General features: G+C 37.6%; 1 protein-coding gene, 1 non-coding gene and 1 pseudogene across 2 annotated transcripts; 1 reads left to right on the top strand and 2 right to left on the bottom strand.

The window, feature by feature from the left end:
- Nucleotides 1-45,694: 45,694 nt before the first annotated feature.
- LOC136875912 (uncharacterized) lies at nt 45,695-205,140 on the bottom strand. Its single transcript, XM_068228251.1, has 8 exons — nt 204,998-205,140; nt 197,038-197,060; nt 188,548-188,587; nt 173,402-173,424; nt 165,727-165,766; nt 133,632-133,654; nt 59,250-59,286; nt 45,695-45,833 (listed from the first exon to the last, which is right to left on the bottom strand). Exons 1-8 carry the CDS (start codon nt 205,138-205,140, stop codon nt 45,695-45,697), a joined length of 468 nt encoding a protein of 155 aa, XP_068084352.1.
- TRNAL-CAA (transfer RNA leucine (anticodon CAA)) lies at nt 74,043-74,119 on the top strand. The gene has a single exon. It is a non-coding gene; the product is annotated as a tRNA-Leu (tRNA).
- Nucleotides 205,141-249,987: 44,847 nt separating the features above from the next.
- On the bottom strand, nt 249,988-250,106 carry LOC136876569 (5S ribosomal RNA; annotated as a pseudogene).
- Between the last annotated feature and the right edge of the window lie 38,252 nt (nt 250,107-288,358).

The raw sequence follows: 288,358 nt of genomic DNA on the forward strand, positions 1-288,358 counted from the left end.
TATGGGAATCAACATCTTTACCATCATAGCAGAATTTTCCACTGGGATATCTTGAGATGACTGAAGAGACGTTGCCCGCTGAGTATCTTCACTGGAGATAAATTTTGTAAGACAACTTGCCATAACTTAGCACTCGAAGAGACTGCGCTGCAGGCAAAGATTGTAGTGGAGGCCAGTGCATAGGCTATTTGGAGCCATAGGCAGTGCCAACGAACTATGAGAGACTTGGTCTCTTTTACAAAAATTGAAACCTGCTAGGTCATCAGATGAATAAATTCATAATTCCAATATAAATGGTCCATTATTGGAAATTATATATTTTCCAGCTAACTCATTATTGTTTGCCAGGATTTTCACCCCAGTGTGACAATTTGGGCTCATCAGTTGGTTACTAGCACACCTACCAAGACACATGGCTAGTGCATATAATGGAGGCCACTGCATAGGCTACCTGGAGCTATAGGCAGTGCCAATGCACTATGAGAGACTTGGTAATGTATCAATAATAATAGAAGGCATTTTGAACATTTCATGTGGCATACTTGTACTTTCTGTTCCTGTGTGTATCCCATCATTAATGTACCATGTAGGGTTATAACAACAACAACAACAACAACAAAGAATTCTAACAAAGAAATACATTTTTTCTGGACCCATGTCTATATTACATATTTTCTTCTTTTATATGTGAGGAATGTGTAGTGAAAGATGGGTTATACCCCATTGTTACACTGTGTGTATTGCCAGTTGCTAAACTTCTAGATAAGGTCACACTTGTCTGATGCTACCAAGGAATGTGTCTTCTCTGGGTCTTCTCTGGGTACTCTGCCTTCAACATATTGTTCCAGTAGTAGCGTGGTGCACCAACTGGGGTGCCTTATCAAGTTAGGTACATAGGAAGGAATTCTGGGAAATGGGGTGGTCTAGGGAGTGGTGATAAGGGTACAGGGACCTGGAAATGAAGTAGGGATGACATAAAAAGGTTAGTGCTGATCTGTAGAGTATTGTGAAGAAAGGAATAGAATTAAGTAATTTAATAGATATATATACTTACCAGATATTGTAATAGGAGTTGTGTCATGGCTGAGAAACGATATAATAGATGCAGAAATTTTCTCACCGAACTGGAGTACTTATTGTAGAGCTAAGATAGGAATGGTAAGAGGGGGAGTATTCATTCTGGTGAAAGAAGAATTTATAAGCTATAAAAACCGTTAAAGATGACAAACATGAAATTCTAGGTGTAAGGCTCATTTCTAAAAATAATATGCATCTTTATGTCTTTGGAGTGTACAGACTGGGAAAGGGTAGTGCTGAAGCTGATTCAGAATTATTTGATAAGATAATCTGCTATGTGGGAAACGATATGGAAAGGAACGTGGTTGTAGCGAGTGATCTCAATTTACCAAATGTTAATTGGGAAGGTAATGCAAATGACAGGAAGCATGACTAACAAATGGAAAATAAGTTAATACGAAAAGGACAGCTGATTCAGAAAGTGATGGAATCAACTAGAGGGAAGAATATTCTGAACGCAGTGCTGGTAAAACCAGATGAGCTCTTTAGAGAAACCAAAGTAATATATGGTATTAGTGATCACAAAGCTTTGTCATAGTTAAAAATAAATGTGATAGAAAGGAACGTCTCAAAAGTAGGACTATTAGGCAGTACCATATGGCTGATAAAACAGGCATGAGGGAGTTTAATAAAAAGTAACTATGATCGGTGGAAAACAGTAAAAAAAAAATGTAAACAGACTCTGGGATGGGTTCAAAGCAATTGTTGACAAATGTGAAAACAGACATGTACCTTTAAAGGTGGTAAGGAATGGTAAAGACCCAATATATTATAACAGAGAAGGAAAGAGACTCAGAAGGAGGTACAGGTTGGAAAGAAATAGAGTCCAAAATGGCTGTGGAAGTAAGGAGAAACTGAAGGAACTTAATTGGAAATCAAATCTAGCAAAGAGGTCAGCTAAGGATAACATGAGGGCAAGCATAATTGGCAGTCATACAAATTTTAGTGAAAAATGGAAGGATAATGATATGTACTTTAAGGCAAGAACAGGTTCCAAGGACAATACAGGAATCATTGAGGAATAAGATAAGGGGAGGGTGTATGTGAAGATCTTCAAAAGGCAGAAGTATTCAGTCAGCTTTCTGTAAAGATTGTTGGTTACAAGGATAATATCCAGATAGAAGAGGTGACTAATGCTAAAGAAGTATTAAAATTTACCTATGATAACAAAGACATTTACAATAAGATATAAATTTGAAAACTAGAAAAGCATCCAGAATTGATAAGATTTCAGCAGGACATAGTACCATATATGGAGTACTTACTTGATTATTGTTTGCATGAAGGAGCTGTACCAAATAAAAGGAGATTTGCTATAGTAGCTCCTGTGTATAAAGGAAAGGGTGATAGACATAAAGCTGAAAATTACAGGCCAGTCAGTTTGACATGTGTTGCATGTAAGCTTTGGGAAAGCATTCTTTCCATTTATATTAGACATATTTGTGAAATTAATAACTGGTTCTATAGAAGACAGTTCGGGTTTAAGAAAGTTTATTCCACTGAAGATCAACTTGTAGGATTCCAGCAAGAATTGGCATATATCTTGGATTCAGGAGGTCGAATTGTCTATATCACAATTGACCTATCTAAGCTATTTGATAGCGTAGACCAAGGGAGACTACTGGCAAAATTTAGTACAATTGGACTAGAAAGAATAGTGACTGAATGGGCAGCTATATTTCTGGAAAATAGATCTCAGAGAATTAGAGCAGACAAAGCTTTATCTGACCCTGTAATAATCAAGAGGGCAACTCCTCAAGGCATTATTATTGGACCATTATGTTTTCTTATATATATTAATGATATGAGTAAAGAAGTTGAATCAGTGATATGGTAAGGCATTTTGCAGATGATAATATTCTGTATAGAGTAATAAATGTTACAAGATTGTGAGAAACTACAAAATGACCTTGATAATGTTGTGAGATGGGCAGTAGGCCATGGTATGATGATAAATGGGGTTAAAAGGCAGGTTGTGAGTTTCACGAATAAGAAAAGTCTTCTCACTTTTAATTACTGCGCTTCCTTTTGGGGATCATTGTCAGTACCTAGGTGTTAATATACGGAAAGATATTCACTGGGGTAATCAAATAAATATGATTGTAAATAAAGGGTACAAATCTCTGCTCATGGTTATGAGGGTATTTAGGGGTTGTAGTAAGGATGTAAAGGAGAGGACGCATAAGTCTCTGGTACAACCCCAGATCCAGTGTATGGGACTCTCAGCAGGATTACTTGTTTCAAGAACTGGAAAAAATTCAAAGAAAAGCAACTCGATTCGTTCTGGGTGATTTCCGACAAAAGAGTAGCGTTATAAAAATGTTGCAAAATTCTGGGCTGGGAAGAATTGAGAGAAAGGAGACGAGCTGCTTGACTAAGTGATATGTTCCGAGCTTTCAGTGGAGAGATGGCGTGGAATGACATTAGCAGACAAATAAGATTGAGTGGTATCTTTAAAAGTAGAAAAGATCACAATCTGAAGATAAAGTTGGAATTCAAGTGGACAAATTGGGGCAAATATTTGTTTATAGGAAGTGAAGTTAGGGATTGAAATAACTTACCAAGGGAGATGTTCAATAATTTTCCAATTTTTTTTGCAACCATTTAAGAAAAGGCTAGGAAAACAGCAAATAGGGAACCTGCCACCTGAGCGACTGCCCTGAATGGAGATCAGTAGTGACTGATTGAGAGTACTTCTACATTACTTTTCCTTCATATCCATCATATTCAAAACATACATTGGCAATGTTATGTCTCAAATACACTCAGTCTATCCTTCTCAGTCTTTCTTTTCTTTCTTTTTTTTTTGCTAGTTGCTTTACGTCCCACCGACACAGATAGGTCTTATGGCGACGATAGGACAGGAAAGGGCTAGGAGTGGGAAGGAAGCGGCCGTGGCCTTAATTAAGGTACAGCTCCAGCATTTGCCTGGTGTGAAAATGGGAAACCACGGAAAACCATTTTCAGTGCTGCCGACAGTGGGGCTCGAACCTACTATCTCCCGAATGCTGGATACTGGCCACATTCAAGCGACTGCAGCTATCGAGCTCGGTCTCAGTCTTTCTGAGTGTCCATGTTTCTCAGTGATGAGTCCCTGCGATGGTGGCTTGACGCATGTATCAATGCTAACGGAGGGCATTTTGAACGCTTCATGTAAGAAATAGTTTCATATGTAGTGATGCAGTTTTAATAAATCTCTTCTGTGTTGTTAGCAACATGGCTTTAGATGTTAGCAGACTTTCTGTTTACCTAAATGCTTGTTTTGCTTGTGCTGCTTTGGTTGCAGTTTCCTTTGACATCTTCCATCTGATGTTATGAGGCTGCCTAGATAAGCAAATGATTTTACTTGTTGCAGCTAGTCACTTTGTAAACAAATGTAAGCCTTCTGATTATCATCATGTGTACATTTCATAACTTGGGATTTTTTCTAATTAATTTTCATACTACAGGTTTTTCTTCTTCTCCTTCACTAGGCCTCTTCTAGGCCATGTACCTCTCCTGCTAGAAGAGCTAGGTCATCAGCCAATCATAATGTAGTAAAGTGCCTTGCATTTACCTTGACACCAAATCCATCACTCATATGATATATAATCTCCTATGCCATTTCAATAAGCCAATAAAGGTAGAGTGTTCTAAATGATACTTGCTGTGATTTAACAAAGGAGCAAAGATATTTAAAATTAGTAGATTTTAGACATACATCTAAGGAAAAATAAACACAGTTTAACACATATGCTGCTGATATTTTAAACCCTTGCACAATCATGGAATAAAATTTATAATTATGTAAAATCTTGAAGATGAATATTGACTACTAAGATTATTTCTTAACACTAGAAGGTTCTAAATGCAAGGACTGTGATATGCTTCAGCAGCATGGGTTTGCATCATGTTCTACCACTATCAGCATCATCAGCAGTGAATATGTGCAGTGGCACTAAAAGAGGAAAAAGTGCAGTTTTATACTCTAAAATGATTCTTACACTGAAACATGTTTACTGAATGATCATTCAGTCTGGAAATTTGTAGCTAAAATTTGTAACTTCATGGTTAGATCTGGGTTGTCCTTAAGTGTACTTCATTTTATTCAATTAGAAAAGTGGTGAATAATACTGTAATGTGGCGATAAATATGCACTTACTTTTCCTGTGATCCTGGAGGGATTCCGCTGTTTACTCTATTGTGATAGTCTTCTAAAACTTAATTTTCGGAATTATCTCCTTTGACCTGGAGTTCTAGCCAATCCTGGCGTACCTCTACCTCTTCCAGCTCCACCTCTTCCAGCACCACCTCTTCCAGCGCCACCTCTTCCAGCGCCACCTCTTGCAGCTGGGGTAGAAGTAACCCTTACGCCTGGCATAGCTGGTGCATTGCGCCTTGCAGCTGTTGTAGCTCTCGGAGGGACACCACCTACTAAAAATAGTAATACAATTAAAATGATAATATTAGTTAATTAACGTAGTGATGTCCTTCAATGTCAGTTGGAGAAAGCATTATATCCGAAGAATCAATAATATATGCAGATCACAATTTAGTTAACAGAATAAAATAGAACTTATCATATAGAAAGAGATAGCAACATGGAAAGGAACACATACTAGGATGAATAAAAGTCAGATTGGGAAGAGGAAGCAATAGAGAGAAGAGGCAAAGACAAACATGAAAACACCAAAGTAAAAGGATCATCTTCACATCTTCAAGAAGATAGGCTCTCTTCTCATCAATTCCATCTCTTCTCAGCCTCTTATAAGCTTGTTTCTCTTTCCCAGCTTAAACAGGAGGGCAGGCATCAACACTCTTGGAGAGGCCATCTTGATAGATCTTAACATGTTCACTCCCATATCTGACTCAAGGTGAATAACAATTCGTCAGTGCCTTAAAGCATTTGGTGAGAAAAATATCCAGTTTCAAATTTCAGTATGTGTTTAACATCTTAATAATTAATTCATGTTATTGGCTTTACGTCTCACTAACTACTTTAATGGATTTCGGAGGTGTTGAGGTGCTGGAATTTAGTCCCACAGGAGTTGTTTTACGTGCCAGTAAATCCACTGACACGAGGCTGATGTGTTTGAGCACCTTCAAATACCACTGGACTAAGCCAGAATTGAAACTCTCAAGTTGGGGTCAGAAGGCCAGCACCTCAACCGTCTGAGCCACTCAGCCCGGCCGTTTAACATCTTAGGTTTACCAGTAATTCCTATTTGGATCTAATACCTGTGATTTAGTTTGCCATAGTGCAATATACTGTATGTACAAATTTTTGTGAATACTATGCTAAGCTTTTAACTTTCAAAGACCGATCATTACCACCTACTGACCATGGGTACGTATTGCAAGGTGCAAGCATACTTGCATGACGATAAGTCGGGTAATTTCTTTGAGGTTGAGGCAGAGGTACTACTGAAGCCTGTGGGAATGTGATGGGGTGCACCCACAGAAAATAAACGGTGGTTGGTACGCATGGATGTTGACAGGGTGGAAGGAGTACTTTGGTTGTAGGGCTGTTTTACCTTCCGTAAAAAAAAAAAAAAATTTTTTAAATGCATCTCTGGTATACCTGTCTGGTTGTTGTAACTGTACAAGAGTATGATCCCCAATTTTATGTAAGAAACATTTATATACAACTGACTCCCAATTTTAGGTTAGGAAATTTTGTAAAATAATTTTTAATATAAAGTAGTAAATACCTTTTGAGTTTTTAAATTAAGATGTAAGAATATTATATTGTAATAAGAATGTGTAGTTAAGGAATATTGCTTATTTGAAACATTATATTTTGTATAAATTTCTGTTAGGGTAAGAGTCTGTAAACATGGCATAGCAGTAAAGATTGTGCAACCAGGAAAATAGCGACTACATCGGGAAAGACGGTTGAAGTCTGTTAAAAGTGTTGCAACGTGTGATTTAAAAACCCGTGCTAAGGCCAGGAAGTGTGTGCTGAAGATGGTATTTCATCTATGTGGATAAACGTGCAAGATCACTATTGGTGGATTGGCAACCTGATAACCAATCTGAAAGCTCTGATTTCGAACGAGGTTTCATTGATGAGACTCTTGAAGACACGTCAGTGGTAGCATTTTGTCCGTGGATTTTAGCAGACGCTACGGTACATTGAGCGAGCCTATATATGTGTGTGCGTGCAACGAGTGTCTTAGTTAACTTGTTATGGAGTGATAGACGAAGCATATTGTGCGTGATTACTGTACATGACTATCGGTTGCTGATCATTGACATTGAGGTTGCCGTTGAAGACAATTGCCGCTGTGAAGTCTGTGCTGTACGGATTCTTCATGGGTGTATTACTGCACAATTACAGAGTCATGAGGAGTGCATTACTCATTTATTCACATTCCCGGTGAGCGGTTGGTGGAAGATGCTACATGGTGTTGTATTGTAAAAGTATTTCCTCGCCGAGAAAGTGTACATTGTGGGCGGCCTTTTATATGTGTAATTTGGGGGTGGTGCACAGAACTAATTACGACTTGATGAAATGTAGCCCAAGTGTTTCTTACTTGCTTATTCTTAGAATAATACAACATGCTTGTTGTTACTTATTAATCCCATAGCAGACATTTAACATTGTGGATGTGTATGGCTTAGTAGCAGAGTGTAGTGAGGTGATTGGGTTTAATTGTGTAATTTATGTTCACCACTGGTAAAAATTAGTCGTAATGGTAAACTTAAAAGCAAGAAGTTGAACTAGTATACTGATGAATTGACTCAGTATAGAGAAAGAATGCTTTTGCTGTATAGAATTTATAAAAACTCTTGTCAACAAGGAATCGAGCAGAATGGCATGTATAAAGCTTATCTTAATTGTAAAAAGTTATATAAAAGAAAACTTATCCATGCCAAAACTTTAGCTTGTGAAAAATATACTGAGAATGCACCCAACAAATGCAAGGCGGCATGGGATGTTATAGTACAAGAAAACATCCCTACTCGAACTCAAGACACATTTCTCGATCCGGAAGAACTGAATAATTATTTCTTAAACTCTGCAAAAGAAATCAGAGATCAAATTAAGGCAACGGTTACAGCTGCGAGTGACTTTCTTCACAATCAACCCCCCTGCTGAAACACTTTTCATTGGGTTGAAATCACATCTGATTAATTAAAGTTAGCTTAAAATTACCAAAGCCTAAGAGTATGGATTGTTTTTGGTTACCTAATTACATCATCAAAAGAATATTACATTTTATTTCTGAACCTCTAGCTTTTATTTTTAATAAGTGTTTTGAGTTTGGAATTTCTAAAGTTATTCCAGTATTTAAAAGTGGGGACAAAGAATTTCTTCAGAACTATCGTGCAGTCTCAGTTGTTCCAATAATTTCTAAAATATTTGAATCACTTTTGTACAATCAACTTAACAACTATTTTGAAACTTACAATCTCCTATCTGACTGTCAGTTTGGGTTTCGACAAGGTAAATGTACTACTACAGCTGTTCTTGAAATTGTTAATCAGATATTAACAGCTTTTGAAAACAAGCAGGCGTTGGCATTACGTGATTTAAGTAAAGCTTTTTTATTGTATTAATCATGAAATTTTACTTGCAAAGCTTGAGATGTATGGTGTCTAGTATCCCTCACTGAACATTACTTAAATAACAGATATTAGTTTGTCTCTTTTAAAAATAGGTATTCCACTTTGAAGAAAGATACAACTGGTATGCCACAGGGCTCTGTCCTCGGTCCATTTTTATTAATTCCTGCAGTCAATGATTTAGGCATAGAATCTCAAGGATAATATAATAAAATCACCTATTCAATACGAAAAAATAATGAGAGTTGTTACTTGTAATAAGTCAATGATTTACTGCAAAATGGCAAATGTCATGCTCTTATATCTTAAGCGGACGATTCAACGTTAATTACAAAACACCAGAGCATCTCAGGTTTGCATCAGATGTCACATGAAGTTCTTGCAACTGCAATGCATTGGTTTTCATCCAATAGGCTGTTGTGAAATCAGGACAAAACTCAATTTCGCACACTAGGATTATCCGAAGGAAGGAAGGAAGGAAGGAAGGAAGGAAGGAAGGAAGGAAGGAAGGAAGAAAGGAAGGAAGGAAGGAAGGAAGGAAGGTCGGTCGGTCAAACTTTTGAGTTTTCGTATTGATGCCAAATTGAACTGGGAAACACACACTGATCATGTTTGTAAAAAAATTTCATGAGTGGCCTATTTGATATGGAAATTGAGGGATTTAGTTAGCAGTGACTACCTAAGGATGGCATATTTTGGTCTCTTCCAGTCACACATTACTTATGGACTGTTATTATGGGGGCATTCTTCTTATATATATAATATCCTTCTAATACAGAAAAAGGTTGTCTGAACAATTTGTAGGGCTGGTGCAACTGACCATTATTGAACTCTCTTCATAAAGCTTAAAATACTGACATTATACATTTGTATATTTATATATCTTTGACATAAGTTAAAAACAACATAAATGAATTCAGTACCAGGGAAAACATTCACCTTCATGATACTCAGGGCAAAGCAGACATTGACATCCCTCACAGGCTGTCAAAAATGGCTCACTCACATAAAATCAGTTGTTTAAGATTATTTAATAAATTACCACATTCTGCACAGTCCACTCCTTTTAAGTAAATGTAAAAGAAAATGTATGATTAACAGAAAGTCCATTTTATAATAACTCTGAATTCTTAGAAATGCATAATGTTAGTTAATATTAAGTACTAAATTATTATCAGTTGACAAAGCCTATTTCATTGTATATGGTCAATGGCAAATAAAGATTCTTGGTTCTTGATTCTTAATTCTTTTGTGTACAGTTATGATACGTGGTAAATAGATTCCACTGTGATAATGCCATTGTGGTAAGGTATTGAGGGTTAAGAAGGGACAGTCTTCTTATCCATAGGATATAACCAATTTGAATCTTGGCCATCAGAACTATGTGCTGTTGTGGTATATAATTTGTAGATGTGGTTTATGTATGTTTATATTAGTCTCATGCAAATGCAAACTCGTGTCCTCATCCCGAGGTGGTGCAGCTCTTTTCAGGCACACCCCCATTGGAGGTGAGCTTATTAGTCTCATCACGTGATGATAATTGTTGGTTTCGGTTTTGTTTTGTTTTCGGAGGAAACTGATGTAGTGAAACTTGTGCCAAATCTTTTACAAGTGGAGTGAGGAAAAACCTGGCATTCTACCTAAATTTAATTTCAGGTGTAAACAGTAACAGGTAAGGTTATAAAGCAAGTTTGGAGCCTCGTCAGCCTCATGACCATCACCTTGAGTGAGGGAGTTCTGTCATGCTCTCGGAGTCAATTATTCCTGTAAATTTTGCAAGTGGCGCCCATTGTAATTATTTATATTTTATTCTAGTTACAGTTTTTTCATTTTGTTTTTTCAATATCCCCAAAAATTGGGTTACATTGTGTGCAGAATATTTGCAGGAAACATTCCACATAGAAGTGGAATGAACATGAATGATGCCTGATAAGGGGGAAACCGGGTAAAGACAGGAAAAATGAAGATACAGAAAGGTACAGGTAAATACAAGTGGTAAAAGACTAGGGACATAGGACAAACACAAAAGGAGGAAAGGAACCCAATGGATCAATATAAGTAACAAAAAGGATAAAAACAGGTGACAAATAAAATCATATATAGAAAGGAACTTGATCAGGTAAACACAATAGGATGAACACCATGACAGATTGTTCTTGTCCTTCTGTGTCTGCACATTTGTGCATTTTGTGCATGTCTCCTTTTATGTGTTCTAGAATCATAACTTGTTTGGATTCTCACCAGAATGCATGAGGTTTGAATTCTGGAAATGTACATGGACTTTTTGAAATGAAAAGTCATTCACTTGTGGTTTGGATTCCATGTAAAACGGGAAGGCATGTGTCTATGGTCACAAAATCAACAGTTGTTATTTAAAACTACAAGCTTGCTTTTTTCTGAACTTGTTATACCTTCTGAATTGTGCATTGGACTGATACTGGATAGAAATGATTTAAAAGCATAATACATCCAGCTTCACAAAATACTGTCTTTTTTTATCATAAAACTCCACAGAATGATCATTCTATTTCATAAATAATGGAATAAGAAGTCCATTGCATCTACAGATGGTATCTCTTGCAAAGCACAGAAATGTGTGATAATACTAAAAGTGATAATAGAGTATTCTCATGGATAGTAGCCAAATGCTTGCTCCAAAGAATTCTTCAAGATACTCAACATTTCAAATGATGTTTATTGAACTTCTCCCAAGAAATAATCTTAGAGATAGGATCTTCCAATATTATGTTTATCATATAGAAGGTCATAGACAAAGACAAGATTATGCTATGTTACTCTGCTATGATAATAAACCCCATAAAAGAAATGAAAATCTTCAGGTGACGTAAGGTCACTAGTAAATATGAACAGCAACAATTTCTTATTTAGTGAACATACCCCAGGAAAACTTGAAAAGTACAGTGACTGAGCTATAGTATCACTGACCAAAAATTCCACTATCTTCTTGAGGTTATACAGTCTAATCACTACTGTCTGAAGCCTCAAGTCACATGCAAACCTCAAATTTAAAAACCTTTCCCAATGATATTAATGCCACATTTTCCATTCCACATCAGTCCAACAAAACTATCTTCAATGTGACAGGCTAGTAATTTAGGTACTATTGGATCTATTTTAGAGCATCTTTCTTAATTTAAAAAGCCTTACATTTCACTCAAAATTGATTCTTGCTTTCATTTGAACACAGCTGTTGTAGGATCTTCATATGGTATGTGTTTTGAACTCCCTACTTGCCTAAAGCATTCAAGGGACATAGCTGCTCAATGTAATTTCAAGTTGATGACCATTATGCAGTGATGATAGAAACATAGCATTAATTACATAGACTTAATTAGGGTAACAAGTTACTTTGGATCGCTTCCTCCCTCGAATATAGGCATCAGCATCTGTTGGCCATCCTGAGAGGGACAGATACTGGATCAGATCGTTACTTGATAAAAATAAAAATTAAATTCACCCCACTGACAAAGAAAAAATCCCACTCCAAAAAGAAGAGAACCTAGAACCGTCATAAACTGATAAATAACAAGGAATACAAAGAACAAACTAGGAATTTAAAAATAACAGATTATCTAAAGAAAATAATGCTTGAATTGGAAAAAAGAGCTGAACAAGTAGCTTCAATAAATCCAAGAAAGAACACCAGTGGTGAAACGATGAATGTGGTAAAACAGTGGAAGACAGACACCAAGTCTGGTTAAGGTCTAAGAGTCAAAAATCGGAACAATCATACTTGGAACTCACGAAACAAAGAAAGATAACCCAAAAAATAATAAAGATATACTTCTAATGATAGAAACAAATAACGAGAAAACAAACTCAAGAGTTTACTACAAAATATTTAGCAGACAAGAAAGGGAAGTTAAGGGAAAGAGACAAGACTGAGAAGAAGGTGAATGAATCAGATTTGGAAGGACATTAGAGAAATGACATTTTTAAGAGGACAAGAAGAGATAAATTCAAAATATTAAAATCAGAAAAGAGCTAAATATAGAATGACAAAGATATGATTAATGCTGCCTCATAGTAATAGAAAACAATACAGAAATTTTAGCAGAAACATTTAACAAATTACTAAATAATAAGATAGCCCATAGCAATAGAAAAAGAACTGACATTTGAGCAGAAAAGTTTAACAAATTACTAAATTGCAAAGATCCTCTGGGATTTCTTCAAATAAACACAGAAACTCCAATTAAAACACCAGCAGAAAATATAAACTCACCCACAATCCATAAAGTCTACAAAGCCTTGAAAGAACTCAAAAACTATAAAGCAAGTGGAGAAGATCAAACATTTGCAGACCAAGCTCGATAGCTGCAGTCGCTTAAATGCGGCCAGTATCCAGTAATCGGGAGATTGTGGGTTCGAGCCCCACTGTCGGCAGCCCTGAAGATGGTTTTCCGTGGTTTCCCATTTTCACACCAGGCAAATGCCGGGGCTGTACCTTAATTAAGGCCACGGCCGCTTCCTTCCACTTCCTAGGCCTTTCCTCTCCCATCGTCGCCATAAGACATATCTGTGTCGGTGCGACGTAAAACAAAATTGAAAAAAAAAAAAAAAAACATTTGCAGAACTTTGGAAATATGCAGCAGAACCAGTGAAAATATCTTTGCACCAATGCATAGTAAAAATCTGGAACAAAGAAGAACTACCAGAACATAGGACAATGGCTATAATATATCCATTTCACAAAAAGAGGAGACAAATCAAATCCAGACAACTATAGAGGAATTTCCATTTTGGTTGGCACATATAAAGTCATGTCAATAATTCTATGTCCGACTCATTGGCTGAATGGTCAGCGTCCTGGCCTTCGGTTCAGAGGGTCCCGGGTTCGATTCCCGGCCGGGTCAGGGATTTTAACCTTCATTGGTTAATTCCAATGGCCCGGGTGCTGGGTGTTTGTTCTGTCCCCAACATCCCTGAAACTCACACACCACACATAACACTATCCTCCACTACAATAACACGCAGTTACCTACACATGGCAGGGTCTGCCTTACAAGGGCTGCACTCGGCTAGAAATAACCACACGAAATTATTATTATAATAATTCTATACAATCAACTTGAACCAATTGTAACATACGGACTAGAAACGCTGGTAACTAATAAGAGACAAGATATATCCCAGCAGCTGAAATGAAATTTTTAAGAACATCAGTTAAAAAGACAAGAAGAGATAAAATTCAAAATATTAAAATCAGAGAAGAGCTAAATATAGAACCATTAGTGCAGAACATACAAAAAGCCAGACTGAGATGGTTCGGACCTGTAAAAAGAATGGAAAGGAATGGTTAGCAAGAAGGGAATTGGAAAGAGAAGTTAAGGGAAAGAGACCAGTTGGAAGACCGAGAAGAAAGTGGATGGATCAGATTTGGGAAGGACATTAGAGAAGCTGGATTGGATGTGGCGGAAGTAATGGAGCAGGAAAAGTGGAAGGACGGAAAGGCGTGGAGGAGGCTTGTTAACCACACCCGGGCGACTGGAGTGGGACATTGATGATGATGATGATGATGATGATGATGATGATGATGATGAACTTGAACTGAAACTAGGAGGATACCAAGGAGGATACCCTGGAGAAGCTGCCCGGAACAGAGAATCACTTTAAAATTAGTTTATTTATTTCATATGGCAAGAGGATACACTGTTACAATTGTACAAATATGTACAAATTAGTAGTAGGTTTAACCATTTACTGCACGAATGACTTTTTACTTCCATTTGGTGATGAAAATTTCAAGCTTTAAGTTTTAAATTGCGTTCAATGTCCTAGACTTATCAGTAATTCTTAAGTGGGGCTAAATATGTGATGTGGTTTGCCACAATTGAATATATACAGGTCCGCCAGAAAAATGTATACACTCTTTACGGAACAAAAACTATTCATTGTGTCTTTCTTTACACTTAAATTTTTATTACAAATGTTGTGCTGTCTTCAGTTAAACATATGGTTACATGAGATGTTCAAAATGTTCACCGTTGGCTGCCAGACACATAGCAGAACGACGAGCGGTCACTGCAACTATGTCCGTCAATGTTTGAATGGGTTTCTCTGCACAAGCTGCTATAAATCCTGGCGAAGGGCCTTCAGTGTGCATGGCTTACGTCGACAGACTTGATTTTTCACAGTTCCCCACAAGTAAAAGTCCATAGGGGTAAGATCTGGCGACCGTGGAGGGAACTGAATGGGCCCTCGTCATCCAATCCACTGTCCCGGCAGATTGTCATCCAGGAAAGCTCGTACTGCTACATGGTAGTGTGGTGGCTGCCCGTCCTGTTGGTAGAAGACTTCATCATCGGCTCCATAAAGCGCACGTACAGCTGGTAAAATTCCAAGTACATTTCCAAGTACACTGCTCCAGTGATAGTACCATCAAAGAAAAAGGGTCCTAGTAAGCCCCTCGACGACAGTCCACACCAGACATTAACCCGTGATAGATTGACCGCCTTGTCCACATGAACAGTAGACACAGTTATGTGGATTCACTGTTCCATTAAGTTTAAAATGGGCTTCATCAGACCCCACTAACTTTGTCAAAAATTGTTCATGTTGGGTTACCATTTGCTGATACCATTCGCAAAATTGCATTTGACGATCGGGATCGTCCTCATTAAGCGCATGCAGTAATCGTGGGACGTAAACTTTCCACATAGCTGTTTTCAAAATTCGTCACACACTTGTACTGCTAATCCCCACTTCCTGTGCACAATGCGTAGCAGACTTCTGTGGAGAATTAGCAAAACTTTCAACATGTGAGCCGACGACGCAGGACTGGTAGCTGTGCGCGTTCTTCCCGATCTTCCTTTGTGAATATCACAAATTGTTCCATGCATCTCAAACTTCACAGTAATGCGTTTAATTGTTAGGCATGTTGGGGGTTCTGTTTCAATGTCCCTCCTCCACTGACGTTGCACTTCAACGGCATTATCAAACCTGATAAACCACTTCAGAATGTACTTTCGTTGCTCAAACGTCAAGCGTGCTACAGCCATTTTGTTTTCCCACTATCGTGAAGCAAGTACCGACATCTGTTGAGCGAGAAACCATACTACATTTAAAAACAATGGTAACAGTTGACAATGTCCATATCCTGCTATCGTCTAACAAAGAGTGTATACATTTTTCTGGCAGACTCTGTATGTGTGTATATATATATAAATGATATTTTGTAATTTTTCGCTAAGCTTTTAACATTAAAAAACCGATCATTACTGCCTTGGGTACGTACTGCAAGGCACAAATATACTTGCATGACCATAGGTCGGTAATGTCTTTGAGGTTGAGAGTGAGTCTGAGGTACTCCTGAAGCCTGTGGTAATGTGATGGGGAGGGCCAATATAAAATAAACAGTGGTTGGTATGCGTGGATGGGTCAGGTTGGAAGGTGTACCTTTGGTTGTAGGGCCGTTTTGCCATGTTATGTAAAAAAAAAGAAAAAAAAAAAAGGAAAAAAAAAAACCAAGGCATCACTGGTATATGTGCTGGGTTGGCTGTACAGTTGAAACTGTACCATGGGTACCATAAAATTAGAGTAACAGTTTAAAGCAGCAAGCTAGAAAATCATACAATGCATATATGAATCACTATGCATTGTAGGGTTCTTATATTGGAGTATCCTCTGATTGTTTGGATATCCATAAAGCAAAGCTTTAGCTCCAGCAGCCAATGTAGTCACTATCTTGGCACCACCCAGGGGTCATGTGTAGGGGAATTTTTTAAAATTTTCTTTTTGTTTTACGTCGCACCGATACAGTTAGGTCTTATGGCGACAATGGGATAGGAAAGGCCTAGGAGTTGGAAGGAAGTGGCCATAGGCTTAAATAAGGTACAACCCCAGCATTTGCCTGATGTGAAAATGGGTAATCACGAAAAACCATCTTCAGGGCTGCGACGGGAGATTCGAACCGACTATTTCCTGGAAGCAAGCTCACAGCCGCGTGCCCCTAATTGCACGGCCAACTTGCCCAGTAGGGCAATTTAAAGTTATACCTAGGGACGTGCAGCAACAGCAACCCCGATAGGGCAAGAGATATAGACTGCCCGTTCGACAATTGTTTCTGTATGTAGGGCACCACAAAGAACTAGTGGAGAGCATATCTACTTGTAGTAGTTTCCGTGGTATCAATCGAGAAAATTCAGTATGGGGTCAGTTAAGGCAAGCTTTCAAAAACAAGAAATAACACTCATAGCAGATTAATCTATGGACCCACTATATAGAATCCAATATGGAAAAACTTAGGGCAATAAAGTTAAGCCAATATACACCCTAGAAAACAACAGAAATATATTGCAAAATATGAAGATAACTCTTGAACACTATCACCATATAAAACATAAACTCAGATATTCCCTCGAAACCACAAACACAAATTATATCATGAATAAAGACATTAAAAAACATTCATTAGTAATGGGTGTCTACAAAAGAAGGCAAAAACAGCAAGTCGTAACCTCTGTAGTCTTCAAAAAAGAAGACCTTCAATGAAGAAGATACTAAGGAATTTTGAACTTCATCCCAAATTAACAAAAATGATAAAAATAACCCTGACAAACACCAAATCCAAACTAAAATTCAGAGGAGAATTACCTGAGCCATTCATGATTAAAACAGGGTTAAGACAGGGAGATGGTTTATCACCATTACTTTTCAGCTGTGCTCTAGAATACATGATGAGGGAATGGTACAAGGAAAATCCTAAGAACATAAAAACTGGAACCAAGAAACATCAAATAAACTTAAATTGCTTGCAATTTACAGACAACTTAGCATTACTAGCTAATAATATTCAAGAAGCCAGAAATCAAATAACAAGCCTACAAATTATAGCACAAAAAATAGGACTCCAGACATCGTTTAAAAGAATAAGGTAATGGCAGCAGGTCCCCTACTAATATGGCAACCACATACCAGTAAATAACAGGAAAGTAAAAACCATGAAACAATTTAAATACCTAGGAGAAATTATAACATACAACTTGGACAAGAAATCTGCATGGCAAGAAAGAACGAATAAATGATACAAGCTCAAAAATTAACATGATCTACATACAATAAAAAATTTCTATTGATCAAAACAAAATTAAAACATTACAAGACAGTGGTTCAGCCAGAGGCAACATACAGAACTGAAACGTTTTTAAAGTCACTCAGAGAAACAGAATCAACGAAATCCTAAAAGTACAGAGAATAGCTAGAACATGTATAAATAAAGAATATTAAAAAGACGGACAATGGTGGATAGTGCCAAATGAAGTGGTGTACTGAGAACTTTCCTTTTTTTACAATTGGCTTTACGTCACACTGACACAGATAGGTCTTATGGTGACACTGGGACAGGAAAGGGCTAGGAGTGGGAAGGAAGCGGCCATGGCCTTAATTAAGGTACAGCCCCGGCATTTGTCTGGTGTGATAATGGGAAACCACAGAAAACCATCTTCAGGGCCGCTGACGGCGGGACTCAAACCCACTATCTCCTGAATGCAAGTTCACAGCTGTGCGCCCATAACCCATGGCCAGCTCACTCAGTGTACAGCGAACAGGATCTCTTTTTTTGGTCACATTATGAGGACACGAGAAACCGATTACCCAGAAAAATTATAGAGAAACTCAGAAATCTGAAGCAACAAGTAGGATGGATTAAGAAAATTAGAAAGGGTATGGAAGAACTAGAAATAACTCAGGACAATTTGCTAAACAAAGCAGAAAATTTGAAAAACCTGAAAAACATAAAAGTAAGATTTAAACAAAAAATAGACAAAAAACACACTGTAGAGTCTCGCTCAACCAACCTTCGCTTATCTGGCATTCCATGTTATCTGACACTGGTAGAGTTAATTTGAACTTTTGGCAGAGACTAAATTCTGGAACATCCAGTGTGGAAGGTGCGACCGAGGGACAAGCGCTAGACTGACTGCTGATGAAAGGACCATTTTTTTTCTCAAGGACAGGTGCAGCGAGTCTTCAGTCATTGTTCAATGTAGTATTGGTTGGGTGCGGATGTTACAGTTTTCATATCCTCTGTGAGTATGGTGAGTAAACGGAAGAACATGATTATTTCTATGGAAGACAAGTTGAGTGCATTAAATAGACCGGACAAAGGGGAATCTTTTCAAAAATTGGCTTCAGATTATGGTGTTGGACCTGTTACAGTGGGAGACTGGAAAATAAAGAGGAAAGAAATTGCTCTACCAGAGCAACAAGTGATGCACTGAAAAGTAAAAAAAAAAAAAAAAAAATGTGAGTACGAAAAAGTAAGTGAATCACTATTTCTTTGGTTCACTCAAAACCGGGAAAAGGGACTGCCAATATCTAGCCCCATTCTGAAAGGAAAGGTGGTGTATTTCCAGAAGGAAAATAATGAAGGGGACCATAATTTTACTGCCAGTGCTGGGTGGCTTGATCAATGGAAAAAAATGGTATGACATTAGGCAGCTTAATATCTGTGGAGAAAAACTGTTAGCTAAATCCAATGAGGTTGTGAAATTTAAAAAGGAATTTCAAGAAATAATTCTTGCTGAAGGTTTAACCGGTGATCAGATTTTTAATTGTGATGCGACTGGGCTAAATTTCAAGATGCTGGCATCAAAAACTCTTGCAGCCCAAGCCAACACGTCTGCACCTGGCTACAAGTGTAGTAAGGAAAGAGTTACTTTTCTTGCCTGTAATAATGTTTCTGGGAACTTAAAAGCAAACTTGTTTATGATCGGTATTGCAAAGAAGCCTAGGGCATTTAAAAACATTTCTGCTAATGATCTTCCAGTCCATTACATGAATCGGAAGGCTACCTGGATGTTTGCTGACATCTTTAAAGACTGGTTTTTTACACAGATTGTTCCAGATGTAGAAAAATTTCTAGCTTTGAACAATATCCCTAGAAAAGTGCTTCTTCTACTAGACAATGCTCCAACACACCCAAATGATGAGCAACTTAGAAGTGGTGACATCAAAGTCATGTTCCTCCCTCCTAATGTGACGTCATGCCAGCCAATGGACCAAGGTGTGCTGGAAACATTGAAGAGGAAATATCGGCAGAAACTTCTTTCATCCCTGATACAGGAAATGGACAATGGCAACGACATGATAAAAAAGTTAAAACGAATCAATATGAAAGACGTGGCATACTGGATAGCCCAGTCTTGGGAAGAAGTTGAAACAACGACATTTGCAAAGTCTTGGAACATATTGTTGAGTGAGGTTGAATATCGAGAGGAGGTGGTAAAAGAAGATATGGAAAATATTGTGCCCCTACTGAATTGCATTCCTGGCTGTGAGGATGGTACGACTGCAGATGTGAGTAAGTGGTGTGCACAAGATCAGCTTTTTGAACTAACTGACCCTGATATTATTGATTTTGTGAATGCTGATGGAAATGAGAATGATGATGAAGAAGAATGAGGCATTGCAAAACAAGAGGAGAAAACAATGACTCACAGTGAAGAATTAAGTGCATTGGAAATGGTATTAACCTATGTTGAGCAACAGCTGGAAGCAAGCGCAACGGAGGTACTGATTTTTCGTCGATGGTGGGATCTCACAGCAAGAAAACGTGGAGCAGCAGGCAAGCAGACATTGTTGGCAAGTTTCTTTTCGTAAGAGATTTGGAATGTTTTTATTCAATATTGCATGTACTGTACAATTGAATTTATTATTCAATAAATAGAGTACCGTAAGACATGTCATTGTTTTAATAACACAGTATAGTCTTCCTGTTTGTTTTAGTTCATTTTCAAAGTTATTCTGTATTATCCAACATTTTCAGTGATCTGACGTACTCCAGGTCGCATTTAGGTCGGATAATTGGACTGTACTGTACAATGAAAAGGGTATTTACAGATGAGGAATGACATCTACAGTATATATATAAAATAAGAGTTTTGTCTGTACATTGATCAGAATTTGAAAATAATGGTATTACTGTATCGGTCATGTCCACAGTAACAAGAAAATACACTTTTTACTTTTCCGTAATTTCTGTCCGTCTGTCTGTATGTATGTATGTACACGTATCACGAGAAAACGACTGAAGGGAATTTAATGAAAATCGGTATGTAAAATCGGGGGATGAACCACTACAATCTAGGCTATAAATTATTTTGTTCACGCTGAGTGAAATGGTAGTTTAGGGGAAAGCCTGAAATTTAAATCTCAAATATTTATAGTATTAGTGGTCCTATCGATAAATATTGCTTAATTAAAGTTATATAAAATTCAATTTCCGATCATTTATGTCATATACATTTTTACTCTACCGGCTATGATAACAGAGATATTCGTGAATTTGTATTTTTGTTGCTAAGTCCATATCAACGCCGAGTCACGAGAAAATAGGTGAACAGAATTTAATGAAAATCAGTATAATAGAGTCGGGGAATAAGAAACTACAGTACAGTCTAAGTTATATACAATTTTATTCACCCTGGTTGAAATTGTAGTTTAGGGGAAGGTATCAAATATTTAATTTTTAAGTACCTATATTATTGGTCCTATCGAAAAGTACTACATAACAAAGGTTAGAGAGAATACAATTTCTGATCGTTTTGTTTTATTCAGTTTTACTGTACCGACTATGATAAGAGTGGTATTTCAGAGTCAGAAGAAAACTGAATGTGAAGGCCTACAATATCGAAAGCTCTTAAAATGGATCAACAATAACATTATATTGACCCTTGTTTGTTGTGATGTTCTTTATCTCTTATGCTGCCACTGAACTCCGATAGATGGGATTACTGCTGTATACCAAGTATAACAGCCTGACTGAATATTGGCAGGAAAACTTTCTTCTTTAGCATGCCATTCTTCTGTTTCATACATTTGCTCATACTGCTGATACGTAACACACTGGTTCATCATTGTATTCCAGCTATTCAATCCCTACTCTGGCGCGCTGTTCTTGATTGAGCAGTGTGCACATTTAAGTTAAAAGCTCACTTAGTAGTAGTAGTAGCAGTAGTAGTAGTAGTAGTAGTAGTAGTAGTAGTAGTAGTAGTAGTAGCAGTACGACCTGGTCTAAAATTACAATTTAGGCCTATTCCAAATTATTACACAACAATTTACTAAATAACTTAAAATTCAATTCTGAAAAGAGGTGTTTCTTAAGAAAAGCTTCTTCCTCTTCACTTTTATTAAATTCTATGTTCATTTAATTTCAAATTAGTAGTGAAGAGGGTGTTTCTCCTCTGGCTTGGAGGAAGAATTTGCCTCCAATTCAGACAGTTCTTTACGCCGCCAGTGTAGTGAATTGTGATTTTCCGATTCATCGGGTACTCCTAGGAAACATTAGCAAAAGAGCATAGTTTTTGGCCTGGGACTCTCCACTATTCGACCCCACCGCTGCCAAAAAGAGACGAAGAGATCTCGACGTGCAACGCACATATACACCCAACAATACGGCCTACAACATAAAAGAAGCTATCACCCAAGACATCAAAATGTATATTGTTTGACACTTAACATAGTATAATGCCATACTAAGATGCACGCTGTAACTAAATAAACTTCAGCTCATTATACGCAATTTTAACTCAGTTTTTAGCACATACTGAGAATATAGTACACAGATAATGCATCCGACCGATTATAAATTAAGACATAATTCTTCATAACAACGTCTAGAACCTTCAAGATATTTATATCACCTGAAATATTATACAATCATCTGAAGAAGAAAACACTGAAATGAACTAAAAACAGTTATAAGTTTCAACATTAAACTGTAGCACTCCATAATACCTGTGTACTTACCATACCAACAGGAATGTTGCAGTAACAACAAACATGTATGTAACAAGTTAGAGTAGAAAGAGGACCCATTTTATTTTGTTTTTACTACTCCATTCATTCTTTAAACGGCCTGTTATATCGGGTCAACTTTTTATGAACATATAATTTTTAAAATATTGTAATATCTCAATATCACAAATCACAAATGTAAATAATAATAACTTCACAAATATCAGTGTACATAAGTAATGTAAAAATTTTAATTTATGTTCATTAGATCAACGAAATAATGAGGTGACATGCCTCTCACAACATGTAACTTTTAAGTTAAAGAGGAAAGGACCCATTTTTTATTATTCTTACTATTTGAACATTTAACTTGTTTTTAATCATTTGTCAAATTGCGTCAGTTTTCATGCATATGCAACGCTTTGTAATGTGATGTTTTTGAAACTAGTTTGATATATGACAGCTGAGGATGACCCCATAGGGGTCGAAACCAGTACTGGATTTACTGTAATTAATAGTAAATAAACACTGTAATGATAAGGTGGAGGCTTCCATATCATTTTTATGTTGTTGTAGCAATCAATACGGAAATGAAGCTCATAGATTATGATAGAGACAAAGAGTTTTCACGGATCAGAGTTGTCTGCGGCTTGGTCATTCCAGCTCTGGAACTTTGGACTGTTAGATCAGCAGCGAATGAGAAATTGTGTGGTTTTTCATTTGATCGAGTATTTCATATGATAGTATTGTTTTTAATCGTGCCATTCCTGCTGACATCATTGTAATGACCTATGTCCATTTCAGTTGGGAAAACTACTAAGAAAGTCTTTTTGAGGATGTAAAAAGGCAGGTGGAGACTGAGTGCCTACAAATTATAATGAAAACTCCCCAGCTTGATTGTGATTGATAGTAGGCAAGCGGGCCTATCGTTGCAATGAAAATTTCCTAACCCAGTCTTCATATGAGTAGAGACGTTTGGTGACTTCCCTGTCGTATTTCTAGGGTAACGTTAAGAGCTGTGCAATTTAATTCAATCTTGCTCACAACATGTACACTATCTACACTAGAATTCTGTACACAATGTAGAATTCCGTAGCGAAGCACGGGTACATCAGCTAGTAAAAGATAAAAAAGAATGAAAAGCTGCTGGTCAATTCGGAAAGAAAACTTATAATAAACTTTTCAAAGAAAATGATCAGAAAATGACTGACTGAAGTGATCGAATGAGACCATAAAAGCAGCAGCAGCAGCAGCAGAAGAAGAAGAAGAAGACTTGGTGAATATCTCAGAGAGAAAACTGCAAATATAACAGGGATCCTAGATGTACCCATTTCAGTAGGAAAGTACTAATTTTAAGACTTTTGTTCTGTGTTCTGCCTTTATATTTTATGGAACATATTTTTAACAATGGGCAATGTCGTTCTACCCTTGTTTTACATCTGGAGCTGGACTGTTCGGATGTCAGTGTTCTGGGAAGCAAATCAATTATCTCTTAATTGAATGCTGGGGTCCACACCATCTTCATACTAATGTTAATACCATGTTAATACTTGAGGAGTAAGGGATTGGACTAAATTATCAAGGGAAATGTTTGATAAATCCCAAGTTCATTAAAAATATTTAAGAGAAAGCTAGGTAAACAATTATAAATAAATGTAAATATGAAGTAGACAATTGCCAGGCAATCTGCAACCTGGACGACCATCCTAAATACAGATGATTGATTGATTGATTGATTGATTGATTGATTGATTGATTGATTGATTGACTGACTGACTGACTGACTGACTGGCTGACTGATTGATTGATTGATTGAGTGATTGATTTATTGATTGATTGATTGATTGATTGATTGATTGATTGATTGAACGGTTGGAATTATAATTTTCTAAAATTTCTGGAATGAATGCTGCTGTGAAATGCTTATTTTTCCTTCTGAGTAGAGTATGAACAAAGGACTGAAATCTTGTTGACACCTGCACATTGAAAGTTCAGTGACTATTAAGTATGTAGATAATTTTTTGGACTACCAATATCCTGAAAAATGAATTGTGAAATTTAATCACACATTCATGAGTCCAAAAGATGCAATTTGAATCTTTCAGTAAGGAGAGGAAACACCTTTGTATTCAATGGTAACAGAATTGAAAAGGCAGCTGCAAGAGTAAATTGGTCTAACAATTCTGAAGTGTTCCACTTTTGGTTTGTTAAGTCTGGGACCACCAATTGTGGGTACCTAATTCCAGTTTCATTGAAATTCTCTTCTATCTTCAGGTAATACACATTCATGAAACTTTTCTGACCATTACCATTATTCTTTAATAGAAGGTACTAAACAATTACAAGGAAACTTTTACACCTGATCTGAATAAGATTTGGTATGCCGACTTCAGTAGTAACGTTTTATTCAGCCATATGAAAATTAGATGCCTAATCATAAGGTAGCACCTGCTTTGGGTTGTCAAGGTCTGCTCTTTCGAATAGCACATAGACAGGAGTGAGTGGCGGGAAGCAAGTAGAAGTGGTGCAGCCAGCCAGTACATCTGCCATGCTCTCTCTCTCTCTCTCTCTCTCTCTCTCTCTCTCTCTCTCTCTCACACTTGTTGCAGATATTCTATTCACTCATCAGTGCACAATAACAATAAAATTGATTTCACATAAGCAGAGTTAATTTACAAAATTCTAGGCAATGTTAAATAAAACATTAAATTGCATCTTGTTAACTCTTCTGATACGGTTGATGTCAGGATGGGCACCTGGTTGTAAAACCTTGCTACAGAGATTCATCCCACTTCATATCTGACACTGTAGGGAAAGAGGATAATGGCTGGACATACAGTTTTATATATTATATTATGCAATATTAATACAAAAGAACAAAGTTCAGAACAACCCTGATAATTTAATCAACTTCACTTTACTTTGTAAAACTTCTACACCATGTAACCAACTCACTTGTATACTCATTGTAGTCTTCTATTCACTGCGAAGTAAATCACAACCATTCAGAATCAACACTTCTATTTTACTATGGCTTTGCCTTAAACCGTAAGCTCAAACTAAAATGATCTTGAGCTGAATAAAATTTCAGTTTTCTCAAAATTAATTTTCTTCTTAAAACATAATTTCTTTTGCCTTTATTATGTACCCTCTGCAAATAACCTCAACCATTGTGACTGGGGTTAACTCCCAATGAGTAATCGGGGGAACCTGTCCCCTTCAAAACGCGTCCCAATGAGGCGGATAGGGGATTCCCATAGTGATGATCTTTGGATCCGTGGACCAACAGGTAGCCCAATTCCTGGGGGCTTTAAAATACTGGGACACTCTCTCTCGAGGGGACATGAATTTGGAGGACCCTAACACAGGGTAATGTGCCCAATGGCAAAACAGGCAGAAGAGGATCCGTTTCCAATGTTATGGTTTTCCAACGGCTATGGGGGCGGAAAAGGATAAAGCCAGACGGACTGGCTATAAAGGCACTACTCAACAAATTTGGAGTCTGTGGTAGTCCACTGCAGCTTGCTACTGCCTGTTTCATACTACATTTGCTGTGGTGAAAGGCTCTGAAATCATAGTGTGTCGGCCTCCTCCCTGCAAGTTGAGGTCCACCTTAAACCAAGTCACGCTTATGGCATTTTCTCCTGCCACTCCTACAAAGTCCAACGGTGATGGGATAAGGATGGTGGAAGCAGATTTAGGGTAAAATCGGAAGCTTCCAGTCTGGACCTGAACTTTGGCGGGAGATGTGTGATGGTTGCCTTTCCTGAGACTTAGTGGCTACTCAGGGATCTGGTCCTGCATCTGTGTCTGGGCAGGCCTATTTAGGATCACCGCTGCCTACCCCAAATGGGGAAGGCCATAGAAAATGTGGATTAAACATTGGTATCCACACTCAGATCTCAGCTGGGAAACCGCACCAAGAGGGACACCCCAATTTTGCAGTTGTAAACATGAGAGAACTTTGATTATAGGATCATGGAATATCAGAACTTCACTAGACATTAATACCAGACCTGAAAGATGAATGGCTCTTGGCACTCATGAGCTAGGAAGATTTAACATCAGCGTTGCTGCATTAAGTGAAACTAGATTACTGAATGAGGGAAAACTTACTGAATCTAGTTCAGGAAAGGGAAAAATGAAGGTGTACATCAAATTCATGGTGTTGGATTTGCAGTGAAAACTAAACTGGTAAACATGCTTAGGTTAAGACCTACTGCAGTTAATGAAAGACTCATGACCCTCTGCATACCACTCTCTGGAGATAAATTCATCACTCTCATCACTGCTTACACCCCTACTTTGGACAGCTCTAAAAATTCTAAGAATCAATTCTACCATCAACTAAATGCAACCATTTTCAAAGTGCCCACCATGGATAAATTATTATTACTTGGTGACTACAGTGATGGGGGCTGCCTGGCCGAGGCGGTAAAGGCGTGCTCGGTTCACCCGGAAGGACGTGGGTTTGAATCCCCGCCAGGAAGTCGTACAATTTAAGAAACAAGATTTCTACTTCCGGAGGTGCATATGGCCCTGAGGTTCACTCAGCCTACACCAAAAATGAGTACCAGGTTAATTCCTGGGGGCAAAGGCGGCCGGGCATAGAGCTAACCACTCTACCCCATCACATGCCGCGGTTCACAATGGTGGAAGCCTTTACCTTCCACTCGTCTAAGGGCCTTCAAGGCCTGTACGGAGGTGTCTTTGTCTTTGTTGACTACAGTGATGGAGTGGGTAGAGATAATCGGCTATGGGGTAATGTCAAGGGCAATCAAGGCATAGGAAACTGCAATGCAAATGGATTACTTCTTCTTGGCTTGTGTGCTGAGTATGAACTCTTCATCACCAACCCACAATTCCATTTGCCAATCAGATACAAGACTACAGGAATGCATCCACGTTCAAAACACTGGCACCTCATTGATTACGTCATAACCTGACAACGCGACAAGAAAAGCGTCCTCATCACACAGACAGTTAGGCACATCGACGACTGTTGGATGGATCATAGACTTATTATCAGCCGACTCAAAATTTTGGTACACCAGAAACCGCATACCCGTTTCACAAAACATTTAAGGAAGAAATTTAATACCTCCAAATTTCAAAATGAAACTGTTGCTAAAGAATTCCAAAATGCCATAACAGAGCAACTGACTTCCAATCCAATCAATACCAAGGATGTGGAGCTGGAATGGGCCACAGTTCAAACTATCATCAAAGATTCGGCAGGAAAAACAAGTGGCTATGAGAAAAGGAAGAGAAATGACTGGTTTGATGATAATAATGAAAACATTCTGAAACTAATTAGTAAAAAATGGGAAGCCTACCTATCTCTTACACAAGACCCTTCCTCTGTAGTGAAGAAAGCACATTTCCAAGAGCTTAAGATGAAATGTCAGGCTGATATAAGACAGATGAAAATTGAATGGTGGCAGCAGAAAGCCAAGGAACTCCAGACTTTGTCCAATACTGGAGACCTTCGAAATTTCTATGGAAAACTAAAATAAATTTTTGGGCCCTCTCGTTCTTCATCAGGTGCGTTGAAAGCCATGGACAATATTATTTAGCATATGGCTCATACAGACAATATCAGTAATATACAAACTGGCAAGCTGAAAACCCTCACCAAAGCTCTTCATGAAAATTAGATATCCATAATGGCCTTACAGGAAACAAGGTACCCAGATGAAGAGATTTTTGAATCCGAAGGCTACCGATTTTTCAAGACCAAAGCGCAAAGAGGAATCCTCAATGGAGCTATGATGCTTGGAACCACGTTTGCTGTTAGAACCAAGATCCTTAAATCGGTTGCAAATTTTGAACCTGTGAATGACAGGTTGTCTATACTCACAATTAAATGTGCGAACAAAACCTACGCCCTAGTTAATGCACATGCTCCTACAAACGATAAGAACAAGTCTGATCCAGACGAAGTTGATAATTTCTGGGACCTACTGGATGAAAAATTATACAAAATCCCCAAACCATGTCAAGCTTCTTTTGGGTGACTTCAATGCCCAACTAGGTCGTGAACAGAAGTACAAGAAAGTTATAGGAAATTACCCTGCTCACAAAATAACCAATCCCAACGGCAAAAGACTGGTGTCCATTTGCGAAAATCACAACCTGCAGGTCATGTCAACCCACTTTCGCCATCTACCCAGAAAGCAAATGACTTGGCGTTCTCCCGTCCAAACTCTCGGAGAGTTCCAAATAGATCATGTTGCAATCTCCAGGAGAAATAGCCCTGAGATTATGAATGTCAAGGTAAAGAAAGGCATCAGTGTGGCCTCAGATCACTATATGTCTCTTATCAAATTCAAACCAATTCCCGTAAACACAAGGAAGACAACCAAACAGATCTCATGCTTCGACAATGATAAACTTTGGCAAAGGGTCGAGGAGTTCCAGGAGAAGGCTAGGCCAAATGACTGTGACTTTAACAACACCAAAAGTCTCCTTGTTCAGGCCGCCAAAGACGTTGCAGAAATCAAGAGAAGCAAAAAGCATGCCTGGTGGAATGATACCTGCGAATCAGTCCTCAAAGAAAGACTCAATGCGTGGAAACAGTACTACTCTACGAAATCAGAAAATGATTGGGAAACCTACAAAACCCAACATGCCCAAGCAGGTAAGGTGTTCAGAACTGAGAAACGTAAATACGAAAAATCTCTCGTTGAAAATATAGAACAAAACTTTAGGAAGAATGAAAGCAGAGAGTACTACAGAGCCTTCAAATGCAAACTCACTGGCTATAAACCACCATCTCTATGCTTTGAGCGAAAGGACGGTACACTGGCGATGTCAAATGAAGAAAATTGCAGCATTCTGGCAGACTACTTCAAGAATTTACTTAATTGCTCTAAACTGCAAAGCTCCACTGAGACCAAGGAACCCTTACTCAGGTATCCAGATTCCAGCCCACCCGACAGAGATGAAATGAAGCGCCACATTGCCCGTCTCAAAAATAACAAAGTGCTGGGGAAAGACTCAGTGGTAGCAGAACTATGGAAATATGCCCCAAAGGAATCACTTGATATCTTGCAAAAGCAAATAGAAGAAATTTGGAAGAAGGAGACCCTACCCGAAGATTGGAAAATAGCTTTGATTCATCCATTACACAAAAGGCAGCATGAAGAACATCAACAACTACAGAGAAATATCTTTGCTACCCGTGACTTACAAAATTCTATCACTTGCCATCTTGGAGCATTTGGAAGCACAAGTCGAACATCAAATAGGTTAATACCAAGGAGGGTTCAGGAAAGGTCGCTCAACAGCCGAACAGATCCAAAATCTCAAAACGATCATCAGATATTGTACACTAAGGTCCAAGCAGTATGTGTCTGTCTCTGTGGACTTCCAGAAAGCGTACGACTCCATTGACCGGGAAGTCCTGCTAAACATCTTAAATTAATTTGGAGTTGATTTGAAACTGCTGACATTAATTAGAGCCACCCTAATCAATACAAAATCCAAGGTGAAGTTCCATGGATGTCTCTCGCATTCTTTTGACATCAAAACAGGAGTCCGACAAGGTGATGGGCTATCCCTGATACTCTTCAACTGTGTTCTTGAAAAGATCATGACAACCTGGCAGGTGAGATTACAGGAAACCAACTACAGTCCATTAAGAATAGGAACCAAATCCAAGGGGATCGCAACAGATCGCTTGGCATTTGCCGATGATATTGCTGTTCTCTCAAATGACATAGAAACCGCTAGAGCTCAAGTTGAAATTTTAAAGGAAATTGCCGAACAAACTGGTCTGCAGATATCGTTTGAGAAAACAGAAGTAATGACTAACATCAAAGAGGCTCCACCAAAACTCCATACAAAATACGGGGACATCACCCGAGTAGACAAATTCAAATACCTGGGTGAAATAATAATGAAAAATGGACTGGACAAAGAAGCACTTCAGGAGCGAGTACGCAAGCTGGAAATAGCCTACCAAACATCCCGCACAATCTACAACAAAAAATGCCTTTCCCAAAACACCAAGATACATCACTATGAAACATTTCTGAAGCCAGTAGTTCTATATGCAGCCGAAACCGTCTCTAAATGCCAACAAAGGACTCCTTGAAGAACTGGAGAAAAAAGAACGCAAAATTGTGAGAGGAATCTTGGGATCGACGTACAGAAATGGAATCCATCAAAAGAGATCCAACTAGGAAGTCTATAGCAAAATAGAGAAAATTACCGACACAATCAGAAAAAGACGGGCACGATTTTACGGTTATCTGAAAAGAATGGACGGAAGAAAGTTAACTAAAGAAATCTTTCACTTTTTTGATTCAAACCCTAAAACCATAATTCCCTGGTTTAGAAATACCAAAGAAGACCTGCATCTCAGCAGAAGACCCCCTTAACAGAGATCTCTTCCACAAGAAAATATTGACGAACGGGCTAAACCGAGACGAGCAACCGAAGAGAAGACACGGTGCCCCTTGGATAGAGGAGCGTAAGCAGGCCCACTCACAAAGAATGAGGGAAATTTGGGCTCTAAAGAAGGCCAAGTTCAGTGTCAAATGCAACAAGACTTAAGGTGGTCCTTGATGGCCCCAGCAAATTGTGTGTGTGTGTGTGTGTGTGTGTGTGTGTGTGTGTGTGTGTGTGTGTGTGTGTGTGTGTGTGTGTGTGTGTGTGTGTGTGTGTGTGTGTGTGTGTGTGTGTGTGTGTGTGTGTGTGTGTGTGTGTGTGTGTGTGTGTGTGTGTGTGTGTGTGTGTGTGTGTGTGTGTGTGTGTGTGTGTGTGTGTGTGTGTGTGTGTGTGTGTGTGTGTGTGTGTGTGTGTGTGTGTGTGTGTGTGTGTGTGTGTGTGTGTGTGTGTGTGTGTGTGTGTGTGTGTGTGTGTGTGTGTGTGTGTGTGTGTGTGTGTGTGTGTGTGTGTGTGTGTGTGTGTGTGTGTGTGTGTGTGTGTGTGTGTGTGTGTGTGTGTGTGTGTGTGTGTGTGTGTGTGTGTGTGTGTGTGTGTGTGTGTGTGTGTGTGTGTGTGTGTGTGTGTGTGTGTGTGTGTGTGTGTGTGTGTGTGTGTGTGTGTGTGTGTGTGTGTGTGTGTGTGTGTGTGTGTGTGTGTACATATTTACAGCTGAGAAGCAAAGTACTGTACCATACCCAGAGGTAAATACCCTCTAGGGCGATGCCTCCATTCCTGTATGAACATCCGACTAACTCAGGGTTGGGCAGAGAGTGGGTTGGTCGTCATTGGGTCACGCTAAAAGTCGAAGTTCTACACTTAAATATAAGTAAATGACAGGAAAATGGAGGTATAACTCGGATGAGAAACAAATAATATGGGGTAGGATGAATTTATTCATAAATATCCCCGAATCATACTACTTGAAAATCAATAAATCAAACAATAAAATGTTATTACAAAATCTCAAAATAAGAGAAATAAGTGGACATTAACAACATTAATTGTTTAAAGAAACAAAGTGAAATAAAGTATCAAGCACAACAGTGAATACTTGCATACTTTAAGAAATGATCTTCTTCTTATTGTCCATAGTTCATGTCATATGGTAACAAGTGTACGCATACACTGATATGTAGTTATTTCGCAGGGAGTCACACTCAAAATCATCACAACGATACGGGTTACGAATTTAATTTAGATTGAGAGTCGCCAAAAATTTACCGTTAAAGAAAATTACAATATAAGGAAAAGTTACGATGAAAAGAGAAACTAAGACGCAATGGGACATGATATGAATTATGTAAAACACTAGTGGCATTTCCCTATGCTATATTTGCAACAAATCAACAATAAGCAAAACTATCACATCTATTTACATCGGATAAAGAGAAAAGGTCTTACATACTACGGATTCTACGTGAATCGTGGTTCACCACAAAGGATCTAGTGAGAACTAGATTGACCATCAATATAACTCAGCACTCGGGCTGTTCCCCATTAACAACGAGACAAGATATTCAAACAACATGAAACATCATAAAACATCATCCTATAAGGGAAAAACATATAATTATCCATCAATATCATGTAGGAAACAATGGGCAACATTGCCTCCTTCTGCTAGATTTGCGCACTCAACAGCGCGATCATCCGTCATGTATTTCCTGGTGGGCTGTGAGCTGAAAGGAAATGTTCAACTCAACACTGTACTAAGGTTTTGATTCTGTCTCCCAAGATTGTAACACGGAAATACCATCTCATTCACGCTATCTAAGAAACTCGGCCAATATATCAGCTTGCAATGACATATCCTCTTTTGTCGGCTATAAGGAAACTCACGTATAATCATTCCTTCCTAGCATGCTTTTACAAATTAACACACATCAGGCTCATTGGTCTGGAATCAATTCCATCAATTCTGATAATAATATTCTCTCAGAAGACAATTGGCAGGTACGTATCCACTGCACATTATTCTTTCACATATCAGGCATGCAATCCGGCCTGCATAATCACTTTATAATTCTGCATGCAATCTTACTTCTCATATCTCTTACGAATCACATCAGCCTTCTACATTATGAGACCTGGTTCGTTTCCTGTGCAAATCATTGGGCAAAAACAGATTCCAACCTAAGTTTGAAGATCCTATTCTTTCAACGTCGTTATCCAGCTCCTTACGTACACCTTCTGACATACCATGCGTCATGCAATTAGCTATAACTGTCTCTCTAAATGACCAAAATAAAATGATGTAGAAAGTATTTAACTTTGAACTTGGATGAACTTATCAATCTAATCCTCCTAGCACTAATATACAAGGAAAAATCGGAATAATCTACACTAAGGAATCATGCATAAATGAACAACAAACTAATCCTAACAAATCCCTCATTATCCCAATTATCTAGTCATAAATCAAAATAAAAATAAAAAGAAGATGCATTACTCTCTTATCCGTATATACAACAATATCAAGGTGAAATAAACACATGCCGTCAGGCTTACTTTACGTTAAATAAAATCCCTATTCTAAACTGCACTAGTATTTTAACATAACCCATATAACATTCCATAATTAACACATGTGTCTTATCTTAATTTTGTGACGACTCTCTGGATACATGGAAGCAGCTCACATCTCTGACATATTAGGGTATTAGTCCATGTTGATCACTGCTTCAACACATAGAAATACACTTCCTTCTTCCATAGGCGAACCCATCCTCTTGTTGAAAAGTTATTTAACACTGGAACACAGAAGGCTTTGGATGAATATCTCTTCACCGCTCAATTCTGCACTTGCCGAACAACCCTTGGTTACAAACTCAGCCACACACACTGACACATTAATACTGCAAACTTTATATTTAAGGGTATATATATATATAGAGTTATTGAGAGCGGCACGGGGTACGGATCGAGAGTTCCTCACGAACGTGACCGACACGAAAATCTGAGACAATGGCACGTCTCTCCTGCACCTTCTACACTGCGGCTAATTATCACTGTCTATATGTTGGTAATGAATTTTGCAATAATATAATCTGCAATTAATTCTGCATCAGTTATTTCATCCAGCTGTACAACTGAAACACTTGTTTAAAACCATATACTGTTACTGATATAACACGTCAGTACTTGAGATCAGATTTACACTTCTGCACTATCCAAGCGGCCCGATCAGAATGACGCTCTCCAGAGCTTGGGGTGCTAAAGAAGCTTCGGTAATGCCGTTTCAACTATGGGGTTCCCGCTTGTCTAGACAAACCACCAATCAGAATGCTTGCCATATGTATTGACACAGTATTAATTATAGTACATTAATAAAACACAGTTCAAATAATAGCAAATCTCTTCCTATAATTTTTTTGTCATATTTCTGATTATGTTTCACTTATAGACCTGTGGACATCCGACAAATGACAGAATTTAACTCAAGCAACTATACACGTTGGTCAACCTGGGATAATGACTTGGCGCGATGTAGACTCTATGTTTGCCATATCCTCACGTTCTCATTGGCTGAATATTTAGCTTGGTCAGCACTATGTACACGTGCCGATCTGTGCCAACGCTTGGTGACGCTAAGCTATTCTCACGGTCCCGAGGAAGTGTTGGGCAATATCCAGCGACTTGATGTCTCCATCGACTTCCTGTCTCAGCTATCTTGGGATTCATTACTTTTCCATATATGACTGATATTTATAGGAATAAAATTTATATATTGTGTCACATAATAATCCAAATATCTCTTATGGGCAGGCAGGATACGGCTCAGTACAGCATCTGGAGATACCAGCAGGAAGTCATCTTCATCACCGCAATAGGCTCGAATCTTACATTTTATTTATTGGTGATAAAAGGTCCCATGAGCCTCTGGCTCGTGATAGGGACAATACAGTACATACTTTTTTAAGGCAACACAATAATTACATTTCATATACAATGGCTTTTCTGTAAAGTGACAAGTACTTTTTTTTTTCTTTCTTTTTACATGTTAGGATCATAATTTTTCAGAAGTATATTCAGATATTGCATGGCTGTAATATACTAAATATGGACAATATATATATTATTGTACTAATTAAAGCAAGTTATATAGAGATTATATTAAGATATCTGTAAAAGAGTAATATTCCTTCAGTTTTTTCTTAAAACATATAATCGATTTAGAGTTCTTTATAACAGGAGGCAACACATTATATTCCCTAAACATTGATGATTCTATGCCTTTCACTCCGTACTTTACTGAATTAGAATGAGAGGGATATATCCTTAATGATCCTCTAGTTTCATATCCATGAATTTCACTAAAGTGGGAGTTAACAGTAGAATGGGTTAATTTCCTGTCTAGCTTATACATAAAGACTGCTGATGAAAATGCAATTTGTTTATGGAAAGGCAGAATATTTGACTCTGAAAAAACTTCATGTGATGGTTTGAGGAAGGGGAATCCATACATGATTTTAATGGCTCTTTTTTGTAGGATTTCCAAATTATTAATGTAATCTTTCCTACATCTTCCCCAAATAAAGCTTGCGTATGTTAGATGTGGATGGATTATTGCATAATATATACACTTCAATTGTTGATGAGAAAAATTACTGTATCTTAATCTGTGCATTATTCCTATCGAAGGGGTAATTTTGCTGATTACATAATCAATATGGCTTTTCCAGGAAAGTGTTGAGTCTAATATTATACCAAGATACTTAGCTGAGTTGACTCGCTCTATTACTTGGTCCTTTAGGATAACAGTGTTAGCCGCTGTTATCTTATGGGCTGTTTTATGAAAGATTAGGTATTTTGTTTTAGTCACATTTATGATCATTTTTTTAGATAAAGCCCATTCCAATAACTTGTCCAAGTCACAATTTATGTCTTCCATAATTCGTGTTTCACATAGTCCTTTGTAAGTTATTAAGATATCATCAGCAAATACTTTACATTTCCCCTTTAGTGTTAGAGATTGTATGTCATTAATATAAATCAGAAATAGAATTGGACCTAGTACTGAGCCCTGCGGTATTCCCGTTTTGTCTGCTGCTTAAAACTTTTAGTATCGTTAATCATCACATATTGTGTTCGATTTGATAAATAATTTTGGAACCATTTGTGTGCTAAACCTCTAATTCCTGCTAATTTTAACTTGTTCAGAAGTATTTTGTGGTCAACCAGGTCAAATGCTTTTTTAAGATCTATGAGTAGCCCTGCTGCTAATTTATTTTCATCTAAGGTCTTTTGAACATCTATTACTGTATCAAATACAGCATTATCAGTTCCTCTATTTTCCAATTGCAGATAATATACTAATTGGTCTGTAATTGGATGGATCTGTGTTATCTCCTGATTTAAAGATAGGTACAATTCTGGCACATTTGAGTAATTGGGGTATTTCTCCAATAATTTCCACAATATATGGTACTAAACTTTCAACACAGGTTTTTAATATGACATTGGTTATTTTATCTTCAGTTAAATTATTTTTATTTTTTAGAGAAGTGATAATTTTGAGCACTTCACATTCATCAGTAGGAGACATGAAAATACTATTAGTTTGACTTTCAGCTGTTGTGCTGCCATGAACTTGCTCGTCTTCAGGAAGACCTTTTCTTATATTTTCAGCTACATTAACGTATAGTTCATTTAGGTTATTGCATATGTCCTCTGTGTTTGTAATGCTGACATCATTTACCACCAGATGGCTGATTTCATGTTTATGTCCAAGCTTCCTATTTAACACTTCATTGACTACATACCATGTTTCTTTTTGGTTTTTGCAATTCTGTAATCTGTGTTCATAATACCTTTTTTGTAACTCTCTCTTCAATTTGGTTATTTTATTACTGATTCTTTTGTATTCTTCAATTACTTCTGCAGAGGGGTTTTTTACTTTAGTTTTTGAAAACAGTGAGTCTTTGATGTGAATCAGTGTTAGTAATTCTTGGGTAACCCAAGGTTTTAGGGGAATGTCTTTGGGGTTCTTTCTTTTTATTGAAATTGAGCAGGTTTCAATTCCTGTGCTGATATACTCAATAAATTTATTATAATAAGTGTTTATGTCCATTTCCTCACATTTAAATTTATTTTGTAGGATATACTGATTTAATTTGTTGTAATTTACAAATTGCTTGAATAGTCTGGTGTAATCTACATTACATGACAATAACACCATCCTTACAGATAGTCAAGCCATATCAAGGCACTGGAAGGAACACTTCAGCCTACTTTGGAATCGAAGCTCAACTGCTGCTGAAGATTTCTTCCAACATGTGCCATAACATCCTCTGCAACTGTGGATGGCAGTCTAACCAACCTTCCATGAATTCACCAAAGCTCTCAAAGGTATGAAACCAAGAAACTCTCCTGGACCAGATAACATCCCTCTGGAACTTATTCAAAGTGGAGGACTATATTTGTAGATCAGGAATTTCTCCCTAATTCTAGTAATTTGGGAAACACAGAAGGTGCCTGCTGACATGAAAAATGCCACCATAGTAACCATTTTCAAGAAAGGTGATTGAAGTATCTGTGGCAACTGACATAGCATTTCCTTACTATCCATAGCAGGAAAAGTTCTGGCAAGGATTTTGTTGAACCGTCTTCAGACTGTCCCTGAAATGGTACTCCCTGAGTCTTAATCTGGGTTTTGGGCCTCAAGAGGTGTCACTGACATGAACTTTTGTATAAGAAATTATTATATTAATAAAAACCACCTTTCCAGTACTCAATGTCCTTTATATATAGGATAAAACCATTAAATTACAAATAGTACATGTTTCACTCAATCTTAGTGAGCATCATCAGCTATAGATAACATAAACCTTGGTGGGTCAGGGCCCTGATCCTGGTATATATAACGAAAGAATGTCTAAGATACATTAATAAAATGTGAATTTTAACAATTTAAAAATAATCAATAAGATTATATTATGTCTATTAAAACAAATTGATCATTAAAATTGCTTAAAATGTAAACTGGAATGAATGACTTAAAATGTTACTATAGTATGTAGTGATTAGATGTTCGTATAATCGTTGACCATTATATCTTCGCTCAATTGCTTTAGACTGTTTATGGTAAAAACAGTTATTCACATAAAGGTGAGCTCTTGTAATAAACTATGATGTTGTTTTTAAAAAATAAACATGATGAGGAATATTAAAATCGCATATAATGGTTGAAAAACGAATTTCTCTGATGATAAAACGTCGTCTGGATCGGCGTAAATTAACCTTTATGGGACTTCCTCGCGTTGTGTTTCAAACATTATTTTGTGTAGTAATGTGTTAATATTGGGTTCCTAATGGAGAAATGCTGATCTCGTAGGCGAAATTTAGATCGGGTGTATCCTGTAAAAGAAGAAAAAGGGAAAATAGTATGTGTGTCAGCTGTTGGAATTTAAAGGCTGTACTACCATAAGGGAATAATAACAGAAAGCGCTTACCCGTGTGTGATTGAGGGGAGATTAATCCCTTGGTTGTTTACTGAGGTTTGATGGTCACTGACTTGCTGCTCCGTGTGTTGTACGAATGCAGTCGTAGAGACGGGGAAGGTAGTGGGAAGGGGAAGGGAGGCGGGGCATTATGCGTGTTGTTGGCCAATGGAGGGGATGCAGTGCTAGGAGGTGGTGTAGGTGTGGCTACTGTTGCTGTTGTTACTACAAGAGGATTGAAAGCATTTTTACTTTCACCAACCCAGCTATTCACAATGTCACTAAACCACTAAAAAAGCACAATATTAACATTGCATACCGAACCCGTAACACCAACCGCAATATTATTTCAATTCCAACTCCATCAATACAATTTACGACAGATTCTCAAACTCGGGAATATATAGACTCAGATGCACACACTGCAATTTTTCTTATATAGGGTAAACTGGCCGCAGCTTTAGAATAAGGTACTTAGAACATTATAATGCCTTGAAGCACGAAAAGCATTCCGCTATGAGTATTCATATGAAAAGCAGAAATTAATTAGCATGAACCCCGGCCTTCCTACCGCTAAAGCGATGCCAAAAATCCACAAGGCCGGTGTCCCCATTAGGCCAATTATTAATTATAGACCTGGCCCCCTTTACAAATTAGCGCAGTATATACAAAAATTCCTTAAACAACATTACAGATTCATGGCAAATAAATCCATAAAGAATTCCATAGATTTCACTAAAGAATTAATTAAATTCCGATTACAGGACTACCACACTATCCATTCTTTTGATATAGTAAATATGTTTCCTAACATCAAAACCAACAAATTGCTTCCCATCATTGCCAATAATCTGAAAAAATACAGTCGCTTAAGCAAGCTAGAAATCGATGAATTCATGGCCGTTTTAAAATTGCTGATCAATAACAACTATTTTATTTTCGACCAGGTTATATATAAACAGAATGGCCTTGCAATGGGGTCTCCAGCCTCAGGAATTTTGGCCAAAATTTATATAGATTATTTAGAGGACACACAAATAATTAATAATGAAAAATTTAAGAATGTTCTATTCTGGTCTCGGTTTGTAGATGATGTATTCGTTATCCTAGATGAACGCATAATCAACGCCTCTACAACTCTTAATAATCTTAACACTATAGATACAAATATAAAATTTACTTTAGAATCTGAAATAGAAAAATCTATTAATTATCTGGACCTAAAGGTTAATAGACCTACCTCTTCATTTTCTTTTAGTATTTACAGAAATCCCACACAAACTTCAGTTACAATAAGAAATGATTCAACCCACCCCTTAACTCACAAATCCGCAACCTATAACAGCTTAGTGAATCGCGCTTTTAGCATACCAATGTCCAAACGAAATTTGGACAAGGAATTGAACATCATTCGAGCTATGGCTAAAGCTAACGGTTTTAAAAGAAATTTTATAGAACTAATAATAAGCAAATTCAAATATCGCCCTCATACAAACCTGATGAAAGAGAGAACAGAAGCAAAGGAAATCGCTACTTTCACATATTATAAAGACGTGTATAGAATCACAAATATTTTCAAAAAACGTAACATTAGAATTGCATTTAAGACAGATAACAGAAGTGCAACAGTTCTACATAATACTTCAATTGTTAACAAAGTCAACCCCTATTCTAAATCAGGCATATATAGATTCGAATGTAGAGACTGTGGAAGCGGATACATAGGGCAAACTGGGCGTAGCTTTAATGTCAGATATCACGAACACCTCAACGCTGTAAAATATCGTAGATTCGCAGCGGTAGGCCAGCATATCCATGAGTATAAACATAAATTTACGGATATAAATGAAGACCTTGAGATCATGGAAACACTGGCTAAAGGACAGAGACTTGACATTACGGAAGCATGTTTAATACATCTAGATCAATATTATAACGCCAACCTTAATCTGAACGAAATTTCAGAAAAACCCAAGATATTATTTGATTGTCTGATTCTATTACTCAACAACTTAAAAATTCCAGAAAATTTGAACGTCTTCCGTACTCTACAATAACAACTTCGTGTATTACAGTCTACGTCCACAACGCCCCCCGGACCTCCTCCTAAACAGCCAATGTTCCGAAAACACCCCCTTTATCACCCCTACTTCTCCTTCCCTAATGCTTCATCACACAGTACAAGACACAAGCAGACACACTCGTTGTGCTGCAGTCGTCAAGCGAGGTACACAGCTTTAGAAGAGAGTCAGGCGTTTCAAAAATTCAATCAGTTTCTCTACCAATTTTCTCGCTTTTCTTTTAACATAGGGTTTCATCATTAAAGGTGCCTATTGAGCTGAGAATTGTAGCCCGCTTAACAACTACAGGGCAAATTAATATCACAGTGCAACCACTACATATACAGCAACAAAAATACTATGTTCTTACTCAACAAAAATAAGAAGACGGCTCAGCTTTAATAATTCTTTTATATACAACGAACTTTTAATTCAACATACCGGTATACAAAAAATGAATATCTTAATGTCAAACAGACTGCATTCAACTTCAAACCTCTAATTTAGGATCGCATGTGAAACCAATATTACGAGTGTATAATATTATAGACATTAAGGAACTGAAAACCATTCATATACCAAATTGAAGAATTTTATATTTTGACCTGCAAGAATCTCCTTGTCACGCAAATTTGTTTTAACCTAGTATAATAAGATTTTAAATTTAATTATAACAACATTCTATTGCTTGTATATAAGGAGTTAAGTATGATAATATGCTGTTCATTGTTTTGACCGCCAAGTTTCTATACACTTTTCAAAACAGCTGATGATGGTGTTAAAAACTGAACACCGAAACATGTCCTGTAATTTGTAATAAATAATGTTGTAAACATCAGATAACAACATTGTAAATGTATTTAAAAGGTGGAACCTACTATATGCTTATTTAATTGTTCTTTACGATGTCATAGATCAGTCTGTTATGGCTGCTTGGTGTTCTCTATGCCTAACTTGACATGTAGTTCATCCCAATTGGACGGATGGCACCTTACGTAACAGAGGATTACCAAAGCATTTATTTCTAGCTTATCTTTGATTCTTGTTATCTATGGCCGTCAGACAATAATGTCCTTTAAAGAAAAAATGGAGACGTTGGTTTACAAGATGGGTCTCATCTCGTATAAGTGGTTCTACAAAAAGATTTTAACTTTATCTGGTATGGCTCTCTATGCTTAGAGTCAATGAATATGGCTACTTAGCATCAATGAATATGACTTCTCCAATCTCAGGGTATTTATCCTACTAATCCTTTCTTGGCTTGCCATAGTTATGCTAGTTTGTTTTCTGAGAGATCCATGTTTTGTGTATTTTTTTTTTTTTTCATTTTGCTGCAGACTTATTTCACTGTCCTTCCTTTCTCTTCATGTCTGCTTGTTATGTAGTTGTTCCTACATAGAGCAAAAGAGCACTGATCCGATTATTCGCGTGTGTGATGTGTTTGTTTGTAGCTTCTGATTGGAGACCATTTATTTCTCTATGTCTTCAATGTTTGGCTTGAGTTTATGTTCTAAATTATGGTTTAATGCTGATACTGTACGATTCATGGACGCCTTGGTGTGCGATATAAATACGTGTCATGTGGCGTGTAAGTTATTTGTGTTTTGACTGGGTGAGCCAGGCCTCTTTGCAGTGACCTAGGTGTCTGATCTGTGTTCTCAGATCAAGCTCATGAGCCGTTGACTGATTCATGTCATGCTGTTACGATTCTTGTTGTAACGTGTCTTGATATAATATTTTTTATTCACTCTGCTTCGCATATTTGGTCTCTGTGTGAGTGTGGGTGTGGAATGATTATCAGACTTGTGTTACTTTTCAATATCTTATGGATTCCTGCTTTTGTCATTTTTCTTATTTTATCTCATTATTGTTTCCAGCTTCCTCAGCTGATTAATATGTTTATATTGGGATTTTGCACTCATTTTACTTGCTTTATGACTCATGTTTATTTGTTTCCATAACTATGTCAACTCCTTTTCTTACCTCCTTGTGTTTCATATTTGTTTACTTTTCTGCCAGCCTTGGTTCACTGGCATATTTGATTTCTGGGGATACAGGCTCTATGGAAGATTGTTGGGAGCCATGTTTCTATTTTACAAAAAGCCTCGACTTTGTCTGGAGTGCCGTGATAATTTTATTGTGTGAAAGTTGTTTCTTTCACCTCATGATTGCAAATGGTTCTTAAGAAAGAAATACTTTGGATCACATTTTAATTGCCACTGTCTGGTAACAAATAAAAATAATTGTATCACAGTTCACGATCCCTCTGTTGCGACGGTGTAAGATTCTATAAGATTCAGACTGATAAGTCAAGTGATCTGATTATAATTGGAGTATCTTTACAAGCCATGTGTGTGAGTATTTGACTCCCTGTATTCCCCATGTATTTTGTTTTATGCCTATATTCAAACCTTTTCTCTCCTAGTTTATGGTAATAAACCTAATTCATTTAAATTGACCTCTTCTCTATGTTATTGTCTCTCTACTTTGGGGACATGCCCTTTACACTTTGTTCTCTAGAGTAAGAGGCCTGTATTCAGCTCCTGGCAGTTTTTAGCCAGTTTCAACTGATCAAGAGTAGATAGGTAGGTGGTGTATTCACGAGACTTCTACTATTGACCATGTAGGTATGGAAATTAAGTTCCGGTATGATGGCGGACTGTTCAACCAAACCAGGCTCCGTTCTCAGAGACTGACTCATAATACTCGGGTAATGGAGCTTCAATATGCTGATGACAATGCAGCACCTGCCCATCCTTCAACTGTTTTAAGGAAGCTTATGAACAATTTGGTCTGACCATCAATACCCATAAGACTAGTACTTGTGCAACCGGGAGAGTTGGCCATGCAGTTAGGGGCGCGCAGCTGTGAGCTTACATCCAGAAGATAGTGGGTTTGAACCCTACTGCCGGCAGCCCTGAAGATGGTTTTCCATTTTCACACCAGGAAAATGCCACGGCCACTTCTTTCCCATTCCTAGACCTTTCCTATCCCATCGCCACCATAAGATGGCAACATAAAGCAAATACCAAAAAAAATACTTGTGCAGCCGGCACCAGGTGGTACTGTCCCTGAACTAAATGTCACCACAGCAGGAACACCTCTTGAACAAGTAGATCAATTCACCTACGTTGGTAGTATTCTAGCTACACACTGCAACTCAGAAAAGGATGTGGAAAATAGAATACACTCTGCCCATGGAGCTTATGGGCGACTCTCCCACCGAGTTTTCTTGAATAAGGATCTCAAATTAGATACTAAACTAATGGTGTACTAAGCTGTAGTCGTAACAATATTACTATATGGATGTGAAATCTGGACATTTTATCGTCGTGACATAAAGACACTGGAATGCTTCTATCAGTAGAAACTTCGATACATCATGAACATCAAATGGGATGACTACATAAGTAATGTGGCAGTTCTTGACAGGGGCGCATATAAACAGCATAGAAGCCTTTATCATCACTAATTGGCTTAGATTTGTTAGTCACATCCAGCGTATGTAAGATTGGTCATGGCAAAAGGCCTCAAGGTGCTCCTGTGAAACATTATAAAGACCAGCTTAAGAAGACTATGAATAGCACCAACATAAATGCTAACACTTGGGCAATGACTGTACAAAACGGTGTTCTCTGGTGCAAAGCTACTGCAGAAGGTGTCTCACTGTTTAAGCAGGCACGTCGCGGACAAGAATTTCAAACACATGAAGAGCGGAAACTACGTCAGATCCAACCACGTCCTCCATCAACCTTTAGATGTGACTTGTGTGGCCGCATGTTTCATGCACAGATTGGCTTGATCAGTCATCAGCGACATCTCCACAGAGCCAACAGACGTCAAGAGGAACTGCAGGAGAAAAATGTATTCTCAGAAATGAGTAGTGGCCAATGATTGTGTACCACCGGCACATGACTTCTCTGATACATCCTAGATGTGCTCCTGTCCAGTGTGGCTTCAAAGCATCTTGTATTTCATTGGCTAAGTCAATGAGCCAACCAAAGAACTGTAAATAGTTCCCATATTAAACCACAAACAAATCCATAGAAAAAGCTGACTTTCGTCAAATGGAAAGGTCCAGAAGGTCCAGAATACCAACACAGATCCTTCACTATGTACTATAGAGCAGAAGATCCATTGAGAGACCCCAGAAGAGACCATAACCGGCTACTGGAGCTGATAGTGGACATGATGATGATGATGATGATGATGATGATGATGATGATGATGATAAAGTAGTAAATTGGTTCAGTATCAAACAATATAACAATTACCTGTCAAAGAAAGCCAAAGCTTCACTAAAGAGGCATATTGGGACTAAGAGGAGCAAGGTAGTTCTCTGTTGCTTCTCTCACTGATGAAGACAGTATTGTTACACATCGTCCTGCCAAATCAATTAAAATAGCTACACACACACATTCCAACCAACCTTATAAGTGACTCTTTCCCTCTATTCATCATAGGGACTGGCTGCGAAGGGAACAGTATAACCAGCATTGCTCATGTCTCAGTCACTTTAATACTGTCCAAGCTGAAGATGAGACTGAGGTCGATCGGAGTGACAAACTTGTTCTAGCTGATATCTGATCACTGTAAACACTAGATCTAATTAAAAATGGATTTGGACTTATTTAATGTTTTAAGATTAATGTGAATTTTTCAAGTTCCGTTGTTACATTATCACAAGTAGCAATGTGATGAAATGGCGTATGGCTTTTAGTGCCGGGAGTGTCTGAGGACATGTTCAGCTCGCCAGGTGCAGGTCTTTCGATTTAACTCCTGTAGGCGACCTGCACATCATGTTAAGGATGAAATGATGATGAAGACGACACATACACCCAGCCCCTGTGCCAGAGAAATTAACCAATGATGGTTAAAGTTCCTGACCCTGCCGGGAATCAAACCTGGGACCTCTGTGACCAAAGGCCAGCACGCCGGATGCTATGTGATAATGAAGATGGATATGAATACATATACAAAGAATAACAAGAATGAGATGAGAGGCTAGAAATTGGAGAAGAAATAATACGGTATGTATAACATCCCTTCAATTACTTATTCTTTAAGAGATCTGGAAGTGCCAGAATTTTGCCCTGGAGTAAGGTTCTTAAATGTGCTAGTGAATATACTGACAGTGATCATTTATATTTCAAGGATGTTTAACCTTCCATCGGTCCCAATATATAAAGTTTCAAGAGAATTGTAGGTTTGCACATTGGAGTGGTAGCGACTGATGACTACAGCCTGTGCCTGTCAGGTCAGTTGCGACCAATGGAAGGTTAATGCAAATTAACTATATCAGAATTGAGTATACAATGCAAATGACCAGTTTTAAATACTGAGAAGTAACTGAATAGAAGTTAATTGTATAATTTTGATCTACTTCATACCTCTCCTTCCTCCTCCTGCTGCTGCTGCTGCTGCTGCTGCTCGTGGTCGTGGTGGTGCTGCTGCTCCTCCTGCTGCTGCTGCTGCTGCTGCTGCAGTAGTTGGAGTAGTGATTGTTACCTTCTTCTTACTGCAAAGGAGAATGCATAAAATTATATGTAAGTTATGAAAATAAAGTATAAATTGATATATATATATATACATATACACATATAAATAACATGTCCTGACTGTCTGACTGATTTATCATCGCCGAGCCAAAAGTAATGGACATAAAGATATGAAATTTTGAGGATACATTAATATTAGAGTTTAGGTGCTCACAAAGGGAGGATTTCAGGATATTTCATTGCTAAGGGGGTGAATTGTTTAAATGAGTATGTCTATGTCTCAAAAACTTAAAATTTTAAGGGCATAAAAATTGGCACTTGGAATCTCCTTTAAAAATAAAGAAACACTTTTTTTTCTCGGAAAATCCTATTAAAAGGGATGAAAAACAGTGAAAAGGTGGTTGAATAACTTTTATGAGGATCTGTATTTCTCAGAAACTGAAGATGTTACAGACATGAAAATTGGTATTTGGAATCTCCTTTAAAATTAAAGAAAAACATTTTTTTTTTTTTGGGAAATCCAATTAATGGGGGGTGAACAGGGGTGACTAAGGGGGTGAATTTCAAAATGAATATATCCACAATATATCTCAAAAAAGTAACATGTTTCAGGTGTGAAAATTGGTATTTGGTATCTCCTGTGAAAGTAAAGGAACACACAAAATCTGTTTTCTGAAAATCCACTTAAGGTGAAGTGTTAAAGGGGTGAATTTTTAAAATGAGCATATCTACAGTATATCTCAAAAAACCTAACATATTACAGATGTGAAAATTGGTATTATTAATCTCTTTTAAAAATAAAGTAACACATATTTCTTTGTTTTTGGAAAAACATTACGGGGGGGGGGGGGGGCAGGAGAGTAAAAAGTACTGAAAAGTGGGGTTGAACTATTTTTATTAGTATACTGGTATCTCCAAAACTGAAGATATACAGACGGAAAAATTGGTATTTGGAATCTTGTGTAAAAATAACGAAAGATGTATTTTTTTGTTTTTGGTAGCGTAAATCTATTTAAGAGGGGGTGAACAGGAGTGATGGGGGGGGGGGTGAATTTTAAAATGACTATAGGGACTATCTGCAATATATTTCATAAACATAACATGTTACAGATGTGAAAATTGGTATTTGGAAGCTCCTGTAAAAGTAACCATTCACCACAGTAACTCGTACAACAACTCATTCATACCTGCTACCATACGTTCCTGGAACTCAATCCCAGCTGAAATTAGAGGCATAGGCAATCCGAGGCTGTTTATAAGGAAATGTTTAATGTGGCACTCAAATACGTAAAAAGTAGATTTCACTAATGTAAAAATTTAATAATTAGCTCTTAATTATCAATGAGTATACAAAATTATAGAGGTTAAGTAAATTAATTTTAGTGATTTTTAGAAATATATGTAAAAAATGATTTTATGTACATTATTCTGTAAATTGTATAAAGGTGTTGTATAATATGGTTTGGCATAATAGCAGTCTTCATAGCCTGAGCCCCGCCGTATAAGAAAGGCAATAAACTAAACTAAACGCATAATTTGTTTTCTGAAAATCCACTTAACGGGAAGTGTTAAAGTGGGTGAATTTTTAAAATGAGCATATCTACAGTACATCTCAAAAACCTAACATATTATAGACATGAAAATTGGTATTTTTAATCTCTTTTACAAATAAAGTAACACATATTTTTTGTTTAAAAAAACACTAAAAATGACTGAAAAAGGGGGTTGAATTATTTTATTAGGATACTGATATCTCAAAAACTGAAGATATTACACACATGAAAATTGGCATTTGGAATCTCCTTTAAAAATAAAGAAACATTTTTTTTTTGAAAAATCTACTTAAAAGGGGGTAAACACGAGTGACAAAGGGGGTGAATTTTAAAATGGGTATATCTACAATATATCTCCAAAATGTAACATGGTATAGACGTCAAAACTGGTATTTGGAATCTCCTGTGGAAGTAAAGGAACATGCATAATTTATTTTCTGAAAATCCACTTACGGGGAAGTGTTAATGGGGTTAAATTTTTAAAATTAGCATATCTATAGTGTATCTCAAAATCTTAATATATTTGTGAAAATTGGTATTTTAAATATCTTTTTAAAAATAAATTAACACATATATTTGTTTTGGAAAAAACACTCAAGGGGGTGTGGGTTGTGAATAGTACTGAAAAAAGTGTTGAATTATTTTCGTGAGGAGACTTAGGCCTATATCTCAAAAACTTAAGATGTTACAGATGTGAAAATTTAAATTTGGTATCTTCTTTAAAAAGAAAGGAACATGTATTCTTTTGTTTTTGGAAAATCCAGTCAAATACAGTAGAGATAATACACGACACTTATGGATTTCGCCTTGCTAAAATGGGAGACAATTCGACGGTGGCGCTCCTAGTGACTTGACCTGAACAAATCACTCTAAATTCAAATATCAATGGAAATGTATATACGGAAATGGATAAATAAATTACGTCTAGAAAGGAAGTGTTATTGAGATATTAACTTCGAAGTTGCTAAAGCAATTCTGGATAAATGAATGAAGAATTATTTAAAAGGTTATTATTGAAAGACTGAAATTAGACATATAAACAAGAAGTGAAATGGACTGGTGTGAAATGGCTTGATCTTTCATTTATGCATTACTTTTTTAGCTTTAGCATTCCTGCCTGAACTCTTACGGTTGGATTTGTCTTTTTTCTCATTTAAAACATTGTATCATCACATTAAGACACTTGTCAATAAACATATCGGCACATTCCTTACACATATGATGCAATGAATTAACATTTAATAATAATAATAATAATAATAATAATAATAATAATAATGTTTTTTGTTTTACGTCCCACTAATTACTTTTACGGTTTTCGGAGACGCCGAGGTGCCGGAATTTAGTCCCAATAAATCTACCGACACGAGGCTGACGTATTTGAACACCTTCAAATACCACGGGACTGAGCCAGGATCGAACCTGCCAAGTTGGGGTCAGAAGGCCAGCGCCTTAACCGTCTGAGCCACTCAGCCCGGCGAATTAACATTTAATAGCTGGACAATTTTCCTCCTAACATGAAGCCTACTAACAGAAAGATAATCTATAAAATCCCGGCTTTAATCTGAGAAGAGGGATAAAGAAAATTATGAAAATGTTGTCGATAGTGATGCTTTAAGGAATATTTACGTGCAATTAAAGCAAAAATGTAACATACCCTTGGCTGTATTGTAGAGGATTTCTAAAGTCGCTGGCCTGGATATGATCTGAACAGATCTTATAATTCTTATATAAGCGTAACGTCCCTTCTTTCTTGTACACCTTATCGAAATCGCTTCTGTGACATTTCAAAACCCACAGATCACACCTACAACAACACATCGGCATTGAAGGTTAACTGCTGCACTATAGAATAAAATATGCGTATTACATTTTATGCCAGTTAAAATATGGGTCGAGCAGGTCAGAAGATTATGAAGTACTATAAAAATCTTTGTCACTGGAAGAATATATATGCAAACACAATATTACTTACATGTTCTTGTCACGAGGGAACCTGAAGAACGACCGCGCATTTTTCTCTACTTCATAATTACTGCAGCCAAACACAGCACATACCTTTCCCCTCATATTGAGAGGAGATATCAAGGAATGACACTACTATTTATTTATGTCAACTCACTGAAAATGCATAAATAACACCAAAAACTTCACACAAAAATACACATGCTCTTATGAGAGAATCAGTACTGTTCAGGTCTATCCACTAGAGTGAGCTCCAGTAGCTGTCCCCCGATAATCTTGCTCAGTGTCGCGTATTATCTCTACTGTATTTGATCCAGTTAAGTGGGGGGATAAATGGATTGAAAAATGAGTTGAATTCTTTGTTTTAGGATACTTATATCTCAAAAACAAAGGATGTTATGTATGAGAAAATTGGTATTTGGGATCTCATTTAAAAGTAAAGACACATATTGTTTTTGCAGGGAGGTGGCAGGGTTGGAATCAACTTAAGGGAGTTAAATTCTTTTGGCGAGGATAGAAATAAGAAGTGGACTTGAAAACAATACACCCCAACAGGTGTTTTGACTGAGGGGTGAGGAATGATGACAAAAATATGCATTTATATGAAACCGTCTGAGTTATGAAGTTAGAATTTCAAATGATATCCTAGGTGTTAAATGACAGAAGGTTTGAAACAAATTTAATCGCTCAGAGAATTAAATGGGCATTAAGATCCGAAAACAAATATATTAATTTCTTCCTCCAAAACAGTTTAACGTACGAAGACAAAATTCCAAATAGCAGTATACAGGGTGAAGCGTAATTCGCGCACTTGGGCGTCGCAGCGCGACTCCTCACATGCCAGCAATAAAAAAATGTCTCTTACAAAATTTCGTCTTGCGAGTATATCCGGCAGAAAAAACAATGTTGAAGAGTAGCAATCTGGCAACACTGTAACCACATGTAGGGTAACTATCTCTGTCAGCAGCAGACATTCGCACTGTACAGTTGGTGCAGTGGATAGAGTTTTGGGTTAGCATGCAGGAGGTCGAGTGGTCGATCCTGGGTTGAGGCGTATGTTTTTTATTTCGTAAATGTAGTCCAGGTGGTAAGGTATCTGGCATCTTAATCGTCAACAGCGATTGCAGTGGGTCTTCTAGAAAACATTTGCACTTACATACTACGATCCTAGAAATGGACGAACAATCGTTTTCATTGGTCAGCTTTGAAAGGCGCCCTTTCCACGTCGCGGGCGTGAATTTATTCACACCACTTCATCTACTAGATGTGAAACCTGTTTTCTTTGCACCCTTCTTTGTACTCTCCCCCAATGGTCCCATAGATTAGTCATCATCATCATCTGTTTACCCTCCAGGTTCGGCTTTTCCCTCGGACTCAGCGAGGGATCCCACCTCTACCGCCTCAAGGGCAGTGTCCTGGAGCTTCAGACTCTTGGTCGGGGGATACAACTGGGGAGTATGACCAGTACCTCGCCCAGGCGGCCTCACCTGCTATGGTGAACAGGGGCCTTGTAGGGGGATGGGAAGATTGGAACGGATAGGCAAGGATGAGGGAAGGAAGCGGCCGTGGCCTTAAGTTAGGTACCATCCCGGCATTCGCCTGGAGGTGAAGTGGGAAACCACGGAAAACCACTTCGAGGATGGCTGAGGTGGGAATCAAACCCACCTCTACTCAGTTGACCTCCCGAGGCTGAGTGGACCCCGTTCCAGCCCTCGTATCACTTTTCAAATTTCGTGGCAGAGCCGGGAATCGAACCCGGACCTCCGGGGGTGGCAGCTAATCACGCTAACCACTACACCACAGAGGCAGCACCCATAGATTAGTACCAACTATTATTCTTGCCTCGTTCAGGTCCATTACATTTCGTTAGGGCCTTACGTTACGTTACGTTGTTTCAGCGTTACAAAATGTTGTAAATGTAGGATACATGTGACCTCAGAAATGGTGTCTTACTGTATTACAGTAGGTAATGTCAGATGGAAATTAGCAAATAAAAAATGCGCCTCGACCCAGGATCGAACCATCGACCTCCTGCATGCCAACCAAAAACTCTACCCACTGCACCAACTGTACAGTACGACTAACGTCTGCTGACAGAGGTAGTACCCTACATGTGGTTACAATGTTGCCAGATTGCTACTCTTCAACGTCCGTTTTCTACCGGATATACTCGCAAGACGAAATTTTGTAAGAGACATTTTTTTATTGCTGGCATGTGAGGAGTCGCGCTGCGACCCCCGAGTGCACGAATTATGCTTCACCCTGTATATTTTAAATCCTAGGTGTGAAATAGGAAATAGTTTTTAACGTTCCACTCTTAAGGTGTTAAATGAGGTTAGCTCCGTAAACAAAATTATTCATCCCTCAAAACCGTTTGATGTACAAAGTTGTAATTTTATGAGAAGGGTATTCTTTTATGTCATAGGTGTAAAATCTCTTATACTTCAAAATATTTCTTCCCTAAGGGGTACAGATGGTGGTTGATTCTCAAAAATACAATATCCATTCTTCTGAAACCGCTTCAGGTACAAACTTAATTTATTTAATGAAGGATGGTCTTTAAAATCCTAGATGTTAATAAATATTTAAAACATTCACCCCTTAAAAGAAAATTATTCATTCCTCCATTCCTGTTTGACATACAATGAAATTTCGCAGGTTGGTTGCTTTTACTTCCTAGATGTTAAATCAGATAGGGTTTAAAACATTCAAATTCTTCTGTATGGGGTTCAACTGAGTGGTAGATCAGAAAATAAATAATCATTCCCCCAACTCTGTTTGATGTACGGACTGCGGGTGTATTTTACAGGCTCAGCTGACGGTGGACTCTCCAAAATGTAAAAGTTTGAATAATAACTTTCAGTTTAAAACAGTTGCAAAGCACGGATACCTTGCTAGTATGAAATAAAACAATACATTTCAATCTGAACAAGCAGCTGTAGGAATACTCTCTATAGCTGGGCCTCTCATGGTGCATGCATCAGTGCATTGCATGGTGCACGATGCAAAAGACGACTTCGCTTGGTTGACCAGAGTGCAGACTCCCACTTCCCGATTTGGAGCAATAGTGCTGTCACTCTCTTTTCCCACGCCTGTCTCGCTTGCTCCGCCTGTCTCCCTCTTCCTGACTTGTTCCGTAGCACTCCAAATCCATGCCGAGTTGAGTAAGCTTAGCCGAGTAGCCCAGAGACGAAGCGTTGGTCTGAGCCCTGAGCCCCGAGTGGGACTGATGCACTGTGCACAGGAACTCTGCACCTTAGTTTGCACGCATGAGATTTTGGGCGTTTGGGAGGCCCTGCTCTACAGTATTAAAGATCTTTATAATTTACAATGACAAACTGAAATGAACAGAAGTGGTATAGAAATAACATACGGTAATGGAAAAGGATCTCATGTCTGGTCAGACTATCCTACTACAGTAATGGAATAATTGTACAGCCAGTGACTTAATGTCAAGGGTTGGATGACAGTACATAACCTGAAGCACTAAGACTGCCAATAGTGTATCTTCAGGCAAATAAGCTCCTTTAGGTGGATGATGGTAACTTGGTGGTGGAAATGACACTGAAACACATCAGGTAATGTCTGTACTCCATGTTATGTATGGGCAGCAACCAAAATCCTCCTGGGAACAGAAGGAATATGCAGAACTCATTACCTGTAGTGAAAGCAGCCTATCTAGGGAACTTGGAGAAGAACTGTCAACCTAATCTAAACTAATACTGTGCCAAATTATTCTATGGATTAAGTTGAAATGTGTTTGATATGGTGCTGGAAAATAAGACTGCTGAGCTAGTGTGCATTGTACAAGCACTTTTCATTCGTACAACTAAGTAGTATTGTAGTGTACTAGTAGCCTATATTAATTACATTATTGTCGTGTGATCTTTGTAAACTACCTTAGACAATATTTCTTTCCTTTCATTTTTATTTTGCACAGAAGTTATCTTATTTTTCCATTTATTTTCATTATTCAGTAAAGAATGGCAAAGGAATGCAAGTGTAGGAACTGTGGGTGTGGCCAGGCATTAAGGAGTGTGGGGGAGGAGTTGGAGAGCTTGAGAGAGATAATTAGGATTCTCTCAGAGGACAGGAAGGGAAGTAGGCCTCCCTCAAACAATGTACAGGATACAGTGGGTGTAATAGAAGGATGGAAAGGAAAGGGGGAAATTGTAGAAGACAGGTGGTCTATTGTTTTAAGGGGAAGGAGAGTGCAGGCTAAGGGCTCCATTCAGGATCAGAATTCAGGACAGGTGTCAGTGAGAAATCGGTACAAGTCACTACAGGTAGAACAACCGAAGGAAGATGAGGATCAGGGAACTGTTGCCGAGAAGTTTGGAAGTAGGAGAAAGGGAAGAGGTAGGAAAGAGAAATGTGGAGTAGTGGATAGGAAAATACAGGTGGAACAGGGTCATGGGATGGAGAAAAGGGAGGAGGAAGTAGCTTCTGCAGCTGTCAGGAAAGATAGGACTGACCAGGAGGGGAAGGGATCAAATGAGGTGGGTAGGGTTGAGGCTCTGGTCATGAGGGGATTCTATCATTAGACATGTGGGGAAAGTGTGTGGAAGAAAGGGCACCAAGATAGAGTGTTATCCAGTCCAATTGACCTCTTGAATCCAGGATATCTGCTATATCTTGCTGGAATCCTACAAGTTGAGCTTCACTGGAATAACCTTTCCTAAACCCAAACTGCATTCTATCAAAACAGTTATTAATTTTGTAAACATGTCTTATATAATCAGAAAGAATGCTTTCCTAAAGTTTACATGCAATGCATGTCAAACTGACTGGCCTGTAATTTTCAGCTTAATGTCTATCACCCTTTTCTTTATAGACATGGGCTACTATAGCAACTCTCCATTCATTTGGCATAGCTCCTTCATGCAAACAATAATCATATAAGTACTTCAGATATGGTACTATATCCCAACCCATTGCCTTTAGTAAATCCCCCAAAACCTTACCAATTCCAGCCGCTCTTCTAGTTTTCAACTTTTGTATCTTACTAAAAATGTCATGGCTGTCAGTTTTAAGTTTTAATACTTCTTCAGTATTAGTCACCTCCTCTATCTGGACATTATCCTTGTAACCAATCATCTCTACATACTGCTGACTGAATACTTCTGCCTTTTGAAGATCCTCGCACACACTCTCCCCTTGTTCATTAAAGATTCCTGGAATATCCTTCTTGGAACCTGTTTCTGCCTTAAAGTATCTACACATACACTTCCATTTTTCCATTTTTCACTAAAATTTGTATGACCGCCAATTATACTTGCCATCATGTTATCCTTAACTGACTTCTTTGCTAGATTCAATTTCCTAGTAAGTTCCTCCACTTTCTCCTTACTTCCACAGCCATTTCTAACTCTATTTCTTTCCAATCTGCACCTCCTTCTTAGTCTCTTTATTTCTTTGTTATAATATAGTGGTTCTTTACTATTCCTTACCACCTTTAAAGGTACAAACCTATTTTCACATTCCTCAAAAATTGCTTTAAACCCATCCCATAATCTGTTTACTTTTTTATTTACCATTTTCCACCAATCATAGTTACTTTTTTTAAACTCCCTCATGCCTGTTTTGTCAGCCACATGGTACTGCCTAATAGTCCTAATTTTAATATCGTCCTTTCTTTCAAATTTATTTTTTACTACCACAAAAACAGCTTCGTGATCACTAATACCATCTAATACTTCGGTTTCTCTGTAGAGCTCATTTGGTTTTACCAGCACCACATCCAGAATATTCTTCCCTCTAGTTGGTTCCATCACTTTCTGAATCAGATGCCATTCCCATATTAACTTATTTGCCATTTGTTGGTCATGCTTCATGTCATTTGCATTACCTTCCCAGCTGACATTTGGTCATTTGAGATCACCCACTACAATCAAGTTCCGTTCCTTATAATTTCCCACATAGCTGATTATCTTATCAAATAATTCTGTGTCAGCACCTGCACTACCCTTTCCCAGTCTGTACACTCCAAAGACATCAATTTGCCTATTATCTTTAGAGATGAGCCTTACACCTAGAATTACATGTTTGTCACCTTTAACTTTTTCGTAGCTTATAAATTCTTCTTTCACCAGAATGAATACTCCCCCTCCTACCATTCCTATCCTATATACATCTATTAAATTACTTAATTCTATTCCTTTCTCTACAATACTTGAGCACTAACATTTTTATGTCATCCCTACTTGATTTCCTATTCCCTATTCCCTTATCACCACTCCCTAGGCCACCCTGTCTCCCCTAATGTACCTCCCTATAACCCTTCTAAACAAATTTCCTAACTTATATGTACCACTGCAGTTTAAGTGAAGGCCATCTGAGTGCAGATCTATATCTCCTACCCATCCATTAGGATCGAGAAATCTCACTCCCAGTTTCCCACATACCCACTCCATAGTCTCATTTAAATCCCCAATCACTTTCCAGTCAGTATCCCTCCTACACAGTATTCCACTGGTAATGATCTCTGCTTCCTTAAACTACACCTGTGCTGCATTTACCAGGTCCCACACATCCCCAACAATGTTGGTACTTATAACTGCTTGTCTTACGTTGTTAGTACAATGTGAAACTCTACCACATTCTCTTTTCCCTCTTCCTGTTCTTCTACTTCCCTCAACATCTTCCTTAACCTAATTGCTGGATAATACTCTACCCTGGTACTCTTTCCCCCAGACATTTTCCCAACATGTCTAACAATGGAATCTCCCATGACCAGAGCCTCAACCCTATCCACCTCATTTGATCCCCTCCCTTCCTGGTCAGTCCTATCTTTCCTGACAGCTGCAGAAGCTACTTCCTCCTCCCTTTTTCCCCTCCCATGACCCTGTTCCACCTGTCTTTTCCTATCCAATACTCCAGATTTCCCTTTCCTACCTTTTCCCTTTCTCCTACTTCCACATTTCTCACAAACAGCTCCCTGTTCTTCATCTTCCCTCAGTTGTTCTACCTGCAGTGATTGGCACCAATTTCTCACAGACACCCATCCTGAATTCTGATCCTGAATGGAGCCCTTAGCCTGCAATCTCCTTCCCCTTAAAACATAGTAAAAACTTGTAATGCACAAGAATTAAAATGAAAATCCACAGCCTGTTTCCAGTCATTTGACTGGGTCAGGAATTGAATGAAGCCTCCGTCTAGTGGCGAGGATAGGAATTGTGCCAGCTGCCAAATCATGTCGCACTCCTCTGGTGCAATGATTAATGAATGACAGATGAAATTAAATTATATTGGAGAGTGTTGCTGGAATGAAAGATGACAGGGAAAACCGGAGTACCCTGAGAAAAACCTGTCCCGCCTCCACTTTGTTCAGCACAAATCTGCCATGAAGTGACCGGGATTTGAGCACAGAACCCAGCGGTGGGGGGCCAGTGCGCTGCCGCCTGAGCCACGGAGGCACTCTCATGCACAAGAATAATCTTTATTAAACACCTTATCTTGCTGAATTCAGCTAACAGGCTTAGATTCTACTAACTATGTAATACTCAGTGTTCTCCCTAGGACCTTTCTAATGGGTGCACCGCCCAGCCGTTTTCACTGACCGCCCGGCTATCATAACTTAGATCACATGTGCTAGTTACATTATATTTCATGTTGCTTACGTCGCGCTGACACAGATAGGTCTTATGGTGACTATGGAATAGGAAAGTGGTAGGTCTGGGAAGGAAGTGGCCCTGGCCTTAATTCAGGTACAGCTCCAGCATTTGCCTGGTGTAAAAATGGGAAGCCATCTTCAGGGCTGCTGACAGTGGGGTTCAAACCCACTATCTCCCGAATACAAACTCACAGCTGGGTGCTCTTAACTGCATGGCCAATTTGCTCTGTTTATGTAATATTAATACATGTTTGAATCGTTGTGTGTTCCAAATTAAAATGTAAACACTCTAAAACTGTTTATTTAAATGAAAAATCTTCATTATTATCAGTATAATTGCGTGAGTTAAATTGGAGTTTAAATGTTCAGCTGCTCACATAGTGTCATGCGCAAGCGGTGTCTGGATTAGTGTGGATCACATGTGAGCACTCAATTTCACAGGACATATAACAAACCCGTCTGGCACCCCATAGCAACCTAGTAATTATGAACAAGCTGTAGAACACTTGAAGTTCAAAATACTCTGTTATGTCTTCTTCGTGATTACACTAAAATAGTTCAATTTTTCAGTTAATGTTTACCTGTCTAATATTATTGTCAATGGTGAATAAGTTGAAATTTTATCATACTTATTTTTTACATAGTATTCCCTGCCCAGCTATTCATTCCTGCCACCCAGCTGATGATAATTTCTGGGGAGAACACTGATGCTATTCCTGCATTATATCGCTGGGTGGTGGGGAGGGGTTCTTCCAATATAATTACACTACTGGAAATAATTATCCTCTTCATGACAAACCATATTGTGATAAATAATTCATTTGCAAGTATAACTTCCTCTGACTTTCATTTTTCAGTTTCTTACAGTTTACAATTAGTTGCAACATATTATTCACAAAAAAAAAAAAAAAAAGAAACAAGGCTCCAAGCTTCTTCAGGTGATGATGCAATTCTTGCTATGAGTTTCACTCCCAGTAAATGAGTAACAATGTTGTAGGTTTGAGTACGTGAGTATTTGGGAGGGGGAATTTTTGTCCATTTGGTAATATCACCTTTCCTGTTATGGTTCAAAACATTCAGAAAGAGAGAAATCATCACTACTATTTACAACTTCTTCATTGGCGCTCTGTCCCATATCACTGTTAGACTCTACTACTTCTAGTATTTATCCCCACTTTCACTAAAACTTCTTCCACAGACTGTAAAAGACATAACGCCCTCGCCTCTTACTCTTCATAGCTCATTTCAGCAAGAGGGATTGACTGAATGAATTCCTATCATGATTACAAAAGTAACTCACTGGGTGCACTCAACACTGCTGGTGTACCGTGGCTTGGGGTTCAACGAGACGCTTTATTGCACTGCTTGACAATAATCCCTCTTTCTAAGAATGAACACCCTTTACTACAATATTACTGACCTCAAACAAAAGGCAAGGAATGGGGAGGGGAGGTATGTGGCAGCCAAGGTCTCCTAGTTGAAAAATACGTGCAATCAAAATAAATTTGCGCCAGGTCACAAAAAGGCCCCGCGCCACCACTCCTGGTTAAAATTACTTTTTGAATATATCACTGCAGTTGCAACTTCAGTTTATTTTTTGTCAAGAAAAGGATATTCTATGAAATTTGAAGCCATCTTCTTTCAGTTTTGACTTGGGAAGGATGGAAGAGTTGTTGGTCAAGAAAGCAGAGGGCAGTAAATGGTTTGAAGAGTTGAATCTCTCTTTGCTGTGATTTATATTCTTGTTACATAACCCCTTTGCCACAATGTTCCTTGAGTAATGATTATTTTCACATGTTTTCCCTGTGGTATATTCTAGCACATTTTCCTCCACAATGATGCTGTTAGCATTGTCCCTTACTTTTGAAATTTCGGTTTCAGAGGAGCACACATCACATCACACTGATATAGGGTTAACAGAACTTTTGTCTTGACATATTTTCCTGTTTACTTTACATAAAACACTCATTACTATGAAGTTTACATTAATTATATTAATGCCATCTGAGTGGTTCAGATGGTTGAGGCAGCCTTCTAACCTCAACCTGGTAAGTTTTATACAAGTGCAGTCTAGTAGTATTTGAAGTTCCTAAAATACGTCAGCCTCGTGTTGGTAGATTTAATGGTATGTAAAAGAACTCCTACAGGACAATATTCTAGCACCTCAGCATCTCCAAAAAAAGTCGGAAGTAGTTAGTGGGACGTAAAAACAATAATATTATTATAAGAAATTAGATTAACTTGGGATTATGACGAATTTGGTATTAATACTGAGGATAATGAATGTATAATTATCTTGTTCATACCTCTCTGACTTCTTCACAACAGTCTTCTTTAGTACTCCTGGAAAGATATATTAGAAATATTAATCAAAATAATTATCATATTATTGAATTTTAAAAATCATAAATGTCTTGTCTATCTCATATGTCTCATAAAAATAATCTGCAAGATATTCGCAACTTTAATAAAGAAATTTTAATCAGTTCAGGGTATGGCACTGCTGTCCTTTAGATCAGGCAAAAAAAAGTTTACTTTTTATCTCAGTTCTCAGAAATGCATACAGTGTGGCTGTACATTTTGCTGAAAATTGTAAAAATTATCCTTTGTCTACAGATGATGATGTTAATGGCTGAATATGCTGTGCAGCATAGCCCAGAGATTTGAACCCTAAATTGGCTAGCATGTAGTCCTGATATAAACCCCAATATGCTTTGAAGGAATGTCAGACAATGTGACAATAACACATTGGTAAAATCTGAGAACATTGTTGCTGGAGGAGAGGGACCACATTCCAACAGAGGCCATCAAATAACTTGTGAACAATATGCCTGAGTGTTTATAGGACGTCATAGATGCTATAGGTGGAAAAAAACACACATTTTTAGTTACCAGAGTCCTCTTAAAGCGGAGTACAAACATTAACTTTGTTTTTCTTTGGGCATGAATTTAATACCAATTGACAAAAATCAACTGGAAAGAAAACTTTTTAAAACTTAAGAATTTCAAGAATTGCATAATGTAAAGAAAATTGTGAGTTAATGTATGTTGTGAAATATGTTTTGGTATTTTCTATAGCCAACATCTAGCTTTCATAAAATTGAAATGAACATTGGAAAAATGATACATTTCAATGGAATAAATTATGAAATTAAAGTGTTCCACCTTTTTTTTTTTTAGCCAATCTGTGTAGTAATATCCCATGATGAAATACCATATTCAGCCTTAAGACTATTGATAAAAGTCAAAGCTTTTAATTTTTTCCAGACCAACCAGTTTAGACACTCCTTGTGCCCACATTTGCAGATGCAAATGATGAACTGTAGATCCATAGGCCCTTGACCTATCAAATTGCAACATTATGTGCTCTTCTGAAGTTTGTAATTGAGACAGCCTGTACCGGTATCCTTTGAAGTGAGCTCCTTCTTGTCATTTTCTAGTCACAATGTAAAATTAACTGCAATTTGATTTACTTCTAATGCACTTACAATAACTCAGTTTGCTATAGGATTTGAAGCCAGGATTGTAATAGTATTCATAAATGTTCTCCAGTATGTTGCCATCGATATCATGTAACACACCGGGCCTCAACTTTTTGGGTGGAGATAGTTTGACCTCATGGTTCCAGTTGCTCTGGAGATGTAAATCTTGTACTGCTTGAACAGCAACCTTCAGTTTCAGCCTCTTAATCTCCTTCAGTATCAGTATATCTTTCCAGTGTAATGTCAAACACTGTGTCATTCCCATTATATTTCTGCATTATAAAACACATTCACATACTCCATATCCTTGACTCCAATTGAGTTTCTGTATTCAGCATATTGCAATTTTGTCTCTAATAACACTCTAACCCACAACTAAACTCTCTAAGAGATACACACGTACTGCAGCTATATGGTACTTGTCAGTGAAGATTCGTGACACTGTTTAATGGTGCAAGCAGGCAAATGCTGAGTTTTTGCTTGGAAAAATCACAGACCACTGTTTCTGTGATAAACAATCTATTCTCTAAGCAGGTTTTCGTGCAGATCAGAGCAATCAAAGGGTGTCCATTGCCAGCTTCATCGTAAAAAGTAATCAATTCTGGATGGGAATGAACAAGTCATTTTGGATGCAAGAAGCTAATCTGCTAATCACTTGCCCAAAATTACCAATGTTACATGTATGGAGATGGGGGGAAATGGGAGCACCAAGTTATAGATAAGGTAACCATCCTTTTTCTTTTACAAGTCTATTCCAAGTACTGTGCACAAGCTTCAAAACACCTTGATCCCACAGACTAGATACTGTTGGAGAACCTCATTCCAGCTCAAGCCGATGTATTCACAAAGACGCACACAAAATGCTGTCACCTGCATAGGCCTACACTAATTTATTTACAAACTGTTATACATTAGTCACACATCAATAAACTGCCATATTGAACAACTGCCTATCACAAAGAATAAGAAGAAGACTGCAAGAGAGGCATGTCAACTACCAACTCAACAAAACCAATTCACATACTTCAAACACTTACTAGCATGACTTCTACTCAAATGATAAAATAATTCCTGTCAAACAATAACTCAACTCCACCATCAAGACCGCTTTCTTATATATGTGTCTGGCCAAGCTTCTAGAAGGATATGTCACAACATATCTTCTCGTGAATTCTACAGTGTTCAATAGCATAGTTACAATGTAAGGAAGGTTCTACATAGTTCTCGACATACATTCTGGATATTATGGTGTGTTGCACAATATTGCAGTTTATTATACACCATATATACAGGTAATAATAAATTATATACTATTAATTACAGATTCTTACATTAACTAAACTCATATTAATATATATACAGCACATGTTTCATCACATAACCTCACAAATAATATGATTGTCTGTAGGCCTACCTAACAACATAAATAATCATAATACTAATAAATGGATGTAAACACATCATAGCAATGCCCCACAAGTAATAATAATAATAATAATAATAATAATAATAATAATAATAATAATAATAATAATAATAATAATAATAATAATAATAATAATAATAATAATATTAATAATAATAATAATAATAATAATAATAAAGATGATGATGATACAAGCTCGATATTTGCATTATTAACCCATGGGTGGCATCGACCCTACCATCACGGAACAGGACATATTGGGGAAACTCCACATGGAAGGCGTTCCGGCACTTCGAGTGTTCCGTATCTACAACAATGCTGGCCCAACGTTTATGGTACGCCTCCAACTCCCGTCCGATGAAGACGTCCACAAACTGATCACCTCTGGCGTCTGCATCCATCGTCGGCACTACAGCGTGGAACATTCTCGCTCCCCACCCCGAACTGTGTGCTCACCTCCCATCAATTCTCCTCGTCGTCCTCGACCGGACCAGCCACCCACCCCACCCCCGCAATCGGTTTACCTACCTGCTCCCCAACCCCCAACTTTCCTGTCACCCCTCCCGATCCTAGACCTTCTTCGTCTTCTCGCTACCTCCATTACTAACATCACAACCACCCTCTACTACCTCCTATTACAACATTACCCTCCTGCTCCTTACTAAACCTTTCAACCGAACCGCAAACTGTCCACTCATGTTTTGTTTTCCCGATGCTCCTGGGTGCGGTACTGCTCCTCTTGTCCACCCTCAACGATCCGGCGCCACAAGCGCCCTCAATGACTGTTTTTACCAAGTGCAATAAAGTGTCTTTCACGTGCATTACTATTTGCTACGTCTCTATGGTTTCTTTTGTGCGATTTTATCGCACTTGCTACCGACGTACTCTGAAGGACAACTGAACACTCTCTTCTAATTTCCTCCTTTTTCGTTATGTCTAGAGTTAACATTGCAGCGTAAGAAGAGCTGCATGCCAATTCTGTTTATTTTACGTTATAGTAGTGCAATGTAAGCAATGCTGCAGGACTTTCACAATTTTCTGTTTCAATTGTACTCTTCTGCGCTGGGACATTCTACATATTATTTTACGTACATGCATAACATACCTGCTAGATTTTGTTAATCTCACTCTCCCATTCTCATTCGCAAGGCCCAAGAGCCGCTAGTTCGGCTGATGGCCCGCCCGCCGCGCTCGCGGCGGGAATGAAATAACTTACGTTTCCTTTCCTTTCCTCCACAGTATGCACTAGCCTTGCGTCTTGGGTGGTGTGCTAGGTCCCAACTGATGAGCCTAACTTAGCACACGAGGGCGAAACGCAGGCAACCAAGAATGAGTTAGCTGGAAAATTTATAATGTCCAATAACAGACCATTATATTGGTATTATAAATTTACTCATTTGGGACAAATATTTTAAATTCCATATGGGAATCAACATCTGTATTATCTGATGGCCAGGCAGGCATCAATTTTTGGAAATGAGACATAGCTCTCATAGTGCAATGGCACTGCTGGTGGTTTCAAGTAGCCTATGCAGTGGCCTCCACAGTATGCACTAGCCTTGCGTCTTGGGTGGTGTGCTAGGTCCCATCTGATGAGCCTAACTTAGCACACGAGGGTGAAACGCAGGCAACCAAGAATGAGTTAGCTGGAAAATTTATAATGTCCAATAACAGACCATTATATTGGTATTAATGTACTAATTACCGTGGTATCACACTACTGTCTCATGTCCTGAAAATATTGGAAAAAATAATAGAGACCAGAATCAGAGATATTGTTGAACCAATTTTGGAAGAAGAGCAGTATGGTTTCAGACCAGGTAGGTCAACTACAGACCTTATATTTGCAATTAGGATGCTAATGAAAAAATACTGGGAGAAGAACAAGCCTTTATTTTTAATATTTTTGGACATTGAGAAAGCATACGATAGTGTACCAAGGGAAAGAATTTGGCAATGCATGAAAGAACTTCAAGTGCGAGACAGGCTCTTAGACAAAGTGAAAATGTTGTATAGTGGAAACAGAAGCTGTATTCAAGTAAGATGTGGTTTGTCCGACTGGTTTGAAACAAAGAGAGGAGTGCAGCAGGGCGGCTCATTGTCACCACTTTTATTTATTATTGTAATGGATGTAGTAATGAAATCTATTAAAAGGAAAAAACATGGAGATATCAAAGCCTTCACATTTGCAGATGATGTTGCAATCTGGAGTGACTCAGAAGAGGAATTGGGAGAGAGAATACAAAGCTGGAATGAGGAGTTTAAGAAATATGGTTTAAACATCAGCAAGACCAGGACGGTGGTGATGAAAGTGTATGGGGAAGGAGCAGAACCAATAGTCATGTTAAATGAAGCTCAACTGGACAGCGTTCCAGTTTTCAAATACTTGGGTAGCGTTATATCAAATGACAACCTAGCAAAACATGAGGTGAACAATTGAAACAATAAGGCAACACAATTTTACCACCAGGTAAGACACCTGCTGTGGGATGAGCAAATACCCATGAAAACATGAAAACAAAAATGACATTGTACAAGTCCTATTATACACCAATTCTTACATACAGTCTCAAAACCACAACACTGACCAATAGAGATAATTCCAAACTTCAGGCAGCTGAAATGAAATTCCTACGCACCAGGAAAGACAAGATTAGGAATGAGAAAATTAGAGAAGAAGTAGGAATAGATGATTCTCTCCTCAATAAGATTCAGATATCAAGACTGAAGTGGTTTGGTCACATGAAGAGGATGCCAGTAAACAGAACTGCAAGGAAGGAATTTGACAGAAAGGTAGAAGGAAGACGACCCGTGGGAAGGCCACGAAGGAAATGGATAGATTTAGTTAAGAGCGATGTACTGCTGAGAGGTGATGATTGGGACAAGTTGGTGGAGGAAGAATGGTACAAGGACAGGATAAGATGGAGGAGGCTCATATACCACACCCGGGAAACTGGGAGATGGTTTAGGATGATGATGATGATGATGAAGAAGAAGGCAAAAACCATCAGGCCAACGAACAAGTTCAAACATGCTCTTTGAATGGGCATAACAAAGAGAGAAGAATGATAATATTCAAAATCAATTAACTAAATGTAATTAATTTATATTAATTTAAATAACTCAATCAAATTGCAACCCCTATCGGTTGGTTACATCTGCAGCAAGCTACCATGCCTGACAGCTCAGTGACAGTTGCGTTGGTTGGCATTAGGAGACTACTGAACCAGTTGATGGGTTAAGACAATGTAGAACCAGTTATTGTTTACATTTTTCCTAGTCATATCAGATGATCTTATTGTCCTCAATAATTTTATCATTCCTTTCACATAGTGATAAAACTGTTGAAAAGATGCATGTTTAAAATTGTACTGAAGAATTGAAATATTCTTAGCAGAGCCATCTTATTTCTTTCTGTGGAACATTTGTGTGTACTACATTAAAGAAAATAACCTCTCAACATAGCCATCATAAGCTGGAATAGCAAAACAAAATTGGACTAGTTTCACTAATTCAATGTGACATGTAGCCTGTGCAACATCAAAAATTCATTTTGACTGTTTTATGCTACATCAATCACTATCAGTAGTTCATGAGTATTGATTTTATTGGTGAACATGATAGTATATCACAATTGTTCTATTCTGATGTTACTTTGGTTATTATTTTCTATTTTGAACATTTTAAATTTTTTAAGGGTTTGTAGGACTCTGAAACACACGACGCCTTCTTCTTCTTCTTCTTCTTCTTCTTCTTCTTCTTCTTCTTCTTCTTCTCCTCCTTCTTCTTCTTTTATGACCACATAGGATCACTTTAGTCAGTCCGTCGTTCGGGTCTCTTTGAAGGGATTGTTCGGGCTTTGCGGTCCTCCCAGTACTTCTTCAGACGCTCCGATCTTCGTGCCCTTTCCTCAGTTGAAAATGTGCGTGTTGTTGGTTTGTTTTGTGTAAGGGTAAAGCGGAGGTTTGTATTCTTGAGTTTTGTATTCAATTTTATCTTATTTGTGGTGTCTTCTGTTGTAAGGCCTATTTCCTTCAGATCCTCTCTTACTTCTCTGATCCATTTACATCCTGTTGTGGTATTTTTTGAGACGAGATTGTGTTGTACTAGTTGTTTCAGAAGTCTCGAGTCCTGCATCCTTATGATATGTCCAAAGAATCCCAGTCTCCTCTTACGCATAGTATCTGTAATGGGTTCTAGCTCTTTGTACACAACTTTGTTAGGTATTAACCACCACTGTCCATCTTTCTGGTATTTTTTGTTGATGCAGGTTCTTCCAATCCTCCTTTCAATTTTCTGAAGTCTGTCAGTCTTTGATCGTTTATTCAGGTAAAAGAGTGTTTCTGCTGCATATGTAGCTTCCGGTTTTATAACTGTGCTGTAGTGTTTTATTTTTGTATTTATTGAAAGACATTTCTTTTTGTAGATATCCCATGTTAATTTTTGTGCTTTAGCTAATCTATTTGTTCTTACTTGGATTGAGATTTTTTCATTTAAGTCATGTGTTATTACTTCTCCAAGATATTTAAACTGAGTTACTATTTTGATTTTATTACCATTTATGGTGACTTCTTTTAGCTGTGTTGGTTTTTGGGGTATAATTTCTGTTTTTTCAAATGATATTTTGAGGCCAATTTTATTTGCAATGTTTTGAAGTTCTGATATCTGGGGTTTTGCTTCTTTTATGTCCACTGCTAGTAATGCTAAATCGTCAGCAAAACCCAGGCAATTTGTTTTGATTTTTCGGCCAATCTTTATTTTGGGGGGACATTTTCTAAACCATTCCCTCATTACCATTTCTAGAGCACAGTTAAATAATAGTGGTAAGAGCCCATCTCCCTGCCGTAGTCCAGTTTTAATTTCCAATGTCTCTGATGTTTCACCCCTAAACTTCACTTTTGACTTGGTATTGGTGAGAGACGCTTTAATATGAAAAAAAAAAAAAAAAAAAAAATTCTGACTGGACACCCTTTTACTAAAAAGAAGAGGACATGTCAGGGCAAAGAAGGATGTGTAATAAACCTGCTTATACTATATTAAAATGGTTTCTAATTTTTTTTTTTTTTTAATGTTGCTCATTAATTTTAGTGGGAGCCTTGATTCGAGAGAAACACATTCTTGCACTCAGTGCAGACTTTTATACCTTCCTCGTGTTAAGAGAAATAAAATTTGAATAAATATTTTTGAAGTTTCATACATTAGTAATGTTATTGATACATAAAACAAAGATGACAAATAGAAATTATATTACATCAAAACAAGTATCTAATACATATGATAAAAGTTCTTGACATAAATACAGTGATTTTCAAGAAATGAAGGTCAGCAAAATTCCTTTTGAAGTAATGCAGTAATATTTCACAGTAGTAACAGTAATATTTCACTGCAGTAATGTCGTACATGGTATGGAGACAACTAAGGTTAAGTTATAAGGAGATTCCCACCTTCCAATATTTATGAAAAAACCTTAGTTGTGTTGAGCCAAAACGGGACAAAATATGAGATTTATAAGCTGGTATAGAGATAACATTACTGTAATTCTGGTACTTTACTGTAAAGTACAAAAGTAAAACAAATGTAATTACCCTGGAAAAAAACATGAAATCTGTGAAGTGGGAGGTCACATTTTTCACAGTGGTGCCTCAGAGATTGTACTCAAAGAGGTGACTTTTTGTAGTGCAGAGCTCCTATGCATGCTTCAGCACTTGTCAGCTCAATGGAGCTATTGAACATACGCAGTGGCAATATGATCTTTCTGATATATCTTGACGGAATCCTACAAGTTGAGCTTCACTGGAATAATGTTTCCTAAACCCGAATTGCCTTCTGTCAAACCAGTTAGTAATTTCACAAACGTATCTAATATAATCAGAAAGAATACTTTCCCAGAGCTTACATACTGCACATGTCAAGCTGACTGGCCTGTAATTTTCTGCTTTATGTTTGTAACCCTTTCCCTTGTACACTGGGGTTAACATTGCAACTCCCCATTCATTTGGTATAGCTCCTTCGTGCAAACAGTAATCAAATATTTCATATATGACACTACATCCCAACCCATAGCCTTTAATATATCCCCAGAAATCTTATCAACCCCAGCTGCCTTTCTAGCTTTCAACTTTTGTATCTTTTTATAAATGTCTTTATTATTATAAGTAAATTTCAGTACTTCACCATTATTAGTCACCTCCTTTATCAGGACATTATCTTTATATCCAACTACCTTTACATACTACTGACTGGATACTTCTGCCTACTTCTGCCTTCTGAAAGTCCACACATATACACTCCTCTTGTTATTAATGATCCCAGGAATGTCCTTCTGGGAACCTGTTTCTGCATTAAAGTATCTATACATGTCCTGCCAATGCTCCCTAAAATTCATGTGGCTCCCAATTATGTTTGCCGTCATGTTTTCCTTACCTGATTTTTTTCGCTGAGTTCAATTTCCTAGTGAGCTCCTTCAATCTCTCCTGTTTCTTTCTAATTTGCACTTCCTTCTTCATCATCATTTCCCAATTCCAGTTTCCCAGGTGTGGTCTAAAAGCGCTCGCCATCTCCTTCTGTCTTCATACATCTTCTGTTCCAGTACATCCTCCCATTTGTGTCCTCTCTCCTCCACATCTGATCTTACAGTCTCTATCCAACATTTTCTTGGTCTTCCCTGTGGTCTTCTTCCAATGAGATTAAGATCAACATATTTTCTGGCAGATCTTTCCCTGTTCATCATCATTATGTGCCCATACCACTGAAGTCTGCATTTCTTTTTTACACTGGTAATAGGAACCTTGATACCAGGTACTTTCCTATTCACTTCATTTCTGATTTTGTCCTTTCTGGTAGTTTGGTTCATGATTCTAATGAATCTCATTTTAGTTGCTTGGATTCTGCTGAAGTCTTTGTTTAGTAGAGTACATGTCTCTAAACCATACGTGAGGACTGGTATGAAGTAAGTGTGCTACATTACTGTTTTCACTTTTTGTGGTATTTTGCAGTACCAGAGAATATTTCTGACTTGACTGTAGAAGTTTGATCCTTTCTGTGTCCTGCTGAGTATTTCCTGCCTAACAGTGTTGTCTTTCAAGATTGTGCTTCCAAGGTACTTGAAGTGGGAAGCTGATTCGATTTTCACTCTTTCCAGAAATATGTTTGAGCTTGTTCCTTACCTGTTGATGGTCATTTCCACTGTCTTTGTTTTGCTCATTTTCAGTCCAACATTTTTGAATGTATTGTTCTATTTGTTAAGTTTCTTCCAAACTTCAGCTTCTGTCCCTCCCCATAACAGCACATCATCAGCAAATATCAGGGCATTTGGTTCACTGTCCATTTTCTTGATAGATTTTATGACCTTGTCCATTACTAATATGAACAAGAGTGGTGATAGGACACTTCCTTGTTGGATAACTCTCTTTGTTTCAAACCAGGTTTGATCGACCATTGCCTATCTGGACACAGCTGTAGCACTTATGGTATAGCATCTTGACTTTGTCAATTAAGTATAGGGTGATTAATTTGAAAGTTCAGAGCGGAGTGCCAAAGATTAGGTGCGCTGGGAAGCAGAGACAGCGAGCGTAGTGCCCACCATGACAAGCAGGCATAATCAGATCAAAAATTAGATGTATGGCTTTTCAGGCGTTTGCTCTATTAACCAGCATTTCGTCTTAGGTCTGATATTAGACTCTTCAGAGTGGGATGTGTCAGACCCTACCCACTGATGCTGGTGTGTATGCAGGTGAACTTATCAGAAGCCTTTTATGAGTCGGCTCAAAGAAGCGGCATGATTATGCTTATAGAAACTAAACGAAACTGAACTCACCGGCCACATAGATGCTCTGGACAAATAAGTAAATGAATAAACAAATAAATAAATCAACTAGGAAATTAAACTGAACTCGCCAGTAATAAATAAATAAATAAATAAATAAATAAATAAATAAATAAATAAATAAATAAATCAATCAATCAATCAATCAATCAATCAATCAATCAATCAATCAATCAATCAATCACTAGGAAATTAAACTGAACTCACCAGTATTTACAGACGATGCTGAAAGTGATCTCCTTCAGCTGCAATGCAAGCTTCACATCTTGTAATGAGATTTCGAAACACACTTTGTAGTTCATGGACACCGATAGAATGCACAATGTTCCTAATTTCAGTTTTTAATTCTTCTGCACTTCTAGGATTATTCCTCTAAACTTTGCCTGTAAGATTTCCCCATAGACAAAAATCACATGTGCTTACATCAGGCGAACGAGAGGGCCATAAGCCTATACTGATGATCTGATCATCATCGAACATTTCCCGTAACCGTTGCATAGAGCTACGTGCCGTATGGACCGTTGCACTATCCTGCTGGAAATAGACGTACCTTTTGTCTTCTTCAGTCAGTTCAGCAAAAGATGATTCCAGAATGTTGTGAATATAACGGTCAGGAGTAATCGTGTCCTGTAAAATATCGGACCGATAATTCATCGGTCACTGATAGCACACCACACTCCCACCTTCACATCGTGCAGAGGTCTCAACTGTAAAATGAGCGGGTTGTTTGTATCCCAGATTCTATTGTTCTGTGAATTGACATATCCACTCAAATGAAACCAGGCTCCGTCGCTCATAAAAAGAAAGTTTGGATCCACAATACCGTGGTGGACAATATTCATTAACCAATTGCAAAATCATATTCTTGCATTGAAATCTGTAGGCAGTATGTTATGGACTGTATGAGTCTGATAAGATCATAAATGTAACAATTTTGTTGCATTACATGCAGAAGGTGAAATACCACTTTCCTGAGCTACTCTCCGAAACGACTTATGTGGACTGACCTGGAGTCTTGCCTGTATAACTTCTAACCTCTCCCGTGTGAGAGCTGTTCTCCTTCGCTTCTTTTTCTTATTGCTACGGAACCAGTACTACGCCACTTGTAAACGAGCTGATGCACATAACGTTTTGATGGTACTGTCGCACCGGTAAATTGTCTATGGAATTTTTGAAGGCATCTTTTAACTGGTTTCTTCTTCTTGTGCAAATAACACTCGACCAAAAATACTCTTTGCTCTATAGTGTATTTAACCGTCGTGATAATAACCTCACAACACACCTTAAAAGTCCAATAGTTTCTGAGGGACAGTGGTAAACAGCTGCGCGCTGGCATTGAACACTTCTTATCTCACCAGTGCTGACAGAAGCCATATGCCGCTCGCTCGGGACTTCCCATGGCATGCGAGGAGAAGTCTGAACACTTAAATTATTCTCCCTGTACTTTGGCACTTTTAGGTCTTCCAGACATTCTCAAATCTTGTTTCGAGGAGCACTATCATATGTTCACAAATGCAATGACAAGATTTTTTCCATATTCCCAGTAATTTCTGTCAGCATTTTTACTGCAATGATAAGATCCACAGACTTCGACATTCCTGAACCCATGCTGTTCTTCCTCATGCAAAGGTTCCTTTATCTTCCTAAGTCTCATTTCTGTGATCTTTTCCAGCAGCTTCAGTGTGTGTGACAACAACGTGATGCCTTTGTAATTTCCACATTTTCATCAGTTGCCCAGTTTGAACAATGTAATGATGACTTCTTTACTCCAATTTTCTGGGATTTTGTTTCCTTTCCAAATCACTGATAACACTCTATATAGCCAATTTAAGCCTGGTATTCCGGTTGCCTATATCATGTCTGAGCTGAGATCATCAAACCCTGGGGATTTCCCATTCTGCATGCTCTTTAGTGCTGTTTCTACCTCAAGCCATGTTAATAGGTATTCATTGTTTTTGGCTTCAACTATATTACAGTCATTGGTGGTGGTGTTGCCACCATCTCTATTTAACAGCATGCTGAAGTACTTCTTCATTTCATTCCCGGTCCCTTCCCCTGTTCGTATTAAGCTACCATCATCCGTTTCCAGTGCAAGGATGTTTATATATTCACTTCTTTTACTGTTTACTACCTTGTTTAGTAGTTTCGTACTTCTTCGACATCTTCCTCTACCCTTGCAGTAAAGTCATCCCAACACTTTTCCTTTTCTTCCTGGATCAGTCTTTATACAGCTAGTTTCTTTTTCCTGTATTCCTGTGACTAGGTGCTCAATTTCTTTTTCATTTTGTCTATCATTTGTTTTCTGTTTTTCGTGGTCAGATTTTCTTTTCAGTATATTTCTATCTTTTACTGCTGTCTTCACTCGGTCATTCCACTAAGGTGTTTCCTTCTCTTTTGGTGTGACACTTGTTTTTTTCGCAGATTTCCATGGCTTCTTTTACAAGGGTTTCTTTGAATAAGGACCATTCTTCTTCTACTCCCCCTTTCTCAGTTTTGGGTAGTTTGGCTGTTATCCTCACTTCATAGTTTCCTTCCTTCTCCATATCCTTCAACAACCTTCAACAGCCATGTCTTAATCTTTGGCATTTTCTTTTGTTTAATTTTGGGCACATGAACATATTTTAGGTCAGCGATTAATAGCTGATGGTCGCTATCTGGGCACTCCCTGGGTATGACTTTAACATCTGTAATATACTGAACCGCTTTTCTATCGGTGATTATGAAGTCGATCATAGTCTTAAGCTTTCCTTCCCAGCTGAATCTCATTACTTTATGGCTCTTCCTCTTCTGATACCATGTGTTCTTTCTTAATCTCTTTATTTCCCTGTTATAATATGATGAGTCATTACTATTCCTTACCACTTTTAAAGGTACATATCTGTTTTTACACTCCTCAACAATTGCTTTAAACCCATCCTGCAGACTGTTTACATTTTTATTTACTATTTTCTATTGCTCATATTTGCTTTTTAAAAATTTCCCCATTCCTGTCTTATCAGCCATATGGTATTGCCTAGTAGTCCTACTTTTACAACATTCCTTTCTAACACACTTCTTTTTTAACTCTGACAAAGACAGCTTCATGATCACTTATACCATCTATATTTTCAGTTTTCCTATAGAGCACCACATCTAGAGTATTTTTCCCTCTAGTTGGTTCCTTGATTTTCTGATCAGTTGTCATTCCCATAATAACTTATTCACCATTTGTTGGTCATGCTTTCTGTCATTCGCATTTCCTTCCCAGTTATCACTTGGCAAGTTCAGATCACCCGCTACAATAATATTCTTCTCAGTATCGTTCACTACAATCACCCGCTACAATCACGTTCCTTTCCATACCTTTTCCCATGTAGCTGATTATCTTATCAAATAATTCTGCGTCAGCATCATGCCAGCCTTGCCAGGTCTGTACACCCCTAAAACATCAAGTTGTCTACTGTCTTTAAAGATGAGTCTTACAGCTAGAATTTCATGTTCCTCATCCTTAACTTTTTCGTAGCTTGCTAATTCTTCTTTCACCAGTATAAATACTCCCCCTTCGATTGTTCGTAACCTGTCTCTACGATAAACACTCTGGTTCCATAAAATCACTTCTCAGTCATGATTCAATTCCTATTAAAATATGTGGTAAATATCCATCTATCAGATTACTTATTATCATTATTTTTTTTTTTAATACTTCTAGAATTTTATACCACAATTTTATGTCATTGAATATTGAATTTTCACGACCAAATTGTAATCGAAACAGACTTTCAACATATTAGGTCGTGTTACGTACATGTAGTACGTGTTGAAGAGATGTTAAGTACAGAACAAAAATGGCCAGCCGGACACCAGTGGGATCCGAACCCACAACCTCCCAATTTTGCGTCGGTTGCTCTACCAATTGAGCTATGATGGCCTAGGCCATCTTTGTTCTGTTTGAAAGGATCTGAGGTACAGGTCTGGCACTGCTGCTAGCACACTGTAGAGTGCGTTTAAGTCACCCGTTGTGGGGCATGTCAATGAATATTGAATTTTCACGACCGCATTGTAATCGAAACAGACTTTCAACGTATTAGGTCATGTTACGTACATGTAGTACGTGTTGAAGAGATGTTAAGTACAGGTTGTGGGTTCGGATCCCACTGGTGTCCGGCTGGCCATTTTTGTTCTGTACTTAACATCTCTTCAACACGTACTACATGTACGTAACACGACCTAATACGTTGAAAGTCTGTTTCTATTACAATGCAGTCGTGAAAATTCAATATTCATTGACATGCCCCACAACAGGCGACTTAAACGCACTCTACAGTGTGCTAGCAGCAGTGCCAGACCTGTAGCTCAGATCCTTTCAAACAGAACAAAGATGGCCTAGGCCACCATAGCTCAATTGGTAGAGCAACTGACGCAAAATCGGGAGGTTGTGGGTTCGGATCCCACTGGTGTCCGGCTGGCCATTTTTGTTCTGTACTTAACATCTCTTCAACACGTACTACATGTACGTAACAGGACCTAATACGTTGAAAGTCTGTTTCAATTTTATGTCATCTTTACTCAACTTCATGATTCCTATACTGCCGTCACCGCTTCCTGGTCTACCCCGTTTCCCTGAATGTACCTCCCTATAATTCTTCCAAACAAACCTCTTAAGTACATGTACCATTGTTGTGTAAGTGAAGGCCATCTGCGTGTAGATCCTATCTCTAACCCACCCATTTGGATCTACAAATCACACTCCCAATTTCCCACATACCCATTCCATAGTCTCATTTATATTTCCAATTACACTCCATTTAGTATCCCTCCTACACAGTATCCCACTGATAACAATCTCTGCTTCCTTAAAATTCTTTCATGCTTCTGTAACCAGATCCCAAACATCTCCAACTATGTTAGTAATGTACCAATTCCTGCTTGCCTTGCATTGTTGGTACCAATATGAAAAATTACCACCTTTTCTTTCTCCTCCTCCATCATTTCTATTTTCCTCAAGATCTGCCTTAACCTGATTCCTGGATGAAACTCTACCCTGGTTCTCTTTTCTCCACATGCCTGACAATTGAGTCAGCCATGAGGAGAGCCTCAACCCTACCCTCATTAGAACCCCTCCACTCCTGATCTCCGTTTATTTCCCTGATGTCTGCAGAACTCAGTTCCTGGAGTTTTACAAATTCATCTTGGATTCTTACGTGACCAATAATAAACATTATTATGTAAATGTACATGACCATGCAAATGAAACCATGCCTCATCACAAAACAGCATTAATTCAGGATTGAATTGATCATTGCTGACAGACTGAAGAATGTTTTCTTACAGCTGATTCTCTTGGGCATAAAATTTGCACTTCTGCAACTTTGTAAGGCTTAAATTTCAGTTTTCTTGCTGCTTGCTGTGCAGAAGAATATGAAGCCTCAGTTTGCTGTGCCAATTTCATTAAAGATTATGAGGGTGATTGCTCAAGTGTTTCACAAATATCCTGAATTTTTTCATGAGTTAAGAAAGTGCTTTTCTTTCTGGCCACTGGTTTAAATTTGCACTAACACATCAAAGGTTTTCGGTGATTCATGGATGGGAAAGGGCTAGGATTTGGAAGCTAGTGGTTGTGGATTTAATTAAGATACAGCCCCAGCCTTTGCTTCGTATGTAAGTGGGAAATCATGGAAAACCATCTTCATGGATGCCAAAGGTGGGATTCGAATCCACCATATCTCGAATTCAAGCTCACAGCTACATGACCTTAACCACATGGCAACTCACTTGGTATTGGTTGTTTAACTCTTTTTGTTGTTGTTTAGCACTGAATCAACAGTTTTTAATTTATTCACAATGTTCATTAAAAATAATGCAATAGCACTAGTTCTCCAAGAAATTGTTTGGGGAATTCTCTTCACACTCTCCTAGCAGATTCGTGCTTAATTCTACAGCACATGAAAATACACTGTTCAATACCTAATTCAGAAACAATGAAATGCACTAAACCAATAAATTACTGCTGTATAAGAAGCAATTGTGCTGTACACTCTATGGAAGCTTATCGTAGACTAGCTGACACCATGACATAACTGAGTAGCTATAAGGGTTAGGTGGCTGTCGCATTATCCACTCGCCCAGACACAAGATAGGGAATAACTGGCAACTCAACACTGTACATCTAAAGAAATGCCTGTCTATTGGCCCATTCAGTATACAATGAATGAAATTATGGCCAATGATGTGCTGTCCAATAATACTAGAGCATGTATAGATGTTCCACTGACACTATTCAACCTGACAAAATCTAGTGTGGGTTTTGTATTGCTCAGGAATTCATATTATGCCAATTAACATTACAGTCCCATTATTTTTAAAAGTTGTATTATTGGTAAGCAGTACCTCCCCAAAAAAACCACAGCCTTGCTGAAAACACCAGAATGAATGAAAAGCTACAACCTGTTTTGATATAGATGTTGATTCCTATAGGCATCAATTTTTGGTAATGAGACAAAGTCTCTTAGTGCATTGGCACTGCCAGTGGCTCCAAGTAGCCTGTGCAGTGGCCTCCACGGTATGCACTAGCCAGCGTATTGGTAGGTGTGCTAGGTACCAACTGATGAGCCCACCCTAGCGCACGAGGGCGAAACGCTGGCAACCAATAATGAGTTAGCTGGAAAATTTATAATGTCCAATAACAGACCATTTATATTGGTATTACAACCTGTTTTCCAATCATTAACCGGGTCAGGGATAGAATGAATGAAGCACCCATCTTGCGGCGAGGATAGGAACTGTGTTGGCTGCCGAGGTCTGTTGCACTCATCTGGGACAATGATTAATGACTGACAGATGAAATGCAATGATATTGGAGAGTGTTGCTGGAATGAAAGATGACAGAGAAAACCGGAGTACCCAGAGAAAAACATGTCCCGCCTCCGCTTTGTCCAGCACAAATCTCACATGGAGTGACTGGGATTTGAACCACAGAACCCAGCAGTGAGAGGCCGATGCACTGTTGCCTGATCCACAATGGCTTCTTATATTCAGAATGATTGTGAAAAAATAATTGCTATGCATTTCTTAATATAATTTGATGTACAATGGATCGAATCTGTGACTGTGAAGAAAGGAGAGCATACTTGTTTGGCTGATTCTGATATATCATTCTATTTCATTAACCGCCATGAGGGATTACTGCAACAGTTATAAGAACTGTTACTTCTGCTGCTTTGTTTGTCATACTCTTACTTCGTTCTCATTTTACTGGGGACAAGAATGCTGTCAAAAATTGTCATATGTTGTAATGTTTTCAGACATTAGTGGAAGTGGGGTGATTTAGATTATATTGATTTAAAAAAAAAACAAATTCTCATGGTATTTTGACATCATCATCATCAATGTCCCACTCTAGTCGCCTGGGTGTGGTTGGCTTTTTTTCTTTACATCATTGCCTATAAATTAATATTATGCCAACTTTTATTTCCATTTGTGATATTAAGAAATGGTAGATTTGATAATTTTAAAACTAAGAATTTAGCTTTTAAAAAAATTACATTTAGCATTTTCTAGGATTATTAATTTAGTATTTTTTAGTGTTTTACAATAGAAGTAATATTTTTGAATGGATATTTAGATATTAAAATATCAACGTATGAACTGGTGGATTTTCAACAATTTTCAGTGTAAAATCAAGAAATATTTTTGTGGCTGAGTGTACATGCATTTAGAAATCAGTAATTTTACTTTGTCACTGGAGCATGTCCATTAAAACACAAATTATGTATATATATATATATATATATATACATATTTTTATTTAGTGGTTTAATGCCGCAGTAACACACTGAAAGTTTTTAGTGACGCAAGAATGGGAATGGGAAATCATGGACAACCATCACCATCAGTGAAAAAATATCACTATTCAAGATAATACAATAGCGCTCAAAATTATTTTCTAGCTACGTATTGTCATTTGCACAAATTATGTATATATATTTTTATTTAGTGGTTTAATGCAGCAGTAACACACTGAAAGTTTTTAGTGACGCAAGGATGGGAATGGGAAATCATGGACAACCATCACCATCAGTGAAAAAATATCACTATTCAAGATAATACAATAGCGCTCAAAATTATTTTCTAGCTACGTATTGTCATTTGTCAGCACTGTTCACGTGTACAGTAGACACAGCAATACAAAGCCCTCAGCTGAGTTATGCAGTGTCTAGTATCATGTTACTATTGTCACATGCCTAAGATGTAGGTATGTTTAACTAGTATCCATAGAAACACATTTTGTTCTGGTTCATGAGTATTTTATGAAATATCTAATAGTATATTATGATAAAATGGGAATCCATTATATTTATATAGCTTTTAAACTTTTAAAGGTTGTTATGAACATACCAAAACAGGAGGAAAATTCTGCAAATCTAAGACAGGTTGCCTTAAATGTATTAAAAGAAGGGCCCAATCTAATTTTGCTAGGGAGCTTGGGATATTCAACTGCTAATAAATGTATGGTATCAACGTCAACAGCAAGAAGTGTATACGATGAACCCAGGTTGGGTCGGCCCTTAAAACAGCCGTACCGAGGGATAGAATAATTTGGAAGCAATCAGTTACTGATGATAATGCTTGTTGTTTAAAACGACCTAAACTCTATTTCATCGGCCCCTATCAGTTACTGATTCCAACAAGTCTACAATGGAAATCAGGGATTGTTTACAAGAATACTATGGACTAGATTTTCATGTTTGAACAGTAAAACACTGTTTAGCAGTTGCTGATTTAGATAGTACATGAACTGCAAGAAAGCCACTGATAAGTACAAAGAATAGAAAGGCCACGTTAGAGATTACGAAGAAGTATGTCACATGGAAGAGTAAAGATTGGTCGAAGGTCTAAAGTGATGCAAGTAAGATCAAACTCATCTCGTCTGATGGTATCGGGTATATTCGTTGATCAACAATGGGCTTGGTTTTCTAGACATGGAGTTGGTACTCTCATGTGAATAGAAGGCGTAATGGACTGGTGTATATATCGTGATATTCTACATATAATACAATGTACATGGTCATCAAGGCTATTCTAGAATGTCACAATATTACACAGAAGAAGGAATTTACCTCAAAATTCGATATTTCAACAAGACAATGATCCAAAGAATTTCTCCAGCCATGTGAGGAAGTTTTTATTTCAGAGAAAAAAATCAAAGTTTTGGACTGGCCATGGCAAATCCCAGACCTGAACCTCACTGAACATATCTGGGAGAAACTGGACCGATGTGTACTGTACATTGCAGGCATTACTCAAATAGGGACCAGTTCTTTGCCACTTTAAAAGAGGAATGGACCATTTTTTGTTGTTGTAAAGCTTGCTTTACGTTGCACCAACACAGATAGGTCTTATGATGATGATGGAACAGGAAAGGGCTAGGAATGGGAAGGAAGAGGCCATGGCCTTCATAGAGGCACAGTCTCAGCATTTGCCTGGTATGAAAATGGGAAACCACGGAAAATCATCTTTAGGGCTACCTATAGTGGGGTTCGAACCCACCACTTTCCGGATGCAAGCTCAAAGCTGAACGCCCCTAACCGCACAGCCAACTCACCCATTGAGGAATGGACCAATCTTATACCATCTGTATATTTGCAAAAGCTTGTGGATTCTATGCCACAAAGATGTGCTGCTCTTATCATCTGATAATGTTTTTTTGTACTGATGTATTCTTCCATCTTCATCTTCATCAAGGCTATTCTAGAATGTCACGATACCACACAGAAGAAAGAATTTACCTCAAAATTGGATATTTCAACAAGAATTTCCAAAGAATTTCTCCAGCCATGTGAGGAAGTTTTTATTTCAGAGAAGAAAATCAAAGTTTTGAATCTTCCATCTTATTATTTTATTGAAGGTAGTTATGTTTAAATAAGAGTTGTGTTAATATTAAATCAATTACAAATATACGTGTGTTTATGTTGGTAATTGAGATTTTGAGATTCAAACTTTTCTTAAAAGAATTTCAAATAAATTCTACCCAAAAAATATTTTTGAGTGCTGGTGTATGCGAACTTATGTCATCAGAAGCTCTTGCTGGCATTTTAACAAACAACAAATTTCAACACTGCCAACCTTCTGATTTGAAGTCTACTGAAGGTATAACACAGGGATATATTCTTCTTGTACACAAGAAATTGCCATAAAGATTTATTTTTGCTTTTATTTTGCAGAAACACACATGTTTTGCATTTTGTACACAATTTTGCATTTTATCATACATTAGAAAAATACACTGATATATATTTGTCTTTTAAACATCAAATATACTTACTTTTACAGCATTTGGCCACATTCTGCATTTACCATAACTATTCTGACCTAGTTGAATGATTGGAAACAGGCTGTGGATTTTCATTCACCAAAACTATTTCACATATCTATGAATAATGGACAGTTAAATGATTTTGTGTTGCATACAATCATAACATATTTTATGTTTCACGTCAGTGAAATTTAGCTTAACATACCTCTTGACAACCTGGATTTTACAGTTTATGAATCTCATATTCTTATTATTTTGTATTATCTATATAACATATGGATTTTTTTTTTTTTGCATCAAGATGAACAATTCTTTCTGCATGACTACTTTTCTATGAAAGTTTTTTAAACAATTTTCTTTACATCATTTGCTTTTTTCTTCACCATTTTATCTGTCATTGTATTTTAATTTGTGGCCTAAGAAGGCTGAAACATATACCATGAATCCCCAGTATGGTACAAGTCAAGTCACGCCAGGAAGGTAGATGTTGCTCTAAACGATATCTGTCACATCATTACCGGCTGTCTAAAACCTACTCCGTTGAACAAATTGTATAGTCTTGTTGGTATTGCCCCTCCTGATATCCACTGAGAGGTTGCAGCAAAAAACGAGAGGAAGAAGGTGGAAACATCTGAAGCTCACCCTCTGTATGGATACAGGTCAGTTACTCCAAGACTCAAATCAAGGAAAAGTTTCCTCAGAACAACAGAGGCTCTTAATGGGACACCTCAGCAATTCCGAATCGATATGTGGCGCGCAAGCTGCACTTGCTCCGAAGAATGGTTGACACCAAGTGAAGAATTACCACCTGGTCACATGGATAAATGGAGTACTTGGAGATCACTGAAAAGATTACGGGCAGGCGTGACAAGATGTAAAAGCAACCTGCAGAAGTGGGGTTTCAACATCGAGTCATCATTGTGTGAGTGTGGTGCAATCCAGACGACGTCTCATTTGTTGCAATGTAGTAAGTGCCCTAAAACATGCACAGTACAAGATCTACTTCAGGCAACAGAAAATGCACTGGATGTCGCCAATTTCTGGGCAAAAGTAGTATAGACTTTTTCTTATAAGTGTGAATTTGTATATAATCTATATAATTCAGTAAGAGTATATATGTATTTATAGTATTAATGCTTCTGATATGAATAAATAAATAAATCATAATCCATTAAAGTTTAATAGATATGATATAGGTATATTGAATAAGGTGGATTTTTTTTTATTTCAAAAGAGGCACCTGAGCCAAGGCTCATAATGGTGCAGTACAAATAATTACATTTGGCAACAAAGATGAGATTTGAGAACATCAGCTTCTAGGACAAAAATATAACTTTATAAAATATAACTTTAACTCTTCCTTTTTCAAGGGAATTTGTATATGATATATATTCAGTATGTGTTTATGTTATAATGGTTATGGATGCAATTCTGAAGGAAACAAAGGCAAGGTATGGAGGGGATATAAAAATATTGTTTGCAGATGACATAGTGATGTGTGGAGTAAAAAATACAGAAGTGCTAATCCAACTAGAGGCTTTAAATGACAATATTGAGAAATATGGTATGAAAGTCAGTGTGAGGAAGAGCAAAACAGTGGTGATGACAAGAGGAGAAAGAGAAGGAATCATTAATATCAGGGGACAAAACCTTGAGGTTGTTGAATACTTCAAATATTTGGAAAGTGAAATAATGCAAGATGCAAGGTTGGATAAGGAGATCAGCAGAAGGGTACAAGTGGGACATACTTTCTACCGAACCTGGTGTAGAACAGATAAGTTTCTACGAAATGTAAATAGATAATGTACAAAATTTACAGCATTGTTGAGACTTGGACTTGACAGCAAGAAATGAGAGTAAAATTCAGGCCAATGAGATGAAGTATGGTAGGGAAGATATGGAGAGACAGTGTAAGAAATGTTAAGGTCAAAAAATAAATGGGGGTATAAAAACTGAGTGATAGCATGGAGAAGAAGAAATTGAGATGGTTTGGACATGTTGTGAGGATGGAGGAGGGAAGGATACCAAAACAAGTGTTGGAGGCTAAGACAGAAGGAAAGAGGGCAAGAGGGAGGTCCAAAGCAAGGTGGATGAACTCTGTCAAGAACAATATAAGAAAAAGAAGACTGGAATACAATTAGTGAAGAGGAGCGGTTGAAGGGGAGGAAATGGTGGAGAAGTGCCATCAACACCCCGACCTGGCAAGAGTTGGACAAGGGGAAATGAAATTTAATGACATTCAGTATGGAACAATAAGAATATTTCATAAACTGCAATGTAAATGCTCACCAAACACAAAAACTTGCCAATCATTATTTGTATCTCAAAATTAGAATAACAAAAATACCGTAGATAAAGACATATCTTTCCTAAAACACTCTCTAGTTAATAGTTTAGTACCCAGATACTTAGAATCAATTCAGAAGAGAAATATTGATACTCCAAGGGCCAAGAAAGTTTTGCAAACAATCAACACAATGTGAATTAAAAAATGATATCAAGTTTTTATAAAATATATTTCCTGAATATGAGTTTACACAACAAACAAAATAATTTTAACAAAATATTAGAAAAAGATTACTAAACATAACCTTGCTCAAAAAAAATGTCACCTAAACCAGGAGACAATGCTGTTATTTTTCATCCCTTCATAAAAGATATTTTCAATAGGTACCATTTTAATGGATGATGAAACCAACATCCTAAGCTAAGGGCCTAAACATAATTGGAATCTTTCCTCCAAAAAATGTGACATCATAACAACCACAGTAGAGACGGAATGTGCCATTATTCAGCTGCCATCAAACAAGCAGGATGCATTTAGACATACCATTAAAAACAAACTTCATAACATTTACAAACAACAGGACAATAGTAATAACTCAATAGCTATCAAGAAATTTAACACCTTATAGCAAAAAACAAGAACAATTTAATAATTACCAAGACAGAGAAATGCAAAATTACAGTAATCATGGATAAAATTGAATACATTAAGAAGACAAAGCATTTCTTCACAGATAATTTTTTCTTGTCAAGGAAGATCCCACTAACACCATCCAAAAGCAGCTCAAAAAAATACAAAAATTCTCACTTTTTGGTAAAAGAACAGGAAACTGGTACTACTAACTGCAAGAGCACTCCGTAAGATACATAAGACAGGCATACCCATCAGACTTATTACCAATTGTAGGAACAGCCTCACTTACAGAACTAATTTATTCAAAAATTTCTAAACAAACATTATCATTTTGCAGCTAAGACTTCAGTCAAGAACATCATAAAGTTTTGTAATAAAAAAAAAATATATATATATTAAATTACAACCTCATTTTTCCATTCATTCTTATGACATTACCAACATATATTGGAATATACTCGTAGGTGAAACTATTCAACTAATTGAAAAATTTCTCAACAATTTTAGTAAACTGAGTAAAATTGAAATAAACAGTTTTATGATTCTCCTTTATCCTTGACAGCAACTATTTTTCTTTTAATAATACTATTTACAAACATGACAGTCTCATGGGATCTTCTGCTTCTGGTAATCTAGCCGATATTTATCTTAATAATCAGGAGCATGCCAAGATCATAAATAAATTTCAAGGAATCATTTTCTGGACTAGACATGAGGATGAAATTTTAACTATAATTGACCATCATATCATCAAAGAAAAGACGTTGTTTTATCATTTAAACTCATTAGAACTACATATTGAAGTCAATAATTTGTTACATTTTTTCAAAGTTGCAACAAAATAAGACAGCATTTCTCAACATCCAGGCAACCAGAAAAAAAGATACATTTTATAGTTTAATTTACAGAGTCCTCAACATCCCTCTTTCGACTGCTAATTTCAAAACAGAAATTAACAACATTTATAATATCACCATCACTGGTTACAACAAGCAATTTGTCGAGATCACCAACTTATAAATAGCAAATTCTAACTTGCAAGTTTGAGAAGTTTTCCCTTTCCACCACTTTAATATCTTATGATTTTTCTTAGATTAAAATAATATTAATTTATTTCAAAATTAGTCGGTACATGATTCATTTTCATAGAAAACATCTTTAGCTGTGATCTTGATTTACAGTTCACATATGCACAAAAACACAGGTTACATAAGTAACTACAATTAACCACTCCTATTAAAAACAACTTACCCTTGACAAGATAAAAGGTCTAAAATCTAAAGAGGCTTTTTTTTTTCTTTATCATTATTTGACATCTCTTCATATGAAGGACATGTTATTCGTAAAATACCATTTGGAAAATTATCTCAAGACAAGTCCGGCCCCATGGTGTAGGGGGCAACGCGTCTGCCTGTCACCCAGTGGTCCCGGCGTTGTTTCCTGGCCCGTTCAGGGGTTTTTAATTGCAAATGATTAATATCCCTGGCCTGAGGACTGGGTGTTTGTGCCATCCTTAACATTCCTTTCCTCACATTTAACACTTTACACTTTCGCAATTACAAATACATGCAGGTTCATAACATAGCAAGCAGATCTCAAGACAAAAGGATCTTAAAGTTTCTTAATAAATAAATAAATAAATGAAACAGCAGTGTACAACTATGCAAATTTTAGTGACATTCAACACTTGATGTGAATGGTAAAGGGGAATTTTCTTGTCAGATGAAATGGACTGATTCTGTTCGAGATGGAAAGCAACTCCGTATGATGTTGTTTTGTCCAAATGTGGAAAGGAGAATGAAAGTTTAAAGCTTGATAATGAAAGTGATCTGGCTGTTGTGTTCAATAACACCTTAAGTTTACTCACCACTTGACACTCCTCCAGGATTTTAGCTGGTTGAAATTTATTGATAACAGGTTTATCGTCATTGACCAGAGGAAAAACAATAGCCATGATATTCTCCAATATCTTAATTCGTTACATAAAAACATCAAGTTCACTGTTAAAGATGAGGTAAAAAACTTTTTAGTTGTCACTCTTACGAGAGACCAAGAGAATTTTGTCTATGAAGTACACAGGAAATCGACACATTCACCCATCACAATTAAATGTAACTCTATGCATCCAGCTAGGAACAAGAAAGCAGCTTATTGTAGTACAGTATATCGAGCTTTTAAATTGCCCGTTTCTAAAGAAGAGCATTCCAAAGAGTTGAAATATTTATGTAATGTAGCCACACTCAATGGTTTTGATGTTAAGTTCATCAATAAAATCGTAAGTAAGGTAAAGAGCAAACTTTTTTTCAGAATTAACCCCGGACACAAGTAAAACATCTGGCTTTGCTGTTTTCTTATATAATAATCCCCGAATTTTACAAATAGCAAACGTGTTTAAAAAAGGGAAAGTCTAAATGGCGTACTCCATCCGTAATATGAATGCCATTTTTTAACCACAGCAGAGTTAACCCAAAAAACAGTAGTTATACAGATTCAGGTGTTTACAGACTTAATTGTGTTTGTTGTGGAGCTTCGTATGTTGAACAAACCAGATGAGACTTTGCAACTAGATGTATGGGAGCATGAATGCCAGTAAACACCGAAAATTCTCTACAATGAGTATCTACATGGAAGAGTCCGGACATACACATACCTCTATAGAACAAGATCTGGAGGTTATAAAAAGAGTGCAGAAAGGGTGCCTGATGAATACAATCCAGAACCTATTTATTTTCCTGGCCAAGTTCTGTAATAATAAACATAATCTGAATGACAACACAGAAAATAGGAATCCTTTATTTGATTCAGTACCTCCCTTATTAAACATACTTGGTCTCATTAATGAAATAGGTTACAGAAGGAAGAATTTCCCCCCCCACTTAGACAAAACATTTCCCCTCCACCTCCTTCTGCAGTTGTTGCTCCCCCTCCCTCCACCAAGCATTCAGACCTTGCCAGCACACACAAATACAACATTAGGAAGAAACCAGCTTTGAATGCAGTAGGAGGCCTAGTGTGAGACAGCTGTGGGGGGGTGTCAGATAGTGAGTAAATTTAAGGTCCTATTAAATATGACAGCCAGATCTCTTTCGTTACTGAACTTCAAAATTACATTCTCCATTCCAGATTTGGATACAAAAACATCATAGGGAGTTGCTTTCCATCTCGAACACAATCACTCCATTTCATATAACAAAAAAATTCCCCCGTTTCCATTAACGTCAAGTGTTGAATTAAGTAGATAAATTTCATAATTCGTCCATATTGAACCAAGATTACAATTTATTAAAATTCGTATCCACCTTATTCAATACATTAAAATGTTGTTAAGATGAAATTACAACATATATTTTATCAGAACTAGTTTCAACGCCTTATTTTGCGTCATCATCAGCTGAAATACATTCTAGGAAATATTTGGCAAACATATAAGTTTATCTACGTCACATAAAACAAATTTTAAAAACATATTGATGATTTAAAAACATGTTGTAATTAAACTATTTCCAAGTCCATATTATCTAAGACTTGCAAGTATTAAACTTTGAATTGATAAAATCCGATGTAAGACAGTTTATATTATCGTGGGTTTAACAAAAACAACCACTGAAAATACAATCTTCTTATCTTTGTATCTTGGTGGAGATTTATCCGGATTCATTGGAAACATACATGATGGAGAACGACAAAGTTTTTGATAATATTCTGTTTTGGGCTATATTTGTTGATGATACTTTAGTAATTTTGGACGAAAGGGTTGAAGATGCAAAGGCTGCTCTAGAGGTACTTAATAATATTGACCTGCAGATTAAGTTTACGTTGGAGTCAGAAAGTAATAAATCAATTAATTTCCTTGACCTAAAAATTAACAGATTGGGTTCTGCTTTTGAGTATAGCATTTTTAGAAAGCCTACACAAACAGCAGTCACTATTAGACAGGACTCAGAACACGCACAGGGTAAAAAAGATCGACATACAATAGTTTAGTAGAACGGGCTTTTAAGATTCCCATGACAAAAGCTAATTTGAAAAAAGTACTCAATATAATACGTTCAATAGCTAGGGCTAATGGTTTTAGTGAATGCTTTATTGAACATATTATTAACAAGTTTAGATTTCCCTTTCAAACCACTTTGGTCAAGGACAAACCCAATCATAAATCATTCACAACTTTTATTCATAACAAGGATATTTATAAGTTTATTAACATTTTCAAGAAACATAACATGAAGGTTTCATTTCGTACTCATAATAATACAATTGTATTGCACAATGCAACTTCAGTTAATAGATCGAACCCTTATACCAAATTGGGAGTATATAGATTTAAATGCAATGACTGTAGTTGTACATATCTTGGCCAAACAGGACGAAGTTTTAAAATTAGATACACTGAACATATTAATGCAATAAAATATAACAGATTTTCAGCAGTTGGCCAACATGTACATGATCTAAAACGTAAATTCACATCCACAGAACAGGACATTGATATTTTGGAGAGCTTAGGGAAAGGTAGTTTGCTGGATGTTACGGAGGGCTGTTATATACACTTGGATCAGTATTTTAATCCAAACTTTAATTTAAATGAAATTTCCAAAAAATCAAATATTCTTTTTGATTTTCTTGTTGAGTTTCTGTAAAATGTACATATACCAGACAATAGGACAGTATTTCATATTATGCACAATAGCTTTACGTGCTACCTTTCACGATCACGCCCTCCGGAGCTCCAACAGGTTGCCGCCCCTCTTTGACCCAAACTAACCTTGGACACTTGATTGCTAACACAACAAGGCTCGCTTAGCTATTCGGTGCTTCGCAAGGACAGCGATCATATGAGGTGAGCCACATAAATGTTTATGTTATAAGACGTAAATTTTACGTTTTCAGTTAAGCGATAGCTTACTAGTTTCCTATTATTTCAGGTCCGCATTGAACTGGGAATGAGATAATTGTTAACATCTTAAAGCACCGGCTTCTCATTTTCCACCTTACTACGATTGCTACAATATAACAGCTTGAAGACTTTATTGAATTAGTTTTAATACGGTTCTACATGAAAATTCTTTTATAAAGTGTCAAACAGAGCTAATGTTTTTTAAGATTGTGTTTTCAGTGGTTGTTTTTGTTAAACCCACGATAATGTAAACTGTCTTACATCGGATTTTATAAATTCAAAGTTTAATACTTGCAAGTCTTAGATAATATGGACTTGGAAAATAGTTTAATTACAACATGTTTTTAAATCATCAATATGTTTTTAAAATTTGTTTTATGTGACGTAGATAAACTTATATGTTTGCCAAATATTTCTTAGAATGTATTTCAGCTGATGATGACGCAAAATAAGGCGTTGAAACTAGTTCTGATAAAATATATGTTGTAATTTCATCTTAACAACATTTTAATGTATTGAATAAGGTGGATACGAATTTTAATAAATTGTAAGTGTTGAATGTCACTAAAATTTGCATAGTTGTACACTGCTGTTTCATTCACTTATCAAGGAACTTTAAGATCCCTTTGTCTTGGGATAATTTTTGAAGTGGTATTTAACAAATGACACATCTTTCACATCGACAGATGCCAAATAGTGACAATGAAGGAAGAAATGAAGACTCATTAGATATTTAGACCTTTTATCTTGTAAATGACAAACTGTTTTTAAGATGAGTAGTTAATTATAGTTACTTATGTAACCTGTGTTTTTGTGCATATTTTAACAGTAAATCAAGATCACAGCTGAAGATGTTTTCTATGAAAAACAAAACATGTACCAACTAATTAATTAATTGTAAGATTTTGAAATGGTGGAAAGGTGGAACTTCTCAAACTTACAAGCTGGAATTTGTTATATACTCGTATAATAATTCCACCACACACCAAAATGAAATTAATTACTTTTAATCACCAATTTATTAAAAAAAAAAAAATTTCAAGATATCCTTTAGAATTAATATCACTAATCCAAATATTTTCTATAATGTTCATACTGCGACATTAGTATTAAATAATTCAATTCCAGTATTTATAAGCTTAAATGCTATCAATGTAATTCCAGCTATATAGCCCAAACAAGCAGATGTTTCATAATCTATTATCAAGAGAACATTACTGATTTTCTTCTTCTTATATGTCAGAACCTCAGAAGAATCGATGACTTTTACGGATTCCTGAAGAAGACTTTAAAGATTAATGATTTGGGTGACATATTGTACAGTTTGGGAACTGAATTCTTCACTTGCACTGATTCAACAATCACCATGAGTCAATATGGATACATCTTGGACATACTTGATTGCTTTGGAATGTCATCATGCCGCCCAGTCTCCACTCCACTTGATCCAGGAATGAAGCCATCGAAGACAAACACTTGACCATCAAGGATGGTGAGAAACAGCCATATAGCAAGCTTATCGGTGGACTCATGTACCTGTTTGTTGGAATTCACCCCGACATATCACACGCAACCAGTGTTTTAAGTCAATTCAATGACTGTTTTGGTGCCAGTTATTGGCAGGCTGCGAAATGTGTACTATGTTACCTCAAGGGAACACTGGATGAGGCATCACATCCACAGTCTTATTAATAGTATTTATTGCCAGCACTCAAAGAGTTTACTAATGTGTAACCATAATAACAAACATTTTGGTTCTTCAGTGGATATTACATTGCTAATCTTGACATAACGTATAATACGAGGACTGTAAAGTAGTGGCAATGTAGTCCAGACACTCGCCGGGGATCGGGCATGCGCAAATAGAACATGGGAGTAGTCAGGTGGCGCTGTGTTCGATGTGTAGTGTGCATTTGATGGGCATCCAGCTGGGAGCGTTGTTGCTGCGTGACAATTTAGTGAAGAGTGTCAATTTCACTGCTCTAAAGCATATTTTAAATAGGTGATCAGTGTTCGTGGATTAAAATTGAGGTTGCCTGCGGCAAAAATACATCAGAATGTTACCAAAGATTATGTGAAGCCTGTGGCAAGAATGCATTATCATATAGGACAGTTACACAATGGTTCAAGGTGTTTTGTGCGGATCAGAATGAGACTGCAGATTTACACCGCCCAGGTTGGCCCTCCAGTTCTCAAGATTAGATTGATAGCGTGAGTTGTCTCATTTCCGTAGACCATCGAGGGACTGTCTGGGAATTATCTGTAGAGGTGTCCGGCTCCATGGCTAAATGGTTAGCGTGCTGACCTTTGGCCACAGGGGTCCTGGGTTTGATTCCCGGCAGGGTCAGGAATTTTAACCATAATTTGGTTAATTCTGCTGGCACTGGGGCTGGGTGTATATGTCGTCTTCATCATCATTTCATTATCATCATGATGCGTGGGTCGCCTGTGGGCGTCAAATCAAAAGACCTGCATCTGGCGAGCCGAACTTGTCCTTGGGCACTCCCGGCACTAAAAGCCATACACCATTTCATTTCATCCAAAGAGGTTGGGCTCAGTCATCAAATGGTGTAACACATACTGACAAAATGTCTTAATACACTAGAGTCCCGTTAATCCGAACTCCGTTAATCCGACAGTCCAATTAATCTGAACTGAAACATTCAATATTTTTAAAATCTCCTTAATGAAATGAAAGAACATATTATAGAATGAAGATTTACCTGCATTTGTTAGTCATTTTTTACTAGAATAACTTAATGTAGACATAATTACAGATCATAAACCATCAATCACTGGTCGTTTATCTTTAAAAATCCTGTTAATTTCTTTTGCCGCAGCGACTGGAACCTACTCGAAGATGCAGTGTTAAACCAGCGTCTCATAAACATCACATCAGTGGGCATAGCGGAGTGTTGCTCGACGTAGCGTACAGCAAGTTCTAAGGCAGCCGCGGCATCTGAATATGACACTAGTTGTTCATTGTGGTCTTCTTCGTCGTCACTCTGTTCCTCATCATAGCTACAATTTCTTGGTCTGTTTGTAATTGATGACAGTCAGCTTCCATCCACTCACTAATGTAATTTTCATTGTCGTTTTCTCCTCTAGGGGTTCTTAACTACCCGACTGTAATTTTATACAGTTTTTATTAATGTAATTGCTAAAGAATGGACATTTCAAATTACAGTATGTACTGTACTGTATTGTAGAAATTATTTTCTACTTGGCAGGTTTGTTACTGGCTCAGTCCGGTGGTATTTGAAGGTGCTCAAATACGTCAGGTTCGTGTAAGTAGATTTACTGGCACGTAAAAGAACTCCTTCGGGAGAAAATCCTGGCACCTAGGCGTCTCTGGAAACCGTAAAAGTAGTTAGGGGGACCTAAAACATTAACATTATTAATAGAAAATATTTTCCAGTTAATCCAAAAACTTTGTAATCCGAACAGACTTCGGTCCCAATTAGTTTGGATTAATGAGACTCTACTGTATAAGGAAAATTGCATCCTGCTGGGTTCCACATCAACTCCCCAATGTACAGAAATGGCACCGGTAAGCACTGGCTGGCATCCACCCTGACAGATACCGCAAGGAAGGAAACACATTTCTGTAGCGTATTGACACCATTGATGGGATGAGAGCACGAGCCTACGAGCCTGAATTAAAGTGTCAGTCGAATGAATGTTGTCATCCAGGTTTGCCACATCCCCAGAAATTTCAACAGCAACCCAGTCAGGTGCAGCTTATGCTGATTTTGGCATATGACTATGAGGGTATTATTTTTATGCATGCTATGTCTGGGGGACAAACCATCACCAATGACAACTGTTGTCCATTTCTGGAGCGACATGTGTGTTCAGCTATGTGGCGCAAACATCCACGTTCATTGTAAGATGATCGCCCTATCGTGTAGCACGACAATGCATGTTGTCATGTTGCAAGCAATGTCAAGCTCTTATTGTAATGGTGAAATGGGAGTTCTTGGAACACCCTCCGTGCCCACCAGATACGAGTCCTTGTAACTTCAACCTGTTTCCGCAGTTGGAGGTGTAACCATTACTTCAGCGGCTACAGTAAACAACACTACAGTGGTTACAATAAAAAACACTAAACACAGTAAAGGGAGGAAAGATAGTGTAATTGCACAGTACCAGAAACCACTACACACTTAGTGAAACATCGGCTGAAACTACGCAGAGCTCCGCCAATAACAACATTTGTAAATATCAGTAGGGCCAACTAGATGACAATAAACCAGGAAGGTGGGACAGAGCGGGAAACCAACCGAGGGCATGGATATGGCTTAGGTTGCAGTTTCAGAAATAATCAACCGTGGTCCTTAATTTTCAAAATATTATTTACAAATGGACTTTACAAATAAATTCCGAACAAATTCCGCCATGCGGAAGGTACCGACACATAACGATAGTAAAATACAACCTGCATGATCTGCTGAGACATACCAACTATTAATATACGTTTTTTGACAATAGCTTCCTATAAGTTCAAAGATTCAAACAAACTATACATCTAGTTACAAATCCAGTTGTACAATGCAATTTAGTAGGTAAGAAGAAACGTAATACACTATTACAATTTACAGTGAAGTTAAACATACTTTTCAAAAACTCTAGCGTACATCAAGTGACATGGAACTACCAGAGGCAAAACCCCAAGGTAAATATATTAAACTACAATTTACATATTTAGCACAAGAAGGAACAGGGAATGCCTCGAAAACAAACAGGCAAGCCCAGCTGAAAAGCTAAGGCATCCGACATAATTCAGTGGCGAATCTAGGTGAGGTTATGGCAGACTCTTATATGAAATAGCAAGCGAACATTACGGAAATTTGAAGGTGGAACAGAAATCGAGCGCTTACCCCAAAGTGGCCCATCCTGGTAACGAGACGTCAAAACTTCGGGCAACCAGACAGACTGATCACAGACCACAGACAGACCAAGTCAAACCACGAAATGCTGCCTCGCTCTCTTTATAAGGGAAACCCTGGCCTTGGAATAGCCAATCAGAATGCATGAGCCCACCTACTGTCGCCCAGATTCACCAATCACAACTCCTACTTCAGTTGCGAACTTCAACATACTTTCTCGAATACATACAATTGCGAATCTTCCATTTCCAGAATAGTCAGAAAATACTTTCTAGAATACATAACAAACAAAAGGCAAGGCATCCTGTTCAAAAATTCATGTGATAACTTTCTGGATACTTCCAGTACATACAGAACTGAAATCTACTATTTACAACCAACCTATGCACAACAATATTTCTTACACTGTACAGGTTAGGTACTTGAATGGAATACAAATAAAATATTCTATCATACAGTAAGTACTACGGAAGGTTTACAAATGAAGTCTTCAATAAACACACTCCACTTCCCATATATTCTACACCTGTGACAGGAGGAAACCCCCTGAGGCTGCCGATTTCCTGACGTGGCATCTGTACTCCGTGCAGTAGGGCGCTCTGTCGCTGTCATCAACAGAGAACATCTTATCAGTGGTCCCCAATGGCTTCTTGACATTTGGCAAAAGGTCACTTTGTGGGTGATTACATTAAACAAATGTAATGCAATTGTCCTTGTTAGTTCATTAAATATTGTGTTCTATGATTATGAATATTGCCACTAATTTATTTACAACTCTCGTATGTACAGTTTAGTAAAATAAAGCCAAATTCTGATTTATTACATATTCACATTAATTTTTACACAAATTCTTTTCTTTTGTTTCCTTTTGTAACTGTACAGGAGTACAAACCCTACATTTGTTTGGTTAGGAAAATTTCGTAAATTAATTTGTTATGTAAAGTAGTGAAAATCATTTGATTTTTATTACATTAATATATAAGAATATAGCATCATAAGAAGGATTTAGAGTTAGGAAGTATGCAAACATGTAGATTATTGTATTTTGTAAAACCTTTTAAGTTTGGGTGAAAATCTATATATAGGGTATAGAAGTGAAGGTTGCTCCAGATTGAGTCACATGGGAAACAGTGACTAAATCAAGACAGATGATTGAAGTCAGTTTAAAAGGTTGCAACAGGTAGCTTGAAAACCCAGGATGCAGTCGAGACATGCAAGCTAAAGATTGTTATGCATCAGTGTGGAAGACAGGTGAAAAGCTCTTATCTTTGTATTGGCTGCTCTATGGTCAATAAAAAGCATGGAAAAGGTTTGAATTTGGAAAGAGATTTCATTGACTGATAGATGCTAGCAGATAGGTTGGGGAGAGCGTAAATACCAGTCAACTTTTTGTGATGTTATCGTCACATGGAAAGAGCTTGTGTGAGCATGTATCAGTGTTCATTGGTTCTTTGTTCATTCTTCTTTCTCCATTGTGCATTCAGATTCAGTGATTAATGCATGGACTCAGAGTGTGAACAGTATTCATTTACACTTGTTTGGCTGCACTTCTCTTCGCTTCACTCGACTTGATTTTTTCATCGCAAATACTTGATTTGATATGATTACGTAGCAAAGATTTGATTCAATATTTTTCACCTAGCATGGTGATGTGAATATATTATTACCACGTACAGTGATGGTACCTGTTCTCATTTTATGGTGATGGTGCTTTTTATATTCTGGCCCCGTGGTGTAGGGGTAGCATACCTGCCTCTTACCCGGAGGCCCCGGGTTTGATTCCTGGCTAGGTCAGGGATTTTTACCTGGACCTGAGGGCTGGTTCGAGGTCCACTCCGCCTACGTGATTAGAATTGAGGAGCTGTCTGACGGTGAGATAGCGGCCCCGGTCTAGAAAGCCAAGGATAATGACCGAGAGGATTCGTCGTGCTGACCACACAAAACCTCGTACTCTGCAGGCCTTCGGGCTGAGCAGCGGTCGCTTGGTAGGCCAAGGCCCTTCAAGGGCTGTAGTGCCATGGGCTTTGTTTTGTTTGTTTGGTGCTTCTTATTCAATGTACATATGAGGTCAAAATGGGACAGAGATCTTGAACTGTCTAAACTGTCAATCAAAGGCTAGGTCATATGAAATCCATTCAAACCTCAGTGAAATTGGTGTGGTGTTTTCTGGCTGGTGATGTCTTGGAGCAACAAACCAACTTATAGATGGTTGTGGCAATAGGAGAGACCCAGAACTCAAGGTTGAAGAAGAGTGTGTTGTGAAGTTAGGCATGCTCTTAGCAAATAAGTGGCTTCCAATCAGAAGGCTGGTTGTGGCACTTTGTTCTTACTAGTTCGAATGTTGAGTGTAAAATAATATGTATTTGAATCTGTTATACGGGATATTACTACATGACATATGTACAATGTAAATTTTTAAAATGAAGTATACATTATTATATAGGTTGTGGTTGTTTGTGGAAATATTATTATATATTGTGACTGCTGTTAGAACATTTTGATAACCTTTAATTTTCAGTAAATTTAACAGTTAAAAATTTATGATAACTTTTATTGGCGAAGTGGAAACCCGTCATGTTACCCAGATTCATTTTCAAGATTTAAATAATGTCAGATAAGACAAGAAAGCAAAGATGGATTCTCATCAGCATATGACCATCGCCTTGAGAGAAAGGGTTCATTTGTGCTCTACCAATTTAATTATTCATTTCTGTAATAACATTACAGTGGCATCCAATCATAATGTCACGTTTTGTTCCAGTATATTTGTTACATAGTAGAGAGTAGAGGTGAGGTAGTAATTTCATGTGAGCCTTAGCAAATTATTTTTTCTAAACTTTTTGCCCCAAGTTACACTTTTTAATAGATTTTTAATTGGAGAGTCATACAAGTCTTTTCTATCACTGAACTACTCACTGTTCCATGCTAACTTCAAACTCAGTATTTTTACATATTGGTATTTTTCCACAAAGTGTGTTCATATACCTCATTACCAATGAACTATTCTCTGATCAGATGCAGAACCCATTAAACAAGACTGCATATTCTTTAGCATCAGGAAGACATACCATGTGATAATTTTTTGAAAATGAGTGCCTTCATACATTATTTTCGCGTGACTAATTTTACCTAGTCTTAATGGGTTTTTTTTTTTTTTTTGTTTTTTTTTTCTGGCATCAAGATGAACAATTCTTTCTACATGGTTACCTTTTACAGAAGTTTTTGAACAATTTTCTTTACATCATTTGTAATTTTTCACCACTTTATCTGTATATTGTATTTTAATTTGTGGCTGAAAGTGACCTAATGGTGCCCGATATATGTACAATTATTTTCACCATAATCTTTTAAAGTTTAATTGATATGATTTGTATAGAGTAAAGTGAATTTTTTAGTTTTCCTTTTTCCAAGGGCACTTTTATATTAAAATGAATATTCTCAAGATAAGATTTCCTTAATTGAGACCACTTTGTGGATAAACGAATCCTTAGACTTGCTACTGCCAAGTCTACCATGAAAAGAATATTTATTTACTCTCTTTACCAAGTGCAATGTTGCTATTTTATATGGATTTTTTACCAAGAAATATTATGAATTGACAGGTTTTGATTTTTAACATCTCTATGATCATGTCTGCATTATGAAACATACTGATTCAGGTAACCTAATTTAAACACCATCTTTGAATCCAGATATATATGGCATCTTTCTTCAGTAGAGCTACTGGGGTAAATCTAGAAAATGTACTAGACAGGAAAATATTAGGTTCAAGGAATTCTTAAGAAGTGAATAACATATCTACAGAATTAAGTTATTTGATATAGCTTTCATCGGTGCCATCACCATCCAAGTACAAGCCTGAACTGATGTGCTGCTCACCTACCCTTTGCCTAAGTTCATCATTACCATATATGATAGAAGGCTCTAGGACATACTTGCAATTGTTAAGCTTTGCGTTTACATTTCCCTTGCTTACACTCAACATAACTTAGTCAAGGTGATTGCTGACAAAGGGAGGAGGGCTCAAGTTGGAGGACCAATGGTAAGGTAGCTGTAAAGCTAGGTCTTTGTCTTACTTGCTTTGTGAACTACAGCAGAATCTTGTTGGAACATGTATAGTCCGCGCACCTTTTAGCGATATTTCTTTGAACGAGATGGTGGAGTAAGGAGGGAGCTCTCATGGTTCCGGTGATACTGCCAACTGAATGAAAATGAAATCTGAATTGAATCGATAATATGATCGATCGATATGAATTTTCTAAACCTTTATTATCTTAAGCCAACAACTGTGTCATACACACTTTATATAACATTATATAACATTTCTCGATGCGAATCTTGTTCCCAGCATGAATTTTATAGTTTGGCTTTGCTGTGTAAACAACAACAGTACTAGTACGTAAAGTGTACACCAGATGTCACACAGCGATGCATAAGCGATTCATAGTTTGTGTTTCAAAGGTTGCCAATATAAATCTCAAAGATACCCGAGGTCGACCTATTCAGCACTAGGATGTCCATGTATCGCTAAAAGGTGCGTATACGGTACTGCCTCCTGACAGCCACTTTCTTCAGCATGTTGATGTAGCTGTCAACATATTCACTTGAAGTTATTGAAGAAGTGGGTTGTTATGACATCACAGTCACAACTCAAAATCAATTCCACTATAACAGAGGCGTTCTGGCAAATCCTACACTAATTTTGGCATCCAGCCCTTTATGAAGTTCCTTTTATCTGGGAACTGGGATTTAACATTCTTGTCCAATTTTGATTTCCTCAGTCAAGAGTTGTAATGCAGATCCTTATGCACTGCCAACTGATCCCCAACCTCATGATGCCCATTTCTTTGGCCAGATCACTCATTCTGCCTGGCTGATTGACTCAAGATAGTGAGTTCATACCAGTTCAGTCTGGTGGTTTCTGAATGTACCATAATCAAATTCAACCTTGTGTCAATATTACCAGCACATAAAATAATGGAAGAAAATTTCTGTGGGACAAAATTCTGGAACCTAGACATCTCCAAAACTGTATAAGAAGTTAATGGGATGTAAAATCAATAACATTATTGTTACTCATTCTCTCCTCAATTTACCTTCTCCTTCAATTTAGCCACAAATTCTGCACTTCCGTTGCGATCAAAATGATAGCTGTGAATTTTTTTGTCAGCAGTGATCTGCTAATTGCCAGACTCCCTTCTTGTAATGGAACTATACAAGGAATTTCGAAGGTAATTTTCAGGCATGACTCAATTTGAATATTGCCGCCTTTCATTTGAATTTTTGCTTCAAGTCTAAGCAAATATGTGTAGTGAATTTTTGATCATTTGATGCATTTCATTATCACTGACATTATTATTACTTTTTTTGGTGGTATCTGAGGCTATTTCTTTTCAGTTTTGACTCAGTTAATTTATAACTGTTAGGTTCTTCAGTCTGCTGAAGTGCTGGTCTTTAAAGCCCAAGTTGGTGAATTCAATCCCAGATCAGTCTGGTGGTTTTTGAATGTGCTCAAATTAATCATCCTGTTGTTCCTATTACCAGCACATAAAAGAATTGATGTGGGACAAAATTCTGTTATCTAGACATCTCCTGTCCCATTTTGGTTTCCTCAGTCAAGAATTGTAATGCAGATCCTTATGCATTGCCAACTGATTCTCAACCTCCTCATGCCCATTTCTTTGTCCAGATCACTAATATATTTTGCCTGATTGATTGGCTGAGTTTCAGCAGACTGAAGAACCTAACAGTTTTAAATGATTATTACCGACATTATCATAAATTATACTAATGTGAAGGATTTGTCTGGCTGTCTTATTTGTAGGTTCTGCATTTATCTGAACAACACTGTCATACTTACATAAAGTAAGGGATTATTTTATATTTCTAAGATTCTTTAACAGCTACTCTCTGATTCTGTAGTGCCATTCACTATCATTCACTTCACCTTACCTTGTAGAGGACGCCGAGATGAACTGCAAAAAATAAGAAAGCAAACCTGAGTGATATGATATTAGAAGGTAGGTACATTAATTCTTTTTTGTAGTTAAGAGGTATGGTAACAATGGAACAAGTATTCTGTTAAATATTTCTGACTTCACAACTCTACAACGAAAACATAAAAGAAGCTAATGCAAAAAGTTCTAATTTTACTAATGGTAAGTGAAAGTAAAGTCAGAAATATTAATTATTAGATTATAACCATTCGATCTCAGAAATCCAATGATACAGTATTGTTGGACATAATATGACACCTTATAATGGAATATTCTCTCAACCAAAGAGAGAGAAATGAAATATTAAAAGGAGTAACTACAGTAGATTTTGATCAACATGACATGGTCAGTATTGTTTTTTTCTCGAAGTTGCTTTATGTCGCAGCGCTACTGATGGATCTTATGGCAATGATGGGATAGGAAAGGGCTAGGAGTGGGAAGGAAGTGGCCATGGCCTTAATTAAGGTGCATCCCCAGTATTTACCTGGTGTGAAAATGGGAAACCACAGAAAACCATCTTCAGGGCTGCCGACAGTGGGGTTTGGGTCGGCATTGAATAAAGTGAGAGTTTGAATGTGAATGAAATAATATATTCCAAAAAACAGCTTGGTTGACATTTGGAAACATAAAATTTGGCAACATGGAAGGATGTTTTCCCTGCCAACAGAATGACTGATGCCACAAGCTTAAACTGTACAATGATTTTGGCGGTACTTGACGTGAAGGTGAACAAAATGATGTTGGTGAATTGTATTTTGAGAGGTTAAAGTTATCTATCTCATCAAGAATACAATAATTAAGCAGGCTTACGGACTATATGCAAATTAACTAAACATTAGCTATGTTTGGGAAATTATCAGAACATCATACTAATGTGGATAGAACTTGTTAGTGAGGCAATATCACAAGAGGATACATTTGCAAATAACGTGTATTTGGACACCACCGTCTGTTGTCTCTTTGTCTCTGTCTTCAATCAGAAGGAGGTTTGATCAATCACAGCTCGCTTACTCAATGTTTACCACCATGGCAGATTTGTAATTGTTGGAGCAACGGACGTATGTATGTTGGGTATTCAGCCCGAAGGCTGGTTTCATCCTCTACAGCTCCACCAACAGCTGTCATAGATAGCCTAGGTGTCACTGAAGAGGCATACTAGGGAAGTGAGGAGTGAGGTAGTTTCCCGTTGCTTTCCTCACTGAGCCAGAAGCTGCTATTGCATATCAGTCTGCCAAGCCCACTGAAATGCATGCACCAACCGACCCTATGAGCGATATTTTCACACCATTCAGAACAGGGACTGGCTGCATAAGGAATGGCATTACTGGCATCGCTCATACCTCGGTCACTTTCATATTGCCAAAGCCAAGGATGAGACTGAGACAGGTCAATGAAAGTAACAAATTTATTCTAGCCCATACCAGAAGACATAGTGCACTGTAAACACTACATCCAGGCAGCAAATGAACGTAGTGTGAGAACATAACTGTGTGCTGGATTGTTGAGAAGAATAAAAAAACATTAGTCAACGATATGTGAATTGTGCAGTGTGACAGTTCATTATTGTCCGGCTCCATGGCTAAATGGTTAGCGTGCTGGCCTTTGGCCACAGGGGTCCCGGGTTCGATTCCCGGCAGGGTCGGGAATTTTAACCTTAATTGGTTAATTTCCTTGGCACGGGGGCTGGGTGTATGTGTCGTCTTCATCATCATTTCATCCTCATCACGACGCGCAGGTCACCTACGGGTGTCAAATCAAAAGACCTGCATCTGGCGAGCCGAACTTGTCCTCGGACACTCCCGGCACTAAAAGCCATACGCCATTTCATTACAGTTCATTATTTACACAAATCAAAGTTTTATCTGTCATCAATGGTGTGCATTTAGGGCTGCCGTCCAGGTGACCGATTCCCTATTCATTTTTACTTAGGCTTTTTCTAAATGTTTTCAAAGAACTTGGAAATTTATCACATTACCCTCACTTCTCATCCTATAAATTAATATTTGCTTCAATCCACCCTCTTGAATTCCAAATTTATCTTCATATTATGATCTTTCCTACTTTTAAGCAGTGGCGGTCGGTCAATACGTGCTACCGGGCTCCAGCACGTTGCTTGGAACTGTAAGGAATTATTATCAGTACAATTATCCTGGTGCCTTTCCTTTGTTTTGAGTACGGTATGAATTTGTGTTTTGTGAAAATCAGGACGAGATCTGTCGAACACCTAGCTCTGTTCTCCCGAGGAACTCTTCTCGTGCTCATGTGAAATGAGCTCTGGCCTGTAGCCTGGAGGAAGCAATACGCAGGCGCAGCCAAGCTTGCAACATTCCCTGTAGCCGGTAGAGTATACCATCAACCGGGATCAACTTTCACTGATCCCGTCTATAGTTAGTTGTCCCCCCACAAGGGGGTAGAAGTGCTCGGTGCTTCCTGCTACCCACAGAACACCCTGATGTTGGATGTGATTCTGCCACTAGAGAGCAGCATCGTCTGGGCTGAAATGTACAGCGTAAGTGGGGAAAATCTATCGCAAACATAACGTTGTTATTAAGGTAACCAACCAATATCCATCTTCCTTTTGTGTCAAAAATAAGGAATTCGTACGTGAGTCAAAGAATCTTGGACTGACCCTAAATGTTATCCCGCATTAGAATGTAAATTATAATAGAGGAGGTCTCAATGATTCAGTTGGCAGCACTTTCAGTTGCTTTGTGCGGTGTTTGATCTCGCGATTATATTGTTGGTGCGTGTTTTTCTATCACTGTGTTAGTGTTAAAGCTCATACGGAGATTTATCCAATTATTTATCCACTGCAGTATATATCAAGTGAAATTAAACTAGTGTTCTTAGTGAGGATCTATATTTCAAAGATCCTATTTGCACTGCAGATTGAAAACAGCGTATTTAGCGTTTTTTGTAGCACGTAGGACGATTTTTTCACGAGCCGCCGCTGCTTTTAAGTGCTTCGCTCAAGCTTATTTGTCTACTAATGTCATTCCACGCCATCTCTCCACTGAGAGCTCGGAACATACCACTTAGTTGAGCACCTTGTCTCCTTACTCCCAAGTCTTCGTAGCACGAAGTATGCAATATGCACTACTTCTTTGTCAGAAATCACCAAGAACAAATTGCACTGCTTTCCTCTAGATCTTTCCCAGTCCTGGTATCAAGTAATCCTGGTGAGGGTCCCATACTCTTATTGGGATATTACAAGAGACTTACACACCTTCTCATTTTCATCTTATTATAACCCTTATATAAGCTCACAACCATGTGAAGAGAAATGTAACCTTTCTTTACAACCTCATTAATGTAGACATGATAATAAGCTTTTGGGCTTTTGCTGTTCAAAAAACAAGGTGAAATTCTTTTCACAGAGAACTTTGCTCTGCATCTTCAGAAGAAAATCTTGTCTGTTCACAAGGGAGACTTCTTTAATAATCCTAGTGGCTTTTGAAGTTGATGAATTAGTTAACTCTGGCTGATGATCTCCTACAGTCAGACCTGAGTCTCCTACTGAAATTATCACTGTCACAATAACATTGTGTTGCATGCTAGATCCTTCTGTTTGAAGCTCTGATTACATTATCTACATAACAAAACCTGCACCTGTCATTATTATTCTTTCTTTTCGGTTTGGCCATCTGTGGTCCATACTTTACGGTCTTTATATTATTTTTCACCTTTTTTGCACTAACTTCCTGTCAGTATCTTTTCATCCTTTCTCCTGTTCTTCTGTAGAAGGATTTATTCCCCGACACCACCAGTCACTAGCTCTCTTCCCCTGTCTCCCGGAAGCCCCTGAATTACTTGACTAGTTACCTAAATCCATCCCTGTCTGCTATGTCTGCCTTAGCCAGATCTGTTCTCACTTCCTGAAATCATTTCAGTTCGGTCCTCCTCTTCCTGAAAAAAGTGAATACAGTATCAGTCTGTTTCTGCGTCCTTCATCGGCAGGTGTCCACAGAATTGTAGCCTTCTCTTCCTCCTCAGTACAACCATTCCTTCTGTGTTGTTATTAATGTCTGCCTCCATAGCATAATGGTTGGTGATATTACATGCCATCCTTGGTGGCCTGGGTTCGATTTCTGGTACTGCGAGAGATTTACGAATAGGCATAGATATCAAGGATAATTTAATAAAAAACCACCTATTCAATACTTTCCACGTTTAATGTGGTTATTATCTACATGATTTTATGTAGACTTATTTGGTCAGGTACATGTTTCACCCATTATTTTGAGCATCTTCAGCCTGTAAACAACCTTTAGGTCAAGGTTTGGGACCTTTTTAACCAATATAAACATACCAATATATACACTATATACAATATAATACATTATATACAATATATACAAACATAAGTTAATACAGTTAAGTTTTTTGGTCCTAATCTATCTAATATGAAAAATGTCCAAAACTAAAATGGATCTTCTTTTCGGTAAAGAGGATTGCATATCGGGGTTTATGTGACCCCTATATCACATTAAGTTCTTGACGTACCGTGTCTGGTGACAGGATGTGTCGTCAACAATAAGTGGAGGTTTGAACTGATTGTTGCTTGTAGGTTGGTCAAGATTGAAAATATAAATTTAAATTAAATGTGTTTTAACTTGGCAGTTCTATTCTGGTTAACTTAAAATGTTCAAAAATAAAAATAAAATGAAACGGATCTTCTGTATCAAGTGTTTCTTCTCAATTAAACAGCAGCCTAAAACTATGAAACAGCTTAATATTGTACTCTTGTCAATTCCTTGACGTTACATGAGACCCAAAGTCAAGACGCTAACAGTTTCATTCACAACGTTCTTGACCAGTCTACCTACAACAATCGGCTTATAAATCTCCACTTGTGCATGACAACACATTTAAATATTAGTTACGTCAAGAACATGAAAATGAAAATTGTGGGTCAAATAAGCCCCAGTTTTAATATCACCCTTTCTCAAGACTTATGATTTTTAAAAAAAGAAGATCCGTTTCATTTTATTTTTATTTTTGAACATTTTAAGTTAACCAGAATAGAACTGCCAAGTTAAAACACATTTAATTTAAATTTATATTTTCAATCTTGAAAGCAACAATCAGTTCAAATCTCCACTTATTGTTGACGACACATCCTGTCACCAGACACGGTACGTCAAGAACTTAATGTGATATAGGGGTCACATAAACCCCGATATGCAATCCTCTTTACCAAAAAGAAGATCCATTTTAGTTTTGGACATTTTTCATATTAGATAGATTAGGACCAAAAAACTTAACTGTATTAACTTATGTTTGTATATATTGTATATAATGTATTATATTGTATATAGTGTATATATTGGTATGTTTATATTGGTTAAAAAGGTCCCAAACCTTGACCTAAAAGTTGTTTACAGGCTGAAGATGCCCAAAATAATGGGTGAAACATGTACCTGACCAAATAAGTCTACAGAAAATCATGTAGATAATAACCACATTAAACGTGGAAAGTATTGAATAGGTGGTTTTTTATTAAATTATCCTTGATATCTATGCCTAACGTCATCTTCAATACGGAACAATAATGAGAGTTGTTACTTGTAGATTTACGAATGGCGGGAGGGCAGGTATGTGGTCAGAAAGGTGCATACAACTCACCTCACTTGGGGTGTGACTGAAAAGAGTAGCACAACATCAAGATGAGAACACAAGTTCACTTCATTTTCTTCTACTTCTGGCCATACTATCAAAATAATAGCTCTTTTCACTGTAGAATCAAGTATGCTGCCATAATGGTCATGTCTTATTGTCCCTTTAACCACGGACGTGCAGTCCGCGTGACCATAAAAGAAAAATAAGGAAGCGAGCATGGGTTAATTAAGGAACAGAGCTAGCATTTGAATGGTGTGAAAATGGGAAACAATGGTAAACCATCTTCAGGGCTGTCAACTGTGGAGTTCAAACCCACTATCTCCTGAATGTGAGCAGATAGCTACATGACCCAAACCATGCAGCTGCTCGGTGGAAAATGAACTACTTTCCTCACTTACCCTCACAGAGTTTGCTTGTTTATAACACAAGGTGATCATACATGCTTTACTCCGGTGATCAGAATTTTTACTCTGGGCGAGCACACGCTTACTTACCATGTGCGGGTTGAGGTCAGTCATCACCTGTAACTCGATCCGAGTATATATAACTTCTTCTTGTGTACATTAACCAGTTCAACTCAGTTTATGGATGGGTTTGCGATGACTAAACAGACCAATCCTGATATAAAACATACGCCCACAAAAATCACACTGAATGGATGGAGAAGGGTGGGTTGTAATTAACGGAGTTTTCTTGCTTGTCACTTGGCCCCTTGATGTCTGCAGCATTCTCTTTCAAACAAGTTGACAGCGGTGGATGTAGTGTTCCGCCACAGTGAACGGTCCACAGCAGATTCTTCCCATGTCTGTATATCTATACCAGTTGTCTTCATGATGTATTTCGGCTAGTCCTTAAAATGCTTAAGAGGGGCTCCATGAGGTCTACTGCTAGAGCAAAGTTCACCATAAAGAATTTGGCGGCGAAGCCTGGTATCACCCATGCGGTGAACATGGCCTAACCATCTCAGTTGATTAGCGATGATTGTTGCCTCAAGCTATTTATCTGCGATTTGTCGAGAAATGCCATGTTGGTGGAAGCGCTCAAGATTTTTGATATCACAGTGATAGAATTTCACAGCCATACACTAGCGTGGAAATGACAATAGCTTCACACACCATGAGTTTGGTATGCAGTTATAGGTCATTATTCATGAAGTCTTTGTGCATTAACTGTCCAAATGCTGCAAGAGCAGCCCCAATTCTTTTATCAACATCTTGTTCGCAGGTACGCCGTTTAGACACGATGCTTCCAAGATATGAAAAGTTATCAACCTGTTCCAGCGTTGTAACTAAGATAGAGATACTGAACTCAGGAAGTGTTAATCCTGGGGCTGGTTGTGCAATTACCTTCATTTACTTTTTGCATTAATGGCAAGACCAATGTGATTACATGCAGTTTTAAAGCAGTTGACTGACTGTTGTTCTGCAGGTGTTAGAGCAGGAGATGCGATGTCATCAGCATACTGCAGTTCAGTCACCCGGGTAGCCAGTGTACGTCTTTGTGAGCAAGGTCTTGCCAGACTGAAAAGGCCTCCATCAAAACAAAATTTAATTTCCATGCCTAAGTTGTTTGGAGATGATTCATGCAGCATGGCAGCCATGTTCAGAGCAAAGAGTGTAGGAGCAAGCAAACAGCCTTGTTTCAATCTTTGAATGATTGGGAACGAATCTGATACTGAGTTACCATGAAGAACCTATCCAGACATGCCATCATGAAGAGCTTGAACGAATTCCACATAATATTCAGGATATCCAAAATGTCTCAATACTTTCCACATAGCAGATCTTTGTAATGAATCAAAGGATTTTTCCAGATCATAGAAAACTAAATACAGAGGCTGCTGTTGCTCTCTGCATTTTTCCTGGAGTTTTCTAGCACAGAAGATCATATCTGCTGTGGCTCTGGAGGTTCGGAAACCACATTGGAACTCAGGCAAAATCTTCTCTGAGAAAACTCGGAGCCAGTTTTAATAGAATTCTTGCGAGAATTTTACCTGCAATTGACAAAAGCGATATACCACGGTAGTTCCCACATCCACTACGAAAACTTTTCTTGAAGATAGTGATGATAGTAGCATTCTTCAAGTCATCAGCTACTTCTCTCCCAATCAAGAGGATGAGTGTGAAAAGTCTAGTCTTCAAGGGTATACCTCCATTTTGTATCATTTCCAGAGGGATGTTATCAGGACCAGGAGTCTTTCTTGGTTTTAGTTGATTGAGTGCTTTGGTGAAGTCTCTGTATGTAGGTGGAACTGCCATCCATGGTTGTTGGGGCTGCTGAGGAACATTATGAAGAAGAAAGTCCTCAGCAACATTGGAGACACGATTTAGAAGTGCAGAGAAATGTTCCTACCAATGCTCTAAAATTTCTCTATTATCAGTTAAAATGATGGAGTTGTCAGCAGTCTTCAATGACCCTGGTGAAGATCAAATTCGACCATATATCTCCTTTTATGCCAGCATAGAAGTTTTGCAGGTCACGGACATCAGATAGTCTTTGCAGTTCTTTAGCTTTTTGTTGCCACCAGTTATTCTTGATTTCCCTAATTTGTGCCTGACATTTTCCTTTAAGTTCCAAGAAATGTGATTTCTTCACATTGGAAGATGCTTCTTGAAGGAAGGATAGATGGGCTTCCCATTTGGCATTGATCAGACATTTAATTACTTCATTATTTTCATCAAACCAGTCTTGTCTTTTTCTTTCCACACAAAACCAACTGTTTCCTCAGCTGACTAAGTGATGACCTGCTGAAGCGTGGCCCATTCCTGATTTGTACTATCACTGCTGACTGGATGACTAGCCAGTTTTTTTGAGATTGCATTTCTGTAATCTGTAGCAATGGATGCAATTTGAAGTTTAGAAGTATCAAATTTCTTTCTGAGCAGGTTGTGGATGGATCTTTTGGGTTTGCGACAGATTGAGGTTCTCAACCGCCAAATAGGAGCTTATGATCTGTCCAGCAGTCATCGACGTTTATTGCAGTCCTTGTAACAAGGACATCCTTTTTATCACATTGCCTGGTGATGATATAGTCAAGGATGTGCCAGTGCTTTGAGCGAGGATGCATCCAAGTTCAGCACATAAACCAAGGAGCAGTAGACCATTGGCATTACATTTGCCAAGTCCATGTTTTCCCATCACATTGCCCGATAATTGGTGATCTTTATCAACTCTGGCATTGAAATCGCCAAGTAGTAAGAGTTTGTCTCTTGGTGGTACTTTGGTAATGGTAGTGCTCAGCAGGTCGTAGAACTGGTCTTTAGCTTCTACATCAGCATCCAAGGTAAGAGCATACGCGGAGATGAGTGTCATAGATTTGGCTCCAGAGAGTGGGATTCAGAGTCATAATTCTTTTGCTGACAGTGGTTGAAGTTAGCTGATAATCCTTCACCAATGTGGTCTTCATAGCGAATCCAACACTATGAATGCTGTGTTCTCCCTCATCTTTTCCCTTCTAGAAGATTGTGTAATCTGAGCTGAACTCTGTAAGTTTATCTTCGCTGGACAGTCTGGTTTCACTTAAGGCAGCAATATTAATGTTCATTCGTCCAAGCTCATGGGTGACAAGCGCAGTTCTTTTCTCAGGTCTGTTATTGTCTTTCACATCAAGCAGGCTTCAAACATTCCAGGTTCCTACAATCAAAGTTTTGGTATCTTCGTTTTTCGACCGTATAAGTGGTGACCCGATGGGTGCAGCCTCCCAGCCAGCTGAGAGTGTGACTACCAGTGTTTAGCCCACATTTTCTAGGGCTTTCCCCTTTTCAGGGTGTGCAAAGGTGATCCTAAATAGGCCTGCCCAAACACAGATGCAAACCCGAATTCCTGAGTGGTCATGGGGTCTCAGGAAGATGACCATGACACATCTGCTGCCAACGTGCAGGTCCAAACTAGAGGCTTCCAGTTTCACTCCTAAACCTGGCTCCATCATCCTTATCCCATCACCGTTGGACTTGAGTCGAAAGGATTGACAGCAGGAAAAGGTGCCACAAGCGGGATTTTGTTTAAGGTGGATCACAGCTTGCAAGGAATTGAACCACACTCTATGATCTCAGAACTATACCCTGCGGCACAAATGAAATATGACATGCAGGTTCTAGTACCATGATTGCAATGGACTGCCACAGACTCAAAATACCATTGAGTTGCGCCTTCACAACCAGTCCATCTGGCATGACCTCATTTACCTCCACGACTGATAAGAACCACAAAATGCAGGTCCCTCCGTCCGTTTTGACGTTGGGCCAAAGACACAGATGATGGGTTCCAGTGTCATTTCCTACACTGACGGTACCGTCACCCCACCCAAAGGGGCTCATCTGCCCGAAACCGTCGGCCCCTATGGGGGGGTCGAGTTATTTACTGCCGCTCGACACTCGGCGTTAGCTTATTCCACAGCTAGTTGCCAAGCCAGCTAAACCTACTCCTTTCCCATTCTGGACTTGGGACCAGACAATGGTGGAGTTTGAGGTCAGTAGAAAGAAGGCAAACCATACAGCAATAACACAAACAATTTTAAGTTTAATCCTTACCAAATCATGAAAGGAGGTGTGTAACCACAAGCCTTAATTTTCCACTCATATTTGGCACCTTGTTAGAAAATTTTTCATCCCTTGCTGTAGTTCACATTAAGGAATCTTGTCAATTTCCTGAGAATATTATGTTTCAGACCTTGTATGGTGTACAGGTTTGTCTTGTAAAGATCATTTTTTAATTTACTCCGGAGATAAGAATTGCAGGTGGATAAATTGGGTGACTGAGCGGGCCACAAATCTCTACTAATAACTCTGCTCTTGGTCCAGACTGAACAGGATCAGAACAGGTCATGGAAGGTACAGGGATTCTCTCTACAAGTGGAACTTTGTACCATTTCCAGAATGAGATTGTGGAGCCCCTCGGCAGACTATTCCCCACATTGTAAGTGAGTGTCAACTATGGGCTTATCCAGGTAGATTGGAAGATTTCCTATCACCAACAGCGGAAGCACTACAGTGGATTCAAAAGTTGGACATTCAGATATAACACATAACACTAATGCCTGAAGTGAATCAATGTTTCTTGTTATTGTGTATGTATTGTATATTATGTATATAATTTCCTTGCCATATAATAATAATAATAATAATAATAATAATAATAATAATAATAATAATAATAATAATAATAATAATAATAATAATAATAATAATAATCTGTGGAGACATTTTGTAAATTTCTCTCATGGAACTATTTTTCACAATGTGAGCAATGCAAAAATGCAAAAATGCAAAATCATCTCCCTGTTGGTTAATTCTCTGAGAAAATAGGTTTATGATATTCACACAAGTAACAGAATCAACTGTATTGTAAAAAAAAAGTCCCATGATCCTTTCAGCACTGATGGCCACCATGCATTGACTTTTTGCATCATGGAGGGGCATTCCATGTACGAAGTCAGGTTTATCAACACTCTAGTATCGATTGTTTTGTGTACACATAACCATGGAAGTGAAAAACCAGGCCTTGTCCAAGAAGAATATTAAATGTAGGTTGATTTGTCCATTGTATACATTTTCTAGAGTCTACTCGCAAAATGTGCACCTATGTACAGAGTCACAGGGTTAGAGATCATGTGCCACAGTTATTTTTAATTATTTAAGTATAGAAATTTAGTAGCCTTTTGCACAGATGCACATGAAATTCACAGTTGTTGCACAAGATGATGAAATGCTTTTCGAAGAATTTCTACAATGATGACCAATTAATGTAATCTAATTTTTCTTTGGTGAGAACCGTACACTGATTTGTTGGTTTCTTTTGCTGGATACTTGCAGTTTCCTGAATTTATTACAGAGATTATGGAATGTTTTATGACTTGCAATGTCTACATCATGGAATCTTTCTTGAAACCGTCTCTGAATGTCATAAGGTGAGTTAACACATATGAATTTTATGTAAAGACGTGCTGTGCCATTGAAAATGCATGAGCTATAATACCCTTTATGACTAATTACAGAATTAAGGAAAGAAAAGAAGAAACGCGTACACACCTGGGAACAGTTGAAATATGAGTGCAACATTGGACATGTGGACAAGGCCATTTAGCACAGATGCACACAAAACAAAGACTGGGGTTAAGAAACAAAGCATGTGATGGCATACAGTGCCATCCCCTTCTCACATGGTGGCAAACAAGTGGGGAGCTCGCCCATAGGAGAAACACCATGAATACTCGAGTAAAGAATATCTGGTCACTCTGTACCTTCCTGGCTTAATTAGGTATATCACCCATATTCACCTTAGTGGTGTAAGTATTAATGTGGCCATGATCCAAGGCAGTGGCAATTTATAGTGGTCTGTGTTACCAGCAGTCAGCACTGCTGTGGAAAACATTTTATGGAGTGGTTTGTAGAAAATATAAATGATGTGGATAATGAAATAGAAAGTGACCATAGCACTAATATTGAGACAGGGGAACTAGAGTCCACCAGCAACAGAAAATATACATTCTGAGTATATTTATTCGAGGAGCAGACACAAGTGGTCAGTTTAAAGAGAGGTTTTTAAAATTAAAATTGGTTTTGACTCTTTTGCTGATGTTGTGGTCCAGGAGTGTTGAGCCTGCCTCTTATCCAGAGGCTCTGGGTATGATTACTGGTCAGGTCAGGAATTTTTACCTCAATTTGATGGCTGGTTTGAGATCCATTCAGTCTTTTGGGAGAAAAACTGAGAAGTAATCTGATGGTAAGACAGTGGCCCGGTGTAGCAAGCCAAGAATAATGGGTATGAAGATTTGTCAAGCCATGCATTGCCTCCTAATCTGCAGGCTTTTGGGATCAGTAGTCACTTGGTGCGTCAAGGTCCATCAAAGCTGTAGCACCACAGAGTTGGTTTTCTTTAGACACCTTTTGTTAATATCTTATCACACAGAAAAACATTATTGAAACCTCATGTCCATGTTAGTGTAAACTTCCATATGCTAAGCTCTCCCATATTACTCATTAATGGAAAACTTGTGCAATCAATCAATCAATCAATCAATCAATCAATCAATCAATCAATCAATCAATCAATCAATCAATCAATCAATCAATCAATCAATCAATAAATCAATCAATCAATCAATCAATCAATCCTGATTTGCATTTGGGGCCGTCACCCAGGTGGCAGATTCCCTATCTGTTGCTTTCCTAGCTTTTTCCTAAATGATTTCAAAGAAATTGGAAATTTATTTAACGTCTACCTTGGTAAGTTATTCCAATCCCTAACTCCCCTTCCTATAAAAAAATATTTGCCCTAGTTTTTCCTCTTGAATTCCAACTTTATCTTCATATTGTGATCTTTCCTACTTTTATAAACGCCATTCAAACTTATTCGTCTACTAATGTCATTCCACGCCATCTCTCCGCTGACAGCTCGGAACATACCACTTAGTCGAGCAGCTCTTCTTCTTTCTCTCAATTCTTCCCAACCCAAACATTGCCACATTTTTGTAACGCTACTCTTTTGTCGGAAATCACCCAGAACAAATCGAGCTGCTTTTCTTTGGATTTTTTTCCAGTTCTTGAATCAGGTAATCCTGGTGAGGGTCCCATACACTGGAACCATACTCTAGTTGGGGTCTTACCAGAGACTTATATGCCCTCTCCTTTACATCCTTACTACAACCCCTAAACACCCTCATAACCATGTGCAGAGATCTGTACCCTTTATTTACAATCCCATTTATGTGATTACCCCAATGAAGATCTTTCCTTATATTAACACCTAGATACTTACAATGATCCCCAAAAGGAACTTTCACCCCATCAATGCAGTAATTAAAACTGAGAGGACTTTTCCTATTTGTGAAACTCACAACCTGACTTTTAACCCCGTTTATCAACATACCATTGCCTGCTGTCCATCTCACAACATTTTCGAGGTCATGTTGCAGTTGCTCACAATCTTGTAACTTATTTATCACTCTATAGAGAATAACATCATCCGCAAAAAGCCTTATCTCTGATTCCACTCCTTTGTTTGAAGGAACTCCTTATTCATAAGCAAATTCTGATAAGTCTCAGACCAAAGAGATAAAATATTACATCAAAAACTAAAAAAACATGAAGGATGTTTTGAGGAATTAAAATATTAATATAAATCTAGTGGTAGGTGTTATTAACAATCTGATTTCAATTGTACCTCTGTTGTTGATGCATTGCCAGTAGATCATCGACTCCTGAAAATAAGAGATAAAAGCATTGTTAAAAAATAATTTATTTTAAAAGTATGGGCTGTTTTATTAAAGATTACCAAAGTATTCATTCGAACTATGTTTTCTTAAATTTATAATTTTGTTTCTGTGTAATCTGGGCAGGCAGAAGACTTAGTTTGATTTTTTCATTATGCATTTAAAAAAAACCATCTTCGGTAATATTCTGTAAAATCCAATAGACTGTTTTCCTTTTGTTTTTCCTTCCGTTATACATTTTTGATAGGCCTATTGTTTTTTTCTCTTCTGGTACAAAGTATACTTTGTCTTTTAGGTGGCCATGAAACTGAGGAAGCATTATTATGTAATAAATATAATTGAAGTCAGCCATTCTCTGTGATGTAATGGTTAGCACTATTAGTTGCCCTCTTTGGACCCAATGTTTATTAGTTTAGGTCTGTTTCATTTAATGTCTCTTCTGGGCATAGTTTGCCCTTTACTTTAAATTTGGATACACTTCTGTCACTTCTAACTCCAAATAATAATTTTATTGCATCCACAACGACAGTCATGCAGGATCCATTCTCTACACTATACTGGAGGTGGATTATTTCAGGCTAATCACTGTATGAAAACGGTATAAATTCTCCTTTTGTGGTGAGAGTGTACATAAGTTTCTTGTGCAATGTAGTGAGATATACACTGACTGACAGAGCAAATGCAACACCAAGGAGGAGTGGTTCAAAAGGGATGAAAGTTAGGGAAAAAACAGAGACGGCACGGACGAATAATTGATGTTTATTTCAAACCGATATGCAGGTTACACAATGCGCACGGCATCGACTCAGTAGGATGTGGGACCACCGCGAGCGGCGATGCACGCAGAAACACGTCGAGGTACAGAATCAATAAGAGTGCGGATGGTGTCCTGAGGGATGCTTCTCCATTCTCTGTCAACCATTTGCCACAGTTGGTCATCCGTACGAGGCTGGGGCAGAGTTTGCAAATGGCGTCCAATGAGATCCCACACGTGTTCGATTGGTGAGAGATCTGGAGAGTACGCTGGCCACGGAAGCATCTGTACACCTCGTAGAGCCTGTTGGGAGATGCGAGCAGTGTGTGGGCGGGCATTATCCTGCTGAAACAGAGCATTGGGCAGCCCCTGAAGGTACGGGAGTGCCACCGGCCGCAGCACATGCTGCACGTAGCGGTGGGCATTTAACGTGCCTTGAATACGCACTAGAGGTGACGTGGAATCATACGCAATAGCACCCCAAACCATGATGCCGCGTTGTCTAGCGGTAGGGCGCTCCACAGTTACTGCCGGATTTGACCTTTCTCCACGCCGACGCCACACTCGTCTGCGGTGACTATCACTGACAGAACAGAAGCGTGACTCATCGGAGAACACGACGTTCCGCCATTCCCTCATCCAAGTCGCTCTAGCCCGGCACCATGCCAGGCGTGCACGTCTATGCTGTGGAGTCAATGGTAGTCTTCTGAGCGGACGCCGGGAGTGCAGGCCTCCTTCAACCAATCGACGGGAAATTGTTCTGGTCGATATTGGAACAGCCAGGGTGTCTTGCAAATGCTGAAGAATGGCGGTTGACGTGGCGTGCGGGGCTGCCACCGCTTGGCGGCGGATGCGCCGATCCTCGCGTGCTGACGTCACTCGGGCTGCGCCTGGACCCCTCGCACGTGCCACATGTCCCTGCGCCAACCATCTTCGCCACAGGCGCTGCACCGTGGACACATCCCTATGGGTATCGGCTGCGATTTGACGAAGTGACCAACCTGCCCTTCTCAGCCCGATCACCATACCCCTCGTAAAGTCGTCTGTCTGCTGGAAATGCCTCTGTTGACGACGGCCTGGCATTCTTAGCTATACACGTGTCTTGTGGCACACGACAACACGTTCTACAATGACTGTCGGCTGAGAAATCACGGTACGAAGTGGGCCATTCGCCAATGCCGTGTACCATTTATCGTTCGCTACGTGCGCAGCACAGCGGCGCATTTCACATCATGAGCATACCTCAGTGACGTCAGTCTACCCTGCAATTGGCATAAAGTTCTGACCACTCCTTCTTGGTGTTGCATTTGCTCTGTCAGTCAGTGTATATAAATCAATATAGAGGCAGTAAAGAGGCGATTTGGCTATACTTCTTAAAATTCATGATTAGTTTCTGTGATGCCAAAATGAAAGAATGGCACTAATTACTTAGCTTTTATGACAGAAGCCAGCTTAAATCACTGAATTAGAAAGAATATTATTCTATAAATCATCATAAAACTGACCCATTAGTGGGGTACTATATTACAGTAGATGTCTTTAATTGCTGCTTCCAATTTTTAAAAGTTTGATATATGTATGTAACAGTTGGATAGTTAGATATCACTTTGATGTTAAATAATAAGGTAATAAATCTCTTCTTATATTTTGTTAGAAAAACCTGTTGACTTTGTGACATGTTAAACAAGAAATAAAACAGGCTTGATTAAATCATAGCAGCATTGTTTAATCAGATATATGGAAATACCATCAGACTTTAATGATTTGTTAACTGGAATAAAGTTTATTTTATGAAATATCTTATATTTACTGGTTGCAATGAATGACAGATCACATGAAAAGGGGTAGTTGAACAAAAATTATTATATTAATCACAAGAACAAATAGATGAAGAAATTTGGGGAAATAGTTTGACACTGTGTTTGCTTAATTCTGCACTTTCACTATTCAAGTGCTTTGAAGTTGGAATCCCACCATTAGAATGCAAACTGAACTTGCATCATTTGAGTAACAAAAATTACCATATTTTTCTGACCATAAGACACTGGCAGACCATAAGACGCACTCTGATATTGTGATGAAAATTTAAGGAAAATATCACTTCACTGTATTTTCATACAAAACTTTACAGAAATAATTAAATTGTATACAAACACAAATTACCAGTAAGTAGTACAATACTGTTACTGTTACAAATCACAAGTAGGTAGGTACTGACAATTCTCACTCTCATTCGTCACTCATACCACTGTTTTCTGAAATTTCACTTTTACTTTTATTTCCTAATTCTTTGAACAGTATATTATCTTCAGCACCATCAAGGGCATAACTTACACTGCATTTTGTAAATGACTTGACAATAGTTTCCTTTTTCTCTGACTCCCATGACTTCTTCACCCATTCACATTGGCCTCTTCATTCGTCCTGCTGTTGTTAGATCGTATGAGGTGCAGCCATCCATTTTGTTCACTCTTCATGCATAGAAACCTTGAATGGTTTGTTTATTGAGACATCCAGTGGTTGCAGTTGACTAGTGAGGTCACCTGGAATGACCGCAAATTGAGTGTCCAAGTCCTTCATTCTCTGGTTTGTTCTATCTGTTGTGTGGGATTTGAACTGGTCCAATAAAAGAAGGGATTTCTTTTTCAGGAGACCACTGGGATGTTTATCCCACACTTTCTCTAACCATACCTTCATTCCATTTTTGTCCACCCATTCCTTCTCCTAAACATGAAACCTTGTGGAATTTTATCTTTGGGTATTTTATCTTAAAAATTACCAGTGGAGCCAATATTGCACCATCTGCACAGCAAGACAACATGACAGTGCAATGTGACTTTTAATGGCTGAAATTTTTTTTTTTAAATAGTCTTAGCTCCTTTACTGTCAATAGTTCTGTTTGATGGAACATCAAAGGTTAGAGATACTTTGTCCTTATTACCAACATGACCGAGTTCGAACCAAGTTTGTTTTTGTGCATCTATCACAATTTTGTGAAATTCCACAATTTTGGATTCATATTCTGCTGGCATCTTTTGTGAAATCCTAGTGTAAGTGCACATCAATTCTCAATGTCTCTTCAAAAACTGGTAACACCAAGCAGGTGTTTCCGCAAAGTCCACAATATTGTGTGCGACCGCCCACCTCCTCACTTCACATGTGATCATTTTGGTGGGGTTAGAAGTGCCATTATTTCTGTGATTTGTCACCTTTTCCTTCATTTCTGACTCTAGATGAAGTCATTTTTCTGCACGCATCCCAAAGGAGAATTTATTTTTTCCCAGCTTCAGTAAGTGATTTTCTCTTTTTTGCCATTCATATACCATTTGCTCAGTTGGTGAAAGCTCCATGGCTAAATGGTTAGCATACTGGCCTTCGGTCCAGAGAGTCCTGGGTTCGATTCTCGGCCGGGTCGGAGATTTTAACCTGAAAAGGTTAATTCCCTTGGCTCGGGGACTGGTTGTTTGTGCTGTCTCCAACCTCCCTGCAATTCACACACCACTTATAACACTATCCTCCACCACAATAACATGCAGTTACCTACACATGGAAGATGCTGCCCACCCCCCATCGGAGGGTCTGCCTTACAAGGGCTGCACCCGGCTAGAAATAGCCACACAAAATTATTATTAGTTGGTGAAAATACAAACTGTCTTTCTGCTGCCCTATTATCATGTAATTTTGCATATTCCACACGTTTAATTAAAATGCTATGTTTTAAGAAAACCTTTTCTGTACAACTGACATTGTGAATGGTAAATTGCCACTACCTGAATTTGTCACTACCGTACTGAAACTTGCTACTGATTACAAAGTGAGAGATTTTCTTTGTACCCTCCCTTAAAGGTTACCTATAATTATAGTCAAGGTTGCAGCTCTTTCCATTTGTCTGGTATGATAAGGAGGAAGCGGGGAAGGAGTTGGGAAGAATTCTCTGGCAACTCACATTCCTGTCAGACAAATCCAGGTATACCACTGCCACTGTTTCTTAACTGCAGTAATGAAAGGGGTGAACTACTGAGAGTATTGTAAGGCATGTTTTGAGCATTAGTGTGGAAAATCATGTATACTCAGTGTCTAAATATGACAGACCTTCAGACCATAAGATACAGCCATTTTAGGCAGTATTTTTTGTAACAAAAATTAAACATCGCATGGTCCGAAAAATAGAATAGATTTAGGGAGATGAATAGGAAATAATGCAATAAACACATTGACTGGTCAGTGTGGAAAGAGGGAGTAACAGAAAGAAGAGATGAGGGGAAACATGAAAACACAAAAGGACAAGGTCAGTGGTCTTCTCCTCATCTTTGTATGTATATACTGCATCTTCTCCCCACATTGACCTGTCATAGTACTTATCCTATTAATATTCCTATCTTTATGTAAATAGTTTGATTTATCATTTACTTGTTCATTTCATTATTTATAATTTTGATTTACCTTCATATTTATGTCTTGGATTAGAAAATACCTGATTATCACTTACGTCATTAATGGCATACGATGCAGAAGGCAAGAGAAAACCACTGCATTTAAGTTCCACTAGAGTATCCCTAGTATCAGTAGCTCTATGATGGAGGCTTCACTAGTAAAATACTCCAGAGGTAAAACAGTCCCCTGTTCGGATCTCTGGGTTGGCATTACTCGAGAAGTTGAATTAAGAATTTGCAGTGAAAGGACGAATATAACATGGAACATTTAGACCTTATTACACACTGGAAAACTGGAAAACCTAAAAGTTGAGATCAGGTGACTTGGAACTGATGTCTTAGGTATATCAGAAATGAGATGGCCCAAAGCAGGAGACTTTTGGAAGAACAGTTATGAAGTAATACACTCTGAAACAGCTGAAGGAAAAGCAGGAAGTGGAGGAGTTGGTATAATCATTACAAAGCTGTAGGAAATATTGTGAAAGGGTATGTCCAACATAGTGATAGAAAATAGTAAAGATTAATATTAGACCAAAATATGCAGTAATTTTACAAGTATATATGCGTACAAAGAAAGGAAGATAATGATGAAACAGAAAAGATCTATGAAGAAATCAAATTTGTTAAATCAGTGAAGGGTGAAGAAAAATCTAATCATTGTATGAGACAGGAATGCAACTGTTGGTGAGAGAAGATACAGCAGATCTGTTGGAAGATATGTTCTTGGGAAAAAGAATGAAAGAGAAGCAAGGCTAGTTGAACTGAAAGAGGAGCAAGGTTAGTTGAATTTTACGGAACAATCTTTTTAAACACAATGTCAAAAACTTGGTGATATATGCAGAGCACAAATAAAAGACAGATTCAGGAATGATGTATTTGATGGTGCAAGCCATCCTGGAGCAGATATACAGCAATCATAATCTAGTAATTATCCATTTTGAATTAAAGTTTAAGAATCAACAGAAAAAGAAGAGGATACACTGGCAGCTGAAAAAAACTGAAGGATGAACTAACAAGACCTGTATGCAGAAAGAACAAACAAGAACATACAGAAAGTTGAAAATGAAGGAAATGAAATTGTTGAAGATAGATAGAACTATATAAAAGGAAGTATCCTGCCCACTGCAGAATAGGTTCTAATAAAAAACAAAACCTGAAAAAAAAAAAAAGGATTGATAAGCAGGAGAGTAGTTTATATAATGAATGAAAGGAGTAAGTACAAGAATTAAACATATCAAGAAGTAATACAAAAATACACAAGCTTAAGGAATGCAATAAACAAAGAAGCTGGGAAAAAGAAAGATAAGTTTTTGTAAGAATGATTTTAGGACATTATCAGCGAGATAAAATACTGGACAAATATACAAAGTGGATGGAACTATTGAAAGATAAATTACTGCAAACAAAGATGGAGATATTTTGTATGATCATTAAATTGTAGCTAAATGATGGAAAGAATATATAGAATACCTGTATGCAGGTGAGAACTTACAAGAAAGTTCGATAGAAAATGAGAAGGAAATAGAAAAAGTTGACAGAGAAGAATTCATAATGGTGGGCAAGTTCATGATAGCTGTAAAAGGTCTTAAAGATTTTAAAAAAAGCCCCTGAAATTTATGACATACCAGTTGAACTCTAAATTACTGAAGAGAAAGACTGAAGGCGGAACATTTAAATTTCATGAATGAAATCTATGAAACAGGAGAATTGCCAAACGATTTTATAAAAAGTATAATGCTTGTTTTTAGTGAACACTACCAAACATTGAGTCTAGTATCATATGCATCAAAAGTTGTCACTCGAATTATCTTAGTTCAGTTAGAAGGGAAAAATGGAAGGACTTCTGACCGAAGATCATTTTGGATTTAGAAAATAAGTGGGTACCAGAGAAACTATATTAGTTTTGATAAGAAGAGATAAAGCAAATACCAACAAGCAGGCATGCATGTTTATTCTGTGTTGCCCGATTCCAGATGTGACCATGTTTACACTGTCAGTCCACCTAACGCAGCTTGTAATGTCACTAGTCTCTGCACCATTACGAGAGAGCTGTTGCTGCTGAATAGTATCATCACAGATTGTCTATGTCTATGTATCCCCTTACTCTCTGACAATGACTCCTATACATATAGCATAGACTTTTAACACTGTAAATAAATAGATTACAGTTTAATCAACTTAAATACAGTAGTTTTTTTAAAAGGTTAATTCACTAAAGTAGAATGATACAAATGAAGACTACAAACATGCTTCTGTAGAAAAGAATAACTCACTGATGTAGTCTATAGCATGTACATAAACTCCTGGCATAGTATATGAAAACTGTATCATTTTAGGTTTAATTAACTTAAGTAGATATGTACATAAATCCTTCCATAGAGTATAATAACACTGGAGGAGAAGGAGTGGATACATATGTCAGCAAAACATGCAGGGAGAGAATACAATGTTTAACTTGTCCTTGATGGCAGTAGAGAAAAATCTTCTTCAGAATATGAAGAAAAGACTGAGCTTCTATGATTCCAATCGCAGATGTGCTTGCAGAAAAAAATGCCAAATGTAACTTACATCCAAATGAGCAGAAACGCTGTAAATGACATTTTCTTTCTGTAAACATTTTAGCTTAACAAATCATTTTATAAATGGCTCAACCGGCTACAACTCTCAAAACTTTATGCCATGCCACTGTCTATTATAAAATCAACTGCCAAATGTAACTTACATCCAAATGAGCAGAAACGCTGTAAATGACATTTTGTTTCTGTAAACATTTTAGCTTAACAAATCATTTTATAAATGGCTCAACCGGCTACAACTCTCAAAACTTTATACCATGCCGCTGACTATTATAAAATCAACTTCCACAGAATCTAAAACTCGGTCATGGGTGTTGGTGAGATTTGCTGGAATAATACTGTCACAACATTTCTAATAACAGTTATTACAAACAAAACATATATATTGTAACAGTAAATGTGGTACTTTGGCGAGCATGAGAAATGCAGGGCGTGTACCAATTTGTTGAAGTGCATAGAGAGGGAGAGGGTGTGTTTAGAAGAAAATCTTTCAAATTTTTTTCTGAATTTATTAAGTTCAAAAACATGTCACCTCTGTACAGCAGATATAGTAGAAGTATTCCCCGTCCTAGGGCTGGCGACGTCCTTGGATTCCGGCAGCTCCTCTCCCTTCCATACCAGTGGACCACCACTTGTCCCTCGATGGAAGTTCTAGAAGATCCATTCGACGACTAGAAGATCCATACGGTGCTGATGAAGGGCGTTGAGACAGACCACGTAAATGATGGACGTGAATGAACACCGTTAAGCCTTGGGGCGAGTTAATGCAAAAAATTGCTTCTGCACAGATGAGAGAAAGGTTTATCACTGGTTTTAACAAGGTTCATGACCCGTGAGAATGTATGTTTGAAGGTCTATCACATGGTAGAAATCTATCCCATGTTAAATCCTCAATCATTTGAAATGAAAAAGAAGGTCATTAAACTTGAATGAGTATATAAGTTTAACATTCATAAAATGAAAGTCCACTTGAAACTTATCGAATTTCAAAATAGTCGCTTAAAGTTTGTAGCACTTGGCATAATGTGAAGTTACGCCACACGACTTAGTTCTTAGTTTGAAGCATTGTTCAATGTAATCACTTGGATTGGGAAAAATAAGGGTGTTTCACTCGTGAATTCAGACTTGTTCACGCATTGGTAATGACACAAAAAAAAAAAAAAAAAAAAAAAACGAAATTAATCATGCATCAATAGTCCTCGGTTCGACTGTTCATAGAATCGAAACGCACAGCTGAATGTTTGTAGAATTGAAATGCACAGTTCACACACACAGTCTACAGTTCATTACCTACAAATATTTACACAGTTCATGAAATGGTAAATTAGTGACGTAGTCATGCTTGCAATTCGAGTAATTCTGAATTAAAGCACAGTCTCGTTAACTTGAAGTATTCAGTACTTTGTAAGGAGCAAACTGTTCCAAATCCTGTCCACAACATTAAACTTTAAATTACGAGTATTTGAAAAATATTCACAAGTCTTAGACACTCATGTAGAATAAACAGTCACTTGCTGATGTTCAGATGAAGCACAATTTATATCATGCCCCGTTGGAGCAGAAGTTTATCACTCACAGTTGAAAGAAACTCGTACAGTTCATACTCGTCGCGATTGAGTTAAAGTCCACGGACTCGAAGTATGACGGTCGCTTCACGCTATATCGCGGTCCTCGCGAACCAACTGCATGAATTCCACTGCCATGTGTGCACATACACACGCTGGTCACACACTGCTCTGCTAAGCGAAACAGTACTGTATTTATATCCGATCCGTGCCTTCACATCTTGTTCCATAACTTCGTTGTCTCATGTCGGATTTATGTCAAACTTTGCAAGAACGTAGATAAAAGATCTGGCTGCACGATGATATGGTTAAATTTGTCTGCTCATTATTATGGGGAAAGTTATTATCCATAGAAGCTCGAGGAACATTTCACACAAGTCTAGGATCTGTGTTGTGGTGAGGCATGCTGTGACGTCACCCGCTCTACGTCACACGCACACAGCTGATGCTCGCTGTTCAGTCAGTCTTTCGCTGCCGGGCTGGAGCGTAACGCGTAAGTTTTAAATTTTCATTACGGGGACTTAGTTTTGTACCGCCGTTACCGGTACATCTCCCCCTCCTCCTGGGGAAAAGAAAATTCGATAGGATTTTCTTTTAATGGTGTTCTTTCCTGAAATATTTCTTTAGGTTGGCAGCATTGTAAATGCCCTCGTTGTTTCCATCCAGTTTATTGATTTTGTATGCCCCATTTTTGAGAACCTCTGCAATTCTATATGGTCCTACATAAAGTGGGCAGAACTTCACATAAATGCGGAGTTCGGGGTGCGAAACAGCTGGTTTTCTTATCAAAACATAACCGTTGACCCTAAGTGGTTGTCGAAACGCTCGGTTTAGGTATCGGTTGTCCCTAATCCTAGCAGAATGTCTGAGTTTCTCCCTTGTCGCGTCCACGCGAGTCTGATGAGTGATTGCTGGATCTTGAGGTGATGGTAGTACTTGGTCCCATGGCCTGTCAGGCATGACATCCCTATGTACTGTCATGGGGATGTCCTGAATAGACTCATGAATGGTTGAATTAACACATTGCTGCATCATGGGGAAGACTTCGATCCATTTCCAGTGTTGAGTTCTGCAATACAAACAGCAAAACCTTGCAATCTCGTGCATAATCCTCTCAGCGGGATTAGCCCCTGGGTATTGAATAGAATTCATAATGTGCCTTATACTGAGTTCTTCAAGTGCCGTTTTTTGTAAGGAGAAGTGTCCTTGACATTCAACTGGTATTCAAAATCTCTAATAACGCCGGGTTTGTCATCAAAAACCTCAGGAAATTTCTCGAATATTTGTCGAGTTGCCTCTGCCACGCGGGAACCGAACTCTGGGCTTTCAGCCGTACTGGTGAGAAACATGAAGTGATCACGACCTTCGTCGAACACATCTTCAATAATGGGCACTTCCTGGCCCTCGACGGGTCCCTCTTGACCGGGTCTACCCTCTTCGTAATCTATTTCATCGACAGGCAGAGCATCGCTCATCTTGCCTTTGGCTTCTATGAATGGGGTACCCAGACCTTGGCACTTCAAACTATTACAGTCTACCAGCTGCAACTCTACAGAGGCGATGTTAAAAAATCGTATGACATTGACAGCATAATCAATGATTCCCCCATACTTGGCTAGGAAATCTGACCCTAGGATGACGTTGAATTTCATCGGCGAAATGACTAGGAATATATGCTCGAACTGGACACCTTCAATGTCAAATGTAACGAAAGCTTGAAATTTACATTTGATATGCCTGTCCGGTACTATCCCTTTAATTCTGATCTGTGCGACTGGTATCAATAACATGTCTTCTCCCCCCTTCAACATTTCAATTAACCTCTCACAAATTAATGAGGCCTGAGCTCCAGAAACGATTAAGGCAGTTGCGTAAAGGGTATCCATAGTAATATTAATAACTGGAAGACTTCGTTGGACCTTTGGTGTTGTAGGAGTGGGATCTTCATACAAGAGATCTGAGTCATCCAAGTACCAGTAATTAATGTTAGTGACACAAATTATTTCCCCTCTACTCCGGTTTTCAGGCAATCTTATTGTGGTGTTGTCAAAGTTTCTTTTTTTTTTTTGCACCTGTCGATTCAGTGTTTATTGCAGGCGTCGTATTCTGTCTTCTGGCGTGCTCTTGATATTCTAAAGAGGTAGCGCCAGGTAATCCTCCATCTCGCTTTCGGTTCTGGATATATTCACGAGTTTCTCTCCATCTTCTTTCGATCTCGGCTCTCGGCGAATCTCCATCTTGAGCAGGCGATTCGACAGGTTTCTTCCTCGTTTGATTATGTCTGTAAGGTGTACTAGCCCATATGGACGTCTTCTAAATCGCCGGAAATGAGATAACGAATCTCTCTGTGGTTCTACTTCCTCACGGGGTTCGGGATTCGATCTCGGCGGGTTGTTAACTTCGACATGGTTGGCTGTGACCTCTTTCATCTTAGTAACCCTGGGCGGATTTTGTGTATGGGCAGTGTCAAGTTTCCTTAATAAATCATCAAGTTGTTCTAGATTTTGAACATTGGCTGCCACAAGAATTTCTTGTACATGTGCCGGAAATTGTAAAGTTACTACCTGTATTAACTCCTGTTCTGGCAAAGGAGGATCAAAGAATTGCATCTTCTTTAATTAAGAAATGAGAAAGTCAGAATATCGTGAAGAATTAATCGCTGTGTTGTATCTCCTGGAGTACAAGTGTAGCTTAATCAAATGTTGAATTTCTGAATTCCAAAACCTCTTCAACAAGGCTTCCTTAAACTCATCATAGGTTTTAATGTTAAATGTAAATGCTGTATACCAATTTAATGCTTTCCCTTCCAATAATCTAGAAGCTATCTTCAATTGATGATCGGATCGCACTTTATTCTCTTGAAAGTATTCAATGTTGAGAAGGAATTCTTTCGCTGTGTACTCTTCCTTTCCGGAAAATTTTGCAGGTTTATCATCTGATAATTTTAAAACTGTGGAAATGCTAGAAGTATCTCCGCTAGACCCTTGACATTGGTGTGTAGACACCTCCTTCTCCACCTGAGATATCCTATTATCAATGGTCTCTATTTTTCCTTGCAATTCGACCTTGATAGTCTTAACTTGTCCACGGATGGAGTTTTCCACGCTCTGGACTTCCTTTTCGAGGTCCTGCTTCACTTCATTTACGTCGCGGCCTATGCGAATGATTTGAGTATGTGCGCTATCTAATTGGATTTTTACATGCTTATCTGTTTCCTCCTGCTTTGTTTTAAGTAAATTAACCTCATTACTTATTTTCTGGAAGTTAGCCTTAAAAGATTCATGGATGTTATCCCGAATAGAGGCTATTTTTGCTTGTGCCTGTGATAACTGACCATGAGATTCTTTAAATTCTGCCTTTAAGCTTTCAACTTCCTTAATCAACTGATGTGAGCTAGGAAACGAAGCTTTTAAGTCTTCAACTATTTTAGTTTAAAGTCCTGCTTTACTGTTTCTAAGTCACGGGTGAGGCGTTCGTTTATTTCCGTAAACTTAGAATTAATCTTCGCATTAGTTTCTGAGAATCGTTTTTCAATCTCAGAACCAGCTTTAGCAAGCCTATTTTCCAAATTAGCATTAACTTCGGTAAACTTGGTATTAATTATTTTAGTTACTTGTGTGATACGACTTTCTAAGTTGGCTGTAGTTGCAGCATTAGATTTGTTAATGCGAGCTTCTAAAGTAGTACCTAATTGAGCAGTTACGGCATTGGCCTCATTAATACGAGTGTTAATCTCATTAATACGAGATTCTAAAGTAGTACCTAATTGAGCAGTTAAAGCATTGGCCTCATTAATACGAGCTTGTAAATCAGCACCTACTTGATCATGCGATTCGGCAATACGTTCATTTAAGCTAATCTTAAGAGCTTCAATAGCAGCTAAAATATTTTCCATTTTGATGGTAATGTATTTAAACCAAGCAACAAGAAAATCATAAATCACTTGAAAAGAATTCAGATATCACCATTATTGTCCAATGGTTAAAAGTTCATGTTCAAAGTCATTCAAACATTCTCAAAAAGAAAAATATCCAAGACATTTAACACACAAAAAAAAATTATCCCACATCATTGATAGCACTTCTTATAACAGAAAAGTTAAATCTTGTTAGAAAGTTCACTGGAATGTTAATAGCTATTCCACAAAAAGCACTGTAAATGTATCTGGATTAAGTTGCTAAGTCACACGATTTGAGTGCTACTTTGTCTATCACTGCACTTCTAAATTTGTTACTTGTACTTCAAAATTGAGCCTAGAATGGCCAAGTGTCAATTTCATTTTTACTGCACTCATAATTAAGTTCTAATATGGCTGGGGCGCTAATTTCTAGTTCTACTGCACTCCAAATCGGGCCCCACGTTGGGCGCCAATTTCTCCACCCCCTCTTCTGTAACAGTAAATGTGGTACTTTGGTGAGCACGAGAAACGCAGGGCGTGTACCAATTTGTTGAAGTGCATAGAGAGGGAGAGGGTGTGTTTAGAAGAAAATCTTTCAAAAATTTTTCTGAATTTATTAATAAGTTCAAAAACATGTCACCTCTGTACAGCAGATATAGTAAAAGTATTCCCCGTCCTAGGGCTGGCGATGTCCTTGGATTCCGGCAGCTCCTCTCCCTTCCATACCAGTGGACCACCACTTGTCCCTCGATGGAAGTTCTAGAAGATCCATTCGACGACTAGAAGATCCATACGGTGCTGATGAAGGGCGTTGAGACAGACCACGTAAATGACGGACGTGAATGAACACCGTTAAGCCTTGGGGCGAGTTAATGCAAAAAAACTGCTTCTGCACAGATGAGAGAAAGGTTTATCACTGGTTTTAACAAGGTTCATGACCCGTGAGAATGTATGTTTGAAGGTCTATCACATGGTAGAAATCTATCCCGTGTTAAATCCTCAATCATTTGAAATGAAAAAGAAGGTCATTAAACTTGAATGAGTATATAAGTTTAACATTCATAAAATGAAAGTCCACTTGAAACTTATCGAATTTCAAAATAGTCGCTTAAAGTTTGTAGCACTTGGCATAATGTGAAGTTACGCCACACGACTTAGTTCTTAGTTTGAAGCATTGTTCAATGTAATCACTTGGATTGGGAAAAATAAGGGTGTTTCACTCATGAATTCAGACTTGTTCACGCATTGGTAATGACACACACACACAAAAAAAAAAAAACGAAATTAATCATGCATCAATAGTCCTCGGTTCGACTGTTCATAGAATCGAAACGCACAGCTGAATGTTTGTAGAATTGAAATGCACAGTTCACACACGCAGTCTACAGTTCATTACCTACAAATATTTACACAGTTCATGAAATGGTAAATTAGTGACGTAGTCATGCTTGCAATTCGAGTAATTCTGAATTAAAGCACAGTCTCGTTAACTTGAAGTATTCAGTACTTTGTAAGGAGCAAACTGTTCCAAATCCTGTCCACAACATTAAACTTTAAATTACGAGTATTTGAAAAATATTCACAAGTCTTAGACACTCATGTAGAATAAACAGTCACTTGCTGATGTTCAGATGAAGCACAATTTATATCACGCCCCGTTGGAGCAGAAGTTTATCACTCACAGTTGAAAGAAACTCGTACAGTTCATACTCGTCGCGATTGAGTTAAAGTCCACGGACTCGAAGTATGACGGCCGCTTCACGCTATATCGCGGTCTTCGCGAACCAACTGCATGAATTCCACTGCCATGTGTGCACATACACACGCTGGTCACACACTGCTCTGCTAAGCGAAACAGTACTGTATTTATATCCAATCCGTGCCTTCACATCTCGTTCCATAACTTCGTTGTCTCATGTCGGATTTACGTCAAACTTTGCAAGAACGTAGATAAAAGATCTGGCTGCACGATGATATGGTTAAATTTGTCTGCTTATTATTATGGGGAAAGTTATTATCCATAGAAGCTCGAGGAACATTCCACACCAGTCTAGGCTCTGTGTTGTGGTGAGGCATGCTGGGACGTCACCCGCTCTACGTCACACGCACACAGCTGTTGCTCGCTGTTCAGTCAGTCTTTCGCTGCCGGGCCGGAGCGTAACACGTAAGTTTTAAATTTTCATTACGGGGACTTAGTTTCGTACCGCCGTTACCGGTACACTATGTTCCTAAGAAACTTAAAGGACATTGGTTTTGTCTTTTTTTTAAAATCTGAAGCCATCTCCTTTCAGTTAATTTGTAACTGTTAGGTTCTTCAGTCTGCCGAAACTAATTTTGAGTAAAATTTATAAATTAACTGAAAAAGAAAACCGATGGTAACAGATATATACATGCAAATGTTGTTTCTTCTTTTCTTCTTTTCCAAGTATAATTCTTTTACCATATGTTTTCGTTTTCAGATAATTTACAAATTTATTCAAAAATTAGTTCTGGCGGACTTATGAACCTAACAGTTATTTTAAAAAACGACATTGTTTTCCTCAATCGGTCATCACTGATCTGCATTTAGGGCTGTCACCCAGGAGGCAGATTCCCTATCAATTGTTTAATTAGTCTTTTATTAAATGATTTCAAAGATTTTGGAAATGTATTGAACATTTCCTCGATAAATTATTCCAATTCTTAATTCCCCTTCTCATAAATTAATATTTTCCCCAATTTATTCTCTTGAATTCCAATTTTACCTTCTTATTATGGTATTTCCTGCCTTTTAAAGCTCCCCTCAATCTTATTTGTCAACTAATGTCATTCCTAGCCATCTCGCCATTGACAGTTTAGAACATACCATTTAGTCGAGCAGCCCATCTCCTTGCTTGCAAGTCCTTCCAGCCTAAAGTTTGCAACATTTTTATAACACTACTATTTTGTCCATTGGCCCAGAACAAATTGTGCTGCTTTCCTTTGGATATTTTCTACTTCATGTGTCAAGTAATTTTGGTTTGGGTTCCATAATCAAATTGGGGTCTTAACACAGATTTACATGCTCTCTCCTTTACATCCTCACTATAACTCCTAAATACCAACATTACATTTAATTTCATTTCATTGATCCCCTGTTTATCCCTCAGCAAGCTGGACTTTGTCCTGCTAAAAGCTGTAGTGGACAACTGCTTAATCTTATGCAGTTTATAGAATATGGTTTTGAAGCTCGTAAGATGAAAGGAATGATATTTGTTGATTTAACAGCAGCGTATGACACCCTCAACCATCAGCTTCTACTAGTTAGGATCTACAACCTGACCAAGGATTTTAACTTTACCAGATTCATTGCCAGTCTTTTGCTGAACCACAGGTTCTACGCTGACTTCCAAGGTTGCAATGATCTACCTACTGCCCCCAACAGCAGGAGATTTTTTTATGCTGATGATCTCGGTCTGGCCACTCAAAGCACAGACTTTAAATCAGTGGAGAACATCCTAATGAATGCACTTGGAGGACTGTCAAGATACTACCCTAGAAACCAAATCCATCAAAGACACAAGTGTGTGCTTCTCTTTTGAGAAACAGGGAAGTCACTTGTAACAGGGGTCAAACTGTCCCAGTGACAATCCAAAATACCTAGAAATGATGCTTGATAGATTTCTTACTTCCAGAAAGCACTGTCTGAACTGCAAAGTGAAAGACTCTACCAAGAATAATCTCCTGAGAAAACTGGTTAGATCACAGTGAGGCAGTCAACCTGACACCATCCAAACTTTTGCAATGTTAATCTGTGGCAGAGTACACCTCTCCTATCTGGTATAATTCGACACATGCCAATGTGGTGGATGTAGCTCTAAATTATACATACAGAATTATTACAGATTGCTTGAAATCCACTCCAGTTGAATGGATTTATCACCTTGCAGCAATAACATCACCCCCTGTTTGTAGAGAATTAACTGCAAATGAGGAAAGACAGAAAGTGGAGCAGTAAAGAACCCACCAACTACATGGGAAAGAACCATACCCATAATGACTGAATTCAAAGAAGAGTTTCCTTTCATAAGTACTTAGATCCACTGCTTAAAAAGCCAGGTTGCAAATATGGAGGGCTAAGACCTCGCTCTTCCTGGTGTAAACGCATTTCTGAATCTTTACCCCATTGTCATGACGATGATTGGCTATCATGGAAGTCTCTGAATAGGATGAGAACAGGTATGGGCAGATTGAGGATTATCAGGCCACAGAAAATGTATTGGAAGTGACCAAGTTCTGGTAAAAATTATATAAACCATGTTAAATGTATGTTTCTCTTATGAGAATGTATATACTTCATTTCAAGGCTTGAATATTAGAACTTTGGTGAACTGATGTAAAATATGACATATACCTGATTCGGTATTAAATTCTAGAAGAAAAATATCTTAAAACTATGTATGCTGTTTTATTAGATGACTAGTGACATATCCCAGCTTCACATGAAAGCAAATGAGATTTTATGGTTATAGGCCTGTAAGATTCCCTTGCAGAACACATTAGTTACTTTCCTCCTGATATATGTACATAGCTCAGAGCAATATTTTCCTAAGACCCTTCTGGCCATTCACCTGTTAACTTGCTCCTTCCACTGCGATTTTTAAACTATTTGTGCACATTCACCGAAATAATAATTCTTAAACCATTCATACAAACTGTATACTAAGCTCACCAGACACAAAATTAGTCATCTCTGGAGAAATCAATACAAGCATCCTTTAAAATTGCGTAACTCCATCTCTGGACCACCTGGATTCCGTTAGGAAGTGAGTCCACAATGTTGTGCAGGTATGTTGCATCCAGGTTAAGCCACTTGCTGAGGACTTGATTGCACAATTCCACCAAATTGCACGGATGTTGATGTCAGCGTTTTACCCACTGTTCCAATATGTCCCACAGATTTTCAATAGGCTTCAAGTCAGGTGATTTTGCAGGCCAATCAAGATGTAATAGGGTGGGGGAGTATTCATAAAATAAGTCACATATGCGTCCAGCCCGATGAACTTTGCTGTTGTCATTTTTAAAAATCGGGGTATCAATAGCATATTCATCATGCAGATGTTGACTAAGGCAACAGATGATCAACCAGAATGTTTAAATAAACATGCTGGTTAATGTTAGTGGTCACCTCAGTGAGTGGGCACAATCCATGGTACAATAAACACCTACAAAAATATCACAGACCCACCTCCAGCTTGAACCTGACCTTACACACATCTACAATGAAATGCTTCATTTGGCTTTTGCTGCACACGACGACGTGCATCATTGGAATACAGGCAAAAATGTGATTCGTTAGACCACATTACGTTCCACCAGTCAGCTACTGTTCATGTTCTTCGATTGAAGACAAGCACCTTTATGTGTCTGTGTGAGCAATGGCCTCTTACGAGGTGACCGACTCCAAATGTTCATTGCATGCAGTTCCCGTCACAATGTACTCTCACTGACAGGTCCGGATGGACCTTCATTCACAGTTTGCAGCAATTCCTGTCGGGTTTGAAAGGGATTTTGATTCACAAGCTGTGAAAAGCATCTCTGGTCCCTCTCAGTCAGGATCTTTTCTTCTGACCACAATTCTGACATTGTGTTTCTTGGCCATGTGTTGTACACCACTGCTTGTAGACAAGTTGGACAATCCACTGGAAAACACCAACAAATCCAGCAACTTCACGCACCGTATTACCATGGGCACGGCCAAACACGATTGCCCCTTTCTGCCACTCAGTCACATCCTTACATCTACCCATGTTGACGTACACTGTCCGCTTGAAACCTCAATGTCTCACTGCTCGCTACTGCCTTATGCTCACACAGAGGCAGTGTGCATGCGGCTGAGCATGGGGCCCATTCGCTGCGCCATCTGTGCGTGCGCACTAGGGTGACTAACTTTTCTTCTGGTGAGCTTATAAAGGGTATTTTTATCTTAAGATTATTGAATTGAATGACCAACTTATTTCAATAAAGATTACAAGATCAATCTCAAAATATGATTTCTAATTTTAAAGCTGATTGTTTGCTGCAAACTCTTAACAGAAAAAGACTCATTGGGGGATACATTTTATAGATAAGTATATAGCCTACCATTGCAGAACTTTCATACAGCTTTTTATGCTCAACACATACTTGAGGTTTGTTGTTGACAGTTTTGGCAGAGTAAACCAAAAATTCACTGGGGTGGCTGTTTTGTTTTACTTCTCCAAAATGACTGCTGTTCGACTCCCTTCTCTTGTAGATTACTGTTTAATACTCTTAAACCTTCCTTCATAAATGCTCTATTCAATGGAAAAAACTGCACTGAAATATGTTACATGATTCCCAAGACTTCCCGCAAAAACAAAGCCACCTACTGGGGGTTTTCACTTTAAAATATATGTAGGTATTAGAGTTCCCACTTCCATTATAATTATTAGAGGTGTTACATTGTTAAATGATGAGTTATATTCTTTCTTGGTTGTCTCTTATGTAACAAAGTTTACCTTCCCATAGAATAATTTACCAGGATGGCTTTAAACAAATGAGATCCACCATAAGAAGTCAAAAACCTTTGGAATATCAAAGTATCTTATATATGTATGTTAACCTATTTTCCTATCATGTCCATTCTGGTGCATGTGTTCATAATTGGATTGGTAAGGAAACTGGTCAGAACCTGGAGAAATTTAGGCCTTACCATCTCAGCATTTTCCAGTAAGTTTAAATTAGTATTCACTGGAAGTATAGCCTAATGTGGTGTTGTACTTCCCAGTCTCTCAATGTCTTGAATACTTGCCACACTTACAAGCACTTCAGTGCACAGAGCTGCCATTATTGGCAAACTGATGGAAAATATGAGGCATACCCAAATGCTTCAGTCAATAAATTTTGTAATTAAAAAAATATACGTAAAACTGTGAATTCTGTTCTGTTTAGTTAATATTATAATTCTGCTCCCTGTTGTCCACACAGTTATAGATGAGGGAAAAATTCAACCAAAACTGAAAAGAAGAAAAATCACCACAGTATTAATAGGGATTATCTTCTTCTTCTTCATGTGCCATGTCCTCACAGAACGTTGGTGATCAGTAGGATGATCTGTTGTTTGTTCATAGCTGTTCTGAACAGAGTAAGCTTTGTCACCCCAAACCACTGGCTCAAGTTGCCGAGCCATGATGTCCTACTTCTCCCCGGACCACGTTTTCCATTAAAACAGAGATTATGGTAATAACTTAATCAGATTAAGTGATTAGGCCTCTTATAAATAGCAATGATGTATGGCCTTCAGCTGGATCCGGTGCAGGTCTTTTGAGTTGACACCCTATAGACGATCTGTGAGGATAGTGTCCAACCCAAGATGAATTCTAAATTTGAAGATGACTCAATCACCCAGCCCTCGAACCAGAGGAATCGTCCAGAGAAGGTTAAAATCCCCAAACCAGCCAGGAATCAAACCCTGCACCTCTTAGACCCCATTAATTAAGCACACCTGAACTAATAAACATTGGTTTACGAGGTCTTTCATGCTCTCTGGCTACTAAATCACCACTTAGGAGGGTGATGGGACCCTTAAAACTTTCTGCAGTAGATTAAATGATTATAAGAAAACTGTTAAAATCTCTGGCAGTTATATAAGGGGATGAGAAGTCTGAAGACAACCACAGAAAAATGGCTAGTTCTATTCCACAACTGCTTAGTTGAGTTGATTATGATGAAATAATTTGAAATAAACTAAGGTACAACTAATCTGTTCTTAAACTGTAATGTTTTCTATAAATATTGGTGTGTTCCCTTCTTGTCTCTTCCTCTTGAAGGCTATGACAAGCCATCTGACATACTGTTGATATATTATCGCTCTTCAATCATTTGTATAAATATGTCCTATTATATTATGTCCCTTTGTAAGCAACTTACCTGCTTGACCTCCCTGCTGCACGCTGTGAAAAGAAGAAGAAACAACTGAGTGATATAACATTATAAATGAAAATATAATTCTGAAAATTAATAATAATAATAATAATAATAATAATAATAATAATAATAATAATAATAATAATAATAATAATAATAATAATAATAATAATAATAATAATAATAATCATGTTATTTGCTATATGCCCCACTAAGTATTTTAATGGTTTTTGAAGATGCTGAGGTGCCAGAATTTAGTCCCGCAGGAATTCTTTTACACAAGGCTGGCATATTTCAGCACCTTCAAATACCATCAGACTGAGCCAGGATTGAATCTGCTAAATTGGGGTCAGGAGGCCAACACCTCAACCATCTGACCTACTCAGCCCTGCATTCAGAAAATTAAACAACCCGCATGAAATATAAAAGTATTTTTTTGTGGCTTAATAAGAATGTTTTTTTAATACTTTACACATATGATTAGCTTCTTAAAATCTATATGAATATGATATAAAAATACCAACCGACCTATCTATCTATCTATCTATCTATCTCTGATCTGCATTTAGGGCTGTTGCCCAGGTGCAACATTCAGTATCAGTTGTTTATTTAGTCTTTTCTTGACTGATTTCAAAGAAGTAGAAAGTAGTAGAAGTCAGAGGCAGATCCAGGATTCACTGAAAGGGGGTTGGGGACGGGCTAATTAAAAAAATTACCATACCACAAAGCAAATGCAAGTTTATATTTTGGAGTAAAGCAAGAAGAGTGATCCCTACTAAGAGGCTATATATTCCCCATCAACAAATCAAACTTTCAGAGTTCCACACACTTTAATTAAATAGTGTTGTTGGTTTTTACATCCCTCTGACTACTTTTTTATGGTTTTTGAGATGCTGAGTTGCTGAAATTTTGTCCTGCAGGAGTTCTTTTATGTGCCAATAAATCTACGACATGAGGCTGACCTCCAAAATACCACCAGACTGAGCCAGGATCGAACCTGCCAAGTTGGGGTCAGAAGGGCAGCGCCTAACTGTCTGAGCCACTCCGCCCAGACCCATATATTTTTATGAATATTAAAGCATTTAGAGTTCTCATTGTTATATGATTATCAAAATTACACTAAGCATTCAATATTAAACATTTTCATACATAAATATTGTGAAAGAAAATTCTCAAAGAATTTAATGAGTTCCTATCATGTATATATTAGATTACTATAGACATAGAAGATGTACTAAGCATGCAAAGTCATGCAAGCCACCACTAGTAACCACATTATGTGTGCAGTTTGTTTTGAATTAATAATAATTTAATACACGACTCTCTCAAAAATTACACTTCAGTAACTTTATTAACCTTATAGCAAGTTTCTTCTCATCACCAACTGCTTAGTGCTAACTGAAAAGTTATTTACTAGTAAACATAGCCCCTGATAAATTTTGCCTATCTGTTATCATGCAACTATTTCAGTATCATTTGTGATGGAGGAAATATTAGCTATTTCCACTGAAGTACAAGGAGGATTTATCCTAATTTCATCATCTGCAGATCCTTTCTCTTTTTTTTAAAAGTAGTAATCATGTCAACACCACTAGAATAACACTCAACTGCAGAATTTTTGTTTTATCTTCTGCTTCATTTTTTGGCTTTTTAAAAATGATAAAATTGAAAGAATAGACAATTTATCTATGTCATAAATATTTAAAAACATTCACCCCTTAAAAAGCACTCATTCCTCCATTACTCTTCGACGTAAAAATAAAAATTTCACAGGTGGGTCGCTTTTACATCCTAGATGTTACATAAGAGGGTTTAAAACATTAAAATTCTTTCATGTAGGGGATCAAATGAGTGTTAGATCAGAAAATAAATAATCATTCCCCAAAAACCATTTGACGTACGAACTGGGGACATATTTTTCAGGCTCAACTGACAGTGGACTCTCCAAAATGTAAAACTTTGGGTAATAACATTCAGTTTAAAACTGTAGCGAAGCACTGTTATCTTGTTAGTACCCTATATATCTGCTAATCAAGCTGAAAACCCTGCTTATTGGGAATTTTGGAACCAAAGCTGTCTCTTATCAGTTCGTGCTGGTTCCCAGTGGTGAGCGGACATAGTGTACTGAGGTGCTAGCGGTTTTCTGTGTGTGTTGTGCAATTCGTGTTTGGATTGGTGTTGTGTTTTATTTTTTCTGTCTGTTCATTGGGAGTTGTGAGAGAGATTCATAGCTGGTCTATGTGTTGATTTTCTCCCACACTTCTGGCCTCATGGCGGAGTTGACTGGGGCTAATAATATGGAGGAGGAGACAGTTGTAGTTGACAGGGTAATACCCATGGAGGAGACTCTCGTGCTTCCTGATCCCTTACTACCTGACTGTAATTCTGTCCCAACTAACAATAACAGTCCTTCCGCTATTGGACAAGATGCCAAGTTATACGATGCACACCATACCGGCCCATATATCATCTTTGTGGAATCCTTTGACAAGAGTAAAAAATTGGGTAGTGTGCATCCAATAACCCTCGGCAAACTTTTCTATGAAAGGAAACTTGTTGGTGTTACCCAAATCTCTCGTAGAGGTAAACATAGGTTCCAAATTGAATTTCACTTGCGTACCAAGGCCAATCTTTTCCTGTCAAATCCCATTTTACAGGAAAAACATCTTAAAGCTTTTATTCCTTCTGCTTCTATCTATAAGGTTGGAGTGATCAGAGGGGTGGATAGGGACTTGACAGAGGAGGAAATTTGCAAATACACAGAATCATCCATACGTATAGTTGGAGCTCAGTGTATGAACAGGCGTTCCATGCAGGATGGCAAGGACTCCTATGTTCCCACAGGAACAATAAAGATAACTTTCTGCAGCCAGACGCTACCTCCATATGTTTCTATTTATAGGGTTCGATTCCCAGTTGAACCCTTTGTTTTCCAACTCACAATATACAAATTATGTTACAAGTGTTATTTTTAATATCCACCTATTCAATACCAAGAGATCTAGTAAATTAAGAATGAAATCTTATCATAAAAAGTTATAAGGGACATGTTTTGCCCATTTTAAGGGCATCATCAGCCTCAAACTCAAACCTGAAAGGTGAATAATCAGCATCCTGATTGTTCTTACAAATCGTAAAAAGAGGATATCTTTTTTGCTAGCGGCTGTATGTCGCCCAGACATAGATAGGTCTTATGGCGACGATGGGATGGGAAAGGCCTAGGAGTTGGAAGGAAGCAGCCGTGGCCTTAATTAGGTACAGCCCCAGCATTTGCCTGGTGTAAAAATGGGAAACCACGGAAAGCCATCTTCAGGGCTGCCGACAGTGGGATTCAAACCCACTATCTCCCAAATGCAAGCTCACAGCCGAGTGCCTCTAACCGCACGGCCAAATCGCCCGGTAAAAAGAGGATATCAATGTAGGTGTTTGTCTAACATAAAATTATTAGAATGTCCTTGGTTAAAATCATAGTATCAAGCTGCATGTCACAAGTTCACAAGATTACACTCTCTGGAGCACTGAGTCAATGCACCCAAAACCTGTCGAGGGTAGAGTAACCCACAATATGCTGTAAATGTCAATGTTATGGACATACTTGGAAGGATTGTCGAGTTCAAAGCCCTAGATGTGCAAATTGCGCACAAAATCACTGATTCTGATGACAATGTTTCAACTGCTCTGGGGAACATCAAGTAGGATCCATTCACTGCTCCGAGCATAAACAACAGGAATTGAAGAAAAAGCTTGCTATGGAATTTATAACTTCAACTTCAGAGTCTTTTTTTTTGCCCCAGTCGAAAATCGATTTGGCCCCTTCATGTCCCCACAACAATTCCACCCCTCTACCATGAACTACTGCTCAAGTTGCACAATCTCCTCCATCAAAGAAAAGAAAATTCACGGTAGTTGTCCAATCGTCACTGCCTAAACATGATCCTTCAGGATTCGATGTATGGCGATTCTCCTCATGCCTTCCTACTCCCAGAGCGAATTTATTCCCATGTCTTCCGTATCTAGGAATTGCACACTATTTCTTCCTAGGACAGTTGATACTGATAACACATTAAGAGAACGCTTTCTGGAATATTCCCCTTTCACTGCCAGAGTTACCGCTATTTCCGATAAACTATCTGCATATACTCGAGCAGCAGAACATGATTCTAAATGGTCTAAGATGCTTCTAACCATGCAGGAGGAAGTCATGTCACTTCTCCATTTTTTAGCACTGTCTGTTCTAAAATCATTATTATTCTACAGTGGAATGTACATAGTGTTTTAAGTAAGAGACACAAACTTTTTTTTTTACTTATTGATTCCTATAAACCATACATAATTTTGCTCAGCAAAACTTGGCTGGCTCCAGCCAAATGATTTCATATTCCAAACTGTATTTGTATTCAACATGATGGGGCCTGTATTTTGGTATCCAACCAACTACAGTTCCATTTTACACCTTTGCCATACAGAATTCCTGGTACACAAGTGGTTGCAATTTATGTTTCAAACATTCTTGTTATTTCTCTCTACTATCCACAGAAAATTCAAGGCTCATATTGTAATTGGACACATATTTTATCGCAACTTCCGCACCCTTTTATCCTCGGGGAGATTTTAATTGTCACTATCATAGCTGGGGATGTGAGGTCTCTTGTCCTAAAGGGAATAAGATAGCCAAATTAGTAGCACTATATAATTTATGCTTCTTAAATGACGCTTCGCCCACTCGGGTGACGTGACCTTTAAAAGTGCTGTTGATTTAACAATATGTACTAGTAAACTGGCACACAGAGTTGAATGGGAGGAAATAAAGGACACTCACTCGAATGATCATTTCCCCATCCTTATTGTCTTTGCTGACAGTCATCCAGCCGAAATGCTTCCAGTCAAAGTGTGTAGGAGAATGCTGCACTTTAATACAACCTAGTTTAAACAGTTTTTGGTGAACAAGTTATCTGGTATTGATGGTCAACAGATGTTCTATAATACCTTTACTTCCATAATCACACACCAAAGCAACAATATTACACATTTATTACAATTAAAAAGAAATACAGCATCATTGTACAATTAAAATCATTTAGTATTTGACTACACACTAAAAATCTGGCACTAAAGAAACTGTCAGACTGACGAATGCATGCAGCTAGGTGTTGAAACATACACCAGTGTCTATGACCTCAGCAAAAAAAATATAGCCCTGGTACCCTTCCTCATAGCACAGGCAAAGTCTCCACTATTTGCTGTGGCACTATACATATCGGTTAGCCGGGATGAAGGATATTTTGTGAGTATTTCCGCAAATAAATGAAGACCACAAATTGCCTGTCATTACGGCTTATGACTCACGTGAAAGGGTGAGGGCATTAGAACGCACACTTTACACTGGAGATATTGTTACTCTTCTTCTTCTGCTCACAAAAGGTTGGTGGCCGTCATGGAATAGCAACCTTTTTTGAGGTTCCTATGTCAGGGTTGCCATATAGGAGGTACAGAACCATTGTCAAAGTTCCAAGCCGAGGATTACCCTAACCTACTTACACACAGTCCAAGTGTGTATCTCTCCTCTAACAGATTAGGAACCACGATGGATTGTATAGTCCTAGCTGCATGAGGACAAGGAGTGCTATGTGTCAGAATATGTCTGAGATGCCCACTCCCATTCCGTAGCAACTGGTATCCCAACTTTAGGACCACTTACTAGGCCCCTCAGCCATTGCCCATGGTTCACAAACTAGGACAAGACTACAATAACCCACACCATGAACCACATAAATATAATATGAATTTTGAGGTTTAAATTTTCGATGCACACATTGTTTTTAGAGACGTTATCAGAATATTTTAAGATGTTTTTATATGTAAATTTTAAAGATTTTATTTTTGCATCCGGGAGATAGTGGGTACAAATCCCACTGTCAGCAGCTCTGAAGATGATTTTCTGTGGTTTCCCATTTTCACACCAGGCAAATGCAGGGGCTGTACCTTAATTAAGGCCATGGCTGCTTCCTTTCAACTCCTAGGCCTTTCCTACCCCATCATCGTCATAAGATCTATATGTGTCGGCATGACGTAAAGTCACCAGCAAAAAAAAAAAAAAAAAGACAACAATCCTTTTATTGTAATTTATACCTTACTTGATAGTATATTGTTAATATGTTTTTGTATCAAGTCGACAGAACATTTGGTGGATTTCTTGGTCACTGCTGAAGAGGATGAATGTGGTTCTCGAAACATGTACGACATGGTCTAATAAGTGACCGCTTCTCAACCTGAAGGCCTGCAGATTACAAGGTGTTATGTGGCCAGCACAACTAATCCTCTCAGCTGTTATTCTTGGCTTTCTAGACTGGGGTCATCATCTCACTGTCAGATAACTCCTCAATTGTAATCACATAGAATGAGTGAATCTCGAACCAGGCCTCAGTCCCAGGTAAAAATACCTGACCTCGCCGGAAACTGAACTGGGGAGCTTTAGGTAAGAGGCAGGCATGCTCCCATACACACAAGGCTGGCCCAAAAATAAACTATAATGGTTAAAATAATCATTATTGTAACATCGTGATCATTGATGCTAGTGGTAGCGGACCATAACTCTGCAGATACTGGATTCGTGACCAATGTTTAAAGGACCTTCTTTCCTTTGTTTGTTGCTTGCTGTCTCCTCAGTAAATATTGGAAGCTCTTTCAAGGGCACCCTGCATAAGAAATTATAAAGGTCAAATTATACTGTTTTGTGGAAACCCATCTTAATTCTCTCAGTTCTGTTTTCTAGAAATTTAGTCACCCTTTCAGTCACTCTTTTATCTAGTCCTATCGCCCTCACTTTCATATGTGATCTCCCATGATCTAATGCTTTAAATGTCTTGGATAGGTCACCAGAGATGAATGATGAAATAATGGTAATGATTTATGATTATAAGTTGATGCATACTTAAATTTATTTATTTATTTTTTTTAGTAGAGGAGTAGAAAGTGTCAGTTAAGGTTTACTTGCATAATTTACAAATAGAGGGAGGGGTTTAGTTTTGATTTATTGGTTTAATTAATACAGATTAAATAACTTTTGATTAGTACTGACAAGGTGGACATACAACACATTATTTATTTTTTAGTCCATATTAACTTATATTGATTAACAGCACTGAAAAATCACTGGTAATGTTGAACACTGAAAGGCATAATGGTCTATAGTGATGATGTATGCATGTATGTATTTATATTGCAGCTCCTTCTGTACTCTTTGTCTGTTGAAAATACCTCCAAAATGGTTAACAACATTCTGGTTGGGTTGTGATTAAGCTTTCCATTACACTATAAAGAGAAAAGAAATTCCAAGTCTTATTTGCCTGATACACAAAAAGAAGACCTTTGAATTGAAGATAAAAGTTAAATTAATAAGCAGACTTACTGTTGTGGGTGTTTGTTTACATATCAAAACTTAAATACATGCAGCCGACATTTACTGCTCTTGCCTTTCTTTAGTTTTACAAAGTAATGTTTTTTGAGTCATCAGTCCATAGACTGGCTTGATGCAGCTCTCCATGCTCCCTATCCTGTGCTAACCTTTTCATTTCTACATAACTGCTGCATCCTACATCTGCTCTAATCAGCTAGTCATATTCATATCTTGGTCTACCCCTACCATTCTTAACACCCACACTTCCTTCAATAACTAACTGCACAAGTCCTGGGTGTCTTAAGAGGTGTCCTATCATTCTATCTCTTCTTCCCATCAAATTTAACCAAATCAATCTCCTCTCACCAATTTGATTCAGCATTTCTTTAATTTTATTTGATCTATCCATCTCACATTCAGCATTCTTCTGTAACACCACATTTTGAAAGCTTCTATTCTCTTTCTTTCTGAGCTAGTTATCATCCATGTTTCACTTCCATACAATGCCATGCTCCAGATAAAAGTCTTCAGAAACATCTTTCTTATTCTTCTTCTTCTTTTCATGCCACTTTTTCCCACACCTGTGGGGTAGCGGGTGCGAACTGTGTCGCACATGTGGATTTGGCCCTGTTTTACGGCCGGATGCCCTTCCTGACGCCAACCCTATATGGAGGGATGTAAGCACTATTGCGTGTTCCTGTGGTGGTTGGTAGTGTGGTATGTTGTCTGAATATGATGAGGAGAGTGTTGGGATGGACATATACACCCAGTCCCCAAGCCAGAAGAATTAATCAGAAGCGATTAAAATCCCTGACCCAGTCGGGAATCGAACCCGGGACCCTTTGAACCGAAGGCTGGTATGCTGACCATTCAGCCAACAAGTAGGACCAGAAACATCTTTTTAATTCTTATATCAATGTTTGAAGTGAGCAAATTTCTTTTATTAAGAAAACTCTTCCTTGCTTGTGCTAGTCTACATTTTATGTCCTCCTTACTTCTGCTATCGTTAGTTATTTTACTACCCAAGTAACAATATTCGACTACTTCCTTTGAAGTTAAAAATTTCATTGTTCTGTATTGAAGAATATCACAATTAAAATTGAAATAATTGATAAGGAGATTCCACCTATTCAATACCAAAGAATACCAGGTCATCATCAGCCGATTAAGAAATGGAAAACAATGCATAGGATCAGTAGAAGAGGCAATATGAAAAGGAAATGAACGGGGGTAGACACTGTAAAACTTAGAAGAAGTAAAATATAAGTCATTCAAAAGAAAAACAGTACGCAATTCTCTTAGCGGCAGCAAGGCACATGCAGCGCTAGGCATAGTCCCACAATGATTATGAATAGCGGAGAACTGTTCAAAGCCAGTTATTTAAACACTGTCAGGCATAAAGTCACATCACAATCGAACATATACGAAGTTCCATATTCGTGTAGGAGTTGAAGACGAGCAGATTCACTGAAGCAACTTGCCAGCTCCCGGTGATCAGCGCGACACATTCAATATCAGGCACTGTGGTTTCAAACGCCAAAGTAAAATGGAGAATAGCTTGACGATCCAGACATTTTCCCTAATTTAATATTTCCTGCATCACCTAACTTCGTTCAACTGCACTCCATTACTTTGGTTTTGGACTTATTTATTTTCATCTTGTACTCCTTACCCAAGACTCCTAAAAAAATTATACAAAATAACATTCTTATAAATAAAATTCTAGTATACTCAGCTAAAAAAATCAAAGCAAATCCTCCTCTTCTATATTCATACCATTCAGCAGTTTCTCCAGATCTTCTGCGGTCTCAGATAAAGTAATGATATCATCAGCAAATCTCAGGGTTTTAATTTCCTATCCTTGGATTTAGATTACCTTCCCAAATTCCTGTTTGATTTCCTTTACTGCTTGTTCTAAATAAACATTGAAATGTAGGGTGGGACACACTGCAATGTGCCTTACTCCTTTCTGGACTGCTGCTTATTTTTCAAAGCCCTCGATTCTTATTACTGCAGACTAATTTTTTATACAGATTGTAGATAATTCTTCGTTCTCGGTATTTGATCTTGATCATCTTCAGAATCTCAAATAGCTTGGTCCAATCAACATTATCGAATGCCTTTTCAGGATCTATGAATGCCATCTATGTGGGCTTGTCCTTCTTAATTCGATCCTCTAAGATCAGACGTAAAGTCAGAATTGCTTCACATGTTCCAGCATTTCTTCTGAAGCCAAACTGATCTCCCAATTCAGTTTCTACTTCTCTTTCTATTCTTCTGTAAATAATACATGTTAAGATTTTGCAGGCATGAGATACTAAACTAATGGTGCAGTAGTTTTCACACTTGTCAATACCGGCTTGCTTGGGAATAGGTAAAATAACATTCTGCTGAAAATCAGATAGCATTTCTCCTGTCTCATACATCTTACACACTAAATGGAATATCCTGCCCATGCTGGTTTCTCCTAAGGCAGTCAGTAATTCAGAGGGAATGTTATCAATTCCAGGTGCCTTGTTCCTATTTAGGTCTCTCAACGCTCTGTCAAATTCTGACCTCAAAATTGTGGTCCCCCATTTCATCAGCATCAACAGCCTCTTCTTGTTCCAGAACAATATCGTCTACATCTTTACCTTGATTCAGCTATTGGATATGCTTCTGCCATTGTCTTCTTTTTTTTTTTTTTTTGCTAGTTGCTTTATGTCGCACCGACACATATAAGTCTTATGGCGACGATTGTACAGGAAAGGGCTAGGAGTGGGAAGGAAGCGGCCGTGGCCTTAATTAAGGTACAGCCCCAGAATTTGCCTGGTGTGAAAATAGGAAACCACAGAAAACCATTTTCAGGGCTGCCAACAGTGGGGTTCGAACCTACTATCTCCCGAATACTGGATACTGGCCGCACTTAAGCAACTGCAGCTATCGAGCTCGGTCCTTGTCTTCTGTCCCTACAAGTGGTTTTCCATCAGAGCTCTTACAAAGAAAATTTTACTAAATCCTCTTGTTCAGTACAATATATTTCATTATTAAGATGAAGCTCCTAAATTATCCATAGATGTTTCGACTTATGTTTCAGTCATCTTCAGTGGATAATTAAATTAAAATATATGTTACATTTAAAAACAGAGTGTGATAAAATAATATACAAATTTCCTAATATTACTCTTATTGTAAGCTCCTTGTGACATATTGGTGTTTACTGAGCTAGATAGCTGCAGTCGCTTAAGTGTGGCTGATATCCAGTAATCGGGAAATAGTGGGTTCGAATCCCACCGTCGGCAGTCCTGAAGATGGTTTTCCATGGTTTCCCATTTTTACACCAGGCAAATGCTGGGGATGTACCTTAATTAAGGCCATGGCTGCTTCCTTCCTATTTCTAGGCCTTTCCTATCCCATCGTCACTATAAGACCTATCTGGGTCGGTGTGACGTAAAGCAAATAGCATGTCCATGACATATTGGTGTTACTAAAAAACACTCTGCCCAAATAAGATATTTTAAGAGACATTTATAAGAGTATTTTTGGCATCACCAATATGTCACAAGGAGCTTACAATACGAGTAACTTTAGGTAATTTGTACTGAACCATTCTGTTCATGGGGAAAGAATATTGATTTAATAATAAATTATAGGAATTGTATGAGACCACCAAGAAAGCGCTTTGTATAGCTGTTTATTGGGTAATAGTATCGGAGATTGCGTGCTTTTCGTGGGAACGCAGCATCAGAAGCGAGCAGAAGCTTCTAGATATTCATAAAAAAATTGATTACCCCAGTGAACCTCTTCACTGAAGCCTGGGAAGCATGCGGCTCCGAGAGATATTGTGGGAATTTTTACCTTGGAGGGAAAAGGAATTTATTAATATTTCGGATGCGAGAAGAATACAGAAGGTTGGATACCAGAACCAAAATCAGGGTCATTTTCTGAAAATTTTGATATGCAGCGCAGCCATAGTTGTAATCACAATGACAGTAGAGGTACTTGACATGCACATCGCGGGAAGAATTTTCCACACACGGGCACGCGAATGAGGCCCACCCACAGAGAGCTTGGTAGCAAGGACGCGAGCCTGATAATAGATACGGCTGCCGAGCGCGCCACTTTCATTCACCGGATGCATCGCTGATACGTATGGGTCTGTCACGTAAGGGTCTGTCACTCTGCTGCTCAGCGAAGAGAAGACCGCCTTTATCTACAAGCAACGCACTCACAGTTCACCTTATTCTTGGAAAGAGTAAGTAACAACCACATATAATTGAGATTAGAATTATATACAACAAGTGTTGACCTGTTTCCATGTCAGAATATTCTGCGGCTAGTAATGCTGTTCGTGCATAGTCACATCGCATAATCTGAGATTCACATTGTCCTAAATGAACGACATACTAGTGTAGGCTCTGAAGATTGTTTAATGTAATTCGGTCAGTCAAAATTGCAGTCAAAAATATAGCGCAGTGAAGTTGAGAAGTGAGTAACTGTACTATCAAGACTACGCTCAGAATGTGATCTGATATTACAAGATCAAAATAATGGTTAGAGGGGAGATATAGGCATCGAACGGAGGACACATTGTAATGTGCTTTTCCTTGCAGTTTCTCCTACATCACAAGTGGACTGGACACTGCTCATCTGGTATGGTGTAGCAGTAACAGGGACTGAAGCTGTCGACCAGTCTTCACGGCACCGAGAATCGACCCAGGACCATCGGCGACATCCCATCACCGCGACATCGAAGTGGCGACCCTCCAGCCACTTGAACAAGCTGCGGAGAATATCACGTCACAGTCGGCCAGGATGTCACCCGCCTTCGAACCAAGTATTTGGTCACTAGATTCTAATGTCATCATGATGCTGTAAATCCAGGATGCCCAAAGGAGGACTGTTCAGTTGTATCTACAGACGCAGGTCAGAAATTCCCATTATATAAGCATGCAAGACTACGACGTGGGATAGGAAAGTGTAGATAGATCTGGCCTTTAGCCAACATGTAAATAAATTAAGGTATTAGTGTTCATGTAATTAGAATCTATGCCCCAGGACTTGAACTCAGATTATTTGTAGTGCATGTTGTTAGTTTTTCTTTGTTTATTGGTGTCATTATTGCCGATATTAGATTCATGGTAAGAATTTGAGCTCGTGTATTTCATTTATCGGACCAATACGATCTCATGACAGTAAAACTAAGACAGGTGGTTTAGGTAGTAACCGGGTCTGTATAGTGGCGACCATAACATTAGTTGTCAAATGCAGAAAGCCTAAGGTCCTCTATATTGCTTAAACATACTCTGGTTGGCGTATCGAGCAGAGCAAGTCATACCATAAGAAGCCAGAAGATTTGAGTAATGATGTTATTATGCACAGAAGACTGAGATGATGCCCATAGAGAATACGAAATAATAGTGAAGCTGTAGCTCCTGTATGTGAGCGCCAGTAAGACGGCCAGGCTAGGAATGTGCTGCTGATAGCACCCATGCTAAGTGATATATGAGCCTGTTGCACTTATATTATCTGCGAGAGAGTATTGAATTTGCAATGTAAAGAATAAAATGGCCTATAGTAATTATATTTTAATGAGGGTAATAGGTATGTCAGATTTAAGGGCCGAGGAACAGAGAGAATTACCCCTCCACGTTACTTTGTTTATACGCTGATAGCTGAGGGATATTTATAGCCAAAGGGAAATGGCTGCGCGCTTGGTACAAAAACCCGAGGTTTAAGAGGCTAATGTATGTGATTTCTGACGTCAGGACATGGATGTCTGAAAGTTGAAACTGTGTGTTGTCTGTCAAGAATACTGTAGTGCAGTGATTTTTTAAATATATAATGCGGTCTTAGAATTAGTCGAGGTCATTCATAGAGGCTTGCAACTAGGTAGATGTATTGGCATAACGTAAACATATGTTCCTTTTATTTATCTGTTGATCTATGGTTATTGTACTTGGGAAGGTCTCGGGATCGATTCCCAGACAATGAGTGTATACAAGATGTTTGTTTGGAATTTATAGGATAATTAGGAGCACTGAGGCATAGATTCACATAGAAAAGAAGTAGGTTATTGGTAGACATGACTTGCATTTGAGCAGATTTATGTTAAATTTCATTTAATTAACGCAATTGTTGTAGTGGTCGTTGCAGTGCTTGTCGTTAAGTGACAAAGATATCTCCTCCAAACCATATACACATCATAAGGAACCCGAGCTTGACAAGAAACCTAACAAATAAATTTGTCTATGACTATAATGTCAATTATAAATGTCTTTGATATTTGTTAATTATCAAATTATATAGACTATTGTAATAAACCTGTTTGTTAAATCGAATAGCAGCTCATTTTTAGTTATTGTGGTTAGTGGTAGTTTACACCTTGCACTTTCTAATTATTATTATTATTATTTTTTTTTACTTTATATGATTATGGTAACCCTTTTTTCTTACCCGTTACCCCTGAAGAATTCTCATATGCTGGAGCTGATGGAGAGGATACTTATGCAAGGTAAGCTATGTGCCATTATGATTCACTTGTTGTGGATGTATTGTTCACTATGATGCACTTAGTTCAATCTCGGCATTGGCCTGACGGGAACTAAGTCACTATGGGGCACAGTATATTATGTTATCAGACTTTGTTTTTAAATGTAACATATGTTTTAATTTAATTATCCACTGATGATGACTCACACATGAGTCAAAACTTGTATGAATAATTTAGAAACATCATATTAATAGATGAAAGGTATTGTATTGAAAAGGAGGATTTAGTAGACATTTACTTTGTGAAAATGAGAATATCAATATGGAACGAAGATTTTATCATAATTTTCTTTGGTTCTCAAAACATGTACAACATTTTAATTAATATGGATTAAATAGTTTTTGATTAGTATGGAGAAGGCAGACATAAAATATTACCAGTGGTTTTTTAGTGTTGTTACTGGTACCAATAATTTACGGAGGGTTGTATGCAACAAAAGCTGGAAATACATCCCTACCTTAACATTGGTTGTAAATCTACAAGTGTGTTGTGTTGTGGTCTTATTATGTAGGAAGGACATATCTTGTATACCAAGCACATTGTCATGAAACAAATCTGAAGCCATTGTATATAGACAATTGATACAGATAATCATGTTGTTGTGTGCATTTGTACTCTATCAAGCAAGAACATACAGTATTCCACTGTGTATTACAGAGCGTATTGCTCTTGCAGTCAGGAAGGTTTTTCAGCAGTTAGCGCTCAAATGGTGCATATTTTGTTGGGACACTGTAGTACTGAAATTTGTTTACTAGTCTTTCTTCTCTGGCCTTACAGCATGTAATGGAAGCCTTCTTCTTCTTGTTTCCAAATTTGGCCGCCTACGGACCGCATTGAACTTAAGCTTTCTCTTGTTCTTCTTCTTCTCCTCCTCCTCCCAGAACCTCTTCATACTTTCACTTCTGATCTTCCTTTCTTTCCCAGATATGACCAGTTTGGGTCTACATTTTGGTGGTTTTTCCTGGAATGTTTCGAGGCTGTCCACTCAGCTTCTAAATTCTTTTCTATGAAATTACTAGACATTCTCTATCGCTTCACAGAAATTTCTGACTCCATTGCTCTTCGTTACTTCTTCCTCACGATCATTCAACCTCTCTTAAACTACTGCTCTCCTATTTGGACAACAGCCTCCCCCTCCAATACTACACAGTTAGACAGAGCAGTGTCCTTCTTTGCTGCAATTGTAAGGAACAGAAACCCCAAGCTCAGATTTCTGTCTATGCAGCAGGTATTAATGGCAATTAATATGTCACCGCTGCACATCAGGTGACAGGTAGGTGACCTGAGTTTCCTCTATGGGATCTTAAATGGGCATTACCGCTCGGAACATCTTGTCTCACTCTTCTCTCTCCGCGTTCCTTCCCGCTCCACCAGAAACAAAGACCTTCTCCACATTCCCCACACTCAGCACTCAATACTTCAACGATCTTTCCTAATCTGCCTCCTAACACTCTTTAACAATATTAATAGGAGACAAGAGCTTGATATAGCATCAAATAAAAGTGTATTCGAGAGGTGTGTAAATAGTCTCTTAAAGATAAGTTGATGTGAAGCGATTATACCGCCATCTTGACCCACGACGACTTGGCTATGAACATGGACATTCTCATGGTTTTTGATTTGGACAGTTGTTATTAGTAGGCTGTGTACCTGATCTTGTTATATTTTGTTATGTTTGTTATATTTTATTATGAAAGTTTACGCTTGTTAAATAGTCTGTTCACAGTGCAAGTGAAATTTGCTCAGTGTAGCTGTATCTTGTGCTTCGTGAATAAATAAATAACCATATCCACTGTAAGTCCACTTTCTATTGCATCTCTTTTTACCTCTTCCACCCACTTCGTCGAAGCTTTCAGTCCAGTGATGTACTTGAATATTTTCTTAGCCGTTTCTCATCCATTCTTTCTAGATGACTATAGAATTTTAGCCTTCGATTTCGCATGGTGACAGTGATTTTTTCGGTGTATTTGTAGAGGTCATCATTTTTTCCATTCCTCCACCCCCCATCAGCATTTTTCTGTGGTCCTACAATTTTCCTTAAGATTCTCCTCTCCTTTTTTTGAGATCTTGAAGCTCACCCTTTTTAATCATTGTCATGCTCTCTGAAGCGTAGAGACCATGCTCTCTGAAGCGTAGAGACTCTCTGGCTTTACCGCTGTGCTGTAGTGTCAAAGTTTCGTCTTGTAAGATATTGCTCTTTTGTTGTATCTGTTTTGGGTTAACCTGTAAGCCAATTCTAGTTTTCTAATTCTTGCCCTATTCGCCTCTTTATCCAATCTGTTAGGTTCTATCCATTCCCCTAGATATTTAAATTTCTCAGTTCGTTTTACTGTCCCATGGTTCACTTCTAAGTGTCTCTCCCCTGGATGTCCATATTCCATGTAATCCGTCTTCTCATATGGTACTTTGAGACCCGTTTTCTCAGCGATCTCATGTAGAGTATTCAGCATAATTTGGGCATTTTCTCAGCTATGACCCAAGAGTGCAAGATCATCCACAAAAGCCAAGCACTTAATTTCTAAGTTCTGTCCTTTCCTCCCTAAATGTATTCCCTTTATTCCTTTCACTTCCAAGGCTATTCCCAGGTTCTAATGATTTTTTCTAGAACACTGTTAAAGAGAATTGGTGATAGGCAGTCCCCTTGTCTGACTCCCGTTTTTATTTCAAATGGTTCAGAAATTTCACCGAAGAATTTGACTTTTGAGAAAGTTTCTGTCAGGGTTTGTTCTCCTGTCAATTCCGAATTCCTCTAGGATGTTAAATAGAGTCTGCCTGTCAACTGAATCATACGCTTTCTTAAAATCAACAAATATTACCATGGTGTTCTGGCTTTTCAAAGCTTTTATTCCGAGAATGCTCTTCAGGTTAAATATTTGTTCTGCGCATGATCTTCCTTTTTGAAAAACAGTTTGGTACTCACCAATGAGATGGTCTGCTTGTTCTTCAACTTTTCTCAATAGTACTTTAGAGAGTATCTTATATGTTATTGGGAGTAAAGAGATGCCTCTATAGTTATTGATGTTCGTCCGGAGACCTTTGTGGTGAAGTGGGTGTATAAGAGCACACTTCCAAACACTAGGGATCTTTTCATCTCTCCAGATTTCTCTTACGACGGCGTGGATTGCTTTTGATGCAGTTTCTCCTCCAAACTTCCACATTTCTGCAATAACTCCAATCTTCACCTGGTGCATTGTTGTTTTTAAGCTCATTTATTATTTCTTTGATCTCTTCTAAACTCAGTGGCTTGGAATCTTGGTTATCCTGAGATAGATTTTTCATATCCAATCTTTCCACAGGTTCTACACAATTCAGCAACATTTTGAAGTAATCTGCAAGAAATTGACAATTTTCTTTGTTGTTTGTTACTACACTACCATCCTCCCGCTTGAAACACAAACTTGATGGCTGGTATCCCTTTAGTTCCTCTCTGAAGGTTTTGTAAAATGCTTGAGTGTTGTTCTTTTGAAAATCATCTTCTATCTCATCCATCTTACTTCTGTCATAATTTCTTTTCTCTGATTGTATGATCTTAGCTATTTTCTTCCTCTCTTCCCTGAAAGTTTCCCATCTCTTCTCGGTTTTGTTTGAATGCCACCTCTTCCATGCTTGTAGTCTTCTGTCCAAAGCTTCATCACACTTTTCATTACACCACCTGCGTTTTCGTTTCCTCGCTGGATTTCCGAAACCTTCAGCTGCTTTAAACATTGAGTTTTGATCTCTTCCCAGCTGTTCATATTCAGCTTCGATAATTTTTCACAATATGTCTCTTTGTTTTGTTTCAGAGTATCTGCATAAATTCTAAGCTTTCTCGTGATTCTTTGTTTGGGTTTGTTTGGTTGGAATCTTACTTTAATCTCCGAGAGGTAGTGGTCCGAATCTATGTTTAACACAATATTTAAAAATTAAAAGGGTTCCTCCTATTCAATACAAAGATGTTTATTAATATGAAAGAATCACATACCGTTCAAATGAGGTACTAGTTTTGGCACCAGATATGTGCCATCATCAGCCACAAAGTCAAATCGGGCAAACACAATAAAACCTTAAAACAACTTTAAACACACTATAACATCTGCATGGATGAATATGAAATATGACTTTAAAACAACTTTAAAAACACACTATAACATTTGCACAGATGAATATATGGTAGATGATGAAGTTGCATTCCATTTTAAAATCCGTTAACCCTAGAACTGCCAAACGTCGCGCTTGCGACTCAATAGAGTGTCACTAGATTGCCAACGTCGCACGCGCGACGCATAGTACATGCATTCGCTTAATCACTTATAACATCATTTATCGTTCACTTACGCTATTTTAACATGTAAGACATTAAAGAGGAAGCTTCAGGTCTTTCATCACACATTCCTCACTAGCCGGAAATTACTCAGTCAAGGTCAGGGTAGGTATAAAATCAGCTACTCTTGCCTCATCCCCCTGTCGTCTCATTTGCTATGTAACTTCGCGCTCGCTCGCTGTTCTTGTTAGTTTCTGTGAATATCTTTCGTTGTCTTTCAACACATTATTTAGTTTATTTTTAAACTCTTTCTTTTGAAGTGTAAGCTGTCATCATGGCAGATGAGCTACATGATTAAAATGATATTCGCGAATTTCTTTGAGATGACTGGGATGATTCCTCTTCCAGTGATATATTTTCTTTAGCTGACGATTCTTCTGACAGCGGAGAAGATTATATTCCATAATCTAAAGTTGAAAGTGATTCCGATGAAGAGAGCAGGCCTGCCGACGTTTAATTAGATAATACTGTTTCTGTAACACGAAAGTGGCGCAGGTTTTATCCACAGGAGTTCGATATTTCCGAGAAGTTCCGCGTAAGGAATCCTGGCATTAGGAACGGTACGCCCCGAAACAGTACACCCATTATGTACTTCTACTTGTTCTTTACGGATTTTATTTGGAAGTTCTTGGTGAAATAGTGGCGAAAGAAATTAAAACTAAAAGAGATTCTGAAGAAATGAAGGCCTTTTCTCGTATGCGATCCTGTTTTCAATTAATCAATCAATCTGGGTTTGGTTTAACTATCTCCGAAATGAAAAATTACATTTCCATTCTAATAAATATGGGAAGCACCGTGAATGTTTTAATAAATTGCAGCATTTCTGGACGCCTATGAAGCCTGACAGGAAAAGAAAACTCTCCGAGAATGACTCCCAGGAGTGCTCCGCGGCTGACGGAACTGTATGCAGCTCGGAACTTCTTAATTCCTTTGTGATTTTATTTCTGTGTTTACTTTTGAGAACGAAATATTTGTAAAAACTAGAATAAATTCCGCGTGTTTTGTATATAGTGATTTTTAAAATGAGTGCTTTTTTATTTCTAACGGTGAACTTGAATGTATGAAAAGAAAAAATTTTTAGTTTTCCAAAATTTTGATCGCCTGATACGCACCAGATAAGGAAGTAAATTATCTATTACTTATATAAGCACGTTAAATGAAGCTTTCTGAGTAATATGGTATGCTACATGTCTATTTTTCTCTATCTAAGCGTGCTTAAATTAGTTAAAAACATAAATGTGTAATCCATGCGAAAATGGCCTGGCATTTAGGGAAAAACACTCGGCACTTCTAGGGTTAAAATGATGACTCCGTTGTTGTATACCCATGGCGGTTTGTCCAGCTTATATATGACTTTAGTTTTCTAAAACTGTTAAATTATGCTGTGAGGTTTATTGTCATATGAAGTTGACACTATGTGTGTTCTGTAGTTTGGTCCCGGAAAATAAACATAAACATGAACTTGGTAAGATCCAAAGAATTATTTCCCACTTCAATATGGGTTGAGGAACATGGGCAGAAATTAGAAGTCGAATTAGGCAAAAGATCGGAAGGAAAGATCGGAAAGAAAAGTCTAGAAAAACCCAGAGAATACTGGAAACGAACTCACCTTGAGCGGCCTGAGTGATCGGCGGACAGAGCTGGACTGATGGATGCAATTGAGGAGCTAGATGCAGTAACAGCGTAAGTAGACTTACGCTGTTATTGCATGAATACCGTTTTCGAATTTCCCGGTCCTTTCACTACAACCCTATCCAGGTCTTAGTTCGCTAGGGTGTCGCTAGAGGTCAGGAGCTCACTAAAACTGGTACCATGCGCTACGCTGTTACTGCATGATGAGGCGTGCTTCACGAGCAGCATGATCTGTTGCCGCCAGTTCTTTGGCTGGAGAAGATGTCAGCGAGTGGAAGAGAAGGTTTTGTGGCTGGTGCCGATATTTCTATTGACGTCACTTCTGATACATCAGTAGGCAGTGATTCAGAAGTATTTGATGATACTGCCTGTTTAGACGACAGTTTTAAGCCCAGGTGCAGAGGAAGAAAAAGGATGAAAGATCCTGATACTTGGAAAAGAAATATTGTAAAGCGTGCAAGAAACAGTGGCAGAAATTACATTTCTCTCACAAGTGGAAAGGAAATCGGAAAGAAGAAATTTAGGAAAGTGGATAAATGTTGCAGGAAAAAGTAGGTTCTTCTTTACAAGTTCGGTTGGCTTTAGTCTACCTAGCGTTAATAAATGTAATGAATCAGAACGTTGTTTCATTTTATTAATGTAGTGGTGTTGTGAAGGAGGGCTGTTCTTACATTTTACATCTTTTTCAGGTGTTTTGAAACTGTAACGTATGAAGATCAGAAGAATAGCTTTAGATCATTTTGGGAGGCTGGTGACAAGTTACTTCAGGATGCAGTTTTGCTGGGTTATATGAAAAAAAAGGAAAAAATCTTTCAAAAGCATAACCGATCTAAAAATAGAGATAATATATGGAGTTACTGTATAAAAGTGAAGCATGATGAGATGCCTGTTTGTAGACAATTTCTGCTTTCTCTATTCCAAATATCAGAAATGCGACTGAGGACCGTGCAACAATCCTTAAGAACAGGTAAGTGTAATATGGTATGTAAAGTTATTATGGATGTATGGATGTGCTTGTCATAGTTACTGTTTGAATAAGGCCTGACTACTGTTCAATTTTATAGGTGCTGTTCTGGAAGATCGTAGAGGAAAACACAACAACCGTCCGAATAAAATTGCAGATAATGTCTGGCAGCTTGTGGAAGAACACTGGGGACTGATTCCTCATCGGGAAGCTCACTACAGCAGGGCAAAAACAAACAGGAAGTACTTTGAGAACCCTGAATTAAACGTTGTGAAATTATATACAGCTTTCAAGCAGTATTATTATGATAAGGTGAGTAAACCTCTGAGAGTAGGGTATAGTGCATATCACAAGTACTTCAGGGAAAATTCTGAATATTCATTCCGACAACCAAAGACAGATACCTGTGATTACTGTGCAGAATGTGAGGTATATCTCAAAGCAAACCCTGATCATGATTGCAAAAACCATTACGTTTACCATAAAAAGCGAGTTGAGGCATACAGTGGGTTAAAGAAAGAGCTACTGAATAGTGTAAAAAATGAGGACAGCGATATTCTCGTGGTTGAATTTGACTATGCTCAAAACCTGCCTTTACCTCGGCTTAACGTGACAGCTCAATTTTATAAGCGTTTGTTGTGGCTTTATAACTTTAATGTGCATTGTCACAATGATGGTAGTAGTGCTTTCTATTGCTTTCTGGAGAGTGACTCTAAAAAGAACCCCAATTCAGTGTGCTCTTTCTTACACGACTTTTTAACAAGAAAACTACAGGAAATGCCCATCAAAAGGAAAGTTGTGCTCTTGTCCGACTCATGCGGTGGTCAAAATAAGAATAATGCTATGGTAATGTTCAGTGCTTGGTTGTCGAAAGATCTGAAAGTTGAGATTGAACATATTTTTCCTGTTAGAGGGCATTCTTTTAGCCAGTGTGATAGGAACTTCGAGAAATATGGCATTCTTCTAAAACAGGTTGAATGCATAGAAACTTGTGAAGAATATCTGAACAACATGAAGGACAGTAGGAAGCATCCAGAACCCTTCAGTGCAGTAATGGCGTCACATTTAATAAAAGACTGGGTATCAGCACTTCGACCTATGTTTCTAAGAATGCCCTCTGCTAAAAGCAACAGATTCATGATACAGAAGTTTGTGCGACTTTATTACCATAATGGTGTTGTATCAGGGTCACAGTCCTACACTCCTAACTATGTGCCATTTACATTCTTAAAGAGGAATGCTAGCTTTCTCAGTTTTAATGATTTGAGGCTACTTGATGTAAGAAAGTGTGGTGTAAAAGCAGACAAAAGGGATGATGTTCTTTCACTAATGAAATACTTAAAACCTGAAAATGTTGAATGGTATGTGAAGGTCATGTCTGTGTGTAATGATCCCCTAGAGTCTGCTAATGCAGCATGTGAAGATGAATTATCCTGATTTTGGTCAATGATGCGGTATTTGAGTATTTAAAACAAGTAAGGTTTAGGCTGAGAGAATAATTTTTTAAATGAAAATAGGAATAAAAGTTGTTCAGAAAGGAATGTTTCTAATTTTATAACATTTCAAATATCTGTTGGGGGGGGGGGGGGGCAATTACCGTAGCCTAATACCGTAGTTGGGGAGAGCACTGTAGCAAACTTCTCTCGGCCCTTTACGCAGTAAAGGAAAAAAGGTGAATATTAAATAAAGAATAAACATAATTTTTTTACTTTTCTTAGTTGAATTTTTTTTTCGGAATTTGTTCCTAATTTTAGTAAGTTTAGACATTTTGGAGAACTGAGGTGGGATAAACAGCCACTTTTCTTCCCCTATAGTGGGCGATCATGCTTTCCTAACTCCCTGATCAATACTAGTAGGTTGCAAAATATAATATTCCTGCTCTTCATGCAATAACAGCGTATAAAAGGAAATTTTAAATAACTCTGTCTTTCTTATTAGCTAACAGATCAATAAAATTCTTCGGGAAATACATTTCCTGGCTCTTTTAAATGTCTTTAAATGAAATTCAGGTTGATTCCTAATATAACATTTAACTCAGAACATTTATAAACTTCAAGCTTCTGTTTCTCAAAATAACGTAAGTCTACTTACGCTGTTATTGCATCCAACTCCTCAATTATAAGGTTAAGGAGCAACGTAAGGGAGGAGAGGGGAGGGGTAGAGGCGGAGTAACTGTCACGGAGCTAAGGTGGAGCGGAAGGATGTGGTAGTGGGGGTAAATGATGTGGGTATGTACTGCGTATGGTTTGAAAGATCGAATTGTTTTTAGGTGGTCTAATATTTCTTAGCCATTTAATTAAGAGTTCATAAAGAATATTAGTTTTCTCTTAAATTTCATTTTAAATATAGTTAGGGTTGAAATATTGATCGCAATGAATAAAACAATTTTCGACAATGTTCATAATTGGCCCTTTGTTTGCTATTTGAAGTATTTCAAAATCATGTTCTATATCAGTAAACATATGATTAGAGTCGTGAATGTATTGGCCTATAGCAGAAAACTTGTTATATCTTACTGCGTTGACATGCTCTGAATATCTGGTTATGAAGTTGCGTCCTGTTTGTCCCACGTAGGAGGCGCTGCAGTCGATACACTTGAATCTATAGATTCCAGATTTGGAAAATCTGTTAGAGGTGTTGACTGATGTTGAATTATGTATAATTTCTGAGGTCCTATCATTAGTTCTGAAGAAGATTTTTACGTTATGTTTTCGAAAAACATTGGTGATTTGATGGATACCGTCGTTGAATGTAAAAGTAGATGAAACATTAGTTATAGGTTTTTCTTTAGTGAGAGTAGTCTTGGGCTGGTGTTTAAATTTATTGATTATCTGTTCTATAAATGATCTGCTGTAACCGTTGAATTTGGCGATTGCTCTTATAGTGTTGAGTTCGCTATTGAGGTCTTTTTTAGACATAGGTATCGTGAATGCACGATGAACCATGCTATTATACGTTGCACGTTTGTGTGTTTGAGGGTGTATGGAATCTTGACGAATAGTATTGGCAGTTTGTGTCTGTTTTTTGAAAATTCTATATGAAAGAGCAGATGGATTTCTGAGAATAGTTAAATCCAGAAAATTAATTACTTTATTATTTTTGGACTCAAGTGTAAATTTGATGTGGGGGTCAATATTGTTTAGTTCTTGCAGGGTAGAAGTCGCATTCTTGATTTCTTCATCCATTATAACAAACGTGTCGTCAACATATCTGACCCACATGAAGATGTTTGGAAAAGTATTGCTATTTATTTTTGTATATTCCAGAAAATCTAAATAAATGTCCGCTAGAATTCCCGATGCAGGTGATCCCATAGCCAGTCCATTTTGTTGATAGATGGTTTCATCGAATTTAAAGAAATTATTGTTGATGACCAGTTTCAGAAGAGAAATAAAATCTTGTATTTCTAATTTGCTGAGAGAGCTCTGTTTGTTTAAGTTATCTTCAATAATGGAGAAAAGTTTGGTTGTGGGTATGCTTGGATACATATTTACTATGTTGAAAGAATGAAGGGTATGGTTGGGTTGTACATTAAATGACTTCATTTTTTCAATTAGTTTAGTGGTGTTCTTGATGGATTTTTAGAGAGAAATTGATAGTTCTTAGTTAAAAATCGTTGAACAAATTGCGCAATTTTATATAGAGGGCTGGGTTATAGTTAATAATAGGCCGGATAGGGACGTCAATTTTATGTATTTTAGGGAGGGCTTTAACTGTGGGTAGACCTGGATTCATATTTAATAGTTTTGATTTTTCTTGACCTGTAAAAAGAAATATATTCTTTAATGTTTGTTTTAACTGCCGCTGTATTTTCTGTGTAGGATCTTTATTGATTATTGTAAACGTGCTGTTGTTAAAAAATTCTTTGGTTTTAGATATGTAATTAGTTTTGTCCATTATAACTGTAGTATTTCCTTTATCCGCTTTTATGACAATCAGATCGTTATTTTTAATTTTCTTTTTGAGTTCCGCGATTTGTTTATGTTCAGAAGTAAAATTATTGGCATTAGAATTGATAGGGAGATGTCTTTTATTTACGTTATTAGAACTGAACATCTTATCTAATTTTCTTTTTACTTCAAATCTAATTTCGTCTTGATCTTCTAGCGGCATTTTATTGATTGTAGCTTCCGACTCAATCAATAAGTTAGTGACTGCGTTTATTTCGTTCATATTAGGCCAATTATGCTTCGGACCCTTCGCTAAAATGGCAGTTTCTTCCGTGGTTAAAATTACGTTCGAAGGATTGACAACAGGAGGATGGAAATTCTCGATTGAGTTTCTTTGCAAACTAGTTTGTTTGGGCTGAGTTTTTGATGCATTTCTGTTCATTTTTAATGCAGCTAATTTCTTCTCTAACGTAAACTGTTTTTGTGAGAGTATGTCAAACATTTTATTATTAACCTGATTTAGAAATAAATTCCTTTGAATGCCAGGAAGCAGATTGGCTGCTTCAAGGTGAGTTTCATAAAGTTTACTGTTTAAAAACGATTTTTTCTTTTATAAAAAACAAAGTTCGTGTTTCAACCAAATTTTGTTCGTTTTTTGTTGGGCCTGGACGGAAAGTGGTGCGGAACGATGTTTTTTGAGCGTTCCTTTCAGAAAGTTCGGTGTAAAATTGTGTGTAATACATTGCTTCAAGAAGCTAATATCTTTGCCCAATTTGGCGACTTTAATTTTTAAACCCATATATTGATAGGCTTTTCTTTTTGCCTGGTAGGCATTTTCATTAATATTTAGGAATTTCATGATCCGTATTGAAGTGGGATTACAATATTTAAAAATTAAGAGGGTTCCTCCTATTCAATACAAAGATGTTTATTAATGTGAAAGAATCACATATCGTTCAAATGAGGTACTAGTTTTGGCACCAGATATGTGCCATCATCAGCCACAAAGTCAAATCGGGCAAACACAATAAAAAAATCTTCAAACCATATGCAGTACATATCCACATCATTTACCCCCACTACCACATCCTTCCGCTCCACCTTAGCTCCGTGACAGTTGCTCTGCCTCTACCCCTCCCCTCTCCTCCCTTACACCTCGTCCCTTAACCTTATAATTGCATCCATCAGTCCAGCTCTGTCCGCCGATCACTCAGGCTGCTCAAGGTGAGTTCGTTTCCAGTATTCTCTGGGTTTTTCTAGACTTTTCTTTTTGATCTTTCCTTCCGATCTTTTGCCTAATTCGACTTTTAATTTCTTCCCCAGGTTCCTCAACCCATATTGAAGTGGGAATTAATTCTTTGGATCTTACCAAGTTCATGTTTACGTTTATTTTCCGGAACCAAACTACAGAACACACATAGTGTCAACTTCATATGACAATAAACCTCACAGCATAATTTAACAGTTTTAGAAAACTAAAGTCATATATAAGCTGGACAAACCGCCATGGGTATACAACAACGGAGTCATCATTTTAATGGATTTTAAAATGGAATGCAACTTCATCATCTACCATATTTTATTTTATATTCATCTGTGCAAATGTTATAGTGTGTTTTTAAAGTTGTTTTAAAGTCATATTTCATATTCATCCATGCAGATGTTATAGTGTGTTTAAAGTTGTTTTAAGGTTTTATTGTGTTTGCCCGATTTGACTTTATGGCTGATGATGGCACATATCTGGTGCCGAAACTAGTACCTCATTTGAACGATATGTGATTCTTTCACATTAATAAACATCTTTGTATTGAATAGGAGGAACCCTCTTGATTTTTAAATATTGTAATCCCACTTCAATACGGATCATGAAATTCCTAAATATTAATCTATGTTTAAGCTTTTCCTTACCTTGACGTTCAAGATTTCTCTTCGGTTTCTGGTCGTAATAGCAACAGGGTTGATCTGAAACTCCCCCAGCAACATGTTAGGAGATGCCCATGTTTTTTTCTTGTTAGGGAGTGCCTTGAAGTATGTAGACATGAGTTTCAAGTTAAAATGTCTGCAGAAACTGATTAATCTTTCACCATTTCTGTTTGTTCTGTTATGTGCTGGGTAGTCCCCCACAAATTTCCTGTACCTTCTTTCTTTATCTATCTGAGCACTGAAATCACCAACCAAAATTTTCACATGATGTTGTGGAATTTTGGACGTTGTGTCTTCAAGAATTTCCCAAAAGTCACCTACCTTCTCCAGGTTTTTCTTGTTATCGTCATTTATCGGCGCATTTGCATTGATGATCGTGTATGCTTTATTGCCAGATCTAAAGGACACAAATGAGATCCTCTCTGTTGGTGAGGTGAAATTGATGATGGACTCCAGAATTCCTTTTTTTTTTGCTACGGGCTTTACGTCGCACCGACACAGATAGGTCTTATGGCGACAATGGGATAGGAAAGGCTTAGGAGTTGGAAGGAAGCGGCCGTGGCCTTAATTAAGGTACAGCCCCAGCATTTGCCTGGTGTGAAAATGGGAAACCATGGAAAACCATCTTCAGGGCTGCCGATAGTGGGATTCGAACCTACTATCTCCCGGATGCAAGCTCACAGCCACGCGCCTCTACACGCACGGCCAACTCGCCCGGTAGAATTACTTTTAACCATAAAGGCCGTACCTAGGATCGTTACATTTGCGTTGTTTTTTTATTGCCAGTTTTCCTTTCTAAATTCTATAACCATTAGATTCCATGTGATTTTCATCAAGGTATCTTGTCTCTTGAAGTGCAAGTATGTAGATATCTCTTTCTCTCAAAACATCAGTAAGTTGTTTTAATTTTCCAACTTTTAGGAGCGTGTTGATGTTCATTGTTCCGAGCAGATGTTTTTGCTTGGTTTGTATCTTTCTTGAGGAGGTTCTGGGAAGCTCTGACTCTTCCCTGCATGCTATTCCAGGCTCTCCAGAATCCAAAGGCCTGGTTGCATCGCTCACGGCAGTGGGGGATTTCCATTTCTGGATGCCCCCTGAAGTAGTCTTTCCTGAAGATGTTTCCATCATGCCTTATGTTGAAGTTAGTTGGGAGGGTAGGCATTGCCTGCTCCTCCAAATTAAAACTGAGGTTGTAAGCCCCAGAGTTTGGTTCTTCCACCTTCTAAACCATTAGGAATCTTCCTCTTCTGTTTTAGAGACCAATGACCCTTTTCTTTTGCCTCAGTTGATCCGCGAGTGTTTATTTGGAGGAACCTTATTCACACCTGCCCCAATATCTTATGTAAGATCATATCCAACCTCTGCTTAGTTCCTGGAGTATGTTTACGGGCGTACCTCTGGAGGACAGACACTTCACATTGCTTGTCTTAAAGATGGCTGACATTATGGGCCAGCTGTTTGGTCTAAACAACGCCAAGAATTGAAAGTAGAATGCACATCTTCTTGTGGTTTCTATGGTAGCGATGGCAAAGAAACAAAATGGGTGCCAGTTAGGGCAGATAGTTTAGTCAATGATATTGAGTGACTCTCTAGATTGTGTTATCTATAGAATAAATGAAGCAATGAATAAGATGGCTGACACTTATGGCATAAATATTAATAGTAAATATGAACCAAAATACTATGAAACTATAGTAAATTCACTAGATTACACTACCACAAACTTAGCACTCAAAATGAAGTCATAAATATTCCTCAGAAGCCAAAAAATGAAGTGTAGATCTTCTATATATGAGGATATTCGATGCAGCCCCATAACGCATGATCTCATCCGCTAGGCACGGGTAATGGAAGCCTATTATTCAACACGGAAAATAGTTGATATGATCTTCTGTTATGGGTGAGCAAATGGAAGCAACGTAGAGGTATGTAATCTGTATGCTGACAAATATTCAACACACTATACACCGTCTGTGAAGTTGTTTGGTACACTGTTCGATCGCCTTTCAGAAATGGGATTCATTGCACCACGAACAAGCAACTGTGGCAAAACTTTAACATTTCATACTCCTGATATAGAGCAATGGGTATTAGAACATATGAAGGGCAATCCCGTAACAAGTCTCCAAATGCTAAAAGTACAGCTAAAATTGTTGTCTGGACACTCCTCCACAAACAGTTGTTCTATCCACACCATGTGCAATGCATCCAAACTCTGCTGCCACACGATCTCAGCCGACCAGATTATACTTCTGCCAGTGGTTTCACGAAACATGTGCCCATGATCTGAATTTCACAGCAAAGGTTTTGTTTACAGATGAGGCAGGTTTCATGAGAGATGGTATCATAAATTTTCATAATATTCACATAAGGGCTGATGCTAGTCTGCATGCAGGGAAGAGAGACAACACGAGCACGAATTTAGTATTAACGTATGGGCAGGCATTCACAGGGACAGATTGAAAGTTCCCAACATTCTACATAACATGCTGAATGGATCTACATATCATGCCTTCCTTTGGGACCAATTAGCTGTGTTGATGGAGAATGTGCCACCACAGGAACAACTGCAAATGTGGTACATGCATAATGGGGCACCGGCCCATTTTCGTCGTAGGGTTAGGCAACACCTATCATGGGCCTTCCAGGGATGATGGATTGATCAGGAAGGGCCAATACCTTGGCCTGCCCGTTCTTCTGACCTTGACCCTTTACATTTTTTCGTCTTTGGGAACATGTAAAGATCATGGAGTATGCAGTCTCCATAAATGATGTGAAGACACTATGAGAATGTGTGTTCAATGCCTGTGATACAATCCAGCAACAGCTGGGATTAGTATTGCAACTTTCCATTCATTTGGTATTGCTCCTCCATGCAAACAGTAATCAATTATTTCAGGTATGGCACTATATCCCAACCCATACCCCTAGAAATCTTATCAATCCCAGCTGCCATTCTAGCTTTCAACTTTTGTATCTTTTTATAAATGTCTTTATTATCATAGGAAAATTTCAGTATTTTGCCAGTATTAGTTGCCTCCTCTATCAGGACATTATCTTTATATCCAACTACCTTTACATATTGATGACTGAATACTTCTGCCTTCTGTAAGTATTCGCATATACACCCCTCTTGTTCATTAATGATCCCAGGAATGTCCTTCCTAGAAACAGTTTTTTCCTTAAAGTATCTATACATATTCTTCCATTGCTCCCTAAAATTCATATGGCTGCCAATTATGTTTGCCAATATGTTATCCTTTGCTGATTTTTTTCCCACTGAATTCAATTTTTTAGTGAGCTACTTCAGTCTCTAACAAATATTCCTAACTCTATTTCTTTCTAATCTACACTTCCTTCTTAATCTCTTTATTTCCCTGTTATAATATAATGGGTCCTTACTATTCCTTACCACTTTTAAAGGTATATATCTGTTTCCACACTCTCAGCAATTTGATTTAAATCTATCCTATAGGCTGTTTACATTTTTATTTACCATTTTCCATTGATCATAACTGCTTTTTAAAATTTTCCCCATTCCCATCTTATCAGCCCCATGGTACTGCCTAATATTCCTAATTTTACGATATTCTTTTCTAACACATTTATTCTTAACTCTGACAAAGACAGCTTCATGATCAATTATACCATCTATCACTTTCGTTTCCATATACAGCTCATCTGGTTTTATGAACACAAGGCCTAGAATACTTTTACCTCTAGTTGTTTCCATCACTTTATGATTCAGCTGTCCTTCCCATAATAACTTATTCACCATCTGTTAGTCATGCTTTCCGTCATTTGCATTCCCTTCTCAGTTAACATTCGACAGGTTCAGATCACATGCTACAATAATGTTCCCTTCTGTGTCGTTCCCCACGTTACTGATTATCTCACAAAATTCTGCATAAACGTTAGTGCCAGCCTTGCTAGGTCTGTACACCTCAAGAGCATCAAGTTCCCTATTGTCTTTAGAGACAAGTCTTACACCTAGAATTTCATGTTCCTCATCCTTAACATTTATGTAGCTTACAAATTTTTCTTTCACCAGTATAAATATTCCCTCTCTTATTGCTCCTAACCTGTCTCTATGATAAATACTCCAGTTCCATGAGAAAACTTTTATGTCCATAATATCACTTCTCAAACATGATTCAATTCCTAATATAATATCAGGTAAATATATGGTATCAAATTACTTAATTCTATTCCTTTTTTTACAATACTTCTGTAGTTAAACATTAACAATTTTTATGTCATCCTTACTTGACTTCATGGCTCCTATACTCTCATCACCGCTACCTGGTCCACTCCATTTCCCTGAATGTACCTCCCTATAGCTCTTCTAAACAAACCCCCTAACTTAAGTGTACCTTTGCAGTTCAAATGAAGCGTACTTCCCTATCTCCTACCAACCTATTAGGATCTACAAATCTCACTCCCAATTTCCCACATACCCATTCCATGGTCTCATTTAAATCCCCAATCACCTTCCATCAGTATCCCACTGATAACAATCCCTGCTTCCTTAAGTTTCTTCTGTGCTGCCGTAACCAGATCCCACACATCTCCAATTTAGTACCTATTCCTGCTTGCCTTACGTTATTGGTAACAATGTGGAAAATTACCACCTTCTCCTTACCCTCGCCCCTCTCTTCCATTTTCCTCAACATCTGCCTTAAAGTAATTCCTGGATAACACTCTACCCTGGTTCCCTTTCCTCCACATACTTTTGGTATTGTAGTAAGGATATAAAGGAAAGTCACTGTTAAGACTCTTGTTAGAGTATGGTTCCAGTGTATGTGACCTTCACCAGGATTACCTGATTCAAGATCATAAAAAGATTTAAAGGAAAACAGCATGGTATGGTCTAGGTGATTTCAGACAAAAAAGTAGTTTTATGAAAATGTTGCAAGCTTCGTGCTGGGAAGACTTGGGCATGAGGAGACGTGCTGCTTGACTAAGCGATATGTTCTGAACTGTCAGTGGAGAGATGATGTAGAATGACAGTAGCAGACGTATAAGCTTGAAGGGAGTTTTTAAAGGTAGGGAAGATCATAATATGAAGACAAAGTTTAAATTCAAAAGGACAAATTGGGACAAATATTTGTTTACAGGAAGAGGAATTAGGAATTGCAATAATTTACAAAGGAAGATGTTCAATAAATTTCCAACTTCTATGAAATAATTCAAGAAAATAAGTGGAAAACAATTGATAGATAATCTGCTGCCCGGACAATAGCCCTAAATGGTGAAAATGTCTTCAGAAATTGTCTCCAAAGTGGCAGTAACTTCTCATCAATCATATTATCTTTACTATAAGCAGTTACTAAGCCAACTGATTTTTCGTTCAACTGGAATGTATAAATTTATTGTAAGTTGTCAAGTTCATTTCTTCAGACTAACTGCTAAACTAAAAGTATTAATAGGTGTTATATTAGAAATAGGTTTCCATATATACCTAGACAGTAGATGATCAAAACCTGTTGGTCCCTTCTTTGCTGAAAAGAAAAGAAAAGATACAGTGTTGAATCACATTTTAAAGAAAGGATAATGTAAGGAATATACAGGGCAATCCATACAAACCATTACAATTATAATACATTATAATTTCCTTCTGGAAGCTACTGTAAACTTGAACTAGAGTTAAATGACAGCAGTGATTCAGTATTTACTCACCTACAGCACCCTGTCACGTATAACATCAACATCTCTCCCCCCACCCCCCCACCCCACCCCATTTTTTTTTTTTTTTTACTGTATTGGGAAACAGTCCTGAAAGAAAGGAATTTGAAAAGAATAATCGCAAGACATTTTTCAAGTGACCAGGCAGCAAATGCAACATTTTACTTAATAGTAAAACCCAAGCTTCTGCAGTACCTCCATGCCACTCTCCCTCTACCCAAGATTTCTCACTTCCCTTCCGACTTTCAGCTCTGTGACACATGCGGTTGCATGTAGGAAGTGTCCAGTACACAAGCAGGAGTACAGTATAAGTAAACTAGAGAAGAAGTTTTATGGCACCCTTCAAGTTGAATGTGTTAGAATCTGCTACAGATTTGGAGTGAAAGCGGCAAGTTGTAAATACGATGTGCAACCACGTATGATTTGTTATTGGTCTAACCAGAGAGATAAATTAAGGGAACAAGAAAATATTTACATAAAAATCCTTCTGCGGTGTGACGAAAATATGAAAATTTTGGCATAAATGTTCTATATTGTAAAGGTGCAACTTTCAGTGTTAATAACTTTAAACTGTTCAAAGTTGACAATACAGGCTAAACGTTATATATTACTTGTAATACTGAACCTGTTGCATAATCTGCACTACTCCGCACTTGCACCGTGTCAATCTCCAACTGAAGGTGCAGCCTATGAACTTTGGTCCCCATTGATGTCACGGACTTCAGCTCCACTACATGTTCCAACCATTTGAATAGGTGGGTTCCCCTCATTTCCTCCCCGCTTTGACAACTATATATTGCACCATTCCTGTGTCCAGGTCAGGCTGCAAAGAAATCCAGACTAGCTCATTTCCATGTAAATTTCTAATTTTCATTGCTTCTTGAGGTCATGGGTCCGCAGAGATAATCGGTTATCCGTTTGCTGCCTGAATTCCCTTCAACTCAATCGATGGACATCTCCATCTCGCCGATCAATTATTTACACATTATAAAAATTCCTAATCCTTAATCTAAGGTCAACTATATCTATCTACTTATCTTAGTATAATATAAAAATGCCAATAAGTTTGACTACTATCATTTATTATACCTGAAAATCTTGAAAATCAAAGAATGAAATATTATTGAAATTAGTTCTTCATTTAAAAATTCATCAATGATTGAGTAATTTATCAAAGATCTTTAATTAGAACAAAAATAAATTAAATTATTTACAATTATTACTCAAAAAGTAGAAAACAAATCTGAAGTAATTCTTTGAATTCTGTTGCCTGTAAATTAAAATCACATCTCATGTTCAATTCCTTTGTAACTGAATGAAATTACAACTCCTACATTCGTTAATGTTATAAAATTCACAGATCTATCTGGAAAATCATTGAGCATCATCCGTTACCTTGACTTAAATATCCTAGTTTTTATGTATTCATGTCTTCAGATCATCATATTTAATTAATAATATTAAGGATTACAATAACATTTATACTATTGAAAATATCAATCATATTTATACTGTCGAGGATATCAATTATATTTGTATTGTCAAGGATATCAATCATATTTGTACTGTCAAGGATATCAATCATATCAGTTGCCTTATATGTGGACACATCAGGAAAAAGATAAGCGATAAGTCATTCATTACGTATGCATTCTTTAACATTATCATCTATCATCATCACTAATGAAATGAAATGGCGTATGGCTTTTAGTGCCGGGAGTGTCGGAGGACATGTTCGGCTCGCCAGGTGCAGGTCTTTTGATTTGACGCCAGTAGGCGACCTGCGCGTCATGATGAGGATGAAATGATGATGGAGATGACACATACACCCAGCCCCTGTGCCAGCGAAATTAACCAATTAAGGTTAAAATTCCCGACCCTGCCGGGAATCGAACCCGGGACCCCTGTGAACAAAGGCCAGCACGCTAACCATTTAGCCATGGAGCCGGACTATCATCACTAATAGCTCATGTGGATATTATTCCTTTCATAAATTCTATGAATTAAGTTAACTGCATAAGTGTATCACATGCAACATATGAACATGTCATCATTAACTTACAACACCTCACCTATCTTTATTCATGAGAATGAGTATGGCATGTCATTTAAGAAGACTCTAATAACCAGTATCTCTCGCAGTTATGTGTCAGTAACCTCACCAATAGCATAATTGTGACAAGTTAGTATGATATATTTTTATTTATTAAGCGAACATGACTATGGTTGAAATTTGGGTTACTGAGCTCAATAGCTGCAGTCGCTTAAGTGTGGCCAGTGTCCAGTAATCAGGAGATAGTGTGTTCGAGCCCCACTGTCGGCAGCCCTGAAGATGGTTTTCCGTGGTTTCCCATTTTCACACCAGGCAAATGCCGGGGTTGTACCTTAATTCAGGCCACGGCCGCTTCCTTCCAATTCCTAGGCCTTTCCTATCTCATCGTCGCCATAAGACATATCTGTGTCAGAGCGACGTAAAGCAAATAGCAAAAAAAGAAATCTGGGTTAATGTTGGTTAATATTCTACTCAACTTTCCTTATATGGGCTTATGTCGATGATTTATGTGCGCCTACCCCCTATATGTGAGATATTTAACTCATATTCAATGTTGGATACGGAATACCTAAAAATTATTACTCATCATGGAGTCAAATATATATAATTAACCTCAAATTGTGTCAATCCTCTCAATATAACCCTTGCAACAAATCATTCTCTTCTTTATCGACAAAATAACAACTATCACCATCATTCTTCTTCTTCTTCACTCATTCTTCATATATATCATCCATCTGATAGCTCCTTATCATATTTCTTCTTTCATCTCAACAACACTCATAAAAAAACACGTTAACTTGATGCAGATTATTCCATAATCATAATCTATTTTCATGAATATTCCATTTCTTCTTAATTCACCTATGTTTCATTTCATATAACTCATATGTCTTCACATAATCCAACTATAACCTACATAAGACACTGTATCACCTCCATTTTATAATACACCCACGATAACTTATCCATTACATTAAGCACAATGTCGATATAACTCTTGTAATTCACATACGCTAACCTCCTCTCTATGTTAGACAACATTACAAACACAATGGCTAATTACTTATATCACATTCACATTGTAGCTAAAGAATTGCTATTTCATTTAGATGACTACCTATCATCCCTTTACACTGACACATGTATATGATATTACACAAAAATCCACTCTTTATGAGGTAACTCGAAGATTTCACTGCTTCATCTATCTGAATATCACGATAAAATAATATTTCAATTAATTTTTACATTACTTACTGCATAGACATTTATGACTTATCTTTTTCCCTCTGCTCCAATGACGTTGGAATCAGATATACTGGGCTATCTGCGATTTAGGTCTGGCTGCTACATTCTCCTGGTCTCTGGGATGTTGTGGGACAGGTCTCACTTTCTCTCCATCATCTCAGGTAGCCTTCCCCAGACATCGGCCATGGTCTGCTTAGCTCATGTTGATGGGCATGTCTTGCACAAATGTAACAAAAATGCAGACAAACATAGCCAGTTTCGTCATCTTAGGATCTTCACAGCCTTCTAATATCAATATAGGTGTTAAATATAGCGTTTCTCTAAGTTTCAATGCTGATATTCCCTTCTAGATTACCAAGATGTCTGCCTAAAATTCAGTTATATATTTTGATTTCTACTTTAGATATTGATTCTAACTGCAGTGACATTGATATTTCTTACTAGTGAGCTTTAAATGTTATTTGCCACTGCCGTTCAGGATACGAGACGTAATCCTTTATGTAATCTTTTTCTTAATATGTTACTTTCATTTCTCAGCATTATTTTACGTGTTTCAAGCAATATTCTGCAATACCTGCCTTCTTTTTTCAAATGATGTCATAATTCTGTACAAATACTAGATGACTGCTCATAATATTTGCGTATTTCTGTCTCGATGGTACGTTGCTTCTTCTTGCTTGCAGTATTTTCTGAGAAGTAGTGATAATAATGTCATAACAATCTTAGGCATTTCTTTATTTTTCTCATCGCCGCCTTGATATTTCTCGCCTCGAGTATGCTATATGTATTACTCTCTCGCTATCGATGATTGCCTTTGTAAGCCGTTTCTATTCTTCTTGTGGTAACTGCGTCCCTTTTAGTTCCAACTGTCAATTAATGACAGTAAATTGGCCCAATAATATGCATCTCTTCAATCTAAACTTTGAGTTTGTGACTGTGTTCAGTGGTCGGGTGTCGAGGATGAGGTTTCATGTTCTAATATTGGGAACTGATCTCCCATTTATTTGTATTATCCTTAACCCTCTACTGCATGAATTATTATTCATTTCCGTTTGGTGAAGAAAAGTCCAAGTTTTAATGTTCAACATACGCTCAGTGGTTTAGATATACCAGCAATTCTTAACTGGGCCTAATAGCTTAACACTCGTATGTGATGTGGATTGCCACATTGGAATATATATATACGATTTTCCACGATTTTACGCTAAGCTTTTAACATTCAAAGACCGAACATTACTGCCTACTGGCCATGGGTACGTATTGCAAGGCGCAAGTATACTTGCACGACCGTAGGTCGGTAATGTCTTTGAGGTTGAGCCAGAGGTACTCCTGAAGCCTGTGGTAATATGATGGGGAGGGCCCACGTAAAATAAACGGTGGTTGGTTCGCGTGGATGTTGACGGAGTGGAAGGAGTACCTTTGGCTGTAGGGCTGTTTTGTCTTATGTTATGTAAATTATATAATATTTATCCATTTACACAGGTAAAAAGTTATTTGTTGCCTAATGGCAACAGTATGCAGTAGAGGGTTAAGTATCAGGTAAAAGGATAGAAAGAGATTTGTAACACTTTGATGAGAGACTACCCACTAAACTTTCTGGTAAAATATGGTTAACTACAGAACTATGGAGCTTATAAATATCAAAGAGCATTTATTCTGTAATGCACTCGTGGAAACTGGAAGAAGAAGCAATGCAGTTATTATTATTCTTTTCTACTTATATTGGGTAAGACCCCTTTCTTCATATGTTCAAGTAAAACTATAAACTTTGTATTTTTCTCACATGAACTATTGCTTGTAATATTTTTGGGAGCATAAATATCGTCTCTAGAAGGTGTTGGGATTCATATCTTATGTAAACTCCGAATTGTTCCAGTAAGTGCAACTATGAACAAAATATTAATTTGAAATATATCTCTGGTGTATATTCTCCCATTTCTTTTGCTATTGTTACGAATTTAAGTATTTTAAAACACTATGGTACTATTTAGTGCTAACCCCTCCTACTTTTCTTAGCCTTTGAGAGAGCATGTTTAGACTTTCTGTGTTCTTTCGCAAATAGAATTTTAACAATCTATTTTAGGTTGTGTTAAAGTTTAGATGCCAGTTAAGTGCTGATATTGCATCAAGGGAAAATTTCTTTCCATTTTTCTATACATTTTCATGTACCGTAGACCTAGGAACTTAGGTTCATTTTTTGGTCAAGTTGTTAATCCAGAGAATTCTTTTCTGGATGTTATGTATAAATATTTTAATGTTATTGGCCTGCATACTAAAACTATTGTACTATGTATTAAGATTCTTTTTTTTTCAAATCTTGCTAATACAAATTTACAAGTTGACTGTCACTCACTTAGATTACTATACATTTCTATGCCCTTATTATTTTAATCTCTGAATCACATGCTATAAAAAATTTAAAAAAAGGATTTCTGGTCACATGAGACATGTTCAATGGACCTGACCAGATACCAATGGCCCACAAGGGAAGTTGCTGAATCTATTGTTAGCTTCTCTCTGACTGAGAAGTATTATTCTCAAGGATAACAAATATTTCTCAACCTCTACTCATTGGACTGAGATAAAACCTGGATGTGTCTACTTTAAATGTGACTAGTTTACTAAAAATGGATAAGCAGTATTTGGTGTTTATTTGATTTGAATAGAAAGAAAGATGGAAACAAAAGTGTCAGAAATGATGGATATTATTGTATATACCATCAACCCTCTCACAATTACAACAAAAAACAAGTGTATGGATGGACACTATATTCTTATTATATTAGTAAGATGGTTCTGCAAGTAATGTTCATTTCAGTGTCTTTAGTTATTGCTATAATGGAAATGAACCCAGGTCTCCTGAGCTGGATAGATGTAGAGAAAAATTCAGGATATAATGAAGGAAGGTTGCAGGACTGAAAGGACCATAGGCCAAATCAGGAATAAAAGCAAGAAAATCAAGCCCTAAATGAAAGCTTGAAGAAATCCATGTGCAGAGAGGAATTTGAAGATAATGAAGAAATGGATGAAAGGTTGTGGCGGTGGTGGTTATTGTTTTAAGAGAAAGTACAACTGGGCAATCATCCTCTATATAACACTGTCCGGCTCCGTGGCTAAATGGTTAGCATGCTGGCCTTTGGTCACAGGGGTCCCGGGTTTGATTCCTGGCAGGGTCGGGAATTTTAACCATAATTGGTTAATTTCACTGGCACGGGGGCTGGGTGTATGTGTTGTCTTTTTCATCATTTCATCCTCATCACGACGCACAGGTCACCTACGGGTGTCAAATCAAAAGTCCTGCATATGGCGAGCCGAACTTGTCCGCGGACACTCCCGGCACTAAAAGCCATATGCCATTTCATTTTTTCTCTATATAACACTAATTAGAGAGAAACAATGAAAAGGATCCAAAACTTCAGAAAATGAGGATATCGGCCAGAGAAAGACAAAGACCATGAAGGGCATGAAAATGAAAGACCCCCTAGACCTCGGATGCTCTAATACAGTCGGGGTTGGAAAAAAACAAGAGTTGGCCAGAGGCAGTCAGACAGGATAGATGAAATTGCGGAGCCTGGCATGAGTAAGTGGAAGAAATGCCAGGACTCAGCTAAGGGTCCCATGATCACCAACCCAAGCTCCCAAGTTGAGAGCACCTGGGACCTCTTTTAGTCATCTATTATGACAGACAGGGGATATCGTGTGTGTTATTCTACCACCCCCACCCACTGGGGAAGACGAAATGAAAGCTCTCGAGTTTCTTCAAAGAAGGGCTAATGGTAGTAGAGTCAAGATGAAACAGAAAATTGAATAAAGGAAGTCTCAAAATCCACAGGACTGAAGAAGAGTGTGGTGACACTAAAAGGCCTCTAATGAAGACTATCATAAACAAAATAACACATGGGCAAAATTTAGAGCACAGTGAAGCTGACAGGGATGTGAAGTGTCAGAAGAAATGCTTAAAATTTTCCAACAAGAGTACATTTTTTCTAAGGTTTGACAGAAAGTATAATATTGGAGGAATTTAAGAATCTGACAGAAATTAAAATCTGGGAGATGGTGTGGGACAAAATTTGTTCAATCAGAATCTTTATATCCTCAGATACCATACTTGCCATTAATTCTTTGTATCAACTATCAACCAATTTACCTTGTCCTGGTGCCAAGGAGACCCTGTGAAAAGAAAGAAATGATTTGATATTACAGGGATAGTAAATTAAATTCACAGAAATTATGTACAGAATATAAGGTAACACAATAAAAGTATACTAACAAAGCAAGGATATATTTCATGAGCCCATGACTTCAAATCTGGACCACTTAAAAAACAGCAGTTATTCGTTCGTAATCTGTTTACCCTCCAGGGTCGGTTTTTCCCTCGGACTCAGCGAGGGATCCCACCTCTACCACCTCAAGGGCAGTGTCCTGGAGCTTCAGACTTTGGGTCGGGGATACAACTGGGGAGAATGACCAGTAACTTGCCCAGGCGGCCTCACCTGCTATGCTGAACAGGGGCCTAGTGGAGGGATGGGAAGATTGGATGGGACAGGCAAGGAAGAGGGAAGGAAGCGGCCGTGGCCTTACGTTAGGTACCATCCCGGCATTTGCCTGGAGGAGAAGTGGGAAACCATGGAAAACCACTTCCAAGATGGCTGAGGTGGGAATCGAACCCACCTCTACTCAGTTGACCTCCCGAGGCTGAGTGGACCCCGTTCCAGCCCTCGTACCACTTTTCAAATTTCGTGGCAGAGCAACAGCAGTTATTACTGTTATAATTTTATTTTCTAGATAGTCTTCACTGATTGGTCGGCTATGGTATTTATAAAAGCTCTTACACTTGTGACTGGAGGAGGCCATGACAGTTGGAGAGATGATCTTAGGTATAGATGGAGTCATAATGATAAAATACCAGAGACAATGTTCACAAATACAATGTCAGGATGGTGCACTATTAAAAAATATGAACACTGATGCAGTGACATATAAAATGAACATCAGTGAACACCACAGAAGGTTATGTGATTGGAAACCACAGAAACCAATGGTGCTGCCAAATAAGGCATACTAGGCAAGATGAAGAGTAAGTTAGTTTGCCACTGCTTTCCCCTTGTGAAGACAGTAGTCAAGTACAAAGGGGGATCCTACAGCAGCCTCCTTACAGCCTAGAACTTTGTAACATCCAGATGTTTTATACAACAAGGAAGAAGCTGAAAGGTCACAGAATTGCTTCAGATACAAATATATAGGATGATGTGACATATATTCTCACCTAATTACCTAGGGATTATGTGAATGTAGAATTACTAGGCTCATTACACATTGAAAGAAGTGTTTAAAATATGGCAGTACATATTCTATCTGTATAAGCGTACATCTGTATGGTTATCTTTCTAACATACTGTATATACCACATGTGATTTATGTATGTCTGTATGGTTATCTTTCTAACATACAGTATAAACTACATGTGATTTCTTTATAAACATTGGCTAGGCTTGCTTTCATTTAACTCACTATAGCAAATTATCTACAGAACCATAGCAGTATTTTCGCTGTTAGTTTTAGGATAGTTTGAACAGTTACTGGGCCAACAAGATAAATCTGAATTCAGCAAATTTTAATTAGGTACTTTGACTCCTCCTGAGTCTGACTAGGGACCAATATTGCGTCATCAGATTGTTCTTCTTATTGCTAAGCCTTTTAAGAGCATCACAGCCATTAGAACTACTGACTATTTATTTATTCAATATGACCCAAATTGGGTTTGACATAATAATGAATAGTTTTTTAATTTCTTTTTACATACTTTAGTTAATAATGTCCATTCTAGCGTATGTCATGATGAATTCCATACAAGTGATTTTGAAGAGTAGCTACTGAATATTTAATGTGAGGAACATATACTGTCATCTCACATTCCTTTTTGAGCAACTATATACAGCGGAGTCCCATTAATCTGAACCCCAGTAATCTGAAAATCCAGTTAATCCCAACTGAAATAATCCATTTTTTTCAAATTTTCCTCCTTACTGAAATGAAAGAACATAGAATTAAGATTTGCTTGCATTTCATTAGTCAAATTTTACTAGAATAACTTAATGTAAACATAATTACACATCATAAACCATCAATCATTGGTTGTTTATCTTTACAAAGTCTGTTAGTTTCTTTTACCGCAGTGATTGGAACCTACTCGAAGATGCAGTGTTAAACAAGCGTCTTATGAACATAAGTCAGCATAGCAGTGGAGTGTTGCTCAACGTAGCATACGGCAAGTTCTAAGGTGGCCGAGGCATCAAAATGAGACACTAGTTGTTCACTGTTGTCTTCTTTGTCGTCATTCTGTTCCTCGTCAACACCAGATTCTTTCTCCACCATAACTACAATTTCTTGGTCTGTTTGGAATTGATGACAGTCAGCTTCCATCCACTCATTAACATCATTTTCATTGGATTCTTCACACCCAGGAATTTGCTGAGCGAGTTCAAGGAGATTGAAAGATGCAGATGCTTCCGCTGGACTCTCGATGAATGCGAGACTCAGCCACAATTTCTTCCACCTTTTCCTCATAAACTGCTCACTAACACCCTCTCATGCCTCTGCTGCCCAGCAAACCACGTCCTTAATATCCACGTTCTTCAGTTTTTAAAGAATAGTATGTGAACTGTCATTCTCAAGTTTTACATTTTGCAGAATGCCCTCGTCCATTGGCTGCAATATCGACGTAACATTTAAAGGCAAGAAAATTGCTTTTATTTTACTGAAAGTTAATTCACTCACTACTGGGTGAAATGGAGCATTGTCAATTAAGAGCAATGCCTGAGTAGGCAAACCACTTTTTGCACTAAAACTTGTTACTGAGGGAACACGCTAATCTTCAAACCATTCATTGAAAAGTTGTGCATCCATCCATTCCTTTCTTTCATTCCTGTAGTAAACTGGAAGACTGTTCATGTTACAGTTTTTGAATGACCTTGGTTTTGCTGATTTGCCACTAACCATTACGGGCAATTTATTTGTTCCTGCAGCATTACTACATGCTAAAATACAGTAACACATTCCTTACTTATTTTAAACCCAGATGCATGAGATTCCTATGCAGACGCAAGGCTTTTATTGGGAAGGACCTTGAAATTTAAACCTGTGTTTCCAGCGTTATACACTTCTTGCAGTGAATAATTTCCTGATGCTACCAAGTAATTAAATTCACTGATGTAATCTTCTGAGTGGCATGATCACCTGATAACTGCTCTCCTGTTATTGTTAACTGACTAATTCCATGCCTTTTCTTCCAATGATCAATCCATCCAGTACTGGCAGTGAATGAAACATCTCCATTCAATAATTTATTTCATTGAAGCACTTTTTCTTGATCAATAGGTCCACTTAACAGATTTCCTTTTTGCCTCTCCTATGAAAACCACTTCATCAGGTTTATCGAATCTGAACACTTTTGGTATTTGGCAGATTTTAAGGATGTCTGCTGATGATGCTGTACAAAACTGTTCAATTTTAGAATGGTTTTTCTTCCGTTGGAAATCGTAGCTTTCTCAACACCAAATTTGACAGATAATCTTGATGCACTGTCACCCTTATCCAATTGTTTAAGCATTTCAAGTTTTTATTGAAGAGTATAAGACCTGTGCTTCCATTTGCTTCTCATTTTCCTTAACCTAATTGAATTTATCACAGTATATTGCTGCTAGTAAGCTGAGACAAAGCCAGCAGCTAACTGAGGAGGGCAGAATCGCCCAGAGACCTTCTTAATTGTGCCGTGCTGCAGTGAGAGTCACATGTTCATGTTCTGCAGCACTACTACCGAGAGAGCAGCAGAACTTTTAAATAAACATAAACAAAAACAAAAGTGTAACCCATTACTGTACTTTAGCAGTTTTAAGAGACAAGTTTTAACCTAGTTTTAGTCATTTTGTCCTCTATGGATTTTTAACTATTGTAACTATGATAATTTTATACAGTACTGGCTAATGCACCTGTGCTTTACTACAGAATTCTACAGTGTATACAGAACACGTTGTGAGTAAGATTGCATTAAATTGCATAGCTATTAGCGTTACCCGAGAAACGTGATGGGTAAGTCATCATACGTCTTTTTTCATGTAAAGACTGTGGTAGGGAATAATCATTGTAATGGGTAGACTTTCTTGCCTACCATTAGTCCCAATCAAGTTGGGGATTTTTCATTATAATGGCAGACACTCACTCTCCTCCTGCCTTTTTATATCCTCAGAAAGACGGTCTTAGTGGTTTTCCCAAATGAAATCAGCATAGGTCAATACAATGACATCAGTAGGAATGTTACGATTAAAAGCAGTGCTCACAAATATAAAGGAACTTTCCACCTAATCAATACAATTATTTATTATAAGGAACTTAAAATATTTTTACGTTGCAGTACCGGTTTCAACTTTATGTGTGGGTCATCTTCAGCTGCTGAAGAACCTTAGTCTTATTAAAAACAACATATAAGATTAAAACACTACTTATGCTAATTATGAATGACTAATGCTAAATTACAGTGATGTGTTGTGGTGTTAAAATATGTTTAGAAGAGCATTTTGAAAGTCTACAATGTTCACCAGTTCGTTGTAATGTCATTGATCTTGATGTTCATTCACATACCCATTCATCTGATTGCAGTGTTAATACTCTTACTTTAAGTTTGGGGGCCGATGACCTTCGATGTTAGGCCCCTTAAAACAACAAGCATCATCATCATCTTTAAGTTTAAAAATGTCTTAATATTAACTTAAAAGGTATTGTGTTTTGTAAAAATCTCCATCAGTAGAAAGTTTGGTAATAAATTATCATATGTCTTAATGAGCTTGTACAATGAGATAGGTCCGAGTCATGTATTTTGAACAACAAATTTAGGGCCGATGACCTTCGATGTTAGGCCCCTTAACTCTTTCCGGTCTAACTGCGAGCGTAGCTCGCAGCGGCCGAAATTACGTTCAGGCTGCGCTGCGGGCATAGCCCGTAGTAAGGTTTGACAATTCACTAAAAATCGAGAACGAGCTATGCACGCATTCTGGTGATTACATCGTGTTTCTTCATGTATTACTTACGAGATTATTTAAGCAGATGGCAGTATTATATGTCTAAGTCAGATAATTAACGATATTTTCGACCAACATGCATCAGTAGATGTTGTCACTCAGTGAGCTCTAAGACGGCTTCTCGCGGCAAATATGTGCTTGACGAAAGTTATATTTTCGATATTGAATGATATATTATAAGTTTATGTGCAAATGAACATATTATTGACATATGAATTCGAAACAACTTCTTACATTTCATTACGATTGGAGTTCATTTTACGGCCTAGCGCATGTTCCTGCGTATTTCAAATTTGCGTGAATACATAAGATTGTCTACATATTAGTAAAGTTTTCTGTTTAGAAGACTGTATATTCTCTTTTTCAGAAGTCTTTTGTGGTAAATGGAACAATATTTTTTACATTTGAGTAACTTTTGAAAAAAATTATCAATTGAAATAAAATTTCATAAGAGCTCCCATTTTTCTTATTGTACTTATTACTATTATTATTGAAAAATGATTATTCTTATATCATACTCATTATTGTTGTTTTGTAATTGCAATGCACATTTTATATTAGCAAAATAGGGTAAATATAACAGTATTTCAGAAGACTGTACTTGCTTATTTATCCGTCAGACCTTTTTTCCATTTGCAAAACATGATATAATTTATAAACAATTTTGATATCTCAAGTGATAGTTGACATAATACAAACAGCGTTTTTCAAAACTGGATGCTCAAACAAGCACAAAGAAAAAAGAATCATGCAAATATCTCCTACAGGTATAGAGATATAATGTTTTAAATATCATTAAAAATGCCCAGTCCAGAACGTTTGTTAGGGAAATCAAGGCCCAGACTGGAATGGGTTAAAACAACAAGCATCATCATCACAATAAATTTAAAATCTTCTTATGGTTTGCTCAGGGTCAAATTGTTTGAGTTTGATGTCACATTAACTAAAGTGAGAAAGAAGATTTTTAATTTATTGTTCAAAATACACAACTCCCACCTGTCTCATTGTACAAGCTCATTAAGACATATGATAATTTATTACCAAACTTCCTACTGTAGATTTTACAAAACACAGTACTTTTTTTTTATAGTTGCTTTACGTCGCACCGACACAGATAGGTCTTATTGCGACGAGCAGTACCTTTTAAATTAGTATTAAGACGTTTTAAAACTTAAAGTAAGAAGTATTAACACTGCAATCAAATGAATGAGTATGTAAATGAACATCAAGATCAATGACATTACAACGAACTGGTGAACATTTTAGACTTTCAAACTACTCTTCTAAACATATTTTAATACCACAACGCATCATTGTAATTGAGCATTAGTCATTCATTATTAGCATAAGTAGTGTTTTAATCTTATATGTTGTTTTTTAATAAGACTAAGGTTCTTCAGAACTGAAGATGACCAACACATATGGTCGAAATCAGTACTGCAAAGTAAAAATATTTTAAGTACCTTATGATAAATAATTGTATTGATTAGGTGGAAAGTTCCTATCTTTATATTTGTGATCGCTGGAATCAGCAATACAGAAAACAAAGTTAATAGATTATAATAAAAGCAGTGCTATCATATGAAATGCTCAATAAAAGAAAAAACCACATATTTTCTCACTTTTAACAAACAGTACTGTGCTGCCGATCTAACAGTCCAAAATTCCAGAGCTGGAATGACCAGGCTGCAGACAGCTGTGAATACTCCTCTGCCATTATTCCCATAAATGTGCACACTGCTCATTCCAATCAGCGCCTCAGAGTAGAAATCAAATAACTGGAATACTATGATGGAACAAGGTGTTACTTACCAGCAGGATCAGAAAATGTATGAACCAAAGGAATGGCATGTTAAAGAAGAAAGTCATCTAACTCACCAGCTATCTCCTGCCTATATTCATACAGGCTGTTATACTTGGCATGCAGCAGTAATCCCATCTATCCAAGATGAGTGGCAGCAGAAGAGACAATGAACAACACAACAAAAAAATAGTCAATGTAATGTTAATGTTGATCAGTTTTATGAGCTTTTGATATTGTAGGCCTTCACATTAAGTTTTATTCCAACTCAGAAATACCACTCTTATCATAGTCGGTACAGTTAAACTGATTAAAACATAAATGATAGGAAATTGTATTCCCTATAACTTTTGTTATGTAGTACTTTTTGATAGGATCAATAACATAGATATTAAAAATTAGATTTTAGGCACCTTCCCCTAAAGTGCCATTTCATCTAGGGTGAATAAAATTATGTATAGCCTAGACTGTAGTATCTTATTCCTCGATTCTACATACCGATTTTCATTAAATTCTGTTTACCCATTTTCTCGTGGCTCAGCCTTGATACGGACTTAGCAACAAAAATCCAAATTCATGAATATCTCTGTTATCATAGCCAGTACAGTAAAAATGTATAAGACATAAATGATCAGAAATGTAATTTTATATAACTCTAGTTATGGAGTGTTTATCGACAGGACCAATAATAACATAAATATTTGAGAATTAAATTTTAGGCCTTCTCCTAAACTACCATTTCTCTCAGTGTGAATAAAATTATTTATAGCCTAGATTGTAGCGGATCATTCCTTAACTTTACACACTGATTTTTATTAAATTATCTTCAATTGTTTTCTCGTGATGTGCTTACAGACAGACAGACAGACAGACAGACAGACAGACAGACAGACAGACAGACAGACAGACAGACAGACAGACAGACAGACAGACATGATGGAAATTTAAAAAGTGCATTTCCTTGTTACTGTGGACACATCCGGTACAGAAATACTATTCTTTTTAAATTATGAGCAATGTACAGACAAAACTCTTATTATATATATATTGTCCCTTCGCAAGAAAAGTGACACAAGTGAAAATAAGCAATTTATCAGGAGAGCAGAAATAAGATTTAGACAAATTACATTGTACTTATAACTTTCATACCAAACATAGCAGTATTTCCAAATTTTACAGACAACTTAAAATCATATCACACATGAAATCCATGTTGTTAATTCCTCTGGGGATATTTTCAATATTTTGATACACAAAAAATAAAATTTATTGTTTTGACTTCTGTCGTTTTTCCCAAAAATTACGTCACTGATCAGTGAAGGAAAATGTTTGGTATTTAGATTTACAACCGGATTTAATTGAATATTTTATTTGAAATGCACTAGAACGGTACAATATGGTGACACTGAAGTTGTGATGTGCCTGCATCCCTTCACAAAATAATGAATCATACATTATGCAATACAGAACAGTCATTATAATTACAAACACTTAAATAATAACTTCGTGTTCAAAGTTGACAAGTGCTTATACACTAAAAAATAAGAACAAGAACAACACCTCTGTTGTGTTATTAAGAAGTTATCACACACTGGACTAACAGTTAGTATTTAGATACCTACGCAATAAAGATCCACTTTATTGCTGTTAAGTATGGGGAAAAAATACTTTAAAGGTATTGCAATGTAATTAGAAATAAACATAGTTACAAAATAAACTTGCCCAGTATTACACTATTCTCCCTATTCCATTGCATCAAACAGGAAAGTAATTCTGAAAGTATGAAGTTAACACTTGGGAACTTACAGTTCAATCTTGATATAACTTCTTGTTGAAAAACAGTTAGTCTTTGGAATAATAATACAGAACATTTATGATGATTCGTAAAATGTAGGATAACATTTAGGGATATGTTTCTTTCTCAGCAAATCCAGCAAATCTGCTTTCTTCCTTTCAGCTATGGGAAGCCGTTGAGTGTATAGTTGCTTGGGACTGATGTTTGAGCATCGGTTTACAAGTGACTGTGTTTTCCCTTCAGACCTCCAACTTCCTCTGGTTTCTCAGGCTGGACATTAATCTTCTTGAAAGGGTGACTCTCTTTATATGAAAGTTTATACTTCAGGGTGAAAGGGCCCTCTTTCTCCAATTTTATTACTTTGATCTCATTCATTTTCACAGCTTCATTTTCAGTGTTCTTCTGAAAGTTAGTTCCTATATGACAGCTAAGTTGCTTTAAGATAAAAAAGTCACTGTGGCTCAGTTCATACACTTTATATGGATTGCTGTTCTTCCTTGCTGTGCAGATTAACAAAATGTACTGGCTAGGGTGATATATGGGTCCTGATTTCAATGATTTCTTTATTTGTCTTTCTATAACAGAATACATATCACTATCTCCCTCATTCTGGCTATGCACTTCGATTAAGAACATACGGGTTACAGCCTTCACTGGATAGTTTAGCACAGCAAAAATATACATGGAGATGATGTACTTGTTTTTCTGCTGCCCACAACAATTATCCAAGTAGAATACTATTTCAATGTCACACTCTGTATTCCGTGTTTCCTCTTCGATGAATTTCAGTACACAAGAATCAATTTCAGAGGAACCACGATTACCTTCCCCCTCATGCCAAATGTAGCAAGACACTGAATTACTGTTCAGCTTACAGATTGTGAAGTTAAAAGTATTTAATTTTGATTTATAGTAAAAAAGTGACACTTCACCTTTTGGACAAGCAAGCATGGCCGACAAGTCATAACACGCAACAATGAACTTGTCATTTACCTTTCTCTGTGAGTGATAAATCTTTCTCAATAATGTGATTTTCATATTGCTTTTTCAGTTCCTCTTTATCAGCGCCTTTAGCAGTATTGAATGCTTGGCACAGCTCATACTGGTCTTTTTTCGGTGTGAAAAATGCAATATTAAATTCCTGAGTAAGTATTTTGTGATACATCACATAGCATATGGGTGCTCATTTCCATCTGGAGGACTTTTATACCCACTGACATAATCACGGTACAAGTCCCTTATCGATTTCCCACCATCTATGTAGTGGCACGATGATTTAGCTCTCACATAATGAGCCTCAACTTTCGGTATTGATTGAATATGTCTACAAATACCTGCTTTTATACTTTCATCAACTCTTTTGTGATTGTTGTGCTTTCCACAGAGACTGTCTGCCACAAATCCTCCAGTCTCACGTTTCTTCTCTATAACCATTCCTATTGGTCTGTCAGTAATATCTAAGAGTTCTTTTGAAATAACCCTTGCACACATGAGTATGTTGGCCATTGATTTTGAAGAAAAAGGCTCTGTTCAGATGCCGTGTACTACCCTCCTTTTTATAACGGTAAGGGTGCTGAATGACTTGCATGTGGGAAGCAATAAAGTCCCTTTGGCACTGGAATGTTCCCAATTCCCAATATTTAATAAAAATATCTTGTCTTGCTTCAGTACTAATTTTTGAGGAGCACTGAAGCCTACATTTCAATCCACATGGAGGTTTCATCGCCTTCCTAGGATAGACTTTCTTTGATTTTGAAGCTGAGACATAAGACTCACCCAAATTTTTAAGACATTTTGACTCAGCTTTCAACCACTTGCTGGGCTGTGATGTTCGCTTCCTTCCCTTTTTATTCTGCTGTGCAATATCTGGATCTTCTATAATTTCTTCATTTAGATTATTGTTATAACACAACTGGAATTCTCGGATGTACCAGCAAAGCTGTCTGCACCTAAATCTCTCTTTCTGTTTGTATTTACAGTTGGCATAATGTCAGGGACTGCATTTGAATCATCAAATGTTTCACTAATAATATCTGATTAACAAATTGTATTCTCAATTGTATTTTCACTTTCAGACAATTTATGGTGTAAATTATGTTCTTCTGTTTGAGTATCTGGTGCCTCACTACACTTTTGAAGCGGCAACAAATTTGTGTCACCTACCTCTGGCATTGAATCTGACGCTGTCATTATGGAGGCAGCAGAGCGAACACCTGTGCCATCTGATCTTACAAGAGTCCAAGAGTCCATCAGTGATATATGCTGGGATCAAGACGTGGGCTACCAGTAGACTTAAGTTACCCCTCTTCGATGGTTGGTTTTGTGAACATCAAGCCTCCAGCATTTTGAGCTGCAGCCAATAGCCAATGGAGAAGCCTGCTGTGTTGTCAAGGCTGCTTCACAAGCTACTGCCCTGGCCTCTGCTATTGTCAATACTCAACCCCTGATCAATGGAGATGGTAGCCTAAGGTTTAGCAAATGAATGTCCGGCTTTTGGCTAAATGGATAGAATGCTTGCCTTTGGTCTGATGGCCGTGGTTCAGTTTTCAGAATCAACCCCCTCATACCGTTAATTCCCCTGGATAGGGGACTGGGTGTTTATGACATCTTTGCCATTCATTTTATCCTCATTAGGTCACCACCAAGCCTATACAGATGCCATGCCCCATTATTATAATAATTATTATTAAATAAAAGTTGAAGCTGAGTTGGGAGAAGATCAATTTGGCTTCAAAAGAAATGTAGGAACACGTGAAGCAATCCTGACTTTATGCCTGATCTTAGAGGATCGAATCAAGAAGGACAAGCCCACGTACAGGGCATTTGTAGATCTAGAAGAGGCATTTGATAATGTTGATTGGACCAAGCTATTTATGATTCTGAAGATGATAGGGATCAGATACCGAGAACGAAGAATTATCTACAATCTGTATAAAAATCAGTCTGCAGTGATAAGAATCGAGAGCTTTGAAAAAGAAGCAGCAATCCAGAAAGGAGTGAGGCAAGGCTGCACTTTGTCTCCTCTCCTTTTCAATGTTTACATAGAACAGGCAGTAAAGGAAATCAAAGAGAAATTTGGAAAGGGAATCATAGTCCAAGGAGAAGAAATCAAAACCTTGAGATTTGCCGATGATATTGTTATTTTATCTGAGACTGCAGAAGATCTCGAGAAGTTGCTGAATGGTATGGATGAAGTCTTGGGTAAGGACTACAAGATGAAAATAAATAAGTCCAAAACAAAAGTAATGGAGTGCAGTCAAACGAAGGCAGGTGATGCAGGAAATATTAGATTAGGAAATGAGGTCTTAAAGGAAGTAGATGAATATTGTTACTTGGGTAGTAAAATAACTAACGATGGCAGAAGTAAGGAGGACATAAAATGCAGACTAGCACAAGCAAGGAAGAGTTTTCTTAAGAAAAGAAATTTGCTCACTTCAAACATTGATATTGGAATTAGAAAGATGTTTTTGAAGACTTTTGTGTGGAGCGTGGCATTGTATGGAAGTGAAACATGGACGATAACTAGCTCAGAAAGAAAGAGAATAGAAGCTTTTGAAATGTGGCGTTACAGAAGATTGCTGAAGGTGAGATGGATAGATTGAATCACGAATGAAGAGATACTGAATCGAATTGGTGAGAGGAGATCGATTTGGCTAAATTTGACGAGAAGAAGAGATAGAATGATAGGACACATCTTAAGACACCCAGGACTTCTTCAGTTGGTTTTTGAAGGAAGTGTAGGTGGTAAGAACGGTAGCGGTAGACCAAGATATGAATATGACAAGCAGATTAGAGCAGATGTAGGATGCAATAGTTATGTAGAAATGAAAAGGTTAAAACAGGATAGGGTGGCATGGAAAGCTGCATCAAACTAGTCTATGGACTGATGACTCAAACAACAACAAAATAAAAATGTTGAATTTTACAGCGGTCGTACCCATCCTTCACTGGTTAATTAGCATCCTCGAGAGATCAGTGGTGGTGTCTGACCCATGACCACGGGTTCAATTCCAACCAACAAAAGAGAACACTAAACCTGAAATATTGCATTTCATTTTAGCAGTTCTACCAATAAACAGATAACTATATTGCTCCTATAACAACAGCCCCGCAGTGTCTTCCTGCAAGGATGTGGAAGTAAACAGAAGTGAAATACCAGCACTCTGTTATCTATATAATTAAGTCAGAAGTATGAGATGAGAAAGTATATACATTTCTTCTCTACAGGAACAATCGTATTATTTTCTGACACTGCCTGTCCCTCCGATTTTCTTTCCACCCACTTCTTATCTAATTTCACAATTAAGTTACTGCATGAACTCATTACAGAAACAGAAATATTGTCCCATGTAATAAACACAAACCACAAACTGCTACTTGTCTTTATGAAATAGTTTTCATTTGATCACAACTTGGAAAGTGTTTCAGTTTATAAGAAGAAAAATGTCATAACTCAAAACAAAATATTACATGAAGAGTCACAAGTGAAGAAATTATGTATACACAATTCAAAAATAAAGACATGACTCAAAACCTGTCACTGTTCATAAGACGATATGAAGTAAACCTCGAGAAATCTTATCATATAAACCGTCACAACTCAAAATGTGTAATTTTTTCTTGAAAGATCTGAACACATAAACTGTCACAACTCCAAATGTGTCATTTTTTCTTGAAAGACCTGAACACATAAACCATCACAACATAAAATATGTCATTTTTCTTGAGAGAACTGATCACGTAAACTGCCACAACTTAAAATGTGATGTTGTTGACGATAACCTACAGCACTTCCTTCTCGAGCTGCAGACACATTACTGAGAAGTGACGCTTTACCTGATAGATAGTGTGCAAAGACAACGTAATGGAAAAACGACACAAGTGCTGCCAACCGGCAACCATCGAACTATGAATTTTGTCATTTTTACTGATAATGTAACACATCGTTCTCGTGTATCAGTACCAATAAAATATTTTTCTCAAGAATTTGAGTTGTGTCACTTTTCTTGTGAAGGGATGATATACAGTACATAGATTTTTATTCATGCAACTGCTTAAGTATGGACATTTCAAATTATGTACTGTAGAAACTATTCTCCGTTTAATCCAAAAATTTCATAATCCAAACAGGCTCTGGTCTCAATTAGTTCGTATTAACGGAACTACACTATATACAAAAAAGTTTGTGGATATGGGATAGGGGTTCAGATCATTTGGCCCTATGGGTGCTAAAGAAGATTAATAGTTAATAGCTTCTTTCTGCTAGGCTGCCTAATCCCATTTCTTTTCTAGATACAAAAGATTTAAATCCTAAATAAAATCAAAAACAAATAACTGGAAATCAGTTGGAAAATTATTCATCTGAATGAGAAACTCATGAGTGGATGTAATGTTTCAAAGCCTGGTCTTAAGAAGCTTTGGGAGGCCAGCCCTATACAGTTTATTCCAATATAGACAAAAGCTGAGATACTATACTGTGCTATGTATCATAGTACTTCCCTAATTTTAGAACCACATATACACACACACCTATACATAACTTCACAGATAATCTCCTGCACACTTCACTTCAATCAGAAATAACTCACATTCGCTGATGATTCACTTAAAATAAACGTTATGATAGACTGATAACACTAATTATAATACTATATCATACTGTCTCTCAGGGCTGAAATTAACTATAGTAATGCCCATAGGGCAAAGAAATTTATATAGTTGCTAAAAAAAAAATTAGTGCTTGGTATTGTATGTTCTTAGCATTTAATATTTTATCAGACTTAATTTGAATTATTATCAAAATATAATTCACCTCCCATATAGATACAAACCCTGTGGATACTCACAATAACAATTATATCTATACGTTTAATTACTTCTTAGAAAAGTGTACCATGAGGAACTTGCACATTACCACGCACTCATTCTCTTTTTGAGAGACTGTAACTGTCTGAAAACGAGAATGATTAGAAGCTTAATGGTTTCTGTCTAGCTTTTCCAGTAAATTTATCTGACAATTAAATCATTATCAATGGCAAGCACAGCCGGATGGAGCTTGAGAAGATTTTTGGGCAGTTTGGAACAGGAGTAGGCTATATAAATGAATCTTTATGCTGTCAGTAAACTGAAACACACAGTGATGACTAAAATCCCACAAAACAAACATTAACTAATTAGTAGTTAAAACCATTATAAACAGTGTAGGAAATGTATTATGCTGAGTTATTCTGATTGTTTTCCCTCAAACCGAAATATTTTACAGTGTGACCATAAATGCCCACAGCTTACCACAATATGAAACTTCCCTCACTCGTGTCAGAAGATATCCCATTCTAAAAAATTCAAAATCTATGTTAAAAGTTTTATGGACCTGATTAATTTTTTTGTTGCACCCATAAATTTGCCACCTAGCTCCGAAGCCCTTTTAACCCTTCCCTAAATATGCTTTCACATACTAGTGAACAAGTTATTGCATAAACGTGCTGTTACACTAGGATGTGAATATAACATCACACACAAGTCTTAAGGACATTAAACGTCATAGCAGGGATAGAAAGAGGCATACATATGCTCTTTCTACAATAATTCCCATTTAAGCAAAAAGATTCTATATTATTCATTACCTCTCTGCTGGTGGCCTCCTCCTCTGTGCTCCTGGAGGTCCTGTAAGAGATGAGTTGAATAGACACAAATATTATTTGAAAATATTTGAAAAAATGAAAATAATCACTAAAATTTACCTAATTGGAATATGAATAGCTTCCACCCAAAAATATTATTTGTATATTTGACATCTGATTTTTCTAGGGCTTTTGTTCCTTAAATGTAAGTTACAAAGAAATTCTAACTGGGACCAATGACTTCATTGTTATGCTGCTGTAAACATCAATGACAATCATCATCATCATCATCATCATCATAATCATCAAAATTCTCATTGGTTGCAGAATCATAATTTTCTCATGATCCATTTCCTAGTTTATTTCTTGCACAGTGTACAGAACTAGTATAAAATACTGTAATTAAAAGTGAGTTCCCATTAAAAACTTGGCAAACTACATGCTTCTGCTACTGCTGCCAGCCTCACCACCAAAACCATCACCATTACACAAATCACCATCAAATCATTTATCTTGGACAAATTAATCATCATCCTTATGGTCTAAATTTAGCTCCAAGTGATTCATATAATTTTCTTTTGAATCTAAAAGATGTTCGTGAAATACATCGACTAATATTATAACTTTAAAGCTTTTTTGTCTGTCTAAAACATACTTGTAAAAAAAAAAAAGCACTATTAAACACAGAATGACATGGTTTATTCTTGAAAGAACATCATCAGATTTTATCAAATCACACTTTTAAATAAATGATGAAAAGGTTTGTAAATGTAGAAACATTTATAAAATTCTGTTTATATCCTTTAATGCTTGAAAGTTAGAACTTATTTTAATATAGTGCTCTAGGAGTTCTTCATCTCTCCTTGCTAGTCCAACAAAGAGTGCAAGGTGGTGCAATGATCTGTCAGGATACTTTGTCAGTAACTTTCTGTTATATTATGCTCCAGTGATATCAATGACTACACTGAATTACACTTTTAGCTTTATTATTAATGTTATTATTTTTACTATTATTACTACTCTTTTTACATTCTGCTTTATGTCACATCAACACAGATAGGTCTTGCAACAACAACAACAACAACAACAATATGGGAACTTGGTCTGGATGGGAAGACGCTACGATTGGTTCAAGCCACTCTGAGGAACATGATGTCCAAGGTCAGGTTCAGAGGTGAACTTTCCGAAACCTTTCCAATCAGAACAGGAGTTAGACAGGGTGATGGTCTCTCCTGCATTCTCTTCAACTGTGTCCTGGAAAAGATCATTAGGGAATGGAGAACGATGCTACCACCGGGAGCTGGTCTGAAGCTTGGGTACAAGAGATACAACCTCATTGTCCCGTGCCTAGCCTTTGCCGATGACCTCATTCTACGGGTAAACAATATAGAGGAGGCTACCTACAACTTACAGAGTCTTTATAGTGTAGCGGTTAAGACTGGTCCGAAGATCAGCATCCAGAAGACTGAATTTACGACCAAGATCAAGGAGGCCCCTTCTACAATTCCTCTCACAAACGCTATCATATGAAAAGTATCTGCAGTTATGTACTTGGGAGAATAGATCTCTGCGAATCAGAGTGAGAACCTAGCCATAGATGCCAGATGTACCAAGTTTGAAAGGGCTTATCACTCGTGTTGTAGTATCTATTCATCTAAGTGCCTCTCCAAGAACTTCAAACTGAGACACTACAACTCGGTCATCAAACCATCTGTTCTGTATGCTTCCGAGTGCCTTGTAATGGCTAGGAAGGTCCCACACAGAAAGCTGGAGTTAAAAGAGAGGAAGATCCTGAGGGGGATATTAGGACCAATCAGAGAGGAAGGAGGCACTTAAAGACTCCACCATAATGATGAACTGTATGAACATCAGGAGGACATCGTCACGTCTATAAAAAAAAGGCGCCTGACCTTTTATGGACACTTGGCCCGTCTGGATTCCAAAAGACTCACCAACAGGATATTCATAGTAACAGGAAGAGGCAAGGCTTCTAAGAACAATGCATCACGTCAGTTAAGTCGGATATGGAACAACTAGATATCCCACTGGGACAAACTCATGACCGACTACTGTTCCATCGAGCCATCCGGCAGAGAATTTTCCCAACGCCCCTTACAAGTAAAAAGACTACAGGAACTAAGTGGACAGAGGAGAAAGCTGGCTCATAGTCAGCAAATGAACGAGTATTGGAAGAAGAAGAAAGCAACAACTTTAAGAGTAGATACGAGCCCCGTGGTCCTCAGTAGGCCTAAACGACAAATAATAATAAGAAGAAGAAGAAGAAGAAGAAGAACAACAACAACACCAAGCAAGTGGCTGTACAGTTTGGGTCACATAGCTATCAGCTTGCATTCAGGAGATAGTAGGTTCAAACCCCACTGTTGGCAGCCCTGAAGATGGTTTTCCATGGTTTCCCATTTTCACACCAGGCAAATGTTGGGGCTGTACCTTAATTAATACCACAGTCACTTCCTCGTCACTCCTAGCCCTTTCCTATCCCATCAACACAATAAAACTGTAATATTCCCCCAAAATATCTATGAGATTCTGCTCAATTATCTTCCCAGAGACTTGTCGGACCACCGCAACCATCACCTGCCATCTTTCAACTGAATGCTTTAACTCTCCATACTGCTGCTCGCTACGTCATCGCAACATCACTATTACATCACCTTCTCAAAATAACTTAGTATTTAAATTCTTCTAGTGCCTTCCATGCTCGCACTATATAAACTCAGGCCTCTCTGTCCATAAATCAGTCTAGTTTCAACTGTAGTGTGGTGTGGAGGACAGCCAGTTACCTTGTGTTTGTTTACACACCATTTATTTCCATCTTCTCTGCCTGGACTATGCTTCGAGACAGAATGGGTGAGAAAAGGCATTTATGCTTGTGACTTTGTGTTGGGACTTTAACTCCCACTGTCCTTCAGGCTTTATAACCTTGGTTGGTTTGGAACTCTTTAAGTCATCGAGCAGTAGTGGACCATCTGCGAGTGTGATGTTCATTTTTTTGTCTGATCCTACACTATAATATTGGAGCCTGGTGATGACAAGTGCTTGAGGGCATTGAGAGTCACCTTCTTCACCTAAACATGTATGATAATTCCAGCACTTTGTGGTTATTCTCTCCATAATTGAGAGTTTACTTTGCAGGTTGCTTTCCTCCCATCTTGCACCCAGCTTGCATTCCCTTCCCTTTCAATTAATAGGGTTCTGTTCTTTTTGTAATTGTTTACGGCTTGTTAGCCCTTGGTACTTGGGCTCTTATAAGAGCAATTATGTGTAAAGTTTATTGTTCTGTCACCATCCAGATAGTTTTATCACTAGTATTATATGTGGCTGGTTCAAATTATATCACTTGCAGTTGATTTTGAAGTATTTTGGTCATTTTTTCTAATTGTATTTATTTGTTTCAAAAATACATATCATTATTAACCTTGTTAAATCATGATTTCTATTCACTCTATGTATGATTTCTCTATCTACCACAGATACCTCTAAATTCCCAGCTGCTTCCCTAATTCGTGGTATTTATTATTATTATTATTATTATTATTATTATTATTATTATTATTATTATTATTATTATTATTATTATTATTATTATTATTATTATGGAGTTTCCGTGGAGCAGAAAGAAGTGAAAGATGGTGTTGGGTAGAATGGATCTATCTACGATATCAAAAATTAAATTATAACTTCTAAACAAAGGTCATATTTCTTTATCAATCACGAACTTAACAAATTTTTCACTGAGTGAAAACAACAAATCTCAGGTATAATGTCAATTTGCCTACAAGGATGGAACACCCAAGACTGAGGAATTTAACAACTCTGGGTTTCAAGCCCCAGATTTACAAGTTCTGAGCTACAAGCTCAGTTTACAAAATTTACAATGTCTGCAAAATCTCTATGTTTATGCAAGGACAGGAATATCCCAATTTAAGAGCACTTTGCTCCAACAAATTTGCAGCCTTCCAGAGGCACCCCTCAATATTACAGCTGAATTTAGAAAACACAGAAAAGAGCTTACATGCTCTCCCACTTTAACTAATTTCTTACAGCCCGCTTAAGGCAACATTACACAAAACCTTACAATCTCTGGCCTCTCTAGGCACAATTTACAATTTAAAATTTTTTACACAGTGGTATCAATTACCCAGACTACTGGGCCTTCGTGGAAAGAAGAACAGGTTAAATTACTGGCCCGAACACAAAATGAATGGAGGCGTACACTTGCGCTCCTAGAAAATTAGATATAAAACCCTAATTGGGCTCTCGGCCCGATGATGCAGAGGCTACTTCCAAGCTACTGAGGTGATTAGAATGGAGATTAATCTAACACTTTACAGAAAAGGGAAAAGGTTACAAAATCATAGTCACCTCAAATTAAATTGAAGGGGAACTCAAGAGGGTAACGCACTCTCTATCCCCGATTTACAGTTTAAAGAATTTATGAAATTTGACATTAGCTGAAAGAAGGTTTACATTTTAGAAAACAGCAGGTTACATAATTAGAAATTTGAACCTTCCCCTCGTGTAAGTCTGCGGAGGTAGCTACAGAAAAATAAGATTGGTGGTCATTACATAGGCTGATAGACTGCCTGGCGAAAAATGAGACACGCTGCCTCCTGTCTTAACACACACACACTCAGAAATACAGCGATAAAGATAAGGTAGCCAGAAAGGCCGCAGCTTATATACGCGAGGGGATGGCTCGAGAGAGTTCTGGACTAAATCCGTACGAACCCTCTCTTTTTTATTGATTGAATCGAAAGTTACACCAAAAACCTACAAGAAGTCTGTGATAGGCTGAAAAATAAATACAAAACTTTCTAATTGGCCAAATTCAAAAGCTAGCAGGATGAGAAGGAAGAGTTGCCAACCCAAAAATAAATGAACATGGATTTAGTTATGAAAACATAGAAACACAATATTTCTTTAAATCACTAATTCTTCCGTCTTGCACCAGAGTGCATGACCACAGTTTTTGTAGAGACATCTATGGAGAAAAGTTGGAACATCTTGATGTACACCAAAACAAAACAAAAATAAATCCACACAGTTTAGGAAACTTAGAAATGACAAACTTCTCAATTATTCAGTAGTGACATCTTCTCAAATGTCCCAACTTCATGCAGTAGCAGTTTCACATTTTGTTCGATAGATAGAGTTCTTTATGGCACTTCTTTTGAATGTTCGGAGTTGAGGTGTACCTCCCGTACAATTATTATTATTATTATTATTATTATTATTATTATTATTATTATTATTATTATTGTATTTTAATTGTTTTGAAAATTATATAGGAGTTGTTCAATGAACATTCAATGGGATAGCTACTTTATTGGTAATTTTCCGTTGTAATTTTCCAGTGATGTCAATACCATTTATGGAAATGTATTTGTAGCATTATTGTCATTGTAGTAGTTATCTTGTCCAATTCCTTGGCTGAATGGTCAGCATTGAAGCCTTTGGTTCAGAAGGTCCCAGGTACGATTCCCAGCCAGATTGGGGATTTTAATCGCGTGTGATTAATGCTTTTGGCTCGGGGGATGGTTGTTTGTATTTTTCCCAACATGCTACTCTTCATATTCACATGACACACCATACTACCAATCACCAAAGAAACACACAATAGTGATTAAATTCCTCCAGATAGGGTTGGCGTCAGGACGGGCATCTGGCTATAACATACATACACTATCATTATAGACCGTTATGCCTTTCAGTGTTCAATCTGCATGCCTCTGTGAATTTACTAAATGTTGCCACAATCCTCTATTTGCAACTAATGCTGTGGCCTTATTTAGTTCTATACATCTTATCTTTAAATCGTTAGAAATTGAGTCTAACCATCGTCATCTTGGTCTCCCTCTATTCCTCTTACCTTCCATAACAGAGTCCATTATTCTCCTAGGTAACCTATCCTCCTCCATTCGTCTCATACGACCCCAACACCAAAGCTGGTTTATGCATACAGCTTCATCCATCGAGTTCATTCCTAACGTAGCCTTTATCTCCTCATTCCAAGTACTCTCCTGTTATTGTTCCCACCTGCTTATACCAGCAATCATTCTCACTACTTTCATGTCTCAAATAGAATATTTAACATACTTAAATATTATAAAAAAGTGGTATGCCTATTCAATAAAATTTATAATCTTATATTAGTAGTACATGTTTCGTCCCCTAAGGCACATCATCAGCTATAATAAATTAACATTAATATATCAGAATACAAAATAGATATTATTAAAATTGGCAAGACACATTAAAAAAACATTGATGTATGGTACAACATTTAAAATACAATCTTACAATGTTTGAAGAATGTATTCATAATTGCTAAATCCATATTAGCACAGAATTCCAGCAAATGGTTCTCATTCCCATTAGCTTCCATATCTTCCCCACATTTACCAATCACCCTTCCATATCATTCAGTTCTATTTCCAACTCTCACATTGAAATCGCCCATTAGCACTAACCTATCCTTGGTGTTCACCCTGACTACGATGTCACTAAATGCTTCATAAAACTTTGTCAACTTCATCCTCATCTGCATATACACTGAGACAATTTTCATCCTAATTCCATCAACTGCCAAATCTACCCACATCATTCACTCATTTACATGCCTAACAGAAACTATGTTGCGTGCGATAGTATTCCTAATAAAAAGTCCTACCCCGTACTCTGCCCTTCCCTTTTTAACACCCGTCAAGTACACTTTATAATCTCCCCGTCAAGTACACTTTATAATCTCCTATCTTTTCCTCATTATCTCCCCTTACCCGAATACTACTTATTCCTAGTACATCCAGATGCATCCGCTTTGCTGACTCAGCCAGTTCTACTTTCTTTCTGCCATAAGCCCATTAATATTGATAGCTCCCCATCGAATTCCATTTCGTTCGCCAACTTGTTTCCAAGGAGTCCCTCGCCTGTCAAAGGGAGTGGGAATCCGTTACTCCCATTACTCCATTACCCTGCCCATAAAACAGAGCCAAATCCACATGCGTGATGCAGTTTGCACCCATGATCTACAAGGTTGGGGAAAAAAGGTAGAAGAAGAAGAATGTACCTTATGAAAGGACCCCTATATGATTTCCAAAACAAAATGCAATAACCTTAATAATAAAGCTAAAAGTACTATTCAAAATAGTCGTCGGACAGTTACTGATAAACTAGCTAGCTGGCCTCACACTAATGATAGAGGATCACACCACTTTGGACTCTTTGTTGGACTAGTAAGGAGAGAGGAAGCACTACTGGAGCACTTCATTAAGATAAGTTTTAACTTACAAGAATTTCAACATACGTTTATCTACATTTCTAAACAATTTTCATCAATTTACATTTTTAAAGAAAGTGTGAAATGAACTACGCAGAAAGCAATCGAATTTACTAATGATCAATAAAATATGCTACAGTATATATATTCAGTATGATCAGTACTAATGATCAATAAAATATGCTACAGTATATATATTCAGTATGATCAGTACTAATGATCAATAAAATATGCTACAGTATATATATTCAGTATGATCAGTACTAATGATCAATTAAATATGCTACAGTATATATATTCAGTATGATCAGTACTAATGATCAATAAAATATGCTACAGTATATATATTCAGTATGATCAGTACTAATGATCAATAAAATATGCTACAGTATATATATTCAGTATAATCAGTACTTATGATCAATAAAATATGCTACAGTATATATATTCAGTATGATCAGTACTAATGATCAATAAAATATGCTGCAATATGTATTTTTGATCAGTACTATTGCTTTAGGAAGTGTTTATGAAAATGTCTGTGCTGCTTCTACTGCAGATTTAGCTCATTTGTGTGCAGCTAAGGAGGCAAGGAGAGAAGGGAAGTTTATCCTTCCTACTTGCATGGTGAGCAAGCAAAACGTGTGGAAAAGTAATCTGCCACCATGGGGTTCAGTGTGCCTTATATTTCTTCCAGCTGTCTGATCAAGGGATTCTCATATATATGCTGTTTCTGCCAGTTACAATCACACTGACAAGCCTTTCATACTGTTTGCACAGAATGCTGAAGCACTGCAGTTATATAAGGAAACTAGATGCAAGTTACTATTGGTTGAAATTCATATAAAATTGGAAAGAATTTCATGTGTGCAAAGGCTTGGGTAAATGCTAGTAAACATATAAGGTATCTAATTTTAAATAACATAATCAAACAACTTCTTTATACTTATATATTCGCAAACTTCTTTCTGATAATTTGTTTGACGGAGACTCTCCAAGTTAGTAAATATTGCTTGATTCTGGATCTTAGTTCAGAAAATAGTTCCTTGTATTTAAACACACAGAAATGAAATATGAACACTACTCCTTAAATTTACAAGTAAGTTCATCTAAGTACTGAAATACTTCTCAATGCCCTTCATATGACTACTTTTATTTCTAAATAATGATGTACAAGTCTTCTTAGTGGAACTTACCTCCCTGAGGTACCCTCTGAGCTCTGTAACAGAAAAGAAGGCAGAGCTAAGAAATCTTGTTATAGGAATACTGTACATTGAAATTAAATTAACACATTGTATCTATGTATATTATGAGGTGATAAAGCTATTATGAAAAGAATTCCCTTTACATTGTTGAGAACTACTTCTTTTACAACTCTCTTCTGTCTTCAGATATAACTGATTATAATACAATAATAGCAATCAATCTGCAAAATTTAAGTTCTTCCAGGACATGTCACTATTTCTTAACACCCTACTTTACAAAGGATGAGTCACAAACACCTACTATTCCTAGTGCATTGTGACACTGGTGTGATGTTAGAAATGTATTGAATCAGCAAGTTAGAAAGTGACTTGAGTTTTTTGTTTCTCATTCTAGAAAGAGAAGAGTCAAGCAAGTCTAGGTATAATTAAAGGACAAAACAGCCAATTAGTTTTCAAAAACCTGCAAATTTTATGTCTAACATTTTCTTTTACAATGTTACATTAAGTAGTAATGATAAATTGTAGTCTTCTGGTACCCATTCCAACATAGATTAAGTTGTCATATTTATTCTACTACTAGCTAATGTACCCGTGCTTCGCACCGGAATTGTACATTGTATACAGAATTCTAGGTTAGGTACTGTACACGTTGAGAGTGAGATTGTATTAAATTGCATAGCTCTTAATGTTAGCCTAGAAACATGACGGGGAAGTCACCAAATGTCTTTTCCCATATGAAGACTGGGTTAGGGCATTTTGTAAACGTAGACCTGCTCGCCTACCATCAGTAACAATTAGATTGCAGAGTTTTCATTATAATGTCAGATATTCACTCTCCACCTGCCTTTTTACATCCTCAGAAAGACTACCTTAGTAGTTTCCCCAACTGAAATGAACACAGGACATTACAATGATGTCAGTAGGAGTGGCGCGATTAAAAGCAATGCTTTCATACGAAATATTTGATCAAATGAATAACCACACCTTTTCTCACTTTTAACAAACAGTACTATGCTGCCGATCTAATTTTGAATAAAACGAATGTAGAATTTAATAAAAGTGAAGAGGAAGAAGCTTTTCTTAAGAAACGGCTCTTTACAAGGTTGAATTTTTAGTTATTTAGTGAATTGTGGTCCTATAATTTGGAATAGACCTAAATTGTAATTCTGGACCAGGTCATACTACTGCTACTATGTGAGCCTCTGCCTTAAGTGGGCACACTGCTCATTCAAAACAGCGCGTCAGAGTAGGGATTGAATAGCTGGAATACTATGATGAACCACAGCCTTAGTTCCAATAGTAAAGAGCTATGGGCTTTCATTAGAAACAAAAGCGGCAAAAGTGCTCCATCCATCTTCAAGTACAACGGACTATCAGTTTCCTCTCCCCAAGAAATAGCAGACACATTCAATAGTAAATTTAAAAATAACTTCTCCACTGCTGACAAGGATGAAGACATGTTCACTCCAAGGTCAACCCCTCCCTTCCTGCCCCTAACTAGCTTGTACTTCACTGCTAACGAGGTCGTAACAAGTCTTCGGAGAACTAGACCTCATGCTGCCAACGGCCCAGACAATGTGCCGGCCAGAATTCTCCATCGATGTGCAGAAGCATTAGCACCTTCTCTCTGTGCAATATTTAACATTTCAATGAACAGTGGGACTGTTCCAGAAGAATGGAAGAAAGCAAATGTCGTTCCCGTATTCAAAGATGGTGACAGGGAAAATGTAGACAACTATCGCCCAGTCTCTATTACATCTGGCTTATGTAAATGCATGGAACGCCTAATTGTTAAACATGTGCTGGATTTTCTGAATGAGAGAAACCTGTTGAATAACAACCAACATGGATTCCTCCCTGGAAAATCCTGTACTACACTTTTAACAACAGTAACTGATGAGTGGCAACATTCCCTGGACCAGTCTAATATATCCCAAGTGGACTGCGTAACTCTCGACTGGAGTAAGGCCTTTGATCAGGTACCTCATCAACGACTGTTGTTAAAACTTAACAAGTATGGCATTCAAGGCAACCTGCAGGCATGGTTTCGATCATTCCTGGTAGGTCGGACGCAGAGCGTTGTGTTCAGTGGGGCCAGGTCAAAACAAACCTCAGTCACCTCGGGTGTGATTCAAGGTAGTGTGATAGGGCCGCTGCTGTACACAATATTTACGCTGGATCTGCCAGGTTGTGTATCGTCTTCTATGGCACAGTACGCTGATGACACCATCATTTACAGAGCCATTCGCAATGAGAACGACGTAAATAAGTTACAATCAGATCTTGATAACGTGGTTCTGTGGTGCAAAATAAATACAATGTGTATAAATGTACAGAAATGTAAATATATCCGCTTTACTAGAGCAAGATCACAGTTACAGCACGAAATTTCACTGTGTGGTAAAAACCTGATGCCTTGTACCTCAATAAAATTGCTTGGCATTCACATCTGCAGCAATTTAAAATGGAATAAGCATGTTGAGGAAATAAGGTGCAAAGCATACAGAGTCCTGGGATTCATCTGCAGATCTCTACTGGGAGCCAGGAAGAAAGCCGTTCAGACAGCCTATTTGTCATTAGTACGGCCAATATTGTTGTACGGGCTTCCTTCCTGGCACCCTACTACAGTGGAGAACATGACGAAACTAGAGAGAGTTCAACGCCGAGCAGAACGACTAATTACTCAACACGGTCATTTAAATACAGCCAGGTCACTGCCCTCCATAACATCCCTCTGTAAACAAATAGACATTGCTTTCCTGAGAAAATCCCTCGCAGGTAACATTCATATAAACCCTTTCAACCGCTTACAGCTGAACTATCGTTCCGCTCAAAGAGGTCGAGGTGTGTCCCTTTTCCCTCCATTTGCAAGAACAGCATCATATCAAAGTGGCTTCTTTAGTCGTTCTGCTCGATTGTGGAATGAACTCCCACCGCAGATAAAAGAACTACCTGCAGAAAATTTTTGTAAAGACGTAAAACGGATGTATATATAACAAAACCCTCTGTACAAAACATAATTTATCTACTGTGTGAATGTTCAGTATGAGTGGGAGGATGGATGAAAGTTATGGGGTCCCGAGTGATTGAGACGGTAAATGGGAATGAGTGAGCCGGCCTAGCTAAAATATATGTGAGGTTTCTAGAGAGGGGGAGAGACTGTGCGTGTGCGTGTGCGTGTGTGTGTGTGTCGAATTACTTGAATGTTGATCAGATCTTGTGAGTATTATGTAAATATGCCTATGTAAATACGGTAACTGTATATAAGAACACCATGTAGAATGTAATTTTATACTTGTATATTATAATTTTAAGTGGTGATGGAGGCACTTTTGTATGTGGGGCTATGCCCTTTCTCCATTCACCATCCCTAAATTGTAACTACAATTAGTGGAAAATAAATAATAATAATAATAATAATAATAATAATAATAATAATAATAATAATAATAATAATAATAATAACTCCCCAGCTATTTTCCGCCAGTATTCACTCAGGCCGTTATACTCAGTACACAGCAGTAATCCCATCTATCGGAGTTGAGTGGTAGCATAAGGAACAAAGAACATCACAACAAACAATGGCCAATGTAATGTTATTGTTGCTCAATGTTATGTGCTTTCGATACTGTAGGCCTTCACATTTTTTAGCTTTCTTCCTACTCTGAAATACTACTCTTATCATAGTCGGTATGGTAAAACTGAATAAAACATAAATGATTGGAAATTGTATTCTCTCTAACTTTTGTTATGTAGTACTTTTCAACAGGACCAAAAACATAGGCATTTAAAAATTAAATTTTTTAGGCACTTTCCCCTAAACTACAATTTCATCCAGGGGTGAATAAAATTGTTTATAGCTTACACTTTAGTTTCTTATTCCGAGACTATACAGGCCTATACCGATTTTCATTAAATTCTGTTAACCCATTTTCTCATGGCTCGGCATTGATATGGACTTAGCTACAAAAATACAAATTCAGGAATATCTGTGTTATTGCCGATATGGTAAAAGTGTATAAGACATAAATGATGGGAAATCTAATGCTATATAACTCTAGTTTTGCAGTATTTATCGATAGGACCACTAATAATATAAATATGTGAGAATTAAACTTTAGGTCTTCCCCTAGACTACAATTTCACTCAGCGTGAATGAAATGATTTATAGCCTAGATTGCAGTGGCTCATATCCCGACTTTACATACCAATTTTTAAAATTCTCTTCAGCCATTTTCTCGTGATGTGTGTACATACATACATACATACATACATACATACATACATACATACATACAGACAGACAGACAGACAGACAGACAGACAGACAGACAGAAATTACGGAAAAGTAAAAAGTGCATATCCTTGTTACAGTGGACATGACCGATAGAGAAATACCATTTTCTTCAAATTCCGAGCAATGTACAGACAAAACTCTTATTTTATATAGGTACGAGGGCCATCCGGAAAGTAGTACCCATTAGCGCCGCATGAATCGCTGATGACTCGGGTAGCCGCTGGGCAAGATCAGACCGCGTCAGTGGCTTGTCTGCCTGCTCTGTGGGAGGTTGTGTGATGCTACCATTGCCTTTGTTGTGTCTGTGATCGTTTAAAATGTTTAAACAAATTGAGAACCCCGCCAGTTATGAAGTGAGGGTCATGATTAAATTTCTTAATGCACGAAATGTTCGACCTTGTAATATTCATCGCCAATTAACAGAGGTGTATGGAGATAATGTGATGGACGAGTCGTCTATTCGGCGCTGGTGTCGCAACTTCAACCTAGGAAGGGGGAATACACACGACGAGGAGCGTTCAGGGAGACCATCTGTCATTACAGACCAACTGCTGTGCAAGGTGGGTCCCTCACATGCTTACAGAGGAGCACAAAACCAAGCATATGGCTGCAGCACTGACGTTTCTGGGACATTATTCCGATGAAAGACTCTTTTCTGACTTGCATCATTACTGGGGATGAAACATAGGTTCGTTATGCATCACCTAAGAGTAAACGACAGTCAATGGAGTGGCATCATGCTCATTCACCAACCAAACCAAAAAAATTCAAGACAGTTCTGTCCACCAGGAAACTCATGGCAACCGTTTTCTGGGATCACCGAGGTGTACTGCTCACTGATCTTATGGCCTGTCGAGACACAATTAATGCTAATGCATACTGTGAAACATTAAAGAAATTACGGCGGGCAATACAAAATCGACGGCGAAGTCTATTGTCTACAGGCATCATTCTCCTTCATGACAATGCCAGGCCTCATGCAGCTGTGATAACACAAAAACTTTTGCAGCAATTCAAGTGGGAAACCTTCGACCATCCCCCATATAGTCCGGACTTGGCCCCTTCGAATTTTCATCTCTTTACAAAGCTTAAAGACTTTCTGGCGGGAAAAAGATTTGACAGTGATGAAGAACTTAAACGAGCTGTGACTACGTATCTGAATACGCTGGCAGTGGAGGACTATGACGGTGGAATACAAATACTCGTCCCACGTTATGACAAATGCCTAAATTTGCTTGGAGATTATGTGGAGAAGTAGTGTAAAGTATGCTTTTTCCAATAAAAATGTGTATATTTGTTAATATTTACTCCTGTGTCTTTATTGCGCAAACGGGTACCACTTTCCGGATGGCCTTCGTATATAGATGTATTTTTTTTCATGTACCTCTCTCTCTATAAATGACTTCATTTGACATTTGTTTGTTTCATTCCATTACTTATATTGACCCATTGGGGTCCTTTCCTCCTACTGCATTTCTCCAATGTTCCTAGACTTTTATAACTTTTATTCATCTTTCTATTATGTCTCTTCTCTTTTCTGTGTTTATCTGACTTTCTTCTTATACCAATTTCCATATCAGGTCTGAAGATCTGTCAAGATAGCCCAACAAAGAGTGTTGAAGCCTGCTCTGCTGAGGAAGTTGGGAAGCAGAAACAAGGTTGTTAGGGGCTGAGAAAAAATGGATGTAGGAATTGGGATTGAAGAAGAAAGAGCACATCTTTTAGAAGATGGCAGTGTATGAAAATGTGGAGATCATCCTTGTCCTTTTGTAGGTATTTCCATGTTTGTCCTGTTTTCTCTTCTTATTGCTCCCACTTCTGATGCTAACTTATTACTGTGCTTATCCTATTATATGTTCCTCCTCATGCTCCTCTCTCTCTCTCTCTCTCTATGTTACTAAATTAAGTGTTGCCGGGCTGAGTGGCTCTGACGGTTGAGGCGCTGACTTTCTGACCCCAACTTGGCAGGTTCGATCCTGGCTCAGTCCGGTGGTATTTGAAGGTGCTCAAATACGTCAGCCTTGTTTCAGTAGATTTACTGACACATAAATGAACTCCTGCAGGACAAAATTCTGGCACCTCAGCATCTCGAAAACCGTTAAAGTAGTTAGTGGGACATAAAGCAAATAACATTTTTAAAAAATTAAGTGTTCTGAGAATTCTAAGACGAGAGAAAATAACCTCCTTTCTGGACAATCCCACAAAAAACAGAAAATAAAGCTACATCACAGTTACTACTACGTACTTGAAAGTTCAACATGGAATGTCTACAACTAGAGTAAAAAAGAATGGATTGAAAACTAATTGATAAATTATGTGTAACAGCAAGTCATGTTAATAGCAATAGTTGAAATAACTTTAAAGTTTTTCTCTCTGTCATATATAACACTTGGAACACTATAACATACCAGGATCTGTAAAAGAACACATTAATATCGGAATGATATGCTTTGCTCTACAAGAACATCTTCAGAGTCTACCTTTTCTTTTTTCTTTTCTACACCAACAAGGATAGGTCTTATGGCTACAATGGGACAGAAAAATGGTAGGAGTGGGAAGGAATTGGCCATGGCCTTAATTCAGGTACAGCTCCAGCATTTGCCTGGTGGGAAATTGGGAAACACAGAAAATCATCTTCAGAGCTGCCAACAGTAGGATTCGAACCCACTATCTCCTTAACTAAAAATAAAGATTAAAGAAATCACAGTGCATACAATGAACAACTAATAACAATATTAATGTTACTGATTTTATGTCCCACTATCTTCTTTTATGATTTTTGGAGACGCCCAGGTGCCAGAATTTTATGCCATAGAGTTTTTTAATGTGCCAGTAAATATAATGACATGAGGCTGACATATTAGAGTACCTTCAAATACCACCAGACTAAGGCAGTATTGAACCTGGACTCAGAAAGCCAGCGCTTTACCGACTGAGCTACTGAGGCTGGCAGTTGAACAACTTCTGGACTGCAACTCTGAATGGATCTGTTATGAGAAAAACATTTTTTCCCAAGATCCCGTATTGGCTTCAGTGTAAAGTACTAGTGATGAACTTTGTGAACTCAATTTGTATCTGGCCATGGTAAATTCAAGTCAGACATCGAGCAATTTAAGATAAATGTTTCAGACTATTATTCATGTTTCTGTGGATTCCCTCAGACAGTACATCATCTGCTTCCTGACTGTCCTGTGTTTCTAAGAGGACATACTCTAGAACATGGGTCTTCAAAACCTCGATGCCTTTTTTACCAGACCTGCATGGTTTATACGATGTCAAGGGTAAAAAAGAAAGAGAAAATAACAATTCAAAACAATAAAACACCTTCGAGGGTAATGTACAACTTGGATGTTCGCGGGCTTAAAATAGTGTTTGATCCACAGTTGGCAGTGAGTCTCTCTTTCCTAGCATTTATCCCAAAGTATGGGGTCCGCTGTTTTGCTACATCTCCTCCATTTCATCCTATTGCTGACATCCTCAGGTTTTAAACCAATGTTGTGCATGTCAGCCTTGATATTGTCAGTCCACCGCTTTAAAGACCTTCCACATGGTCGTATTCCTCCTGGATCAACCTGGAGAGCTGTTTTAGCAACTGAGCCATCCTTCCTTCTCATAACGTGACCGTACCAGCGGAGACGCACTTCCCTCACTTACTCCACAATTGGACCGACGCCAAGCCTTTGTCGAACATCTTCATTTCTTATGTGGTCACATTGAGTCAGTCCAAGAGTCCATCGAGGCATCTTCATTTCTATTGTATGAAGAGTCTGCTCATGCCTTTTTTCATTGGGTGACATTTTGCCCTGTAAATAGCTGCTAGGCATACCACAGTCTTGTAAATTTTTGCCTTTAGATGGTGAGGCATCTTTTTATTGCAGAGGTCTCCAGTGACTTGTCTCGACTTGAGCCAGGTTGCATTTACCCGCACTCGGGTATCAAAAGTGGCATCACAGTTAGAAGTGACAACTGACCCTAGGTATTTAAAATGCATGGTTTTTGACAAGTCTTGATTATTGATCCTTATGGTTCCACTAGTTTGGGGGTCACATTCTAGATATTCCGTTTTCTGAGTGTTGAGGTGCAGACCATTCTCAGCTAATTTATCACTCCAAGTTTGTGTTTGGCATTGGATTCCAAGGCGTGTTTGTTGGGCAAGTACCACATCATCCGCATAAAGACAGGTCCAGGGATGCGATGTCCGTATGTCAGCCATTGGCCATTGCTGTATCCAAGCGGAGGTTACAGTGAGTATCTGTGTATTTATGTTGATTTATATCTAGTCTGTGACCTCTTCTCTGTTATACTTAGTAGCTGGCTGTCGCTTGCTCCTCAAGCGAATTTCAAAATAAGGTATTGTTTATAGATCAGTGTAAGTTGTCAATTATTTCAGTGAACTTTTGTGTTATGAGGGACAGATGTAAAAATGGCACGTTTAATTTGCAATCAGAAAGTTGCTTTGATTAAGTAAGGATATTTAAAGTGGCATTTCAACAGTAAGGATTTTAGTTATGACAAATAAATTACACCTTCAGTAAGCAAGAAACCAGACAGTTAGATTTGTTAGATGCTGGTCAAGAATGCATATCATAGAACAGTATAAAGCAACACAGGCATCTTTAAAAGTAGTCTAGATTTTTAGTTAGGTTTAGCATGTCATTTTCAAATGATGTGAAAATAACAAAATTCAAGTCGTAAGAAGTATACTGCTGTCTATTGCTACAAATGTGCACAGGGTAGGATTGTTATCAATGGATGTTTTTACCAAGCAGGAAATCAGTTATGTCTCTATGCACTCTGTAGCTCTGGACAAATCTTCAGACTATGGTATATATTCGTTTGCTTAAGCACGTTCGATTTGAAGAAGAAGTACTGAACTTCAAGGATTTTGAACACAGTCTTGTGGAAGACATACAATATATCGGACACTAGGCACCATTATGTCTGAGAATGATATGACGTGGGGAAGTCTGTTATCAGTGGTAATAAATTATGTTCGTAGCATGCGGCAGATAAGAGTGGCAGATGCATCATATTCAAGATCAAAATAGTAATGTTGTGTTTTGCCATTGCACAATCACAAAACAGCATTATGCAATAAGTTGTCTCTTGATTATCTGATGTTTTGAGTACAGCCACCTGTATGATCCATCTTTTGAATGAGAGATCCTCAATGACACACAAACTTTTTAGAACCTACCTTGAAGAACTTGGTACCATGCAGACAGATCTTTTACTTCACAACAATATTTGCTGACTTAGCAAAGGAAATATGCTTTCCAGATTCATTGAACTGAAAGATGAAATCAGAAGTTTTCTCAATGGGTGTGACATTAAATACAGCTTGTAATGAAAGTTTGTAGCAAAAAGTATCATACTTTTTGTATCAACTAAGGAGAGAAATTGATGAACAATTCATGCCATTCAACAAATTGGAAGACATTTTTCAGGTTGTGACTATTTCTCTCACTGATGAGGTCGATGGTGAATTGTATATTTCAAACCTGCAGATTGTCACTGAATTTAAAATATCATTGAAATTTTTAAAAAATTCATGGAGTGCCAATTTGTACTAATATACACTATATTTAATTCTTTTCTGTAATTATTATACAGAGTAGCCAATTAGGCTACTGTAAGCAAGACCAGCACCTGTCTTATTCAACCAAGTATTTGGACCCCAGACAAAAATAATTGAAGAACCCTGCTCTAGACTGCTACCTGAATTATTGTAACAATGAATTTCTGAAACCTCTCTATCATGTATTAAAAAAATCTATATTGTTATAAGCTGTTTCAAGCATTCACCAAATAAGCTTTCATTGTAATATTCAATCTGTGGTCAATGTTCTGTAAGTACTGAACTATAACGCTAACTTAATATACTTTGTAGAGTAGGATTAATTTTCTATTTTCTATTTAATTTTCTATATTAAAAATTTAATATTAATATATGATATATTATTATTATTATTATTATTATTATTATTATTATTATTATTATTATTATTATTATTATTATTATTATTATTATTATTATTATTATTATTAGGTATTAACATGCTGAATACTAAGTTATACATTGTTAAAGCTGCTTATGTATGGTGTAAGAAATAAAGTATATTCATTCATACCTCCTTGGTCTCTCTGGTGATCCTCCCTCTCTTGCATCTTCTGCTGCTGTTTATGAAATAGGAGATTCATTTAGTTTGCATGTAACATTCAGACAATGAAAGGATGATATTAACCTATATACTTACTTTCAAGCATACAAACATTCATACCTCAATAAATTTTAAGTCAAGTTATCTGGATGACAAGGTACATCTCTTGATTTGTCAAGTTTGTCAGTGCATTGAATAGCTTGAATTGGAGCTGCATGGGTACAGCTTTTGATTTGTTAAGTTTGTACTTGCATCTATTTCAAGTGGTTTTACAAGACTGAATATTCTCTATTGGCACTTGCAAAAAAAGCAAAGCAAAATCACCTCCTTACAGGCCATGAAGGCCCTTGGAGGAGTGGAAGGTAAAGGCTTCCACCATTGTTAACCATGGCATGTGATGGGGTAGAGTGGTTAGCTCTACGCCCGGCCGACTTTGACCCCAGGAATTAACCTGTTACTCATTTTTGGTGTAGGCTGAGTGAACCTCAGGGCCATATGCACCTCTGGAAGTGAAAATCTTGTTTCTTAAATTTTACGACTTCCTGATGGGGATTCGAACCCACGTCCTTCTGGGTGAACCGAGCACGCCTTTACCGCCTCGGCCAGGCAGCCCCTCTATTGGCATTTGAGGACATTAAATTCAGCTGGCTATGTCTAAGGAGTAATAAGATGTTGACTACCTGGTTCCTTCCTGATCAACTTTTTGGAAGTTTACATTTCTTTGCACTGTCAAGTAATAAAATGCCCACACTTCTAACTCTGATCCTCTTTGATTCACATGTTGTATTACTCCATTCTCCTTTCTCCCTTCTATTTATTACACATTTTTAACTTCTTAGAAGCTTTAAAATATCCCCTGCATATGAGGGGTACAACAAGGCTCTCCCTTCCTATGGGTAAATATGCTACTGTTTTCCAGGCTGAAGTATACGCAATACTAGCCTGTGCTGTAAATATATGGAATATGCCTGGACACAGAAGACATATCACTATTTGTAGTGATAGCCAGGCAGCGCTAAAAGCACTATGTGCAGTTAAAACAACATCAAAACTGGTATGGGAATGCCAAAGGATGTTAGATCAGCTGTGTGAGCTTAGCTCAGTTACCTTATTATGGGTTCCTGGGCACACAGGTATCAGTGGAAATGAAGAAGCTGACAAACTAGCGAAACAGGGCTCAATGGGTTTCTTCATAGGACCAGAGCCCTTCCTGGGAGTGTCACTCCGAAGTGTGAGACTGGCAATATCCCAATGGATAAACCAGTCTCACTTAGATATTTGGAAGAGGTTAACCATAGCAAGACAGGCACGTGAACTTATCAAAGGGCCTAGTCAAAGCTATAAAAAGGTCCTAATGAATTTGAATAGGACCAGAATGAGAATGGTAGTTGGACTGTTAACAGGCCACAATACCTTACAGAGACACCTACACATCATGAAAATCACCCAGGATTCGATGTGTAGAAGATGCGGTAAGGAGGAGGAGACCTCCGCGCATGTGTTATGTCAGTGCGAGGCTTTTGCAAGCACTAGACATTGATTCCTGGGCTCACATTTTGTGAGCCTGGAGGACATCAGGAATGCCAAAATCCGGACACTGGTATCCTTTATAGGAGCACTAGGGCTGGACTAGGCAAACCCGTTCAAGGGGCACAAAGGGTCTTCATAGACCTATGTGTGGAGCTCTGCAAAAACAGGGCTCACCCATTTCTTATCTATCTATCTATCTATGAGGGGTACACTACATCCTCACTGCTCCCTGTCTGTTTAAGCACTAAAATGGACAAATCTACCAGTGGCTCTCCACTTGGAATTGAGAAATGGCAACCACACCACAGGGCCCCTAGATGATCTGGCATTACTTTCACTCACTTTATTCCTGGCTTATTTATTTCTTTTAAGTCAGAGTTAAGAGATAAATATTTAGTTACATTTCATTCAACATCAATGATTACCATAATCACTGAGCAGTAAAATTCCACTGAAAATTGTACAAACCCATTAACAACACAAACGTGACTTCAAATATTTATACATAAGCATTAGTCCAGTAAAATCGCATTGAATCTGAATACAGAGGTTTGCTGCGCAAAAGGTCCGGTAGTTTTAATTGTTTGATGTATTGTTGGTGTTGAGCCTATAATGTAAAATCAAAGTTTTCGACTCTGGGGTGCCTCCATGCATACTTTGGCATTGAAAAAACTTCATTTCATTTAAGCTTTCCTCAGTCTTTGTGAAATATCTCCTAAATAGCTCGTCTAACAAAGAAAGTCATTTGTTCCAATTTTAAAGTGGAGTAAATTTGCTAAAGTTTGAGCCCAAATTCAGCTCTGTGGCTTATGTAACAAATTAATTTTTTAACAATTGGTTTTACGTCGCACTGACGCAGATAGGTCTTATGGTGATGATAGAAAAGGGCTAGGTGTTGGAAGGAAGTAGCCATGGCTTTAATTAAGGTACAGTCTGATTTGAAAATGCAAAACCACAGAAAACCATTTTCAGGGCTGCCGACAGTGGGGTTTGAGCCCACTATCTCCGGAATGCAAGCTCACAGCTGTGTGTCCCTAACCACATCGCCAACTCACTTGGTATGTAATGATTTAGGCACAGGCTTTCAAACAATTGTGATTTTATCAGAAAGTTGCAGAAGTTGAGATTTTTCATCAAATTTTGTTGAATATCTCCTAAATGTGGTGCTTTCTGAGGATCCAACCAGCCTCTGGGCTGATGACCTAACAGACAGGCACATCTCTTAAACTAAGGTGTTCAGAATAAACATCATATGGATTAGTTTTAAAGGTGAGTAAATTTGCTGTACACAGAGCACAACAGGGCATTTCTACAAGTATTATTTGAAAACCTGTAGTTGTTCAGAGACGATCTTGTGTAATGCATATTTTAGAATCGGGAGACAAATGCCAAACAAGCAAATGATGTGTACCACTTCGGACAATAATAATGGGGGAGGAACACTTGCACATATACACACAGAAGCTACTATCTGCATCTGACGAGATGTTGTGAAAATTTGTAGGTACGTCACGAGTAACAGATATATTTACAGTTACGTACCTTCTGTAATACAAAATCAGTGACTAGTGAGCAACATGTGGACGTGCACCCTTCTCACATTGCTTGAGACAATGAAGACGTTGAAAAGTTTATGCAGTGGTTTTCTCAACATATACTATTCCCTGCAAATGATCTGCTGATATCATTAAGTAGTGGCATGCTAGGCACAGGGGATGTCAATTGCTACTTGTCTTACAAACATGGTTTGGAAGGAATCTGCAGAATTGTTGGTGTTAACTTCAAAAGTGTTCAATTCAAATGAAAAGATAAAATAATTATACTTGCTTCATTTATCAGCAGTGCTAATATTAGGTTGTCTAGGGAATGGTGATAAAGGTACAGGAACCTGGAAGTCAAGCAGGGTTGACATAAAAATGTTAGTGTTGAACTGTAGAAGTATTGTAAAGAAAGGAATCGAATTAAGTAATTTAATAGATGTATACTTACCAGGTATTGTAATAGGAGTTGAATCATGGCTCAGAAATGATATAGTGGATGCAGAAATGTTCTCACAGAACGAGAATGTTTATCATAGAGATAGGACGGGAATGGTACGACAGGGGTATTCATTCTGGCAAAAGAAGAATTTGTAAGCTATGAAAAAGTTAAAGATGAAAAACATGAAATTCTAGGTATAAGGCTCATCTCTACATATAATTGGCAACTTGATGTCTTTGGAGTGTACAGACCAGCAAAGGGTAGCACAGACACTGATTCAGAAATATTTGATAAGATAATCAGCTATGTGAGAAACAAAATGTAAAGGAACATGATTGTAGTGGGTGATCTCAATTTACCAAACATCAATTGGGAAGGTAATGAAAATGACAGAAAGCACCACAAACAAATGACAAATAAATAAAATTCAGGAAAATCAGTCATAAAAAATTTTCAGGGTTTCATCCCAGTGTGGCATGGCTCATCACCTTCCCAAGACACTGGTCGGCTAGCAAGCCGGTAGCGACACCACTGCAAGCTATACATGTCATAAGCAGAATGTGAAACACTGGTAATTTTTGACGACTGAGTTTCCTGAATTTTATTCAGCTATCTCAAATGGCAAATAAGTTAATATGGGAAGGACAGCTGAATCAGAAAGAGATGGAACCAACTAGAGGGAAGAAGTTGTGCTCGTAAAACCAGATGAGCACTACAGAGAACCCATGGTAATAGATGGTATTAGTGATCATGAAGCTATTTTTGTTGTAGTTAAAAATAAATGTGACAGAAAGGAAGGTTGCTAAAGTAGGATTATGCCTGATAAAACAGGTGCTAGTTTTTAAGAAGTAACTATGACAAGTGGAAAACAATAAATAACAAGGTCAAGAGACTGTGGAATGGGTTTAAATCAGTTGTTGACAAATGTGAAAACAGGTATGTACTTTTAAAGGTGGTAAGGAATGGTAAAGAACCACAAAATTATAACAGAGAAGTAAAGAGACTAAGAAGGAGGTGCAGGTTTGTGCCACCCTAATTTGTGTGCTCTATATATAGACTTTACATTATTTTTGAATTTACTTCTTCATGTCTACTCTGCATATGTTTCGATGTTTATTCCTCCACTCACTCCTGCTAAAATTTGACAGGTCACCATATTGGATGTTTATCTGTTTCCTTCGTTTTCGTAATATGTCATCGGGTCAGCTGTCTGTTATGCTCATACCTTCTGGAATTGTCTTACCGCCTATACTGTATATTCTCACCACCTTGCCTATTTCAGCGGGTGGAATCGAGACTCTAATGAGCACACAGGACCTCGTCGCGGCATGAGAGTTTTTTCTGCCCCATGAATCTGCAGCTGTATTTTGAGGTCAGAGACATGGAGACTATTCTATCTAAACTTTAAGTTAATTCTTTGCTACAGGTACCTTGATGGCAGTTGGGGGAGTGGTTTGTGTGTTGTGGACAGTCAAGAAAACCTTCAGTAAAAATCTGCATTATCCATGTCGAATTACATCAGGGAAACTGAATGACCATCTTCCATAACCTCTTTATCTACATGCCTGATGTACATCTCGCGTGTTGTTTTTCCTGGATCCTGTCTATCCCATCCTGGCCCTTTCAAACTGTAGGTTATACAAGTTTTGTATTCTGTATAAGTTTTTTCTTTTCATGTATCACATCCTCACAAACACACACTCATGCTATTAAGCAGGCTGTTACATTACTATTGGTTCTAAATATGTGATACCTTGGAATAAGTCTTCTCTCTTCATGTTTCACATCTTTATACAAATTCATGTTAACAAGAAGGTTGTTATCACCATAATTGTTTCTAAACATGTATTCTGATCACTTGGAATAGGTTTTCCTTTTGTGTATCGTATTCTTATTCACTATTGCACTATCAAGCAGCTTCTTACCACTCACATTGGTTCTAAATTTAATTACTACAGTATATTCATTGCTGTAATATTTGTAAAGTTTATTATTTACCTGTAAGCATTAGATAGACTTTTCTTGATGTTGATACTCCTGTTATTTATCATCAGCTGTGTCTTGGCAATTAATCTACTGCAGGAAAAAACTGTAAACACTAAATTAATTTCTACATTCCATTTTTACTGTACAGTCCTTCAAGTTGTTATTAAAAATGTTATCAAATTGTTGTTGGTTGATCATAAATTGTTATACTTTTCCGCTGGTTCAGAAAGAAAAGTAATATATTGTAATAGGAAATGCCCATACTTCATGCTTAAAGAGCATGAGATGGTATGCAGGGTGTGTATGGCACATTAAATTGGAGTGGTACAAAGAGTGAGAGGATTTGCTTTGAATGAAGTTCTAAAAAATTTTTCAACTGTTTGTTTAATTGTGAAAATTCAAGTTCATATCACCTCAGTACAGTAGATGATGTATTGGGCATGACCTTTCTCCGTCATGTGGGCTGGTGATGTCCCACATTGCTCTGCTACTCCTCTCGTCCTCACCATGGATCAGCTCTCGGCACCATGGAACCATGTTCACTTCAACGAGGGAAGATCTAGAAGTTCTAGGAATTCTAGAAGGTCTGGGAGTTTGGTTTGCCAAGATCACTCGTTCCGAAGGATAGTGCGAACACATGCATTTAAGCCCTTGTACATAATGGACATATCAGTCTGAGGTGGAATTTCTCAACTCACTTTAATCATTCCCATGAAAGGATAAGAAAATAAATGCAAAGATGTCATATCAAATGTCAATGAAATTGACACAAATGTTTTAAGGCAAATAAGCTGGTCACTTGAGAAATAAAGAAATAAACTTTCATGTGACTGAATGTCAATAGAATTGAACCCGCACTATTTTTAATGTATGTGACACTTGGCACAAATTATAATATTGTTCACAAATAGTTCACTTAAGCTTTTAACGTTCGAAGAATATAACACAACTATTTGTAGAATTGTACTACTTTATGATTGCTTTACATGTATTTACAAAATTTATTTAGCACTGTGATGGCACTATGAATAGCAATTACTTCACTTTTGTAGAAGAGGTTAAATACTTTACATGTGAAATTAGTTCCGTTCACCCGCACTGTTATATGACAAGAAGTAGGACTATTAGACTATTAATGCAGGAGTGAAATTATTCCCATTCACTCACACTGTCAAGTTTATGTTCAAATATGAATAATAACACAGGCAAGGCTTTATAATACTTTGATAGTGAAAATTAGTTCTGTTCACTAATGGTCCTGGGTTTATCTAAAGGTACCGTGAAATTACAAATTAATTCACACGTGGAGTTTTGATGTTTTCCTAACATTCCGATTTCACTTGAAGAATAGAAGTCCTAATTCACTGTTCAATGTTCTAAGTTCGCTATCGGCAGAAATATTTCAATCATTTTGAATACAAGTCCTAATGCACTGTTCAAGATTCTAAGCTTGCAAGACTATTGAAATGTTTCAGTCACTTCTCACCGTGATTTCGTATAGTTGGTTGTAGACTCCAATTCTGTACTGTCACATCACAGCCCGAACTTTCATCAGCCAACTGTCCTGTTCAACTGTGGGACAAGACTGTGTCGTGTTGAATTCTTGCTCCTCGTTTATACCAAAGTCACGGAGATTTCATCTGTGTAATTTCTTTCAATATCTTCCTTAATCTGAGGTGGATTTTAATGAAACTTGGGGTGGAGATAATAAAGTGGTGTATACGGTGATGTTATTATTGTGCTTGTATTGTAATTCCTATACAAGTTATCTATGATGTAAGGTTTGGAAGGTTCTATGGATGATGCAACTTAGCCTTGGCAGGTCGGGGCTGGTTTCTACGTCACTCACAACATGCTTGCTGTTGCCAGCCGCTCTTTTGGCACATGATGCATGCATTTTAAGTTTGAAATACTTAAACTCTAATGCTGGAACAGGTGATCGCTCGCTGCAGGGAACCAGCCAAGGCCAAGTGACGTCAAGATCGAACATTCCATTGCTTCCATTTCATTATCTCCAGAATGGAATGTCCGATCAATATTTTAACCATGTCATGTAGATCCTTATATCAGATTATAATGTACCAAATTTCAAGAAACTCGGTGGAAGAATAGCCGAGTTATTAAAGATAGAAGAATCTTGTATTTGAAACCTTGCATATAAAAGAAGCGTGCTGGCTCAGTAGAATTCAATGTGTGTGTCTTCATATCCCAACTGCCATGTCATGCGGACCAGCTCTGGAAATTGTTCTTGAGATCGTTACTCTGTCCGGCTGAATGCTGATGACAGGACGTGAGTGATTCAGTTACATTTTCTAAGTGTTGGAAGTGCAATCTTAGGACTTTAACTTCGTGTAAGATTGAAGGAAGTGAATTATCTTGAGTTATTGATAGTGACTAATTTGTACAAATGGTAATACAAGAGTGATAGAGTCGGTTTCATAAAGTGTCGAACTGGAAGGGTTTAGATGATTGATGTTTTTCACGAAATGACTTGTGAATTTCATTTCAGTTCGCAAAGACTGTACCTTATTTCATTTTACAGGACTGTTCCACATGAACTTTTCTCAAAAGACTGTGTTGTTTGTAAGACTGTGCTTAACTCACTTCATAAAGACTCTGCCTCAGTAAAAACTTAGTTTCTTTTCAAAAGACTGTGCTTAACTCGTTCCATAAAGATTGTGCCTCAGTAAAAACTTAATTTCTTTCCATAAAACTGTGCATCTCATTTCATAAAACTGTACCTTCATGAAACTTAGTTTCTATCATAAGACTGTGCTCAAATAAGACTGTGCCTTCGTGCTCTAACTTGCATTCATAGAACTGTACATTCAGTTTATCGTGTTCAAGCATTATGTAAGACTGTGTTCTAGTGACTTAATTTATGCCTTTTCATGGGACTGTGCCAAAGTAATGGATCATTTCATTTTGTAAGGGTGAACCTTAGATTCATAGAAGGTTCCAGATCATTGTGTTACCCCCTTTAATTTCGAGTTTATCAGACGATAATTACTTTCATATTTTGAACTGTGCTAATTTTCTACATCATCACAAACTATGGTACTGAATTTATTTGAATTTCTTTGAAGTGTTTGCGTCCAACCCTATGAACCGTGGAACTTGTGAATTTTACAAACAGTGTCATGTCACAATCTTTAGTGCAGTGCAGTAGAGAAGTGTCATACCACATTCTATTGACATTCTGTGCGAAGTCCATACATTTCCCTACTCCCTTCATGGGATTTCAGCGGAATAAAATTAATTAATTATTCCACGCTGCACGCAGACATCACCAGAAGTCAGCCTCCCAGGTTTGAGTCTCATTCGAACTTCGAAGGTCGTCAACTGCCGTGGGATTAACGTGGGCGTTGGCGTTGGTGATGTCCCACGTTGTTGTGAGCTTGCATTCGGGAGATAGTGGGCTCGAACCCCACTGTCAGCAGCCCTGAAAATGGTTTTCCATGGTTTTGCATTTTCAAATCAGGCTGTACCTTAATTAAGGCCACAGCCGCTTCCTTCCAACACCTAGCCCTTTCCTATCATCACCATAAGACCCATCTGCGTCAGTGCGACATAAAACCACGGTAGTGTCCCAAGATCAAAAACCTTGATTTTAAATTACAGGCTCAACACTAACAACATATCAAAAAAATCAAAACTACCTCACCTCTTGCATACCAAAATGTATAATTTTATTGGACTACATAGGAAAATGAACCCAAATAAAATTATTCTCATGGACTGCATATCCACAGGTGCCTGGGAGCCATGACCATTCTTGAAGAAAATAATGGATAGGAAGGGCATTGTCAGATATGTGGTACTCTTTCTTAAGCAGCAATATCAAGATGGTAATTAGCATGAAAATAGCAATAATCTCTGAATTGTGGGATTATTCATTAGCAATATTGAATTCTGTTTAAATCAGACACATCCTCTTCTTCTTTAGTGTTTATCCTGCTCTGAGGCAGGGTCTGCTACTTTGGCTTTATGTTGCCGTATGGTATGATCATGGGCCTGATCGGGCTGTAAGCCTGCAATCCTGAGGTCGTTGTATAGGGTAAGAAGCCACCACGGCCTCAGTCTTCCTACTGATCATTTTATCATAGGCTTACAGTGCAAAAGCCCACTTTGTCACAGTTGATTTGCTCAAAGTTACATGACCGTATCACTGCAGACAGCTTTCCTTCATCTTCTTGATGACTGGAGCCACTGCATATTTCCCGCATATTTCATCATTTGTTACATGAACAAGAAGTGCCAGGACAGTTGTTGACTAGAGTATCCTTGTTTCTGCCACTTTCTTAGTAATCTGTCAACATTCAGCACCACAGAGAGTGACTGGCCAGATGACAGAGCAGTATAATTTTTATTTAAGCCATTTTGAAAATTTTCTATCACATAAGTCACTAAGCCTAGCCCATGATTTATACCAAACATTGTCTATATGATAAGTTATTTGTGGATGAAGGGTCTCCACCCTAGTAATTACTGAGTTAAGATATTTAAATGAAAATCCACAGCCTATTGCCAGTCATTCAACCAGGTCAGAAATGGGAGGATAGGAATTGTGCCGGCTGCCGATGCCTGTCGCACTCCTCTGGGGCAATGATTAATGAATGATAGATATATTTGAATATATTCATAGTTCATGAGAGGAGACATATTGGGCAGTATGTAGAGCATAGAGCATTCATCTGGACTGACTTTCTATTTCCAAATTGGAACCATTGTGCTTTACATAAATTCAAGCTGGCACCTTTCCATCTTCATTGGTTGTTGAGAATAAACTTGCCAACCATTCCGTGGCATCCCAGAGTTTAGATTCCCAATAATTCCATGGGCAGGTCATTTGGTCTGGTTGCCTTCTCCTGTTTCATCTCTTGTCACTTCTGCCTTCTTTATTTGCATAACAGGTCCATGAGCTGGTGCTGGCTGCACAAACAGGGGATGTGGAAATTCTTTGTTACTTATTTCCTGAAAGTACTGTCTCCAGCATTTCAGTGCTCCCTTCCAGACTACAAGGAGCTTACTTTTCTCATCACTTATGCCAGAGAACTTCTCATTGTCAGCTGTACTTCTACACTTCTGTTTGGTTAGTTGCTAGATGCCTTGCTTGCCAGCTGGTGTATCAAGTTTTTCATATATTTAATTAAGATGAACTGCTTTGGTTGCTGAGAATGCTTTCTTTGCTGCATTTCTGACCTCACGGTACACCTTTAGATTTTCTTATAACTTGAGGAATGCTTGAAAGAGTTTCTTCTTTGCACAGACCTTGCTGTTGACCTTTTCAGTACACAGCCATGTCAAATGGTCTATTCTATGGCACCCAGGCTTTGTCACACCTAGTTGTTCTTGAGCAAATGCATGAACATTTTTCTTTAGAGTATTCCATGTAGTTTCAACATCACTAATGGATGGAAAGGTGACACCAGAAATTATAGCAGTTTACCTTTTCTTCTTACCATTTTATTCTCACTGGATAAGTCAGAAGCCTATACAAGAAAATTAGGCAATATTTCTCAGAATGGAAGATGATCGAATAATTACTTTTCTTTTACTGGTGACAGACATTTCACAAAGGAAATACAGTAATATTACTTGTTCTATTACATAGTTACACAAACTGTTGAAAAAAAAAAGTATGGCGCATGACTGAATAGCTTCCACAAGGCTAAGCTTGAATATTAATTGTAAAATGATTAGGATCTCTGGCACAACTACCTTTACATCCTAAACTAGCAGTATCTTTGGTGAGCAACTTACCTGCTCTAGGGCCTGCAGCTGCTCTGTAAAAGAAGAAAGGAGAGTATTTATCAGTAGGATTACATTGTAACTGAATTAAGAAGAATGAATAAATAAATACTTATATAATGGAAATAAGGCTATCATGAAAAGATTTACTCTATCACATATAATGATACTCTTTATATAAAACTACAGTGACGTAGTCACTGAATTAAGCTGTGGAATAATTTTACGATTTACATTTAATAATACAATTTCATAATGTTATTCTGATTATTCTGATTATTATTATTATTATTATTATTATTATTATTATTATTATTATTATTATTATTTTAGCAGAGGGGAAGCAGAAGAAGAAGAATAGGCATTTAGAAAAAAAGAATAGTAAGTGGAATAGGCATGGGACATTCTTAAATTTGCAGCATGAATACAGCACAACATACTCTCAAGTACATTCATTTTGTTCAGATAATTGTCCCACTTCTCAGCAGAAATCATGCCAACAGTACAAAAATTCAAATTTAAATTCATTTCCTGTATCCTGTCTTTGTACAAGAGCCATTTTAAATAATTAAAAAATGAATAACAATGGCTTTGCTGCAGTTTTTATTAGTAAACCAAATGAAGCAAATAAGGTGAGGACACGTTGAAATAAGTAAATAAAAAGTCTTTGGATCCTGTGATGCGGCATGATGGCATCTTGTCAATCTTGAATGTTAAAATGGTGTGACATGAACATGATAAGAAGCAAGAAGTCCAGTTAAAAGCACAGATTAAATTGTTGTTAAAAACAACAAATTGTCCAATTATAAAACAACGTGAGTGGCTGTGCGAATAAAATTATACGCATATTGTACATAAAACAGTGTGATGGTAATGCCACATTAAAATAGCTCTCTTGATTAGAAGGTGGAGTTATACTGATGATGCAAGTTGAACTTGATTATGTGTTGACAATAGATTCCTAAAAAAGAAAAAAGAAAAATATGAAGGAACTAAATAATAAATTCAATTAAAATGTGAACTAAGTGCCCATCTGGTCACCCACCTCCTTGCCCGTTCTATGTCGACCACTCCACCTCCTCGAAGGTCGTTGAGGACTGACTGTGAGAGGAGGTTAAGGGGAGTTTGATGTAAGGAGAGATGCGTAAGGTAAAGTATTACTCATGCGCCCTCATGAAAAGAATTTACTGATTAACTTCTCGAAAAGTATATTGATTTCCTCTGATATCTCATTAAGATTATAAATCGGGTTGCATTTTTTATCAATATTTATAAAAATGTTTTCTAAAGTATTCAATAGATTTCCTTTCTTACATAAATGGAGAATTTGAAGGGGACAAGGGGAATGCAACGGTCATTATGAATAAAGAATCATACATACAGAAAACCAAAACCTTTTCCACAGAGAATTCATTCAAAATGATAAAAAAGACCCGACGAATATTATCCAGAGAAACTTAAAGCAACTTCTTAAATGATCTTTCATCCTTAATGAAAGGGAGTCCCAAAAACTTATTAATATGAACCTGGGTATTCCGACGGCTAGGGCACTACCGAAGGTGCATAAAGAGAATATACCTATAAGACCCATCATTAATTTCAGAAATAGTCCTATATATAAGACGTCTAGATTTATACACAATTTTTTCAAAAAACATTACGGATTTGAGGATAACAGGTCTATTAAGAATTCCAAAGAATTTTGTGATCATATTAAAGATTTAAACATGCAATCGAACAATAAGTTGTATTCATTTGACATCAAAAATATGTTCTCGAATATTCCAGTATCAGATAAATCTTGTAAAGAATAATCTACTTAAATACAGTAATTTGAGTAGGCAAGTGATAGCTGATATTATTAATATTTTGCAGTTCGTCACCGCTAATAATTACTTTACCTCCAATGACCAAATATATAAACAGGAAGGTCTTCCTATGGGGGCCCCAGCTTCAGGAATTATGGTGGAAATTTATATGGATTTTCTTGAAAATAATAAAATCAACAACATTAAAGGAATAATAAGCTGGTTGAGATATATAGATGATCTGTTTACAATAATTGATCATAGCATTACCAATGGAGAGGAGGTATTAGAACAATTAAACAATATAGATTCACAGATTAAATTTTCTTTCGAAAGTTAAAATAATAAAGCATTATATTTTCTTGACATTACAATTATTAATGACTCTAATAAACTTAGGTTTAAAATATTCAGGAAACCCACTCAAACACTGCACATAATTAGACAAAATTCCATACACCTGGGAGTATATAAGAGGGCCTTCTTTTACAGTATGATTTACAGAAATTATAATATACCCATGTCAGAAGTAGGTCGTAAAAATGAATTGGATACTATTTATTTTATAGCAAAAAGCAATGGGGTCAACAGGCAATTTGTGGATAAAATTATTAGCAAAATTGAGAAGAAATCATTTTCCACATTAACCAAGGATACAAAAAAGAAAGAAGATAGTTACGCCCTTTTCACCTATAGTCACAGAAAAATATAAGAAATTATGAATGTTTTCAAGAAACTTAATATGAAGGTTTCTTTTAAAACAACCAATAATAACACTATTTTCTTTAATCAGCACACAATCAATAATGGCAATAGCAAATTTCAGAAATCAGATGTTTACAAATTGAAGTGCCAGCAATGTTCCGCCAGTTATATTGGACAGACAGGCTGCAATTTTAACATAAGTTATAATGAACATGTTAATGCACCAAAGTACGGCAGATTCTCAGCACTTGGTTCTCATATGGACGATACCAATCATACATTCACGGGCATACTGCAAGACCTTCAAATTCTCCATTTATGTAAGAAAGGAAATCTATTGAATATTTTAGAAAACATTTTTATAAATATTGATAAAAAATGCAACCCGATTTATAATCTTAATGAGATATCAGAGGAAATCAATATACTTTTCGAGGAGTTAAACAGTAAATTCTTTTCATGAGGGCGTGTGAGTAATACTTTACCTTACGCCTCTCCCCTTACATCAAACTCCCCTCAACCTCTCCTCACAGTCAGTCCTCAATGACCTTCGAGGACGTCACTCAGTTAGCTTTAGCACTTGAGGTAGAGTGGTCGACATAGGATGGGCAAGGAGGTGAGTGACCAGATGGGCACTTAGTACACATTTTAATTGAATTTATTATTTAGTTCATTCATATTTTTCTTTTTCTTTTTTAGGAACCTATTGTCAACACATAATCAAGTTCAACTTGCATCATCAGTATAACTCCACCTTCTAATCAAGAAAGCTATTTTAATGTGGCATTACCACCACACTGTTTTATGTACAATATGCATATAATTTTATTCGCACAGCCACTCACGTTGTTTTATAATTGGACAATTTGTTGTTTTTAACAACAATTTAATCTGTGCTTTTAACTGGACTTCATGGTTCATATCATGTTCATGGCGCACCATTTTAACATTCAAGATTGACAAGATGCCATCACGCCACGTCACAGGATCCAAAGACTTTTTATTAACATATTTCAACATGTCCTCACCTTATTTTTAACGTTTTGTATTTGTGTCTGAAGATGTCCCATAAGAGGACAAAACATGTATCACGAGTATAATCTAAAGTAGTCTTTTTAATAAAGGCAATTGCAGTATTGTAAAGGTGGCAATATAATTTCAAATTTTCACAAGTTGATACTTTGACAGTACAGGCTCTAATATGAAATTTATAATGTGCAATTAACATTCTACAGTAAAACTATGGAAATTCTTCACATCAGACCAATCTGTTACAGTCTTATGATCATAAAACGAATATGACATATTCGTATAGTCTACGCCAAAAAAATGAAATTCTCAATTATATTTTACCAAATATGGTTTTAATGTAATGGCTGAGGATGACCTTACAAACAAGGTTGAAACGAGTCTCAATGAATGTTCCATGAAAAAAAAAAAAAAAAAAAAAACATATGAGGGCTGTACAGACACTCGCAGAAGATCAGGCATGCGCAAACAGGATATAGGAGCAGTTAGATGGTGCTGTTGTCGATGTGTAGTGTCCATTTGATGAGCATCCAGTTGGAAGTGTTGTTGATGAGTGGCGTTGAAGTGAAGAGTCTATTACAGAACTATTTAAGATAGTTTTACTTGAGTCCACCTTGTCAATACTCCGTATAATGATAGAAAACTATTTATTTTACCATACATGTTTTGGTAAACATGGTAAACATGGTAAGTTCTGTAATAGATTCAGACATGTCAATATGGGATCAACCAACCATATTAACCTATTATGGTTAAGTTTATCAATGAAGTGAAGAGTGTTGATTTCACCACTCTAAAGAATGTTTTCAAAAGGAGATCAGCATTCCTGGATTAAAACAAAGGTGGTCCATTGCAAAAATATATCAGAATGTTACAGAGGATTGCAAGAGACAATTCTCATGGTTGATCTGTATTGAAGCTGATTATAAGCAAATTATCACAAAATAATTTATTCTATTTTACCACCTATTCAATACATGCTACGTGTTACATGGGTGTAATTTACATAATACTAGGTACACTTCTTAGGAACAAGTTTTGCCCCTTGTTAAGGGCATCATCAGCCTGTAGGTAACCTTAAGGTCAAAAATCAGAATCATTAACCAATCATACAAGGAATACACTGAAAATAATGCTACACTTTATAAACATCTTAAGTTAACTAGCTACAATTATAATGTAGAAAAGTGCCTATTACTAACCAATCATACAAGGAATACACTGAAAACAATATGATACATTTTAAAACATCTTAAGTTAACTGCTACAAATACACTTAAGAAAACAGAAATTGCAACACCATGAAGACATTGGTCATTTGTGTTGATTTTCAAGATATGGAACGATGCCATGTAGGTATGTAAACAATCAAAGTTTCAGAACCATTAGTCTGTGCAGTGAAGTGTTCCCCATCAAACATGCCTCGACGACAGAGAAGAGCACGCTACCAACAACTGTCACAGTTTGAGAGGGTTCGGATAATTGGGCTGTGTGAGGCTGGATTATCGCTAAGGACTGTCACTGCACGTGTTGGCCGACAGGCGTCTACAGTACAACATATATGGCAGCAGTGGTCAAATGAAGGTACCCACACTCGTAGACATGGCACAGGCCCAGCGCAACAGAAAAATGTGAGAGAGGATCGCCACATCATTCGGATGGCCCGGATGGAACCCCATGCCACAGCAGCGCAAATTCGAGCAGCTGTGGCACCCCACGTTACTATGTAAGCTGTGGTGGGACAGTGAACTGGAACTGGATGTTGTGTGTTGCAAGAAGTTAGAGTTTGGAAATGTAAAAGTTTTTTTAAAAAATTTAACATATCTGAAGGATTTTATTTTGTTTGTAAAATTTTGAGAAATGAAGAAGTAAGAACTCTGGACTTTGCTGGAATATGTGTTTATTTAGCTGAAGTATGTGTGTAATAATTTTTCTTTCAGGCAATAGGCAAGAAATGTTGAACTGTATGTACATTGAGAGGTGCAAGAAGTATTTTGATTCAAAAATTATGTAACTAGTAAAATGTAATTTAAGAAAACCTCAAGATTGGATTGTTAACATTGCAAGAGTGATAAAGTGAATTGTATATCATGTTGTAATTTGGTAACATTAAAAAAATGTAAAGGTGCTTTAATTTGGAACAGCCTATACCGCACGCGCGGTTAGGGATCTTGAAATAAGTGATGTAATTTATGTAGCATCTGTAGACAGGAAATGACCATATATGGTCATGCAAATGTATTGGCGAAAGAGAATCTAGTGGAAATTGTTTCTTATTGGTTGATTGTAATCGGGCCATATCCGGTCTCCTTGCCAGCTTTGGAAAAATGATGCGTGTGCTCGGTGTCATTTTCCATCCGACCGCCCTAGTGAGCGTTCGCGCTCGAGGGCTACCCTCGGGAACTTCTGCCTTTCCGAGGTAAGTGTTATTTCAGTACTATTTTCATGTTGTTATCTATGTTTTCTGATTTAATTTAATTCCTTTGCGTTTCGGCATTTTCTTGCTTAATGTAATTTTCGAAGTTTTAATATTCAACGTGTTTGAGTTTGCCCTAGATTCTCGTTTTCGTAATTTAAAGTCTTTCTCCTGTCTTTAAATCAACTATCCTTTCATTTGTGTTTTGGTTTCGTAGTTATTCCGTTTGTCAAATATGTAAAGTATCTGTTGCTCTGTTATGTAACTTCGTCTCTTGCAAATTTTTTTTTAATTTGTTATTTTTAATATAATTGAGCTAGAGGGTGCTTCATGTAAGTCTTTTCTCCCCCATAACGTCATACATTCTATAGACCTCGTAGGGCTTCCAGCAGCTTCCACATCCTGTCTTAGTTGTCATTTTAGGCCTTGTAAGTGTTTCCTGTATTTGATTTAATATTGCGTATCGAAAGATACTTGTCACGTTTCTATATTCCGATATGATTACTCCGCCACTGCGTTATTAACAATTTCCTTAATCATATTATTAACTATTATTACATTACTACTATTCTTACTTTATTATCATTATTATTATTTATGTACGCGCTCGAAACAACGGTTACAATAACAAACAGTTGGTAATCGCCTGCGTGCAGCTGGCTTACAAGCCCGTGTCCCTGCAGAAGGTGTTACATTGACCCCACAACAGCGACGTGTAAGGCTGGCCTGGTGTCGAGAAAGATCAACGTGGGTCGACGAATGGCATAGGGTCGTCTTTAGTGATGAATCGCGCTTCTGTCTTGTCCGCAGTGATCGCTGGAATCATGTGCGCCGACGTACCGGGGAGAGGGGCCGCCCAGATCTTGTTGTCGAGAGGCACACAGGGCCAGCACCAAGCATTATGGTCTGGGGAGCTATTGGCTTTAATGTGAAATCACAATTAGTGCTTGATGAGGGGACTATGACTGCTCGACAGTATGTTGATAGGGTACTCAATCAAGTGGTTGTCCCTATGATGGCGAACATTGCTAATGGGATGTTTCAGCAGGACAATGCCCGGGTTCACACTGCACGCATCTCCAGAGAAGCTCTCCACGACATCACAACCTTAGAATGGCCCGCCAGATCCCCGGACCTCAGTCCTATTGAGCATGTGTGGGACATGCCAACCATCCTCAGCCACCCACACACAACTCTGGAACAACTGACCTGTGCAGTGCAGCAAGCATGGGCCACAATTCCTCAGGAAGCGATCCAGGGCCTTATTGACTCCATGCCTCGATGAATTCATCAATGTATTGCAGCTCATGGTGGGCACATCCTGTATTGATTGTTGTCTAAACCTGTGGTCAGAGGGACCTGAAAGTGTAATCATCGAAGCACAACTAAACACTCGTCCTGCATGTTCAATTGCAGCAAAGTAGTACCACTCCTTCTGTGTGTTGCAATTTTTCTTCAGTGTAATATAGAAAAATGTCTATTAAAAACTAAGAGTATTGAGAATAAATAGTGTCTGAACCCATGGGAAATAAATGTAAAAGAATATAAACAAAAACTAACATTTTTTAATGAAGACCATGACTTTGCAGGTCTTGGGCTAGTAACAGTCATGATAGAGATTGTAATCCTCTTTGGAATTCTGTATCTGAACTTGATACGAAAACAATGTCCAATAGTTATAACCAACAGCTAGAGATTGAGAATAATTTAGGTAAGTTGAGTGTTGTGGTTAAAATGCTGTAACATTTGAAAAATGATTGTATGTTTTTTGTCACGTAGAGTGGTGGCGTAAATCTAAGTTCAGGTTGGTGCATAATTGTTGAATTGTGTCCTGATGTTATGAACAGTCATTTGTGAATATTCTTACTTGTAGAATTGATTGATGGCCTTTGGGAGGGATATTGTTTGTAATTAAATAAAAGAGAATTTAAAATTAGTATTTTGAAGCACGTGTAATGATAAGAAACTTCAGTAGTTGATGTCAATTGAGAGATAAATTACTTGGCAAGGTAGTGCTAAGTAGAACTGATTGTTCCGGCATCTCCTGCCTGACCAACATTTCTACTCCTGGTGTTATACTTGTGCGGTAAAGGAGGGATGGGGTGTAGAGGGAAGGAGGGGTTACATTGATCTTTAAGTGCTTGTGTCATAAGTAGAGGGGCGTTAACAGGGATAGTGTGTGTAGACCTGATGTTTGGTATGGAACATTTGGGTAAGGGGATTTAAAAAGATATGGGATTTTATTCTGGTGTGAATTCACGATGTGTATTATCTTGGGCATTAATCTGCATAAAGGATTTTTTATTTTCTGTGACCTCATTTAAATTATGATTGTTATTATAGGTTTGGTCCAGAAAGATGTGTAAATTTTCAATTTCGTTCATTAACTTTCCTTTACTGATACATTTAATAATAGTAAGTTATTATTATACAATCTTCCTGCAACAGCTGCAGGTTGCCCAAAGACAAAGAGTACCTTCACAACAATAATGGATGTGGATACAATAGATAATGTGTTCATATGATGTTAAATGTAGGCAGTTGAGTGAGGCATGTCAAACATTTATCTGAGGTCCGCAAGCATGGTTCTTGAAGATCATGATGGACTTCTTGAGTGTGGTAATGGCGATGTTATAGATAAAATCTCTATTTAGCCCAAAGGTATTGCAGAAGTTGACAAAAAATGCAGGTATTGTTCCTCAAGCACCTAACATCAAGCCAATTACAGAAATGGATGAGAGCTTATATTTTCGCTTGTAGAAGTCCACCGTTTCTTCATAAATTTTTCTTTTTTCTGCATCGACCTCTTCCGACTGGTTTTCGTTGGTCTCAAATCTAATTGTTGGATCAATGATGAAACTTTCAGAACAGGATGGCTTAAAAGCAATAACGTCAATGCGTCGGTTGCTTCCTCTGTTGGAGAGACCGTGTACTTCTTCTCTATAGTTGTGAAATGGTGTCCTGTCTCAGTCATGTGCTGGCTCATGGCCGAGTACTTGTTGTGTTTAAAGGCGTTGTAGTGTTCCATGTATCTCGCAGAAAAGCTCCTCCCAGTCTGTCCAACATAAGAAAATCCACACTGTGAACATGTTAACCTATATACACATGATCTTGAGTAAATGTTACTGTAATTGATTTTGATGTGGTTAAGAAATATGTTTTGATTGGTGTTGACTATCTTGAAAGCTATATTAATATTGTGCTTATTTAGGGTGTTAGTAACCTGGTGGATGGTGGGGTTATTAAATGTAAAAGTAGCAAATTTGGTTTCTTTAGGCTTGTCTGGGATTAGGTTCGTGGACAGTTTAGTTTTTACTTTGTTGATTAGACGATTGACCATGTCATGTTTGAAACCGTTAATTTTGGCAAGATTTCTTATATAATTCAATTCAGCCTTTAAGTTATTAGAAGAGAGAGGAATTTTCAGAGCCCTATAAATCAAGCTATAGCATGAGGCTTGTTTTTGGGCCTTGGGGTGTTGGGAGGTATTCTTAATTGTAGTGGGAGAGTGTTTGGTTATTCTAAAGATACAAAATATGAATGCATTATGAGAACGTGTGACCGTAACCACAACACTCAACTTACCTAAGTTATTCTCAATTTCTAGCTGTTGGTTATAACTATTGGACATTGTTTTCGTATCAAGTTCAGATACAGAATTCTTGGGATTATTATACCCAAAGAGGATTACAATCTCTATCACGACTGTTACTAGCCCAAGACCTGCAAAGTCATGGTCTTCGTTAAAAAATGTTTCTTTTAGTTTTTGTTTACATTATTTTATTAAATTTATTTCCCATGAGTTCAGACACTATTTATTCTCAATACTCTTAGTTTGTAATAGACATTTTTCTATATTATTAGTAGGAGTTAACTTAAGATGTTTTAAAATATATCATATTGTTTTCAGTGTATTCTTTGTATGACTGGTTAGTAATAGGCACTTTTCTACGTTATAATTGTAGCTAGTTAACTTAAGATGGTTATAAAGTGTAACATATTTTCAGTGTATTCCTTGTATGATTGGTTAATGATTCTGACTTTTGACCTCAAGGTTACCTACAGGCTGATGATGCCCTCAACAAGGGGCGAAACATGTTCCTAAGAAGTGTACATAGTATTATGTAAATTACACCCACATAACACGTGGCATGTGTTGAATAGGTGGTTAAATAGAATAAATTATTTTGTGATAATTTGCTTATGTTACAGAGGATTTCGTGCAGCCTGTGGTCAGAATACATTACATCACAGGACGGTTGCATAATGGGTCAAGGCATTTCATGCTGGTCGGAATGAGACTGCGGAGTTGCTCTGCACAGGTTGGCTGTCCATTCCTCAAGATCAGATTGACATTGTGAGTGCTCTTGTTTCCGTAGACCATCCATGGACTGTTCGGGAATTATCTGTAGAGGTTGGTCTCGGTCATCAAACAGTTTGGCACATACTGATGAAATTTCGTAACGTGAGGAAAACATTGGATTCCACATCAACTCACCGATGTACTGAAATGGCACCGATATGCACTGGCTGGCATCCACCTGGACAGATACCGCAATGAAGGAGAGGAATTTCTGCAGTTTATTGTCACCATTGATGAGACGTGGGTACGAGCCTACAAGCCTGAATTAAAGTGCCAGTCGAATGAAAGGCGCCACCCAGGTTCGCCACATCCACAGAAATATTGACAGGAACCCAGTCGGATGAAGCTTAATGCTGACTGTAGCACATGACTATGAGAGTGTCATTCTTACACATGCTGTGCCTGAGGGACAAACCGTCAACAGTGACTATCATCACAGGTTTATGGAGTGACATCTGCGTCCAGCTATGCAGCGCAAATGTGCATATTTATTGAGATGATCACTCTATCACATTGTCATGTCGCAAAGAACGTCAAGCTCTTAATGCAATGATGCCATTAGGATGTCTCGAAACACCCTCTGTACTCACCAGAAACCAGACACCAGACCTGTTTCCGTACTTGAAAGAGCCCCTCCATGGCCACTGATTTTCTGACGTGGCATCTATACTCCGCGCAGTAGGGCTGCCATCAATAGAGAATGCCTTGCCAACGATCCCCAACAGCTTCCCACATTTAGCAAAGGTAATCAACTTTGTGGGTGACTTCAATGAAGGAATGAAATGCAATTGTACTTGTTAGTTCATTAAATATTTACAGTCCTCACAGTTACATCATTTCTATATGTATAGTGAATAGGTGGACCTACTCCTACCTGAAGTATGAACAGACCCAGGTCAAAGAGAGCTTCACTAATGATAACTACAGAGACATATACAGAACTTTCAAGCAGACTTGCAGTAAATACACTCCACAGAGCCTTTATTTCAGAAACTCCCAGGGCAAGCTTGTTTACAACAACAAGGACAACTGCCACTTTCAAGCCGAGTACTTTAAGAACCTGCTCAATTGTGATCCGCTAGTGAAGACATAGTCTACCAACAAATGGCACCAAATCCAGACACTCTACATCCTTCAGTGGAAGAAGTTAGTCAAATTATCCACCTACTTAGGAACAAGAAGGCAGCTGGAGAGGACTCAACTGTGGCTGAACTCTGGAAGTGTGCTGGTATTAAGGCAGTGAACAAGCTCGCACATAATTCAGAACATCTGATAAACATAGAAATTATCATCTGAAAGGACCTTAGCTTTAATCCACCCCTTTCACAATAAAGGAGATCTCAAAGACATGAACAGCTACCACAGGACCTCTCTCCTTCCTGTCTAAGGCCTTAACAACAAGGGCAGAAAATCAACTGGACAGTCAACTGGATGGAAACCAGGGAGGCTTCAGGAAGAGCCAATCCTGTGCTAAGCAAATCCTTAGTATCAAAACCTGCTCAAGACTACAAGCTGTGAGAAATTAGTCATCTTTGTTAATTTTATGAAGGCCTACAACTCCATGGATGGACAAAACCTTAGTAAAGTTCTTGGGTTACTACGACTAGACCACAAAACCTGAAGACTCATTCTACAAACTCTGACTGACACACACTCAAAAGCTAAATTCAGAGATGAAATCTGGGAATCCTTTGAGATCAAAATAGGGGGCAGACAAGGTGACAAACTTCCCCACTTCTCTTCAACTTTTCCCTTGAAAAAGTTGTGAGAGAATTGCACATTGAATTAGTCAGTTTGGGTGTCCAAAGTGCGAGGGAAGAGCTGAGAGTAGATTGTCTGATCTTTATAGACAATATGCCTTGGAGTGTGTCACTTATATAGAAAAGGGTCCAATAAGAAATGGAAGTGGCAGGGAGAATAATTCTCAGAGAGATCCTATGCTTGGTAGTGGAAGATGGGGAATGTTGGTTGGTTTGCAAGGGAGAGGTCACTGCATGACCATGCACTGTCGCCAATTAGAATTATTGTACTTCCTAAATAGGGAGAGGGTAAAACTCATGTGTCAGTGCATAGACTACTACTATTGAATAACATCGCAGTGTCCACTCAATGCCAAACATCCCCATCCAACGAACGAATCACCATTTTAAATCTAAAATGTAATTCACTGTCTCCTTACGCAATCTACATAATTCTTCTCTGGAATGAAACATTGCTTCATCTTCAAATAAATCGCGTCTCTCTTCTATAGTTCTCCCTTTATTTCTTTCAAACTGATTAAGATATTGGAGATATAACCTATAGTTGTTAAGCTCCATCTTGGAGTCTTTAACCACAGAGCACAAATACAACTTAACCGCGGTTTTCTTAGTTAACCGCTCGCTCACGGGCAGTAAATATTATACCACGGTAAAACGTCGGTAAACTCGAAACCAAGCTTGGTGCAACAGAAATACGACTTTACCCTGGTAAACTGTGAAGTTTACCGCAGTATTCTCTTTACCGAGGTTGGTGCACTCGGGCATAACTCTATACGAACTCTGTGGAGAGATTTGGAATTGAATCCAAGCTTTTGGCATGCAATCTAATGATCAGAAACTAAGTACCACCACATTTCCTACCCTGCTGGTTAACATTTAGACAGTGAAAATTTCTTCCACCATGGGACTTGAACCAGCTAACCATGCTGTCGAACTGTACAGATTCGAAGCCTTGACAATGGCCACCTGGTGGGCTAAGATGGGGAATACTGGAGATGTCTCAATTCAGAGCTCTTTTCCCAGATAGAGAGGCTCTCTAAATATACCAATTAAATAGGAGTAGCTTTCTACAGTCATGTGGCAAGATTGTCTCCCAACAGACTAACCAACTGCCTGTTCAACATCAGGAGAAACAAGAAAGTCCAAGCTGTGAAATATATCCAGAAGAAAATCTGGAGTCTTCAAAACAAATATCTAAAGAAGAAAGGTACTCCCAGGTCAGAGGAAAGAAAGGAGCTACACCAGGAGAAGATGCAAGAAGGGCAAAAATTTAAGTCCCATGTTTGATCAAGTTTAGTCCCAACAAGGTCCATTCAGAAGAAGAAGAGAGACAGTTCTAATTACAAGTACTATATGGCCACGTCATACAAACTGTCTTTCTAACAATTATGAGCATAATGCACACATGATATCAAAAGTTAATTGCTGAATACAACACAAATATAATCAGCTGAACATTCTTGAACAAGATACATGTTTACCATAAATTTGTAAATGAAGTATCTTTTACTAATAATTATCATCATCACTACATAATGAATGTCAGCAATGAAGAATCATTAAAATAATTCACATTTTTCGGAAAAGAAGTAAGAGAGAAGATTTGTTTCTTAATAGGAATATGATTACTTGTAAGTCAGAAACATAATCAGGTTGTCAATATGTGCAGAAATTTTAATTTACTTAAAAATTATATTTGTTCAAAACTCAATGACATTATCTTTCATGCCTTATGTTAATTCATCTCCCCATTACTATTTCTTAACAGATTAAGCATCTTTGCATCCTATCTTGTGGCACAGGCCAGAGCAAAATATAGCTTTCAGTAAAGTCTCAGTCTCAATCATGTATGGAAGATGCTGCTGAATGACATTCTGAGCAAATCTAATGTGTCAAAGTTTCATAAAACATGTTACTCATTGCACTTTCTTACCCAGTGAGGAAAGCAATGGCAAACTACCCCACTCCTCCTCATGCCCTCTATGCATCATTATAGTGCTGTTATCAGTTTTTGCAATTTTCCAATAACCGCATAACCTTTGCTAGTGTTATTTGAGGATCCAACAAGAATCCGAGCTGAAGACTTAACAAACAAGCTAGTTTGGCAACATTATCTCAATTTTTTTAAACCAAATTTTTCTAATCTATTTATATATGATTAAAGTATTAAAAAATTAGTAAACTAAGATCAAGTCCATAAATCCCCTGAGCATAAATGAAGTCTTCATAAATAATATTAATATAAAAAATAATATTAACACCCTTCTTGAGATACCAAAATTTTCAGCAGAAATGACACACAGAAGGACTATAGCAATTTCAGACGACTTGAGAAAATTATGATTGGAACGAATGAAAAGGTACTTGGTAGCTCACGAGAACCTTCAATGAGAAAGTGAACATGGAACAAATCAGCAGTCCAGTGTAGCCAATAAAGTTAATAATAAAATGATTTAAAATGGAATGTTGTTGTCTGATCTCACAACTCAATATTTCTCAGCAACAAGACGACATGACATTTTCCTGTGATATCTATATATATAAAATAACTTGTCCTGACTGACTGACTGACTGACTGACTGACTGACAGATTCATGATCGCCGAGCCGAAACTACTGGACATAGAGAAATGAAATTTTGGGGATACATTCATATTAACATGTAGGTGCTCGCTAAGGGAGGATTTTTGGATATTCCATCACCAAGGGGGTAAAAAGGGGGGTTAATTTTTAAAATGAGAATATCTATTTTTCAAAAACTTAAAGGTTTAGAGTAATAAAAATTGGTATTTGGTATCTACTTTAAAATCTACTTATCTACTTAAAAATAAAGAAACACATATTTTTTTGTTTTCGTAAAATCCCATAAAGAGGGGTGAAAAAGGGGGGAAATGGGTTGAACACCTTTTATAAGGAGACTTATATCTCAAAAACTGAAGAGGTTACAGTCATGAAAATTTAAATTTGGAACCCCTTTAAAAATAAAGAAACACGTATAATGGGGGGTGAAAAGGGGGGTGAATTTTTAAAATGAGTGTATCTATATCTCGAAACTGTAGAAGTTTACAGACGTAGAAATTGGTATTTAGAATCTCTTTTCAAAATAAAGAAACACAAATTTTTTTGTTTTCGGAAAATCAAAACAGGAGGGGTGAAAAGGAGTGAAAAATGGGTTGAATGCCTTTAATGAGGATACTTATATCTCAGAAACGGATGATATTACAGACCGGAAAAAAGGTATTTGGGATCTCCTTTAAAAATAAAGAAACATGTACTTTTTGTTTTAGGAAAATCCAAATAGTGGAAAAAATAAGAGAACATGTATTTTTTTGTCTTCTGTAAATCCCAATAGGAGGGGTGAAAAGTGTGAATAAGTGGTTGAATGTCTTTAATAAGGATACTTATATCTCAGAAACTGAAGATATTACAGACCAGACAGTTAGTATATGGAATCTCCTTTAAAAATACAGAAACATCATTTTTTTGTTTTTGGAAAATCTAATTAATGGGAGTTAAACAGGAGTGACAAATTGGGGTGAATTTTTAGAAAGACTATATCTACAGTATATCTCAGAAACGTAAAATGTTACAGATGTAAAGACTGGTATTTGGAATCTCCTGTTAAAGTAAAGAAACAGGTATACTCGGAAAATCCAATAAGGGGAGGGGGGTGAAAAATTGAAAAATTAATTGAATTAATTGTATGAGGATACTTACATCTAATAAAAACTAAAGTTGTTACAGACGTGAAAATTGGTATTTAGATTTTCTTTAAAAATAAAACGACGCGTTTTTTGTGGGTGGGGGCGGGGAATCATCTTTGCGGGCGGCTGTGAAAAGGAATTGAATTCGTTTCATGAGGACACATATCTCAAAAACTGAAGATAATCGTTATTTAGAAGATCCTTTACTATTAAAGAATAATATTTTTGCCGGAAAATTCACTTAAAGGGGGGGGGGGGGGGGGGGGGGGGCGGTGGTGAGTGTGAAAGTAAGTGAAAAAAGTGAATTATTTTTATGGGTATACTTACATCTCAAAACTGAAGGGAACAGACGTGAACATTGGTATTTGGAATCTCCTTTAAACATAAAGAAACACGCCTTCTTTTTTTTTGGGGTGGGGGGGTGGGGGTGAATCAACTTAACCGTGAGACCAATTGATTTTACTGTTCCTAATGTACTTATAAGGAGCCTCCGTGGCTCAGGCGGCAGCACGCTGGCCTCTCACCGTTGGGTTTCGTGGTTCAAATACCGGTCACTCCATGTGTGATTTGTGCTGGACAAAGCGGAGGCGGGGCAGGGTTTTCTCCGGGTACTACGGTTTTCCCCATCATCATTCATTCCAGAAACACTCTCCAATATCATTTCATTTGTCATTCATTAATCATTGTCCCAGAGGAGTGCGACAGGGTTCGGCAGCTGGCACAATTCCTATCCTCACCGCTAGCTGTGGGCTTATTCATTCCATTCCTGACCCGGTTGAATGACTGGAAACAGGCTGTGGTTTTTCAATGTACTTATTCTGATCATAAACCGATCATTTTTAATCTTTCCTGGGTTCGTTTTCAACAGCCATCTTTTCCTTTGGAGAACCTTCTTAGATTACAGTAGATTCTTCTGGCATATAAATAAAAATTTAAACACATTTGAAATAAACGATACGTATAAGATTGACCGTGCAATTGTTCACCTCTATAATGCACGGATGTATGTCATTCGTATCGCCAGAAGACCTGCGCACTTGCCTACGGGTGACAATGCTGCTGGTCATACTGTCATCAATGACAATGGCAGCAGATGTAATTTACCGCCAAGTAGAGGTCTTGCATCTTGCTGTGGGGTAAAGAACATCAATAATAATAATAATAATAATAATAATAATAATAATAATAATAATAATAACAACAACAACAACAACGATGTTCTGGACCGTCGTCAAAATGTGCGGACCATGCTGGAAATGGGTCCCAGACGGGTAATGACTACGATTGCAGTCCGGCCACGGGTTCAGTACCGCCAAGGCACCCAAGACGACACCACGCCGTATCTCCTCAAGGATTTGATCCACATTAAAAATGCTTATAGGAAAAGGTGGCAAAGATTTAGGGACCCAACTGACTGGGCGGAATACCTGGACCTAGCCCTGGAAGTACGAAATCGATTGCTGGAAAAAATATTGAAAAATGGGAGGAATTTTGCCGTAATCTCTCAGAAAACGAGTCAGATGGTGAATTTTGGCGGAATCTCTCAGAAAACGAGTCAGATTGCGAATATCAGCAGGTTATATATAAAACGATAAGCATTCAATTATAAATTTCAGTATAATACCGTAGCGAAGCACGGGTATCTTGCTAGTTATTATATAAAGAGATGTTATTATTTTTTTTTGCTATTTCGTTTTATGTCGCACCGACACAGATATGTCTTATGGCGACGATGGGAGAGGAAAGGCCTAGGAAGTGGAAGGAAGCAGCCGTGGCCTTAATTAAGGTTCAGCCCTGGCATTTGCCTGGTGTGAAAATGGGAAACCACGGAAAACCATCTTCAGGGCTGCCGACAGTGGGGTTCAAACCCACTATCTCCCGATTACTGGATACTGGCCGCACTTAAGCGACTGCAGCTATCGAGCTCGGTTGGATGTTATTCTGAGATTATTGGTCATGAAGGTACGGCTGAGGATATTGCTACGCTGACCACAAGGCCTTCAAATAACTTGAGGCTATCTAGTTGAACAGCAGTTATTTTTACAGATGAAGGCCCTTTACAGATTGTTGAATCCATGGTGTTTTTTGTTTTACTTTTGTTTACTTTGATGGGAATCCATGGGGTTTTTTGTTTTACTTTTGTTTACTTTGATGATAATGGTGATTGCTGTTTTCAAGGTCCTGACATCCAGGATTGACCCATGTTCATTTTGAGATAAGCCATTGCAAAACCGATTTTTTGAGAGTTTAACTTGGAATTCAATGAGTAACTTCTTCAGTGAATCAAGTAGAAAAGTTTCTCTATTGATGACATATGAATTCAGCTTCCTGTACATTGGTTTCTGGTATTTCAATAAGTATGAGTTGACAATACTACTAGCAATTGACAGGTTGTTCTTTCCTCAAGAATCTCAGTGACATAGTTAGTCAGTCAGTCAGTCAGTCTCAAACTACGACTTCTCAACAAAGTGTTCTTTGAATGGGAGGATTACATTTTTAGAATAGGTACTAAACAAATTTACAGGTTTAGATGATTGTTATTTTAGTGATTGCTAGTCTCAGGACCAATAATTTTGCATGAAATCTAAACCACAGCTTTATCATCATTTCAAAAAATTTACCTTTTGATCAGAATTGAAAACATGATTGCCACCAAGTTAACTGTGGAAGTGGATAAAGTTTATAGTGTTTTATGTCTTTATAACATTTTTATACTGATTTGGTTCCTGTTTATGCTGATATTCCAATATTTAGCATAAAATAACTTCTCTATTCCTATTAACTTAAAACAAGGCAAAAAAAAAAGTATGTGCATAAATACGTACATCCTTCGAGCTCTCGCAGCCTCTGCAGCAGCCTCTGGAAAGAAAAAATAAATATTGACAGATAAAACATTTATATTGATGAGGTTAAACATAAAAAATTTCTATTTAAAATGCCCTTCTTAAGAAACCAAATGTTTCTGTGATAATTTAGAATATATAACACAAGTCTTATCTACTACAATACAAAAGCCAATTACTTTTCACTGATAAGTTTCAGTTTAAACTTTCAATTTCCATGTCTTTTTAAAAGAGCAAATATTTTCAAAATAGTCAGTTGTAGTTCATTTTTCAGCCTTGAGTAACTCTCAGAGAATTCTCTAAGCCCCTCTCACCCTGATTCTCCACAATCTCCCTACACATAATACTTTATTTATGGTACCTACCATTTTACACAACAATAGGGAAAAGTAAACAAAACAAAACATGCTAAGAAGAAAGTTCAGTGGAGTATAAGTAGAAAAATATGTACAGATATATACACAGGTTATATTACAAGTAAGCACAGGAAAGTAATATTCAATTCTGGAAATTATGTGATTTCTAAATTTTGACAATGAGCAGTTAAATTTATCAATATCCACTTTGTTTAGAAATCTTGACATGGTGCCCCTGTTAAGCTGAGCAACTCAGTGGAAAATTTGGTAATAAACCCAGTGGGAACCTGGGTCAGCGAGCCAACAGGATGTGGTGATTCATAAACTAGAATTGTTCATTAAGGTCTAATAGTTCACAATGGTAAAATATGAATCAACCATAAAAACTAGTCAAATAGCACTAAGATAAATTATTATAAGTGAATGATTAGAAATGCTTATGTCATATAAAAAGAAAATAATATGAAATATGACATCAAAATTATAATTTGACCATGTGTGAAGCAATCAAAGTCATATAATTAGTTCATAGCTGTGTTCTTCAATCCTTCTAAAAACTGCAGATTAAATGATAAATAATAACTGATAATATAAATATACTGTTAGAAGAGGTTTCCAACCTAGATTTTTGTAGGAAGGCCATCAAAAAGTATCCAGAGAAACATCCCGTACATTTCCCTCCCGTCAGCTCCACTCCAAACAACATTTCCCCTACTTTCCCCTCCGTTTCCACTCTTTCGCCTCATGCTCCTCATACACATACACACTCAGTCAGCTGATGGCACGGCGTAAGGGAAGACGCAAACATAGCGAGACCGGTCAGGAGGTAAAGCATATTCATAGTTCCTTATACTTCACCACTACATATTCACAAGGTTTTTTTCTTTATTCCCTTTTTTAAAACAAATGTTTCATTTCCTTCGTTACCTTAACTTTGGTTATTTTAGGAGTTTCCCCCAATCACCGTATTTTAAAAAGAAATTTTACATTTTTAAGCCTATCTTCAAGATCCAAAAAGTTACTTCTTCAGCTTTTTATAAGAAGATCCCTTACGTCAGATTTTATCACAGACTTGAACATTGAATGTTGGGGTTTTACCCAACATGAAAGAACATTTTATATTATTTGTTTGTTTTGTTTGAGTCATCATTCCATAGACTGGTTTGATGCAGCCCTCCATGCCACCCTATCCTGTGCTAACCTTTTCATTTCTACGTAACTATTGCATCCTACATCTGCTCTAATCTGCTTGTCATATTCATACCTTGGTCTACCCCTATCGTTCTTACCACCTACACTTCCTTCAAAAACCAACTGAACAAGTCCTGGGTGTCTTAAGATGTGTCCTATCATTCTATCTCTTTTTCTCGTCAAATTTAGCCAAATCAATCTCCTCTCACCAATTCGATTCAGTATCTCTTCATTCGTGATTCGATCTATCCATCTCACCTTCAGAATTCTTCTGTAACACCACATTTCAAAAGCTTCTATTCTCTTCCTTTCTGAGCTAGTTATCGTCCATGTTTCACTTCCATACAATGCCACGCTCCACACAAAAGTCTTCAAAAACATCTTTCTAAATCCGATATCAATGTTTGAAGTGAGCAAATTTCTTTTCTTAAGAAAGCTCTTCCTTGCTTGTGCTAGCCTGTATTTTATGTCCTCCTTACTTCTGCCATCGTTAGTTATTTTACTACCCAAGTAACAATATTCATCTACTTCCTTTACGACTTCATTTCCTAATCTAATATTTCCTACATCACCTGCCTTCGTTCGACTGCATTCCATTACTTTTGTTTTGGACTTATTTATGTTTTCATCTTGTACTCCTTACCCAAGACTTCATCCATACCATTCAGCAACTTCTCGAGATCTTCTGCAGTCTCAGATAAAATAACAATATCATCGGTAAATCTCAAGGTTTTGATTTCCTCTCCTTGGACTGTGATTCCCTTTCCAAATTTCTCTTTGATTTCCTTTACTGCCTGTTCTATGTAAACATTGAAAAGGAGAGGGGACAAACTGCAACCTTGCCTCACTACTTTCTGGATTGCTGCTTCTTTTTGCAAAGCCCTCGATTCTTATCACTGCAGACTGATTTTTATACAGATTGTAGATAATTCTTTGTTCTCGGTATCTGATCCCTATCATCTTCAGAATCATAAATAGCTTGGTCCAATCAACATTATCAAATGCCTTTTCTAGATCTATGAATGCCATGTACGTGGGCTTGCCCTTCTTGATTCGATCCTCTAAGATCAGACGTAAAGTCAGGATTGCTTCACGTGTTCCTACATTTCTTCTGAAGCCAAATTGATCTTCTCCCAACTCAGCTTCAACTTGTTTTTCCATTCTTCTGTAAATAATACATGTTAAAATTTTGCAGGAATGAGATACTAAACTAACGGTGTGGTAGTTTTCACACCTGTCAGCACCGGCTTTCTTGGGAATAGGTATAACAACATTCTGCCGAAAATCGGATGGGACTTCTCCTGTCTCATACATCTTGCACACTAAATGAAATAACCTTGCCATGCTGGTTTCTCCTAAGGCAGTCAGTAATTCAGAGGGAATATCATCAATTCCAGGTGCCTTGTTCCTGTTTAGGTCACTCACAGCTCTGTCAAACTCTGACCTCAAAATTTGGTCTCCCATTTCATCAGCATCAACAGCCTCTTCATGTTCCAGAACCAAATTATCTATATCTTTACCTTGATACAACTGTTGGATATGCTCCTGCCATCTTTCTGCTTTGTCTTCTTTCCCTAGAAGTGGCTTTCCATCTGAGCTCTTAATATTCATGCACCTAGATTTCCTTTCTCCAAAGGTTTCCTTGATTTTCCTGTATGCAGCATCTACCTTTCCCAGGACCATAGAGCCTTCGACATCCTTGCACTTCTCCTTCAGTCATTCTTCCTTAGCTACCTTGCACTTTCTATCCACTTGATTCTTTAATCACCTGTATTCTTTTCTGCCCTCTTAATTTCTAGCGTTCTTGTATTTTCGTCGTTCATCAATCAGGTGAAGTATCTCCTGAGTTATCCACTGATTATTAGTTGATTTTTTCTTCCTTCCTAACATTTCTTCAGCAGCCCTACTGACTTCATTTTTCATGACTCTCCACTCTTCCTCTATAGTGTTTCCTTCAGCCTTTTCATTTAGTCCTTGTGCAACATGTTCCTTGAAACAATCTCTCACACTCTTTTCTTTCAACTTGTCTAGATCCCATCTTTTTGCATTCTTTCCTTTCTTCAATTTCTTCAACTTCAGATGGCATTTCATGACCAACAAGTTGTGGTCAGAGTCCACGTCTGCTCCTGGGAAAGTTTTGCAATCCAACACCTGGTTTCTGAATCTCTGCCTAATCATAATGAAGTCTATTTGATACCTTCCAGTGTCTCCAGGTCTCGTCCTCGTATACAGCCATCGTTTGTGGTGTTTGAACCAAGTATTGGCAAGGACTAAATTATGATCAGTGCAGAATTCAACCAGCCGACTTCCTCTTTCGTTCCTTTGTCCCAATCCAAATTCTCCTACTGTACTACCTTCTATTCCTTGGCCTACCACTGCATTCCAGTCTCCCATCACAATTAGATTCTCATCACCTTTTACATATTGTATTAAATCTTCTATCTCCTCATATATTCTTTCGATTTCTTCATCATCCGCTGAACTAGTAGGCATATAGACCTGCACTATTGTGGTGGGCATTGGTTTGGTGTCTATCTTGACGACGACAATTCTTTCACTACGCTGGTCATAGTAGCTTACCCGCTGCCCTATTTTCTTATTCATTATTAAACCAACACCTGCATTTCCCCTGTTTGATTTTGTGTTGATAATTCGGTAGTCGCCTGACCAAAAATCCTGTTCTTCCTGCCAACGTACTTCACTTATACCAACTACATCTAACTTTAGCTTATCCATCTCCCTTTTCAGATTCTCTAACCTACCACAACGATTCAAACTTCTAACATTCCATGCTCCGACTCGCAGAATGTCAGTATCCATCTTCCTGATGATCGCCCCCTCTCGTGTAGTCCCCACCCGGAGATCCGAATGGGGGACTAGTTTACCACCGGAATATTTTACCCGGGAGGAAGCCATCATCAGTACATCATTCATACAGAGAGAGCTGCATGTCCTCGGGAGGTAGTTACGGCTGTAGTTTCCCGTTGCTTTCAGCCGTGTAGCAGTATCAACACAGCTAAGCCATGTTGAGTATTATTACAAGGCCGTATCAGTCAATCATCTAGACTGCCGCCCTTGCAACTACCGAAAGGCTGCTACCCCCCTTTCGATGAACCATTCGTTAGTCTGGTCTCTCAACAGATACCCATCCGATATGGTTGCACCTGCGGCTCGGCTATCTGCATCATTGGGACACGCAAGCCTCCCCACCGCGGCAAGGTCACATGGTTCGCAGAGGAGGTTATCTTATTATTATTATTATTATCATAATCATAAGTGTTTTATTTCTTTGTGCCAATTTTTGTATCTTTATAGCTAGATTATGTTTTATGGACTAGCAATAAAAAACAAATAAGTATTGGAAGGTGGCATTCTCCATTCAACCTATCCTTAGTTATGTTGATGCCAATAGGGACAAAAATGAGATTTATAAGTTGTTTGCTGTTATCTGAATTTAAGGTTTTTCATTTAAATTATTTGTTATTAACTTACCTAGATATTTGAAATATGTTAGAATTTTAATTTTAGTACCGTTAATATGTATTTGTTTTAATGATGTTGGTTTTGGGAGCATAGTTTCTGTTTTCTCAAATGATATCTTAAGGCCAATTTTAATTGCAATGGTGTGAAGTTCTGATATTTGAGTTTTTGCTTCATTTAAATCTTTGGGTAGTAACGCCTACCTATTTTACTATTTGGAGAGCACTTCCTAAACCATTCTCGCATTACCATTTCTAGTGCACAATTAAATAGTAATGGTGATAATTCTGTTGGTTCTTCACAATTTAGGAGCATTTTGAAATATTTAGCCAGGGTTTGTGCACTGCCATAACCCAGTAGTTACTTCGAATGGGTCTGATAATTTGCCTCTGAACTTCACTTTTGATTTGGTCTCTGTAAGAGTTAATTTTATCATATGTACTAATGTAGGATGTAATCTCATGTGCCCTAAAATTTTTAATAAAGATTTCCTGTGAATACAATCATAGGCCTTCTTGAAGTTGATAAAAGTTATCACCACATCTCTATTTCTTTTTCTGTTGTAATCCATTATCAATTTGAGGCTCATAATTTGGTCAGGGCAACTCCTCCAAGGCCTAAAACCTGCTTGATATTCTCCTAGTTCATTGTCAAGTTATAATTTAATTCTATTGAGAATAATTCTAGAGAAAAAATCACAGATAACATAGATGACCTAGTTGGTTTTTGATAATTTTCATTTTTAATTAGCAGTGTAGGATCTATTATCGTTTTTGGTTTATATGCTTGTTGTTGTCTCCTTTGGGGAGTTAATTTGATTTTAACTACATAATGATCTGAGCTGTGTCTATTCCTCGAAGAACCCTAACATTATAAAGTTATCATATTTTAAAACAATATTATAACATTTATTAATCAGAAACATTGTTTGAAATATGTACATATTGAAATCAAATCATTTATACAGAAATGAATTATATTTTCCAAGTTAAATATATCCCAGTTAGACTACAACCATGATAATAGATATTAATGAGAACTTACTGATCATGAACTTCAGATCCCAAGATCTGACAGGAGAGGTAAGAGGGCTCCTCAGGTCATTATTAATTAAAATCCCTTTAAAACCAGTGTGAAAATGGGGATGTGGAATGTACAGATGCTATTGAAATTAGGAAAACTTGGGGAAGTTAAGGACCAAATGAGGAAGAATAAGATAGATATTTCAGGTCTATTAGAGACAAGATGGGAAGGAAATGGAGGTTATCTACAGCAATGAGTTGAGATTAATTTATAATGGTGGTGAGAAGAGTGGAAGAAATGGAACTGCTGTGATAACAGCATGAAAATAGTCAAAAAATAAAAATACAATAAAAATATATATTTGCATTACTTACCACATCAATGACCAGTTCATGATGGTTAAACTCAACAGTACAGCTGTGGACAAGTAATTATTCAGACATATTTTCCTACATCGACTCATGGCCAAGAAGAAGTGGAAACTCTATATGAAGATATTGAAGAACTATTCAAGTTGACAAAATAAAAAGATAATGTTATAATAATGGGTAATTTTAATGCAGTAGTTGAATCCCATACAGGCAAGAAGGTTTGGGGGAAACAAATGAAAGAGGAGAAAATTTGATACTGAAATAAAAATGAAATAGTTATTTCAAACACATTATTTGAAGTTCCTCTCAGGAAGGGATATACATGGAAAGTGACAGGATTTCAGTTAGATTGTATACTAACAAAACAAAGGTACAGGAATCAGGCAAAATCTTGCCACAGTTACCCAGGACTAGACATAGATAGTGACCCCCAAATACATTATATTTAAAATAAGTGGCAAGTAGAAGAGTTGAAAGAAGAAACAACAAAGAAGGTTTTTGAATAAAAAAACAATAAAATAGCTAATAAAAGTGATGTACATATATTGATGTCTTCATCCCAGGGCTGTGAAACTTTTTTCAGGCACACACTGAGTGGAGGTGAGCTGCATGTACCTTTCTAACTACATGCCAGTAATCTTAAATTCCTGGCTGTACCAGAAATGAAACCTGGGCATCTGAGGAAGGCTAACCATTACACTATAGAGGTGGACAATACAAGTGATGAGCCTATGAGGTGGAATAATTGATGCAACAAATGAGATTTTAGGAGAAAGGAAATTGGAGCCCAGGAAATCTCGGATGACAGAAGAAACACTGAAAATGAAATGAAATAGCGTATGGCTTTTAGTGCCGGGAGTGTCCGAGGACGTGTTCGGCTCACCAGGTGCAGGTCTTTCGATTTGATTCCCGTAGGCAAACTACATGTCGTGATGAGAATGAAATGGGTAAAATTAGAAAGTGACACAGGTTCCATGTATAATATAATTTATAAGATTGTTATTTCTATACTATGGAATTTTTAACTGTTTGTGAGTAAGAAAACCCAGCTCATTGGTAGGTTAGGGTTTCAAAAATTGAATCTTAGTTTATTTAGTCACTGTTTCTGAACAATATGGAAAGTATTTTTGATAAGATAGATTGTAAGGATGATGTTTATTTTTGAAAGGTTATCCTTCACTTTTGATTGTAGTTTAGGAACATACAACAAAGGTAAACTTACTTTGCATATTAAGGAAAATGTTGCCCCAGTTTTTTGTAAAACCTGCACTTTGCCTTTAGTGTTGAAAGAGAAGGTAGAGAGTGAGATTGACTGATTGGTGAAGCTCAAAATGTTTAACCCAGTTCAGACTAGTTCTTGGACTATGCCTATAGTACCAATATTAAAGTCGGATTGGTGAGTCCGCATAAGTGAGCATTTTAAGATAACACTTAACCCTCGGTTAGAGAACATGGATTATCCTTTGCCCTGTACTCACCACATTTATGCAAAATTTGGGGGGGTACAGCATTTCTCTAAGTTAGTACTCCAGGATGTGTATCAACAGTGAAAATTGGACAAGGATTCACAAAAATATATGATAATTAATACAACAAAAGGGTTGTTTGCTTATACGAGACTCTTGTGGCATTAGTTTGGCACCATCTGATTTTCAGGGAATTATGGAGTCCCTACTGTTGCTTACTATAAACAGAGTGGAGGTGTTACTTAATGATATAATAGTTTCAGGATCTACCAGGGAGCAACATAATAGGCAGCTACAGCAAGTCCTTAATATGCTCAGCAGTGGCAGACCAACTGTGTGGTCCCACCGTGTTAGCGAGTCGGAATTGCTAACCTGATAAAAGAGAAGTGAATTCTCCGTTTTCAAAAATATGTACTCCTCAAGCAGATAAAATTTCAAAAATTGCTTTCATGGCCGCAGATCTTAAAATCACCCGAATAGAACCAGTTTTTGGGTGGTTAGTGCATGTGCATTTGCAGAGTTTCGCCCTGATCTGCCATTTGGGTTCATCAGTTGGATTCGCACTCTCCTCCAGTTGGTATCGGACTGGCCAACCGAGCAGAGGAGGGGTGGCCACAGCACTACCGTGGTTCTACGCCTCTGTATTCAGGAGACGGGAAAGGGCTGGACCTCATGGCTGGCCCCAACCATCGGCTGTCCTGAGAATGGTTTTCCATGGTTTTCCATTCTCCTGCACTAAAGCGAATGCTGGAACAGTTCCTCCTAGTATAGGCCACGGCCACCAATGCCCTCACCTTCTCCGAGCATCTCCTTCACCGCAACAAATCTCCTGGCCTGAGAGACAGAGTCACCGTCTAAGAGCCCCACCTCCCCCTTCAGAGGAGGAAGGAAAACGTTTTAGTAGTAGTAGCAGTTGGTCTGCCACTGCTAAGCAGAGTCTTGGGGGGACGTGCCAGTCCAACTCATGAGCCCAAATTGCACATCTGGGCGGAACTCTGCACATGCACACTGCCTAACCACCCAAAAAGTGGTTCCATTCCCATGATTTTAAGACCTGTGGCCATGAAAGCTATTTTTGAAACTGTATCTCCAAGGGGAGTACATATTTTTGAAAACGAAGAATTCACTTCTCCTTTAGCAGGTTAGCAATCCCTACTTGCTGACACAGTGGGACCATGCAGTTGGTCTGCCACTGCTAAGCAGAGTCTTGGAGGGGTGTGCCAATTCAAATGATAAGCCCAAATGGCATGTCTGGGCGAAACTCTGCAAATACACATGGCCTAACCACCCAAAAACTGGTTCTATTCCTGTGAATTTAGTTTGTGTTCTGGCAACACAGAATTGTGTGCATTGTACGTATATCACTTGATTAGAAGTAGCACAAGACAGCAGTTTGTGTCACATTCATAGAACTTTAATTTGTACATAGAAAATAAAATAATCATTCTTGTTGTACTTTGGACAATTGTATACAACAGTATTAAACCAAAAATGAAGTCTACTTGTACTACTATAACTCAATAAATCCTGCAAAGAAGAAGGATATTTTGGATATGATCCTATTCATCTAACCCACATTTTGGGATTTCTACAAGAATTTGACATACTCTAAAAGTTCACCTAACACTTACAACAATAGTGAAATTGATTGATTGTGTGCGATTTCCAGAATTGAGGCAACTTGAAGTATAAGCAGTTAAATAAACATTTTAACAGTAAAAACCTATGAGTTTAATGCTAGATACATTAGTAGTAAAGTAATACTTCCTTCCATACTTATATCAAAAATTTTGTGTTATTAGCTTTTTAAGTGTAATTCTACAAACAACATAAAAGTAGTTTGGATAATATGACCATAACACTTGCATAAAATTGGATCAGTAAGAAAAAACTATGCAAAATTTTATAAGTCAGTTGCTTTTCATACACTGTCTAGAAAATATTTACTTAAATGTTAAAATTGTATGTAAATATTATAACTGACTATTATATCTAATCATGCAATGGTAAAGTAATGCATTTCATTAAAATATGTAGAGTTTTGGCTGAAAAAGGATTTGAGGGATGCACTGGAATTTCTAAACTGTCTTGAAATTAGAGTTTTGGACTTAACATGTTATGGACACACAGTCAAGAATTATTACAGGATCTAGATTAGTAAACAATGTAAAAGAAACCCCACCACCACCACCCCTTTCAGACTGCAATATACATTTGTCATAAAAATGTACGTATGTATGCTGCAGGGATTTCAATTCTGGATTGAAGACTGTGTATCATGAGAAAAACGGAGGAACTACCTGACATAAGAGGCAGTGCATCCAGTCACAAAAGTCAAACAATACTGCTGAGAATGTCATCATGCTGACCATGTGGCACTCCAGTTTCTGCATGCCATCTGGCTTGGCAGCAATTGTCTTGGCAAGCCAAGGCCCAAATATGGGCTGTATGAGCCACAGATGTTAAAAAAAATGTATGAATGTATGCCATTTTTTATATTCATTACATAAGTAAGTTAGTGCCTTAATGAATAATAATAATAATAATAATAATAATAATAATAATAATAATAATAATAATAATAATAATAATAATAATAATAATAATAATAATCATCATCATCATCATCATCATCCTAAAACATCTCCACTTTCCCGGGTGTGGTATAATGAATAATATTAATTGAATTTTAACGCTATGTGTCCAGACTCTTTAAAATATTGTCACTCTTCTGTACCGGAGTGATTAAGATTCTTGGGAAATTAATCATTATTGTTCTGTTCCTGCAACCAAATTATAAAATTTATATGCATATACAAGAAAAATCAGCCTAGCACATGAAATCAGTCAACAGTCACTACTGAACTAACTGAGCATCCGTGCTAATGAAACACTGTCCCCAGGAAGCACCACTAAAAGGATAATATCTATTGGTAGAAAATTAATCCGATAATTCTCTAAGACAACAACTGAATCAATAATGTGACTAGCTTTCATGCAATGGTAGTAGTATTACTGACAGTGGCACATACATGAGCAAAGTGTAGTAGTAATGTTGTAATATTACTACCACCAGGTGCATAGTGTTAAATTTCAATCAATTCCCATGCCAAATCACAAATTTTGCTAAAATTACAAGCCCTATTTATTTTTATAGATAACTACAACCATACCTTCATAAGGTACTGGGAAAGGATCCCTGTACTCCTCTTCTCGAACTGTAAAATAAATGGACACATTTAAAAACATTAGAAATAGCTACACAGGATAGTTTTTCATAAGTTTTTATTACTAAATGCAAAACAGAGAGAGAAATTATAAATTGAAACCAATTATTTTCTGATAATAACATTATTCTGTAGTGATACATTGCTGAGCAAATTTTTATTTTGGTGCTCCTTGTGAGAAAATACAGGATTAGATGTCACATTTATACAATTTGTTTTACATTGTACCAACACAGATAGGTCTTATGCCAACGATGAGATAGGAAAGGGCTAGGAGTAGGAAGGAAGCAAACGTGGCCTTAATTAAGGTACAGCCTTGCCCCAGCATTTGCCTGGTATGAAAATGGGAAACCACAGAAAGCCATCTAGAGGGCTGTCGACAGTGGAATTTGAACCAACCATCTCCCGAATGTAAGCTCACAGCTACGCGACCCTAACTGCACAATCAACACACTCAGTGATTAGCGGTCACTATTAACACAGAAAAGATACGTAAATAATTAATCCTGGATAATGCCAATGAATTGTGAGGCTGATCTTAACAGCATAGAAAGACAGAGTTTAAGTTATATTATGAACTTCCTTACAAGTCATGTTTTCATGTTTTGCTAGTAATTTAGTGTTGTTGGAAACTGTATATTTTAGTTTACATGCTTTCTTACAGTGCAAAAAATGAGGGGGACAGAAAAGAATACATGTGATTAAAGAATGAAGTAGACAGAAAGTGCAGGACAACTAAGCAAGAATGGCTGAAAGAGAAGTGCAAGGATGTTGAAGGTTGTATGTTCCTATGAAAGGTAGATGCTGCATACAAGAAAATCAAGGAAACCTTTGGAGAAAGGAAAACTCACTCACTCTCTTGGTGCTACAGCCCATGAAGGACCCTGGCTTTTCCAATAACACTTGCATTTTCCTTTTGTTCCAGAGCTCTCCTTCTCCAGCTCTGGATCCCTAACAACTCCAAATCTCTCAAGACATTGTCCATCCATCTTGTCCTTGGTCTCCCCCATCTTCGTTGGCCACTAGGATGCTGGTCAAGGATCATCTTTGTTGCTCGGTCCAGGTCCATGTGCCCAAGATACCAAAGTCTCCTCTTTTTGGCCTTTGCGACTATTTTGAGGTGACTTCTTCGTTGGTCCTGATGCAACACTCTCCTTGATCGTGAACTGCACCAAAGATCTTCCTCAAGATCTTTCTCTCTCGCACCCGTAGAAAGTTCTTGTTGTGTTCGTTTAGGGTCCATGTCTCACATGCACACAGCACAAATGGATGGATCATAACTTGGTACATGGTGAGTTTTAATCTTCTGGGCAGCATTGTGGTCTTCAGCAAGTTCTGGAAGGCGAAGTAACACATGTTCCCAGCAGCCACCCTAGCCTTTATCTCTTCACTGACCTGCTAACCTTGTTCTCCTCAGCCATGAAAGGAAAACTAGATGGGCCCCAAGAATTTGATTAGGACATGAAGTCTTAAAGAGGCGGACAAAAGGGAATCGAGCTAATGGCACGTGGTGTTCCCAAGCGATCACCCATCCAAGTACTGACCACGCCCAACGTTGCTTAACTGGAGTGATTGACCGAGAACAGGTGTATTCATCATGGTATGACCGTTGGTAATACCAATTTTCACGTCTGTAATATCTTCAGTTTTGGAGATACCAGTATCATAATAAAAATAATTCAACCCACTTTTTCAGTCATTTAACCCCCTTAGGTGTCTTTTAAGAGAGATTTAAAATACCAATTTTCATGCCTGTAATATGTTAAGTTTTGGAGATTTACTGTATATGTCCTCATTTTAAAAAATTCACCCCCTTTTAACACTTTTAACACTTCAGAAAACAAATTATGTATGTCCGTTTACTTTTACAGGAGATTCCAAATACTAGTTTTCAGGTGTGTAACATGTTACATTTTTGAGATACACTCATTTTAAAATGTCACCCCTTTTGTCACTCCTGTTTACCCCCTCTTAAGCAGATTTTCCTTTATTTTTAAAGGAGATTCCAAATAACAATATTCATGACTGCAACATCTTTAGTTTTTGAGATATAAATAGCCCCATAAAAGGTATTCATCCCCTTTTTCACCCCCCTTAAGAGAAGTTTCCAGAAACAAAAACAATATGTTTCCCTATTTTTAAAGGAGATTCCAAAACCCAATTTTCACGTCTTTAAACTGTTAAGTTTTTGGGATATACATACACTCATTTGAAAAATTCACCCCCGTTTTCACCCCCTTAGTGCCAGAATATCATCGAAAAATCCTCCCTTAGTGAGCCCCTGCAGTACATCGCAATATAAATATATCCTCAAAATCTCATTACTTTATGTCCAGTAGTTTGGGCTCGGCAAAGATAGATCGGTCGGTCGGTCGGTCAGTCAGGACATGTTACAGTATTTTATATATATAGATGATACCCTACTTCTATTTTAAAATAGTATATTAGGGTTAGTATAGCAGTTCCCTACTGATTTGGGTTCAATTTTTTGCATGCAATGATTTTGACAACAGTTTGAGGATCTAAAACATGGTACACTTGATGTCTGGAATATAAATTAGAAGAAAAGTAGGTTAAAATTTAGTCTCATAGGCATGTTTCTTTGCAGTTTCTTGCTTCGCTACTACCTGAATGCTGACAAGGTACCAAATCAACAGGCCTATCAACCTCCTTCCCAATTCTACATCTAACCTAAAAAAAATTCATATTCTAGAAAGGACACCGTAATCATAATGAAACATTTCTCTCTCTCTTATTCCCACCTCCTCATAATACACACATATAAAACAGGTTGTTGAACACAATATCCCACCCCTCTCATATAAAGGAACTTACCATATCCAGGCTCCAATCTGCAAATAAAATAGAATACAAAATTAGAAAAAGTATGTACTGTACTGTCCCTATCACGAGCCAGAGGCTCGTGGGACTTTTTTCACCAATAAATAAAATACATATAAGAAATAGAAAAAGCAAGTGTATAAATATAAAGGAAGCTAAGGAGGAGGATAAGAACATTCAAAGAGTACAATGACAGGTTAACCTTCAACCAATGTGAAAGTATATACCCTTAACAGTCTTTCTATTGCTAGCCATTCTCTTTACTTTTCCTAAAATTCAAGATCAACACATAGTGGGCACTTTGTACAGTCATTTGTAATTCAAATACAGCCAAATCATTTTGGGATCTAAGAGTATGCACTTCAAAGATCTGAAATTGCCATTGAAAATTTTTGAAACAAATTGAAGTTTCAGGGTGGAGTGTCACCCTAATTCAGTTTTTAAAACAGCTAAATATCTGAAATCGCTTTGAAAAAGAAAAAGGAATATTTTCATACTTGTAATAACATACAGTTTTAATGAGAAATATGTGGGCCCTGAAGGTATAGATATTGTCTGCTCACTAGAGAACATATTCATTTACAAAATTACAGCAGATGGATTATTTCCTGTATTATAATTTTAAGGAGACTCCTTCTCAACCCGCTTCACAAATGTATTTTACTGCTACAAGATGCTTTGTTAAGACCAAAAACCAACTGGTTTAACTCACTGAGATCCGTACAATTATTTAGCTTTAAACACACTGTTGAATATGGCTGTTTCTTTACGTTACCAACAAAAGAGGACTGGTGTTTTAGTCAGCTGCCTTTAACTGAAGTCTTAGGCTGTGAAGCACTTTAAACTGTTGACAATTGCAAATGAAGAGAATTCATGTTCAAGTCCAAAGAACAATACCATCTTAAACTCTGTTTGTCTTATTCACAGAATTGCTGCAAGTGCTAAACAGGTTCTCAGATAATTTTAAGCTACTGTCTTCTCCATCATCAAGGAAATAATAATAATAATAATAATAATAATAATAATAATAATAATAATAATAATAATAATAATAATAATAATAATAATAATAATAATAATAATAATAATAATAATAATAATAATATATTAATAATAATAATAATAATAATGATGATGATGATGATGATGATGATGATGATGATGATGATGATGATGATAATAATAATAATAATAATAAACATTAACAATTCACTCTCTCCCACCTCCTCACATGCTTCCCCTTATCAATGCTAACATTATAAAACTACTTCACTATCAATGCTCTTACAAAATTTAGTTAATTTGGAAGTTTTTGAATTACCTTTTGCCACTTATTTCATTTTCATTTCAGTTTTACTTTCATAATATTTGAAAGTGTTTTACCCTAATAATCATATAACCATTTATAACTTTAAACTATTTAACAGACAAGACTAAGACAGTAAAATAATAAATTTATCTACTAGTTTAAACTTGTAAAGCAGAAACCTGAACCTCAACTGTAATGTATAAATTATGGTATTTAATAATCACCGTCAGAACACATGAGAAGATTCATTCACTGTTGTGGCATTCCAGCTTTGAAAGTGTCTATTCATTTATGTATTATATTTTGCAGTGCTCAAAACAGAAATTTAGAAGGGGTAGTATACATTTTCCGAAGTTTGACTTGTGCCATATGGCTGCGGTGCACTAACTTTCGTACATAAGCATGATCAAAAATGTTTTGGTCAGAAACTCATGGCTGCCAATGTAGATTACACAAAATCACACAAATGTTATTTCCATAACTCATAAAGCATTTTCATAAAATAGACTACTTTGTATCAAGTTATATTATGGCCTATGTTGAGCATTGAAACGTTTTTGTTTCCCTCTTTTCAAAAATTAAGAGAAAGGTACCCCAGGTCACTGTTACCTTAAAAGGGCCCTGGTACTCTATGTACTGGTACTGTATTTATTCATGTAGTGAATGCCACCCCATAATGGACACACCTAAAATTTCACCTTATCGTACACATTTTGGAAAAAAATCCCACTTATTTCATTTTCAACAAAAACTGTTTTTAATAAAAAAAATTGGATGGACTGCAGCACACAATAAAACCAGTAAATGAAGATTAGCAGCTGCAGATTCAGTTGACCTGGCCACAAATACCATACATTTTTGCAAAGGATAGCAATTATTTCCACAGCAAGTGTGTAAAAAGTATGGCAGTGTAAGAACTTTTAGTGTTGTGCAGTATTTATTGGCCATGATGAGAAGTCAAGTGTGGAGTAGTCATGTCCAAATTAAAGTTTTCAAACAGCAATGTGTGAAAACTCTAATTGTAGTTGGTACTTTGTAATGCACAGGAAATATATTCAATGGCTAAAAACCCAGTGTAGCTGTAATATTCTAAATACTCTGTTGCGGTGATGAACAGTGCTTTTGCAATAGACAGAAATAAGTCAAGAAGTTGAAGTTACACAGCGAGTTTTATCATAACAGAGCAATTAAATGCTGTAAAGTTATGTTTTACCAATTTATTACATTTCCAATAGACCATCAATACATTGCTTGTAATCAATAATAGGTTGCTCTATCGCTACTGATGCTATCAATTAGTTCACATTCGAGGGAGTGCATGTTTTCAGAGTCTAAATTTTTTGTTACATATTTTTCCTTGTATAAGAGATGCATCAAAGATTTTAGTTATAAAAATTGGGGGAAGAACAGCATACATTACAGTTGTGCATAAAAATAATAAAATATTACTCTATAAAAATTGTTAACATACCTGGCTGCAAACTCTGGCAGAGTAAACAGCTTCACAGGATCTCCTGTAACTGTTAAGAGAAGATAAACATTGTTAAATAATTGCTCTATAAAGACAGATACATTTGTTTAAGGTAATCCATAAAGACTAGCAGGTAGGAAATAAATAAATAAATAAATAAATAAATAAATAAATAAATAAATAAATAAATAAATAAATAAATAAATAAATAAATCAATCAATCAGCTGCAATTAGGACTGTCACCCAGGTGGCAGATCCCCTATCATTTGTTTACCTAGTCATTTCATAAATATTTCAAAGGTCAGAAATTTATCGAACATTATCCTAGATACATTATTAAAATTCCTCGCTTCCTTTTTCTATAAACAAATACAGGGTCTTTTTTCTTGGCTCACTCTGCAGCACCACTCAGAGCACGGCATGGCTGGTGCAATGACACCTTCACGTCCTTACTACGACCATTAAATACCCTCATAACCATATGAAGAGATCAGTAACCCCACAACCTCATTACTGTGATTAACCCAATGAAGATCTTTATTTTTATTAACACAGCGATCCTTGTGAAGTACTTCCGCCCCATCGACACAGTAATGAAAACTGAGAGGACATTTCCCCTTGGTGAAACTTGCAACCTAACTTCTCATTCCCTTTACCATCATACCATTGTCTGCTCTCCATCTCACAACACTGTCTAGGTTCCCTGCAGTCATTCACAATTCTGTAACATATTTATTACTCTAAACAGTATAACATCACATCACCTGTAAAAAGACTTATCTGTGATTCTAGTTCTTTATTCTAATAATTTATGTACTGATGAAAACATAAAGGTCCAATAATACCAGTACTGCCTTGCAGCCCCCTCCCCCCAACTGTTACAGGATCAGATAATCTGCCTTCATCAAAGCAAATCAGTTAGTAATCTCAAAAAACGTGTCTACTATGATCAGAAAGAATGCTTTTCCAGGCTTACAAACAACACATGTCAAGCTGACTGACATGTAATTATCCGCTTTTTATCACCCTTCCCTTTGTACAATGGGGCTCCTACTGGAACTCTCCACTCATTTGGTATCACTCTTTCATGCAAACAGTAATCAAATAAGTATTTCAGCGATGGCACTATTTCCCAACCCATTACCTTTGGTATATCCCCAGAAATTTTATAAATCCCAGCTGCTTTTCTAGCTTTCAACTTTTGAATCTTTTTGTAAATGTTCTTTATTACCATCATCTTCCTTCCAAGTATTGGGCCATGTGTCCCGTTACGGTCTTGCATTTTCCCTCCATCTCTGTATCGGACATCCTACAGATATTTTTCCTCTGGGTTGGTATCAAAGAAGCTCTTTTGGCAATCTACTAGTTTCCATACTTTGTATATGACGTTTCCAGATTTCCTAATAACTGTTTATGTAGTCAGTTATCGGTCGTACCTTCAGTTCTTTCAGCACCTTTTCATTCCTTTTATGGTTCCATTTTGCATACCCTGCTGTACGACGCATGAATGTCATTTCTCGTGCTGTAATTTGAGACAAGTCTTGAGATCTTAACGTCCATGCCTCACATCCACAGCAAAGCGTTGGTTTAGCTAGGGTATTATAAAGGCGCAATCACGTATGTTCCTGAACAAGTGATGACTTCATGATGATGATTATTGTTCCTGTAGTTTTTGTGAATCTATTAATTTTTGCTGGTATATCTAATTCTGATTGTTATAATAAGTTGTACCCGAGATAATTGAACACATTTACAATGTTCTATTATCTAAACATATTTTACTAGGAATTGGTTCTCTTCCCTTGAAGGCCATTATTTTTGTCTTTTCTGTTGAAATAATCATATTAAAATCTGACGAAACATTTTTTTTAGATTGAAAACTGATCTTTGTAGGTCATCTTCCGTCATAGCCAGCAATGCAACATAGCATATAATATGGCGTCTAGGTGTGCGAGGTGTCTATTCATTGATATTGATCCATGGTGTCCTTGTTTCCAAGCTTTCATTATAGCATTCATATATACTATAAAAAGTAGAAGGGAGAGTCTGCAGCCTTGTCTTTCACTACCATTTATTGATTTCTACTCGGTCTGGTTCTTGTTCAGCTTTACAGAAATGAGAATGGATTTGTAGATGTTGTAGATATTGTTAATAATCTGTTGAGAGACATTTTCTTGTTTTAGAATTTCAAGCAATTTGTTTCTGTTTACTCGGTCAAAAGCCTTTTTGAAGTCCACGAATGCAATGTGTGTTTTCAAATTGAATTCTCTACATTCTTCTATTATATCTTCATAGTGAAAACATGCATCAGTGCAGGAGTGCCCTTTACGGAAACCTTGTTGTTCATTCCCCAATTTATCTTCATAATGTTCCTGTAACTTATCTTTAATGATATTTGCATATACAGTATTTTATAACCTGAATTAACAATGCTAATTCCTCTGTAATTTTAATGTATTTTTTATATCACCTTTTTTATGGAGAGGAACAACTATGGCTTTCTGCCAACTTTCTCATGGATTGTCTCCATTCCAAATTTGATTTTAAAAATCTGATTAAACTTTGTTTGAAAGTTTTACTTGAATATTTGAACAGTTCAGCATGTATTGCATCCTCTGCAGGTGCTTTACCATTCCTTTCTTCAAAGTTTGGTCCAGCTCTTCTAATGTTATAGATTCCAATGCATTGTTGTTAAATATTGGCGAAGTTAAAACTTCATTTTTTGAACTTGTCCAGAGTGCTTGAAAATAATTAAGCTACTGCTCTCTTATAATTGTATTTTAGTTTCTCTTCTATTTTACCAGTTGACAGAAATTTCTTGTAAGTATCTCTTTTTTTCTGATATGACCATTTTTATCTCATCATCTCAGATTCTCAGGCCCTTTTTTCTCTTCCATTTTCTTTTTATTCCTAAACTTTCAAAAGCTGCCTGTTTCAAAGCTAAGCTTATATTTGACCATTCTACCTCTGCATTGGTACTCACTGATTTTGCTTGAACTAGATTATTTGGTATAGCCATTTTATACTTGGATCTCTTAAAAGACCAATTTTATAAGTTGTTTCTTTTTGTTCCATGCAGGGTGTATTTTTCTTCATCCATCTTGGCTTTATGCAGACCAGTGAAACTACTAAGAAATGATTTGTTTCCATTTCAGGACCGTGATATACTCTAACATCTAAAATTAATTCTACTAGCTTTTGGTTGCATATGACATAATCAATGATGGATCGCTGATTTCTAGCTGACCATGTGAATTTATGACTGTCTTTGTGTGGAAACATGGTGTTCATTATTTTTAACTGACTGAAGAGAACAAAGTCAGTAAGTTTCCTTCCATTGCTATTGCAAGTTTCCTCCCCATTTGTTCCTATATTGTTCTGAATTTTGCGAGTTCCTACTCTAGCGTTAAAATCTCCCAGTAAAAGTATCATATCTTGCTTATTAATTTTGTTAATTACTTTGTGTAAATTGTTTTAAAAACTATCATTTTCTTCTAATCGTCCCTCTACTGGGGTATAAACACCTATGACCATCAGAGAGCCTGTGGATAGCTTTAGCCTTATCGAAATAATTCTTTCATTCCAGAAAGTGTAGTTATCTATTCTCGATCTCAGTCTTTTATGTATCACGATCATCACTCCCACTTGGCCTCTTATCTCCTTGTTTTTTTTTTTTTTTTTTTTTTTTTTTTCTATTTGCTTTACGTCGCACCGACACAGATAGGTCTTGTGACAACGATGGGATAGGAAAGGCCTAGGAGTTGGAAGGAAGCGGCCATGGCCTTAATTAAGGTACAGCCCCAGCATTTGCCTGGTGTGAAAATGGGAAACCACAGAAAACCATCTTCAGTGCTGCCGACAGTGGGATTTGAACCCACTATCTCCCAGATGTAAGCTCACAGCCGCACGCCTCTAACTGCATGGCCAAGTCGCCTGGTTATCTTCTTGTTTGATCCCACTATATAATTGTAGGTAATTTACCGTTTCTTTTGAGCCTTGCAGTTTACGTTTAGCTTCAGAGATTGAGGCAATCGAGATGTCCTGTTTTGAGAGAATGTCATCTACTTGATCATCTTTGTGTACTATTCCTTGTACATTCCATGTAGCAGACTTAAATATATTCTTTTTCTTCCACTTATTATCCTTATCATTAACCTTTTCTTTGCCATGTTTGTCATCTTTAATATCCATCTGGTTTCTTTGTTCTTTTGTCATTTATATTTTATTCAAGTCACAAATTATACATTTCGATTTCAATTCCACCAAGCAGTTACAAACTTATGAACGGAACTTGAGCGCTTTATGTCCAATTCATAAAAAAAGGTGATGCCACGGTATGCTGCAATTACAAGGGAATTAGTTTACTATTCTGTTTAATAGGCTTGTTCCCTTTGTTGAAGATCCACCAATGTGGATTCCAACAAGGTAGATCAGCTGTTGACCACATTTTTACGAAACACCAAATAGTTGAAAAGTGCACTGAATTTGGTACTGATACATATCACCTATTCATTGACTTCCGATTGGCACATGACAGTATTGATAGAGGTTTTCTGTATATGGCAATGCAGGAGGTGCACATTCCTCATAAACTGATTTCATTTGTAAAAGAGACCACGGAAAGTACTCGGTCTCAAATTAAGATTCACAATATGTCGGAAAACCCTGTACCAACTAAAAATGGAGTTAGACAAGGAAATTCATGGACCTATCTTCTGTTCAATATAGAGAATGTGGTTTGAGATTCTGGCATTAATATGAGAGGAACTATCTTCTATACATCAGTCCAGGTTTTAGCACATGCCGATGGTATTGATATTATATCAAGAACACCAAGAGCTATGAAAGAGGCCTTTAATAGCATCAAAAAGGCAGCAAGAAATACACATCTGTGTATCAATGATGATAGATTAAGTATATGCCTGTGACAAAGAAACAATTATGCAGAAAGATCTCCATACTTGAAATTGCTCATACAAATTTGAAGTTGTACATAGTTTCACCTAATTGGGATCATAGGTCAGTTGTAAAAATTATGTTAGTGATAAAATATACAAAAGGATTCTCTGTGCAAATAAGTGTTATGGCCTTAAGAAACATTTCAAGTCTTGATTACTGAAGAGGATAACACAAATAATGATCTACAAGGTCTTAGAAAGATCTGTATTAGCATATGGTTCTGAAACATGGCCTGTCTCAAAATCTGATGACAAGACAGCTTGGTACTTTCAAGAGAAGAATTTTGAGATGCATTTTTGGGCCAGGAGAAGGAAATGGAGTATGGAGAAGATGATATAACCATGAGATTAACAAGCTATTTAATGAAGCCGACTCATCAAGATCAAGAATGGGGTGGACATGCGCTTCATGTCAATGGCAACAGAGTGACGAATAGTAAGGATCCCAGAATGTTGGGAGACTGAAGCTGAGGCAGGAGGAATATGCGCATCAGGACATCAGAATCCTAGGAATTTAGAACTGGAGGAGCATGGCACTGAACATGAAAGACTGGCAGAGACTTCTGAAGAAGGCCAAAGTCCACAATGGACTGTCAAAAAAATTATGATGGTGGAAAACCTGACTTCATGATGGCGCAAGCCCAAACTAGGAAATGCAACCCCAGACCATCATGCCATCTCCATCAAATTTGTCACCAAAACCACAGGTAAATACAGTTTGTTAGGCATCCACCAGGTCCACACATCCCATCTAAGTGCCACAGCATAAATTATGACTCATCACTCCATAAAACCTCCTTCCACAAATGACAGCGTTGTTTGCATCACTTTAAGTGGTGATGTGCAATCATTCATAAGATCAGTGGCTTCCAGGCAACAGCATGACCCTGAAAACCAACACCACTAACAGTGGGCCTGCATATATGTAACTCCCATGAAATCTCTCTGATGGAATGCCTGAACTTGTAGGCCCCTACAATCATGTTCCATTCAAACTCCTTGAATTATCTACGCCAACACATTCAGACAGAAAGCAGTCTATGTTGATGCATTGTGCCTATACCCTCGGATGCATAGCCGGACATCACCCAGGGTGCATTTAGTGGGGTGTTGGGGTGTCCAGTGACTTTTGGCTTCATAGTATAGATAGGCTCTCTCCTCATTAATCCTTGTTCTTCTACATATCTTCTCAGTCCTTGATGAGCTTGTTTCTGCTTCCCAGTTTCATCAGCAGGATGAGCATCAACATTCACTGAGAGGCCTTGATGTGAGATGTGTAGGATAAGCTGGATAAACATAGATTAAGTGCAGAAACATAAAGATGAATGCAAGTGGTAAAAGATTATGAACACAGGACAAATACAAAAGGAGAAAACAATCCCAAGATGATGATGACGATGACAATGATGATAATAACCTCATGGCCTCAGCTACAATGTGCAGACATTTTTAACTTGATGCCGCATGGCTGTCCGCTCATCAATTTCAGCATTCTGCTTTACTCCAGGCCTACTAGATGGCAGAGTGAACCGAATCTCTCTTGGGTGTCTATGAATTTTGTTCGGTAAACACCAAATGTGTCGCCAGAATCTTTTACATGCCGACCATCACCCAACATGGATTGTTGAATGTGCTTTTTTCTGCCCTTCAAAAATCTGACTGTCTCTGTTGAGTTTGAACACACTATCTTGAGATCCAGTTGCTGACACTCTACCACTGATTCACAGGGGCAGTATATAAGCAGTGGCGGCTCGTGAAAAAATCGTCCTACGTGCTACAAAAAACAAGCTAAATACGCTGTTTTAAATCTGCATATTGCCATGATGAACAACGCATACTTCAAACTTGGTAATACTACTACTACTACTACTACTAATAATAATAATAATAATAATAATAATAATAATACAACTTTTCTCACAGTTTTTAACTCAGAATAAACAAAAACAACATTAATTTGGAAGCAGATGAATTCTTCGACAACTGTCTACGAGATAAATAATTCATTGGAGAAATATTGTTTTTACTAACCTAATGGCGCAACTTACATCAGTGCAAATAGAATCGTGGGAATATAGATCCCCACTAAGAACACTAATTTAATTTCACTTTATATACATTGCAGTGGATAAATAATTTGATAAATCTTCGTATAAACTTTAGCACTAACACAATGACAGAAAAAACACGCACCAGTAATATAACCGCGAGATTAAAAACCGCACAAAGCAACTGAAAGAGCTGCCAACTGATTCATTGAGACCTCCCCTATTACCAGAGTAAATGTCCGGCTCCGTGGCTAAATGGTTAGCGCGCTGGCCTTTGGTCACAGGGATCCCGGGTTCGATTCCCGGCAGGGTCTGGAATTTTAACCATCATTGGGTGTACGTGTTGTCGTCATCATCATTTCATCCTCATCACGACTTGCAGGTCGCCTACGGGCGTCAAATCAAAAGATCTGCATCTGGCGAGTCGAACATGTCCTCGGATACTTCCGGCACTAAAAGCCATACGCTATTTCATTTCACCAGAGTAAATTACATTGTAATGCGGGATAACATTTAGGGTCACTCAAAGATTCTTTGACTCACCTACGAATTCCTTATTTTTGACACAAAAGGAAGATGGATATTTTAATAAGCATGTGTGAGATAGATTGCCTCCACTTACGCTTTACTTTCGAACCCAGACGATGCTACTCTCTAGTGGCCGATTCGCTTACCACGTTCGACATAAGCACGGCCGACTGGATCCCTCGCTGCGCTCCGGGTAGCAGGAGACATCGAGTAATTCTACCCCCTTGCGGGAGAGGAAGTAACTATAGACGGGATCAGTGAAAGTTGATCCCGGTTTACGGTATACTCCGCCGGCTAGGGGGAGTGTTGCAAGCTTGGCTGCGCCTGCGTATTGCTTCCTTCAGGCTACAGGCAAGGGCTCACTTCACATGAGCACGAGCCTTGTTCCCCAGGAGAACGGCGCTAGGTGTTCGACAGATCTCGTCCTGATTTGCACAAAACGCAAAATCAAATCGTACTCAAAACAACGAAAAGGCACCAGGATAATTGTACTGTACATAAATAATATTCCTTACAGTTCCAAGCTACGTGCTGGAGCCCGGTAGCACGTACTGACCGGCCGCCACTGTATATAAGTATTGGAAAGGAACAAACAAATGTCAAATAAAGTCATACATAGAGAGATAGGAACATGAAAATGAACAAGAAATAGGATGAACCCAATGACAGGTCAAGACTGAAGATCAGTCAGTATCACACCTTATTGAACATTGATGCCCACCCTCCTGATGAAGCTAGAAAGTAGAGATGAACTCATTAGAACTGAAAAGAGACAGATCATACAATATGTCGAAGAACTGTGACCGATGAGGAGACAGCCTATCTATTTGAAGAAGGAGATTGTCCTCATCCTTTTATGGTTATATTTGTGTTCATCTCTTTTCTTCCTATTGCTCCCTATTTCTATCCTGACCTCTCATTGTATTCAACCCATTATGTATTGTAATATGGCACCAGCACATTCTTTGTTGAATATGTTGACTCCCTGCCACCAAAGAAGTCTGAGTGATACCAGAGAGCGGTACCAGTACTAATGATATTGCTTTTTCATTGACATGGGCCATTCAAATTGGAATTGCTAGAGAAGGAAGTAACTGTGATTGCCAAGTGGTATGTTAAAATGCCCAGCTAGTTGCAGCAAGTGATGATAGCCAAACATCCTGGACTGCTGATGCAAAATGTCGTTTTGCTCCATGACAGTTCCTGACATGATGGTCTCTCTGCAATTTCTCATCTTGAAGGAGTTTAAACATGGCCTCAGAGGCCAACAATTTATCTCAAACAATGATGTGGAGGCTGCAGTCCAACAATAATTTCAGCAGCAACTCAGAGACTTCCTCCAAAAAGACATTCTTCATTTAGTTTCACAGGTGAAGCAGCTATGGAATTCATGTAGCTGATTTGAGATTAATGTATGTAGCCTATATTTCCACCAAGTGTTTAGTTTTAAATGGCTGACTCACGTACATACATACATACATACTGTACTGGTTACAACCTGTACATGAGTATTTTTTGAGTATAAATGACATTTAATTATCACGTGTAATGTTCTGAGCACGCCTGGTTTGTTTACCGTCAGCGGGGCAAGCAAGCGAGTGAAGGACAGCTGTGAGCTGTGACGTAGCCACAGGGGCTAGCTAGACCGCCCGCCTGTCACACCACGTGTTCCCAGCCTGGACTCGTATATTCTAGATTCCACATCACATCTTCCAGATTGTTCGACGGGGAAAATTTTGTAACTCCCATAATAATTATGCTAGCGGCTTGAGCGATATGTCATCTTGTTTGGGATCACCTGAACGTCACAATGCTCAAGTTTCAAGTAAATCCATCAAGGGATTCAGGAGATATTCAGTCAAGCCGTATTGTGACGTACACGTCCCGGATCGAATAAAAGGAGGGCCCACTGTAGTCTGTTCACTCAGTTACAGCTGAGTAGTCAGCGTGGACACTCTCGCTGCTACTATAGTCGTGTAGTGATAGTCCCGACGAGGAACTCTGTAATTTTCTAAGTATTCATAAAGTGAACTTGTATTTTCTTTGAGTGTGGGAGAACGAATTCTTCCAAGTATTCTCAAGTGGACTTTCAATATTTCGAGTGTTAAGGAACATTTTCTTAAGTCTTCATAATTGAACTTAAAATATTTACGGGTGTTCGAGACTGGAACTTTTCCAATTATTCATGAAATAGACTTGTATTATTTACGTGTGTTAAACTCATAATTGGACTTGTATTATTTACGTATGTTAAAGAACGAATTCTTCATAAATTGAACCTGCAATACTTGTGAGTGTTAAGAGACTCATTCCTCTAATAAACAGTGATTTACAAACTTTGATAGTGATGATCACTGAATATGCTCAAAGTTCCTGTAAGCATAAATTTGTGATTTTGCCGGTACTGGTTCAAAGACTTATAAACTTTGCCGGTGATGAACTCTAACTTAATTCAATGTCTTTAAAACATAAATTTAGGATTTCACCTGTGTTTATTCAAAGACTTGGATACCTTGCCAGTGATAGACTGTAAATTTATTCATATGGATGGACTTGTGTTTTTTGTACATGTTCACTCAAAGACTTGTACATTCACCAGTGTTGATTCAAAGACTTATAAATTTCGCCAATGATAAGACTGTAAATTTATTCAAGTGGATGGACTTGTGTTTTTCATACATGTTCACTCAAAGACTTGTACATTCGCCAGTGTTGATTCAAAACTTTATAAATTTCGTCAGTGATGAACTTTAAATCTATTCAGATTTTCATGTGGATGGACTTACGTTTTTCGTCCGTGTTCATTCAAAGACTTGTACCTTCGCCAGTGGTGAACTTAAAATTTGGTCATAGTTTCATGAGAAGGGACTTGTGGTTTTTTTTTGCCAGTATTTATTCAGAGACGAAGAATTCTGCTAGTGGTGAACTCTGAAATTATTTTCCTCGTATACAGAGGCATATCATTTTTTCGAGTGTTAAATTTTGAAAATCTTGATGAATAATAACCAGTGACTTCGCTAATAAATTAATCACCCAAGGTTTTTATGAACTCAAATTTATCAGTACTGCGAGTGACCTTGGAGACATCAACCCTCTCAGTCACATTGGACTGAGGTAGTAAATGATTATCTGCAACATCACCAGGATCATCGGGGTTCAACCTGGGCCTCGAAAGTTCGAGGCATCTCTACCTTCTACCAACCCAGACAGTCCAGCCGCTTCTGTACGGAGTCCCTGGAATCTTCTGGAGCGTGATCCAACCTGCCCGGCTTGGTGAACTGGAGAATCCGAGCCATATTATAGGACTATGTGGAAGACAACTTATATCTACCTGGAGGTGATGTGCAATTTCATGTCTTATATGAATAAACTCATGTTCAGTCAAAGTCAAAGTTTTCTTGTAGATAGGACCCTACCTCCTGTACCGAGCCCTAGCTACTAGTCACCCAGTTTTTGCCCTGAGAACTATATACTTGCTTACTTTAAAATATAATCTGAGAGTCGGGCTCTTTTACCGGTACAGAGAGGAGGGTAATATACATGGCACCCTACACGTTGGGGCATGATAGCTAGGTTAACAGTGCTATCAATTAATAGACAATCACAATACCCTAGACGTGGTGTTCTTTTTTTTTTTTTGTGTGTTTACAAAGTGAAACTTATGCCCTGGACGTGGCAAATAATTTGTGTTTTATGTGTTCTTTTTCATATGGTCGATTTCTATGTGTTGATATATGATGAACTGAGTGCTTTTGAACTTTTAAAGCCACTGATATTGCAATTTCCATTTGAAATTTTCTAAGTGTCACATTTTGAAATATTTACATTGCTCTAAATATGGAAAATATACTAGCAGCAATTGAAGCCCTTAGGCTTAATATGAATGAGGTTAACGCCAATTTAGAGACTAGGCTTACTGTAACATGTGCTAACTTAGAGCGTAATATGAATGAGGCTAACGCCAATTTAGAGACTAGGCTTACTGCGACATGTGCTAGCTTAGAGACGTATTACAGAAACTAATACTAATCTTTCTAGCATAGCTGAGGCTAATGTTCAAACTAATGCTAATCTTGCCAATGTAGACCAACGTCTAAATAACTTAGCCCAAGCAAATGTTGAATCAAATGCTAAGTTAAATGATTTAGTTGAATCAAATACCAACCTAGACAGGCGCTTAAATAATATAGCTGAATCAAATGCCAACCTAGATAGGCGCTTAGCTGAATCAAATGCTAAGTTAAATAATTTAGCAGAATCAAATACCAACCTAGATAGGTGGTTAGCGGAAGCTGATGCCAGGTTAGATAAGCGTTTACATGACGTGGTTCAATCCCAATTTACTGAAATGAACACGAAATTAGAATCACGTTTCGACCAAGCAAGTGTTAGAATAGAAGAAAGATTCTCCGAGTCCAACAAGAAGATTGATGACCGATTTACGGAAATTAATTCTCAGCTTACTCGTAACATCGAGGAGATGAGAAAAACTATTAAAGATCAAGTCTTAGAAGTTGTTAAGGAAGATTTACAGAAGGTTGTTCCTTCCGTTCAACAGCTTTCACAGGATATTGAGGAATTCAAGGCCAAATTTCAAGAGTCACATGGTCAGCTTTCGCAAATGCAGGCTAAAATTGTTTCTGTCCAAGATACTCTTCGAGACACGGTTAAGAATGACATTTCCAGAGTTGGAAATGAAGTCACTTTATTAAAAGCTAAGCAGGGCGAGTTTGACAAAAAGTTCACTCAGCAAGCCGATAAAACGACCACTCAAATTAGTCGTATTTGCAAAGATGTTGGTGAACTTAAAACTGAATTGAAGAATGATGTCAAACAAGTCGAAGGAATAGTCCAACTCCAGTTGGTAGATGTCAAAAATAATCTCAAACAACTAGCCACTAAGGTCGTTAATCTTGAATCTCGAGATACTTCCAGACCTATTTCTAGTTCGATAGAAGGAGTCGAAGGAACGTCATACCAGACGACTATCGTTAAAATCCAAGAGGAAAAACCTGCTAAATTCTCCGGTAAAGAAAGTTATACTGCTAAAGAATTTCTGATTAATGTAGCGGAATATTTTCAAGAACATAAGATTAGCGAGGATAGAAAGCTAAGAACAGTTGCCCAATTACTTGAAGGCAAAGCTCTTTCTTGGTATTCCGTATTCAAATCTAATTTCAAGGCATATTCTGATTTTGAGAAGGCTTTAATTGACCGTTTTTGGAACGCAGAAACTCAACACCTTATCAAACTTCAACTGTATTCGAGAAGGTATAACACCTCCATCAATACTTCTCGATACGCAGTTTTTTTATTATCTCAGTTGAAGAAGATGCAGTATTTAGATCCTCCTCTGCCTGAGAAGGAACTTATTCAGGTTATTACATTACAATACCCTTCTCACGTTCAAGAGATCTTAGTAGCTGCGAACATTCAGAACTTGGATCAATTCGATGCTGTATTACGACGTCTTGATACTGCTCATGCACAGGGTACTTTGAAACCAAGCAAGAGTAAGGACATAGCTGCTCATCCAGTTCAGGTTAATGCTTCTGAACAACCATGACAAAGTCCAGAACGAACGGATAGAAAGGAAGAAAGGGATACTCAATCATTACCTACGCGGTATAGAGGGTTTAGGAAATTCCCATACCGTGGCCAGATGCCATACCAAACCAAGCCTACTTGGTTAAAACAAGAAAAAAAACAAGAGAGTAGAGACTCAAATAATTCGGACTTGCACAAACGATGGAAGGAAACACAGGGCTACCTTCATCAGATGAAACAAGAGGGTCATCAACCTGGAGCGACTTCTCTTGAATATCAAGAATATCATAGGAGAAACAACACCTTTGGTCAAAATCCAGAATCCACAGGTGCTGTTACAAAAAAAAAAAAAACTTAAATTTTTCAAAAATAAGATTGCCTGAAAATGAGGAGGTCGGGTCATTTCACGTAGACATAATAAATTATTGGCACATCGATAATGACTTAGTGTTTGAGGACGAGTTACCTATTCGTCAACATGTCCAACGAAGTTTACCCATAATTAGTATTACCATTGGGGGATTCCAAGTATCATCATTAGTGGACTCGGGAGCGCAAGTGTCCCTAATTTCTGACAAACTGATAACATTGATTAAGGATAAATGTGATCTTCTGATTTTGCCAGTTGCACAAGTGAAGATCAAGGGTATTATTCCCTGACCGGTACATCAAATGCAAGCAGCAAGTATTCCTTGAGTTCACCATTAATGAGGAAGTGTGTGAACATGTCTTTCTGATAGTTTCACCTGTGAAATTAACCTTATTTTGGGTTCAGACTTTTTGTCTAAACATAAGGCTACAATTGACTACTCTGCCAACACCATTCATCTATGTAGGATTGGATCTGTAGAGTTGCAGCTGGTGGATGGTGAAGATTTTAGGCTTCAAGGGATTGATTTACCCTGTACACAAGTCAATGGTGTGATTGGCGATGCCGCCCGAGTCGACCAGGTACTGAAAGAAGAGGGTGATCCCGAGAAAGAAGAGGGACCCGTGTCAGAAGAAGAAGAAGGAGATCCCGATGAAGAGGGACCCATTGATGAAATTTTAAATGACAAAGGGCCCGATTTTCTCACCTACATTTCCAGTGTAACTGAAACCCCAGATTACCACACTGACATAGCAGCGGCGGAGGAAGAAAACTATCAAGCTTCTCCGGACGTCTTTGATGAGAAGCCCGGAGAAATTAAAAATTTTAAGCACCACTTCAATGTCAAGGATGCTTTGCCTTATAAACGCAAACCATATCCAGTGCCCGAGAAGTACATGGATGAAACCAGGACACTGATTCGTCAGATGTAGGCTGACGGAATTATCTCAAAATGCGTTACGCCCTATATTAATCCACTTACCATAGTGAGGAAACCCGATGGTAATCTACGTTTGTGTTTGGACGCTCGTGCCTTGAATGACCGACTGGTCCTTGAATACGAACACCCTCCTCCGCTTAAAGATGCCATTAAGCGATTTTATGGAAAGAAATATTTTTCAGGTATGGACATGGACCTTTCAGGACAACAATGAGATCACAAGATTAGATGGCAACCTTGAAGGCATCTACAATGCTTCCAACCTCAAAAAATTCTTTGAATAAGGTTAACTAAAGAAAATCCTCATCGTATTTTCTTTTCCCTGAGAGGGAGGGATATGTACCGGTTACGACCTGTACATGAGTATTTTTTGAGTATAAATGACATTTAATTATCACGCGTAATGTTCTGAGCACGCCTGGTTTGTTTACCGTCAGCGGGGCAAGCAAGCGAGTGAAGGACAGCTGTAAGCTGTGATATAGCCACAGGGGCTAGCTAGACCGCCCGCCCGTCACACCACGTGTTCCCAGCCTGGACTCGTATCTTCTAGATTCCACGTCACATCTTCCAGATTGTTCGACGGGGAAAATTTTGTAACTCCCATAATAATTATGCTAGCGGCTTGAGCGATATGTCATCTTGTTTGGGATCACCTGAACGTCGCAATGCTCAAGTTTCAAGTAAATCCATTGAGGGATTCAGGAGATATTCAGTCAAGCCGTATTGTGATGTAGACGTCCCAGATCGAATAACAGGAGGGCCCACTGTAGCCTGTTCACTCAGTTACAGCTGAGTAGTCAGCGTGGACACTCTCGCTGCTACTATAGTCGTGTAGTGATAGTCCCGACGAGGAACTCTGTAATTTTCTAAGTATTCATAAAGTGAACTTGTATTTTCTTCGAGTGTGGGAGAACGAATTCTTCCAAGTATTCTCAAGTGGACTTGCAATATTTCAAGTGTAAAGGAACATTTTCTAAGTCTTCATAATTGAACTTACAATATTTACGGGTGTTCGAGACTGGAACTTTTCCAATTATTCATGAAATAGACTTGTATTATTTACGTGTGTTAAACTCATAATTGGACTTGTATTATTTACGTATGTTAAAGAACGAATTCTTCATAAATTGAACCTGCAATACTTGTGAGTGTTAAGAGACTCATTCCTCTAATAAACAGTGATTTACAAACTTTGATAGTGATGATCACTGAATGTGCTCAAAGTTCCTGTAAGCATAAATTTGTGATTTTGCCGGCACTGGTACAAAGACTTATAAACTTTGCCGGTGATGAACTCTAACTTAATTCAACGTCTTTAAAACATAAATTTAGGATTTCACCTGTGTTTATTCAAAGACTTGGATACCTTGCCAGTGATAGACTGTAAATTTATTCATGTGGATGGACTTGTGTTTTTCGTACATGTTCACTCAAAGACTTGTACATTCGTCAGTGTTGATTCAAAGACTTATAAATTTCGCCAATGATAGACTGTAAATTTATTCACGTGGATGGACTTGTGTTTTTCGTACATGTTCACTCAAAGACTTTTACATTCGCCAGTGTTGATTCAAAACTTTATAAATTTCGTCAGTGATGAACTTTAAATCTATTCAGATTTTCATGTGGATGGACTTATGTTTTTCATCCGTGTTCATTCAAAGACTTGTACCTTCACCAGTGGTGAACTTAAAATCTGGTCATAGTTTCATGAGAAGGGACTTGTGTTTTTTTTTGCCAGTATTTATTCAGAGATGAAGACTTTTGCTAATGGTGAACTCTGAAATTATTTTCCTCGTATACAGAGACATATCATTTTTACGAGTGTTAAATTTTGAAAGTCATGATGAATAATAACCAGTGACTTCGCTAATAGATTAATCACCCAAGGTTTTTATGAACTCAGATTTATCAGTACTGCGAGTGACCTTGGAGACATCAACCCTCTCAGTCACATTGGACTGAGGTAGTAAATGATTATCTGCAACATCACCAGGATCATCGGGGTTCAACCTGGGCCTCGAAAGTTCGAGGCATCTCTACCTTCTACCAACCCAGACAGTCCAGCCGCTTCTGTACGGAGTCCCTGGAATCTTCTGGAGCGTGATCCAAGCTGACCTGCTTGGTGAACTGGAGAATCCGAGCCATATTATAGGACTATGTGGAAGACAACTTATATCTACCTGGAGGTGATGTGCAATTTCATGTCTTATATGAATAAAATCATGTTCAGTCAAAGTCAAAGTTTTCTTGTAGATAGGACCCTACCTCCTGTACCGAGCCCTAGCTACTAGTCACCCAGTTTTTGGCCTGAGAACTATATACTTGCTTACTTTAAAATATAATCTGGGAGTCGGGCTCTTTTACCAGTACAATACATACATACATACATACATACATACATACATACATACATACATACATACATACATACATACATACATACATACATACATACATGATGTAGATTCCCATCAACATCTACATCATCTGATGGCCAAGCAGGCATCAATTTTTGATAATGAGACAATGTCTCTCATAGTGCATTGGCACTGCCGGTGGCTACAATTAGCCTACGCAGTGGCCTCCATGGTATGCACTATCGAGCGTCTTGGTGGGTGTGCTCAAGGCCAACTAGATATACAGGCCATAAGGCACCCCCTCCACTTCGGGCAGTACGTCACACGAGCCGCCAGCCACTTCACTTCTCGCCAGTGACTAGGCTGATCTGAACCTCGTAGCAGTGAGGCTATCGATGGTGTTGAATGATTTAAACGCGTGTGAACATTGTGAATTAAGGCCACGTCGTATTGTACACCTGGTTGTAGAATCAACTACAGTTCAAAATAGCCTAATATTTCAGTGTTTAAATTTCCTACTGGCTTGTTTCGGAAACAAAAGTGGATCATAGCTACCCGTCGAACAGAATTCATCCCTTCAGCAAACTCAGTTGTGTGCATACGACGAGTCTCTTTTAACTATAAAACCTAACCAACTTTGAAAATATGCCTGCCTATCTGTCTAAAAATCTTCCAACACCGAGCAAAAATCCTATTCAAAGACAAGAAGAAATTGAAAAACGGGAAGAGGAAGGAAAGAAAGAAAGCTGAGGAAGAATATGACAGGATCAAGGACTTCGATGACGTTCAGGGTAATTTCAGTATTAAACGCAAATTAGATTTAGACAAAGTTTCCGTCAACTTTGATGATGATGATGATGATGCTTGTTGTTTTAAGGGGCATATCATCGAAGGTCATTGGCCCCTCCGTCAACTTTAACAGTCAAAGTCTGTATTTTCAAAATGTATATGACTGAGGAAAATATTCCGAAAATTGGTACTTCCTTAACATTAAACGAGGCTCTTGATTTTAAATCCGTTAAACATGATATTTTCATGAGTGATAACCCTGATATACGTGCATTAGGTTACGGGGGCAAGATATTAAAATGGTCAAATTAGAAAAGTATTTGTAACTTCCTGTTTAGACCTGCTTGTAACTCAAAAGTGACTGTCCACAACAAAATAGAATATGTACACAAAATAATCGATGAAATTGAAAGTGAAGTTGATGAGTGTATCATTACTGATAAACTATTATTTTGTAAGGAACAGTTAAATATAGACTTTGCAAAGAAAGTATTTTACTCCTGTATTCTAATAACATGGTTCACTTCAATATTTTTCGCATTTCCTGGGGCGTAAAAGAAGATAAGACAGTCAACGTTTCTTACAATGCTTCACCCGGTTATTCACAGTCTTTTACTGCAAAACTAGGCACGGGAAATTCGGATATTGATGATTTACATTGGAATTACTTGAAAAAGAAACTAAAATTGTTAAAGGAGCATGAAATATTTTGTAACTTGTTGGATTGAGTCTACATAAAACGTGAGCTGAACTATAAAGGACGAAAGGTTTAATTTTTTTTTTGCTACTGGCTTTACGTCGCACCGACACAGATAGGTCTTATGGCGACGATGGGATAGGAGAGGCCTAACAGCTGAAAGGAAGTGGCCATGGCCTTAATTAAGGTACAGCCCCAGCATTTGCCTGGTGTGAAAATGGGAAACTACGGAAAACCATCTTCAGGGCCGCCGACAGGGGGATTCGAACCCACTATCTCCCGATGCATGTTCACAGCCGCACGCCCCTAACCGCACGGCCAGATCGCCCACTAGGAGGAAAGGTAGAGGGAGTTGCTTTTAGTAGTAAAGGTGGAGAAAATAACACTACATTAGCTACAACTGCACAAACGTTTATGTTGTCATCCAGTTTAAAAAAAAATAAAGATGTTGATTTGTTTCCATGTAAGAACCTAACGTGACATTTCTTAGAAGAACTAACTTTGCAAGTCTTTAAAGTATTAACAGATAGGCCTATAGCTTATAAGGTAGCATGCATAATTTCTAATAATAACAGTGTTAGTAGGAAAATGTTTGAAAAGCTGTGCAAAAGCAATTTACAAACCACTTTTCAAAATCCATTTGACGAAACACACACACAAATGTTGTTTGATACTGGTCATTTATTTAAAATCTTAATAAATAATTGGCTTAATCAAGCTGACAACTTATCCTGACTTTGACAACTCTGAGTCAGACAAAAAAATGCCTATCTGAGTCTATCTAGTGCGGCCTTGGCTTGCTCCTGCCCTGGACCAAAAGGTGTTGTACCAGACACTTTTAGAGGTACAAAATGTAAACCTGTATACTAATGTTTTTACATGAGGATTCTCAGAGAAAAATTCTGATTTCGCTTGTCAACAATGTTCTGGAAAACGAAAACATGTTTAAACATGCAGTGATTAAATAAATAGTTTTAAACATTTCGTTGACAAATGTATATAAATCTTTTGTAATATATTATTGAATAACAATAGAAAAGTTACCGTAGACAAACTCATGGCTGAGAAGAAGAAATCCTCAGGAAAATAAAAATGTATAAACTGAAACCTTAGGAATTGTTAGGTAAGTTTTAAATTGCAGCTTAATTTCTAAGAAAGGTTTCAGACTATTGTTGTGAATTGCCATCATGCATTTTCCTAGTAAGATTAAAACTTTTTGTATACGTATTATGCGTTCTAATCTTTTACAAGATACCGTGTTGAGTTACAAGTGACAGATGTCAGCATAATTTTACGTAAAGAAATGTACATATACTGCCCTGCCAGTGTTCTCCCCGCATAAAACTTGTGTAGTATGCAAGCCTAAGTAAAGCCACAATTGAAGGAGTGTTCATTTTTATCGTTAAGGTTGAATAAATGAACAATATCATGGTGAAAGTGAGAGCGGGTCCTACACTGCCATGCTGAACGCCAGCCACTCGCGTGACGTCACGGTCCGAGCCTTGTGGCCTGTCTATCTAGTGCGGCCTTGGTGTGCTAGGTACCAACTGATGAGCCCAGCCTAGCACACGGGGACAAAACGCTGGCAACCAGGAATGAGTTAGCTGGAAAATTTATAATGTCCAATAACGGACCATTTATATTGGTATTACATACATACATACATACATACATACATACATACATACATACATACATACATACATACATACATACATACATATGTACATAGTATTTTCATGGAATTAACCAGGATGATACAGGAATTTAGATTCTCCCCCCTTCAAACTAAGACACTAGGTTATACAATGTTTGACATTATTTATGTACCTGGACATTAAATTACACTTCTTAAGCTCTTAGCTTAAGTTTGATTCTGGATTTGTACCAAAAAATTTCAACTTCATAACTGCCTGAATGAGGATTCTTCAACTATTACATAATTATTCTATTTCAGCCCAACAGAATGGAATATATTTGCCTTGGTTGTTGCATAATACTTTTGTGAGCAACTTACCTTTCTTAAAAAATGGAGGTGATCTGAAAAAAACGAATAAGACACAATTAAGTAATGTCATTTACAAAAAAAATAACATTGTTTCATTGGTGTCTAATGAAAACCTCGCAAGTTGAAATGTATCAAAAATTTGTTATTCATGTTTTATGTTATAACACCTTTTATCTCACCTGAGAGCAAAGAGATAGCTTGAAAAAAAGTACACCTAGTGCACCCTATTGGAGTAACCAAAAATCACATACACCTGTTATCTGGAATCAAGCTGTGACAAAACTCATAAGTTTTCAGCGCTACTGGGAATGAACATGTATTTTCCCTGAATTCATTGTTTTAATACATCCAGGGTATGTGCTAAACATCTGTAACTGAATAAGAGAATAATTATATAGCAATCACAATTTCCATGTTATACAAAGATAAAACACCTGAAAACATAACAAGTACACTTCCTAGATTATGCTAACAATGAAAATATTGTATGTGCTGTTACATTATTTGCTTGCATGAGATTTACAAAGTTTTCACTTGTAATTATTACTAATGTAAAGTATCTTTTTTCAGTCTTATAACATTTGTTTATTTTCAGTAGTAGGAAATAATGAAAGAAGATGTCCCATGAACAGAAAATACAGTATTTGAAGTGGTACTAACCAGCCTCAGAGATATTAACGATTTAACTCCTCCTCCAGAATTTGCTGAAGAATTACTTGTTTATGAATGAGCTACTATTGAATCGTATGTACTGAATACTGAATCAGGTGTACTGAATGACAGTACTGAGATCCAGCCAACAGTTAACTTACTTTCCTGTTCAAAAATTTCCTACTTATGAACCAGCTAAACTTTCTGCAAACAGTATAGACAGTTAACATCCCTGAAACCCATTTGATAGTGGGCTCCTTCTGATCTCCATTCCTGCTGAAGACATGCCTCCTCCTGAATCAGTTGAAACTGCTGCAGCTACTGTTGACAATCATAATGGTCCAACTGAAGGTCACTACATTTTCCTCTTGTTGTCATACCTGAATGTGAGATGAACAGTTGTGCTCAAAGTCTTTTCAAACCTGTATTAAAGAAGAGTAGCACAACATGTGAAAATGAAGATTTCAAAGAAGAAGTGCATGACGACTCAAAAAAACTTGTATTATTTTTCTCCCAAATAGGGTGAAGACTATTTTCCAGTTGGAATGCAATGATTCCTCCAATGAATCTGACACTGTCCCTTAAAATAATGTTACATCTCACTGTACCAACAGCAATAAAAGATTGGTGGTCAAGAATTTTTGGGCAGAAACAAAACGATCTTTGAAAAACTAAGGCATAGACAACAACTGAATGAACAATGTCAGTGCATTTAGAGGAAGGATAAAAATAAGAAATATTATTTTCATTCTCAGAAATCTGACAAAAATAAATTTTTGAATCATTCGGAGTCTTGCATTCTGGAGAGAGAAAAAACAAAAAGAAAAGTATGTGCAAAGCAAAGTTGAAGCCAAAACAGAAAATCTGATACAGATATCTCTCGATGCTCTGTTTCTCTAAAGCATATCAAAGAGAAGACAAAAGCAAAAAAAACAAAATTCAGAAGAATTAGCTAATGACAGACAATATGTGGAATGACATTAATAGACGAATAAACTTGAGTGGAGCTTTTAATGGTAGGAAAGATCATAATGTGAAGATAATGTTGGAAATCAAGAGGATAAATTGAGGCAAAAATTTATTTATAGGAAGAGGAATTAGGAATTGGAATAATTTATCAAGGAAAATATTTGATAAATTTCCAAATTCTTTGAAACCATGTAAGAAATGTGAACCTGTCACCTGGGTGACAGCTGTTAATGCTAATCAATGATGATTGGTGATTGACTGACAGAGAAACATTTCACATGTTTTTAAAACAGCTACCAAACTTAGAACCTTGTTACTGTAAGAAAAGACACAAAGAAATTGTATGTAGAACAAGAGTGACAGTCCAAGATTCAGCTCTATAGTGAATAAAGAAGTGTTGCCCAGAAAAAGGTCTCAGCTCTAAAGTGAATAAAAATGGGTTGCTCAGAAAAAGCCGATCTCAATAGCTTTACAATAAAATTTTCCATGTAGAAAATATTGGTCTCTTCGTACTAGAAAGGTTGCACATACCACAACAGAAATTCTATTCTGGCCAATGCTCTTCTACTTACCTCGGTTCAGACAGAAGTGAAAATTACCCAAAATGTTTAGCAAAAGGGCCACATGCAGGTGGAATGTGACTCACTGCATTGGACTATCAAGGAAAAACTCTGCAATTGGGAGATACAGAGATACATGTGCCAGCAGGGTACTTCAAAGTATGCTGCATGGCAAGAATGAAACCAAATCCATACTAAATCTAGTATGTCAATATTCCCCTCATGGCACAGTAAAGGTGAAAGTGTTTTCTTATTCCAGTGACTTTGAAGAAGGATTGGAAAAATAAGTGTACCATGTGTTCCATGTACCACCTATTTTTACACTCACAGGCTAAAATTACTGAGTTCAAAATATAAACATCTTCATGAACTGAAGAACATCCTTCCTTCATGATTCTCTTCCCCATAAGAGTTTCCACTTTGTGCAACAGATAATTGGACACCAAACTGAAAAGCTCCCCATCTTGTAATATATCTTACTGGTTAGGTTATGTATGAAACAAGTGGGTAAATTTTACCTTTCTTTAATTTTTTAAATAAGGTCTAACACATTAAAGCCTTGTTTGCCTTGTTTTATGAATAAAAATCTTGCTTTGCAACTAACCCTAGTGCGTCTTTTTTCTTATAATATGACAATAACAGCTGGTCTCTGGGAGAATGAAGTAAAGAAGACCTCTTAAATCTTGTGTGAAAAGGTATGGGCCTAATTTTTAAGTCAATACTATGAAGGGTCGATCACCAAGTATATAAATTTAAATTACTCTTGATTCTAGATTGACAGTGTATGTATGTCCAACCCTTATCCTGTTTTTCAACGGGGTCGGGTATGAAGTGAGATGAATCTTTGTAGCAAGTTATTATGATCGGATGCCTTCCTGATGTCAACCTCATCAGAAGAATTAATGAGATTAAACGAATGACGTGACATATGCTAGTACGAAGGGAGAGGGAGAAATCCAGTGACAACACATAGTCTGCTGCTGTCGAATAACAGCAAGGGGTCTACTTAAGGCTTAACGTCCCCATCCAATGGATGAGTCTCTATCAAAATTGCCATATGCCCTCACTCCACATAAACACTGCATAGAGGTCTGAAAATGAATCCAGGCTCTTGGTATGCAATCTAGTGATCAGAAATTGTATACCACCACCTCTCCTACCCTGCTGGCCAACATTCTGTTGATGAACATTTACTCAACAAACGGGACTCAAACCGGCTAACCACGTCAGACCATACAGACTTGATGCCGTAACAATTATGGCCACCAAGTGGACTGATTGTAGATTGACAGTAAATTACAAAAGACATCACTATGTTTAGCACCCTGAAAATTATGCTTAAAGTAACTTATGAGGTTTTAACTAGACACCAGTGATATAGTACTTTGAATAGCTTTTCTGGTACATCATTGTGGAAGCCACTGTGACTCAAAGATTAACACCCCAAATTAGTAAATGAGTAGATGTGACATCAAGTTCTAAGCATGTCTAGCATTTTCAACTTGGGCAATTTATAACTGCATCTCGCTGGTAAGTTCCATGGCAAGAACACCAAATGGTCTATATCAAATACTGCTCTAAGAAATGACAGAAATAGCAATCATGAAAGGTAATTTAAAGCATCAGTCTGTCCATTCACTAGCATCAGTTGTCAGTCTACTGTTATGCAAGATCTACTGAAACTACAATGTCTGCAAAACTGTTCACAAATAATATGAGTACATGTAGTAATCTATTTTTGACAATACCTTTTTTCTCTAGGTACAGGTTGTAATAACTCTGGTATTCCTGCAAAGAAGAGAGACAAGGAATGTAAAATGAGTGTTACTTGACTACATTAATAAATAATCACTGAGATTTTTTTAAATTGCCTTTAAACAAATACTTTTTAATGGATACTGACTTAAAGAGATAAATAATTAATTTACCACTCAAGATGATTCAATGCATTGAGCAATAATTTCTGTTTTACCAGAAGTATATTCTGCTGATTTCAGGAATGTATGTACTCAAATTGATATTATGCTGTTTCCAAAGCCAATACAAAAAATGCCGAGGTTGTCATCTTCTTAGTGATGTCATGCTAGTGCAGGATCCAACTTACAGATCCTTGCTCACCATTTTACACAACCTTGGGCATAATTTGATCTCAATCCAATGATCTAACTGGCCATTTACTTTGAAGTGAAGATACTGGTTAGCCACTGTGCCAAAAGCTGTGTGCAAAGAATGGCCATACCTTCAAAGGTGCTTCTCTTACACTTTCTCCACAATTATCGCAATGGTCATTTACTGCCAAATCATGTTGTTGGTGACATGTCAATTAGAGCATCTCCATTACATGTAGTTAGTATTCAATGATTTTATCAGATGGCCAGAATTCAACTTCATACAGTGCAACTGGGTATGCTACCATTTGGTACATCTTCGATTTATGGTGGCAAGGCATTGTTTGTCGCAAAGTATAACTGTGATTTTTCTCCACCACATTTGCATTTAGCCTTGCAAAAGTAGTAAAAGTAAACTTGTGTCCTCAATCCTGAGGTGGTAAATTGAAATGATCCGATCATCCGGATAAATCCGGATAGTAAATTGAAATGATCCGATCATCCGGATAAATTAAAGGAATGAAGTAAGTAGACCTAAATGAAAATTCTCCAAATATCTGAGTCGTCGTTTCTTTTTCGTAAAAAGTCTCTAAAATTTTAGTTTGTTTGGTTTTGTTTATTTAAGGAATTGGAAGAGAGTAAGAGGAGAAAATTCTGATTCATAAGAAGTCTAGAAAATTAAAGCAGACGTTAAGAAAGAAGAGAGAAGAAATATTTTTAAAAAATGACTAACTTCATAAATGTAGTTTATTAATTTAATTTACAAAGTGGCTATTTATTATTGTTATTTTATAATTCAGGATAGAGACTAATTTTATAGATTTTATAGAAGATGAAGGAAGAGTTACTATTTTCAGATATAAATAAGGACATACATTAACATAGAGAGATTAATTTAATTAGATTTTATCATTTATGATGGGTAAAATTCTGGTAAAATATGCGACAAATGACAAAGAAAAACTTAGAGTAATATTGTAACTAATTTAAAATTCATATATTTTAATATATAATTGAAATATGATACCAATGAACCATAATCCTAAGATAATTAGTATTTGGCACCGCTGAGGAAGAGAGCGGAGGCTCTCGAAACATGTACATGTACGATAATTAAATAGAATAAAGTGTATAAAGTATTGACAAGGCAGAAAATTATTTTATAGAAATTTGTATATAAGTCAATACGGACCAAAATGGTGAAAATAGTCAATTCTACGTATCTACACGCTCCTGTGATAATCTTCATATCTATGTTTCTACGTGTTCCTGCGATTATCTTCGTACCTTCGTATCTACTTTTCTACATGCTCCTACCATAATCTTCAAATCTACGTTTCTAAAGGATCATCTACTTTCTACCTTAACATTCTAACCTGCTTTTGTCATCTACGCTTCTACGTATTAATTGCTTGATGTTACTGACTAAACATTTTCTGCTCACCTGTCTCTCCACTCCTGTAACCTACTACTGCATACTGACTGCCTCTCTGCGTCTACCTTCAACTACCTATGTGATCTGATACATCATCAAAACTTCTCGAAACTACTAGTCTCCTCTTCCTTATGGATATGTAACGGACAGTCTTGTTCATCTGATCAGCCTGGCATCGACCTTTGTACAGTGTGTGTGAGGTGAGGGGCTATTGACCTCATGCAGCTTGCCGTGCGATGCGTGTTCTTTTCTGTCCAACTGGAACTTTAATATCGTTGTCTTCGGATCTGGGTGAGCTAAAAATCCATATACTATTCTTTGGAACTCTAAATTAGCCCTTCAGGCATGCTGTTTATAATCTCTAGTTTTGCAGACCTTGACCTGTGCCTTAACAGTTTTTCCATTATTGGAGCTTCTTATTTACTATCTGCAGCTAATTTAAATTTTCACGACATGTGTTTTGAAAAGTCTTAATGTGGACTGAGAGTGACCATTATGGACATAAAGGCTCAGTGCATTTAATAATGACAGTAACGGGTGGATGAACTTTCTTAAGTTACGCAGTCGGATTCAAACTTTACTCTCCTCTCTTATCCCTGGCTATTACTATTCTCCTTTACCCTCCACCCCTTTCTTTCACTTTGATGTTGTTAGCTCAATTGTTAGGCTTTCCTAAAACACCCTGGAGGTGTTGCATTTCATACATGGCCAAATATTGTACTGTTATGGTAAAATGTAATTCTTGAAAACTTTCCGTCTATTTACTAAAAAGAATACTATAAACACAATAATGTATGCACAATTTTGAAAATTGCAAAATTTTAGCTAGTTGTTTCTTTTACTGCCCTTCTTACTGTACTTCCACCTTCAAGGTGAATATTGTAACTTTTGTTCCCTTAAAGAAAAAACAGAAAGTAGGAAAAGAAAAATGTATATCTGTGATATTTTCAGATCTTATATGTGTGTGTGTGTACTGTGCAAAGTCAGTTATATTTATCTAATACAGTTGTTTATCTGCGTTATCAAATTGTGGTCACTTTTTTAAAAAATATGTACCTACCACGGACCTCTCCTTCTCTTTCCCAGTGTGGCTTCCTGTCACTCTGGTCATTTCTAATTTTGTTTACATGAGATGTTGATGTGATTATCTTGTCAGAGGAATCGGTGGCGTATCATTACCATTGCATTTGAAACATCCTATTTTCCAATCAACGGTGATGATTGTATACCAGGTATGAAACTTAAAGTAACTAATCACCACAGGTGTCACTGACCTAATTGAATATAAGATTGAGGTAACGGATTCAATTCCTATAAGATTTCATCCATATAGGCTATTTCCACCTAAAATGAAGGCTCTTAAGGAGATTGTCGATCTAATGTTAAAGGATGGCATTATTCAACCTTCCAAGTTGGCGTATTCATCGCCCATTTTTCTTGTACTGAAAGCCCAAGGTGGTTTCAGGCCTGTCATCGATTATAGAGCTCTAAACCGTAAAGTTGTATTACAATCAGTGTAGTGTCCCTTCCTGATCTTCATTCAGGTTTTTTATGATTTCATAAGGCTAAGTTCTTTACCATCTTAGATCTTAACCAAGTATATAATCAGATTCTTCTGGTGGAAGAATCCAAACATCTGATGACTTTCGCCACTAATTGGAATTTGTATGAATACAACTGCATTCCTTTCGTGCTCCCCATGGGCGCGGCTGTTCTTACCAGGCTGCTGGATAGAGTCTTCTCCGACATCAAATGTGAATATCTGTATCATTATCTTGACAATGTCGTTGTGTTTTCAGAAACCTTTGAAGAACACTTAGATCATCTTAAGGAAGTTCTAAATTGCCTTTGTAAGGCTCGGTTGACAGTTAAGTTATCCAAAGTAGCTTTTGCTAAGCCTTCTATGTCTTTCTTAGGGCATATTGTGTCACCTGATGGAGTTTCTATAGACTATTCTAGAACGCAGGCTATTTGCAACTTCAAGCCACCTAAATATGTCAAGGGAATCGTTAGGTTCATAGGCATGGTGAATTTCTTCAGGAAATTTATTCCCAACTTCGCTAATAGGGCAGCGCCTCTAAATCTACTTCGTTGGAAAGGTGTGAAGTTTGAACGGGGGCCAGCACAGCAAGCTGCATTTGGAGATCTTAAATTAGCTCTCTGTAATGCCCCAGTGTTAGCTATGCCTGATTGCTCTAAGAAATTCATAGTTCAAACCAATGCCTCTTCATCTGCTGTTACTGCTGTCCTTCTTCAAGAAACCGAACTTGGAAGGCGGCCTATCGACTATGCGACTAGGACCTTGTCGGCTCAAGAAGCCAAGTACTCCATCTATGAGTTAGAAGGACTTGCAGACCTGTTTGCCTTGGATAAGTTCCACTTCTATCTGGAGCATATTAAATTTGAGTTAGAAACTGACAATCAGGTTTTAGCTAGGCCTCGTTGTACAGGATGTATCGCCTATTGGGCTATCCATATTTCGGCTTTCCAATTTGAAATAAGACACATTAGAGGATCAGACAATGTGGTCGCAGGTGGATTAAGCCGCACGTTTTCTGGTGATGTTGAGTCCATTAAACAGGAGGACAGTTTTTCTCCTTCCATTTCCATACCTTCTTGCGTTAGTGCTATTTTGACCAATGCCCCTATATTATTTCGTGGTATCAAGAAATATCAATGGGAAGATCCAGTGCTGGCTCATAATGGAAACCCTTTCTTCTGGGGAACATGTTGTCCCTTATGTGCTGTGCTGCCCTGTGAGGCATGATCAGAAGATGAAAGTAGTTGTTCCAGTGGTCCTTGTGTCCATGATCTTCAAATATTATCATGAGACCTCCTTAGGGGAACATTTAGGCATCTTCAAAACTAGAGAAAAAATCAAAGAAATGTTCATCTGGAAGAGTATGGATGGTGAAGTCAGGGAAATGGTCAAAGCCTGTAAATCTTGCTTGCTTAGTAAGCCCATCTTGTTTACTAAGCTAGGACTATTGTCATCTCATCAAGCATCTCGCCCTATGGAGCATTTATATATAGATTATGTCAGGTCATTCCCTCAATCCAAGGGGAATGGGAATAAGTTCATGCTGTTGTGTGTAGGTGGCTTCACCAGATTTTCATGGTTATTTCTGAATAAGTTGGCTACCGCTCAGTCTACCATTTCTTGCCTTAATACTATCTTTGCTTCTTTTGGTCCTTGTCAATATCTAGTTTCCGATAATGCTAAGGCATTTACATGTACTTTATTCCAAAAATTCTGTTTTCATTTATCCATATCACACGTCACTACTTCTGCTTATTATCCTCAACCATCTCTGGATGAACGTGTCAATCGTAATCTTCGAACTGCTTTGATAGCTTTTCATCATGAAGATCATTCCAGGTGGGATACTTCTCTGCATTGGTTATCTTTTGCTTCAAATTTGGTTGTTTATGAGTCCCCCAAGTTCACTCCAGCCTCTCCCATGTTTAAGTTTGTTCTCAACATGTCGTGGTCTAATCATTGGTCCATCAGTGAGATATTGCCAGAGACAATAGATCCCAATAATATCAGGGACATGTGGAAGAAGGCTAAAAGTAATCTTAAGGCCTCTCATGAAAAAGTTAGAGAGAGATATAATCGTGGACGGATACCCACCAATTTAAAGGTCGGAGATCAGGTCATGGTTAAGAATTTTGTACCGGCAGGCAAGCTTGCCCCCAGATTTCATGGACTGTGAAATCCTTGGATTGCTTAACACCGGTCACTTTTTTGGGAGCAATCCAGCCACTGAAATAATATTTAGAGTACACTTGTCTCAAATAAAACCTGTATGAAATCTCTTGTTTTGCAATATAGGCCACTAAGTCATGGCAGCAAGGGAACAGTTATATTTCTTTCTTTAACAGCTTAGAATCTTGAAATTAGTAATGTAAAATGTAAATTGAAAAGTGGGGGGCCTTCTGCCCCGCTTAACAACATCTATGCTACTACCTTGTTGATATATCATCCTGTAAAAACCTTCCCCTCCAGTAAAAATGTGCTTTTCTTCTGTTGCCTGTCTGCCATTACTTTTCCCCCGCCTCCATTTCACACACTCATCCTTGATGCCACCTGACTCATCTGAACCTGTAGCTTAAATATAAATAAACTCACTCTCTCCATAAAAACACCACTGTCGCCCAGTAAATTATTGTTTCAGTGCCCTCTTTGTCATCTGCGGCGGGGTCACAACAACTGACGAATGATGCTGGCATGAGGTAAGGGCCCACCCCGCTCTGGCCCAGTCTCCTTCATGATGGCGTACTTGAGCACCATCCTTACTGGCAAGACTTGAGGTGCAGTACCCCAACCGCCCACTTCATCATGGGGCAGTGCTTCAATATTTTGTCTGTGGCGACCATCACCATGGCTACTATTAAAATTCAAGAGTAATTTTGTAGGTTAAGGTTTCCAAAACTGGAATGTTTAGTGTTTGTTTTTTGATGGCAAAAAGTTATCAACACTTCTATCTCTTCCCGCCAACTTAAGGTGTTGGCCAATCAGAAATTTTTGTACGTTTATTTATTCACCAATGAGAAAATGTTGATATTTATTTGATTATCCAATGAGAACTGGGGTGTGTGTTGGGCCCTTGGCCCAGAGTTTTCCGGAACTTTCCCCTCTGCTATAAAAGCTAGTACTTTTCAGACCAGGTTGTCTTTGTGATCGCTCCAGTCCACAGTCCAGTGTGGGTTTGTACCGGAGGCGTGGGCCGCCTCATCTATCTTCAGGAGGTCCACCAGTTCAAGGTAATGTTTAAAATGTGATAGTCTTTCAAAGCTAGCTTGAGGGAATGTAACTTTATTTTCTAAAATGTAAATTTCAAACTCTAAATGTAAATTTCAAACAAGCCAAAAGAACTTAACCAAAATCAGGAAATAGAGAGTGAGGTACTCTCTCATATTCCTTCTCAACTTGATTTTGAGGTAACCATGATTTTGGTAACATTTTTTATCTTGTAATTTCTGTAACTTAAATATTTCTCTCCATGTAGTCACCTCAGTAATATAGGCTTAGCCTCTGTAACGTCGGGCCATAAGCCCAAATAGGGTTTTATGCAGTTAATGTAAATTTTAAGGAGTGCAAGTGTTTGCCTCCTCACTATTTTGGTTTTTGGGCCAGTAAATTTAACCCTTTGTTTTTACCAAAGGCCTTGTAGAATTGGTACTTATTACCCCTGTTAAAATCTATTTCATCCATTTCATGTTAAAGATATCACACTGTGATTACTGTTCAATTTTGTTAAACGTAGGTTGTGCCTTTGATAGGCCTGGAAAGTGTGTATTTTCAAAAATAGATTCCTAAGTGTAAATTTGTAGAGCAAAGATGCCCTTACTAGTGGTGTAAGAGAAATGGGGATATCTATCTCCTTGACTATTGATTTAAAGGAGCAGTAGTGCTCAGGTAAAAATTGTAATAGGGAGCTTCAAGCTCAGGTTGTTAATTGGTGATGTGTTGATTATTCTGATTTTGCAACATTGTACCCAAGCTAATGAGCTAGTTCTGTACCTGAATTGTTGTTTTATTAGCAAAGTGTAAATTTTAAAATTTGAAAAGAAAAAAATGGGGGGGAAAGTTAAGAAAAGAAATAAAACTGCCAATTTTAAAGTTTTAAATCAATCTTTTGATTTTCGTACATCTACCCATTCATGCCTGGACCTTCTTTCACCTCTGCGATCCACACAATCCTTGGAACAATGTTTATTAAAGTAAACAAAACCAATTAATAAAAGACAAACAAAACCCAGAAATTTGTTATAGAAAATGTAAGTGTTATTTGCACCTTCAGATGTGCACACTATACCAAAGAATATTTACATGATGATTTTAATGAGGGCTAATCCCAATTTACATGAATTAGGAAAAAAAACAAAGAAAGAAAATCTCAACACAGAGGCACAGAAAACTTGCATCAGTACCTAAAACACTTCCAGTAAAGAACATAGAGTTTATGTGCATGTGTTAAGAGATACAGAACTATGAGAGGCAAACCCAAGGAAAAGTTAAATTACATGTTAGTTACAAGGTTAAAAAAAAAAAGGAAAGGGAATTGCCTAAAATAAAAAAGGAAAAGTCATTTCGACAATATTAGTGGTGAATGTGAATCTCGAGGATAAACTCCTGCGCAAGAAAAGAAATAATTACATTTAAATGAAGTTAATGTCCGAAATAAAAAAAAAGAAATAATGCTTACCCTAAGACAGGTATCCCATGATGGGACTGATGAAGGACCGCGTCCATAGTAAAAACTCAAAGATGCAAAGACAAGATTGAGAAACTGGAAATGGTGCAACCACCAAAGAACCGATCAGGATACGGAATTTACCCTCGACTTTCACATTCACCAATTATATTTGATATTATTTTCACCAATTACAAGTCTCTTCTTTCTTGCTGATCCAGAAAAGTCCTTTATGCGAAAGGAAATGCGCTTCTAAAATGGCACATGTAGGTACACGCTGTTACACAAGTTAGATAACAAAATTTAAAATTCACGTATAAATGATAATTTTGATACATCAGAAAGAAATTTATAAAACAGATTTTTTTAAAGTTCAAAGATAAAACAAAAAAATTATGTTTTAAAACAATTAATTAAGCAATTTCCATTGATTCTTCACTGCTGTATGAATCCTGCCATAGTTGATACCCCAGATAGTCCCAGACACGTTCAATGGGTGACAAAACTGGTGATGGGGCAGGCCTCATGAGTGTGGCATTTTGTGGACAAATTCCTGTGATACCCTCACTGAAAAATGCCACTTGGAAGCAACACATGCCAATGTCCCTCGTATCACTGCAAGGGGTGACTGAGTGTCATTCATCAGGGAGGCTGGTGAATCATACCACAACAAAGGAAGGATTGAGGCACTCACCACAAAGCCTCCAGATGCAAATATGGATGTTGTTTGTGCACAAAGAGACTGTATTTGTCAGTAAAGACAACTTGCTTCAAGTCTGTAACATTCAAGGTATGTTATTCACAACACTGTTGTGAAAAGAGACTACTGTGTGTGTGGGTTTCCAAGGTAGGACATATGATGGCACCATGAAATAAAAGTTCCTTCAGGCAAACACCTGAAAATGTTTCAGGTAGACACAAGAGCCTGTAAAAATGATGTTACATGTGCCAAGGTGGCAGACATCATAATTGTTGGATCTGTTTGTGCTTGCTGGAGGATCAGATGATCCCTTCTCGTATTAGCCCTCAACACATTCACCAAACAGAACACCCCTAAGTCTGGTCAGAACAGCTTAAGTGACAGATAATTTGTAGATATGACAATTCAGCCTCATGCATTCCAATAACACACTCCCCTTCCAACTCTGATAACAGGGCAAAATCTCTTAGGGTGCATTGTAAAGGCAAGCTAAATTGTTAAGAAATGTTCCACGGTCGGTCGGTTGGTCGGTCAGTCAGTCAGTTGCATTTAGAGCTATCACCAGGAGTCAGATTACCGATCAATTGTTTACCTGGTCTTTTCTTTAATAGATGACGATTTTCTTAAATGATTAAATGTACGAGTATACTCTATGAGCCTTTATATCGGCCACGAATGGTAGAATAATCAAGCCTCCGGTGGCAAGACCGTTCAACTAGTAGTATCACTATACTAAATATTTGACTGTCTGCTTGTGATGTAACTGCATGCTGAGTCTTGGAGCAAAATAACATCACCTTCTTGTTGCATAATAATTTATGTTGATGAGAGTATTTTTAAAAAGGCTCTGCATCACTGACTGGTCATTTCTCATATGGAAGCTACCTCCTGGTGGTGTCCGCCTTGCAGGAGATCTGCAAAAGGAAGAACAAAATGGAAATTACAAAAATAAGTTCTAAATATTAATTAAAATGTGATTTCTTTCTCTGAAAGCCAAGATAGAAGGTCTAAGTGAAGTTTCCTAGCCAGTATGAAGTGTCTGTTGCTATTTCTTGATGGACACAGATTTTTTTTTTTTTTTTTAACCTGTCTCTTGGCACAACCGAAAGCAAAATGCTGATTTTACAGATGTCCTAGTTTCATTTATGGCTGTGACAGTATGGAAACTGCTGATTAACAACATTTAGGACATTACTAATGTGTCCAGATGCTGTAAAAAGGCATTACTAATAGGGTCAGTCATGCTGCAATAACACATTCTGGCCCAGTAAGGAAAGCAACAGAAAACTACCTCACCCCTTATCTTGCCTAATATGGCTAATTTTGACAATGTCATCAGTCTTAGCAGTTTCCTTATAACTACACAGACTTTGGGG

Source organism: Anabrus simplex, chromosome 6 (genome assembly GCF_040414725.1).
Source record: "Anabrus simplex isolate iqAnaSimp1 chromosome 6, ASM4041472v1, whole genome shotgun sequence".
Taxonomy (NCBI): domain Eukaryota; kingdom Metazoa; phylum Arthropoda; class Insecta; order Orthoptera; family Tettigoniidae; genus Anabrus; species Anabrus simplex.

What these genes read in the sequence shown, in the direction of transcription:
- LOC136875912 (XM_068228251.1), bottom strand. Translation starts at nt 205,140, where the DNA reads ATGTCACCCAATGAAAAAAGGCATGAGCAGACTCTTCATACAATAGAA. An exon ending in TCAGAGGGTACCTCAGGGAG is followed by an intron (nt 188,588 to 197,037) that starts GTAAGTTCCACT and finishes CATCTCTTACAG; the next exon opens with GACCTCCAGGAGCACAGAGG. An exon ending in GTTGTGAAGAAGTCAGAGAG is followed by an intron (nt 45,834 to 59,249) that starts GTATGAACAAGA and finishes TCTCCTTTGCAG; the next exon opens with TAAGAAGAAGGTAACAATCA.